This window comes from Sebastes umbrosus, chromosome 4 (genome assembly GCF_015220745.1).
Source record: "Sebastes umbrosus isolate fSebUmb1 chromosome 4, fSebUmb1.pri, whole genome shotgun sequence".
NCBI lineage: Eukaryota > Metazoa > Chordata > Actinopteri > Perciformes > Sebastidae > Sebastes > Sebastes umbrosus.
Genome location: NC_051272.1, coordinates 15,045,342 through 15,333,699, shown reverse-complemented (window position 1 = coordinate 15,333,699; position 288,358 = coordinate 15,045,342). Strand labels below are relative to the sequence as shown.

Sequence of the window (288,358 nt, the reverse complement as noted above, 5' to 3'; positions counted from 1 at the left end):
CTTTTTTACACTGAAGCAGGGAAGTAAGTGCAGTTCAACTTATTGTAAAACTTCCAAATATCGCCATTATATGAATGAATGACTCTTTTACGCTGTAGTGTCTTGCTATCTGTAGGTTCAAGGCCTAAACAGCGTCATGACACATTTTTTGAGATCTCTCACAAAAGAGATATCTCCTTTCAAAAACACGAACCTCATTTGACCCCAACAAGCTGACTTTGTGTATTTCATGCATGTTAATCAGCAGAGTGTGAACATGGCTGAGAGTGTCAATCAAAAACTCAAGGATTTTATCAGATGAAGGGTGACTGTATTGTAGATAATGAATTGGTTGGTGGAGTTATGTGTTAAAGCGTGCTCACACACTTCAAACTAACAAACAGCACCTTTAATTGTGCATCAGAGTGTGTGAGAGGGTTACTGGTGCCGATTCTTTCTTAAGTGGAGTTAAGTTTGTAAAGTTTTAAGAAAGATATTAGTTGGAAATAAAGGGGGAAAATAATTTGCAGATTGACCTCAGTGTCATAAATGATTGTACAAGTTAGCTCCCTATTTCATGTCCCAGATTTATCCTTGAATTATTAATATTTAGCCAATTTTCTTTAGAAAAAATGATGAAAAATGTTTTCTCTGAGGATTGTACAACATACTGAATTTGGGATCACTGTCTTGTAACTTCAATGGAGAGTGTACGACCGATGCTCAATCAAACACTCTTTTTAGGTTCATGTAAAACATTGCAATGTCAGCAGATCTGATACCAATCAAGAGATTATACTTTTTTCTGTATACTCTAATGGGTGTTTATACATAATCATTGGATTCTTCTATATTTAATTATGCTGTTGTGTACTCACAGTTCAACCTCAGCCTACAGTGTGTACAGTATTTAAAGGTTCTCTATAGGATTCAGAGCATTAGTATAGCAGCAATCAACTAATATAGTGGAGTAACGTCTACCTGAGCAGAGAATGAAGTTACTCTTCCTCTGTGTGTGTTGTAATCTGAGCTTCTGTGTGCTTTGTTGACATAGCCAGGCTGGCCTTGAGTGCATGTTAGTGCATGTGAGCGTGCCGCCGCTCTGCACTGCACAGTGGATAACTCCAGGGTCTGAAAAGTGAAGCCAATGCTGAAGTGCCTTAAACTTGCATTCTTTCTAACAGCCAGCAGGGGGCGACTCCTCTGGTTGCAAAAAAAGAAGTCAGATTGTATAGAAGTCTATGAGGAAATGAGCCTACTTCTCACTTGATTTATTACCTCAGGAAACATTGTAAACATGAGTTTATGGTCTCAATCGCTAGTTTCAAGTCTTCTTCTATACAGCATGGTGTTAATTTAGTAAATGATGGTCTCATTTAGAGTCAAATAAACCATAAAGCAGAGTATGCTTTAGGGCGTAGCTACCTTAGGATTGACAGGTCGCTACCACGGCGTTGTTCGGTCTGGGAGTTGTCTGTGTTTTCATCATAGAACTTTAACCCTTTCACAGTGTGTTTTCAGTTCATGAAAGTTAATTATAACATTATTGGTCGCCTAAAAATATCTTATTCAGCGTTCGGTTGTACTTAGCTCTACTCTCTCATGTCCCAAAAAAACAAGATTGCCGACGACCAAAATTATGAACTGAAGGTTTCAAAACAGCAGTCCACAACCAATGGGTGATGTCACGGTGACTATGTCCACTTCTTATATACAGTCTATGGCACTGCGCTCATACGGCGGTTACAGCTGATAACGCCGTCCTGACCAACGGCTTTGTTGTGGAAGCGTAGTGCCCACCCTCCGGATGAAAGAAAATGAAACCGTTTCTACTTTGCTATTTTAAAGACAGCTAAAAAATAACAAAGTAAATTAAAAGTAAAATAATGACATTTTGGCAAATCTGGCTCACTTAAGATGTTGCTCCTGGTACAGAATCAGAGCACAAGAAGAAAGAAAGACAGAAACCAGCATGAACAGAGAACAGACAGACTACACAGAACAGACCAATGCCAAGACTCGGACCAAGGACTTTGTAGCTGTGAGGTGCCAATGCTTAAAGAATTGCCCTAAAAAAAATGTCGTCCCTTCCTTGACCATGTTTAGCAGAAATACACTAATAATAGCACATCTCCAAAATTCACTAACATTTTATAGAAGCTCCTAGATTTATGAATTTCACCAATAATTTATAACAAACACTAAAGAATTTCTGAAAATGATTGTTATAAAAATGTTTTATTCTGAAAATATTTCTGTATTGTGCACACAAGTGTTTTGTCTAGAAGAAAATAAAGTTAGTGTTTCACAATTTATTTTTTATTTTTTTTAATCCAGTAGCTATACATAACCAAAACTGTCGATACAATAGACAGTAGTGGTCTTGTAAATCTTGCTGTACATCTGTCTGTAATTATCCCACAGAGGTTAAGTGATCACGCTGAATCATAATATACAGAGCATGAAGAGTAAATCAACATAGGTTTATGTTTACATGAAGAGACATGCACTTATGGTGTGATTTCTGACGTTTGCATCGCCACAAACGGGATAATCCTCCTGTCAACAGTTTGTTAAACGCAAGAGCCACTTTCTGAGTTCATCACTGTTTGGAGCAGATTAGTAGAGGGTAGTGGATCTCATATGGCCTGGTCAGAGGCCATCATTGAAGGGCTTAAGGGATTAATGTTGTCTCGCGCTCTCACTCTGTCTCTCCAATATTCAATCAAACTCTGTGCTGTGCGAGCACATACAGCACGATTTGTACAAACATGTCTTATCACTGTAGTTTAACAATACTCATCCATTTGCTGAAGTCTGTACAAGAACATATTATGTACTTCTGCCAGATGGTTTGCTTAAGGATTTCCCTGACTCCTGTTTAGCACGCAGACATACTAGTGTTACAGCATAACGTGATGCAGTGCAGTGTAAAGCTATCTATGGCAACTGAGTAGTGATGTAGTACTGTAGTGTCCATGGGCCTGAGGAGGATGGGTCAAAGGCTAAATCCCTGCTTAAAGACACCATAGTGAGCCTTTTCTATCAACAGACAGGCCATTTCAGTATGTGTTGGATAAGATGTAATTTCCCATCTGCTTTATGGCTATTTCTGATCCCTGGGCTCTTGTCAGCAAACTCCTCAGGACAGATATCATCAGTAATATAAGGAGGACTCTGGCAATACTTAGGGCCTTAAAAGGCCCTTCACTTCCCTCTGTCATGTGGATGGCTTAAGGAGTTTGAGAGCGCAGGTCACAAGTAAACGTTTCACAAACACTATCAAATAGCACAGATTTAAGTGGCTTAGGACAGCTTCCTCGCAGAATGTTGTTGTTGTGTGTGTGCTAGTGCGTGTGTGTGTGTGTGTGTGTGTGTGTGTGTGTGTGTGGTTGGCCGGGGGAAGGCAAAGGCGGCTAGATTCAAACTTTTACGATCTGAAATTGAATTCTTACTGTTTTTGTACATTTTTGTAATTCAAGTAGTTCGCCCTGTCTCATGTTCATACACTACTAATTTGTTTTGCCAGACACATTTTGAAGGTGTAATAACTGCTGCCTCGACTATATTCATTGGCTACTTTTTTACAGTAAAGTGTTTCATTCTTGTACCTCACACAACTCAAAGGGAAGGAACCCGGGTGGACCTACAACCCTGTCTCGCAGAAATTACATTTATACACTTACCCAAGTATGTTTTATTAGGAAAGTGCTATGTTTTTGAAGTGCACACAATTTGTAGTAGCGGGGAGGTCACGGTGGTTGTTAGACGTACTAAGCACAGGTTTTTTTCTTTTACTCTGGGGACCTAGGTTTGCATCTGAGTACTGTGTTTAATTAGATTTAAGCAATAAAAGCACTTTTGTTAAAGGAACAGTGTGTGACACTTCAGGAGATCTATTACCAGACACGTAATATAATATTCATAACTATGTTTTCATTAGTGTATAGTCGCCTGAAATTAAGAATTGTGTTTTTGTTAGCTTAGAATGAGCCCTACATATCTATATAGGAAGCGGGTCCTCTTCACTGAGTCTGCCATGTTGCTCAAACCAAACTCTGGCTCTAGTGAGAGCCTTTCATGTTTTTACGTTACCTGAAGGCCACCATAGTTCTCTGACACACTTGGTAAACTGTGGTAACGTGAGCCGCAGAGTGCAAAACAGTGATACCACCAGCCCCTGTCTGACTTCCGTTGCTCCTAAAGTAGTGTTATTATGGTAAGGATGGCCTCTGAGCGAGGCGAACGGCGTTACCACGGTTTTGCACTCAGCGGCTCATGTTACTGCAGTCTTGGAAAAGAAAGAGTGAGTGAAGGGGTACTCAGTTGGTTGCAATCTGCAACCGCACCACTAGATGCCGCCAAATCCTACACACTGCACCTTTAAGGTTATTGAAAGATTGGTTTAGGTCAAATATTAATGCAGTAAACACATTGTGTCTCGTGATCTAGTCACTCTTGATATTTTGACTATTCAACGAAAAGCACAATCTTTCCCTAGTTGTTGCTTAAGCATCTGTATTTGTGCACAGCGCTGCTTTGTGCTAAATGCTAATATCAGCATGCTAACATCCTCACAATTACAATGCTGATGTTTACCATCAGCAAGTTTTGCAGGAATCATATGATCCAAAGCATGATACAAACTATGACAAATTTTGACCTGATGATGACGATAGTGTTTATAATTCATCCTGAGGGGAACATGAATGTGTGTAGCAAATTTCATGGCAATCCATTCGAAAGTTGTCAAGACATTTCACACAAAACCTCATGGTGGCACTAGAGGAAAAGTCAATAGGATTCATCGTTTGGGGACCATGAATGTACATTCATTGACGGCAATCCGTCCCATAGTTGTTGAGATATTTAAATCTGGGCCACAGTGGTGGACCGACTGACCGACTTTGCCATTCCTAGAGCCGCGATGCTAAAAAGCAGTTTATACATATAATTTTTAGGAGACAGGGTTGAATTAGTGGTGTACGTGTATTCCCACAAATAAGTTAGTAAAATGTCCTTTGCTGACTAAGCATGATGAGGCAATAAGGTAATGGAGAGGCCATAAATAGGGACAGTTTTTTTTTTTTAAATCACGTGGTCAAAAGGCAGCTACAGCCTGGTCATAAATGATTGTGAGCAAAAGAAATGCTCATTAGAAGGACGTTTTAGGGAAACACTGTAGTTCGCCGTTCAACTAAAGCACTGCTGTAAAATTGAAATCCTTTTTTCTGCCTCATTATAGGCAAACAGAATCTTGGCATGTGAAATGAGTTATGAACACACTCTTGAGAGGAATACAAAACAGCATGAGCCTCAGTCTGGCCAGGAGTGCTGTAGTTATAATATAAAACATTAACTTGGCTCCACTGCATCATCCCAACACATGTTAGTGTGGCTGCCAGGTGCCAAATTTGAGTTAAAATAATTGTCAGACAAGTTGATAACATATGCTTAAATCCCATGTAATTCTGAGGTATTTTGTGGTAGAGAGAGGTGATTTCATTTTTCCCCAGACTAATTTATGTTATTCATAATGTTCCCACATAACACTTCTGAACTCGGTTTGACCTTGTTATTAAGTATGACATCTTTCTTCTAAATGAGCTGCTTTTGATTCTTGTACAAGACGAGACAGTGTGCGATTCGCAAAGGAAATGGTTTCTCTCGTCCTTTTTGTACATCCTTTTAGATAAGTTGCATTCCTCTTCTTTGCACTCACATCCTAATCCTTCTATCCCTCATTTACGAGTCTTGGACTACCGTTTTATCCTCCACTCCCACCGCAGTACCACAGAGATATGCCTTTGTGACCCAACCGCCAACCATGCTGCTTTAAAAATCCAGCTGTTTCCTTTCGCCAATTTAACTCCCTCTTTGCTCCATTCATGAATACGCATCCTCCGCTTCGCTTTGAGAAAACTGTCTGTGGGTGGATCGCATTTAAGACAATGAATTGTTTTCCCTGAGTCACTCAATGCACAGGACCCATATCCAGCTGTGTTTCCTCAAGCATGATACACTTCGCTTGTTAAACACGGTCATTAGTTAGTCAACACTTCTTGGGCTGCCTGGCAAGGAATTAGTGATGACAGTCTCTCCTTCATGCTCCCTCCCACACAGCCAGAGCCTCCCACCATGAGTGTTGTCAGCTCTCTGCTTGCTCTGCTCATGGGAAAGTCCCAGTGCTGGTAAAGTTATGACCTGGGTGAACGATTATGTAGGAACGGCAAAATTTAGCTTCAATGTTTTATATTCATATAACTCAGAAGGAGGGCTAGAAATGCTTTCCAAGCTAAAATCTTTGAATGTGCTTTGAGTAAGTTGTAAAGCCTGCAATATTTTTTTATTGTGTTCTTATAACATTATAATACTCTTTCCTGGAAAACACAAGGGCTATTCCATTGCAGTTTTCCCTCCCTGTTGATCCTTAAAAGCAGCTGATAATGGCTGGAAAAATCTGATCAGGATTTGGAAATATAGATTCAAAAGCACACTTTTGTCTTAGCTGTCTGTGGACATGAAAATCACACGTGGAGCTCTCTGATCCCAGAAGGGGAGTGTCCTTCTTTGTGACATTGAGACAACCCAGGACTCCCATAGATCAAACACGGCCTGCATAAAATAAGCCATGTGTAGGTGACCCCTTCCACCATTTATTTTAGCATGCGGAGCCGAGGAACGCTTGTTATCGAAATTACCTCCAATTTGCTCGAGGTTCATTATTGCATTTAAATGTGATAAAAGCTGCCAGGAGTTGTTGTCACTTGGTAACAGTCGTTTTAACTTCATTACACAAAGGATATTATGTGATGAAGTAATGTGATCCGTTTTACTGTATAGCTGCTGGGTTAAAATATCTTCTCTCAGTGTCCCGCACACGAACACACATCACATGTACATACTGTATATATTTAAAGTCGCTGAAGCTCAGTGCGCTCCAGTGTTTCTCCTTGGAGTTTCATTTCAGGAATGCAAATGCCTTGGGCCCAGACACTCAGTGATTTATCTCCTTATTTATCTTTGCACACATCTGCCTGTGCCCTTGTGTCTGCCTGTTGCTCATTCCTCCCTTCTTTCAGCCGGCGTATCTCCCATGGGACCTGGGACTCCCCCACTTGCCCCTCTCTGCCCCCTTACACACACACACACACACGCCTTGTTCGCATGCATATACACAAAGTACACGCACGTGCAGACGCAGGGTGAGAACATTCAGCTGCGCTCACTATTGCTTTCCCCTCACCTTGCTACTGTCAGCTTTGCTAATCCAGTCTGTTCGCGACCATGCACAGAGGTCTGTGCACTTAGAGCATCAACAATCTGCACGCTGTCTCTGCTGGGTTCAGAACACTGTGGTGGTGCATTACTGGAAGCCATAGAAAGTGACCTAATACCCACACTTGCTTTCTGTCAACAAAGATTACACTCAGAAGAGCGCAATGGGAGTTCCGGGCAGACCAACCTGCTGCTTTATGTCTCATGCGGACAAATAGAGTATGAGCAGGACGGGCTGGAGCTTTGTTTTTCTTGTCAGGAGCAGGTATGAATAACAGCAGGGCCTGCCACAACACCCCCCGAGTGAAGTTTCATATCTTCGCAGCATTGCCATAAAGTAAACACCAGTAGTGCAATTGCACTATGTTTCTTGACATGTCTCGCTGCTCATTCAGACGTCCCCTGTCCTCTCGTGCTATGCCCTACACCTTTCTCCTCAAGTGTCCCACATTCTGCCGTGATTTCACATTTCCTCGTGCAGGCTTGTCTCGGGCCCTGCAGAGAAACCGCCGCCTGGTGTGAGGTCAGGTGTTATTTATCACAGCCGTCTGCGCGGGGAGTTGACATTCGTACAGGCGTTCTGCTCTGCCGTTGTAATTGACTCTCCTTGTCTTTTCGAGGACACCAACAGCTATAACTATGTCAGGACACATCTCAGCTATATATTACCCATCTCACCGAGGAAGACAACTGGTGAGTTATCATTCTGCATCAGCTAAACACAAGATGGGCGACACGGCTGGTCACTGGGAAGTGGCAGGATTTCACAAAGCCAATAGAAATCTCAGCCAGACTCAATTTTGCCTCTCTATTAATCTTTGTTCTGTTTCTTTCTTTCCTTTCTTCCTTCCTTTCTTTCATTCTTTCATCATACATAGTTAGCCCCAAATTGTCAATATAAGTAATAACATAACAGCAATCCCCAGTGCTTGGGTTGAACTGTGAGTGAGCTGTTTTCAAAAGAAATTGGAAACAATTTGAGAGAGAATCAAATCTATGAATTGGGTTTTTATCATACTAGCCCAGTTGAATTATTATAGTCCAAGGTGCAGCCACTTTCAAAGAAAAGAGAAGAAAAAAAAAAATCAGGCCAACTTGTCTGATAGGGCTGACATTTGTGGGGCAAAGGCGGCATGCACATTTCCAGAGGTCATCGGGAGGCAAACACTTATTAATGGTTACCTGCATGACAATCAGATAAACAGGTCATGGTAATGATTAAGCCAAGGTTGGCCAGGTTATAGGCCATGTGTGCACAAAAGCATGTTGGATGAAAGCAGGTTCAGGCTGGTGCTAAAGGAGTGAATGTAATTGTTCTAGGACAGCGATCTTTGACCTGTAATGTGTGAATGTAGTAGACAGAAAGTACCGGATCACTTTGGTAAAACAGCAGAGGTGTCGATGGCAGCTACGCCTCGACCACCTTGAATATTTGAAAGCCATCCAAAGTGTAGCAGAGGTTTTGTACGGAGAGATAGCTGCTGACGGAGTGAAACGAAAAGAGAAAAAGAAGAAGCAGAAAAAAAAAAGACATTCAACCCAACTTAAGTTCACAAGGTCATTTCCAGCTCAGGGATTAAGTAAACTAAACAAAACTACACAAGCTGCAACTTATCAGACTGTTTGCATGCCAGGACCTTTTTTTTATCTCTCCTCATGTTTGTGAGTGTGACAGAGAGGGCTCGCAGTCCTCAGCAGCGTCAAACATTGAAAAGACCTTCAGTATGCTAAGAATTCATAAAAAACATTAAAAGAAGTTTACAGTGTGTGGGGAAATGTTATTGGAAGAGTCAGTGTATGTGTGATTTTTTCTCACAGTCATTGTTAGGATCACTTCCAGCACAGTCATGTCTTCTTCTTTTTTTTATATCAGTAATTGATTACCCAGCTGATTCATCACTTTTTTACTGAAAGACCTGGTTGAAGGCAGGTTATAGCTGGTTATTCAGTGTCAGAATGAGTAACAGTGAACATGGTCTCTAATCACAGCTTTGGCCATGCAGGAAATAGCACTTTGATTCCCTAAACAGAACATCACTGAAGCTTTTTGCGAGGATCATTTTGTTTATTTGGATGAAATGCAGAAAACTATTTTTATTGCTTTCTCACATTCTTCTGGTAACTAAGCAGCGCGCTTGTAGAGAACTTATTTCTCAGTGAATTGCTTCAACGTGTGATCACTCAAAAACCACCAGGGTGCTCTGAAAAAAGAATCCCTGAATATTTTTGCAGCTTTTTAAAATGCATAAAGGCAGTGTGGTTGTTTGACCTTTGGACTTCTTGACATGTTTATTTATGAAAGCCTTTGACTACGTTGAAATTTCTCAGTGGGCATTGTTTGCTTTAGTTCCCAAACTTTATAATGGCGGGTGCTGCATAAGATTTTCAAGAGAGTCTAAATTATCTGTCATAAATAAATAATATGGCATAACTTTTTCCAAGACGATGTACCACAGAATAATTGATGAAAGGCAGTTCTAGCTGCTATGATTTTTGCTTTGCTAAAGTTATATTTAGTGGAAAATTATCATTTTCTAACTTCTAACAACTCCAAGAAAACTGAACTTTGACCACCGTGGAAAGTGTACTCCTTTATATATAACTTTTTAGAAGTGGTGGAAAGTAATTAAGTACATTTACTCAAGTATTGTACTTCAGTACAATATTGAGTACTTGGCTCCTTATTGACAAATTATAACATTAAAATACTCTTAGATGTATTTATTAGTGATAAAAAAAGAATAATATTATATTATATTATATAACACTGTGAAAGGAGACATTGTGCATAATGAGTACTTTTACTTTTGATACTTTAAGTACATTTTGCTATTAATACTAATGTACTTTTACTTAAGTAACATTTTGAAGTCAGGACTTTTACTTGTAATGGAGTAACTTTAGACAGTGGTATTTCTACTTTTACTTAAGTAAATGTACTTCTTCCACCTCTGCTTTTTAGATTATTTTTGTTCATATTATCAATGGGAAAACATAAATTCAGAATAGCAATTTTTTGTATAGACTTTAAACAATTTTTCGGCTAAAATTAAGTAAAGCAAGTAGTTGATATTTCCTTTTCTGCTTCTTTCTAACAAAAACTTTCAACATAACAGACTATAAAAATATTTACAATCATGTATCATTGATTAAGAAATCTCTAAATGAGGATAAGACTTCCAAGGATTTCTAACATAATTATCAATGACCTGATTAGGAAACAGAAATGACTGTGGTCTGAAGAAACCACTGTTTGATGTAGAAAAGGATTTGGGAAGTAAACTTGTTGAAACACTCAACACTGGCGTTCCTTAACACCACACCACATAACATAACATCACATAAAGTGTATCTACATTTGTTTAAATTAGGGCTGTCAATTAATGAAAATATTAAATCGCACATTTTTTTATTTTCTGTTCAAAATGTACCTTAAAGGGAGATTTGTCAAGTATTTAATACTCTTATCAACATGAGAAATGATTGCTTTATGCAAATGTATGTATATATTTAATATTGGAAATCCATTAACAACATAAAACAATGACAGATATTGTCCAGAAACCCTCACAGGTACTGCATTTAGCATAAAACAATATGCTCAAATCACAACATGGCAAACTGAAGCCCAACAGGCAACAACAGCTGTCAGTGTGTCAGTGTGCTGACTTGACTATGACTTGCCCCAAACTGCATGTGATTATCATAAAGTGGGCATGTCTGTAAAGGGGAGACTCGTGGGTACCCATAGAACCCATTATCATTCACATATCTCGAGGTCAGAGGTCAAGGGACCCCTTTGAAAATGGCCATTATTTAACCTTTTTCGTGACAGCGTAGTATGACATGGTTGGTACCAAAGGATTTCCCATGAAGCTAGTATCTTCACTCCAGCTTTAAAACTGAGCCGGCTACATCCTCCGAAAGATCAATTGCGTTAATGCGTTAAAGAAATTAGTGGCGTTACAACACATTTGCGTTAACGTGTTATTGACGCGTTAACTTCGACAGCCTTAGTTTATTTCCATTTGTTTAAATGCATCCTGATAATGATGAGCCTGTTTAGAAGAGAAGATCTGTCATACATCCAGCTAAGCTGATAGGTAATGCTTTGCTCCAAGGCTAACGTGATGCCAAAATCCTTGGCCGAAGCCAGTGTAGGTAAGGTGAAATAAAGCTGCCAAAAGCCCTGGCATAGATTAGAGTTGGTATCGCCTCAAGAAAAACTTCCAACATTAAAAAACAGAGAGGAAAAAAAAAGAAAACAGGGGTCATCTGGTTTCCATTAAGAAGATAAAATGGTTCACTCGGAGCCTTTTACTGGCCGCTTTGTTACTGGGAGGCGTACATGCTGCTCTCTCCATCATCATCCAGTTGACACAACATTAAAGGCTTCAAACAGCCGCGCAGGGTTCCTTAATCAAAAACTAATTGTAATAGATATTGAGGAGTGCTAACACTCTGACCGCTCAGCTGGTATCAGTGGTCCAAGGCTGGAGATACCATTAAACACAACAAAGGCATGATAGCTGAGACAGGGCAATGCAAGTGTGAAATACAACATGTGGCTGAAAAGGCACAGATACCCTGATACTATAAAGCAGTGGTCCAAGGCAAGCCTGTCAAGCTCGGTTATTTAGAAACAAAACAACGGATCTGGAAAATTCCTGAAAGTGGATACAGCGGGGAGATTGAAAATGACTAAAAGCTAAAGCCAGGATACTGTGGGCATTGGGCCAGACTTCGAAAATTAGGAACATGTCAGACCTGATAACAGTTTCACGAGTTTTTTGTGACTCTCTTAGTTTTTTTTCTTAACTTTATTTAAAAGAATTAATACTATACAGTTTCTAAATCTGTGTTAGTGTGTCTGTGTGTGTGTGATGGGTGTGGGTCTACAACATAGTATCCAACTCAGCAAATTAATTCTCTTTAATTTGATTACTTATTATCATTAACAATAACTCATGTTCAATCAAGGACCTTTCTCCTATCTATTAACCTTTCAGACACACTCCCACTTAGCATATTAGAATTTGCGTCCAAATTTCCCGAACAAGGTGAACGGAGCTTCTTTATCAGAATGATACATGGTGTAATTCTCATCCTCTTGGATGACTGAGTAAGGAATTAAGGCGACACATAGACTTGTCTTCTTCACCGTGTCACTTCCTTTGACAGGGCTCATTCTTTTCCTCTTAGGGAAGAAACTGTTTGATAAACCTGTCCTCAAATGAATCTTAACAGACTCATAGAGGTCAGGACTGGAACAGTGGGCAGACTGTTAATGGGAGCCACTTTTTAAAGGCATCTAATCAGCTCTTTGAGTTTAGGACAGTGGTGATAATTCAGCCAGGTATCCATGAGGAATTACGTTTGGATGATTTTGCACCTCTTGATTTACATCCAGTGCCAATGCAGGAAGTTGGGTAAGGTGCGGTCTTCAGGGTTAGTATAGCATGTCTGACTTTCACACAGGAGACCAGAGTTTGTGTCCCATCACATGGATGAATTATTGTTTATCTTTTTATTAAGTGTAACCACGATCTTTGTCTAACTTTAAACCAAGTCTTTTAGTTGCCTAACCATAACCATACCTTAATCATAGTTTATATGCCATAATCGTTCCCTAACCTTTAATATACCATAGTTGCAATACACATATATTGTAGAAAGCAAGAAATTAAAAAAGTTTAAAACTAAAAAAATCAAACAAAAACATAACCGATCTTATTCCTGGATTTTGTTTAGATTTGTCCAATACTGACATTCTTAGCTACAGTGTTGGATAATTTGATGTAGGGCTGGGCAATATGATGATTTATATCGTCAAAACAATATAAAAATATCTATCCTATATATAATACTATATTGTTTCTATTGTGATATAGGCTGGGCCTATATTTCTTTTTTTTTTCTCTATAATTTCACTTACAACTGGTGTGTTCATTTCGCACGCACGTTCTTAAAAGGTGGAAATACTCAGTACTTTTCATTTGGCAAGTATTTAATTCACACAGGAGTATACAAAAATAGGCTTTACTATGTGGTTATTTCATTTAGACTATTTATTTTTTGAATTACCAGAAAACATGCTTTATTGTGATATATATCGGTACTGAGATATGAAATGACCTATATAGTGATAGAAGATTTTGTCTGATGTAACAGCATCTAGTTTAAATTACTAACACACAGTTGCACTATGACTATGTGGACATGTACACAGTAGATAAACACACGTGGGTGAGCACACATGCACAGGCACACACACAGATCATACACAGGTGTGTGTGTGTTGCAGTTTCACTCTGTTGGTATAAGAGGGAAAGATATTCAAAGTCTATATTGTATGTCACTTTGGCTTTAGCATTGCCAGTTTTCTCTGACCATAATTGTATGCACGCTAACTGTGTGGAAAATGTATGCAGCCTCCACCTAGCATAACCACCCCTGCTGCACTCCCCCGTGGATAACAAATGGGCCTTTTCTCTGGGAATTGAGGCTAAACGATGGTTTCACTTAGAGAGCAAAGTGACTGTCCATCTTCATAACAGTGCTCTCCATCAAAGAGCAATGAATCCCATCCCTTCCCACTGGCTCTGATTAAACGCAGGCAATGGATATCCCCTTTATGAAGGCCTGCAAAGCCGGCCCTCATGTCAGCCTTGCACCTGCAACTATCAGCTTCTCCTTCTCTTGTAATAAAAAAAAAAAAAAAAAGCCCCACACATCTGGTCAGGGGAGCAGCATGCTGCTGTGGCGGGGCTATTCAGCTGAGTCTGTTTGAAAGTGACACACCTCCACTTGATTTAAATTACCTAAGGCATTTTCTTATTGGTGGGGTCACATGGAAAACCCACAGGTCACAAAGTTCACTGGCTGAGGGACTTTCACCCTTGGTTGTGCTTTGAACCTTCCCCTGGTCTTTATTCCTAATTGTTGTGTGATAATATCATGGTAAAGCAGTGCCCTCTCTCATTCACGTAAGGTTATGATGTGTAATTGCACTATGAAACTATCCCTGTTTAGTTTTTGTCTATTTCCATCAAACAAAACCATTGGTGGATACATGTGCGCTACTTTATGTAGCTATGAGATGTAGCCACTTCGCAAAGAGATCCGAGGCTGTTAAACGCTCTTTGCTGTTATCCAGCTGAGCAAATCAAACTGTCTGTTAAATAACTTGAACTGAATCAAGTCCTCATGCTGCCCAAAAGACCTTAGGACGGATCTGTCATCCATTTGCATTTTTAATGCAAGTGCAACCCATGGAGAAAATCTAAAAATAACTAAATTTACCGACATAATTCTGTGAAAAAAGTTTGATTATGTTGTTGAAATCCCATTTTTTAAGTCTTAGCAATGAAACAAATCAAAAAGTCCCAAATTTGTCCTTCCTTAAGAGTTGAACACAGTGCACCATGTACCATCACTGGCTCATAGGCTAAACATTGGGGGACATCCTCGCATCAAATCTTGTAGTATTCTGCTTCAATCCATATTTGTTGGCGTTTAGCCTTTCAAAAACAACATTTTACTGCGGTCAAAAACTTGCACCTGTATCAACAGGGCGGTCTAGAAGCAATCTAATAACACCATAAATTTTATCACTTTAACCACAATAACAAAATATATATTTAGGCTCTAACACTACTAAAGTAAATTAATTAAGTCGTTACAAAAACAAAGATCGTATTATGTATTTATTTTGACAAAACTGACGGGTTTGATTCATTAAAGAAAGTTGATTTAATAAAAAAAAGACTAACTCATTTAATACACTGAATCACTTTATTCAAACTGAGGATTTTGTTTGAGGATTTGTATTTTTTCATCTTTTCTTAGATACAAGTAGGGCAGGCTTCAAGGAAAATAGGTTGGGAAGCACTGCATCAGAGCAACAACGTGAGGCCATTTAGGCTTATCCCCTCATAGAAAAAAGCATATACAGCATCAGCTCAGGAACAAGAACAAACTGGAGGTGAAGGAGCTACTAGCATCTGATTAATCCTGCCATTGTCAGGTTAACATCTATTTACAGGGTACAGTGTTAAACCACTTGTGCATCAAGTGTGACCCACTAATAGCACATACTATACGTGATGAGAATCACTTGCTGCGGTGAGCACTTTTAAGAAATTCACACCAGAAAATAGACTGCTCTGTCACTAATACAGTCCAGAGGACAAACAAGCCTGTTTTTAATTTGTCCCAGTTGCACATTAGGTGGAAACGGCGATGAATGCCTTTAGCTGATCAGGTGGAGACAGTGAATTCAAAGCAAACGGGTTGAATCCAGAACAAAGTGCTGGTGTCATGCAGTGAGGTATCAGAATGCACACAGAGGTATTCTATTGTTCATACATTAGCTAATGTCATTATCTTGTCTGTGAAGTCAAAAGGGCTAATCTCATGTTATAGGATTTGCAGCCACCTAGACTGATCTCATTGGGTAAACGCTTGGCACAGTGACAAAAGAACAGGACGAACGTCCAAGTTCTGTAAGAAGTATCGATATACCAACAGCAACCTGACCCCATGCGACTGGTTGGTTGTAATGGAACCATTTTTACTTTACACTGGAGTTGGACTTGTGAGTAACATTTGACACATAAGTTGTTCTTGTTTTCTTGGGCTTCATGTCAGGTCAAGGGAGACACATTAGAGATGTTTGTTAGAAATGTGAAAACTATCATTTTAAAAGGGAACACTTGTAAAGGCAGAAAATGTCTTACCTCAGAATAACTGCCAAATTGGTCCGGACTCTGGACCTGGCAGATTCCTACCATATACAGTAGTAAATTAGCAGATGTTAGATGGGTTGTACAAATTAGTATCCACATTAAAGCTCTCCAACCCTTTAGCACAGTGTTAAACTTGAGTTTGGCGAGGTATTATCATTGCTTAAGTTCATATTGATGACTTCTATCTTGGCCTGATGTCATTTACAGCAGTGACCATGAGTACTGTACCACAGCATGCTCTGGAGGGGTGGCAATAGATCGGTTATGATCAATTAATGCATTCCAAAGGTTGTGATATGATTGTATTGCTCTATTGTGTTGTATTATTGCACTCACAGAACTGTGTAGGAATAAACTGACATTTTTTTTAGGATTTGTAATTTGCTTTTGTGTTCTGTTCAGTCAGGTTTAAGAAGGCAGTAAAGCCAAACAAAATAGAAGAAGCAGCACTATAACGTATCATTAAATCAATTACATGCTGGTTTGATAGTCATAATCAGACACAAAGACGGATACCAGAGACTAATCTCTATAAACAGATTCTGCATCAACATGCATTTTGGTATCGGAAGTGTTCTGGTTTCCATTTGTCGTACGAGTATTATTGACCAATCACGTTCGAGCAGGCTTTGGTTGAATGCAGGTTAACAGTTCATGTGGAGAGCAAAAGAGACGGAACATTGGCCGAAATGCAATCCGGGAACCCACCGGCTATCGTCTGACGATGATTTAGCTTTTGATTGGTTTAAAATTGGCTTGTAAACTGACTACTTGTGAAACAATCCGGTTGTACACATCGTCTCTCAACTCCAGTCTCGCAACTCAAGTTGCGAATAGGGCTGTAGGCAATGAGCAAAGGAAGTCTTGGCCCGGATATCCTGGCTACCTGGCTACATGGAAACCCCAGAAATACAGCCCTTTGCCCCCAGAGACTTATCCGTGGTCAGACCGATAGCGGACGGGTTCCAAGATCGACCAAAGTCAAAGACGTCACTAAAGTTAAGCAGCTTAGTTATTAAGCATGTGTGTAACACTCTATTTGTAATATTTCAGATCCTTCCTCATCTCATCTTCCATCACTGTGGGAAAGCAAAGTAACAATAGTTGAGAAAAGTTCCTTAAAACAGCCTTAAGATGTGTATCTGTCTTGGCAATCTTTAGACGGGCCAAGCTATTATGTTGATCTTTCCCCCCGAGCTTCTTTTGAATTCATTAGTCCCATAATGCCCATTTGCCATATTTGTTAACATGCTGGGTCACCTGTCTCGCAGCTGTCCATGTTGACTAGATCTGCCTTTTCATCATTGAGAGCTACCTGCCATAATGACCCCATAATAAAGTGTCATTATCTATCCACCCAGTCTAGTGTACCAAGCACAAAGCCACTGGAGGAATCCAGGCCCCGTCTAATTCATTTCTGCTGGGTATAAATGTCAGCGTCCTTTTGTTAGGATTACAGACATTCCCACATTAGGGCTGGACTGATTGTTCTGTATGGAACGGTGGGAGTGGAATAGAGCGTTTGATTTCAGATAATGTAGAACAAGACAAATGTCACCGGACCGGATGGCACTTTTTGTCTAAACTTGGCCGCAGACTCGAATCTAAGACTATAACTGTGTCAGGGAGAACTTGAAGAGACAAGAATGACAGTGGTGTGGATTACACAGTCCGTTATTACAATTTGTCAGGTTTTATGATGTCAGTGACGGCTGGAATTTATCCCTTCAACCTTTTATATTCCACCTCATTGTGCTATCCAAAGCCATCTATGGTCCTAATTTGTCACTTTGTACATCAGTCATTGGTGGGTTCTGTTAACAGGCATGAATAGATTCAGGCAAACTCACTTTAATCACAAATAGTCGTCTTTGTTTTTGAGTGCAGGGGTGAGTGTGACTCTTTTTTTCAGCTAGGTCTCATAAAACCAATTTATGATTTCAAACATCAGATTGGCGTTTTAGAAAATAATTGGTTGTTGGTATTTGTTAAAATCATCATTAGTCATTTTCAGCATGAAACTGTCTGTTCAACATCGGCGTGAAAGTTTGTAAATCAGCAATGCACTTGCCGGTGATTCACAGAAAACTCCACAAAGCCTTGAAATGTACAGTATATAGTTTGTAAAGATCATTGCTTTGCCGAACATGTTTAATAACTTGTTCAGTAATTGGTATATTGATTGCTAATGTCATCATGATTTAGTAGAGAAGCAGTCATGTGGCAGCTTCAACAATTCAAGGGCCTCTTTGTCCATTCATCAGCACCCCTGATTGGGCCCATGTCATGGTTAGCTGCAGGCCCGGCAGATAAAGATCGGTGGATGATTGGGCACACACATTCTTAACATGGCTGACCCGTGACATCTCAGGGGCAGGCAGGGAGCCTGTCATTATGTGTACAATGCACCGCTTTCTCCCCTCTTATCTTTGAGATGACATTGAGAGCTTTTGCATTAACTCATTAACGAAAAGACTCATCATTAAAGGCATCACGGAGGCACGGTGCAGCGGTGGTGGTGCCACTGCACCGCCACTGCAAGCAGGAATGTGTCCGAGGCTCCACGGCAACACGCTGACAGCATGAGACCTTGGCAGGGCTTTGTTGAAGACGTGAAGCTGTCGAGACATGTTGCTCTCGTTGTTGTGTACACTGCGCGGTGGATTTACATGAAAGTATGTAACATGATATACAGCGTAAGATCTCGGTTCTCATAAGGCACCGTTTATAAGTAAGTTGTAATAGCTTTATCAATGTTTAATAAATAATTTGTAATGCTTTAGAAGGTGTTAATGAGAACAGTGTTGCCAGATTGTGAAAAATCTCTCTGGTTGAGGGGGATAAACGCCTCCTCCAGCATGACACTTTGGCCTTTTAGTGCAGGCTCTTTTCATACACCATTGGTCGCTATACCTATGAAAAAGTAATGCACTGTAATTCTTATATAAAGCCCACAAAATCAATTTGTATGTAATCCACGTAATTGTGAACCAGGAAGTATAAAGAGTGACAAGGGTCACGTAGGGAGGAGGTCAGGATGGATGGGTGGGTCCAAAAAAAACAGACTTTCACCTAGGAGACCGCTGTTCGTATCCCGTGTGAAACCAGAAGTCATTGTTGATTTATTTGTCACATGACTTCCGACTTAAGTTACGCCACTTCCCGAATTATTTTAACCCAACCTCGATATTTTCCTAAACCTAACTAAGTCATTTTGTTGCCTAAACCTTACCAAGTAAATCTTTTCCTAAATCTAACTAATTATTTTACTTTGAAAAGACTGGTTGACACGTGTTGCTGGACATTTGTAGGAAAACTCACGAAAAATTAGGAATAACTTTTCGTAAAATATCATATGAACCGTCGTATCAGACCCCTCACCTTCCGGAAAAGGTTTGTACAGCGTCTGGAACAAAATCCATTTATTAACAACTTATTAACTACAGATCGGATGGCTTATTAGTAAGTGAGAAATTGGTGACCCATATGATGACTTAGTAGCATTTATAAGTACAGAATGTATGGCTTATTAGAAAGTGAGAACCTGTGAGCATTTATTAATGGATTACCAACCGTTTTAATGGTATATTACCATATACAAAGGGGAAACACATGTTCCCAACTTGTGGCTAATAACTTATTTATAAAGCATTAGAAAATGATTTATTAACCTCAAATAACGCCATTAGTTACTACTTAAAAACCCTTTAATTATAAGAAAGTGGCACCAATATTTATTTTAGGGTATCTGAGTCTACAAATTTACCCAAAACATTTGTATTTTGCATTATTTGGAGTCCAACTAGTGAAATTTTTTTAAGCCTTATAATCCTCATTATAGGACTTGATAACACTATTTAGATTTCAAGCCTGTGTCACTCCATGTATGCTCTGACTATTCATGCCACCTTGATGTGTGTGTGTGTGTGTGTGTGTGTGTGTGTGTGTGTGTGTGTGTGTGTGTGTGTGTGTGTGTGTGTGTGTGTGTGTGTGTGTGTGTGTGTGCGTGCGTGCGTGCGTGCGTGCGTGCGTGCGTGCGTGCGTGTGTGTGCATGTGCGTGTGTGTGTGTGTGTGTGCGTGTGTGTGTGTGTGTGTGTGTGTGTGTGTGTGCATGCTCACAATCACATGCACGGTGGATGGGAGTGCTTATGTGCAGCTCATGTGTTAATGCTGTCATTTCCACAGATCAGTCACAGCAGCCTTTTCTCTGTTGTTTATGGTTATGTCACCACAATTACAAGAGAGAAGGGGGGCAGAAATAAAGTGTCTGTGAAAGATTGATAGCTTTGGTCTTTAGTTCAATTGTAAATTAGAATAGCAAGTCCCTCTGGGATACAAGGGCTCTATTTATGATTAAGAAAGAGCCTCCGTAATAGAGTGGTGGTAGAAAAGTTTGCTCCCTCTCACAAACAGGCAATTAGCTTGATGAAATGGGCCTTACTTTTTTTTCGCGGCCTGGTTATGTGAACCCATATTATTATGGGCAGCATTATAGTTTATGGTTCTATTTTCACCTTGAGCTGCAAACAATATGCTGTTTGAATAAACTGTAGGTTTTTTTCAGGTATTAAAGCACCACCTTTTTATCACTACAGTTGAATTTGGGCAGAGAGAAGTAAGCAAAGGTATTTAAATCATGTGATGAAGGTGGCAAGTATCACACTATTGCTAGTTTATTTATTTTTTTGGCTGAAAGGGGACATAAATAACGTGGGGACAGACATAGAAAATATGTTTTTTATCAATATTTATTGATTTAAATTAATTCCACTCCAATGCTTCATTATAACCAGCCGCAATGAATGATTATACATGTACTGTATGTACTGAGTATACTAAGTTACGTGTTCACGGGTGTTTTTTTTATCGAAAAAAAACAATTAATCAATGTATAAAGTTGATTTAACCATTTATGCTTCAGACAAATATTTTAACATTTATATAATGACGTCGTATAAGTGACACAAACCTGCTATTTGAGCCAATGTTTTCCTCCAGCGGACCTAATCCGTGCATTGTTGGCTCACTGCCGTGTCAGTTATACAACCTGACTGCACAGATTTGTCCCCTACTGTATTTTTCTTGGAAGAGATCAGTCACACCCTTCTTTAACATGCAGGCTAAGCTTTACTAATGTCTCATTCGGGAAAATCCGGATCAAAAAAGGAGCCAGAAGTTAGTGTTAGTTAACACTCTACAGCAGTCTAATGATGTGAAAAGCTATCAATCCTCCTCTGAAATAAGCTGTGTAAAAGATTATTACCTTAACCATTATAGTTAATGGCTTTATGGCTGAAAAATGATCCAACTACAGATTATTGAAGCAGTAGGATATCTTTGGTTGTATTGTAGTGACTGAGCGATTTAGTGGATGAGCCGGTGTGTGGGTGTATGTACTGTACAGACAGTATGTACCAAAGTGCACATGTCAAAAGTATGACATGTAGAGTTGTATCAGTTGGGGGTTCACCCGGTTTGAAAGTGAATACATAGGATAACATAGGTACATAGTGTGCACCTGGTCAATATGTTAAGGTTAATTAATATGTTAATTATTAATTAATTATTGCAAGTGTGTTTTAAGATGTTATGATCAAACTGAAAAAAATGTTTTAATATGCTTTATTTTCTAAGTCAATATCTCGGTAAGCTGTGGAGTAACCCGACTGCCGCTGCAGGGCATAGTGCAATATACTAACCCAAATACAAACACAACTACCACCACATTACACTATCTTTTCATGCACTTCCTTAATGAAGTAAATCAAGAAAAAAAACATGATTTATTCCCTTATTAAAATACAAGACGGCACTTTTAGATAAGACGAGGCGTAAGGGTCAGAGAGGAATTTTAAAGCTGTGCGAGGACTGAAATGTGGATTTGCTCACTATATGTATCTACCACCTCAGCACCGGTACACCGCTGCCCCAAGCCTTTCTTTACCAAAAAATAATCATTTAATGCGCACCAACTGACGGTTTGTCTTGTAATTTTTCCCCTTCTGATATTTTCCTTTACAAACCAGATGAAGCTTCTCAACTTCAGACAACACAAGACATGTGTGGCCACCCTTTATTTGATGATTTTTAGCCCATGGGCAGACGCTCCTATATCAGCTGTTATCATGGAAATTACACCAGTTAATGACATTTGTTTTTTAGTGCGAATACAGTGGTGATCATCCAGCATGCTAGTGTTTACACTTATAAGATAATAAGTTCATTTTTGTTCTTTGCTTTAATGCCTCCCAGTTTCTGTATGCCAGATGCTATGGCTGCACAGACAGCGCTCCGCAGACACCATTGTTGTTTACAGCTCTGTTACGCCTGTCGATTGATCCACAAACAGATGTAATTCTTTGAATGTGACTCACCAAAGTTGATTCAGCCACAAGTGTTTTCTGTGGGTTCACATTTTTAATCGCTTTGGATGTCAATGCTGTGTATTTTTAACTTTGCCTTTCTTCTTCTTTGTTTTAGTTTGTGCAGAACTTGTTGAACTATACGGATCATATAGTCTCAGCATGAAACACATATGCCATTGTGCAAGGTCATAATGCCAAGAGCAAAGTGACTGTGTGGTATGAGTAATAACGACCTGGGCCATTTTGCCACCTCTTTCAAAAATCTGATAATTTAGTCCAGAAGTTTTAGGAACATCTTGGAAGAAAATTTGATCTTAAATGATATCTAATTATTCAGTCTAATGCCCATGTTTTTACTGTTAGATCATATTTCTCACCTAGTCTCTTATGTGACAGAAGGAGGTGGTAAGCGCACACACGGCCAGGTGTTTTATTTTGTTATTGTAACTCATGCCGGAGGAGGAGGAGGAGAGTTGGTTACACCTCCTCTTAATGTCTTAACATCTGAACCTAAACCAACATAGATCCCTTATTGATGGAAACAGGGTTGTGGCTACTTTAAGCCGATAATGAATTAGAGTCACACTTTATGGAAAACATTTACGTGGATATTTACTTTCAAGTCAGCTTCACATTACAGCAGTAAAGCATTTTATTTTGACAGTTCACATTCAGAAAATACACATTTATCTGTAGACGATCTACTGTACCGCAGAGAATATGTATTCCTCGTGTGCTCTTTGTTGACCTCTGCAATGGTTTGATGCCATATATAGTAGTGGACGTGCCCGCAACATTTTCATATACTGACATTTGGTGTTATTCTCTGGTATTGTCTCACTGTTAAATGCATTGTAGAAACTGAATAAATACTACTGTATGAAGTGTGGTTGCATTATATAAGAACTGCCATTCAAATTGTGTGTTTCGAAAAGTGTTATAAATAAATATATACTAAGCATAGTAAAATATGACACACAGACAAAAGTTTTGTATAAGTTCATACTGACCATTGTAGTTAATTAGCAGGACTCCTGAACTGGAACATTACTAACAAACACTGTTTACTCCTGAGAATGTATTTGAGAGCACATTAAGTCATGTCTTTCTCTAACCTCTGGGCACTATCACATGTCCACAAATCCCATCTCCATTTATTGTCAGTGGAGCAAGTCTAAGATTTGACTGTGATGACATCATTCTGGGAGTATTGACTCTCACGTTGTGAACTCTAGAAGCAGCTCCTGCACGTCCTCATATGACGATAAAGTAACCAAGATCCTGTGAATAAGTGATTCCTGTTTTATTTTAATGGATTTTCCCCTCGAGGTCATCTCTGGAGCCTTACCAAATCCCATTCGCTTTTTATTCCCTCCATCAGCTCACAGGCACCATTGATCACATGTGGATGTGTGTGATTGAAAAACCTCAAATGGCAATATTTGCTATTATACAATATGCATGTTCCATTCACAAATGTTAAACCTGTGGAAGTAGAGGTTTAGTTAACATCACCAATATTCACGGACTGATGGTTTTGTTCATACAGTTTACTGTGTGTCTGCAGCACTTTCACAGAGAAATGCATTTTTATGTTAAACATTTCAGCTTGATTGATTTCTCAGCCTGCAGTCTTTAGGCTTGGAGCTGGTAGAAGTGCCTGATATAATATGTTACTGTTGTTAATTTTAGTGTTAACTACAGCTACGTTCCAATTTCAGGAAACGTGAGTACTGTACTCCTCACAAATTTTCAAATTGTGCACATTTGCACCACAGAAAGATGCTATCATTATTCAGTGTAGAGTGTCACATTATTATTTTGCACTATCCACTAAATCTCCACTGTATTGTTTAATATCCTGCAGAATCTGTGAAGCCAAAGTTTGATTTAAAGCAGCAACAAATTTTCTTTGTCGATTATTTTCTTGATTAATCAGTGAGTTGTTTGGTCTTTAAAATATCAGAAAATGATGAAACATGTTGAACAGTGTTTCCCAAAGCCCAAGATGACGTCCTCAAATGTCTTGTTTTGTCCACAACTCAAAGATATTCAGTTTACTGTCATAAAGGAGTAAAGAAAACAGAAAATATTCACATTTAAGAAGCTGGAATCAGAGAATTTGTACTTATTTTTCTTAAAAGTACTCAAACCGATTAATCGATTATCAAAATAGTTGGCAAATAATTCAACAGTTGACAACTAATCGATTAATCGCTGCAGCTCTACTTAATAATTTGACAAATAGGGAGCTTGCAGTCTCTCTGTTTCCAACCTGTGATTATAGATTTTAACAGCATGTCTCATACAGTCGAAACAATAGTTCCAGTGAAAGAAAGAAAAGCTTTATTTACACATTTACAGTAAAATATCGTAAAACTGGAAAAATCAATTCTTGAAATGCAAGTGCACGACATTAGGTACCTTATGAAGAAAATCAATTAAAACACAGCTCATATCATGTCTTCAAACTTTATTATATAGATGTGGCAGGTGTGACACTGCAAATTGCGATTATACACAGCACATAAGAAGGTTTTAAGTTTACTAACATGCTTTATGAGTTGATCCAGCGGGCTTTGAAGTGTTTTCTCCTCGTCCTACAAACCATGTAATTCTTTAACCCTATAAAACAGAGATACAAGGTTTTCACATAACATCAGCAGTTTGATACAATTGGTGAATCTAATGATAATGAGACATTGATGATCACTATAGAAAGTGTGGTTTCCATTTCAATCAGTTGAATGGTTATAGCTGGAATTTAAGAAAACAAAGTTATAGCTGTAATAGAAAGCTGAAGCTCGAGCGAGCCTCCTCCACATCCGTTTGTGTAACTCTTACATATCCCACACTGCTACCACATTACACCTTGAGTTACAGTAATTCAATACACCGTCTGCTGCCGTTGGGGCCACATGTGAACCGTGTCTGGCTCAGGACCGAATGCTGCCACAGCTTTCTCTCTCTTGTGTCTTCTCCAAAACTTTTTCACTGTCTGAGTACATGGAGAGAAAAAAAAAGTGTGAGGCGAGTGGACTGCCCACTCTCCCTCTTTTTTAAAAAGAAAAGGGAGGGTAGGTCACACTCAAAGAGACACATCTCACAAGTGGCCGGTACAACCGCCGTCTTGTACCGCCGGTCGCTGTGCAGCTCCGCTGGGACAGATGGGGTTTAAGCTGCTTTGCCGAAGGGTACTTCAGCAGTAGTTCCTGAGGGTTAGAGAGCACTTATCACACAATTCCCCCACCCAGACTTTCCCAGCGAGTTCTTGGAGTTAAACCGTTGACCTTCTGGTCACTGCTGCTGCAAATGCTGCTGCCTCCAGTAATCATCACGTGTGTGCTCCATCAATGCAGTCTTTAGCAGCCAAAACAACACCTCATTTATCATTTCTCATATCATCTCTACAGTTTTGATCACTTTAACAGCCGCCATTCAAACAACCAGCATTTACAAATACATTAAGAGCACGCTGGCAGTCAGCCTAAAGAGTGATCATTGAGACAAATTGATCCCTATCTGTGTAAATTGGCACTATAATCTATCATTGGCAAATTGAACACAGTGAGTTATCTGGGATCTATTGCCTTTTTAGATAGCGGGCCTCGGGGCATGCAGACACAGTGAAAGTGATCTACGCCACTGAATGAACTCTTTATGTCTCATCTAAGACACGTATGTCTGCTTCCACTGACGCATAGAAAGGTGAATGTTAGACCCATTTTTTCTCACATACAGTACATGCTTCTGTATAGCTTACGTGTGCATGCATACAATCAAATCGCTTACACACACCATATTTACAATAAGGGGGTGTTAACTGTGGTAATGGAATGCAATTTTCTGTAATTACATATTATTAAGAAGTCAAACAGACAGAAACATAATTTAAAGGACAAGTCATACTTTAGTCATTAAAGACTGTAAAAGCCATGTTTAAGAGTTACGGATTCAATCACGAAGAAAGAAAGTCGGCTCAAAAGAAAACTATAAGAATATGCACACGGCATCACGATGAAACCTGTATGTCAAAAAATTCTCTAAATATCACTGCTTTTATGCCCATCGTCAAATATTTTTTTATCATGCAAATTAAGATGTTAAAATAAATTTATCTGAGAAGATTTAGCTTATATATTTCTTCCTGTGATTATCTTGCTATATGAGTCTAAAGTAACTTCTTCAAACTTTAATTATGTCAGCAAATATTCTTTACCTAAATGAAGCCTAAATGTACAAGCACACATTTCACTAATTGGTGTAGTTTTTTTTTTCATCTTTGCATATTTGCAACATCACAACACTACTATAAAGAGAGGAGAGATAACGCCTTTACTACTGATATGATGCTATGCAGCAGATAAAACTGTTATGACATATGGGGCACAACCAACATCAATCAAGTGATCTTTATCAAACAGGAGAAAAAAACTATTTGTGGTTGTTTTAAAGAGAGTTTTGAATATTGAAATGTTTAATTGTATTAATTTTTTAAACAACTGAAACCTGTTGCCTGTTTAACAAGTCATCTGGAATTAATTCCTCTATTTTATATATATATATATATATATATATTATGTTAATTTAAATTAAGTCAAAAACATTTCTCTTCGTGGTGTTTTTTTTAAGTGGCACAATTTATTTTCAGTCCTGATTCCACCCCAGTCATCTAATTCAATCAGACTCTTGAAGTTGATTAGCATGGTTAACATTTGCTACTGCGCGGGTCTGGAGGGGTTAATCAGGTTGGGAACTTGGAGACCTCCAGGTCAGAAACCCTCCTATCTGCATGAAGGACTTGCTGGAGGCGAGAGATGAGATTAAAGTCAACTTTCATCCCAAGTTTTTGACTTTTTTACACCAGTGTGACAGGGGTTTCCTTCTTTCATCAGCACACTCATTTTTATTTTTAGATCATCTAAAAAAAAAAAAAAAAATTATATGCAAGAATTTTTAACCCAATCCACTCTGATAGTTGTGTAGTTTTTGTCTCCAATCTGTTGCCTTTAAACGCAGTTTTTACGCGCGCGTTTGGCTGTATAAGAGGAATTACCAATGTGTCTTTTTTAACCTGATACATGAGTGAAAGCTTTTTCTTTGCACGCCCGTAAATCTCAACTTATTATCTCCTCGCTATCGATTAATTTAACTGCACTTATCCCAATCAGCACATCTCCACTCCTGTGTTCCAGCGCGTGTGCTTTGTTTTACTAACAATAATAAAGTGATTTAGTCCTCTCTCCCAGCCAGGGAGCATGGGAAATCGTTAAAGATCCAGCTATTTGTGTGTGATCAGTAAATATTTAGTGCAGGCGACATCCTCTTTCTCGTCTTAATCGATACTGGTCCCGTTGGGCTGCATGCGCTATTGTTGTGTTGTGTGCTCGCTGAGCATATAGTGCTTTTTATCCTCTTGCTTGAAGAGAGAGAACAGCTACTAATCACACAGAGAGGAAACTTTTAAACCCGGGGAATAAAAAAAACTGCAGCACAAGATTTCTTCTGGAGGGGGGTTTAATAGCAAATCAATTGTGCTGGTGTGGAAATGTTTATGCGTGGAAAAAAAAGGTGTTCAATTTCTCAACCCAGTATAGATTTACGCGAGGTTAATTGAGGCTATTATCATTTAATTATATAGGCATTCTTATTCTCTGCATTGTGTGTAATTGCTAGAGGTGAAGCTGTAAAAAAAATATATATATATTATTTATTATTTGTATGATGTTTAATTTGTTTTATTATAATTATTAATATTAATTAAAGAAAATTAATAATAATAATATCAGTTTTTTATTGGCTCAATTTATGCACGTTTATTTTTTACAATAAAATTAAATTTTTTAGCAGTTTTAATTACAGCTCTAATCACATATCTTATTGCATCTTTATACTCCCAATCTCCAGTATAATTAGTAATATGTCACAATGCATGCTCGCCTCACTTAAAGACAGACAGACAGGTGTCTGTTGTGACTTCACCCCCTCCCTCTCTCCTCAGCAGCCCACACAAAGCAGCGCGTTTTGGCCATATTATTATACTGTAGAGGAGAGAAAAGGCGCACAGGATCTCTCTGCTTTCGCTGTAAAAACCTTACTGATTATTTCCAGAAGGCAGTCAAATGATATTCTGCTCGGAAGACACCTCAACAACAACACATGACCGTGAATCAGTTGTTTATTCCGGCTATATCTCCAAAGTTTTTGCATGATCAAGACATTTTACCTAATTTTCCAATAAACTGCGTGCTTTTTTTTGTGTGTTTCATCCTGGAGAGGAAGCTTTGGCCACTTTCACTCTGTGTCGACAAAAAGAGAAGACAAAAATATATTCTGAGAAAAGAGAGAAGATGCATCCAGCTACGGACCAAGCAACGTATGCATTTGGTAGGTCTGTTATTATAACAATAAAGCCTCCTTCCTCTCTATATCACTATGAAATAACTTTATGAATGACTATTTGCTAACTAGTTGAGCGTATTGTGCGTATCATCATATAAATGAACACTTGGATAATAAGCGAGAATGACTGACAGAGTCGCGCGTATCCAATGCGCACTGGAAACATCGTATATGTGCGCTCTTATATGCTCTATCTGCAGCAGTACATGTCTTTCATTACAACATATAAGCTTGTACGTTTATTTAAACAATATCTAATTAAACGCTGAGAAATACAGCGCTCTTTCTTTACAGATTTATCCTAATAAAGTGTGCAAAAAAATGTATACTCACCATTTGAAGCTGCAGGATCCTCCTCGATAAATGGATACACCTTTCGGGGGTGTTGTTTTTTTATTTACAGACTCTCCATTTTCACCTCTTTTGTAAATAAAAACCGACAAAATAGTCATGCAGACAAAATATAATCGGCTCATTTGTTTGTTTTTTTTTAGAATAAAGAAATAATTGGTCTAAATAATACCACCGCTGGGACTGCCTGAAGTGGTAAAAAAAAAAAAAAAAAAAAGTAAATCCAACTTCTTTGGCAACTCTGAAAGCTTTGCCATCCAAGTCATGTAAAACAGAATTTAAACAAACAAAGTCATCAGTTTAAAAAAAAAATGGTGCTCGTTAGTTTGGTCGATGCGGGAGAAAGAGACTGAAGCAGTTTCCGTGTCGGATGGCTCCTCTAAATTGAATCTTATTTGAAGCAAGAACTTCATACGCTAGGGGGCACCCATATACTGTAATACATCCTGGGACACAATGCATGCTGCTGCTGCTGCTGCTCTCTATAGACAGGCTATAGGTTCATCTGCAGGGCTCTGTGAAGTTTTACCTGCAGTTCAACTTTGATAGCCTCTGGGCATAAAGTACACCAGTCTTTACTGCTGTTTAAATAGCCTAAAAACAATATTAACCATGTCTGGTGCAACCACTGATTTACATGCACGGCATCCTTCACTGTGTTTACCATCATCCACAATTATCTTTATTCTAAGACATCTGATTTTAAAGCATCTAAATGACCACAAAACACATTTTTTATTGTTTATCAGGAAGTGGCTTAACTTTCACCTTAATGTGAAGGGGCATGGCCTTTGACCTCAAGGGGACATTTTTTTAAATACAGTCCCTATTTAAAGCTGCAGTCATTTCACGTTTTGACCACATAAAGCAAAAAAAAAAAAAAAAAAAAAGCTCTGACTTCTGAGACCTCAGATTTGGCCTCTCTGACCTGGTGTGTTAGGAGGATATTTGCAGCGGGGGGATTAGCAGGCTGCAGCGGGGTGTCCAGATGATGTCAGTAGCCTATCATAACATTTTTGTAAGAGGTGTGGGGTTATGATGAATGGTACCTGGTGTGATTAGAAGACGCTAATAGGTATATTAGCCTGTGCAAATATATGGAATACAGGACACATAAGGAGGGAAAATGTAGAAATTGACATGGCGTTATTTGTGTGATGGGTGTATATGTGCATAGAGCAAATAAGTAGTTTTATTCACAATTATCCTAAATAATGTTCACACTCTTTATTTAGCAATCAGAGTGTCTTATTGTGTGTCTTTTTTCTTCGCAAATGTGTATTCTGTCTTTATATGTACCTAAAGGACAAGGCACAATAGTTTTATAGTAATGAGCACAGATCATGTCCAGAGGGTGCACCTATGTCTCAGGGACAAAAATCTATCTTCAGCTTGTTATAAGGCTATTTTACATACCGTAACGCGATATGAGGCAGATAATTGAGTTAAGATTTCGTGTTTTTCTTCGTGCAATTGCTCAGGATGTGAGTTATATTCTATATAGTCTGGTTTGATGTATATGTGAGCAAATAAGTAGTTTTATTCACAATTATCCTAAATAATGTTCACACTCTTTATTCAGCATGCAATCAGAGTGTCTTATTTGGTGTCTTCTCAAATGTGTATTCTCTCTTAATATACCTAAAGGACAGGGCACAATAGTTTTATAGTAATGAGCACAGATCATGCACCTGTGTCTCGGGGACACAATCTATGTGGATATTTCAGCTTGTTATAAGTTTTACATAGTGTAACGCGTAAGGCACATAATTGAGTTAAGATCTTGTGTTTTTCTTCATGCAATTGCTCAGGCTTTACAAGGTGGATGTGAATTATATTCTATATAGTCTGGTTCGATTTGAGTGACTAGAAATGATTCCTCTTCAAAATATGGTTTGGATGTATGGATGTGGATATTTCAGCTTGTTATAAGTATTTACATACTGTAAGGCAATAAGAGGCAGATAATTGAGATTTTGTGTTTTTCTTCATGCATTTGCTCAGGCTTTATATTCTATATAGTCTGGTTCGATTTGAGTGACTAGAAATGATTCCTCTTCCCAGAAAATCGTCTCTTTTTAGGACCCAGCGGCCCTCTCTCGACCTCCATGCTGGCTCTGGCAAGGTACCAAGTAGCACAAGTGCCGACTAGCCAATGAGGTTCAGTGGGAGGTCCCTGAGCTCTGACCAGTCAAACACACTCTCCTTCCTTATATGGCAGCTGATCTCCATGGTAACGTGTGCTAAGTTGCAGCAGTCGTGTCAAAGTTCACTATATAGAGAGCTCAGTGAGCTGATCAGAGAGAAAGCATTCTGCCAGCCAGGCTCCTTCCTACCAATCGCAAATCACTTTTTCCCTTAAACCCTCCTGCCTTTTTTAACATATTTGATCACTTTGATTCTCTTTACTCCTTTTTTTCCTATTATTATTCTTCAGTGCAACGGAGGAGGTTTGTAGGTTGTGAGTTTTTTTTTGTATTTTACTGCTTTTCTTTTTTCTTTGGAGGTGGAGAGAGAGTTGTCTTCATATTTTGAGGATCTCCAAAAAAAAAAAAAAAAAAAAAAACATTGGCTTCAGCTTTTGCTGCGCGCTTTTTGCTTTTGCTGGCTCTTACCTCACAAGAAGAAAAAGGAAGAAGACGCTGGTGATTTTTTCCTTCAAGACTTTGGTGCTGGAACTTGACAGTAGCTGCTATTACAGAGAGTGTTTTTGCTTTCACCAATTGTTTTCTGCTGCTTGCTGCTTGCTGCTGCAGGCTCGGTCTCACCAGCACCAACCCTGCTGCTGCTGCTCCATCATCATCCTCCTCCACTGACTGACTAGTCCATGCTACCTCCGGTTATTATTTTTAATATTTTATCCTACATTTCCCCTATTGATGGTGATGGGTGTGCTGGATGGCTGACTGTAAGCGCCCCTGGACTTGGCCTTTAAGCGCAAGAAGGCAGCGACTCAGCTCGCCATCGCATCAGTTTTGACTTGAAAGAAAAAAGAAAAAAAAAACGCGCTTCGTGCAGCAGCAATAAAAAACCGACAGTTTTCGACAAGGAGAGAAGTGGATTCATCTTGTTAGAGGCTTCTAGATTTGACATTTTTGTGTGTTAATCAACCTGAGACATTCTCCACCACACCTCGACACCAAAAACGGCAGACAAAAAAGTTTCTTTACGTTGACTGATTCAGATATGGCAATGGTAGTGTGGAGAGGCTCCCAGGACGATGTGGCTGACACCCAAGGCACCCTTTCCTCGCAAACCCAAGGAGGACTATCTCTTCCCTCCTCTCAACCGGGCCAGTTGAATCTGACAGCCTCTCAGGTCGCCCCTCCGACCCCTCAGCAGCAGCAGACTCCGGTCCAACAACAAGGAGCTCCGAACAACAACAACCAGACGAACCAGACGACGACGCAGACGCAGCAGCCGGAGAAGCAGCAGCCGCAGCACATTGAGTGTGTGGTGTGTGGGGATAAATCCAGTGGCAAACACTACGGCCAGTTCACTTGCGAAGGGTGCAAGAGCTTCTTCAAACGGAGCGTGAGACGGAACCTCACTTACACGTGCCGTGCCAACAGGAATTGTCCAATCGACCAGCACCACCGCAATCAGTGTCAGTACTGCCGCCTCAAAAAATGCCTCAAAGTCGGCATGAGACGGGAAGGTATTGGGACTTTTTGTTTTCTCATATAATATGTTGTGCTTTTTGACGCTTTCCAGACATGCAACCATCTTTATATCGCCCAACATAGCCTCCCTCTATCTCCATCTCCATCCACCGACTATTCCCTCCCAGGCTGTCCGGCTGCAGCGCGTCATGGAGCGGCTCTGTGTCTATGCTCGAGTCGGTGGCTCAGCCGGTTCTTCCTTTTTTTTATTATAGCATCCAGCTCAGGCGCATTATATAGCTTTGTATTTCACATATAAGATCCAAAAACCCCCTTGTTTACACTGGGGCTATCAAATTCGTAGTCAGATAAAGCCATTAGATACATCTAGTACTGAAAAGATGACACACATATAGCCTTTCTGCACGCGCTATTATGGCGAGCAGAGAATTAAGAGATAGCGCGTGTTTCAGGCTCACATCCAATACATCTATCTCGTCCACTGTGTCTGCCAAAACCTGAATTACGCACAATATTCTTACTTGAATATTAGTCGAAAATAGGCCCCCCGCATGTATATTGTGGTAAAAAAAACCGAGATGAATTGCTAAAGTAGGTTAAGGGTTAAACATGCAAGGTCTCCCTTGCCCTCTTTGTGTTCCTTCACAGCCCAGCAGCTCATGTTGCTGTTGCCGAATAACATCATTTTTTAAAGCTTATGTCTAAACGTGTTTAAAGCGCACATGTGCTGTTCCAGGACATGGTATTATACATGCAACCCCTTTTTAAAACTATGCAATAACACATAACGTGTGTGTCTAAACGTGTTTAAAGCGCAGATGTGCTGTTCCAGGACATATTATACATGCAACCCCTTTTAAAACTATGCAATAACATAATGTGTGTGTGTGTGTTATGATATAGCAAAACATGCTGTGTGTTTATTTTTTATTATAAGCTTTTAATTCCTGTTAAAATGTGTAATATTAATAGACAGTATATATGCCCCCAGACTGATGTTGTGTGAAGATTTGTAGAATTCAGGCTTAGTTTCTCTTTTTTACTGCAGATGTGCTGTTCCAGGACACAATATTATATATGAAACCCCTTTTTAAAACTATGCAATAACATATAATGTGTGTGTGTGTGTGTGTTATGATATAGCAAAACATGCTGCTGTGTTTATTCTCTTATAAGCTTTTGTATAATATTATGACACAGTATAAGCATGCCCAGGCTGATGTTGTGTGATTTGTAGAATTCAGGCTTCAATATCTGTAGTTTCTCTTTTTACTGCAGCCGTGCAAAGGGGACGGGTGCCACCCACACAGCCTCACCACGGTCAGTTCGCCTTGACAAATGGAGACCCACTGCACTGCCATTCCTACTTATCCGGATATATCTCTCTCCTGTTGAGAGCGGAGCCCTACCCGACGTCCCGGTATGGCAGTCAGTGCATGCAGCCCAACAACATCATGGGCATCGAGAACATTTGTGAACTAGCAGCCAGGATGCTCTTCAGCGCCGTGGAGTGGGCCAGGAATATTCCCTTCTTCCCAGACCTGCAGATCACCGACCAGGTGGCTCTGCTGAGGTTGACGTGGAGTGAGTTATTTGTGCTCAACGCGGCTCAGTGCTCCATGCCCCTGCATGTGGCTCCTCTGCTGGCGGCTGCTGGCCTGCACGCATCTCCCATGTCTGCGGACAGAGTGGTGGCCTTTATGGACCACATTAGGATCTTCCAAGAACAAGTGGAGAAGCTCAAAGCTTTGCACGTTGACTCTGCCGAATATAGCTGCTTAAAGGCAATTGTGCTCTTCACCACAGGTAAGACAATGTCTAGGCACACACTCTCTCTCCCAAGTTCAGTCTATGTGTGTGAATGTCACTAGAATTAGAATAGAATAGAAAGCTTTATTGTCATTGTATTAAATACAACGAGATTTGCCACTTTTGGTCAGTGCTTTTAAACTTGACAAGACTAAACGAGGCAGATAAAAAACATATAACAGGTAAAAAAAAACACACACAGTTATAAAGTTAATAAAATAGGTAAAGTAGATGTAATGAATAAAAAAATATAAACAGAAGTGTTACACTAGAAGTGTGAAATATAAAAATAGATGTAATGTAAACACACTTGTAAAATAGGTAGGGGTATAGATGTAATAAATAAAATGTAAACAAAGTTGCACTTGAGGTGCAACATATTGCAACAAAGATATATTGCACAGATAAATGTAACTAACATGCTCACACTGACTGAAATCAATGCTGACCTAAATATATATATATCCACACACACATGGCTACAGGGGTTGTTGTCTTATAGATGAACACCCTGCTTAAATGTCCACCTATATATGATGCCTTCAGGTGCCAAGGGCTGTTGGATAAAGGCTTTAGGCTACTAAATTATAAAACACTTGATTAATCAACTGATTTATCAGACACATAACACACAACTAAACTGGAAATAGTGGCATTTTTTTTAATTAAATTGACAACAAAACAGGACTGAAATATTAGAGCATAATCTCATAGTTAAATAGGACCGATAACTTCACAATAATTACCCTTTTAAGCATCATAAAATCTAGCTATTATAACACACTTTTTTTTGGAGAATCCAATATAGCTTTGCAGATGAATTGCTATACACGTTGATATTTTTTTTTTTACGCCATATATCAATGTGTGTATACCCCACGTCTTGTTTGTAGGCAATGACAGATATAAATGATGTCAGGCTCCGAGGGGGAGGGGAATATAGAAAAAAAGAAAAGACAAGCCCTAATGTCCCATTTGCACACAGTAAAAGCAAAGCAAAGCTGCAGGTTTCAACGCTCCAGTGTCATTTATAGGAGACAGACGTGTATGTCCGAGAGGAAAACACATGTGGAAGTCCATGCACACACACTGTAATTGCAAAATATGTCCGAATCTTAGCAGTATTTGTTGTGATATTGAGCAGTGACAGGATTTTATTTGCAGAAATATTCTGTGCGCCTGTTATAGGTTTCAAGGCGTCTCTGGATTTGCTCCAGATCTAGGTCATGACCTAAACTTCCCAGCTATTTTGTTACATTAGCTCCACCATTAAAAGAGGGAAATAAAAAAAAAAATCCGTGTGGAAGAGATTTACAAGGTTTCACCACAGACTTGAATGCATGTCATTGAAATGATATCATACCTGCGAGCCATCAGTATTTCATTTATAGCTTCTAGCAGCTTCACTATTGTTCTCCTGATGGTTTGTTAGCCTATTCACAAAAAAAAAATTTCAGGTCATTGAATTTTATTATGATGGCTTAATTTGTCTCCTCCATATACCTGAGTCCTGGAGGCTTGAACATGAGCTGTGTGTTGGAGCAGGTTTGAATGACACGCCTTTTTGCTACTTTGGTGGTTTTGGTTTGTTGTCATGCGTAAACTTTACAAACTTAACCAATGCGCGTACAAGCGTTTTTGGCACCTAATCAACTGCCGCCCACATCTAGCAGCAAAGATAGTGATTATGCGTCTCCGGTGGTATAGTATGACGGCAACTTTGCAGGCTATATGGGCCCTTTTTTTTTGTCAAGCTAAATCTCTGCTCACTAAAGGTCAGTAGGTCTCTCTCTCTCTCTCTCTCTCTCTCTCTCTCTCTCTCTCCATCCCCCCTCCTCCTCTCCTCCTCCTCTCTCTGCCTCTGACTGTGAAAGACAGGCCCATCTAAAACACAGTCTTTAGCTATGAATATGCTTAATTATTTAGTCCACTTTTTAAGTGGCTTTATCGAGGGAAATAACCGAGTTGTAGTAGCGATAAAAGGAGGCAACAGTGAATTAAAGTGGCGAAATAACACTCACACATTTTCCTCTGCTTCTTTCAGCACGCGAAAGAGTTTTACCTATATATTAATATTTTTAAATAAAATATTATATAATTGTTAAAGCAATAGAAGATGCCATCAGAGTGCAGAATTATATTTTTTTATTTGTGGTCTATTCGCCCATAATAATAATAATAATAATAATAATTTTTATTCACTGACAAATATGCTCACTAGTTATATTTATTAAAACAAGCCTCCAGACAATTTTTTTTTATTTTATTTTATTTTATTTTAATTAAAAGGGACCATGTACAGTTTAAAACATAAATGTCACCATTTGATGCACCGTATACCAGATTATATCTTTAAACTAATTCACATCTGTAGTCCACTAATGCAGGTCAAAACAAAGAAACATACTAAAGTCATATACAAGAAAGAACATACAAAAACGCACAATACACACAATAATAGCACATCACAAAGTATATGCTTGTCAAGTAAAAGCAAGTCATGAAGCCCATTGGAATAAAGATCAGTGAGTAGAGAGCTGAAGTGCTTAAATTGGTTTAAAATAAACTCCACTTTTACATATAATGGGATTAAGAATAATTTCCTAAAAATAATTGCTTTTTTTCCCAAATGTGACAGGCTATTAATAATTTCCTTCAATATATCACCACGGTGGGAAAAAAAAACCCTCCTAGTGAGAGAAAACACTTTAGGTTACACTTTATTAATGTTTATTTGCTTTCCCCCCCTCCTCCCAGATGCTTGTGGCCTCTCAGATGTGGCCCATGTGGAAAGTTTGCAGGAGAAGTCCCAGTGCGCCCTGGAGGAATATGTCCGGAGCCAGTACCCAAACCAGCCAACACGGTTTGGGAAGTTGTTACTCCGCTTGCCTTCCCTCCGCACAGTCTCTTCCTCGGTCATAGAACAGTTATTTTTCGTCCGATTGGTAGGTAAAACCCCAATTGAAACTCTCATCAGGGATATGTTGCTTTCGGGGAGCAGTTTTAACTGGCCTTACATGTCAATTCAGTAAAAACCAAGAAGGAGACGAACAAACAAAAGGTGGGGTTGTTGGGGGGGCTGCGAGACTACAATGATTATAGCTGCTTTTGTGGAAGGAATAAAAAACCAACCGGCTGTTACACGGGGCTGGCTTTTCATGAAGAAAGACATTGACGTAAATGACTGTGAATTCACCCCCCTATACTCCAAAAAAAAAAAAAATTGAGACATCCACTGAACTTTCAAAATGGCAGATACAAGCTCCCAGTGTTCATGCAGAAACAACCTGCTTCGATTCATTTTTTTTAATGAAAGAAGAAGAAAAATGAGGGAAAAAAAGGATTTTTGTTGATCCTTATAAGGAAAATTTAAGTATTAAGTGCATTTAAAAATGATAATTTGGGTAAAAAGAAGAAAAAAAAATACAGGAGAAAGGGAAAAATACGAAAACGTGAATTTTCTTTTCTCAAAAATGACTTGTCCTGTGTCCATGTATAGCTGTGTTTTGTACTTTCTTTGTTCCTCCTTTCTGGTTCCAAACCGGCCTATGTGATTTCTGTAGTACAGGTGGTGTTATTTTCTAAGACAATGATTTATTTTGAAAAGGTGTAAAAAAAAAAAAAAAAAAAAACTAAAAAAAAAAAAAAAAAAGTTCTAAAAAGAATTAAAACCACAGCAATAGGAGTATAGGCTTATAATCTAGGCTTAATGCTGCAAGCGCACTTATATTCTTAGGATGACCAATACCATCTGGGAAAAAAAGGGAGTTCTTTTGGAGTTCATGTTCAACTTTATGACCCAGCGGAAACATTTTTGCTCTTTATTAATATGAAGTTACAGGTTGTTTTCCAAATTATTTGAGAAGTCTTCCCCATTTCATCCAGCTTTGAATATTTGGCATTAGTTCCCCAATTGGATACAATAAAAAAAGTTACCTATCCTGCTGTTATAAAGGTATTTGAGACAGGTTGCTCTAGATGTGCATTTTGCAGTGGCTCAAACAGCACTGAAAGCATAACTGACTTGTTTTAAAACAAGAATTGGAGAGGTCAAGGGTCATAAAAGTTTGAAGCCTAGCCAGAGTAGTGTTTAATAGCAGTATTATTAAAGCGTCCCTGAAATGTCACCCTTTATTCACTTCAAGCATTAAGTGCCTGACAAGCATGATGTGATTTCTTATCAAAACGTTGTTAAAGTAGGCCTACAACATTTTGGGGGAAAAACACAATTAGATTTGAAACTTCAGTCGTGTGTTTTTTCACTTGAAAAACACTTGATAGAGGCAGTATTCTTGTAAATATAGGTCAATTCATTTCAACGAGTTTTTTCCTTTATACAAAGTATATGTGATTAAGAAAAAAAATCTGTGGTTGCCATTTTTTTTTCTCGATAATACAACGTCTTCAAAATTGAGTGGCAGACTTAGACTAGTAGCACTGAAAGTTATGTTTTTAATGTATATACATATTACTACAAAAATGTTTTCTTTTTCATGTATATTTAGACTGTGAATGCATGGCCACAGGTCGCTAACCTATTTTACCTTTGATATATAAATGTAAATGTTTTCTTCTTTCTCTTTTTTGACTGTATAGATATAATCTGTGCATTCAGTACACTAGCCCTTGTATTTAAAAGAAACAAAAAAGAAAAGAAACGACGTTCATTATTATTAGGCTTTCAGACTTAAAACAGGGTGAGCAGGTTTTTTGGGTGGAAAAAAAGGAGTTGATATTTTAACTTTAGTGTTATTGCTCCTTTTTGGTCTTTGACAGGTGCCGTGGCGTGCTTGAGCGTGTGTGCGCGCGCGTGTGTGTGTGCGTGCGTGCGTGTATTTGGAAAGCTAGCAATTTTGTCCTTGTTTTTTCGAGGCTTTTCTCTTCAACACACACTGAAAAAACACCATGTTGTGGTTGAATTAAAAGGGATCACTGATTGAACACTGATCTTTGGCTGTTCGTGGCCACATATGGACCAGAGAATGATACATGATTGTAATTATGAACAGTTTAAACTGACCCACGTTTTTATATATATAAATATATAAAAATATATGACTGCAGGGTATTGATAACGTATAGATACTTTTTTTATGATTATCATTATTATTATTATTATTATTATTATTATTATTAATTGCAAGTGATATATGTGAGTGTGTGTGAAAGTTTATAGTTGAAACACAATTCTTGTTTGTTTGTGTTAGCTTATTGTAAACAAGCATTCTGCTGTAAATTTGTTCTTGGTATTAAATTATAATTTATGAATTTGAAAATTTTTTCATGTTTTTTTTACTTCCCCTCCCAAAACATGCGCGTGGACTTGTCCTTCTATGTGTGCGCGTGTGTGTGGTGTGTGTGGTCGGTTGGAGTCAATTTGCTGTGGCAGGATTGTTGCCCTTTTGCCCCATGAAAGTGATTAATGAATTACAAAATAATTAATCAATCAGCCAACAGGCTCGCTCACAACGCCTTCACGTTTTGCTATACGAGGTTATTTTATGTAAAAAAAAAAAAAAAATGTCGATCAGTTATTTACTAGTTTGGAGAATAATGGATTGAAGGCGGATGTCAGTTAAACTTCAGAAATAGGTTACAACAGTTGTAATAAGGCTCAACATTTCATAACAGTAGACATAGTGGAGCTCAGCTTGCTTCACCTTTGGACGCTCACATCTATTAATGACATGAATTCATAAAATAGTAGCATCCAAATAATATAAATTGACAGGAACATTTAAAAAAAAAATATATATATTCTCAGAAAATTCAGTCGCTTCCTATAGTGATACATCTGGCTGCTCTTTGCGTTTATTATGGTCTATACTTTCTATTTCTCACTGCATCATTGAGCTTCAATAACACCATCACCATCACAAGTTGCTGAACGCTGCACATTGTTAAACTTAAATGTATAAATGTGTGAATATCCCAAGATGGTTTAAATGTCACGTATACGCACTTTTACGCACGTGATATTGTGATAATGCTATACACCATTAATTATTAGTAGTATTGGCTTAGTGGAGAGTTATAGGCCCTGAAATAGAATTAGCCTTGTTGTATATAGAGGCTTAATCAGGATGGGAGGAAGCCAAACTTCACCATGGTTTCTGCTGCTGCTGCTGCTGCTGCTGTGTGAGAGAGAGTGTGTGTGTGAGTGTGTGTGTGTTTTGTTGCTGTTGATAATGATGAAAATGATGATTATGATGTGATGCTGATGGTCTTTCATCCGCGGGCTTCTTTGCTGAAAGCGCCTATTTATCCACACAGTGCTGCTTTCACTGCTTGTCCAACCAAACTGTCTCTGAGGCATATCACACTGATAGTTTAAAGGTAGACATCACCACCACCAGCCATCACCAACCACCACAGAGAGCCAATATCACTGGACAACAGTGTTTACAGTAAAGAAAAATAGAAAAAAAAAACCCTCACTCCACCAGACTTCATAATGAAATAATAAGTGGAGGTTTTGTGATGGATATATCTCGACACTGACCGGGCTGATGTTAGTTGACAGAGCGTGATGTATATGCTGGACTCTATAATTTGTACTTCTGCTCATTTATTAGTATTGTACAAAAAAGACTAATGAGGTGTAACTCGCTGCGACGTCACTTTTATTTACTGTCTGTGTGACGTGAGAACTTTTGGACACACGAGCTGGTATAGCCCTGTAGGGATATATATATGCATATATATATGCATTTATATATATATATATATATCCCTCAAAAAAACTCCACATCCTCCATGCAAGCTGCGGAGGATGCTGCTGGCTGGTGCGTGTGTTACAGTAGTCTGTGTGATGGTGATGGTTGGCGTTTTGTTGGGGTTTTTACGCACTGGAACTGAGAAGTTATTATAGAGGGCTCGGCGGGCTATTAGTGGGGCTATTTGTTTAATAAGATAAGAATATGGTTTGCAGTCTCGCTCTTCCTCTGTCTCGTTCACACACACAAACATGCACGCCCGCACAGTTAAAGCGACAAATATGCACATTATTTGCACCATGGCACTATCACTATGACAAATTATCCCCATGCAGCATGCATGCGCTTTATTGTGTGTGTATATATATATATATATATATATATATATATATATATATATATATATAGGCGGAGGCATTGCAGCTCATTTACAATGTATGCTATGGGTCAAACGCTTACCAAGATGATTATTTATGTTTTGCCTTAAAGAAAAAAAAAATATCATTATTGTAATTTCTCTTCTCTAATAACAAATTGGCTATAAAATAGTGATAAAGCTTCAATTTGATTTCATTTAGAATTCTTTATTTTGACATTTCCTAATTTTCTTAATTTTTCCACTTTATATTTTGACATTAAAATAAAGTGCCCTTTCACTTCTGCTTAGTGCACACAAGGCTTTCCTGCATTCTGCCCATAAATGTAAGAAAATTGTGCCATCTACCCGCTAACCCTGGAACTGTAGCTCCAGAGACCTCGGAGACCTCCTCGGCTCACTTTAACACAAAGAGAAAAAGCGACCAGCGCAACAACCACGAAACAGCAGCTGCCGGCTGCTATTAGGCTGTAACTTTACAAGTAATGTGTGTTTTAAAGCACCTGCCATCCACTCTGTATCCCACCGCGTCTGTGTCTGTGTGGAGTGGAGAGAAGGTAGTGTAGTTTAGAGCCACTGGACACCTCTGCTGCAGAGAGGAGAGTCCACATGTGATGTTGTAGTTGTGAACATGATCAGATGGAGCTTTGACAGTCAGGAATCATGTATTAAAATACAATAACATTAGGAGATAATCCTGGATTTTTCCTCCAAATTGTTGCACATCAAATGTGACCTATAGGGCTATAATTTATAACGGAGCAAAATTGTTGTTGACAACATGAGCGCCTTATTTTGGTCCCTTGATATTGGATATAAGCGGATTTTAAAGTTGTAGAGAAAATATATCATTATTATTATTCGACCTCCTGAGTGCATGCATGTAGTGCACACAGACTTGTCTCCACACATGAAACCTAGTGATCATTATAGCCCCCCTTTTAAACAAGAATGTTATATAGCACTGAATTCGTCCTATTTAACCAAACCTTTTCCTCCTTCATGGAGTTTTCATTTTGCAAGAAATTGAGAAAAAAAAAAATGCAGAAAGAAGGACCAATCAACACCAACATGGCAAAGTTCATCTGAAAAAAAAAAAAAAAAAAGAAAAACCACTGCCAGACTTTGAAAAAGGGGCGCTTTGCTTTGTGATGATATAAATAGGGGAGATAAAGACAACTGCAGCTGATGTGAGTGGGAATATACCTCATGTTGAATTTCCCCCCTCTCATTTTAGGAGGCTATTTCGTTTTTTTCTTTTAACCCAAGCGCGCTCACGGTGGGCCATATCTCAATGCCAGTGGAGCAGCCAACATTTCCTATGATAGCTTGAATATTGCAATGCCAAATAAATCCAAGCCACTATTTGGCCACTGAGTATAAGCATGACTAAATACTTTATTATATTAAAAATATGTATTTATAGCCACCCGAAAGATGCTCTAAACTTTCCCTGGAGAAGCGAAGCCAGTCAAGTGGAAGTGGGAATCAAATAACGATACGGCTTTTAAAGCAGCACCTTTTTTAAAAGCATGCAGTTTGATTATTCTTAATATACACCATCACTCACACACACACAGAGAGAGGACTCTGGTGAGCCAGAGGGATGATTTGCAGAGACCGCAAACACTCTCCTGGATATTAGACAGCCCTCCCAAAACCCTAACGCATTATTTCATCAGGACTACTTCATAGGTATTGATCGATATAGAGGCCTACATCTTGTATCGATTTGTTACTTGGGGGTACATAGATACTTTATTAAGATCCCCATTAGGTGCACCGCAGCAGTGGTTGTCAGTCTTCCAAGGGGTCGCAGTATTAATGTTGCAGACGCGTCACTCTCAAAGTAGTTTGGAAAAAGGACCCTGAATGTGACCACAACTCAGCTTTTTACGCACACATTCAGTTTGGGATCACGTGCGTGGGTTGGATGGAGGCACCCTCAATGTGTGTGTGTGTGTGTGTGTGTCACTAAGAAATGGCTGATTAAGACATCTTAATTGACAATGTCAATTGCACTGGTCTGTTTACTCATCTTTGCACCCTCTATGCACATACATGAGCTTGCATATAGGTGTGCCTAAGTGCGTGCGTGTGCAGCTCAAGCAACATGATGATGGTGATGGTGATGCTTGTGATGATGATAATATTGGAGACATTAGCTTATGTGGACGTAAAATGCCGCATAAATTGCACAAATAAGTACTAAATGTTGAATCAATGTTACATTAATTAGGCCTGCCAATTCTTCGCTCGTGTCACTCCGCGCGCACACTGCTCTGCCCTCACGCGCCGCATGATGATGATGATGGAGATGGTTTTCTATTTTCCTCCCTGTAAAATGCTCTTTCTCACTCTCTCTCTCTCTCTCTGTGTGTGTGTGTGTGTGTGTGTGTGTGTGTTTTGCCGAAACTTCAAAAACACGCACTTTGGCAAAGCTCCCTCAAACTGTGAAATTAATTTTTTGGCGTAACTGTGGTCGATGCTGGTGGTGGTAGACTGAAGGTGCTTTAATAAAACAAAATAACAACAAAAAAAAAACTCACACCCCGAGCGTTATCTCTCGTTCCAGCCTTCATCATCATCATCATCACTGTTGTTATCATCATCATCATCTTCATCATCATTTTCACCAGCAACACAATGAACAACACGTTCACATGTTCCACAGGTGAAGAAAAAGGCAGATACAATTTAAATTTCCCTGTAAATTAATAGAAAACTCATCAAGTAAGCGACAATTTCATGCGGACTCTTTTTCCACCAAAAAAGTAATAGTGGAGGTGGTTCTTCTACATGTTGTTCAGACACAACACTGTTCATTTAAATGGCACAGTGGGTGCGTCTGACATTTCTGCAGAACGGAGCTTATTGAGCATCTTATACTGGGAACTCCGAGCGAACACTATAGACGTATGAAAACACGGAAAAAAACACAAAGACCTGCATACAGTTCCAGCTTAACTTCTGTCTTTGACGCGCGTCTTTACGCATTATTTTAGTTGCGTTTATTTGACCTATACAGGCCTTCATTTTTTGTAGAAGTTGTATATTTTAGTATTTGGTCTTGTTTGACAAAAATATTCTTAATCTCTTTGCGTAAAGAACATGTTTAAATAAAGTTATGATAAATAAATAAATGAAAAAAAAAATGTATTGTGTGACCTTACATCCAACCGCCACCCACTCAGTTTGCTGGGAATCTCCACAGCTCCTTTAACGCTTCTGCTGCTGCTTTGTCACTTCTTTCTGTATTTTATCCTCAAATTTGTAAAATAGGTTTGTTGCAGAAACAGTCTCTATAATATTGAATTTTCATCATGAGCTCCCACACCTTCTCATGTCAAGAACAACCCGCGCATTTACGCGCTGGATCCTCGCTTGATAAGATTTTGTTTTTGTATATAACAAGGACCCAACATCTGACATGTTTCCTTGGCTTGATGGGATTTTGTTCTCTCTGTCCGCAAACAGAGAAGCAGCCGAGGAAATCCAGGATCACCAAATTTATAAATCCTGTAAAATGCGCAACTGCAAAAACAAATCATGACCCACAAGAGAAATTAAATTATTTTCTCTGATTTCTGGAGAAGACCCTGTTTATCTCCCTCGGTGACCCACAGAGCGTCCCGGGACCTCAGATTGGGAACTAGTGAGCAGCCATGTGATCATTTAGTTACATTAGATTACAGAGAAAATACTGTAGGACTTCTCAAGCTGCTGAGGACGCGCTGCACCTCCTCCTCTTCCTCCTCTTCCTCCTCTTCCTTCTCTTTCTTCTTCTTCTTCTTCTTCCTCCTCTTCCTCCTCTTCCTCCTATTCCTTCTCTTTCTTCTTCTTCTTCTTCTTCCTCCTCTTCCTTCTCTTTCTTCTTCTTCCTCCTCTTCCTCCTCTTCCTCCTCTTCCTTCTCTTTCTTCTTCTTCCCCCTCTTCCTCCTCTTCCTTCTCTTTCTTCTTCTTCTTATTCTTCTTCTTCTTCTTCCTACTCTTCTCCTCTTCCTCCTCCTCCCTTCTTCCTCCTCCTCCTCCTCCTCCTCTTCCTCTTCCTCCTCCTCCTCCTCCTCTCCCTCCTCCTCCTCTTCCTCCTTCTCTTCCTCCTCTTCCTCTTCCTCCTCTTCCTCCTCCTCCTCTTCCTCCTCCTCCTCCTCTTCTTCCTCCTCCTCTTCCTCCTCCTCCTCCTCCTCCTCATCCCCTCTTCCTCCTCTTCTCCTCCTATTCCTCCTCTTCCTCCTCCTCCTCTTCCTACTCTTCTCCTCCTCCTCCTCTTCCTCCTCTTCCTCCTCCTCGCTTCTTCCTCCTCCTCCTCCTCCTCTTCCTCCTCTTTCTCCAACCTCCTCCTCTTCTTCCTCCTCCTCCTCCTCCTCTTCCTCCTCTTTCTCCAACCTCCTCCTCTTCCTCCTCCTCCTCCTCTTCCACCTCTTCCTCCTCCTCCTCTTCCTCCTCCTCTTCCTCTTCGTCATCCTCCTCCTCCTCATCTTCCTCCTCCTCCTCCTCCTCCTCCTCCTCTTCCTCCTCTTCCTCTCAGTGACCCCCTCAGGTCCCTAGACCCGCTCCGGGCCCCGCTCCGGGCCCCCCTGCACTAATGAACAGCGATAACACATAGAACTGGTGGCCGCCAAAAGACAGCAGCATGCAGGCTGTTGTCATCGCTGGCTATGCACACAGAAACCGGTCAACCTTATGAGAGGACAAATCTTCACGGAGGGTCTCAGCAGAGAGGGGGAAAAAAAAGTGCATGAATATCTGTGCACAACAGCGAGATGGCGCTATTCTGCACGTTTAACCTCAGCTGTGCTCCGGTGCACCGGCTACCTATTATATGTGTTACATGTCTAACTGCGCTTCTTTCTCTTGTTTCCTACTAAATGACTCTTATAAAAAAAAAAGAAAAACATAATAGAAAAGATGCAGCATCAATGCGGTATGTGAGACACTTTGAGCTGAGAACTTTAACATATTTTATTGACAATTTTAATTGACATCCTACAGACATTTTTTTTAATTACATGACTTATTCTATCACTAATTTAATAATAAATTAAAAATAAAAGGTTGTGTTTATGCAGGAAAAATAATAGATAAAACAAAACAAAAAAGTGACAAAGGACAGTTTAGTTTATTTGTTGCACAATAAGCTCCTAATTGCAGTCTCCAGAGCCGTCGTTATCGGTGATATTTCGATTTCTATTTTTTAAATCAAATGCTCTTGACACATATTTAGTCATAACAGTCTGATCTGTCACATAAAGCTGTGTCTCAGGTATCGAATATTATATTTCACGTTAAAAAGATTTGTGTAAGACCATCTGACACTTTAAACGAAAAGAGACAATTTCTCAAAAAAACATCTAAATATCTGACTGAGATTTATTATTTATTATCACAGTTTTTTTAACATTGTAAAACTAAAACCATGTTCTGTTGCCACCTGTTCTTTATATTCCTTTAATTGACTTATTTCTCTTTAAGGAAATCTTGTTTCTGTTTTCATGTTCTCTCTGCTGGAGGTGATGATGACAATAACGGCTCGTTAACGACGGCTATTCGCTCATAAAACAACATGTGTTATTGTGTTATTATTAATTCCTAATACTGATAATAATCCCTATGCTACAATAATAATTTTGCTCTATTACTGAAAAATAAAATACTATAATTCTGATATATTTTTCGTTTTTAATTCACTTTTTATTGCATCTTTTACTCTTCAAATAGTCTTAAAATTTGGTGATGCATTTAATATAATCGGATTTGTTTTTTTCAAATTTCATTTTATTATTATTATATTTTTACTACAGAAAAACAAATAAATTAAAGCTTCAAACTCACCTTCAATTAACCACTGTGCTATTTCTTTTAGCATCTGAACTAAAGGATGCTAAAATGAATCTCCCTTGACTCGATATATTTAGTAAACTGATTTACTAATAATTAACAATATAAGTTATAATTACTTAGCTACTGTATTACATACACGCGCACACACACACGCCCTACTTTTACTACTATTGGGTATTTGCCACTACAGGAATATTTAAATTAAATTAAATTAAATTAAATTAAATTAAATTAACAAATGATGAATTTGTTAATTTCCTTTAAAAAAAAAGTTTCCTTTTTTCTAAATAACTTCTGTAAAAAAAGGTAAGAAATAAATATGAAGGAGTTTCCTTGAGCCTCTTCATGATGCTCACATCTCGGTGATCACAAGCTCCCTGAAGCCTTGGAGCAGTCCTCTGAACTTTACAACTATATGTAAACAAGTTGGGAATAATCTTCTTTACTTTTTTATTAGAATGAAAATTCAATCTCCCAAGCTTAGATTAAGCAGACGAGCTCTTTTCTCTCACTTCTTCTTCTCCTTTTTTCGTCCCTTGTCATTGGTGGGGCTGGACTTTGGTGGACAATAATGCGGCAATTGTTGATGCTTTGTGACCCATAAAATTTGAGGGTGGCTATTCTGGCTTTGGTATGTAATTATGCAAAACACTTTGCATAAAGACTTGCCATCCGATCTAATGATAGAGCCTGCAGTCTCATTTCCAGAGAGGGAGGCAACCAGCAGAGCCTGCACTCCGAGTGACTGAGGAGAAGCTGCCATAATAAAACCAAGACAAACTGCACATAAGAACACGTGCTATTGTTCAGGTAATTTTGTTGTGGTGTGGATATTTATAATCTAACACAATGGGAGAGTGTGTTTAAATGTAACTGCTACTTACAGTATGTACTTTTGCAGATTATCTGTTTTTGCACCATGTTATCATACAATGATGCAAATTTTCTTTTTCTTTAGACATCAGGTTTTTTTTTTCCTGGAGTTGTAGTGATTTTAAAATCTTTTTGGTTTTGACAGTGAAATAAAAAAAAGAAGAAACATTCAGTCAAATCTTATTTGTCCAGATAAACCAGAAAACAGGTTCACCGTTAATATTAAGGATATTTCATTGATCACTCTGGGTTTCTTGACTCCATGGCTCTGGAAATAATACAACAGAAATCCCACTTCTATGACAGTATTTACTCATTTTTAGTTTAGCAAAGAAGTACAATTTCTGTACAATAAGTATGAAGAAAAAAGCAACATAAATTACTATAACATATATGGCTTTTTTCCCCCAGAATTTGCAGGATGTTTGTTAAAAGACTGCAGCCTGCATGCCTTTGAGGTGTGCACTATATGGGATATTCTGTGTGTATGCACATAATAAACACTTGTGCTGCCTGACAGAGGTGTGAATCTGAGAGCTTTTCTACCAAATGAAGTGCCAGCAGAGAGAGAAATAAAGAGATCTGCAGCTGTCAGGGGTCAGTCAGGCAGAGATTGCTTCTAGAGATCTTTTGAAAAAATCACACGTTTGAAGGCTTAGTGCTTTGCTGTCTTCGCATTTCAAGCTCAGATCAGTGGAATCGGGGAGAAAAAAAGGGAGAACATGGGTTGGAGAATTGTGATGTTGGGATGGACATGGGACGAGTGCGTTTTGGAAGGCAGGAGACGAGCCTTTTTACCTTTAGAGGAAGGAGGAGAGCCCAAGTTTTTTGTTCTTACATTAAAACATGTATCACACAATTAAAGCAACAGTGTCTCTAATGTCTCTCTTTGTATGTGTGTGTGTGTGTGTGAGGATATTTAATGTACAAAACCTGCTCTACACTCTCCTCTAATTTAGCTGTGTGTGTGTCGACAGAAAGGACAAGTGAAGGAAAACAACTCTGAAGTGTTTCATGACTCTCCAAAGGATTCAGTTTGTTGCTGTTGGACAACCTTTATAGTTAAAATGCGGAGCCCCTTTTTCAACTGAGCACACTTGTGCATCATGTTGGCACTGATTAGGCACAAGGTACATAAATAAGGATTTAAATTAAGACGTTTATGCACTTCATTATTAATATTTTTCAGGATTTTTGCTGTTTTTTTGAGTAACTTTTGATCCTTTTCTGAAGCCTGAGCCAAACAGGATGTCTTGCTGTAGCTAGGGTTGATGTTTTGTGGTGATCACTTGGGTCTTATTTGAATGATCAAACTATTATATTTGTCTTCAGGTGATTGCATAGATTGGGAAGTTGCTTTATTACACGCAAGAAGAAGTTTCAAGTGTTGAAGTTAAGCAGTAGAGGAAAGTGGGATTGAAGTTATCACAGGAGTATTTTATATATTTATTTGTTAACTTGTGCTGTCTGAAGGGAACGGCGGAGGCACAGTGTCTGATAGTGACCAAGAATTGAAACAGCAAAACCAAGAAAATGTAATATCCACAATTTGATTTAAGGATAAAATTAGATAAAGTTTGTTGAAAATTAAATGGAATTACAGTTAAAAAGGTTATTGATTGATAATAACTTTAGACAGCAGAATTGTGTCTTTTCACATAACACTAGTACACACACACGTAGGATGACACAGAGTAGAGTTTGTGGTACATTGTTGAGTCAAGGTGTTTCAACCAATCACAGCTCATGCATGACAAAAACAGTGAAATCTCTTTTAAGGTGGATTTTTTTACATCTTGAGGCTGTTGGGAAAATTGCATTTCATATTGTTAAATAAGTAGGAAGCTTTTATTTTTTTCCCACACAAGTTTACAGTCCAGGACCTGGCTCTTTAAAAATGCTTTTAATTCTGGAAAATGCTGAACCAACATGATTCTCATCAGTCTTTCAAGGTTTTCTGGCTTCCTCCTCTACATGATAGAACAGTAATAGTAATATATTTACTACCAGCATGATTCACATCAATAAACTGACAAAATTAGAATTTTTTCTTTCAACACACAGCAATCCAACCTTTAATCTAATCTTAAAACTCCCACCATAGCAGGAGAGACTACATTTGACACTTTGCTTCCTAACTTGTGTGACAGTGCTCCCTCAGCAAGGACTAACATTATTTGACAGCCAAGGTTTCAACATATTTAGAGGCTCTTGAAGCATTTTTTTAAATGGTGTAATAAAGTAAATCTGTTGAAGTTGAAATAGGAGAGAAGTGAACTAAAGAGAAACTGTAATGCTCAAACAGAAAAGGAACAAAGGTCAAATAAGCACATTATGACTGATTATTTGATTGATCATTTCCTTGACTTTGAGTCTTTCAGCTACAAGACAAATCTTTTCTTCAAGAAGCTTTTACCTTGAAATCCTCACGTTTTCAATCACAAGTGAGTTCTGGAGGAACACATCCTTCTTAATGTGAACCCTAACTTCTGTAACCGCTTCTTTTTTTCTCATATGCCATGTGATTTCTTTTGCCTGCTTCTTGCTGAGGAGGCAAAATATGCAAATCCCATCAGATTTATAACACTCGGTGCCTTTCAGTTGTTCATGTGCTTCTGCTGTGGTGTATTATTATTTTCAAGGGTTCTCAGCGGGACATAAAAGGATCATAAGTTATTCTTCCACCTGACAAAAATACTTCATTCTCCCTCCGTTTCAAAGATGGACCCAAGTAAAAGTGATAATGACGTGATTTATTATCATCTGAATGGATGACGGCGAGCTGATTGCTTTCGACTGAGCTTCATGCAATGCTGCATATGAAACAAGATATAAATTGACAGGGAATGCTTTCGATGAAGTAAAAAAATCTTTCATGTGACAGCATCACGCGCTCATTAAATCAGGTGATACAAACATTTTCATTCAAACGACCACAAAGGAAAAAACCACTGGACTTCATTCATCTGAAAGTGAAAATGAGAGCTGGATCCTGTCGGAGAGAAAAGCCCCAAAGTGAACTCTGAAGCTTTTGTTTTTGCTGTTAATAGTATTCCTCAAAGTTTTTTAGACAACTTTCTAAAACTTAGTTTTTCTTGTTAATTACGTTTATAGCTCATTGCATCAATCTCTTATATAATCTGGCATGTATGTGGCTGTTCAGACTCTGTGTTTCCAGTCGTGGATTAGTAATATTTTCTTTTCCTTGTCATGATTTTATTTCCCTTATAAACTACTTGTATTGGTTGCTCCAACAGACAGACCTCTGATGGGCCTGGTGTTAAAGAGCTCTGATCTGGGCCGTGACAGCTTAGTCCAATCAGCCTGTTCAACATGCTGGTTTGACTGTCACTTTCAATTTTCACATGACCCCTTGGTCCTAGAATGGGGGATAAGTGGCAGAAAGTAGGACTGAAAGCTCATATTATTGGTCTGACAGCTTCACTCATCTGAAAGTAATGCAAAATGCAGTTCATATTTATACCCTGACCTTATGCTCAAACAGGGAATCTACTGTATCTGCATGTTAGGTGCTGAGACAAAGGCCAGATTGGTGGATTCCTGCAGCATAATGCGTCAAAATGCATATTACTTTCCTTCTAATTATTCAGCAGATGTGACTGAAAGAACAAGAGGGCAACTCCTACAACAGTTGCTTTGCAACAAAGAGTTTGACTAAATGTTGTTTAGACAAAACAACATATGGAGCGTTTTTAGAAATTGTTTCGCTTCATGGATCAAGTGACCAGCAGGTACATATGCAACATGTGGCTTTTTTTTTCCTTCACATAACATTATGAAAACATAAAAACATGAAAAAAAACCCACTGCTGCTACACGTGCACAGCTGATCATATTCTCAATATCCCCCCTGAAATGTTTTATCTGAGCCGTATTTATGCTCATGTAGGTCATAAAAGAGGAGCGCTATCAGTGGTGGTGGATGTGGTCATTATCAGACATGGTGCTAGACAGGAGGGAGGGGTTCATTGTTCACTGTGCGCTGCCTGCCCAATGACTGAATAAGGTGTGTTCATTGTTCATTCTCTCTGTGTGTGTGAAAGCCACGGGCTCCAGTTTTTCCGCCAGCGTTGTTACTGTAGCTCTATAACGGCGTTGTAAATAATGTGGCGACTATGAAATAGTGTAATTTGTTTTAAAATAAAAAAAGGGTTGTAAATGAGAGAAATTGCTGGATCACCTCCCAGTCATTTACCAAAAGACTGTAAATGTTTTAAATGGGATCTCTCATCAAACTAATGTTAAATATCTCCCATAAAACATGGACATGAATAAGGTTTCTCTTCTCCTTTTATTTGGCAATGTTGTCTGCTTCAGTGTCAGCCGCTTGTCATAATTCTGTGACATCTCTGTGTATTTGTCATAACTCCAGCAGCAAACATGGAGAGTTGGGTGATGGAGCAGTAAAGGTTGTTGTTGTGTTTCTTTTTTTCCCCTGTATAATCCACACTTCTTGTCCCCTGCCTGCCCTCCTAATCCCTTGGCATGTGTTGGTGACATCACATGGCTACTGGCTCCAAGTTCTCGTCCCCCTGCAACTGTCATTAACTCTGTGAACAAATGAATAATGACTGGGAGACTCGCTGGCTCCCACCACTGACCTTGGGTATTATTAGAGTGACCTCTCTTTGGCTTGACCAAAAAACCTTTTTGATATCATTGCTGGAAGTACACTAGGAACGATGGCCTGTCTGCCGGCGGCGGCAGGGGGGGGGGAAGCCGAGCATTACACATGGGAAGTGGAGGAGGGGGGGGTGATACCGTCGGAACCACCAGTGTCGTGTAAACCTATACTTTGCTCCCACTGCTGCTTCATGAATACTTAATTAGAGAACACAGCCTGAAATACACGACAAGTTGCCTGACCTCTCTTTACCAACAATGCACAATATTTGGGTTTAGCCCGGGCGACATGGTCAGATGACATGTTTCACTGTAAAGGAGAGCCATTTGGGAATCTTGTCGCTGTTAGCTGTGTGATATCATCTGTGCAGAGGGAAGGAGAGGATCAGTCAGGTGTGGCTGTGGGAGGAAGCATCTCCATATGTCACAGAGATGGCTCCTCATAAGAACATGCTGGAAAGCACACGCTGATAGTGATCACAGCCTGCAGACACACGAGTGTGATTTATTGTCAGCTGCAGCGGTGGAAAGGAACTAAGTACATTTACTCAGATACTGTATTTATGTGCAATTTGGAGGTACTTATGCATCATTATATGCTACTTTATACATATATTCTACCACATTTATTTGACAGCTAGGTTTGCAGATGTAGATTTGACACAAAACATTAGTTTATATAAAATGTTTATATGTAGTTTTACACCTAACAAAATGCTACATTAATGTCAATGCATCAGTAATATGAATCCAATAATATAATATATCAATTTATATATATATATATATAGTAATGTAACACTCCCCAAGGGACCATTCTGCATAATGACTACTTTAGCTTTGGATACTTTATGCACATTTTTGCTGATAATACTTCTGTTCTTTTACTTACGTAAATTACTTTTACATGCAGTGGAGTATTTTTCATTGTTGAGTTGCTACTTTTTCCTAGTAAGTTGCTCTGGAAGTGTGTTAGTGGGAATCCATCCTTTTATCTAAGAAAACACAGATATAAACCGTAAATAGAAAGAAGGAAAACATTTATTAAATTTCACATAAACACAGTGATGTATACCATTATGATGTAAAATTACTGTATAATACGGTTTTGACTGTATGGTGGAAACTAAATACATTTCCATAAGTGCAGTCATATACTTCCACTACATTTGAGATGTATGTATTGTATTTTTTTTTTAACCATTACTGCATTTATTTGACAGCTGTAGTAACTAGTTACCAATTTACATAAAACACTAAAATATGATGCAATGTTATAGCTAAAAACTAACAGTATATAAAATAATTAAAATTAGCTCCACCACGACCAACTACAGCATAATGTTACACATTAATGCATCAGTAAAAATAATCCCATTCTATAACGATAATATATCATTCAGCGGTATTTTTTTCTGAATTGTGAGTACTTTTGATATTTTAAGTACATTCTGCTAATAATATATACTTAAGTGACATTTTCAATGCAGGCCTTTTACTTGTTTTATATTGAAGTGTTGCTACTTTAAATAAAGTAAAGGATCTGAATACTTCTTCCACCACTGGTAACTTTGCATGGAAACATCATTTTAGTAACTGGTGAGGAGGAGCCTCCTGCTCTTTAGAAAAAAAAAGTGTACTTGGTATATCTCTAATTACAAAGCTCCACAGCAGCCAATAGGAAACGAGACATGTATTTTAACGCATAAACATCTGGATAATATTTCAACACCTAACTTTGCCTGTTTTCTAATTAAGCACTAAGATCAATAAATAAATAAATGATGAAAACAGTGAGATTGTTAATCTTACCGTCTGTAATGGAGAGGCCATCCCTATGTAGTGGACACTGACAGAGACGTATAGATGCTGTAGCTATATGTGTGGACTGGCCACAGAACGAATAAATACCTGCAGATGAAAGGTAGACACACACAGAGAGAGAAAGAGAGAGAGAGAGAGACTGGCTGATGTAATCAGTGCTGCCACATCGAGGGCTCTCCATCATTACAATCTGTGGATTGCAATAAAAGTTCCCAGAATTGCACTGAGCAACCCAATCTAAACCAATAGACAATCACAGCCTCTGATCTCAGTCCCAATTGAGACATATCCCAGCTGAACGTCTCAGAAATTAGACCTACTTGGTGTGTTCATGATCCCGAGATGGACAGATAGAGGCAGGTGCTTCTCTCTCTCTCTGATGCATCAATCAATAAGCTTCACTAAAGGTTTGTTATTTGCAATAATTTATGTATTTTACACAGCTTTTGCACGAGCCTGAGGGATCAAATTAAGTCGCAATTAAAGGGTGACAATTAGTCGTTTGGTTATGTTGGAGTCACTAAAGCCGCGCGACAGAACTATAGTCGACCTCTGGCAGCGCGCGAGAGAGAGAGAAGAGGAGGAAACCTGCGCGGTCACTTGGGATGCTGATGTTGTGTCTCTAAAACAGAGCGGCAAAAGAAGTGTGCGTAAAAGGGTGCGTAAAAGTTCCGTGTCGACATATAGTGAGAAATAGCCTATCTAAAAAAAAGAAAGAAAGAAAAAAAAGCTTAATTAATAGATTGAGAGAATGTTTAAAGGACATTCCGTCAATTTATTGAAGTGGATAATGAAATATTTCGAATATGAAAAAAATAATAATAATTTGAGCTACATGTATAGAAAAAACAAACACCACCTCCTCATTTAGTTCTCTTAACCTCATGGTTATAATCAAAATCCCGAGGTGTCACAGTTTAGAGATGTGATCAGCTTGCGCACGTGACCACCACGTAAATAATGTGTCCAGGTGTAACAGTTTCGTGCAGCTTAAATTGAGTAATTAATTAACTAATTAAAATTTTTTTTTATCAAATTTAGAATTTTTGCAACCTAATTCTAACACTTTAGCCTGACACAACCAATTTATACTCTAAAGTATTTTAATTAGACTATAACTATTATTTGATGATGATTATAATAATAATAACAATAATAACAATAATAATAATAATAATAAAAACTATAATATTTATATTATAATATTTATAAATAAATAAAGATTAAAAATTGATTATGATTTGCTCCATTTTCAGTATTGTAAGTTAATATTTTAATTTGACTATAAATATTATTTGATGATAATAATAATAACAATAATAACAATAGTAATAATAATAATAATAATAATAATAACAATAATAATAATGATATTAATATTAATAATAATAATAATAATAATAATAATAATAATAATAATAATACAAACTATAATAATATTTATATTATAATATTTATAAATAAATAAAAATAAAATTGATTATTATTTGCTCAATTTTCAGTAGTATTGCGGTGCCATGAGCCAGTTGAAGGGTGCGTATGTATCTGGGTGCAACAGCAGGGAGAGCTGAAATAATTCCCAGAGCAGTGCACAGACAGAAGACGTTTCCTCAGGCAGAGTCCTCAGAGCCAGATTCTGTCTGGAAATGAGTCGTGAAACGCGGCGGCGTGCTTGGAAACAGAAAACAGCAGGTTTAATGTCCACCCAGCACCTGTCATGACTTGGATGTTGTTGACGAGCACGACGTAGAAGAAGAAGAAGAAGAAAAAAAACAGGTATGCACGAATAGAAAGCACGAGGAGGATGTGCACGAGGGCGATACATGTGCATGGATTTGACCTGTCACAGGAAGTTTAAATGCGCTGGGCAAAGACCACGTGGTGACCAAGGTGACCAAGATGATAGAAAGCATCAGCACAGTGATAATTACAGGATAGTTTATGGCTGGCTGCCTTTGCCAAAAACAGTAATTGGAGCACATCTCTTCTTTTTAACCAGAGAAAGCGTTCAGCTTGGAGGATGGAGGCAGTTGTGAAAGCAGTGATGGATACTATTGTCCAAAATTTGACCCTCTATTAACATCTCTTGGCAGCATCTGGATGCTGTCGCCATGGAAGAGGACAAAAGTCATTTTCTCAACATACCAAATCCCCTCTTTTTAAATACCTCCCCCACCAATAAATGGGTGGAGGCCAGCCCAGAAGCCCAATCTCTTCCTTTATCGCTCTCCACACTACCACCTCTCCATCCTCCCCTTTGTTTTGCAGGTGTCTCCAATTACCTGCTAATTTGCCTCTAATCTTGGCACAATTCTTAATAAACATGTTTATCCCCCCCTAAAACCAAAGTCGAATCTGAGCGAACCACATAGTGTGGTGACATTCTCCTCCGCTGGTGCCATTAAACAATGTGCTGATTTATTAATTCCAGTGTAAAAAGTATTGCAACCCAAGAGGGATAGTGGGGAGTGTCTCTCGGTGATAGATGCAGGTTGCCGGGTGGCATTTCATTATGAATTTTCTTGGTGAAAGATGAGTGCCAAGGACCAGTCAATTCAACACAGACACCAAGAGAGAAAGAGTGTTGCTAAGAGACAGGGATGCTGCACAACTTCCATCAGGAGCTTGACTCTGACCTTATGCAAATTAGCTTCTGCCAAATCTTTTGTGTGAAAGCAACCACGATGTGACTAATACCTGGCCTAAAAAAAAAAAAAAACGCTTTAATATCTAGATTCCTCTCAGAGAAAAAATGCACTTTGGAAAGTGCAACAAATCCAGACCCCAGCACACTTGTTAGGGGTTTAATTGAAATAAAGGAATGACTGAACGTCTAAATGAAGTGTACAAATGAAGACTGGGGGTTGTTGCTATCAACCTTTAATTGAATTTGTCTGTCTGCTAAAGTGTTTTTCTCCTAAAAGAATGCTCTGAAAACTGCAGTGATATTTAGGGGCTGACATATTTTCAAAAATGGATGAAAATTCAACCTACAGAATATTAATCAGCAGAACGGCTGCATCTTAAAATACACTGTTGTTTGCCTCTGTGCTACCTGATAAACCAGAAGCATGACATTTTGCAGGAGATGCATGGATTATTCACATGTGAGACATCAACACGGTGCAGTTTTCTTGACCTGTGTGTCATTTAACACAAGAATGATAATGATGGTTGGGTGGGTCGAGGGGGGTTAGATGGCTGGAGAGGGCAGAGAGGTTGCGACCTGTGAAAGGGGCTATATCAGGTTGTGGCAGGTTATCTGAAGTGGACGCTGATAATGGCCTTTTAGACATGCCAGGTTTGATCCTTTCACCACTGAGGAGGGAGAGCCAATCAATAGTCTGAGTAGATCAGTGATATGAGGTTACTGTATGAGCAACTAGTAAGCAGCCAAACAACAACACCGGCACACTGCTTAATTGGTTGGACATTTGACGGGGTCAACATGGAGAAAGGGAAAAGATCCAGTTATCAATAGGAAAATGTTATATGTCGCAGAGCGTTAAAAATCAAATCAATTGTATATTGATTCTACATTATGTTATTGGCTCTTTATGCAAAAAGGAGCATCTGGAAATTTAGAAATTATGATCACAGCATGCCCTTCTGCAGATTAACTTGTGGTGTGCAATAAACACAACTTCAAGGCACGGGCATAAAATAGCCATTTTAATCAAAGCTAAGTGAAATATAGATCCCTTTCCTCCCGTGGTTCTTCAATATTATGCAGAGAGAAAAAGAGAGAGAGAGAGGAGAAAAAAGAGAGGAGCGAGAGAGCGATACACTACCGTGTTCAAAGCCAACCTTGTCAATAGTACTCACAGTGGGCTAGGGGAGTGTAATAGCACTTCCCTGATTCTACATTGATATCATATAATCCAGTGTGCCCTGTTTCAGTATCATATTTATCTAACCTGCTGGGGGACAGGCTAAGGGGGACAGTGTCCCTGCTGCTAGGAGCAGACACATTACACACTGCCTCGTGTATTCTTATTGATTACTCCCACCCCACAGCCCAGGGACCATAATTTAACTCAGCAGGCACTACAGTTAATACTGGAATTCAAACATTCCATCTACACTTCAAGAGACAAAAACAATTGACACTTTAAAAATGTGCAGGGCCTCTCTAAATGGGATCTGAAGGGAGTGGATCTCCATTTTCTGGTCTGTGCTTCTCTCCCCCCCCCCTCCGCTTTACTACTTCAGTCTCCTCCTGCCTGTGCAGCCACCAGTTACCGTATTGTTTCAGAGAAGAGCTGTGGATAAAGGGCTTTAAAAGAATTACAATATGTTAAGGAATTTGTTCATTATAAGGACATAAAACGATTTGTTTTACAACTTTCTCAAATATGTGGATATAATGTATAAACAATCTGAGAAAGTTTGACCATAAAAACTTTAATTTATCTTTCTCAACTGGAATTTCTTCTGTAATTTTCGGAACATCAATAATGAACATAAAGACAGCTTGATTGGAGCTGTGTAGGCATTGAGTCGCCTTGCTCAAAAGCACTTTGGTAACAAGTTTCAAGTTTATTTGTCATATGCATTTAAAAGTACAGTGTACAGTGAAATCCAATGAAATGCATTTTACCCTGGCTCTCTCTCAGCCCTTAAAATCTATAAATAGAACACTTGATATATACTACAATAAATAAGACAATACCTTAGAATAAAATGATAAAACAACCTAAAAACATCCATAAAACAATCCACAGCTCTGCATTCATTTAGTGCTACTGTTCAGTAGTAGCAGGAATGTCTATTTCTTCTGCATTAAAGTGGCAGTAAGTCAAGTGTTCTGAGAGATAACTTAGACTTCTGCACCTCCTCATAGCTCTGTTTTCAGGCTTTAGAAAACCTAGCCCGTGACGGGAGACTTTGACCAATCACAGGTCATTTCATTGAGAGAGCGTTCCTATTGGCTGTGTTCCGGGTCATGTGACCGGAACTTGGCGTTCCTTAACCGGATTTCAACAATGGCGGCGGTGTGACAAACGTTCTCATTTTACAGCTAAACCGTGCACTACAAGATGATCTGGAAACATTTCAGGAGAGAAATAGGCATTAACGTAACATAATATTGAATCATATTTGATCAGCGCTGCCTAGTTTGACCGTTTGGTCGGAGTTCGCGAGTGATTGACAGCCAGCTCTCATAGACGGCAGCTGGACAGCAGATCTCAGATCAGCTCTTACTGCTTGGTTTCCACCGGTAAGTGAAGTCTTGCAGATGCCGTTAGGAGCACCAGAGGACACTGATCAACATGATTTTTTTCAGGTTACCTGTTTCATGTACTACTGTCACGATATTTGCTCCAATCTCGCCTACTTCCGCTTTAAGACGGTTGGAAACTTAAATAACAATCACTAGATTGAAACTAGAGTTATCATTGGGTCTCCTGTGAGATTTTAACTGACAAATTGAATCAGTTAAATTGCTTTATTTTCCCTTTTCTTTAAAAAAATTGTGATTTAAAATACGTCAAACATCCCAAAAGCTGTGAAAAATGTTGCTATTAGCTGGTTTGTTCTGGGAAATTATTACAGTACATGTCGTCAGAGGGGCTTTCAGATCAACTCATTATTATTCAACAGCCCTGGTTAACTGTGTGATCATGATGATACGGTCGGTTAAAGTGGCATCCACTGACATTCATAAAGCCATGTTAAGGGTGCTAACAGCAGGGGGACATTCCAACAAGAAATGAAGTCAATATCAGTGGAATATGGACAAAATTAATATTATTATTACAGCATTATCTTGACATTGGTGCATTGTGTTTATTTTACTAAATTCAATCAATTCAATCCCAGGTGTGTTTTTCAGGACATTCCTTCTTCACTATCTTGCATCATTCTTGTTGGTCACACCTGTGACAGTTACAGTACAGAGTCGTACAACCGGTTTAATGTAAACTGTGGCCGAGTTGGAGAGAGCTCCTTGTCTTTTATGTGCTCTAACGCAACATCAATATTTTAAACACTATTTCAAGAAGTGCATTTTCTTGTTTAAAAGTTATTCTGAGCACAGAGCATAATTATTTTTATTATTATTATTATTTTAATTCAAAATCACATTTTAAAATTAAACTCATGTTTGTCCCATTAATAAATGTATTAAATTCCCATTACTTTGAAAAAATATACTGTATGTTCCCAGTGACTGTAAGATTGTAAATTTGATTTATTATTTATTAAGTATCTATACGATTACACTGCAAGACGATAAACTATATTATTGAATTATTGACTGGCCCTAATTGAAACCAACTAACATTAATAATAAACACAACAAATGATCATTATGACTGCAGGTAAAATTACCTTACCTACAATTCAGTTAATGAATCTAAAGATTATGACAAATGCTATCAAAATGTGTATATGTTGATTCAGGGAGTGATCAAACTAGATTTTTTAATGTGAAGTCCACACTGCCATGCCTTTTTTAAAGCTAAAATGAGCATCAGTGGGGATTAATATGCATTAATTAAATTGACTCTGTTTCCTTTAATGAGAGGGAAAGGATTTGATGTTAATGCTGTTGATCTCACGGAGGCTTCGGTCCACCTAATTAACCAGTATTTCTGCAACACACTAAAATAATCAATAAAAAAAGATATTTCATCACTGCTATAGATCGTGCGCTCAGATATTCAGATAATTAAAGCACATCACATGCTAGCTCACCTTAGCAATGACAGAAATATTCAGTTTGGGAACATGTTTCTTCTTTGTTTTTGTGGAATAATTAAAATATGCCTGTTTTTAATCTCAGCTTTTAGTCATAGTAGTGTGTCAGCGCTCACTGTTGCATCTGTGTGTTGTGCAGAGATAGAGCGTCTGTGGAGGGCCAGGGAGCAGACTCCAGAGATCCATCCATCTCAATCTGAGGCTACAGCTGACACCTTACAAAGAGGTACAATTAATAAGGGCATTATCCAGCAGTAGGCAACAATGGAGTCCTAACGCAGAGACACCAACCTCGGGAGGCCCGCAGAGGAGAGAAAGGGAGCGTGTGTGTTTATGGGTGGGGGAAGGGCGAGCCAAAGTGCTTCAAAATGGGATGCATTACAACCAGTGTCTTCAGAACAAGAATTACAATCTATTATAACTGAGCCTTATGATAGATGGTACCAGCTGCTTTGTGTGTGCTAAATGGGTCACTTACAGCAGCTCATCCTGCACTCTGTAGGTAATAAAACTCTGCATCGAAAATCTTAAATAATTCACATCTTTGCATTATATGAAGTGTCTTAAACTACAAAATTTAAGATTTGAAGAGCTGAATAAAAGGAAGTAAAAAAAGTGAATAAAAAACAGCCCCTCATTGCTGTTTGTTTGATTTATAGAGGCATCATAAGGAGGAAATCTGAGATATCAAATGCAGCATAACTGATAATGGCGCTCTCATGAAAGTGTCCTATTAGTGCAGGTTGAGTGCAGCCCTATGGTTCACAGGGGAGAGGTGGGGACGCCGCTGCACTGACATTTACAGCAATCCAGGAGTTGTTTGTGGTCACTGGACTGGAGACAAACGCTGAACCCAAAGGTCAGAGGTCGGGGCTAAATTTCATCCACTGTGGAGGTCCCTCTGTTGGAAAAGACAAACAGAGAAAGCAGCCGAGGTGTGAAGTGTTCCTGCTGTCGGGGAAATCAATCAATCGTCATGTATAAACACAACCCAGACCAAAGGAATACGGAGCAGAATAAATGTTAAAATTGTAAAAAAAAAAAAAAGACAGATCAATACAAAATGAACTGACATGTGAAACAATAGTCTGGGAACGTATTCTTAAATAATGAACTCTAATCACTTCTAAGTCTGTTCCAGTTTTTATAGATGCAGTCGAGAGTCCTCCACAGTGATGGTTTTATATTTTCTTGCTCGTTCAGTGGGGAAAGGATGAGCTTGGTTATGGATTAACGCTGTGATCAATAACAAGATAGGAGTCCGTCTCTCTAAGCTGAGGAAAATTAATTCGAAATGCAGTCAAACTCTTATCGACCCAGAGCCAGGGGTTGCTTTCATTGCAGGTAGTTGATAATCCACCCATATTGTGATGAGCGGCTAATCTCTCATTTTAAATATGACCTCCGTTGCTCATAATAAAAGTTAAGACCTGCCATCCATTTGTTGTCCGTATAGGCGTCGGGTCTCTGGTGGTTCTTTGTCGGCGTTTGATCTATTCATCTGCTTTGAGTGCTGCAGTAATCTTCACTTCAGAGTTTGAGTCAATTAAACTACTTAGATATCTTCATCAGTGGTTCATTTGAATGTTGTCAAACCCTCGCTGAACTCTCAGCGCTGTTAAGGAATAAAAACATATATTTGCTGTGCTTTACATACTTTAACACATAAGGATCATCATCCATTATACGGTTTAAAATCATGCCTTAAATAAAAACACGTCATGTAGAAACATCAATGCAAAAGGAATGGTGTTAACTTTTGCACACTTTTTTCGTTGCAAAAAGCAGTTTATACAGCTAATGTGCGAACGATCAGACAAATTCAAGGCGTGCTAAACATTCAGGATTATCAGTTTGAAATCATTTCCACCACTAAAAGAAAAAATTACATCTCAGAAATCAAATCAGAAACTAATTTAATCAACTATCATATATGTAACATCTATGTTTAGCGTATGCATTCTTTGTCCACGCGACTCGCAAAGGCGATGCAGTTTATAAACTGTTGTAACAATCTCATTTGACTCAAATATCCTTTGCTTTTACTTTCACTTAATTGGAGTAGAGATGAGCAAAATCAGCTAACCAAGAAAAAAAACAAAACATGTTTTACATAGTCTTGGAGAATAATAATATCCACATCAGATTGTGGTCTTTATGATTTGTTTGTTGGTTAAAAATGGTGTTATTCGTTTTGTATTAAGTCCAGTTAACTCCACAATCAATCGTCCTTTCCAATCAACCAATCAAAGGTTGTTCCCTCATGACACTTAAGATGTGTCTTGGTCACCTCCAGCCAAACATGAGGCTCAAACCTTAAAATGGTGTTATGCGAGTTTAAAATCAGACACAATACAAAGCAGGTTAATTGATGATCAACTCAGTGTGACTTTAATGAGGCCCTGTTGCCCACGGCCCGGCCCAGTTCAGTATATATACGGGACTTTCTCCTGACTGCTCCGCTTTCTTTGATCTTGTTTGCTTTTTCCACTGCTGGGACCGTCATTGTTGGTTTTAATTACTTCACCACTAAATGGTGCAGATGAAAGATAGGTGTCTGTAATTAATAAAATTTCCATAAATTTGAATCCCTAACCAGTCTCATTAGCTCGAGCCTTTTGTCTTGACTGAAGTTCCCATGTCATCTTTTTCCAACTCTAACTATACAGAATAATTTTACTTAGGGCAGGAAATCACTTGATATGCACCATATTTTCTGATAATCAAATTCCACTGTAGGTAATTAATGCAGCATAAACTGTAGTCCTACTCCAATGATTGAGGTCAACCTGAAGAAAATGCCAATTGTTGTATTAAACCATTATAAAACTCCTAAGTCTATTCAATTAGTCGTTTCAGAGGAACGCAGGCATGTCGATTTTAACTAAGCTCAAATATGTAATCAAACCCATCTTTGATCATGTGTAATCAGGATCAGGGCTGTGTGGTACGTCTCTGGGCCACAAACTAAATGAATGGCAATGCTGCTGGCACTTTACTGGGTTGGATGGTAGTCAGTTTGGCAGTAAGAGAGCTGTGGTGTATTCACATGACAAAAAAAAAGGACAGTTACACAGAGGGGTATTTCGAGGAGGAAAACACCTGTTGTTTTGATGACTTCAAATATGTTTGCGCTGGAAAGCGAGGACTCTGACTTCAATTCCGATCAGATATATGCTTTGAATATGACCCTGACTTTTGAAATAGGGTTTTATCCATCATTAAGGCGAATAATCTCTCAATTTTTTTTCAAATTTAAGTTTCTTTTTTTTTCTTCAGCGAAACAGAGAACACATACATGTTTTTTTTTCAGGCTCAAAGCTCTAAAAAGATATTTGTATTCAGTAATTCATCATATTAATAATTCATCGCATTACTGTGTAAAGAAATCACTACTTTAAATATAATAAAGACATTTTTTTTGTTTACCTACAGAGTAAAAATGAAGCTACTCTCAATTATAGCAGACCAGGTCAGACATGGAAGCAAGTCTTTGTTGCTTTGTGACAGAGCTCTATAATCTAGAGGAGAACAGCCTATCATTACCAGGCTGTGTGGTAATAGACTGACATGGATGCTATGGGGAGCAATTGATTCCACACATCAATCAGTAGGGAAACTCATCTTAACGATTGCAGAGAAGTGGCTTGTTTGTCCTCAACATCACAATAAATGCTAACATGGAAGCAGAGCACAATACCTGCAGCTGAATGAAGAGGTAGTTACCCATCATGAGAAATTCATTAGTCTACTCCTACTTTGTCTTCCTTATGATAGTCTTAAGCATGTTTAACACCTACAAATGTATACTGATGTCCTCTAGCTTAGATGAAAGTAATTGCCTCTCAACAAACGGAGGGAACTCTGTTTTCAATTCAGACCATTAATCTTTGCATATCAACAATATTTTATTTCCAAACATTGGATTTAGTTATCCATGTTTTTGTTAATGAGAAAATTAAAGTATCAAAGAGAAGCATCTTTTTCTTAAATGTGTTTCTTGATATTAAATTTGTATTATTGGCTTTTTAAATGTTCAATCATCCACAGTTTTCTGTATGGACTTCTGAAGGTTTTCTTTAAAAAAAAAAAAAAGCACAGAGCAGCATTGCTCTCTTCCATCACAATTTCTCTGCTACGTCTTCATCCGTGGACATCTGTGCCAGTTAGTATAAAAGACGCAGCTGGATGCTGAGAATATACCATCTCCCACTCTTAAAGGGAAGGGTCCCACCTGATTAAGAAGGGCAGGGGAAAGACTTTGGCAGGCCAATGGGAGAGGTCAAGGATAGACCAGCCAGTTTCACTCCCCCACCACATCATTTTTGTATGACAGCACCACCCTAAGGTTGAAGTTCACCGAGACTTTTCATGAACAGAGCGCTTAACGTCAAACACAAGATTAAAGCGGGGGTGTCGCATCTTGGCAGGACCAAATGAAAATATCAACTGCTAAGCCCCCCTCTGAAAAGCCAGGGGACAGGTATCTAATATTAGAGAGTAAGCCTAGTTAGCAAAGGCGGCCTGCTGCTTTCCACGTTCTCAGTGGTGGTCAAAAGGCCAGGCTGGCTCTGGAATTGCTTTATTGGTGAAATATATTACAGTAGAGGCCTGCAGAACTACCTTATTAAGAAGGCAGAGAAGAGATGCCCTCATGACATACAGCGAGAACTGAGGACATTTCCATATTACTGAATAAAATACAATCTTAGATTCTTTTTTTTTTTTGCTACGCAAAAGTCAAGCCAATAACATTTTTTTTGCATGAACAAACATTCACTCTGATGTTCATAATTTTGAAATAATACAAGAAAAGAAAGATTATTTCATTATAATAAAAGCAAACATCCAAAATAAGAGTTAAAGTAAAAAAAGAAATACTGAATAAAAATCAAACCAAAGCATACTGTGGGAGTTCGTTTAACATTTTTAAGTCATGAAACTGCTGTGAGCCTCATTTCTCAAATACATTTCAGCGGTGAACCAGAGCTCGTAGTATATTAAGGATTTGAGGGAACACATATTTTAGAGAGGAGCCATTTTGTAGTACACAAATTACTTGTTTTCTTCCCTCGCAGTGTAGCAACAGAAGCTGGTGCTTCAGCTCTTTAAGTGGCTTGGAAGCATAAAAGAGGCTTATCTGCCCCTCTCATTTCTTCAGCCACACAATCAGATGACCTGAGGAGAGCTAAAGAGAAACAAAGACAGTCAACACTTACTCCACTTTTTATCTATCTATCTATCTATCTATCTATCTATATATCTATATATCTATCTATCTATCTATCTATCTATCTGGAGTTTAACTCTGAATTTGAAGAGACAAATTGTTTTAAAGAGCAGAATTCCCTCCTCACATTTAAAATAATAAGAGGCAAAGTGCGTGACCTGAGTTCAGCCGACTTGGAGTGCAGACATAAATTAATACACTGGAGTTTGACCACATAGTAACTATCTGAGTGTAATGGCGTTAATATGGGACTTATTTCTGTCTTTTATGCTGCAATTTTTCCAATAAAAATGATTTATTTTGGTGCTTTATAAATTAATTTAAATAAAGAAAAACATATTGTAAACAATCAAAACTACAGAAACTTTTTTAATTAAAGATAATAAAATGATTTTTAAGGAAATTTAGAAAAATGTCCCTCACACTGCTCCTTCCTTTTATTTTGACATTGTAGGTAAATAAATGGCTTAAAGATATTTTTTTCCATATGATCCTTGGCAATGCCTATTTTCCTGTAACATAGCACTATTTATAATCAGAAACTCTAGTAAGACATGAAGCTGATCTCGAAGGCTTTTCTATAATCCCTCCCCTGGAAGTGGTCTTTACTGGAAGGCTAGTTTGTGATGGGCTCACCCAGTAGCACAATGTTGCGCTGGGATACAGCATTCAGCTTAAGCCAACTTATCAACTACATTCAAAGCACATCCATTGAGCTATGTGGGGAGACTTTTTGCAGATCTATTAAAAATACTCTTATCTGTATTTAGCATATGCTGTGTATGTCAGTGCTGGCAGCTTTAGACGGATTTACACTCAAAACACCTCAAGCTATTCTTGAGCTGAAACTACTGATAACATTCTGAAACTTCTGCAGACAAGCAGGTTTTACAAATAGATAAACTCATTCAACACACTGTTATATCATTTGCTTTACTTATTGTCATTTTTTTGGTGCACATTGACTGTTTTTTAAATACCATTTTTTACCCTTTTTCTGCAGTGTTTGTTTCTTTTAGAAATAATTTCCACCTGCACATTAATAAAAGCAGATTTAAATATTTAGCAGAAGGAGTTCATTTATTGCTTGACAGCAGAGAATAAAAAGATTTGACCCTCATCATGCATACGTTAAATAACATGTCACGGTGTTGCCACAACATGGAAGATAATTTTTTTTAAGGTCACATTTTTGCTGTTGAAGATGGGAAATGATAATTTATTACATATTTTTTATTTAATTTTCATTTTGTTTTGTAAAATGAGATTGAAAGAAACAAATTCCTGCATATAAAACAAACAAGATGGTCAGTATAAAAGAATTGTTGTTGCTAGTTAACAAGAACTTTTGGAATCCAGCAGCAAATAATGTGGAAATAATCCACGCGCGAGGCTTTCAGTGCGTTTCAGTGGGAAGTCCTTCAGAGGAAACGCTGGGGCTGCAGAAAGCCTCCCAGTCTGTCTTTCTTTCAGTTTTCTTTCTTTGCAACAGACAAGCCCTGTTTGTACTGCAGAGTAATTACTATTAGACTGAGGCAAGCTTATATTTGCTTTAACTAAAATGTAATTAAAGCAAAATTAGTTCAAATTTTAAAAACACACACATTTATTTTGGGGCTTTCTCATGTTGTATGAGGCATTTTAAAGAAGATTTAATTTTCAGCAAAATAGATTTATTTATTCACAATATTAGCATGACTTAATGTTCTGCTACTTTTCCAGGATTTTTGTTTTTGTTTTGTTATGCTTAAAATATTTATCCATCTATATTTTTATTTTCAATTGCAAGCAAACCTTTATTTAACTCTGCTCTCTGGGCTGTAGAGGTTTGGCCTTTGAAGCGATTGAGAAAGAGCACCGTTATTCATGCTGCATTCAACGCTGAGAACTGAGACTCCAAAAACAGCAGTATCCTCTCATACCTGTTGAGAACACTTTCATCCTTAATGGGCTCATTAGCCACATTGTTAATTGAGTGCTATTCAGGGCCAACATCAAAGCTAATAATAATTGTTTACTTACTTCCTTACTTCGCCAAAATAGACCCAACTGTGGCATAATGCTGCTCTCTTAGAAGATATATGTTTATAAAGGGACCTAGTTTTTGAATGGACTGAAATGCAAACCAAAAAACACTCTCAGCACTAAAAGTCTCACTTCACACACTCACACTTCTGCTTTATTTGGGGACTACTCTGCTGCAATTTGGTTTTAAAAAAAACTTCAATTTCCCTTTCCATAAAAAAAAGTCAGTGAAAAATAATCCAATAAATTTATAATTCACAAATTTTGGTGTTTAAAACCTGTACAATTTTAAAATAAATGTTCTCAAATTAAAATAATTTTTTTTGTTCCCAAATAATAAAATAAATCCAGAATGGATTACGTTAATCTTCTTAATAAATGACAAATACATGTTAAATATAACACATAAACATAATAAAAATAATAACAATAATAATGATAATAATAATAATATAAATACCAATCTAAAACCATTTATATTTATGTGTAAAGACATACATTTTATTTCCTGAGTTCTTGTCCTGTAAGTTTCCTCCTCCCACACGCTGCTGCCACATTAGTGGATAATGGGATCCGAAAATGGAAACTAACTCATTGGAATTAAATTTATCAGCATGTGCTCAGAGGTAATAAGCTGTCAGTTATAAAATGAAGATTTGTATTTAGATATATGATAGGAAGAAAAATGAATAGGCAAAATAAATGAAGCTGCTTTACAACTAAATTACTTATTTGGAGCCAACAGACCACGAAGAGAATCATGATGATGACAATGATTATTGCAGATAATATTTCCCCCTATGGAGGTGAAGATAGCAAATATGAAATAATTACGTAACGCGGGCCCACAAAGAGTTAACAGGAGGGAATATTTGCAGAAATGTTTTGATAGAAGGGACCAAACCTTGAGGCATTATCAAACATTATAATGTAGGAAATCTAATTAGGACTGAGGGGGGGATGTTGCCCCATGATGCACTGATCACAACCAGACCTTGTAAACTGCTAACTGACACATGGAGCATTCATGTTTATATACAGAAATATTATAAATTACTAATTTTAACATAATAATCCAGTCCTCATGGTGCTAATCATGCAAATTGTGCAAATAAAAACTATGTATAAAAAGTTTTGTTTACAGCGCTCTCACTTTAAATACAACACAGTGGAAGGAGCTGAATATCCATTTCAAACTGAAAATTTCATCATAGCAGGATTTCTATTTTTAAAAGGGCTGAGCTGATGAAAGCTGGTCTAAGTTACAACCAAGCTTGGGGCTAAGGCAGCTGAATTTCAATTGATTAGGTACCCATGCATGATGAAAGTTTTTTAAAATGACACCATAGTCAAAACATTTCAAAGGAAACAATCCCTGCTGTACGCCAGGATACCGCAAATGTGCCAGAAACCACATGAGAGAATTAGATGAGAGGGGAGTGAACACAACTGGGTAAAACAGAAGCAAATTCAAACACATAAAATATAACAATATATGACAGCAACTGTCTTATTACTGCTTATTTTCTTCTGGTTCCCCTCAATAACTAATTTGTAGTTTGTGTAATGTGTCATTTTGTTATTCGCAAGTGACTTGACGGCTGTGAGTTATTATTATTATTTACCTGTTTTGTGTATTAATGAATCATTTTCTGCAGGAACAAAGACTTTTGGAGCACTCTGGATGAGATTTATACTGTATGTGTGTGTTGAGGCAATGAAACAGGGATTTAAAAAAAAAAAAAAATCTCTATAAAAATAAATCTACTTGGAGCTATAGGATTAAAATGTCCTTTTTCTGTCTGCAGCAACGGTGCACAATTGATTTGATCGGAAAGCTGCTGTAGGTTTTAATATATATCACTTATTGAGAGAGAAAGAGATGATAGATATGTTCTTTTCATCTGAGGAGGTTGGTGTAAACAAGCAAAGAAAGGTGTATTAAAAATGCTGTGTCTATAGGGTTCATGTCTGACGCCTGTCAAATCATTAAAAAAAGGAGAGGTACTGTTATCAAATGCTTGGGATCAGCAATAGTGGTGGCACATCGCTGAGATGAGGTATGTCTTCCATGGGGGCAACTTGAGGGCCTTTTGTGAATTTATAGAGTACGATAAAATCAGCTTCATATTTCTCCACGAAATCGGCTGATGAAAGCAGCCGGAGAGAGAATTACATGGCAAGAGTTTTGTCACCAGACCCATAGGCTTTATAGGCTGGGAATTGAAAAGGTAATGAGAAAAGCCATGCTGCCGGTTGGCTGTGTTTAATAAGTCATCATGCCTCTATCTATTGTTAGTCGTACAGACCCCACCAAGATTGTGTTTTCACCATACTTAATGCTCTGCAGCCAGCAGGCATTTCAATGGATATAATATATCCAGCACAGTGGAGCAGGCTAGCAGCTTATAGCAGCGACACCATTACACAGAGTCGTGTGATAACAGTGAACAAAGAACAAAGTCTAAAAAATGAGACTGTTCTCCGGTTGCCTCTCTTCTTGAAGTATATGTGATTGCAATTAAGATAGATGGCTTTACTAAAAAAAAAAAAGAATTCTGGGTAATTATGTGCAGAACTTACGAGTAAAACTGTCCCTCCCTTGCACACTACAAGCAATGTGTCCGTGCATGCGTGCAAACACACAGCATTCAGGCAGCAGTCGACAGCTAGAGAGTGACGTAAACCACTGCGGTCCTCGGGACACAGAGGATGATACTTGGCAGATGTATTTTTCTCCTTTTTTTAAAAAAAAAAATGGTTCATCTCATAACTCATCAAACAAATTCCCGCCATCCCGGTGATCTCTTTATTCTTCTCACAGATTTTCTGTCTCTGAATAAACTCGGCACATAGGCAGAAAAAAAAAAAAAAAAACAGCCTGAAGGAAAATTTAAATGTGAGCTGATGATGAATGGTTGAACTGATTTTCTGGCAAGAATTAAAGCTTTGTAACGACACTTGACACGCATTTGATGAAAGGGAGAGTAAAACTAAAAAAAAAAAAAAAATAATGGAAAGGACTACTTTTTTTTTTACAGTTTGTGTAATTACTGTATGACACATATAATGGGCCATATTTTCTATTTTGACAGCACAGTCCAGAGCTATCTTTTGTCTTTATGTCATTGCCTCTGGCTATGCATGAAAACAACACTATTACTACACTCAAACCTGGACAGACTGTTTGTTGTACATTTGAACACTTCCATCTACTTACACGAGCAGACGTGTTTTAAAAGACAGGCTTGTCACATACTCTGATCAACAAGAGAGTCAGTTGGAAGGATTTCTGAGCCGTGTGGAGTTTTTAACATGGAAATTGGCTTTGAACCCCATCTGCACAGGTCGGCACATCTTTGGGCAAAGCTCTGCTGCTGCTGACAGGGAAAATGAACCACCAATTCCTTATAATGTGGCCTGATTATTATCCTACTTACCCCCCACAAATTCAAACTTAGTGAATTTCTGCACCATTTGAAATGAGGGAAGGCCTAATATCTTTTCTCCTTTTTTTCAAATAGAAGCACCACCAACACAGCAATAGCAAAGTAAGTAAAACCTCTCAACAAACCACTTTTAGAGCAGTGGTTTTGTGAACACACTTAAACACAATGTCCAATATTAAGAAGATCCATCATAACCATCTGATAATAATGGTCTAAATCTGAGATAAAAAAACTGTCCTGTTATATAGACTTTAAAAAAAGAGTGAAAGTGACTTACAAATAACAAAAAGTTGGTTTTGAGGTTTCCTTATTATGAAAATGACTATCTGAGTATTACTTTCAATTTCAGTATAAAATCCTGGCACCAAGAAATTATTAAAAAATATATCCTACCTGTTTAGAAATGTTGATTTCAGACCCCCAAAACCAAATTAAGCAAAACAAAACAAAAAAAAATAAAATTATATTTATATATTACACTCTTAACAAGTGAAATGGGACTCCGACTGTGACACATGATACAAATCAGAGCAAAGTTTGAATGTGTGAAGTGTGTTCAGCAACTTCGGGAAGGGATCTGTCAATGTCCAATCTGGGATGTCTTTATTTGACACGATTGGTTTTGTTAGGTTCCCTGAGTCAGTCCAGCCCGCTGGTGTCCCTTTCACCCCTAAAAGCAGCTGGGCCCTGACCCTTGCAGCACTGGCCCTTAAAGCTGAGCTCCTTTCAGCTCAGGCGTATAGGGAACCTCCCTGTTCCCTCCCACCAGCAACATCCCATTCAGCTGCAGAGATAACTTTATTCATCTTGTGCATCATTGTATCCATTTGAATGCAGAAACTATGCAGACACTCGAGTGAATTGAACTAGCGCGCGTGCATGTGTTAAAGACAGGAAAGAAGGGGAGGTGTTATGTCTTAATTTCTCCGTTTTGACAGAAAATGCATGCGTGGCTTCACTTTGGAAAACCACCTTCAGCCTCTCTTCTCATTTCGGTACGAGTACTTACCTAAAGTGTGACATTTGAGCAAGATGGCGTTATGATTACATGGTGGGGGCTTGAAATATTGTAATCGTGCCAGTAATTCAATACATTTTGACAATTACACCAATGTCTGCAGATGATTTCGGTGCGTTTCTGGTGTTAATTTACATGAAAGTGCTTAACAGCTCTTTTTTTTTAAAATTTGGTAAACTCTCTGCTCTCCTATTTCTGATTTAGCGATGGGCAGCTGGCGGGGACAGTTGAGCTTATTTTCACCTGCCTAACACCAAAACAGCACTAGGACCACCCTGCTCTTCTCTCATCATTCATATTCAAGCCAGGGCCTCTTGACAAGTCTGCTGATCTCACTCAATGTTTTGTGATTTGGACAATACGTTTTCACTGTGTGGGCAAAAATGCTGAGGCCATCACACTTCTTGAGGCCAGTCTTGTGAGACTCAACTGAGGCAGAAGCTCTGAATTATTCCTCCTCTGTGAGAGTTATGCTTGTCAGTGGATCCGTCTGATCCCAGATAAGTCTGCAGTCAGAGTATGTGATCCTGCGTTTCTATACTAATACGACCAAAACACTATTTTATATAAAGCTCGTACGGAAGCAGGAAAAGTAGTGTGGACATAAATGAAAGTTTTTGTCATACAACCTACACTTCAATTTATACATTATGTTGCACTCCTGTGTTTTTGCTTTTTCATTATGATTAGACATTTAATCTCATTCTAAAGCTGTGTATTTTTATGTCGTTTTGAGTAGAAAGTCAGCAATAAGGTCAATAAATGGAAAGTTCACAATAAAATGTACATGATAGTGAAAATTATATTGACTTTTTCTATTAAATGTTGCAAAAATAGGGCAGTAATGCTGGACATTTGTAAGAAATATTGCAGTAAATTGGAAGTAATGAGGAAATATCGTAAAATGGACATTAGTCATATTTGGTTTGACATTAGATCTAGTGCATACACGATGTAGTCCTTTAACTGTTTAATCACATATGTGATTTAACTACATTTTTAGTCAAAAACAAATATTGGAAGCTCGCATCACAACTAATATAAAGGTTAAAAACTTCTGTCCCAAACATCACCTTTAAAATGCCATGTGCTTTACTGCTACACAAAGCACAATGATTCTCAAAAATATGATTCTTCATAAAGAGCGTGAATATTTGTGATGTGGCCATTGGTAAAAAAAAAAAATCCTTTTGGGGATTTCGATATCTAAAAGAGAGAGGTTTATACATTAGCGCTGTAGTTGCAAAACACTGTTGATATTCAAATGATTATTGTGCAAAATCTGGGATAAGCTTCTGTGTGAGAGCTCTTCTAAGTGCCTACAACTATTGCTAATTCCCCTCACCATTGTGGGCCGAACAAAGGCCTTAATCCCATTTCACTTTTGCAGAAGGCTGGGGCTATTTTCCCTCTCATAAACCAACAACACTCCCCCTAGCCAGAGCTGAGAGGTTCTGAGAAAGGGGCCAGTGTGTGTATACTTCAAGGCTTTTTTGTCCAACTTGGCTAGTGCTCTGCATAAACTTTTAAGTGGTCCCAGTAGGCCTCAAACACCTTTTGGCAGAAAAAATAAGCTACCACAAACTGTAAAAAGGAAACCAAACACTCTCTTAACCTGGACAATACAAAAGAAAATATATGAAGTCTTTTATAACTCAGATTGGGTCTGGACTGCAAAGAGTTAACATGTTTTTTTCATGCACTAGTAAAGGAACTTTCATTCTTCTGAAAGCAGCTCTCTCTTTCTCTGCAGTGTAAATCCTTTAATACATTATTTATGACATGGTGGTCCACTATCAAAGCAAGTGAAGTAGGACAGGATTCAGTTCTTGTACTTTGTAGTTTAGCTTCAGCTTGCAGCGGGAAATAAACCCACTTCTCTGACTTTGACATGATATTTTCCTTTGTTATTCAACCCATTTAATTTCTACGTTTCAAATTTATGGTTTAATTAAAACAAGTAACAATTTCATGGATTTTTTTTTCCATTCAATTATAATTACATCACAGAGTCCTAACTACAAATGTGAATACTGTCAAGAAATACAATTACTTTTAAATGATTAAAATAAAGCAGGTATGTCATTTAATTTCGACGTACCATCTAAAGAATATTTAACTCTGCTTCTCATTGGATTTCCTTTTAAATACAGGAATTATCTTAAGGATGAATATAAAACATTCCATGCATAAAGACTTTTTTGTATTTAATTACATTTTATAAATAACGCAGAATATGTTCAATAGCGGTTATTGAGTGTATACGGAAATGGTGAAGCTCCCTGCAACAGACAGCAACGCCACAAGCCCAGTTGCTCAGTGAGTAAGTGATGGCTTCATTCAGCTGCTGTGTCATGCGGTGCATGTGAACCAGCATGCGGACCAGCATGTGGCCTGTGTTGGCTCATGTTAGGTGTGTAGTTAGAGGGTCTACTTGCACTTAAAAAGGAGGGGCATGGCAAATACAAATCAGACAGGAATTTTCTTCAACAGCCAGACAAACCGTCCTCCTTTAATCTTAATCAATTAGACACCCATGAAGTGCAAACAAATCACAAACCTGTCAGCGTGCACAATACAGTGTAAAGAATCTGCAAATTACAAGCAGTGTAGACAAGCTGCACCCCTTCCTACAAAGCTGCTGGGTTGAGTCCTCCTATAAAAGCTCCACATCACCCAGATCATATTTGTGCCATTGACTTATAGTGTAATAAAGAGGATCTCTTTGCTAAGATGCCCACTGGAATCCAGAACTGTTAGCTTAATATCCACTGGGATCCACTGAGGTGCGTGTAGCCTTTCACATACAATACTCAGTCCTGGAAAAGTGATACGTCTTTGCTTGATGTTAATGGTCTGTAACATCCCAAGATAGCAAAATTTATCTCTGGCAAACCCGGCCTAATGATATTTCCCTTGCTCAAGTTGACAGAGAGAGAAAGCCATGGTTAAAGTATTATTGAATCTTTACACATGCATACAGGGAGTCATGTATCAAATTCAACTCTTACTGTATCTGCAAAGAGGAACACCTGAGGCTTTTTAAAGGGATGGGGATTACTTTCTGTACCTGCTTTCCAGTGACTGGCTTTTACATGAACATTAATGAAACAACAGAGCTTAAAAATAAAGAAACATAAATTTGCTTGCTAAATACAACTGCCAAAATGATATATCAAGTTTTTTATTGTAGTGATATACAATATAGAAATGGTTGCTAAAGTGTTTTAGGTGTAAATGGCAAATTTTGCAACATTTTATTTATATACCGTAGCAGTCTACAGGCAGCAGCTGTAGGATTTATATCTATTTTCATAACCAATAATGCTTAAAATATAAAATCCCCCAAAAGATGAAGGAAAGAACAGATGAATGATAGCAATATGAGACTGCTAATCTCATTTGAATCCAGAGTATATTAAGTTCATGTAAACAATGATGATACTGCATTTAAACCCCAATGGTCCAAATGTGGGATTATGAGGGAAAAAAAGGGTTTAAATGATAACCATAACTTTGTGTTTATGTTGACGAACCTTAACCACAGAGTTTATTTTCCAAGACCAATGTCTTTCCATATACCAAGTAGCTTTAGCTGCCTAAACCTAACCAAACCTGAACCATACTGTAATTTTCATGAGCAGATATTACAGGAATGATAATCTGAAAAACTCTGGCGGTGAACAAATGTTGTCATGGAATGTAATCTGAGAAATCGTCCAATATCAGCGGTCTGTCTGGTGAGTGGGTTGTGTTAAAATGATCTTTGCAACCAACATGTTGTGAGTTTCCCCACAGAAAATGTCCTGGCGGTAGAATCTGGCAGTAGAATCATCTGCAGGGTGTCCTGATTCATTTTTACTAATATCCATTCAGTTGAATACTGTCTGTGGTTGCAAAATCAAACCTAACTCTGCAAACTCATTCATCTGGCTTTGACTGTAGCGATCACAGAACCCACTAACATACTGAGAAACACTCTGTAAGCTTTTGGTAAAATTGTAGTGAACACTTGTTTTGGTGGTTTGTGTTCTGCTTTGCAGTTAGCTACTTATGATCCTCTTCTGGCTACAGAACAATAGTCTTTCAAAAAGAAGGAGTTTTAAATGCATTTTCGACACTTGTCCTAAAAGTTAGAAATGAGAAAATATTAGTTTATAGTTAAGTTAGTTTTTAATGTCATTTTTATATAAGAATGATTCTTTCCCAAGCTTTTTGATCCATATAGGTTGATCACTGTAACCATTATCACTATAAGCTGTTTCCACTGTACGTATGTCATCAAAATTGTCATAATAAAGTCATATTATAGTATGCCATAAAAAATTAGTTAAAAAGTTTTAGAAAAAGTATCGTATCCTAGTAGCCTACAGTAAGCTACAAAATGTTATTAAAAAGTCATACTATAGTTTACCATAAAACATGTCAATAAATAGTCATAGTTTAGTATGTGATTCAATTTTCTTTTATTAAAATTGTGTTAATATCATATGGCATATAAATTAAAAAGTCATAGTATAGTATGACATTAAAAATGTCACAAAAGAATCATTATATACTATGTCATAAAAAAATGTCACAAAAGAGTGAAAATATAGTATGTCATGAAAAATGTCATAAAAATATCATAGTATAGTATGACATAAGAAATAAAAAAAAAAGGTTTTGGTAAAGTATGCCATAAAAATGTCATTAAAGAAAGTCATAGTTAAGTATTTTATAAAACGTAATAAAAAAGCCATAGTATAATATGTCAAAAAAGTTGTAAAAAAAGTCATAGTATATTGTAAAAGACAGTATAGTATGTCGAAAAAATTAAAAGAAAGTCATAGTACAGTAATTTGTAAAAAAAATCATAAAATAGTCATGGTATGGTATGTTAAAAAAGGATTAGTATAGTATGTTGAAAAAAGTTATTTAAAAAATGCATATTATAGTTTGTTGAAGAAAGTCATAAAAAAGTCCTAGTATAGTATGTTGTCACAGTCTGCTCCTCTTCATGCCTGCACTCAGTGTTTTTCCATGACTCCGCCCTCACCTCACCCCACCAGCCAACAGCACACCTGAGCTCACAGCTGCAGTTCATCAGTAATAAGGCCAGTATTTAAGGTTCCCCGTTCCACTCACTCATTGCCAGATTGTTCTTCGCCTCCATGCAAGACTCTCCAGCACTCATCCTTAGACTGATCGCCCGTTGCCGACCTCACCTGTCTCTGATTTACCTGCATCGTCGTAAGCCCGAAATTACCTCTGCCTTCTGTCCCCGACCGCGAGTTCTGCCTCAGCGTTCCTGGTTTCTGTCTGCTCCTCTGGGCTATGTGGTGCATTTCCAATGTCGGTACCGCAGTTTGAGTTTCCCTTTCTCCTACCCTGTGGATAACTGTGGTCTATTGACTTTGTTTGTGTTGCCACACTCGCCATTGTGTGTTAACTTCCTGCTGGCGCTTGTTGATTTGTTTGGTAAAGACGTGTGGTTCACGCTACCTCCGGACTTACCAGTACTCCGGTTCAGCCCACCCGGGTCGAGCTCCCGTACCCCCCCGAAAGACTTTCAAGGCTTCAAACCTTAAGCTAAAACAGTACCGGGAGTTTGCTTACCTGCTTGTCCTGGTTCCTGTGTATGCTGTGAATAAAAGACATTATCAAATAAAATAAAAAATTGTCATTGTATAATGTGTCAGAAAAGTCATTAAAAACATATAGCGTAGTATAGTATGTCAAAAAAAGAAAAAAAGTTATACTCTGGTTTTTCAAAAAAAGTCAGAAAAGTTATAGTATGGTGAGTCAAAAAGTATAGTAGGTCAAATTATTTTTAGTCATGGTATGTATAAAACAGTCATAGTATAGTATGTTGAAAACAAGTCAGAAAAAAGTCATAATTGAGAATGTTAAGAAAAGTCATAAAAATGTCAAAAGTCATGAAAATTCATAGTTTAGTATGTCGAATGAAGTCATAAAAATGCCACAGTATAGTATGTCATAGTATTGTATGTAAAAAAAAAAAAAAAAAAAAAAGTCATAGCATATCGGAAAAAAACTTTAAAAAAGTGATACTTTAGTATGTCAAAAAAATCATGGTATAATATCTCCATTTTTTTTTTTTTTTTTTTTAAATCTCATTGTAAAGTGTGTCAAAAATCACAGTATAGTATGTCGAAAAAAGTCATTGTATAGTTTGTCAGAAAAAAGTCCTAGCATAGTATGTTCGACATGCTATGACTTTGTTCGACAAAGTGTCGAAAAAATAGTATACTTTGTCAAAAAAATGTAAAAATAGGCAAAGTAGAGTAAGTCGAAAAAAGTCATAGTATATCGTAAAAATAAAAATAAATAATAATATAGTAGGTCGAAAAAAGTAAAAAAAAGACATGGTATAGTATGTCAAAAAAAAGATAGGATAGTATGTCAAAAAAATTTAAAAAGTCATACTACACTATGTCAAAATTATTTTAAAGTGTCATACTATAGTAGGTCGAAAAATGTCATAGTATAGTATATCGAAAAAAGTCATAGTATAGTATGTCGAAAAAAAAAGTCACAGGATTGTATGTCGGAAAAATTTGAAAATAGTAATTGTATTGTATGTCAAAAAAAATTTAAAACTCATAGTATAGTATGTCAGAAAAAGGTCATTGAAATGTAAAAGTATAGTATGTCGAAAAAAGTTTATATAAAAGTCAGTATAGTATACCAATACCAATATATTTTGTCAAAAAAGGTAAAAGAAAGTCTTAGTACAGTATGTCGAAAAAAGTCATAGTATAGTATTTCAGAAAAAAAGTCATGAAGTTCTAGTTTAATATGTAGAAAAAGTCAAAGAATAGTATGTCGAAATTTAAAAAAAAAAAATCATAGTATAGACTGTTGAAAAAAATCATTGTATCGTATGTAAAAAAAAAAAAAGAAGTCAGTATAGTATGTCGAAAAAAGTCAAAGTCATATCATAGTATGTCGAAAAAATAAAAAAATAGGCATAGTAGAGTAAGTCGAAAAAAGTCATAGTATAGTATATCATAAAAAATTCCAAAATCATAGTATAGTATGTCGAAGAAGGCATAGTATAGTTTGACGAAAAAAATGTAAAGTCATAGTACAGTATGTATAAAAAAATTTAGTCATACTATACGATGTTGAAAAAGTGGAAAAAAAAGTCATAGGCATAGTGAAGTTATGTCGAAAAATATCATAGTATAGTATGTCGAAATTTTTTACAAAAAGTTCATAAAAAAGTCATCGTATAGTATGTCTTAAAAAGTCATAGTATAGTATATCGAAAAAAGTAATACAAAATTGTAGTATACTATGACATTTTTTCGACATAATTTACTATAATATTACATATTTACAACATACTGTACTATGACTTTTTTTTTTTTTACTTTCTTCATCTAATTATACTATTACTTTTTAAAAAAAATTTCGACCTACTATTCCATGACTTTTTCCGGAATACTGTACTGTGACTTTTTTCAACATACTATCCTATGACTTTTTTGTACAGACGATGACTTTTTTGTTTTCGACTTACTAAACTATGACATTTCAAAAAAAAATTCGACATACTATACTATGACTTTTTTCGACAAACTATACTATGGTTCTTGTTTACTTTTCTTAAACACACTATAATATGACTTTTTAAAAAAAAAAAAATCTTTCGTGATACTGTACTCTGACTTTTTCCAACATACTATATTATGACTATTTAATGACTTTTCTTCCACAAGCTACACTATGACCTTTTTGTAAAAAAAATACCGACATGCTATACTATTACTTTTTTCAAAATACTATATTTTTTTTACTTTTTTTGTCTTAGATTACTAGACCTTTTTTCGACATTCTATACTATGATTTCTTTCAACGTACTATACTATGACTTTTTTTCGACATACTATACTAAGACTTTTTTCAACATACTATTGTTCTTGCCTGAGGAAAAGGAACTTTCGGTTAATTTTTGCAGCCACTAGGGGTGCTTTCTCTTTTGACTAAAGTCTTTATTGCTTGTCATTTGACCCTGGCGGCCATCTACATTATTTATAGTTGTGTGTTGTATTAATACTAGAGAATGAGCACTCTTTTCAATTTGTGAAGATCTGTGTGTCTGACAGGTGCTGGTTCCAGCACAGATTTGATGACCTCCAGTGACTTTGCCGCTGCAGATTGGCTGATCCAGAGGGTGGTCTCTCTAGCCGTTGGGTTGTCAACGTTGATGCGAAGGTCGATGCTGGCAGCAGAGGCTCGTTCCTCCTTGTATCTCCAAACTTTGTAAATTTTGGGAAAATCTGTGAATGGCGTGATAAAAACATTGAGTTTGCTTGTGTTAGACAACTGCTAGCTTTACTGTTGATATTCCCACCTACATGCTTAGACAATCTCCACCTCTGTTATTTTACGGTTAGCTCTAGCTTTAGGGCTACTGTTTTCCTTTGTATAGTTGTAGTAAACTCAGACTCTATAGAGCAGTAGGAATGAATCCCCATTTTTGTTTAAACACTGTTTTCACCTTCTTATGTTGAGTTTAATGTGTAAGACCAAGCAAACATCTTTTTGTTTGCTTTTTTGTTAAATAAGGATTAGCCAGAATGTTGGTTGGGGAAATAGTTTATTATTTTTCCCTTTGGTTCATCCAGAAATAAAGTTTAAATTTCTGTAACTAAAAATTACTGTGTACAGCAATAAATTACTCCTGGTTGCATTCATGTTCGCTCATCTCTTGTCCTTTATGTTACGCTATCACATCCCTAGATCAAAAGGTAAAAAATAAAGTGGTTTAAAAAAGCCATAGTATAGTATGTTGATTTTTTTGTTTAAAGTTATAGTATAGTTTGTCAAAAAAAGTCATAGAAAAGTATGTTGAAAAAAAGCATAAAATGTCATTATATAGTATGTCGAAAAAAGTAATTGAATGTCAAAAAAAGTCACAGTATAGTATATGTTGAAAATGTAAAAAAAGTTATAGTATAGTTGCGAAAAAAGTCATACCATAGTATGACTTTTTTTTTTTGGAAAAGATATAGTTCAGCAATTTGAAAAAAAAAAAAAGTCATAGTATAGTATGTTGAAAAAAAGCATGTCGAAAAAAGTCATAAGAAAGTAATTGAATGTCAAAAAAAGTAATAGTATAGTATGTCGAAAAAAGTAAAAAAAAAAAAAGGCATAGTATATCTAAAAAAAGTCATGGTGTAGTATGTCGAAAAAAGTCATAGTATAGCATGTCGGAAAAAAGCTTCAAAAAAGTCACAGTATAGTATGTCGAAAAAAGTTACAGTATACTGTAGTATGTGAAAAAAAAGTCATAGAAAAGTAATAGTAGAGTAATTCGAAAAAAGTCATAAAAAGTATAGTATAGTATGTCGAAATCTTTTAAAAAAGTCAAAAAAGGCATAGTATAGTATGTTGAAAAAGGTAATAGTATAGTATTTCAACATTTATTTTGAAAAGTTATACTAAAGTATGTCGAAAAAAGTAAAAAAAAGAAGTCAGTATTGCATATATATGCAGTATAGTATATTGAAAATAAAAAAAAGTCATAGTATAGTATGTCGAAAAAAGAAAAAAAAAACGGTATAGTATGTCGAAAAAAGTAAAAAAAAAAAGTCATAGTATAGTACATCTAAAAAAATTCATGGTGTAGTATGTCGAAATTTTAAAAAAAAATTAAAGTACAGTATGTCGAAAAGTTAAAAAAAAAGTCATAGTATAGCATGTCGGAAAAAAGCTTAAAAAAAGTCACAGTATAGTATGTCAAAAAAAGTCATAGTATAGTATGTCGGAAAAAAGCTTAAAAAAAGTCACATTATAGTATGTTGAAAATTAAAAGAAAGTCATAGTATAGTATGTCGAAAAAACTCATAGTATACTGTAGTATGTCAAAAAAGTCATAGTATAGTATGTCGAAAAAAATTCATAGTATAGTTTGTCGAAATATGTCATAGTACAGTATGTCGAAAAAAACTCATAGTATATTTTGTCAAAAAAAGATCATAAACGAGGCATATAGTTGGGTGAAAAATGTCACAGTATAGTATATCGAAAAAGTAAAAAAAAAAGTCATTGTATAGTATGTCAAAAAAAAGTTTTAAAAATGTCATAGTACAGTGTTGAAAAAAAGTCCTAACAAAAGTCATATCGTATTTTAAAAAAAGTCATAAAAAAGTAATTGTATGTGAAACAATTAACAAAATAGTATATCGAAAATTAAAAAAAAGTCATAGTACAGTATGTCAAAAAGTCGTAGTTATTATGTCGAAAAAAAAGAAGAAAAAAAAAAGCGCAGTATAGTATGCCAAAAAAGTCTTGGTGTAAATATGTTGAAATTGTTTTTGAAAAGTTAAAGTATACTTTATCAAAAAAGGCATAATAAAGTGTGTCGGAAAAAAGCTTTAAAAAAGTCAAAGTACAGTATAAAGAAAAAAGAAAAGAAAAAAAGAAAAAAGAAAAAAAGAAAAAAAAGTCACAATAGTATTTACATTTTTTTTTATAAAAAAGTCATAGTATACTTTGTCAAAAAAGGGATAGTGTTGTGTGTTGAAACAAAAGTCATAGTATATAATGTCGAAAAAAGTAGTTTAGTATGTCATAGTTTAGTATGTCAAAACAAGTCAAAGAAGAGTATGCTGAAAAAGTCATGAAAAAGTCATATCGTTTGTCGAAAAAGGTCGTAGTACACTACGTCGAAATGTTTTTTAAAAAAGTCATATTGTAGTATTTCGAAAAAATTTACAGTATAGTATGTCAGAAAAAATAAAAAAAAGTCATTGTATAGTATATTGAAAAAAGTCAAAAAAGGCATAGTACATTGACATTTCTTTTGAAAAGTATACTTTGTTGAAAAAGGCATGGTATAGTATGTTGAAAAAAGTAATAGTATAGTATGTCGGAAAAAAGTCATAGTATACTATGTTGGAAAAAAAGCTTTAAAGAAGTCATAGTATAGTATGTCGACATTTATTTTTAAAGTCAAAGTACAGTATAGTATAGAATAGTATATCAATTTAAAAAAAAAAAAGTCATAATATACTTCAGTCAGAGTACAGTATGTCGAAAAAAGTGATAAAAATGTTATAGTATAGTGTGTCATAAAAAAGTCATAGTATGTCAAAAGATGTAAAAAAAAAAAAAAAGTCATAGAAGAGTTTGTTGAAAAAGTCATGAAAAAGTCATATTGTATGTCGAAAAAAGTCGTAGTATACTGTTGAAATGTTTTCTTAAAAGTCATATAGTATAGTATGTCGAAAAAATTCACAGTATAGTATGTCAGAAAAAAATTCTAAAAAAGTCATAGTATAGTATGTTGAAAAACATATAAATATAAATATAGTATAACATTTCGCAAAAAGTAAAAAAAGAAAGTCATAGTTTAGTATGTCGAAAAAAAGGTTTAAAAAAATCAAAGTATAGTATGTCCAAAAAAGTTATAGTATAGTATGTCCAAAAAAGTCATAGTATAGTATGTCGAAATTGTTTTTAAAAAGTTATAGTGTAGTATGTAAAAAAAAGTCATAGTAAAGTATGTTGGAAAAAAGCTTTAAAAAGTCATAGTATAGTATATCAATAAAAGTAAAAAAAAAATTATAGTATATTATGTCAAAAAAAGTCACAGCTTAGAATGTCGAAAAAAGTCATAAAAAGTCATAGTAAAACATTTCAAAAAAGTGCAAAAAAAAGTCACAGTGTAGTATGCGGAAAATTTAAAAAAAGTCTTGGTATAGTATGTCAGAAAAAAGCTTTGAAAATATCGTAGTATAGTATGTCGAAAAAAGTGAAAAAGAAGACAGTACAGTATGTCAAAATAAAACTTTGAAATAGTCATATTATAGTATGTTGAAAAAAGTCCTAAAAGTCATAGTATAGTATGTCAAAGAAAAGCTTTAAAAAAGTTATAGGATATAGTATGTTGAAAAAAGTAATAATAATAAAAATGTATAGTAGGTTGAAAAAACAAAAAAAAGGTCATAGTATCAGCTGTCAAAAGAAGTCATAAAAAGTATTGGTATAGTATGTTGAAAAAAGTGATAAAATAGGCATTGTATAGTATGTTGAAAAATTCATAAAAATGTCATAGTATCATATAACGAAACAAATTCATACTATAGGATGTTGAAGAAAAAGCTTTATAAAAGTCAAAAGATATAGTATGCAAAAATAGTAAAAGAAAATTAAGTCATGGTATAGTATGTCTAAAAAAGTCATAGTATAATATGTCAGAAAAAAACTTTTTAAAAAATCATAGTATATAGTATTTCGAAAAAAGTAAAAAAAAAGTAATTGTGTAGTATGTCGAAAAAAGGAGATTTGTCAAGTATTTAATACTCTTATCAACATGGGAGTGGGCAAATATGCTTGCTTTATGCAAATGTATGTATATATTTATTTATAAATCAATTAACAACACAAAACAATGAGAAATACTGTCCAAAAACCCTCACAGGTACTGCATTTAGTATAAAAAATATGCTCAGATCACAACATGGCAAACTCAAGCCCAACAGTCAACAACAGCCGTCAGTGTGCTGACTTGACTATGACTTGCCCCAAACTGCATGTGATTATCATAAAGTGGGCATGTCTGTAAAGGGGAGACTCGTGGGTACCCATAGAACCCATTTTCATTCACATATCTTGAAGTCAGAGGTCAAGGGACCCCTTTGAAAATGGCCATGACAGTTTTTCCCTCTACAAAATTTAGTGTAAGTTTGGAGCGTTATTTAGCCTCCTTTGCGACAAGCTAGTATGACATGGTTGGTACCAATGGGTTACTTGGCTTGAGCCTGCTAAAAACCTCTGAAAGATCAAATTGCGTTAATGTGTTAAAGAAATTAGTGGCGTTAAAACAAATTTCAAACATGTTGCAAGATCCACATATTTTTCTCCGGAGTTGGTGGAGACCAAAACAGAGCAAAGAGGCGATGGAATATCACATTCACATTTGTTGGGTGGCAAGAAATACGACTCCAGTGGGATTATAATGTTGCTCCAAATCTGCAGGATGCCTACCTGTACGTAGGCACGTATGAATTTACAAGGCGTATTTGTCATCTTGTTTTGGAATTCTTCTGCTCCCTGGTGGCTAAAAGTTTAGTATTACCGAATGAAATAAAAGTCTGTAGAGAATGAGTTGCATTTGTTTCCACTAAAACTATAAAGCAATTCAGTTAAACAGCAAATCACTAGGTGGTCAGCATATGTGAGTCCTCTAAGGTTCTGTTCAATCTTTATGGCATATATTTAGGAACTTCTGACAAACTCAGCCTAATTCTCAAGAACATGTTTGTGCACGTCATTAAAGGAAAAAGAAAATGTTAACTATAAAAGACACTTGAAGCAAAAGTGAACAGCAGAGTTTCTGTTTTGAGAGACAGATGACTACAACCTGGATACAGCTTTAGCTCACTATGAAAGAGTACTAAAAACTTGACAGAGGAGACAAAAACCATAAGTTGATCATACACTGCTGTGCCTGTTTGCAGTTTAGCTGCAAACAAGCACAAGCAGCTACTCTGCTTGGTGCACTTTGTTTTGCACCCCAGAATTGCAGTTTTCCAGCTGTATTTATTAACTATTAACCAAACTTAATTTACATTATCCTCAGGGTGCAAAGACTGCACATCTAACAGATGTTATGCAAGCTATAACATACGACAAGCAGGAATTAGCTGTTGTGCTGTCAAGATCTCAGAAATATTACATATTAAAATGTGGTGTTTCTTTGGCAGGACTACTAATCATTTGCATTATGTTTTGCTTGGGGATTAGGGCAGAAGCAAAAAAAAAAAGAACACAAAAAAAATCATCATCTGTTCCTTTGCGGTATTGTATGAAAATTACATACGTCTAAGAAATTGTACAATAAAAAAGAACCACTTAGCCCCGGTAGCTTATTGGTCTTATTAAGGTCTTAACTGGTGTGATAAGTTGTAACATCCAGGTGGTCATTAAATACAATCTCTTATCAGGTGTTCACTCGTGGAGGAATTAAGCAGTAGTTTTTTAAAGAACATTTTCACCTCAGAGTTTAATTAATATTAAAGGAGTGGCAAAACAATAGCCCCACTGCATTTGAAATCTTAACCCCAGGTGCCCTCATTTGGAGTGCCTGGCATATCTCCATGCTGCACCAGTCTAATCTATGGCATGTCAGCGTGACCAGGTGAAAAGTGGCGTTAATTCTATATTGGAGCTGGGCATGTGTTGAGAGCAGCAGAGACAGGTAGAGCATGCCATGGGAGTAAGCGTGTGACCTGACAGGGATTGGCAGGCAGGGTGTTAATTGGATAGGTGCGCCAGCCCATTTGTGTTGGCCATCCCATCGCAGAAGACATTGTACCTAGTTCTTGACTCCCAAGACAAGCTGTTGTGCTCTTCGTAGACATGCTCTGAATATAGCCAATGAAATTATTTATTTCTCAACAGCCACGTGACTTTCCCCAGACACAAAGACAGGGGGATGGGAAAGACAATGCATCACAAGGTAGAGCCTCTCTTGGCTAAAATGGAGGGTATATTTGGACTGGTAAGAATTCAGTGAGTTATAGCAGCTGGACACAAGTTTGATTACAAGTTAGGACAAAAACAAAATCAAAGATGTTATGTTAAGGTACTAATTTGTGATTACTTGGCTCTAGAGTTAATCAGCTATAATAGGAAGAGATAAAATTGCATCTGGCTTTCTGTAGCTTTGGTGCTGCTGAACTTTTTGGCAGGAGCTTCAAAATGTTATGGTTGTCAACATGTTTTGTCAATGTCACAAAATGTTTTATGGATACTAGTGATGGGCTGAAGCTAGACTCTGAATATTGGCACTGGCACTTTTGTCATTTTTGTTTGACGTTGAAGTTGCATATCTGGTTACTAACTAGCTCCCTGATCCTGAATTTGCAACTACAACAGGTGAACGAATAATGTTCAAGAGAGTCCCAGACAACTTTGAATACCTGGCGATATGATTTTAATTCACATTGGCATATGTTGCTTGAGATAATCAGATGTCAAAACTATCTTTGTACAATCTTTGCACTCTTCTAAAGCATTCTGTCAGTACCTTTTTTAACTTTGAAGTCTTTTTTTCTGTCTAACTGAGAAAACTGATGGAAAATGTTTGATCATCAATTTTGCTTTGCACACTGGCTACAAACACTTTCCTCTCTTCTGTCTGGTGAGCAAACATGGTTGAAATTATGAACGCTTCTGAGTTATCACTGTCAATAGTCATGGATTGCATTTGTTAACTATGATTAATATGACTGATGTTTTTTGTACGCTACTTTGAAAAAATGTCTTGAAATAAATGTTGATTAAATTGAATTTAAGAGCTTAAATTTGTATATTTTAGCATGGTTTAGTAAAGCATAACAAATATACTGTACATACAATAAAGAACAACTAACAAGCCTTATCCAAATGTTGGCCCTACTAAGAGTGTTTCTAAAGCAGTTTCAGACATTTTGTCACAAATTGAAATGTTGATGATGAAGCAACAGTTCAGATAGAGGATCTGCTTTCTCATTGATTTTCAACTTCCTCAACGAGCAGGAAACACATCTCTCACACATTTGGCTCTAATTCTACTGGACGATTAAAAGAATTGTCGGATGAACTCAGTGGATCCCGTGTTCAACTTTGACCTCTTTTAACAAAATGTACATCCCAACTGTGTAAAGGGACTGACTTTAAGCCTGGCAGGGTGTTTGCTATGCTGTTTTTGTGGTTATGTTCTCAGTTAGCAATCACATAGAGAGAAAATGTGAGAAGAATTATGACTTTTATACAACTGCAAAACAAAAGGTGATTGCGCCTTTGCTGTTTTAGCCCCAACCCTCTGGAATCATCTTCCCCAATCTATCCGATTTACTGAATCTTTGGACTATATTAAGCAGTTTCAATAAACCTATCTTTATAGGCAGGTCTTTGTCTAGATCTCTATCCCAGTCTTGTGTTCTGGTTTGTTTTAGTTTGGTCTGTCTCTCATTGTGCTGTGTTTTATATTGTAATTTATTTTTATTCTATATTTTTGTGTGTATGTAAAGCACTTCATAACTGTGTATTTTAAAAAGTTTACTTACTTACCAACACAACATTTTCCGCAGTTTTTCTGTATATTAGTGCAGTACTAAATATTGAAGTAGCATGACTTATAAAAGGCATTAAGTACTTAAATAGGAGTAAATGATTGCTCCCACAATGCTTAAGCAACTGCAAAATGAAAACGGGTAAAGAGTGTTGTTCATTTTTAATATCAGAAAACTGTAACTGCATTGCAGTTTTGCTTTGTGCGTACAAATGCACAATTGCACATTGCTGTGCAATATGAACCAGGGTGTCCGGCTTTTATTTGAATATGAATGTTCTTCTAATACAGCAAAGGGTATGCACAACCTTCAATTTAACCTTAGCCATTGTGTTCGATGCAGACTAGCCTTTCTATTGTTAAAGATGCTGCATCTTATTTTTTTAATAAGCAAAAGGATTAAATTAAACCCCATGCAATCCAAATGAAATGGGGATTTTTGGATGCATTCATACCAAATGTGTCTGGAAAAGATAATTCCACTTAATGGAGGCATTTAAAGAAGTTGGCTGATGCCTCCGCTGCAACTTGGATTATATCATGTGTTTTTTTTTCTTTCCGCTGTCAAGGGGAAAACTCAACGTTAACACGAATGTTTACCACAGCTTCTACGTTAATTATTTAATTTTTTTTGCCTTTATTTGAAAGTGATAGTGGAGAGAGACTGGAAATGTGTGTCTATTGGGTCGCCCCATGATTTCATAATTTTGATAGACGCAGTAAACAGTGAGGTTTCCTACATTCTGAGACGTATCTAATGAGGCATATAAACAACAGCAAAAAATATGATTATTATTGCTTCATTATATATATAGTTATTGTAATTACATTTATAATAATATTAAATAATAATAATAATAATAATATTTATAATAATAATAATGATAATTATAATAATAATAATAATAATATTATTTGTCATTTAATCTTATTTGTCTCTCTTCCGTTCCATTTCCTGTCACTATATAGATTTCCCTCAGCCTGAGTGAGGGGCTGGTGTGAGCTGTCAGATTTGCGGCTGATATCTCAATTAAGCAAAATAGGAAAATCTATTGTTTATGGGGGTGTGAGAGGGTATTTCCAAGCCGCAGGCGTTAAAAATGGGAACAAGAATGTGTTCGGTCAGCCTGAACAGCGCAGGAGGATTTTGGGGAGGACTCCTCCTTTGTGACACATGCAGCATAGACATAATGAATTATATTATAATTACAAAGCACAGTCTGTAGAAGTGGACAATATAGATATTTGGCCAGGGGGTGGAGTGTGCTGCTCCATAGAGACTGGGCCACTCCAGACTGCGTTTCTATTCAGATCACTTTAACTTAGACACATCTCAATATGAATGAATGGGGCTTTGTTTGGAAAATGAAAACATTTGAACAAGGACGCAACATCTTCTCATACGCTCAGGGAACGTCTGAAAAAGAGATTGAGCTGTCAATGTTTTACTTTTTTGATAATAATAATCCAAAATAACAGACAAAAAACACAAGCATGTACAATACTCATTCAATAATAAATGTTTGTAGGCAGGAATGTGTTACACCAGAGGACAGTGGTTTGTCTGGAGGAGTGCACTGTGTGTGTGTGGTGATGGTTGGAGGTAGTGTATATTGTGGAGAGATTGGGCAAAGCAGAGCGAGCAGAGAAGCAGAGGGGAGTGAAGCTGGCAGTGACTGAGAAGATGAGGATTTGACGGCAAGGTGACAAAGAGTTCAAACAAAATGAGGCTTGTAGATTAGCAGCACTCCCCTCAGTGACAGGTGTCATCTCTTGGGGCAGTCTGTCACTCTGCCTGCTGCCACTCTTTATATAATATGAGGAGAGAGAGGAGGAGAGGCAGCACACACTTGCACCTCACAAGGCACGGCCTAGCCTCTACCTGCCAGTAACCAAGATTAAAGCCTAAGTGGCAGAGGGAGAACGGGAGGGGCAAAAGTCGAGCAAATGTTTATTTACCTTGCTAGTGGATTTTGCTTTAATGATCTCATCATAACCAGAAACTTCTCAATCAAAGTCAAGGTAAAATCACTTCGTCGGGGACATTACGTTATAATAGAGAAACACTAATGTCCATAATTACTCTTTGACATTGCAGTTTGAGGGTATGTTATTCAGGCAATTCAAATTGCTTTACATCTTTATGTCCGTGTCATATTAATCCATCACTGTCCTACTCCTGGATGTATGAGGCCATTGTAGGGGATGTTGGAAATCAGTGAGTAGGTAGTATTGGATTTTTACATCATTTTTTTGCGTCAATGTGATGAAATGCCTTCATGGCGAGGTATTTCAAGGTATTTAATTAGCGGGATTTGCCAAAAAAAAAAAAAAAAAAAAGCAGATATACCATCTGGTTATCCATAAACTGTTTCTCAATTAAATGTACACAATATCTACCAGCCTATATTATGTTTCACCCACTCCCAAATTCTAACAGGTGTGTCTAAATAATACTACCCAAGCAGAATATAAATTATATAGACACACACACACACAGTATATGTAGGAGGTTAAAGGAAATACTTACCAGTGGACATTTACTGCCACCCAGGAGAGACAACACAGGGATAGAGAGAGGGAGAGAGAGAGAGAAAGAGAGAGAGAGAGAGAGAGAGAGAGAGAGAGAAAGAGAGAAAGAGAGAGAGAGAGAGAGAGAGAGAGAGAGTGAGTATTGTTCTTTTGTAAAGAGTCGGCGAGTTTTGCCCAGACCCTTAACAAGTCTGTGATACAGGAAGGTATTAACTAAAGCTCGGAGGGAGCCAGCTCACATCATCCTGGTGACATGCAGGCTGAGACCTGCTGCTCTCTGCCCAGGACTCCAGCCATCTGCTCCACAGATTGCACTGAAACACACACAGCGAGCGCTGCTGCCACCCCTCTGGGTGAGAGAGTCACCAGAGGGTCAGCTATACTTCTTCAGGACTTTCTCCCTTATATGTTTTGACTGCTCTTACTTGCTTATGCTGATTAGGGTCACCGAGCAAACCCGACTAATAATCTCATAATCTGCACCGAGAAACGATCTGAGGATCTACAGTACGGCTAACAGGCAGCGAGCGAGGCTGCACAAAGACAGAGGAACGGGAAAAGAGGAAAATAGCACGAGAAGTATTCTGATGTTTGTTTTTGACAGATGAGGGATGCCCCCTATTGACTTTGTCAGGGAAGCTAGAAACAGGGGTAGAGAGAGTAAAACCAGAGAGCAGCGGTGATTGCAAATTGTGAAGAAAAATAACCCGAGTGACAGCATACTCAGTTACAAGCACAATGGTAGGAAAGGGCTCCCAGAGATTATATGGACAAAGGAAAGACTCGGGCTAAAAATTCAGATGGCCAATATACATTAAGGTTTTAAAATATTCATTGCACAGGTTGGAAGGGATAGAAGGTTATGTGGGTATTTGGCGCCCTCCCGAATGGAAAATTCTCTCTGAATAACAATCAGGGTTGTATAGCATCAGACGTATAATGAAAACGAAGATGAGTGGTAGCTGGTTAAAGCTACATAGGGCAATTTTCTGTAGCCTGGAAAAGAATAAACTGTAAATTTATCGACCAAATAAAGCATTATAAAAATTGCTATCATATTTTAATTCTTTGGATTCTCTTTAATGTTTTTTTGCTTAAATGAATTTCCCCGATTAAACGATTTCACACACTTGCAGCATGACGGCATCTGTGCCCTGCGCATTGAAAAACAAGTCATATGCCTCGCAGTGCGTCTCTGGTCTGTGAACCAGTGTCCGTTGGGGAAATCGACCACCCTGGGCACAGTTGTGCTGGAGTGAGTAATGAGGCAGGCTTTCCACGATGGCTGATAGAGGCTCCCATTAACAGCCACGCTTCAGGGTATTCTCTGTCTCTGTGTTGTGGAATGGAAATGAGATCTGATAGAACCATGTATAATTTGTTGTCATATCAAAGTGACACTTATTAGCTTTATTTCCTTATCATTGTTACATCTACAGTACCTCTGGGTAAATATTCCAGTAGATCAGACTGCTGCTAGCATGCTTTTGTCATGTGCCTCTAAGTATAGCAGTAGTCAGTATAAGTTTCATTGATTGTAGTTCTGTAACAACTGGTTATAGAGACGTGTGTCTTCTATTGACGTGCTTTCAAATTGGATACAATGAACGTGCTTTACCCCGCAAATAGATTTCCTGAAAGCTTATATCCAGCGTCTCTGTTGGCTCTGAAGGAATAGTTTGGGCATTTTCTTTCCTTCTGGGAGAGCAAACATTGTCATTTTTCTTATTCCTCTGTGTGTCATTTCTTTTCATCGCCAAGGTTGATCATCTTATTAGTAATATCATCATAGTATGTAAAAGTTTTTTAGGCTTTTGATATATTTTTTCATCAGTCTGCATTCTCACACACACACACACACACACGTTTGCTTGTGCACAGCAAACACACACATTTTTTTTCCATTAATCTCACAGCTATCCTGAAGTGGATTATTTTGAATTTATCCAACAGCCCTCTTCATATCTTTGTGACTTTGAATTGGGATATTGGGGGGATGGACTGCTATCAGAGCAGAATTATTTTCCCAACTCCAACAGAGGACTGAGCATTGAAGGGCTATATTTTACCATTGCATCTATAGATGTGCAGCATTATAACTCATGAGTGGCACCTCATTTCACACAGCCTAATGGCTTGACACAGAGTGCACACTGGGGATCCAGGCAGGGGAGCTTCCCTTCATTTTTTTGGTCTACGTTTTATGAGATACAAGGATTAGGGTTGATTGAAAGTCACTGTGAGCTGCTGCACAGCACTGCAGTATGTGTAAGGTTTTAAACTTTCCTCATTGATGGCTTAATTCTATTAATGATACACAGGCAGCCAATGTTATATCACTTTGATTTATGTTTTTTCTTTTTTTTCTAACAAATTCTACAGGTTCAATTTGCTGTGCCAAATAAAAACCTGACACGTCAAAGATAAGTTCAGATGCGAGTCTTTATACTTCCCAAAAAAAAATCACCCCAGACTGCAGCAGCTGTGTGATATTTAACTGATTTAGATAGAGAGAAGCAGACAGTCTACTCTCCAGTGAACTTATCTTACCCGCCTGGATGTGACAGACAGCGTGGCCCTCCAGCTTAGTTGTCATACAACGGCGACCAGTCAGAGCTCGTCAGGTTGCATGATTGTATAATTGTGTTGTGACACCTTGAACCCGCCGGTGGTATATAACCATGCTCATTTTCTGATAGCACACCGTGGGCCGTTAGAATCAGAGTTATGATGGGTGTAATTTGTGCCTCCAACGGCAGAGTGAAAGGAGCGGGTCATCAGCAGGATAAATACAAATTAAAATTGATGCAGGTCTCATTTCTGCTTGACCAGTTTGTGTTGGGAGGCAGCACAGAGCTAGGAATGGTGCACTTGCCATTTGTGCCATTTGGTCTTCCATTTCAATTCAGAGCCTGGAGGCAAAAACTCCAAATAAAAATGTACCTGCCTAAAGATGTGCTGCAGTATCACAGGCTTGATAATAAAGCTGCGGCTGCTTTCATAGCTCACAAACTCGTGTTATACCTCCGTGATCATATTAAGTTTGTAACCTCTAAGTTCATGTCAAAGCGGTGCCCCAAAAAAATAAATAATATTGAGGAAAATAGAAAATAAAAGAATAGAAGCGCAGAGGTATATTTTTCATATTTTTCCAATATCAGAAGGAAGATTGGACATTGGACACTTTAAATGAAAAGCTAGTGATTTGTGAAACAGCGTATGAGTGACAGCTTCATTTTGACTTCTGTATTAGATGTTTGTTGCTGTCTCTTGCTGTCTCTGGGTGCATGTGTGTGTGCCGGTGTTTGTGAGTGTGTGTCGTACGTCCAGCAGAGCCAAAGAGGCATCCTCCTGAACTCCTGTCACAGCTTCTCTGACTGCGAGTTCAAGAGCTCTTCATTACAGCCTCTGCGCATCTGACGGAAAGAGAAACAATGCTTAGAGCTCAATGCACATAACCTTTCCATTCAATCAGCGGTTCAAACTGTCTCCCACTACTGCAAATCATTCTGTTTCTAGCTAGTCAAGTGCAACACTGAGTCAAAAAGCCTCCTATCAAAAACGGATAAAAATACCTTTCACTGTATTGACCAACAGAGAGGAACTTGAATGAGAATTTCTGGAATAAAACTCACATTTTTTGTGATCATAAAGCGATATTAAAACGCTGATTTAAAATTGTAATCACAACATTTTAACCAGCATGCCTATGCATTACCCATCACTGTCTGTGAAATATGTATATTTATGAAAATAAGCGGTAAATCTAGCCAGTGCAATGCCGGCGTCAAACAAAGGCTCGTCAGTAATGTTTTATACCAATCCACTGATATAATAATTATACTATCCCCAGTCTTTAGTGGAGGTTGATTGTTCTTGCTGTGAGCTAACACACTTAATTGTAGTATGCAAATGAGAGCAATTACAAAGCTTTTAGGTGAAGAGATGACAGCTGAGGTTGGTTTTATTGGAGGCCTCACCCAAACAGTTGTCATGGAAACCACATAGAATAACGCAACTGTCAAACGGATATAATCTCGTGATGTGTCCAGAAATTGCCTCCGCTCTACTTTTTGTTCCATGAACTGATCCGTATGAAAAAAAAACGGGAGATTCTTTGATTACTTAACAAATTGTCAATTTGTGTTGTGCAAAAGGAAAAGAGGGCTCGTTTGAGAGGAGGAAATGTTGGAATGGATTCAAATTTCCAAACCAAAGTCTTCACAAGAATGTAAAATACACACAGTCCGAAATTCTTTGAGCTTTTTGTAGCATCAACAATTAGTTATGTGTATCAAAACGGACAATTATTTGAAGGAAAATAGATTTTTATAGTACTCTGTTTATCAAATCTGTTTATATTGTGAAGGCAATGGTTGAACAAACAGGCATCCTTTTTATATATTTGATTTATTGATATGTTTCAATTTTAACGCTGAATCAAAGAGACCTATACACTCAAACAGAACAGTGTTTATTTAGGTGAGTGCTTAGTGAAACCGCCGAGAGTCACCTTTTCAGACGGCTGATCACATGACAATCCTAATAATGCCGTTGATAATTGTCATTGTCTGCAACATGACACAGGACACTACCTTTCCAATTTAAATCACTATTGGCATTTTTGTAATGTATTATTTTGTTTGTTAAAAAAATATCTACATGTTTCTGTTTGATGAAGTTGCACGATTTTTAAATTGTATATATTTTTCAGTACATTTTTTTTTTTTTTACTTTGGACTTTATCAGTCCAAAATTAGACGTTCACTGTTCCAGCTTTGTTCATCCCAAATTACAGCAAATGACACAATCAGTGCCTTTGGCGTGCAAAACAAAAAGTTGCGGTCTAAATTTGGTCAAATTTTCTACAACAATCTATATTACAATTACTCTTGTGCAAGCTTTCATGAATTAAATATGAGTTGTGTCTGAGAATGAGTTGTTATAGAGGTAAATGACAAGAGGCAGCCTGTAATTGAGGTGGTGGCAACATGGGCCTACTGAACTAATCCCTGACTCGGTCATGTGACGGGCTGTTCACCAATGGCGCGAGTTCTTTTCACCACAAAGCCAGGGCAGCTGGGAAAATTGATTTCTCATCTGAGCTGTATTTGATAGCTTTTGAAATCAAAAATTGAAATTAACTAACCTACGCCCCATCATTACAAAAGAGCAAATTAAACCGTGCAGCAGCGGTTCCTCCGAGCTCTGGAAGCCTGTGAAGGAGACACATTTGAAGATGCGAGCTCTCTCGGCCCGTGACTCTCACACACTATCTGCCCAGAATAATATTAAAAGCAATAAATAAAAAATGTGTACTGTTGTCTTCTAATAAGGTGTAAACCACTGAACTATTGCTATTTTTAAAATATAATTTACAGCACATTTACCAGCACACTTGCTTGATGTGAGTGAAAGAAATGTATTCTATTTTATTCAAATAATACATTTTATTATGTGGTTTGCTTTGTGCATGCAATCTTGTTAAAATTTAATTTTCTGCAAATATAATAATTTGCAATTATTTAGATTTATAATGAAAAATATCAGAATATTAAATACAATATAAATAATAAACAGAAAGAGTAAATGTGTTGTGTGCAATAACTACATTTTATAGGTTCAGTAGATTAGGCAGCTTTTCCAAATGCACAGACTGAATATTGGTAAATAAATTAATTCATATTTAAATATAGATTTTGCTGAATAAAATTTAAAGTTGTATTTAGTTGTACTGGAAAAGTCTTTATCTTTAAAGATTAATTTCCCAGTACAAGTAATACACCCACTATTTACCAAGATAATAACTATAAGTGACTAATTTACAATTCATTATTAGAACAATGCAAACACCAATTTAACAAGCATTTAGGAGTAAATTCTCTTTGTGAGAGTGAGTGAAAGTGGACAAGACGTGAAGCGAAACAAGGTAACTGGTTGCGCTGACAAACGACATGCCGAAACAGATGTTCCTGCAGGTGGACATGAAGATCAATAGGCAGTGGAGAGCAGCTAGATAGTTACCTGAGCTGCTGGAACTTGTAGCAGATGTTAAACAGACTGATGCCCTGGAAGGCTGATCAATGGACAGGAGGCAGATGGAGGAGAACATGGAGGAGTGCTGGGAGGCGCTGTTAGCAGCGAGAAACATAAAATAATGGGAGTCACATTTGATATGGAGATGGGCGCCTGTCCACAACGTTAACCCGTCAACACAAAAATAATAGGCTTCAACTTTGGGGAAACTTCAGCCAAAACTCCGCTCCCTTCATGGACGTCTGTGTCATGCTAATTACTGGTGAATTTACCTCGTCAGAGTCAGGATCCTGTAAAGCTGATTATTTGTCCCGTATCATAATTCTAAACAGGTAGGTTAGGGCACCGTGATGACCATTATCAGGCATGAGAAACACGAGATTCAGCAGTTTTTCTGGGCTAAAAACTTGCTTAATTAGCAGTAGTAAGAGGTAGTGTCAGACTGTGATCTAACAGACTATCACCTTTACCTCCCATTAGTGAATTAAATACACACTGAAAATCCCAAAGCATCTCCTGGCCCACACTACCGGGTATAACTATCAATCTTATTTTACGAGCACAAAAAAAAGCTTATCTGCAATGTTTATAGTGGGGCATATTTTTCAGGTATTTTACAAATACAATAACTAAGAAATATAATTCTAAATATTCATTTGACAGCTTGAACAATTCACAAAAAATACATATAGTGAATGTCACAAGGTTTGTCATACAGAGATTTTATTTTCTCTGATCTTTAATCAGGCATATTCAAACTATGTTTGTTAGCAGCAACCGTCTTTCTCAGTTCTTTCCCCCAAATACAGACCCACACAGAAACACACGCTTACTGTACGCACACATAAGCTCGAACGCACACGCACAGATCCTCTGACATCCAGCGTCCCAGTGGCCTTGCTGTCCGAGAAGCAACTTGAACTAGGCGATAACCTGATAGACTTTATCTTGTCTTCGCTGGGTCTCAGTGAAGCCTGAAGAAGACACTTCAACTGCACAGCATCCCCCCAGAGTCCTAACCTTCCCCTCATCTCTCCTCGCCACCACCGGTGCCTGAGAGCTGTCAGCGGCCTGTTGCTTATTGATGTTTCTGCATGTTTTATGTCTCTCGGAGATATGACGGCCCTGACACAGTGCTGATTTCAATCAGCTTGCCACATACCGCAGAGAATGACAGCTGGGGAAAGTAAGAAGGACAAAAAAAAAAAAAAGGGAAAGGATTGGTGGGGATGTCATTGGCTCAGATCAGCTCTGGCCTTGTCTCTGACCGGGGGATTCTCCTCCCTTCTAATGAAAATGTTTCATTCACATCTCACATCTCATGCCTCCCTCGCTGATGAATTCAATAGAAGAAAAAAGAGAAACGAATAGTGAGGGAAAGAAATTCAGCTTTTGTCAGATTGGAGAGGCAAGAAGAGAGGATGACCCCGGAGCCAAAGGTTTTGACACTGCATCAATCCCTTTAGGGGTGAGGCCTGCTGGACCAGCTCTGGCTGCAGATTACTTCAGCACATCTGAGGGATGGCTGCTCTATCTATTTCACACATTCTATGCAGAGGAGAGCCTTGTATGCTTTGGATCCTGAGCTGCCCAGTAAATTAGGTCTGAGATCATTCCATGGAATGAGGCGAGCTATCCCGGCCAATTCAACTCCAAACCATTGACAGAGAGCTTACCGAATCCCTGAAAAAAAAAAAGGGAGACGCATCTCGTCCCTCTTTCTCTTTATGATACCAACTAGAATGTACCGTGGGTAATCCCAATAAGGCTCTTTACTTGCAAATTCAAGTATATGCACACATGTACCGATAAGACGCTCCCACGCAGCTTTCTCACATACGTGTTATTGACAAGCATATCACATCTATTCAGCTCTCTGCGCTTTTGTCCCAATCTGAAGTTGACTTATTAGGTGGCGTGATGCTAAATATGACGTGGAGATAATTGTAAATTCTCATCGACATTTGATGCTGGGGAGGTTGGAAACGGTGTCAAAAAAAACTCTGGGGCACACAGATTGTACCGTTTTATATTGCTATGTAACCCAGAACAACGTATATATATATATATATATATATATATATATATATTTTAAAAAAAGATAATAAAATATATATTCTCATTATTCTTGATTCTTAAATTATTCTATATGTTCCCTAACTTCTTGGTATTAATATTGAGGCTTCGTTGTGTTTTTCTTCCTCTGTTATCTCAGACTTTAACTTAATCTAAACTGGACTTTAAAGTAGAAAAAAATCTCCAAGATCTCATATAGTCTTTTCAAACTTGTGTTTGTCTGAATCTGATAAAGTGAAATTTATTCCCTTCTGTTTTCATTGAGAGATATCAAATTAATAGCTCTAGTCGGGGTACTTTACTTTGAGTGTGCAGTCATATTTCACTTTCAGTTTTTTTATAGAACACAATTACTGCGGCCATAATGAGATTCAAAACAAAGACTAAATTAGCTGTCATTAAATTATTTCAATTTCCTTACCCTAATAGAAGATTGTGACAGGTGTCATAGTTGCCGTTATGTTTGGCTTCGCAACATGTTATAATGGATAATTGATCCATCAAAAAACATCAAGCCAAGGCAATAACTGGCTTGAGACTAGCGTACTGAACATGCAGAAAATCGAATTTAACCCCGTGTTGACTGAGACACTCCCTTGCTCTGTCGATCAAGCATGTCTCTCCTTGACAGCTCTGTTCGCATGTTGTTAAATAATCTAAAGGGAAAAAAGAAACATGAAAGAAAAAGCAGTCTCAGAGGAACTGTCACGGAGAAAGGAGAATGCCATGGGGGGCGAGGAATGCCTTCAGTCGCACAGCTTTTCACATTTTAATTTCAGTCTGCGGGACTGACTCATGGTAGCGCCTGAGTGAGTGGGTCCTGGGAGTCAGGGCTCGCGCTGACCCCTGAGCATAGACAAGCCCAGAGAGATGTCAGCTGAGAGCTCCTGAGGATCACCAGGCTGCCAAGCGCTTTGAAAGCTGCTGCCAATTCAGCCTAAGTTTCAGCTGAATGGTCGCCACAGAGAAGGGGAGCGACAGCAATAAAAACAGGTTGCAAAAGGAAGAGAATTTGCTTTCAAAATGTATTTGGCCTTTGACCTTGCATCCAACCTCGTGGCCTCCGTCTTTGAAGCTGAGCATATTTTTTGAGAGACATTGAAAGAGGGGAGGGTTTTAGGGGTGGACTTGGGGCCTGTCAGTATAAATATATTAATAATCTGACAGCTTCATCTGCTTTTGAGGGCTAGACTTGACAGCTTCACAATGGCCTGCGCTGTAGTCCTTCTCGTACACGTCTAGCTTTCCTGTCTGAACAACACAGAGAGTTTATTAAGACATCACACTCCTGTGAAGTATTGATTTTACACCAGTCTCTGTCACTTACTGTATTAGCCCAAGCAGGAGCTCCAAAATAAACTATGACAGCTGCATGTAACCTGCTGAATATGTTTGAGAGAACTGCTCAGTTCAGGTAAATGTGCTTTTTATTTTGTTGTACATCTTTAATCTAATATCGCCTGACCAAGTTCCCGTGATCAAACATAAATACACAACAGAACAATGCTTTGATTTTTTTTTTTTTCTCTCTTTTTAAAGAGAAAATTCAAATTTTTTGACAGTGACAAATAAAGGAGAAACGCATTAGAGAGGAGATTGTTGCAATTAAGTTTCTGCAGCTCAGGAAAAGGAGCGAATGCTATCTCGAACAAAGGAGGGGGATGTGCATCTGCCTGTGGAAACGCGCCCCGCCTCTCAGACAGTGCGTCTGTCCGTGGAGAGACAGAGGGAGAGAGGGGTCAGAGGGAGCACAGGTAATTGAGGTGTCCCCTCCCCTCCCTTTTTTTTTTCCAGGGCTTCTCACCCCATCCTTTCACCCCCCACCCTATCCACACAGCGGGCACAATTACGCTCCCCATCACCCCACCAGCTGGCCCCCGTGATCCCACACTTCTTACTAAACGCGACTCCATCGGCCCTTTCCCTCTTAACCTCTCAGCACCCGCTCCGGGGGAATGGTAAGGCTGCACACAAAACCGGGGGGAAAGAACCCAGACAGTTCTACTACTTTTAACACTTTGCAAAAACGGAAAAAAAAATAGAGAAGTTGAGTTAAATGCAGGTTGTGCATCGAGAATTAAACTGGGCTTATGGCAGGTGTACTGAGGCATCTCTATAGGAACATACAGCAGCTCTGAAATACGATTTAACTGCATGACTCAATTGAATTTAAATTCCAATAGGAGGGTGTGAATTAGTTGGAGAGTAAAATATTGTCATACTGGGTAACAAGACACTGCTAATGTTGTGATAATTAATTTTACACTTTAAATTAGAAGAATTAGAAGACACATTTAGGCAGATTTGAAAGAATAAATTCTACTTTCAGTAAGAAATAGCCTCTCTAACATCCGGCGCGCTAATAATTTAAATCAAACTATAATAGCTATCAACATGTATGTTAATTGAGTGGCTTGAAATAGATTTCAACACCCGAGTGTCAGTCTGATCATATTTCTCGAACACGCTCCAAGTGTCTCTTGATAGACAGTGTTTTCACTCCATCCCTTCACATTAATGAGTGGGAAGGCTCTCCTGTGCGTTATTACCTGAAATAATACCATATGGTAAAATGTAAACAACATCTGCATATTCATGTCATAACTTCATCTGTTTAATTAGTTCCAGCAAAGCAGTTTACCCTCTGAGGCCCTCGCTGTCAGAGCAGTGATGGCGGAGCCGTGCCCTGCTGTCGGTCCTGACAGTCCTCCATTGTTCAGTTGACGCTCCTGCCCTGTCTGTTTAATGCCAGGTGCATCTTTACAGGCCACGGATCAGGTGAAGGGAGTTAGGGAGCTTCTTTCACACCAACGCCAAACCTGACATATCCCTCTTTAGCGAGGAGACCTACCAATTATTTGAGGATATTCTATTATATGTAAACACAGCTTGGTTAAAAGCCAAACTTCCACCAAATGACACCGTCTCTGACATGCATCAGCCACCGTAAGCATCCATACATGTGGCGAAATGCATCTGTTTTCACTCCAGACATCCAGGAAGAATGTGATACGCAGAGTTCAGGTCAATCACGTGTGTAAAATAATAGCCTGTCTAATTTTTCTATTTAAATGCTCTCCAAGATTAGACCAATTCAACAGACTCGTGCCATGAAATACAATTCCTACAGACATACGCTTTACGAATAGGTGGTTTTTGATATGTAACACTGCTTCGCAATGTTTTTATGCACGTTTCCTTTGGCAATCACTATTTCTGTATGTTATGAAAACAATGCTAGCAGTGCCAGAAAATTCACAATGTTTCTAAATGCTGTCTTCCTGTTCTTTTCTCTCTTTTTTTTGGACACTTGTCCTACAAAAGAAAAAAAAAAATAAAGAAAAATAGAGCAATGTGGTACGAGAAGCTTGAGTGGGCATTCTCTAATTAAATTCTCCTTCATCAGACGCTCGTTTGTGCACAAGCATTAATACTTTTGACCCCATGTAGCCTGAACACTAACATGCCTGAGGAAGGAAAAAGAGGAGGGAAATGAAAGAGAAAAACATGAAGGAATATCTTATTAGGGGAGTCAGGCATGTTTTGGCCCTCGTTTCTTGATGGCTGCTCTTGGTGTCGCGACCTACTGGCGTCTAGCTAATACGACAGTGTACGCCATGCCATTGTTCTCAATCAATAACTAATTATCAAAGTACTGGCTCCGACTTGTATTGTCCTCTTTGCTTGGAGCCCCTTGTTGTGGACTGAAAGACAGAAAGGGGGAAGAAAGGGGAAAGGAGGGTGGCTTTTGGCTGCACAGTGATGCTGCCGCCACAACATCCTCGCAAGCCTTTCAAGATACACTGTGCCGTCAGTTTGAATTACCGTCCGCTACTAATTGATATGAATTAGAACAGAAGAATTATTGTTGCTGCTGAATGTCATAACGATATCCTCAAAGTAATCATGGGAGACAAAAAGAGAACAGCACAAAACACACAAGCAGACCAAATAAGAAAAGACAAATTAAGCCGACTCCTGCTAGGGACTTTGCAAACGAGGCTTTAGACAATAGGGAAGGAAAATTAGACTGCTACCAATCTGAACATTTCATTATTTCAATCTTGTTTGCAAGTATGAACCACGATTTTAACTAAACAGAGAGGATTCCTTCTCCAGGAAAACAGCATAAAGTTGTGCTTTATTATTTCAACAGGTTCAAACGCAGCACTCTAATCACTGGTACAATGTCCTTTTATCACCTTGTCATTGCTCGTTGGTTTTTACAAATGAGCTGACTGAAATAGAGGAACCCAGTAATTCGTAGTTGGCAACACAGGGTGGATTGTGTGCTGGTGCCTGCCTGTCTCTGTGCTTCCTAATGGAGTGGCGAGTCCTGTCATCCCACGTGGCAGCACAGTTCACTTCTCCGCAGTCCTGTTGGTGCCACTGGCACCAGGACCGGGGGCCGAAGCCCCCAGGAGCCTGGGGGGTGGCTGGTGCCCCAGTGGCAGGCAGGGGTCAGCCTAGTAAAAGTGCAGCCCTCAGGACAGTGAGTCTCATCCCACAGCAAGAGCATGGCAGCTGGAGCGGCCCATCCGTTCAGCCTGTGTAATGATATCACTTGCACTGGATCTGATGTCTGACCTCATTACCAGAGTTTAATTGCGTTGCTAACAGACTTTCAAGTTATTCTTTTCTCTGGCCTCTTTCTGTTTTTGACAGCTCTCCAAAAGAATGTCTCTGTCACTCGGAAAACTAAATTAATTTCTATACAGTTTGTCCTGTTTACCATGTGGTCATTAAAATCTAAATGAATATTATTGAGTATTGGCTTTATGGGTAAAATATGTTTCTTTCAATTTTAATCAGCTAAATAAGGTAAAATTAAATCTACGAATATGATTAATTGATATATTTTGTGAGAGCTCCATAAGAGTTGGAAAAGTTCAAAACTATAATGAATACTTGACATACTGTATGTATTTCCCAAAAACTGAACTTTTCGTTGAAAATTGTATCAGTTACACAGCTGCCACTTCAAATCAGAAACAACTACAAAAAATATATAATGATAATAAAATAAAAAACTTAAACGTGCATTGTTTTTCTAAAAAAATGACAGGTGGTTATTGATGGGGGAATAATTTGAAATAGAAAAGAGTATTAAACCAGCAGTTCATTAACACCTTTTTAATATACCTGGACCATATCACATTGTGTTTATTACAGATGAGTGTGAAGGAGCTTCACTACATATGTAAATGACGATGGTGTTGTTCACACTTTTAATTAGGTAATGATTTTTTTTTTTTTACTTCATTGCATAGTTCTGAGCAAGGATTTAAAAGTGACAATTTTACCTTCAGATTTTTATACTTCACTCAGATTTATGTAAAGCTACATGTTCTGGATAACTACAGAGGATTGAGCATTACATCTCAGGGGAAATATTTATTTTCTATTTGTGCAGGCTGTTTTGATGCTTTGAATCCGGAGAAGCCGCCCCCCCCCCTGCCCCAACTTGTTGTGAGCCGTGCGACCTGAGAGCCAGCTGTAACCTGCCCTCCACCATGAAGGAAATAACTTTCTTTCATGCCATGATACCACATGAAATATGAATAATGAAAACAGACAGAGTTGAGGTGTAAATAGGAAGCATGACTGGGGCTTGGTGCTGCAGATAGCGGCTCCGTTGCCTCGCTATATCGCCAGCTTTCTCCCTCCCACACAGCTCAAGAGCTAGTGTCATCTTAGTTTCCTACTCGGCGCCCGAGCTACGGCCCTCCGTAACCCGCACACCCATAGGAAGCTACCGCAGGGTCACGGGGAACGGGCCACCACTGTTAATGGGGTTGCTCTTTGGAAACATCACAACACAAGTAAACAGGGCACTCCATTGTGTATTAAGTGCAGTGAAACTTTGAGTAAAAGTATCATGGTGGGTAAAGGTTACAGGCAGAAGGTATGTGAGTGTGTGTGCAAACAGCGGTCTGTGTACAGGTGCTGTGAAAAAGATGCTGCGCTGTATTGAAAATGCCTCATTACCACCCTTCCCGTTTTCTTGGACTCGTATAGTGTAGCAATGTGCCCTTGAAAACAGACCCCAATTAATTCTTTGCATTGTGCATGTGGATAGATTTTCCAATATTCTCATCATGAAAGAGCAATTATAATTCCATGATTCATATGCACACTCCATTTGAAGCAGCTATCCTCGCCCATTGTCAGTTGTCAGAGTAGAGGATAAACCATGAAAAGGCCTAATCCCGCTATGGGCAGCGGGCTTTAATGAGCAGCCTGTCTCAGGCAGAGCCATGTGATACCCTGGCTGGGGCCAGAGCAGTGCAACGTGGAGGTCAGCTCCTAATGGAGGGCTCCATGGCTTCCCCTCTGGAGAAGGGCGGAGCCCACTTACGTTGACCTGTTAAGTCAAGTTGCTCTCCTCTGACCCGCCAAAAGATGCCTGGATGTGGGAGATTGTCAGGAAAGCTACAGCACAAACAGCCGTGCTGCCTGCAGGCAATGAAGCTCGCTAGAAATGAAAGGAGGAAAAAAAGAAAACGCCAGCTCAGAACAAGAGACTGGAGCCTGTGAAAGATGTAAATTCAAAGCAAAAGCAGTAGAACTTTAACCTATGGGCTATTATGCAGCAAGTGAAACAGAGCTGCCGCTTAGAATTAGGGGACAATAGGGAGTTCAGGCCAGGGGCATTTAACCAATGGACATCTAGTGTATCAGATCCCAATCTTAATGACATCAGTGACCGAAGCTTTGCAGAAACTCTGATCTCTGGTGGCATAAAGAAAGGGTCGCGGCCAGAGGGGATTAGTAAAATATATGGAGAAAAAAGAAAAATATGAAAAAAGAAAGGATAATGAAAAGAGGTTATGAGAAACCAGGGAGAATATTATTGCTGGACTTCACCGAGATGCAGAGAGGAGGAAAAAGCTGTGCAAATAGTCATGGGATTGCAAAGTCAATAATACGTGCAATCTTCACAGACAGAAAGCTATAATCAACAAAAATCCATATTGAGGGTGAATGCCAGAGTTTTTCAAAATGTCAGTGGAGTGTGTTTGCAGAAGGGCAGGAATGACAGATGAAGAGCAGGGAGGTGAGTGGCAGGGACACGAGGACAGGCGGACTCTGTGCTGATGAGGTCCTGGACACAGAGACCAGGCAAAGTGCAGCGCCGGGCCAGGAGAGCACTCTGCCTCAGCCTGCTCCCTGCAGAAAAGCCAAGAGGAGTCAGCAGTGCTACTGCTATCTAATGGGAACCGTCCACTTAAAATTCATAGGTTAACAAGACAGTCGGCAGCCTGGATTGCAAAATGGTAGCAAGAGTGATTTGTGAAGACACTTTAAATCGACAATTTTAGCAATGATAAAATTACTTTTTCCTTCCTGGTGCGGTCCTATAAAACACAATGCTTTTGTACTGGCGGGCAAAACAGAGCAACTGAAAACTGGGTGATTGTGAAGGAAGTGCAGTTTTTGTGAATATGAGCACTTAAGTTGTTTCATTTTAGAGATATAGATATTTTCCATTTTCAACTCTCACAAAAATGCAGTGAAATGGAGGGGCCTTTTTTTTTTTCTTTCCGATTTCTGTCTGGTAAATCCTTTTCAAACGCAATTCCTATTCTTCTTCTGAGGTCTTTTAAGTCATTATAAATGTTTTCTCTCTCCCCCTCTCTCTGTCTGTCTCTCTCTCTCCCTCTGCCTAGCTTTAGTCTTCTTGAATAAAATAAGTGCAGATTTGCTGGAAATCAGTGGCTTTTGTGTGTGGCTGCAGGAGCATGGTGAAATGTTTGGACACTAATACCCATTCATTTCGGTAGCGCCATAAATAAAAGCTGCCAGCTATGCGGCTGCCGTGAAGTGGTATTCTTTGGTGCCCAGCAGGATGTCCTGTTCACATTAGCGCAGCAGGGAAAACTGGCCGGAACAGCCAGACAACTAAATCAAGACATTGTCAACTTCTGACAAAATTGCTATTGGGATGAGAACCAGTTGTAAGAGGGGTGGTGCACGTCTGGTTGTGTGCATGTTGCAGTGTGTGTGTGTGTGTGCTTGTAAGACACAGAGAGAAACAGAGAGGGAGAGTAAGAGAATGAGAGAACAAGAGAGGCACGGGGGAGATATCTTTTCAAAATGCAGTATATTCTGAAAAATAATTCCTAACAGAGTAACACCATGGGGCTGTCATGAATGAGGAAGTGTTGCTAGAATGGGGACGGCAGTGCTTAGATCAAAAAATAAAACCTCAGCCTCCACAAACACTCATCTCCTGTTGTGTTTTTTTTCCCCCAATCCATGCCAAAATGCTTCTAAGGATCAATTTCCCAATACGTACCAATGTTGTGCAAGCTTTAAAATTGTGATACGATAGAAAATACCACAGAAATAAAAAATACACCTGCATGCAATGTGTTCTGAGTTTGTCATTGAGCTTGAATCCAGGATGACAGGGCTCTGGCCTGCAGTCATTTTGGGCCACCTAATTAACAACTGAACATAAGTCTCCTGTCTGTACATATAAACTTTACTAATCCCCCACACACAAAAAAAAAAGATCAGAGGTAAATCTTGGAGCATCTGTGCTAAACTTACACCAGGTCAGGGCAAACGGCACACATGTGACAGGATGTCATAAAGCATAGTCCTTTAAACTCAGTCCCAGCCCTGGGCTAGATTTGCAGGTGGTCGATTGCCTGGTCTTCACAGAGGTTAGCTCGTAGGGAGTGCTAAAAGCTGAAGGTCTGAAAGGGAGTCCTATCATCAGAGGAGGCCTTAGTGCCAACAAGACCCAGATAATGACAACTCTGACCTCAGTTAAGTACATAACACAGCAAGAGCTCTTGGATGTGCTGCCCAGAACAATGTACAGGGAGAAGGGAAATGCTGCGCCAGGACCACAGCTGGGACATACCATGCCAGTGGGCTTGCCATTTTGATTAGGGGTAAGTAAGCCTTTTAACTTAGTTAGATTGAAAAGAAAAAAAAGACAGGGTGGAGTTTCTATTCATATCTTTTCGCCTTATAAAGCCTACTTGACAACACAGTGGTTCAACGCTTCCCTACAATGGGGAAATGAACCATTACGATGCATGTCAGAGGCCTAATGTGCGCTGCAGATTATACGTGGAGGAAAAGATTGAAATGAGGTTTGGCAGTGCCACCGTGAGGTTGCGGCTGGATTTCGTGTATCTCGAGGCATCCTGGAGCCCGTCCAGACGGCCCCTCTTTTGGAGTTCTGTGAACTGGAGATGAGAGGAGTGCTCCCTCTTTCTGCAGGCTCTAAGTTGGAGTCTTTGCTGTAGGGTTCAGTGGACCTTGAGAAAACACCAGTGAATCCGTCACCATCATCCCTCCTGGGACAAAGCTGGCTGGCCACTTCTGAAGCTCCAGTGACCCAAGGCTTGAACCCTGCTGCTCTCCATTCCCTGCCCTACGCAGCCACTGGGAATCTATGACCTCAAGTTCATCGGGTATCACACACTTGCATGGCAGCTTCAAAAGCAATGACTGGCTCTGTCATGTTTTTAAACCGTGTTGTGCCCTCCACTGGTTCGGTGCAAATTAACAAAATATTAAGGATCATTTATTTTCCATGAAACAAAGATGTATCATGGAAACAGAGCTTTGTTTTTTTTTTTTTTTTTTTAAACATCTGAGTCTCTACATCTGAAACTTATCATGAAAATATGAAAACAGTTATGGTTTTGTAATCGCTTCCTTACTGCATCCAAGCCCAGATGGCTCTTAATTGGTTGGCAAAGGGAGCAAGAGGTCTTTTTTTGAGGCGTGAGTGTGTGATTGTTGCTGCTGAATTGCTGCTGTGAAAGGCTGGCTGCGTGATGTGGAGATGGAACAGTGTGAGAACAGGTCACACAATGGAGCCACCAGCCTTGCACGCGGGGGGATGTTGGGGGTGCGTGGTGTGTGTCTGCTGGGGGGGGAATGAAAGACAATTTAAGACAGCAAAGTGGAGACATGTAAGGGAGGGTGGACATACAGAACATCTACCAAGAGTGAGAAAGTCATTAAGACTTTTTTTTTTTTTTTACAATGACAATTCTCTCATGTGGTATAATGCTGCTCATGCACAGTATTCATATTCAACACTATCTAAGGGAAAAGTGCATGAACTACTGTAAATGCACAACTTGAACTGACACCCTGTTGTTCCCCACACTAATATATATTAACAATAATGCTATGGTTGTTTTTTGCTACCTCTAAAAATAATTAAGTCTAATTACTGATGTGCTTCAATGTCCAAGCCATTTCCCCCCCAAAACTACTATTACAACTTTGTGCCAATTATTCATATTATTGCCTGCAAATGAATAATCTGTATTATACATAAAACGTTCCACAACAAATATTTACTAGTAGGAGTGTAATTGTACACATATTCAACTCTTTAGTATAGGAAGTTCTTTCAGTAAATTACTTTTTTCCCGGTTTGGGCCTATTAACCAAATAATTACAGGTTTACACAGTAAAACGGTCTAATTACAGTCTACATCTTGGAACATGCTGAACATCATTATAGAGAAGTTCCACCCTGAAACGTTTGGCATTGTGCCAGTTGTTGAATCTTACAGTAACCACACCAATGCTGGTCAGGTTAGCTTCCAGTATTAGCTTAAAGGATAAACTAGCTAGCATCATATGGTGAATACAAATGAGAAGTTGGAGCTCGAAAAGTCTCCCATGTCATTAAAGGTACTGTTTGTAACTTCTTACACGTATAAATCAATCCGGGTCGGTGTGTCTCATGCGCGCTCGCGTGTGGCTAAGCTGTTCAGACTCAGACTCCAACACAAACTACACGGAAGCACCAAAACCACAAAGTTCTATCTAGTGAAGGGGATGCAAAACAGTGTTGGCCGCGGTCGGAGGAAGCGGGGGAGACCGTAGCTTTGGTCTCCAGGGCCGGAGTCTCTGCTGTACTCTGCTCCTCTGCTCCTCTGCCTGCTTGCTTGCCTTCACTCACAACACCGCGCTCGTTCTCGCTCTTTCGCTCCACACTCACGTGCATGCGCTCACACTACACACTGCAGAAGAGTTAGTTTAGATCTGAGAATATCTAGTAAATGTACATACATACGTTTGTGCACAAATAAATGCTGCAGCTCCTCCAGACCAACAGAGGTTTCCCGTGTCTTGTGAAGTGACGGGGCTCCGCAGCGAGAAACGTTATCGTCTCCGACCAAAACTCCGGTGTCTCCCCTGTTCCCTCCGGCCGCAGTCGGGAGGCTGAGGCAGGAAAAGCCAACACTAGGATCAGCAGTGATTCATGGAGAGACCTTCGTCTGGTCAGCTAACATTACTGCCCAGCAGGTGAAATATAGAGTGATATTGTGATTTTAGCTGACGTGTGTCGCCTTTTGAGCGATGCTCGTTCATGTCTATGTAGAGCGAGCACAAGCACGAGCCCGACTCTGACTTTCGTTGACTTAACGGCCACAGGTGTCACTGTTAACAAGCATTTCTGATTCTTACAAACAGTCCCTTTAAATTACGCAGTTTAAAAGCATTTTGAATTGCCAGTAAATTCTGACAATACTGGACAATATGTTGTGTATTAGAGGGAAATTGTGGGAATACTGTACCAAAACACATCAAATCTTGACCCCAAAACTGTTCACAGTGAATCATTTTGCGTATTGTTATACTTGTATACTCAGGGGGGCAGTAACAAATTACGATTACTCTTGTTACTGTAATAAAGTTGTTTTTTTTACATGTGGAATTTGCATGTTCACTGAAAGAGTGCCATGGGTACAAAGGGTGCGTTTGGGCCAGGCCTAGCAGTTTGTGAATAGTACAACAAATGCAACAACAACGCATTGAAATTAAGGACAACATCATTATGGGCTATGGTTAAGGTTAGCATTATTGTATCTCGGCATAGGTAGAAGAAAAAAAATGTATCGCTGATTCAATGCACCACCCAGCGAGCATGTTAAGTGATCCAAACCGAACACGCCCACAACGTTACATACACAACAGGTGCATGCTGGCATGATGTTGTTCCATTAGACGTACATTGAATGGTAATGAAATTTATTTCGTAGCCTAAAGATGTTTTTTTTTATTTCATTGTTCTATCGTATAACATTTTGTCTTAACCCCCACCTTTTAAAATAAATAATGTAACACAGTAGAGCTGCAACGATTATTTAATTAATTTGTGAATTATTAAATTATCTGCAAACTATTTCGATAATCGGTTTGAGTATTTTTTTAAGAAAACAAAGTGAACATTCTATGATTCCAGGAGTTGTTGACAAAACAAGACATTTGAGGACGTCATCTTGAGCTTTGGAAAACACTGATCGACATTTTTCACTATTTTGACATTTTATAGAACAAACAACTAATCGAGAAAATAATCAGCAGATTAATCAACAATGAAAATAATCGTTAGTTGCAGCCCTATAACGCAGTAACATTTACTCAAGAGTACATTTTACCTGACCTCTTTTTTATCTAAGTACATTTTTACACAAGCAACAGTACTTCTACTTTAGTAATATATTAATTTATGCTTTCCATCCCTGAGTATTCCATACAGTAAACTCAAAGAACCTCACCTCATTTCAACACACTGCTGCCTCCGACACCTGCATTATTACACATGTGCCTTGTGGGTAAAATAAATTTAACGAAGCGCTCTTTGCTTAATAAAACACTGCAGGTCTTCCGGCTCTGAGAGGGGAGATATAACCAGGAAAGATGAAGACCTAACACTTGTGCAACACCATCTAACAGGATGTCTTTATGAGCAAGGGGCAAAATTAAGCTGTGTCAAAATGGCAGGCCATGGGAGAGGTTGCGGTAGACATCAAATCAACAGCAGTCCAATACAGGATCCCATTATCAATGACACTATATGGGTGCCCCCGGCCAAAAGTCCCCTGCACTGCAGAACTTAAGGTGTTGCTTGATTCATTAGTGCCTGTGTCTGAGCCGAGGTGATGGCTCCCTCATTGTCCTGAGAGGGGTGAAAACTGGAATGTCTTTTCTTCCTGTCAACACTATGTCACTTTAATTTCTTTTTCTGACGCCCAGTCTTGACACCTGGAAAGGTTTGACCGAGCATGGTAGCAAGGGATCATAGGAGAGTCCTATTTAAAGGGAGTGGTTGACACTGTTGACATTTCATTCTCCTCCTTCCTTCCAGCCTCACCTTTTCTTGTAAGAATAGAAAAATGCATCGCATTAAAAGGTAGATAAGTTGTTCATTGTTTGAAAGAGCAGATAATGATCAGTCATAACTCAGATGTTCTCTAAAAATTTGGCCAGACGCTGACACTATCATCTGCATGTTTGAAAGTGATCACAGATGGCCAGGGGAGGGATTCTAGATATTAAAATATCTTGCAGTAATTTAAATTAAAGATGCAATCTCACTCACAGTATTATTAACGTGACTCAGAAGCAGACTTATTCAGGCAATTTCATTGATTAAAATATACTGATCTCACAGCTAAGCAAAAATGTTAAAAAAGAATGACTGTAATGCACATTATTGTCTCGTGTTTGTGTTGAAGTATTTACAGTATGAAGTCACCCATAATACACTGTTAGAATATAATAGCTGTCAATGGATGAATGCGCTGTGCTAATAATGTAATGTGCCCCTCCCTAAGGGAGCTGATCTCCTCATCTGGGTCATGGTGAGTATTAAAAGGGTTAAGGGTGCACGGTAAATTTATTGTGGGTCTTCCAGCACCAATGGGCCAGAGCACTAATGGATGACCTTGGGGTTTGGCTGTTCCAGACTTGAGGAGATCATGTCTCACCACCTCCCTACCACCAGGATGACCCCGGCCCTCTCTGCCCCTGGCCTCAACCTTTAACTCACTGATCTTTGACCAAATTATTAAGCAGACACCTGCTTTCCGGTGTATGGTCAGAGTGGGGGGAGGACTCACTCTGGGTACTCTAATTTGATGTAGATGTGTGGTGCGACAGTATCCATCTCGCTAAGGATAAACCCATCTGTTAGACTTCCCAGCGGTGTGACTTTCACTGACGCCTGCACGCAGCGCAATCATCTTACTGTTTACACTGGTGTAATATAACTTTATAATTTAATTAGCCTTGGTATTCTATTTTAAATCTAACATTGTTTTTTTTTTTAAATCATACAAATATTATTTAATTTAAAGCCACATTATCACCGCACAATTCTGCATATCATTTATAAGGACAAGTCCCTGAGTGAGGGGACATGTATTTGTAGGAGATAAACTTGGACCCTACGGCAGTTGGCTCTGGTGAAAATAATAATGTCCTGTTTTCATGTGACATTTGTACAAAGTCCCATAACTTTTAGATACAGTTCTCCAGGACAGTAACCTACAGCAATAACCAGTTTTTGATAACAAATGAGAAGCCAATCCAAATTATTTTTCATTCATGTATTTCACACTCAAAGCTCATTAATATCAAGGTGAAAAAAGCCTCTTTAAAATACCATTTGTACAGTTGAAAAAGAAGAACGTGGATTTTTCATTAATTTAAATTATCACCATTTAATTTTTATAATACTCCTTTTCCTCTATGGCCAACAAATTCACACAATCACATATTCATGCCACACAAATGCACACACTAACCCTGAAAGTGGAGGTGGGACAGAGAACGCTGCCATTATATCAACTGTAATATATAGTCCTCCGTCAAGGGCACCAAGGTACAGGGACCAGCCCCAAAGACGGCTATGGACCTAGGGGACTAGTATGTGTCAAACTTGAGGAAAAAAAGGAGAGAGAAAAAATTGCTGCCATTAAGGTATAGCTTGGAAATGACACTGACCTAGGTCTGCCATCTTGCATTGTCCCACCATCTGCACAAATGTGAACTTTGCCTTTAAATCGTGGCTTCTCAATTAACATGTCCAGCTGGGTGGAGAATTTCGTCAGCTCCCTAATATCATTACTGCCACACCAGACTGCGATATAAATATTAAAAAAGTGCCCAGAGCTCTTTGCTGGCTGTGTGAGAGCTTCTGCTTCTTGGGTTATAATGAAGTGCACCCACATAGCAGCGTAACGGTGGAAAGCGTGGTCCTATTAGGGCTCCTGCAGACGGCAAGACAGAAAGGATAAATGTCTTGGGCCACCTTTCTTTGTGAGTTCTTATTCTCTTCTACTCATAGGGGATCTTACCTACATGGCAAAACAACACATTCTCCAAGGCTTCACGACGGCAGAGACTCAAGCCTCTTTGAGATATTCTAGTGGTCTCAGACAAAGAGGGTTTAGAAAGCATCAAGTCTTCTTCCAAAATGCAAGCTGTGTGGTCTTTGTGATAGCCCCATTACAGCATGAAGGACTCTTACTTTAGGCTGTATGTCTGTGTGTGTGTCTGTCTGTGTTTGCTTGTATGGATAACTGTACTTTCCAGAAAAAGAGATCTTAAGAGGAAGTCTTTGAATGTAGGACATTGGCGCTGTAGCGGTTAATCTCCCCCCACGGCTTTACAGACGGCTGTGGATTTAGGAGTTGGCATCATAACTGACCAGTGCTGTTTGATTAGATAACAGGGGATCTACTGCAGGCATCAATGGTCCACCGTGCTGAAATGAAACAGTTTGCTCTCCGCCCATTCTGCTTGAACACGATGGGGGTGATTCTTCAACAGTCTGATGCCACAAGCTGCCAAGCAGCGTCCACCACAGCGATACGACGATCACGGCGATACTACGGACAGCACCAGCTTGTACCAGATGTTGGGAATTAGCCGTCCCTCTGGCTGTCATGGGTTGTGCCCTGCAGCTCTCCTTGAGACTCACTGTGCAGGATTGCAAGTGTTGATGAGTTGCCAAAAAGGCCATACTTAGGTTTAAAGAAATGGTACAACTAACACTGCATTCTGCAATGACACTGTTTTTGGCTTTTAAGGCAGCCATAGTGTAGCCAAAGATGCAGACTGGCTCGTTATACTTGGTTAACACGCTGACCAGATGAATACCCTTTTGTCTACATGTGATACTAAGAGTAGTCCAGCTCCACACATGGACGAGGTCTCTGAGGGGACAGACTGAGGCTCCACATTTGCTGCAAACCCAATAATCTAGTGTATAAACTGTGCCATAAATGGGACCTATTATTTTCCACTTCAGTTTCTATCGCACAGCAATTATGTTGCAAATAAACCACACAGATTTTACATTTCCGTTGAGTACTATATGTCCATTGGTCTACACTGACTGCTGTTGTAGATTACAACAAAACCTCTTTCTTTGGCATAGGATTTCTCTTCAGTTTCAGTTGCTGAACAAAATTGCATCCTGTTATTCTGACATGGACTATAATTTAGAAATTGAAATGTCTTCCCCGAGTTGGAAAACTTTGGTCATTTGACTTCTATTTTATTTTGAAACAAGATGATCTCTCTATATATGATGTATCATATTATAGTCTAATAATTCATATTATAGTAATTGCATTTAATGCAAACATTTTACTCTTTACATAATGTAAAGGAATCGTACTGATTGTTTTCACTATGTTAACCAATGTTTAACACAAGTTCTCTAAAGGGCTTGCACGGCAGCAGCAGGACTGGCTGGTTAAGCTCGGCCCTTGCTGTACTGTGGTGGAGGGCCTTTGTCCCCTAAAACGAGAAATATACTCTGAGTGCATGGGGGTGGATGTCACTTCAGATACTGATGCATTTGGGGTCTGCATGGGGGGAAATAATGTGCAACAATGATATCTTTGATCATTGCTAGAACTCCCCAACACAGGAACTGTGTCGAGTGTGGTTATCATCAACCCATTTCTATTCCCCCAGCACAAATCATTTCATGGCTCCTTCATCCCATGTGCCAGGACTGGGTTTCAAAAGCAATTTCAGCTGAAAATAAGGTGCTTTTCTTCAATTTTCAAGCCATTTGTATCAGGGTTAGTGTTGTTTACCTAGCTAGTACACTGGTATTTACATACCTCTTTAAAGAAAAAAATGGCCTGGTATGATTTATGGACTGCAGCAAGAGCGCAATTTTCTATGTCGTACACCTAATCTGAGAGGGTATGGAGAAAGGTCACATTGACCATACAAATACCATGGCCCTTCCACAGAGAGTGGGTGGATATTCATTCTCTTTAAAAAAATGTCAGTTAGGTCTGATTTATGATATGCAGAGCACACCGGGCTCGACAACACCTTTGGTTTCAGACTTACGTCTGGGCCGATGCAATAGAGAGAATAAGATAAGAGAATAATTTGTCCTAAAATACCGTCTTTGATAACACCATGGATATACAATACATCTCGGTAACAATCATGTTATTATTGTTATTTTGTCTTGGTTGCTTGGTTTGTTTTATATCACAATGGAAACAAGAGTAACAAAGGCAGCAAATGATGTGTGTTATAATTACAAAAAAACAAAAAGAGACAGTGAGAAACAGAGAGAGAGATGCTGTCAGGTGTTGAGATCAATGCCATGTTTCAGAGTTCTAACCTTTAGCCTCCCCCTTGACTCCGGTGTGATACGATACCATGAGACTGATAGAGAAGGAAAATACATTTTCACGTACTTAGCGAACACGATACTGCTATTTGGCCTTCTTTCTTCCCCTTAATTTCCCAATCGCATCTTTCCTTTACGGGTTGTGTGGCTCGAATATGATCCGCGCGACAGGAAAGAATAAACCATTTTCAATCCCTCTTATGATTTATTAAAATATCGTTGCTTACAAAGACGGCATCCTGCCTTGGGTGTTTATTGCCCACACAAAGTTAATTATCAATGAGAATCCTTTAATTTATTATCCATTAAAACCTGACATTGTCAGCGCATGTTCATTAATATTAATACCAAGTCCGTCTTCCATGGTATAGCTGCGTGGCAAGGACGCTTGTTCCTGCAGGAGAGAATAAAGGGAAGACTCGCAAAAAGGTCAGCCGATTCACAGAACTGCTGAAACACTAAGCAAAATAATAAAGGGCATCACAATCAAGATATCATCCTAGGACGAACCAATGAGTTGAAATGACAGCACCCGAAACAATTGGGAGGCTGACACAATGTTGGCTTTATTTCAGGTGAGTTACAATTCAAGCGGCTACAATTACTTTATGAGAAAAGTGACAAGGAAAACTGTTGTGTGTGTGTTTTTGTTAGGTTTAACTCTTCAGGTTGCAAATGTAGGCTTCTTCTTTTGTTTCAGAAACAATTGTTACACCGAGCAGCACAGTCTGCCTTAGAAGCTACATTTCTGCTCTACATGTGTTTGTGGCTTTGTAGTTTTACTCTGGTACCATGAATACACTGACTGGGAACAAATGGATCTATATAATATAAAAAGGGAAAAGTATAGAGTGTCAGTTCTGAGATTCTGTTTCATGTTCAGCATTATACGCTCATTATTTACAGTGTGCTCACTCCTCGCACGGACGGACCAATTTATGGGGAAGCAAGGGATCAAGTTCAGTCCTAATGACAACCCCTCACTGACCTCTCCAGAGAAAACAAATGGAGCCCCAAGGTGATGTTTCAATATCACTAACTACTTGGGTGTCCTAGGGAAAGGAACAGATGTAGCCCTGAGGATGAGGAAGGGGTGAGGTGCAGGTCAAGGTCACCATACGCCAAGGTTAGGGTCAGATAAGCACGGCTGGCTCGGGGTCTTCACATGCCCACGGGCCATAAAAAGGAGGCGTGGACAGAGACACAAGAGCTATGGATCAAGTGTTATTCCACTGAGGGCCTGAGGGGCGGGTGAGGGCAGGGGCACGGAGGTTCAGCACTGTCATATGCTCTGGTTATACACTAGCCTGCTTTGGGCTGTTGCTGGGAGAACACTTGCTAAATTACTAATGTGTTTACCAGTGAAGAAAGTGACAAATCCTCCCAGAGTAATGCAAATGTGTGGTATGAAACTATGTCGTAACTACTCAGCTCATTAAAAAAATTAGCTGCTACTTCTGCCTGATGCTTTGATGCAGCTATAGGCGAACATATTCTATATGTAAGGCGAAGTATTTCTTTAAAAAGCATCGGTTCATAAGTAGGATTTCAAAAGGAAACACAACAAAAGTCTGACACCAGTTCTGCTCAACTTGCAATGCAAATTCATGTGTGTATATACTATGTTACAGCCGCAATAAATGATCTCTAATTGGAAAAAATCTAAATGAATTACTTCAGGTTATTTGTTAAGACTATGAAATGTCAGACTACGCCATTAGTTGCAGTGGGAGATCCCATGGTATTTGGAGAGAATAAATTGGCTCTAGCACATTTATTTTGACTTAATTAATAAGATAACCTAAGTGATTTATTTGATTCCCCAGACTGTATGGCACAATAATAACCTACAGAACGAGGTAAATTTGCTAAATGTGTTCAACTAGAGGAGGACAACAGGAACAGAGTGAGACTGCAATTACTGTCATATTCATGGGGAGGAGGATGCTAATAGGGAGATTTTCTGCTCCAGATCAAATCAAATGTAAATGTATCCTGGTGGGTTGTGCTTCCTTTAATTAGAAGGTGCAAGTAGTTTGATAAACTCTTAAAGATTGTGGTTCCTCTGGTTGTCAGCTCATTACATGCATGCTCATTCTGCTGCAGCACTACGCAGTGCATAAAGCTTTTCCATATATTATACTGTACTGCATTAACAATACTGTGCAGTGTGTAGTTATAATAAGTGGAATATCCTCTCACGTAGGGAATATAAAGACATTCAATGTCTCTATTCATCAATTAGGACTCAAATAAGTATTCATAAGTAATGAAGAGTGTTGATCCTCTATTCATTTATTATTCATTTTTCAGGTGAAAAACAAAGGCTGGCCTTTCATATAATGAGGAGATTAAAGAGAAGGAGACAAAACAAAATCAATTACATTCTTCAAAAGCTTGTGAAATAAATATATTTAGGACATTTTAGATGGAACTGAAGTTTGGAAATTTTTCGCATCATTATGTATGCAAGGAAAACAACATCTTTTATAGCAATAAATAAAGGATTTTATTATTCATTAATATATGAAACTACTCTCTTTCTTGAAGCCACATCTGCACTAGAAGTACACCAATGCCACTCCTGTATACAGTGTGTGAGAAACTGAGAATAAAACTTTGACACATAATAAAAAAAAAAACTTTCACAGTAACTGTTGTGAGGAAAAGTTCCCTCATTATAACTAGAAAGTATATGTCGTCAAAGCAGGACGGGTTGCTGGCTTTAACAAGTGCGATTCCTCCATATAATAAGATGCAAGTTTGTGAGAATGTATCCATTGTTAAAAGAACAGGATTTCAGAAATTACACTGATGGCTGAAGGTTAGCCAGGTGACAGAACATGCTGTCCATTGAGTAATAATGCAACATCCTGAATATCACAACCAAAAGGGCTCTAATGGAGGAGGAATTCTCTTTGAGAAGAGCTGCAGAGTCGACATAATGTACATTAGTGTCTGTAAAAAAAATGAATGAGGAAGTCTCTTTTATATTACTTAACAGGGTCCAAAAATGTCCTAAAAGGAATTTACACATTAGAAGTTCTTTCAAAAGCTCTTTCTCATCATTTTCTGTAGCGTTGTTGGAAATTCTTTTGCTATATCAATAAAAACTCTATTATTATAGCAAGATATTAAGTTATTATAACAAGATATTTACTGATTATAAATCGATTTTTTTTTGTTTTTATAACAATGATTGTTCTGTGTATTGCACCATATAATATTCTTAAATGATATATAGAAAATCCATATGAATTAGCAAATATGACTGCAAAGTGATGCACATAATGCAAAATACTGTAAATCTTCAGTACAAAATATTGGTATTCAAAATTAGGAGTATTAATCCATCACTTTAATTGATCACCTTTACTTATCAATGGATGACAGCAATGCCATGGTGCATGGATTCACTATATTACTAACATATTACTACACTTATATATATAAAATACGAGTAAAGCTGGTACTAAGTTCATTACTTATTGCTGATGATGTGTTGCGTTGTGTCATTGTTTTGGACACTTTCTTTATTATAGCCGTTGTTTTAATGAGATCTTAAGAAAAGCTGTTGACAGTGAGTATAATAACGTTGTTAATAGCGTGCATGTCAACTGACTGTTGTCATAAAACGTGATAAGCTAACATATAGCTAGCATAACACTGAGAGGACCCAAATACGACACAAGGAATAGATAAGGCCATGGCCGGCGACAGAGAGAGTGAACAGGGGATGGAGGAGAGAGAGGGAAGAGAGAGAGAGAGAGATGACTCCAAGAAGGTCACTCCTTTTTTGTAGTCAATAATTGACATTTAAACACACGTTTCAAACGTCACTGATAAAATTACGCGAGATAATGGAGAGCGAGCTGCTTACACTGGCATGCAATTATAACTCTAATGAGATGCAAAAATGCAAATGTCTTTGTGCATGCTCCAGCCTCCTTTTGTGGGGTGCCGCGGCGTCTGTGGCGGATGATAGATGCCACGCTGGTGGTGGTAGACAGAATGGTGACATGTGGGAGTGGGAGCAAGCAGTGAACAGAACTGGGGCAAATATGCCACACACCCTCACAAAAGGAAATCCCATAACTGCCTCGGCTAATGCTCCCCTGAATGTTCTCCAAATCTATACAGTTAATTAATTGCTACTGTAGAGCTATATATATATATTTTCAATTAATGGTGAAATACATGGTTTACAGGCTGTTTATGGCTGCGTTGCAATACAAGGATATTAATATATCAACATGCATTAAGACATAGAAGGAAAATTAGCTACATACCTGCAAATATATATGTCTGGATACATCTGTTTGTGTATGCATGTGTATATTTATACACATTTATGTATATATATTTGTTTTATCATCTTATTCTTCTATTTTAATATTTTATTATTAATGATATGTTCTGTTTTAACAGTCACCATATTTTTTACTTTATTTATCTGCTTTTATTGTCTTATGAAGCACTTTGTAACATCTGTTTTGAAAAGTGCTATATAAATAAATGTATTATTATTATTATACTTTTTTTCTGTAATGATTCTTGAACATTCAACATTAAAGTTCTTGAGAATAAAAATGAAAGTTTAAACCTTGTTATATGCTAAACATGTCCAAATATTCTTGTATAAGAGAACATTCAGACGTCTTTTCTATTTCAGGCACATTTAAATATACTGTATATTTAGCAGCATGTATTCATTTAACACTTTGTACTGATCACCTGATGTCAAATTTAATGCTCCATTCAGATGCAACAACTGGGGGCATTATACGCTCTACATGACACATACCTATACAAATACACTGCATAAAGCCTTTGCTGCCATCCATCCTTAAATAACATTCAAATAATGTAAGGACAAATTCCTGCAGCCCACTCCCCTCGTTTGTAGGTTCACCCTTTCCAGACCGGTCGCCCACCCCTCTACCTCTGGAGGCTGATAAGAATGGGACACAAAACATGCTAGCAGTCATGCTGTTTGTTAGAAGCAATTAATTTCTCCGAGGCCTTCATTCCATTCAGGGTAAGCTTTTGTGCTCTAAATCCCACTATTCTGAGCTTCTCTTGTGCCACGTAGGAGGGTATGAGAGAGTGGAGGATCGGGGAAAGAGAGGGAGAGCCCGAGACAGAAGCTTTGGATGACAGATTATCTTGGGCCAGTTAAGCATGTAATTGCTCAAATGAGTTAAAATCCCTTCAAATATCTGTCTCTGCACCTCATCACACCACTTCATACACTCAAATATTTGACAATTGACAAAGATAAACCTAAAAAGGGGTCTTCAATAGCCAGCTGCCAAGACATTTTTTTTTCCAGCTAAAAGAATATTATTCACTGGATTTCTATACATGTGGAAAACATTTTTTTTTACTGACTTTCCTAAAACTTTAGTTGCAAGACTTTGCTTCTTCGTGTTTACCACTGCAAAACGAGTGAAGACCTTTATCACCTCAAGTTCAACATGGAGTTTTACCATCGATGATGCTGCAACATATCTGAACAATAACACTAAAGATCAAGCAGCAGCATGGATATGTCTTACACGGCGAGACAGAGGGATTGTTATACAGAGTAACAGACACAGCAGTCCACAGATTCAGCTCTGGAGAACGCCTGCCTTCCTCCTGCCAAGCCTTTTTCAGATAGCCACTGTTGCTCCAGACTAAGGCTGATGGATCCATGCCTTAGAGGGAGAAGCTGCAGCATGCCAGACTTCTGAGGGTCACTGAATGGACTGTTCTCTTGTGCTTTCATTCTTTTAATTTAATCAGTAGTCTAATCGCAGCTTTGCACAGTTTTTCCCCACTGCATCACATCAAAGACTTTGATATGATTGTATAGATGCAATTTGACAGTATTAAGATGCAATTGTTGCTTACTATACTACGATATAAATAAACGTGTTCTCTCTGTGTCAAGTAATCAGCCTCTATAAAAGATGAAACAAAGACTGTTTTGGTGTGCATGATGGAAAACTAAATGTGATGAACATGATGGGCTGGAGAAAGATGGGGACTTTTTGCCAGGTGTATTTGGCCCTTGCCAAATGCCACCCTCAGAGCAGAGAGGGTGTCCTGCATCGCTTCCCTGAATGAATGCTAATGAGGGCGTGTGTGTATGTCTGAATGTTATTCACACCACATCAAACTGGGCCTGCAAAGAGGTGCAAAACTGGGGCTGGCAGCCTCCCAAACCAAAACAACCTGGAAGAATGTCAGACATTACATGTGCCTAGGACACAGTACATGCATGGATTATTGTAGAGAGAGAGAGAGAAAAAAAAATTATAGAGCCGATATTAACAGTGGCTCAGCTGTCACAAGAAGGTGGAGCCGACTCCTGGAAAACTGTTAATGTTTATGTTAGAAAATGCTTACAGTAGCTCTTTAATTTTAAAGTCAAACGGCACAAGAAAATTAATGGAAATAAGCAGGAATGTGGTAATATTATCCAGTCATGACTCGGTGCGTAGCTATTTTTTGGACTCCAGTCAAAGAAAATAGGGCTTGCGTTCTTTAGTTGAAAGTTACTACATTCTTATTTACATAATTTGACATGAATTTACAGAAATTACACAATAAGAGGACGCCCTGCTGTGATGGGTTTCCAGGATTCAAAGCTTTGAATTATGTTAAATTTAATGGCACAGTCTTGGGAAACATTTCCTCAAGCACATGAATACACAAAGTGGTGTGATAGATTTAAAAAGAGAGAGAACTGAGATCATAATGCTTTAGATATACATTCAACACAAAAGAGTTTAAACTGAACTTTGACCAGCTTTTACCACGCACAACACAGTGCAACACAAGATAGATTCACAAACCAATTACAATCATTTAGGACGGTCTACTTTGCTAAGGTGAGACATTCTCTGGATTGGCTTCACATTCGCTGACAGCTGATGGGCAGACAAGGTCACTGGATGTACAAGCTCTCATTTAAAACATAGACATGAGAGCAGAACTGGGGTTAGTTGGGTCTATCAGAGCTGTCAATCAATTAATGACAATTATTGAGCAAGGACGCCCGTGGGAGGTGAGAGAGGGAATGAGAATGACCATGGGGGAACAACATGGGGAACGGGACGAATTATGGAGATTGGAAAATAATAACCAAAACTGAATGATATTAGCAGCCCACACATGCAGATCGCTCGCTTCCCAGCATGTGTAAAGTGTGTCAATTGAGCACCATGACAGGGATTTGGACCTTGTTTGACTAATCAAACCACAGACGAAGAAGACGTTCAGCGACTGATTAGGATTCCCATAAAATATCAATGAGTTTTATGAGCTTAACTACGTTATGTGAGGTGTCAAATGAGCCATAAATTATTTCATTAGGGAGAGATGCGGTTGTTGAACATGGGAGTTTTCACCAGAAACTTAGCAAACACTTCTCTAAAGAAGGAACGCCGCACACTGTCCCACGCTGAGAAGGTGCTACTGCTGCGCTCATACAAATGAATACAGGACAGAGTCATGCTCGGTTTAAACTAGAAGAGAAGAGGGAGAGTCGAAAAAAGGAGGGAGGGAAAGCGTTTTGAAATTCTCCAGCTGGCAGGCTTTAATTTTCCACCATTCTAATTAAAATGCAAATTAAATTTATAATTAGCAACCACAGTATCCGAGAAACCACCTTGTGTGCAGCCCAAACATATGGGGCAACCAGCGGTGGGCAGCACTGTCTCTAGGAGACAACAGAGGTGGGTGGCAGGACTGTTTGTCGAGGACGGAGCTACTGATCACGGGCCGGGCCGGTGACACCGTGCTTTAACCTGCTCCTCTCAGCTGGGAGCCCTCTAAGCTCTCCAAGCGCGGCGAGGCAGGGGAGCGCGGCCCGGTTTACTCTGCTGTCACTGCCCATGTCACAGGTCACCGCATGTGTCACCTCGGCTACGCACAAGTGCAGCGACCAGCACTGGCGGGGTCAGCTCCTCCGGATCGAAAGGTTTCTGACCAAAATTAACCTTAGCTGACTCTCAGATAATTAATTTTTCATTGATGGCAATTCTTTGTAAACACAGCACTCACAGCATTTCTATACCCAGTAGCTTTCAGCCACTGCAGCTTCACATGGTGCAGGTGTTACAAGTGTAAAATTGATCTGAGTCTTACAATAATAGCTGGTGAGCTGAATAGCAACAAGCAGGATTTTAAAAAACAATAAAAGGTGCAAAGAGTAAACTGAATCTGGAAATGTCATTGTTGGAGTTTGCTCTGATATTGCTATTGGAAAAAAAAAAAACTTTTTGGGAAAAAAAATCAGGCAAGTGAATGACTTTTGTTGTCCAACACAAGTTAGAGCCGGGTCACTGTGGGTCAGAGAAATGCTTTCACCGAGGTGCCGGGCTTTACACTGCTGAAACAGCACCATCAATCATCCATCAGTTGTCACAGCCTGAAGCCGAGGTCAGAACAAATCCATGTCAAAAGAAAAGGCCACATCTTACCATGCGCCTTCGCTCAGCTGGACAGTCTGCTGATGACACTGTGTCAAGAGACTGCTATAAAGTCCTTCTCTGTGACTGACTTAGTCGATGAGAAGGTCTCATATGACCTCTTCAACGCCCCCATCCCCTTGTCACCTGAGTTGGACCACCAACTTCCATTACGCAGTTAAGTGTCTCGACTACAAGACAGACTTATCTAGGAAGCTGTCAGGTGAGTTAACTCGCAAAGCTTTGGGTAGACAATTGGACGTGGCCCTGTGTCACGACTGACACCGTTTTCCTCTTACATGCTGCTCTCCAAATGACACTCGTTGCTGCGCAGAGTCAAGCATTAACACAGAGTCATCGGTAATCACATGCAGTAAGAGCCATTCACAGATACAGTAGAACTTGAAAAAAAAGATTTCTTTGTATTAAAAAAAATTCAACCTACTTTCTTTTGCTGGATTTTGAAGGTTTCCCCTCTTCATAGGCCAAGGCAACATTTGGACTGAATATGCGGTGAGTTGATAATCAAAACACTGGATGGGCTTTTTACTTCACCACATTGTTGGGATGTGACATCTTTCCGTGAGTCTGACAAGTTAGACACAAAAGAAACCTCTCTGTGAAGATATCCTAACTGCAGTGGTGGACAAAAAAGTCAAAATGATATATGGCTCAACCGAATTGACAGTCACTGTTGGACAAAACATGGTTTCTAAATATAATCCTCCATTGTTTTCTCCCCTCTTAAGAAATGTTCTTGCTAGCTGTTTGGTTGTGCCACCTGTTGCCTTGTTAATCATGCTGAGAAGATACTCATAAATCATAACATTCTTCAATTAATCAAGCTGTCAGCTTCTAGGTGAGAGGTCATGCATGGAAGAGACAGAGGTCATCGGTGTGGTGTGAAAGGGCCGTGGTTGCGTGGCATCTCTTATTCTTGGGAAGTGTCAGTAGAGGAGCCAATGGAACAAAGGAGAAATCAAAGTCCAAGGGACACGAGAAAGGGGAGGCGGGAGAGGCGGCTGGGGCAGCCGCACCAGAGCCGGAGAAAAGAAGCAGGGTGCAGAGCATAAAGCCAGTCAAATTGACCTGTCATTACATCAAGAGAGCCGTGCCAAGCCGCTACATTATCACACTCGCCATACCCTTTTAGATGACAGAGTTCCCGCAACTTACCAGGTTCCTGCAGCACTCCATTTGCATAATTAACAAGTCATTCATGTGTCATTCATTTGACTTCTATTCATTTGTAGGAGACTTCAGATTAAATAGCATGCACTGTATCTGGTAATTTCAACCGAGTGTCAAATGATTATGACTCTAAAAACACAAATTAAAGTCTATTACTAATGCATCTTGCCATGTCGAGGCAAAGGATAAAGAAACACAATCAGTTGCACAAAACATTGCATTGTGGGCACGTTTTAGAAATGCTTCAGGTCGACACAGATGTGGGAATGCAGGTTCAACAATGGCGGCTTTACTGTAGCATTCAGCGGGCTTCCAAAATGCCCACTGGCAGAACTGGCACTTTCCTTGCTTCGGTGAAGTTGTTGGCTCAGTGTAATACAGTACAGACAAAGACATTTGATGTACTGGTAGTCAGTGGTGGAAGGAGTATTCAGATCATTCCTTAAGTAGCAATACCACACTGTAAAGTCCTGCATTCAAAATGTTTCTTAAAACTGCAGTCAACAAAATACACTTCGGCTATCAAAAACCAAAGTGCTCATTATGGAGGCAGAATGGCCACTATTTGAAATATTAAACAATTGGATTATTATTCCTGATGATTTAACACATAAGAACTATTTTAATGCTGTAGCTGGACGAAGTAGAGCTCATTTAAATAAATACTTTATATACAGTTGGGTAGTTTTATGTAAAGTAATACATCAAATTTAAACTAGAGCTACAACGATTAATCGATTAGTTGTCAACTATTATTGATTAATCGGTTTGAGAATCTTTTAAAGAAAAAAAGTCAAAATTCTTTGATTGCAGATTCTTAAATGTGAATATTTTTTATTTCTTTACTTCTTTATGACAGTAAACTGAATATCTTTGAGTTGTGGACAAAACAAGACATTTGAGGACGTCATCTTGGGAAACACTGATCAACATTTTCTGACATTTTATAGACCAAACAACTAATCGATTAATTGAGAATATAATCAACAGATTAATCGACAATGAAAATAATCGTTATTTGCAGCCGTATAAACTCATTCTATATTTTAAAAGTAAAAAGTACAATATTTCTCTTTGAGATGTAGTGGAGTAGACGTATATAACCGAACACAATGGAAATATTCAAGTACACCACAAGTACTTGAAAATGTACTTACTTACAGTACATAAATGTGCTGCGTTACTTTCCACCACTGCTGCTACTTTTACAAACATGATAGAGAGAGTCAATGACAAGAGGCAGGTGTTGTTAGCTGGATTCAAACCCATGAAATTGTGTGTGCATGATTTCCACCAGCTATTTAGCCTCTAGACTTTCCCCTACAATAAACTCTTGTCATAGACTCATGTAGGCAACTCTGGTATTTTACCTCGTTCACACTGTTGTTATACTTGTAGGCCATTATTGAAAAAAAAAAAACTCAAGCAAGCCCCAAAGATGAGGCATAATGTGTGAAGGTTTGACGTCTATAAATAAGCAAACAGTTATACAATAGTTCAGTTTATCTGTGTTTTATATATTGACATTGAAAACAGTGCATTCATGTGAATATACTGTAAGTAGTAAATGTAAACTGATCATCTCCAACTATGAACTTAGCTAGCAGAATAAACTCATCCTCTTCCCAACTCTGCAGCTCATCACTCTTTCTTCCTTCTGACTGCGGAAATTATTCTTAACATTACTTTCTCCCCCATTTGCCCCATTCATTTCAATAAAAGCATGCCATTTACAGATACATGCCAATCTTTTCTTGTGCTACACATCTTAAAAGCAAAAGTACAAGTACTTTAACCCGACACCCTTTTTGCGCAAGGTCACTCGTTTCTGATAATTACAACATCTGTAATTTCCTGTCTTAATGTGCTATACATCAAGGTTGAACTTTACCGAGCTAGACGTGTCAATCTGCTCTATGTATTTCCCTTTGCATTAGCCATTTTGAATGACATTTAAGTCTCACAAACGTTGCTGCCAGCCTGTCGCTGCCCACTCATCCACCACCTTAGAATTTGCAAGTGATTTTAGTCATTGATTACTAAGTGTTTGGAAGTCTAATGCAAGTGTATCCGGGCATATTTAAAACATCTTTAATGAGTCCATGTTACCACTTAAGTCAATCACTGCTCTTTTGTTTAAATGGGAAACAATTGTGCCAAGATTTGAGAGAGCCACAATGTCTACATATCAGAGCACACTTATCATTAATTATGTAAAAAAGAGAAAGGACTGCAGCACAGGATTTTGAAAGCTTCAGATCAGCGCAGGTTTGTAATTTTAGAAAGAAAAAAACAATGGTTATGTGGCGTTTTATACATTTAAACCATGCAGGGCATTTATGCACCATTGCCAATAGGGCCTTTTAACAGTTTGATTAAATGCTTTAATCAATCACAATCCCAGCCTGTTTATTAATCACTTTATCAAGCAGTTGATGCATTGCTGCTTTTAATGGACTCCATTTATTTTGATTTCTCCTCTCTTCATCTTATCGAAAGGGCTCTCCCAATCTGGACAGATAAAAAAGGGGGATGCGAGAACGGCCGGCTGTAGTGGCGAGAGCTCCGACAAGCCGGTCCCTTAACTTCATTACAATCACTCTGCTCAGACTTAACCAATTTATTAGTGGCAATATGTGCCCTGAGCGATGGTTAGGTAAACCACACAGCTTAGCTCAGATAAACAGGCGCCCATTCATTTGTCTCCTCACCTGACACCACGGTGATGTATGATCCTAATAAGATTAATATCCCCTGGATTTATTCCCTCTTAGTCCCCGCGGGCATCTTTTAATGTTACTCCTCAATGATCTAAGGCTGTTTCTCAACTTGCATGTTGTAAGAACTGTAGAATCGTAGCAGTTTGGGTAAATACTTCAATCCAGGCTGGATGTAACACTTCAGACATTTATTGCACCGAGGCAAGGCAGCCTGTTCTTACACTTGAACTATGAATGAACATTCTTCCCTCCCGTGGAGGAGCTGAAAACAAAATTTCTAAAACAGAAGCTTTCCCTCACAATTGCATTTCAAGTTTCTGTTGTATTCAATAACGCATTAAAGTAGTCATTGAACCTGTCATGTTCTGGTCAGAAATGACCACAATTAGCAAACAATCCATCTCCTTTTAAGCCCCCTCCCAGCCAACCCCCGCCATCGCCCAATCACCAGCAGCCACTGGGTTGGATTCACGCACAGACTCTGTGTCTCATCCATATTTCCCCCCTGTCTGCCCTTCAGCTTCTCCTCTTCTCTCTATTGTGCGCTAAAAAGCTATTGTCTGCATCATCTGAAACTCTGTTCGCTGTTACGAGGCAGCGGTGAAAAACATGAGAGTGCACAGGTTTGGAACACTGAATAGAAAATTGTACTTAAGTGGTCTTCTCTTGCCCATCACCTCTAGCCTCTACCCTCCTCCACATGAGAAGGGCTGCCGGGGTGGGCTGGAAGGGGAAGCCAGCAGGGCAATAGCAAAACTTGAAAGCAGCCAACATTTGCAGCACTCTTGAAAAACAAGCATTTCACACCTGAAGCCTTTCATGCGGGGCCTCGAGGCATCCCCTTCAAGGCATTTAATTGGCTATTGCTTCAGAGCTCGTTCAACGTGCCCATTATGGTGAGGCGACAAGCAGCCAAGTATGTCGAATGAAAAGGGTCCTTCTCCCAGATGGGCCGAGTGGTATTAAAAACTGCCCGATCACTTCTTGCTGTTGACTGGCAGAGGTAATTCAGATGTGCGCACATCTACAAATACTTACAATGAAAAGAGTGAACTGGATAAGATAGAGAAAAAAAGACTGGCCTTCACCGTTTCTTCCAGCACTCCGTCACAAAGATTAGAAGATGTAGAGATCATGGCGTGATACTGATGTACGTATGATATAAAGCACATACAGCATAGCGCTACCTTATTCTGCGACAGATAGCAGCTGTAATAAATGACACTCAACTCCAGCCGTCCTGTTTATCATTGATGACATTTGAACAAGCTGTGAAACATTTCCTCGGTTACCGTCAACTGGTGAAAACATGAAAATACCCTGCAGCATGCCTCCACACATCAGACACTTTGATCGCTTGCAGTTTTTGAAATGAAGACATTTTGTGGCTCCTCTAAACATATATTTCACGCTTTAATCTCAGCCCTGGGACGTAAGGCTCTAGGATATGATGTTCCACTTTTGTTTGGCAGTTCTACCTCAAAGATATGGTCCTTTTTCCTTCCCTGTGCCATCTGCCATCTGAAGTTTCACCCATATCAGCCCGAGGCATTGGAGCCCTCATTGGCAATGTTTTTGAGGGCACCCTGACTCCCCATGGATGGACAGCCTTGGGGGAACCAGATAAAGTAGGTGTTTAGTCTCTGGGCTGCTGATGAGGAAGGGATTGGCTTTGAGCTGGGTTGGGACTCATGGGAAATCTGGCGTGCAAACTAATTACGTTGTGCTGCCAAACTGCCTGTGATTACAAAATGGAGAGGCGGCGAAGGTGGAGCTTAGACTTTATCAATTGCCCTACTATTTCTTTTTTAAAAGAAAGCAGCTAAAGCTAATGAGATTATTTAACGAGATGTTCTTTTTGTAGAATGACTTGTTGTCTTAATTTTATAGCAATTGTAAGAGACGGATTGGATGGATAGATTATAAATAAATAGACTGACATCAGATTTTCAAAAGTTGTGTCACCTGATAAATCTGAATTCTCAGGATGGTTCAATAACAGCAAATATCTAATTACTTCTGCCATGTTTCCCCACCTGCCTGTCACACTTTTGGAGAAAGCCACTTAAAAAACAGGTTAGTTCACAAATGATCTGCTATATTTGTATTAACGCCTCAGCTGGTGGCACAGACAGCCCCTGAAGATACGCACCAGGCAAATCATTAAAGAGGCTACTAGTTCACTCCCCTCATCATGGACCAAACCAAATTTCAGGCTCAGCATCTGAATATGTGTACACCAAACTACTTAATTAATATCTTTTGATGTGTTTTAATTGATCAAAGTTTAGTTTAGATTCGAAAAATATTTTTCTTACAGCATAAATTGTCTCATTTTAAATTACTTATCCAGATTTTATCCTAAATTTAAAAGCTGAAAATTCAATATTTGAAGCGCTAATTAATGTTGCTATATAGTCCTGTAGAAACACCATATTTTTAAACTTTTTTTTGCAAACACTAGTCATCAAAACCACCATGAATTAAAAATGTTTTAAAGGTACCAAGTGTGCACCCTCCACGGTGCGAATAAGAATTCTGCAGCGAAGGAAAACTCTCCATTTTCTTGTGTTTTCAGGGCGCAGGTGGAAGGTTGCAATAAAAGCAGAGCAAGGCTGCTTATAATGGGAGATAAATCTTCCATGTTGCCTCCATTATTTTTATTACATTATGTTCCATTACATATGAATGTGCTTAGCAGATGTCTCAAAGCATTGGGACTTACATAACTTATATTCTAGCTCATAACCCATTTATACAGTGGAGCATGTCACCAACTCAGATGAGGGACATTTGTCAAGGATGGAATGACAGCACACAATGAAGCAATATCATCCTTTAAAATAACTTCACTTATTCCTTCTCCCTCACTCATTCACCCGCTCGCTCTTTTCTCTCCGACGGGGGAACTGCGGTGTCTCGTGGGTTAAAAGAAAGGAACTGATTTTATAAGGGAACTGTAGGCGCAGTCATGGATCTAATCATCGCGGGGGGATGCAGGTAACATCAGTCAGTGACATGGAGCAACATGATATCAGACGCGGAATAGATCACTGTCTGTGTGGTATACATAGCACCACTCTTCCTGAGACCTCATCCTTCAAAGGGGCAAACTGGTTGTGGTTAGGGAACTGAACTTGGTACAAGAGGGCTGCAGGTTCAATATCTCCAGTCAGACACTGAGCAAGATACTTAACCTGAGCTGCCTCAATGAACATCCCAACTAATAAATAGATGGCATATAAAATGTCAGCACAGCGCCGGCACATAGTAGCAATAATAACACACAGCGTATGCTAGGATTCTGCATATTGCATTGCACACAATCTAGATTTATATACAGCAGCACATACAACGAAATACGTTACAACTGCTACTGGAATGAATACAGATTTATTTATTCTTATCTCACTTTGTTATTTATGTTATCTAATTTGTTTTATTCATCATTAACCGTATCAGGTTTTATTCCTCCTTTGTTACCGAGACTGTTTAGTTATTATAAATTGGTTGAGCTTTATCTTTTGGGATATCTGTCTTGTTTTACTCTGTGAAGCATTTTGAGCTGCATTTACACATGAAAAGAGTCTTATAAATAAGTTATCTGTTATTGTTATTATCATGTGAATATCTGTCTGATGGTTAAACCCTTGAGTAAGGTATAGTCTCTTTTCTGTACCTTGGTTCTCAAGTTTCTGTCCAATGTTCACAGAGCAAGAGGGAGAAAAAAATCAATAAACCAACAGGACAACTAGTCTCAGAGGATTTCACTTTGGATTAAGAATAGAGGAAAAAAAAGGACAGAATGCAATACTGAGATTGCATTATGACGTTATTATCAAAATCCTCATTGATTACTGATGTGTAAAAATAAAAAGGTAATCCTACAAGTAGTAATTGAAACGAAATCCAGCAGCTCACTGTTGGACTGGGAATGATAGCCAATGACATGACATTAAGCAACGTGAGACAAGGGGCAGTGGTTTAAGTGATCTGGCAGGCGGTACGATGCCCTCCTGTCAGGATCGATCAGTCCCGCTGAAATTTAGAGCAACACTCTAAATTGGTCTTAATGGTGTGTTTCATCCTCCCGTCTCCTCCGCACATTGACAGGGAGCCAGTGTCCTTCATCACGCCGGGTTCCTGCCCTCCCTTTCAATCTGGGCATACCACTGATCTCTGCTCTCTGAGGAGAGAGAGCAAATCGGGCCAGGGGCACCCACAGCATCGAGTGGCTCACATCCCACCTCAGACAGTCAGGGAGGTTCCCCCTATTTATAAAGGCGCTCAAATAGCCTGCAAAATAAGCAGAGATTTTCTGATCTGATCAAAAATCCACTTCTTGGGTATGTGAATTATCAAATGGGATGGAAGAGCATCACCGATATGAACTAACGGTGTATATGGTGGTGGCTTCTGTCTCGATCTTTAATGGGGCAGACCCATAAGGGGCACAAAAAAAGAAAAAAGAAGAAGAAAAAAAAGCCCTCTATGCCCCGTTCCCACTCTGTTGGAAAGTAATCTGCTTACATCATTAGGCTAAGCTTGCTGAAACAAATTACCAGATGTTGTGTTCCTTTTTCTCTCGTCTTTTTGTCAGCATTTTAAAATGCTCTCCGCCATTTTTCCTCACTAGCGCCCCCTCCTCTCCGACACCTCGACACAATAAGGCCATTTGCAAATAACAACAATTGGAAAAAGGAAAGTCCCTCCCGCTATTCACAACCCCTATCTGGTTCTGTTCGCGTCCTTCCATTTTCGGGGCGATCCAGTCATGTAGCGGCTAATAACCTGAACAGAGAAGAAGAAAATACCAGGAAAAAAGGAGAATGAACTGAAGCAATTGAGGTCCCCCACCCGCGGTTGCACTTGGTGGGGATTTTTGAGGGTCTAGTTTAGCTTATCACATTATAACCCATTTAGAGATAAAGACATGTCCCACTGCTTATTATAACTCTGTAGCATGCTGAGCATGCAAACACATATTTCAATCCGCCTCCCTTTTAGATATTTCTAAGAGCAGATGTAACATTAACTCCAAAGTCAATACAGAAGAATTAGGCAGTGTGTGCAATGTCCTTAAACCACATTTAAACTATAATATTGATATTTACACTTGCAATTCTGTGTTATTTCTTAAAATTATCAAGAAATAAATATTATTGTTTTTGTAAATTACTAATAAAATTTGGATTGAACATAAAATCTAATATGTTCTTCAAATAATAAATGAAAAATCAAAGTGGCCATAATTACAAAGATACTGCTCCTAAAAAATAATAATACAAAAACCTTCTGTTATAATTATTCACTAATTGTTTAATATTTTTGGTGAAGATATTATTATTGTTATTATTATTATTATTATTATTATTATTATTATTATTATATCCACAATAATCATAATATATCTAAATAAAAAATAAAATAATAATACAAATATTTTATGAATACTATCTTTAGTTATGATATTCTGTTTAGATTGTAATTTTGTATTGCTTCATTTTTCTTGCTTAAACACACTGTGTACATTTACAATTTTTAAATCAAATGCAAGCTTGTCATTTAGTCTAAACCTCTTCCTTTTCACTGGCAACGGTGTTAAACTGGAGAATTCAATCCATACAATACAACCTGGCCTTCCACTGTATGGGACTTAAAGAAAACGGTGTGCAACAAAGCTGCAAAATACTGTCCGCCCGGCCCTGACCTTATTTTCTTGACACATAAAAGAATACATAAACAGATATATACTTTCAAATCAAATTGCTTGTGTATTTACGTCTTATCAACCGCCTGGCAGCAATTGTGATTCATAGCAGTCATTTAAGTGATAATGCACTCATTCACTACACTAACAAACACATACCTCCTGGTTATCAGCGCGTCGGCGTCGTTGCAATGCTAGTCGCCAAACAGGAGGCAGAAAACTCAAGATGGTGTTGATTGATAAATTGACAGGTTAATTTTCGGATGGATAATGAGAGTAAGACCCTGAGAGATGGGAGAGAGAAGTCTCTGGCCCTTTGCTCTACCTTGGATGCAGTGCCATCTATCTATTACTGGCAGAACCGCAACCAGGAGCAGGTACTCTCAGGCCCTGCCAAATGTTTGTACCATCTAGGTTAAATAAGGTCTCAAACTGGTGTATATCCTTGTTATATTCTTTGAGATCGTATTAACCGTAGTTTCACAAGAATTAATATATTCAATTTGCACCATTGCTAGATCTGTGAAAAAAAATAACTATGATGGATAAGATTTGAGAAAATATTTAACATCTGATTCTGCATAAAAATATCACCTACAACTAATTTGTATATTATCTACAAATAATTCATTTTAAAGACAAAATCTATTGTGAGTTGGACATGTTCCTAACCTTTAGAGTGCATTCACAGACAACTTTTTCCGCATATTTATAGCCGATCATCTCTGCGACTTCTTTTTGACAACACCATAGATTCAGATTTTGAACAATCCTGTCATTTTCTATGGTTGCAATTAGCAAAATTGCATGTGAACGTTTTTAAAAAAAAAAAAAAAAACCTAGACAATCCAACTGTGGAGCTTAATTAGAGGGCAAACTGCTAGAATGGAAGAGAGGGTTTAACTAGAGGTTAGAAAGGTTTCTATATCTTACACACACTTCTACTGCTTGTCACTGCAATGTGCCAAGTCTGCAAGCACTCTAATTAAGCCTCCGCCGCAGTTATGCTATAGCTATTCCCCATGAATCAGCATACAATGTAATGCTAATCAAATGCCACTATTTTACTTTCAGACCTAATGCCCATTATTTCTATCTTGTCTACTGTAGCTATTAGTGAATTTATGTGCACCTTTATTTAATAAGGCATGAGACCTGTGGAAGTGATTTGACATTGTAAGAAATCCTTCACCAACATGTCACGATGACAAGGACAAGAGAAGCAGAATTATATTTTTCTAAATATGACCGTGTCCTCGTTGAATTCAAACAAAAAAACTGTATGAAAACAGAAAATCCTTGATAAATTAAAAAAAAAAACTGTTTAGTTAACTTCAGATAAATTGTTATTGGGTGACTGAATGCAATTATTTCTCTATATTGTAGTACAACAGGACAGAAAGATGACCCAATTTTTTTTTTTTTTTCCCATTGGCTCGTTTGTACTGAGGCTTCAAGAGACCCTGGTCTCTTATGCCTCGATTGAATTTCCTGGCAACCTCGTTCTCTTTGCTGTCTCCTAATAGTGAGGCAGCGGGACGGCAAAACATTTTAAAATGTATCATTTATCTAATAATTAATCTGAACACATAATAACTCTTTAATACTGAATGTGACAAATGGCACAATTTCATGTATTTATTATCCAGTTTTAGGGCAGAGTGTGTTATATTACACCATTCAGGCTTTTTTTTTTTTTTTTTTTTTTGCTGTCAGAACGAGATGCTTCTTTAATTTATTTTACCCAAATAAGTTTAATATTCTGTGCGGCCGTGAAGCGGACACACGAGGAGGAACCATTTACATGTAGCATAATAACAAAAAAAGTCTCGCTCTCTGTGTATGTGCTTCAGTGAAGGAGGAGCGGCTCGGTTTAGTACAATGTTTGATGATATGACCACGACCATGAAAGAGGACAACGCTCTTGTGTTGCCATGGATGCAGAAAAAACTACAAGTTTGTTTTTTTTGTCAGCTGTGCTAAATTAAGTAGATATAACCAAAATGTGTTTTCCTCTTGATGATAATAATGTGAAAAATGAGTAAATCCTTAAATATACAGTCCAAACTCAATTACATTGCAGACTTTTTCATGTATCCAAACATGCTATACTCCATAAAAACACAGGTCTTGTCCACTGTTTGAAAAAGTTGACAGAGTAAAAACCCCTCACACTCTGCTTTGATCTAATTTACAATGCAAAACAAATTAAACACAAGTATGAAAAGACTCAAACAAACTGCAGAACATTTTAAAATTCTGATATTTGCACGTCTACAACACTGTTCCACAACCATTTTCTCAAGGTGCATTTTGTCCCGTATTGTTGAGATCGCGATGAGAAGAATTATGGCTCAGGGTGTCATTGTATTGCTGTTGATTACCAATAACCACATGGTCACAACTAGGGGTGCCTCACTCCTCCCATTCATTCGAACAGTGCTCTGAGCTCTGACAGACACGGGAACGAAAGGAAGGGTGCAGAGGACAAATCTTGGGGGATTCACCCCATCTGAGACTCCAAAGCGCCCAACAGCTTGATCCCGTGTCACTCCGAGGGCACGGCTTGGCTCTCCCTTGATTTGCCTTTGAAATCTAAACGTTTAATTGTGGTCAATGAAAAGGGTTCAAGCAAATGAATGGTTGAAGAATATGAGTGGAGGGAGGGGCTGTAAAATGAGTATACATAAAAAAAAAAAAAAAAAAGCAGGAGGGAGAAGAGAAAAAATCAAGAGGGAATAATGAAATTAGGGATGGGGCGAGAGAGAAAGAGAAACCAAGGGCTGGAGAACTTGAAGCGCTGACCCCTATCGTCCACGGTGAAAAGCAAGAGATTAGAAAGTGTTTCATGCTAATTTCCATGGAGATTTCTGTAATTTCTCAAAAATTACTTCTTCCCGCTTTGATTTGTCCATACTGCCTGGCCCCCTGCTAGCGTTGTCGGGGTGGTCTGCTCTATCATGCCTCTGCTCTCGTGGGCCCCTCGATGGCCCCTCGCTGCGGCCAGCCGTCGTGAGATTACTGAAGCGGCGCTGACGTCTCTATCAGCTCGCGCCACCGTCATGCCCTCTCCCAACCCCCCACCATCACCCGATCCCTTTCCCTCGGCCTAGCTTCCTTTCTGCCCACCCACCACCAAACCCGCCCTCAGTGCAAACTCTCACAGATCTGTCAGATGATGGCTTCATTGGTTCGCGGCTGCTCCCCGCAAACTCATACCGGTCTTTTTCACACTCCCTCATCCCGTCCTCTCATCCCTCTTAGAAACCTGCACCACGAGAAAAATCTCTCTACCCCCCCTCCCATTGTAGACTGTTTCACCTTTTGCTATCCCTCAGCCTTCTCTCTCTCTGCCTCATCCTAGTTTGTGCTTCTGCCTGCCACATCAAAGGAGAACCAGGGGTCACAGAGCCACAGGCATGGAATATAAATGCAGCCAACTGCGTGGCAGTATGGGAAATCAATCCTCTAAAGATAGCTCCATACACTTCATGAACCCATCATCAGTCTCTGATACATATAGTAACATATAGGAATTTTTGCGGCCTTTTGTGCATTGTATACCGCACAATATGTTTAGCCTCAAAGCAACTACTGTTATATATTTTTAACTTGTGTTTTCTTGACAACTTATTTTATAACAGATTTTACAATATGTTGTATTTTAAGAGGTATATTTATGTACATGATGCATATGAATGAAGTCTAAAATATATATTCTTTAAAGATGCCTTCAGAAAGTGTGAAAAAAGTGTTGATACGCTGCTGAAACTTGAATCTCCCTTTCTAAGGGCCAGTCTCTGTGTGTGTGAGGGGGGGTAGTGAAGAGAATCTACAAGAAAAAAAGGTCTGAGGATAACTGCAGCAGAAGTATGTAAACAACTTTTGTTGGAGGTCCTGAGATGAAGATTCGCGCCAGCATACGCAGGTGTTGCTTCCTGCAATTTGTCAGAATTTTACCCAACTTTGCATGAAGCACCTGTGAAGCAGTTGGGCTGTCTAGTAGATGGTGGCAAGAAATATGTATGTATGAAGAAAAAAAAAAAACCAGACATGACACGGAGCAGCAGCAAAGCCATTGTTATGAATTCTATAAGTCTTGAGGGATGAATGAGAAAACTAGTGTGATTGCCAGACGCCGAGGTCTGCGGCGGGCTTCGATGGCTCCGTGTGGGGGCGACTGGCTCTGGTTGCTTAGCATTAGTATTAGATAAACACTCTGTCGGAAGATGTCAACGTCTCCATTAATGCCAGAGCTGCCACACAGGCTGTGCTTGAGTGACACGGTGTTTTGTGGAGTGTGACAGGGGTTGTAAATGCTAACTCTCTCTGGCTGCATCTCCCGAGCCTGGTGGAGCCAAACCCCGGCGACACCTGGGAGCGCCGAGGCACTAAACTCTGACACTCCGCGGAGATGATACATGTCGTCCTCTCGTCTTCATCTCGGGGACAGCGTAGCATTTACTGCGCTAAACCAATTTAAATCAGACTCATTAAAATCAATCAATTAAAAGATGAATTCAGTGGATAATTGCTGCTATTTTTTACTAATTGAAAGCTTATTTGGTATTGTGTTTATATCATATTTGGATTTAGTAAACACTGAGTTTGAGACATATTATAAGGCATAAGTAGAAGACAAAGGGCTTAAAAAATCTGTGCTCACTTATCACTCTGTACCAACCACGAGCAGATTAGCCTCATCTGGAAGTGTGGCTACCCCAAAAGGCTTTTCCATAGTCTTTACAAACCACAATATGGAAGCTGTGTGTTCAGCACAAGTCTAATGCACTTAAAGCCTACCACAAGAACACATATCCAGCCACACAATGAGCAGGATATGGGTTTTTCCATGCTTTCACGAGTGGACGGAGGAGTTTTCCAGTCAGTAATTATTCAGACAGGAGAATTCCAGTCAAAAATATTATTATTATTTATTTATTTATTTATTTTTTTAAACAGAAGGCATGAAAATTTAAACGCAGCATTTTTGTCTTCAGAAACAAACGAAAATGTTGAATTAGGAGAACTATATGCTTATCAATATATAAATAATATGAAAATGTCCTGTATTTAAACAGGAAGCAAATGACCTCACCTTAACCTATTTTAAAAATGTATTTATTCTCTAAACCTGTAAAAATGTTCTAAAGATCATGACTTCAACAGAAGTTGAAGTGGCAGCAGAGCAATATGAACTCAACTCCAGTTGTATATAAAGTTCATAGTATATTTCATCTTTTTCTCCGTTACATTTTGCAGCCGGAAAGGTTGAAATTTTTATCAGTCTGAGAAAACAGCATAGAGAATTAAACTGCCTTGAGCTCAATAATACTGGCCATCGAGGAGCTGCTGAGTTGTTCTGTAGGCTGGAGGGCTGGACAGTGTAGTGTACTCTTCCCCCTAATGCCCTGTCCATTGATCTTTCCCGTAACTACAGCTCCCCACAGAAACCCACACAATCTGTGCAGAGGAGTGCTCCTAGGCACCCCCCACTTCAAAGGTGCATATTTACTCTTAGAAATTTAGAGAAAGTGCAGCTGTGGATGCATCCTCCAACCTCAATCAATGATAGGGCTGGTCCTCCTGACCCCCCCCTGCTGGCTAATAAAGTGCTTCTTAGGCTCGGTGGTTTCCCTGGAAGCCTTGTGGGGTTGGTTCAAACTAGCACTTAGGTTTGTTTCCATTGTCTCTTCTCGAAAATTGATTTTTTTAGAGAAATACTTATCTTGTTGCTCAACAAAGTTCCACAGTGAATTACTGTAGACAGTTTTAGTTTGTCCCAGATTCCTTTTTTTTTTTTTTAATTTGTGGCATTTAATAACTGAAATAAACAAATATGAAGTCACCGACCTCTGCAGAGCCCTGTTGTAGAATGAGGCTGAACCACGTGATGCTCTGCACACAAAGTTTTGCATTTTTTTAAAGTAATTGATATTTTTTTTTTTGTATTAGCAGAAAACTGTTACCTTAGCAATAACCTCTAGCTAAGCAATTGAATACCTGATTGTGCGTATTCTTAACCCACATTCTGGCAGGGCGATTAAGAAATTGAAGTGAACAATAGTTGATTTAGAGAACACATAAAAAAAAAAAAAAAAAAGATTTTTTTAAATCCTCAATATGTATGCTGTCACACTACTCTCCAATAAAGCTGTAGTGCCCTGAAAAAAATAATCCCAGAATGAAATAGCTTCATTTTTCAAATTACAAAAAAAATAAAACAAAATAGATTAATGATCATTTTTCAAAGAATCTACATATGCATTATGTCTACTTAACGTGTCCTGTTTTCCTGTCTTTGACAAAAATATTTCATGCTGGGACGCACATTATCATAATTGTCATTCCCAATCTTCAAAAACAAATGTGTATTAAGACAGTAGCTAAAATAGTCCTTCTGCTGGAAATCAGACAATCAAAATCTTTTGTAATTAAACACAGCGATATTCTAATTACAGATAATTCAAGCTACTCCATGCTGCTTCCTGTCCCCCCTCTGCAACAATTAGAAAAATATATGTCAGCTGTGATTTTTCCTTTATTTCACTTTAAAGTGGCGCCGCGGGCGATTTATTCAAAAACAATGACATTTATAACTCTTCTGTGGAAGGACTGCATTCATTCTCTCCTCAGCAGGAAAAGCTAAGTTTTAAGTGGCTGGAGTAAAGGTCTGGAGCGATTTGCATATCTGCACAACACTGTAAAAACTTTCTCTTGACAATGTAGCATCCGCTGTGCACAAATTATAATTGTTACAGCACGGAAAATAAAACTTCTACGCGAGAAATCATTTCTCTTACAGTCGCATCCGTGACTGCACATGGATACACATAATTTTGCATGATGAGCTACAGTAGGCTGAAAACTGGTGACCTTGTGACTGCAACGTCTGACAGTCATCATCTGATCGGCACTCTGTAGGTGAGCGCCTGCCTAACAGGCATTTCCTTACAGCGTTGATTGCATTCTTCAAGTCTGCCACAATAGTGTGAGCTCTGAAAACAGCGGAGCACAAACTTGTTTCAATGTCATTAATCCTAACTTGTTTGGACTCCTCGCGTTGACTCTCCCACACATCTCTTTTTCTCCCCTTTTCTCTGTCTCTCTCAGCACTGCTCTCACTCTCTCTGCCTCGCTAACATGTTGACAGCAGTTTGTTAGTAGGTATCAGTTTTCAGCGAGCAGGCTGAGAGGGAGAGAGGGATGTGGTAATCATCTCTATCTCCGGCTGCTTGGCAGCGTTCCCCTCGGCATGCTGGCAGACACTTGCCATTGAGCAGCTGTCAGGCAGAAAGGGTGTGGGATGTGGGCTCAAGCTACACAGGTCACGGTCATTTCTTTCCAAAAGCCACTGAAGCTAAAACCTTAAGTGGCATTTGAGCTACCTGCACTGTCAGTTCTGACACTCACAACACTAACAAGGAGACCACCGGTAGAGAGTCAAACTCGATTATGCCTCCCTGGTGGATTTCCTTAATATAGCTTATAGCTACTGCCAGGCTTGTTTTTCTAACAGTCAGAAAGCACATGCTTTTAACATTATGAGAGTGCAGATATGTGGAGTAAAATGCTCTGCTTTATCTAAATGAAATAGATTTGACCCATTAATTAATACAACAGATACAACAAGTAAAAACAATCTATTTAAAACTCTACAGCACAATGAGGAAAAAAGTCAGTTAATCAATTGTGATATATTTACTAAATTGTGAGCATAATGTAGATAGTTTATATTGTTAAATGCGAGCTAATTATGGTGACATTTCTGAACTGTTTACTGCCTGACTTTCTAAAAAAACAGATGAGAGATACAGAAAGGTTGTTTAATTAAGAGATAGTTAGTTTCAGAGTTGTGAGAGCATGTTATTACATTTCTAACTATTATTGTGTAGTAGTAATTCTGATGATTTGTTATTCGTTGTGTCAGGCATAGTACAGCAAAGCTTTAATTGATTTTTGGTTGATGCTATCTCTGCAATGTTATAAATAAATCTAGATGTAACATATATTTATGTAAAAAAAAAAAAAAAAATGGTGGTGTGCTGATTCATTGCCGGGTGAAAACAAATAGTAAAAAAAAAAAAAAATCAATTACACTACAAAAATCATTGTCATTTCTCAAAGATGTACTTTTGTGTAACCACTTTCTAACATGCCAGAATAACAGTGACGCTCTTCATCATAACAATTATTCTGCATTAATTCAGAGCGGTCTTTAGTTCACAAACCGGAGCCCCGTAGTTTATGCTGAATTATTTGCAAACATAACTAATCAGCAGAAAAAAACATCCAAGTTCCACCGAAAGGTTACAACTTTAAACAAAACTGTATGGAAAAGTAGTCTGACTTCCACGGCTGCTGCAAACTGGATGGTGCTTGATAAGTTGCAGGCTCTCACAACCTGGACCTGTGATCTTTAGAGTGATACCCTCAAGTTCATAGCAACAAATACACTCAATCACTCAGGGAGATCCTAAGTCTCTCTGTTGGCCAATTACTGCTTCTAAAAAGCCTAGGGCTCCCAGGAAACTCTGACTCCTGGAAATAAAGACCAATCTGAGAGAGAAACATTGCAGCTATTAAAATCTTTATAATTCTGTAAATCACAAGTGATTTGTTTTGCCCCATGGCTTGTTCCGATACATCCTTGCTGCTATTGCAAAGGGCACGGGGTGACTGCAATTGAGGAGAGCAAGCTTATTTTTACAACTAAGCTCGGGAAAAAAAGGGAAGCCTTTTTTCTTCTTCTTTTGGAGAGCAGAAGGCAAAGATCTCCTCTGTGTCATAATTGCCTGAAGTTAGAGAGTAAAGGCTCTGGACTCCTGATGTTAGTGTGGGCCTTTCATCAGGGGGGTTTGGAGTCAGAGCTGCTTTAAAAGATCAGGCACTCTGGAGGATCACACTCTTTTTTTTTTTATTTATGTAATAAAGGCATTTTAAAAGAGAGAAAAATGATCATCACTGTTGCATTAGATGTTTGCCTGACTGCTGCTGTCATTGTTGGCTGTTTTTGTTGATGATTAAGGCTCCCGTTTATTCAAAGCAGATTTACATTTTCTCAATTATTTCATTTTTGAACTTCAATATTAAGTATGCTATACTGATTAATTTTGAGGACGGATTCCGAAATTAGCGCCGCTTATTCAAATAAAGTGGAAGCCAAAAGTGGTAGAGAGGATCATGCAATTACGAGCAAAATCACTCCAATTAAACACTGCCATGTTAACTTTTAGAGAGCACACACTCCACGTAATATAATTACAAATTGGGATGAAAAATGGAAAAGAAAACACCAACATTATAGAATGAGGCATTTATAGTTGATGGATTCTCAAAAAGCTCTTCTATCCTCTGGTGCTCAGGGTTAAGAATGGCTCTCCTCTGCTGCAACGCTCTCCCTCCCAACTGCATCGCTCCCCATTCAGCAGCACAAGGCCCTCTGGTGCTAGACAAGGGCCCTGACTGAGGACGCTTTGATACTTCAGCCTCAGATCACCAGAGTATCCTTATAGCGCCGAGTTGATGGACGAATGGGTCATAGGAAGGATGTCCAAACCATAAATCAGACTACAGGGGTGACAGCGCACAAAATAGGTGAATTGTCCTTGGGTTCGCGATGCTGGCGGCATCCCTTGTGTCCCAGAGTCGCACCACCCTTTTTATTATTTGGGAGCGAGTCAAACGGATGCCCCACCAGCCATTCTTCCCTCCCCCCCCTTGTATGTTTCCCCTAGTCTCCGAGCCTGGACCCTGCTATGAACTGTTTCCAGAGTCAGTTACTGGTGTAATTGAAAGTGCTTTGTCATCGCTTTCAGCCAAACACTGATGGATGTGAAGTTGAATGAGGTTTGGGTTTTAGTTATACGAGTGAGCCTGTGTGAGATTTATCACCAGAGGCTTAAGAGGCTACAAGGGACCATTAAAGCACCACCGCCGTCTACATCACAGTGAACTGTTCATTATTATTCATTAAAACAGAATGCCTTTAATATGTCTAGTTTCCCCCCATGTGAAAAAAAAGGAATTGTACATACATGTTTTTGATGACTGTTGGAAAAACTGCTCAGTTGCCCAGTTTTTACAGTCTGGTGCAATTAAATTTGGATTCTAAAAAGTGTATGCAACACATAAAAAAAACTAAGCTGGCCTATGAATTCATAATAGTTCAGCACTTTTTAAAGTTTCAGCAAAATCAAAAGCTCCAGAAAGCCTCTTTTTATACCTTCATGAGGATTGTATTAATCTTTGTCCTTTACAGCTTTGCACTTTCAAAACTCACTATAGTCAACTGAATAATACATATTCTCTTAATTTGAGGTCTGTTATAAACATATACCCTTAATGTATATAAGCTCTAAATCCACCAGTGTTATCATATCTTTTCGTAATTAGTGTGGTCTACGGAAACCTATGAAACCATTTAATTCCAATTCTGAATCGACATGCACATGCAAAGCGTGGGAGGTGTGCTAGTTCTCATTGTCTCCCACTTATTATAGGCTGCCCCCAGCTGCCTGGGCTGTGAGGGCCTGGATCCTGGCTCGCGTCCAGCTCGGCTCTGATCTGGGCCTCTTTGTGATTTGAGGAGTATAGAGCTTTGCTGGGCTGCTGTCCTAGAGCCATGTTGGAATGCAAGAGCAGTGGTGGAGGTGCAGAGGGAAGTGACCTCACCGTGTGATGCGAGCAAGAGTACGGGGCAAGAGTTACACACCGAGGTTGGTTGGATTATAAATAAAGTAGCGTGTGGTTTCTGTGCCGCAGCCGGGAAATAGGAAAAAGGTGAATACCAGTGCTCACAGCGCAATTGTAAATGATGCCCTATCCTAACATTGGTTCAAGGCTGCCACAATAGCACGGCCAAATAAAGTAGATTTAATAGAAAAATATTTGCCAATTTCTGCATGTGCTCAAAGATTTTGCAGTTCCACTGTGTATTTATGAGTTTTCTTAACATTTTTTTTGGCAGATTAACGATTGTTATTATCCATTTCTGCCATCTCATTAAATAAATTCTGGGGGTAGGTGAGTCATGAGTGAAAGGAAGTAGATGCTTGTGTTTTTTCTAATGTATTTTTTGTTAGATTTAGAAAAAAAACATTAAAAAAAAAAAAAAAAAAAAAAACTTTTTTAACTTAAAAACCAAAATGTAAAATTAGTCTTTACCTCAAACATACTTTGACACATTGCCAGCTTTTTTTTGATAATGAAATGTATGCATATGCTGACATTGTACAAGAGGCAATCATGTGGACTGCTGACTGCGTGTTGAGGGATACGTGTGACTGACCTGTGTGCATGCCGGTCGTCTTGAGGTGCAGAGGACGCAGGAGGGGAACAAAAGACCAAGACCCTGCCACAGGCACAAACACCTGGGAGAAGAGACAAAGGCAACTTCACTCTAACAGGAAACGCAGTGTCCAGGATAAACAGTGCTTACCTAGGCGAATCAACAGAGGGGGAAACTTAATATGACTTCCAGGACATCGCCCGGGAAGTTACTGCTCTTATAGTGCTTGTTTTGGCACAAGTCTATCAGCACCAGGCAAGCGTAACATTTTATTACTCACAGACTAAATTGAACACTCCCACATCTTCAATGTAACTGCCATTTTATATATAAAGCATAATGCTAAGTGTGGATAAATCTCTCCAGAAGAAATCAATAGATATGCTGTTGCCTATGGGAAAATTAGCATGGTAAATGAACATTAACTCGCAGATGGTTGGGTATGGGGCATCGCTGTGGCTCCTAACAAACAATTGATTAACTTGTAAATTCCCATTGCCCAGCTGTTATTCAGGCTGTTTACCATAAATAAAAGAGGGGGAGTAGAGAAAGGATCCAGATGCTTTGAGTGCCGCAGAAAGGCAATCTGTCATTGTTCTCAACTAACACTGATGGATGCTGCTTTGAATGGGGATTGGTTTTAGTTAAACATGACAAAGTGAGGGATGACACGCCATTGGTCACAAAGGTCTGGAGGTCCAGCAACGCCTCAGCGGTTGCTTTTTTCAGCCAAGACAACCTCTTGTTCGTGTATCAGCTGCCAATAAAGGGAAGAAGTTGTCGGGGCAGGCTTTCAGGTTTGTTTGTTTTGCTGTGTGTTCATGTTGAAGTTGAGAAATGGGAAAATGAACAAAAACTTCCACACAGACTTTACCGAAACGGCAGCCAGTATGATTCGAGCATGGTATACTTTCTTTCCTCTCTCAAAGAACATTTGTAATACTTAGAAAGCAGCATGATTCCACTGCAGTCCCCATGGCTCACATTTGAAATATAAGAAATCCTCTTTACATCTGACTTGATGCTTCACTCAAAGTTGTTGGGTACAATGAGAGTACAGCTCACAGAAAAAATGTTGATCTCTATATCCAGTAATGACTGTAAATATCCCAATGCATTCTAACCTCTTGTGAACTACAGTAGTAGTACATGTACTTGTGTGAGTAGTACGTGAGTAGTATGTGTACTAGGGCTGTCAAAGTTAACGCGTTAACGCAAAATTGTTTTAAAGCCACTAATTTCTTTAACACATTAACGTAAACAATCTTTCGGAGGTTGTAGCGGGCTCAGTTTAAAGCTAGCGTGAAGATATTGGCATCATATGAAACTAGAATCCATTGGTACCAACCATGTCATACCAGCTTGTCGCAAAGGAGGATAAATAACGCTCCAAACTCAAACTCCTACATTTTGGTGAGGAAAAACTGTCATGGCCATTTTCAAAGAGGTCCCTTAACTTCTAACCTCAAGATATGTGAATGAAAATGGGTTTTATTGGTACCCACGAGTCTCCCCTTTGAGACATGCCCACTTTATGATAATGACATGCAGTTTGGGGCAAGTCATAGTCAAGTCAGCACAGTGACACTGACAGCTGTTATTGCATGTTGGGTTTGAGTTTGCCATGTTATGAAGTGACCATAATTTTTATGCTAAATGCAGTACCTGTGAGGGTTTCTGGACAATATTTGTCATTGTTTTGTGTTGTTAATTGATTTCCAATAATAAATATGTACATTCATTTTAAGCATATTTGCCCACTCCCATGTTGATAAGAATATGAAATACTTGACAATCCTCCCTCTATGGTACATTTTAAACAGGTAACAAATGTGCGATTAATTTGTGATTCATTGTGATTAATCATGGAAAATCATACGATTAATCGCAATTAAATATTTTACTCGATTGATACCCCTAATGTGTACATGAACTACGAACACTGTTTAGAAATTTGCTAAATGACTTAGCTATAAAAGTAGTGACTAATACATTAATGCAATGAACCATATATACATTGGCAGAAAACCAAACCAAAGTTTTGACATCAGGTGAAAACATTAAATACAGACATCTAACTTTAGTTATACAGCATGATATAAAAAAATTTTAAAGGCATGATGCGTTTTGGGGATATTGCGGTCAGTGGACAGGAGCATGGGAAGAAAAATCCAGTCTCAGCCAGACTTCAGTGTGATGTCAGATTGTGAATGGTCCAGTAAACCCTGCTTGTCTCTGACCCAAAAATAACTAAGGGTGATGTAAAATGCATATGGGCCGCTCCAGCTGCAGAAGATCATATACATGTTCTCAGTAAAGGATGACATCAGAGATCTGGAAGGAACAAAACAAGCCTTTCTTTGGACTGCTGGCCCCACAAGTGAGCTAGTTTCCCAGATGCAGTGGGGGAGATCATCTACAGAGCACCACTGAGGGACAGTTTAAGTCAAGACTTCTGCAAAACTCATCATTCACTGTCATATATAGCAGAGGTGGAAATCTACCCTAAAACATACACCCCTTTCATCTTCTATCATTGAACGTTTACTTTTCCGCACATAAGACAGCGATCCCATGAGCTTGCAAAAAGAGGGGCAAGATTTCAAGGTTCTCATTAAAACCAGTCAGCAGGAGCCACCTCCCCACACACATACATAACCCTCCACATACAATTATACAGATGCTCTTCGGAAGACCGATTAAGATAATACAAAATGTTTAAAAACTTAAACTCAAAGCCAACGACAAAGCAACTTCAAAAGCAGTGCCTCAAAGAATGAGCCTTTCACACGGCAAACATAGCTTCCTTAGTACAAATCAGCTAAACACATATTGCTACTGCTCATTGAAAACTATGCATCTCCAATGTAGGTGATTTTTAATTTTTCAAATGAACTGTAGTATTAAGAGTTCATTTACAGGTTGAGAAAATTCTCCTACTTTTCATGCTAAAAAAACCCAATTATAAAACCCAAAGGAATATCTGTTTAAAATGCCATGGTGTTCACAAGACAGTGATGATATGCAAGGTTCCAGTTTTTAGAAAATTATATAGATTTGACAAATAATCACATATTGTGCATAGTTTGAGTAATAGATAGTATATTATTTGGTGTGTTTCTCAATCAAATATAATTCAATTTTATTCCAAACTTTACAAACTCAACAAAACTTTGCATCAGACAACATTATAGATTGTATGTTATAGATTTTGTTATTGGTCAAATGTTGCATCAAAAGAGTCACAGCAGGTTCAAATGCTGTGTTTTGATTACAGGTAGAGAGATACATTTGCTTACATTTTGAGTATGTGTTGTACTTTTAACATTAACTCTAACTATTTTAATGTTTTTTGTTACACTTAAAAAATATGAAACTCATATTACTTCATGTTAAACGAATTATGAAATTTAAGTCAATGAAAAACAGGGAGAGTAAAATAAACTCTGTGACTGACAAACAAGCTGCTCTGATGCCATACTGTATTCATACAAAAGCCATCCATAAGTGAAACTTACTGTTTTCTGAATTTGAACTATTAAAAAACACTTTATGGATGTAATGTAGTGTGCTTGATCCATCAGACTGTGATTCTTCAGATGCTTAACGTTGGCGCTGGATATAAATCATTTAACCATCCAATATAAAAATCCAACAATACTACAAGTGTATTTTTTATCAAATCTGGCAGACAAGAGCTTACAATTTACTAAAAAAGTATTAATATTTTATCCACAGAAAAGCCAGACAATTTGGCTCACATTTAATAGAAATTATAGGAGTACTTCATATTACTCACAAAAATAATCTTAATGACATAAGAATAGCATCATTAATGTCATTTATGGTGTATTTATTGATTTCAGCTGCATACAGTTACAATCCTTCGAACTATGAAACAAGGAATCTCTGTCTGTATGTAGGTATGTAGGTATGTGGGTATGTCCTTCGCCTATCTCGAGAACCGTTCCTTCGATCTACTTCACACTTGCCGGGTGTATTGCCGGGCACCCAAGGACAAACAGTGTCAAAGATGGTGCTATTTTGTCAGATGGTGGCACTAAAACAACAAACTTAACGTTTTGGCCTGTCACTTTTGAACTGCAAGTCTCAGAAATAAAAATCCCTGTTGTGGGTCCAGATGAAAATATCCTTATAAACCACACCCATTTGCGTCTAAATCGATTTTGCGACATTTTGAATTGTGCCCAAATCCGGTTTTACGCTGCTCTAATTTTGAGCAATTGTCACCAAATTTGGTACAGACCATCTCTGGACCAAGCCGGAAAAAAAGTTACTTTTCCAGATTTTTCTATGTTCGATACAGTTTTGCTATAATGTCTATCATTTCAAATTCAGCTGAAATGCTGTGGGCAGGGCTTATATTACGAAATATGTCCTATTTCCTGAACGCTTTGTGCTATTGGAACCACATTTGGTGGACATGTGTAGATATGATGTCTGATAGACCATGAGAAATTTGGTGTCATTTGGCAAATAGACGGCACTGTAGCAGCAGCGTCTATCTATAAATCAAGGAACCTCTCTTTCTTTTTAATAAACTTTGAATAAACAAGCGAACAGCTCTCTGTTCAGCAGTGGGGGCGGGGCTTCAGGGCTCTGCAGACTACAGAGTCCAGCATGTCGTCCACAGCAGGCCTTTAAGGTCACGGCTCATTGATTATAGTTCACTTATTCTGATGTTATACTAACATTACAACCAAACTCTTCTTCACTTCCCTGGAGTCAACGAGCAATGAGCGGTTCTCGACAACGCTGCAAGCAGCACTACTGGGGGCCTAGCAATCGGCCCGCTCCGAAAGGGCATGTGTTCTGAACAGGCACTGTGTATGGTAATAATGACAAACTATGGTCACCTCTCACATTGTTAAAAACAAAGGATATCTGATGAGAGTAACGCTGATTCGCTGAAGCTACTAAGACAACACAGTTAAAAACATATAGGAACTAATAAAAGTTTAACTGAGCTATTCCAGCTCCTGTTCAGTTGTTGACGATTTAGCCTGAATCATGCTGAGCAAAGCTGACCTCTGTTGTGATGTTCATAATGAATTTCTTTTTTGACAGCTCAAACTCTATGAGTAGTGATGTACAAATTTAAAAAGAATTTAAAAATGTCTGAGCCAATTGAATTAATAACTTTTGTTTTCTGCTTATTTCTCATTACAATGCATTATGCTAGAAAAAAGAAAAATCACCTTTTTCCAAAACACAAAGCAGATAGCATCCATTTTTTTGTTGTTAGTTGCCTAGCAACAGTGAACTCCATGTCCCATATTGGAAAAAAATCTAACTAACAAATGTCATAGCTATATCTGAAATGTCATAATGCAATCAGATTTTTTTAAAATTCATATATAGCTCCTAAGCCTACAGTAACACATACTGTACAGAGTTAACCTGGAGAGAGACTCCCTAGACTCCCACTATTTCAATCAGCAAAGGTCATTGAAGGATGAGGTTGTTGTTAGACAATCAGTTAGGAACTACATTGATCACAAAATGAGATTCCATCACATGAGAACGAATGAGTGGTCAGAATTACAAACATTTGCTTCCTGTAAACGTCAAAACAGCATTATACAATGTCGAGAAAAAACACCCTTCTGAGTTTTTCCATTTGGGAAATGTTTGAGTCAAACTGCTCGATAAGTCACATATTTGCGAGGGATGCATTATAAATAATTTACTGTATATGTGGAACAGCAAAAACAATGCTGCCTATCAAGATTTGAATCTCAATATTCAATGTCTGGACACACATTTTAAGTAACTCACTGTGTTCCTGTGGTAAAGTTAGTTTGAGGTTTGGTTTTCACCAACAAGAAGCTGAAGAACAGATTTTGCCTTTTTTTTTAGCTCCAGTTGACTGTGCAGCACTGGTAGGCATTTTAATCAGTAAGGTATTGTACTAGTTGTGTGGGATTTGAGCTTTTTGACTCAGAAGTACTCAGAAATGTTATTTAAAGGTGTTATTGATAATATGTTTATGTAGACGAATATGTTTTTAAAAATAATACATCCACAGAGCATTTAGAAAAGTGCTGAATAAAAGTATGGCTCTTCTTGAAAAAATTATTATGATTGTGAATTAATCTTTTAAAAATTTTGGCGGGCCCAAAATTAATGTTTTGTTTATCTCTGTGGAAGATAGTCTGGTTCCCACTTCTAACAAGGCTTGTGAGCCAATAGTAAAATGACGTTGGTATCACGTGGTATCTCTGGGTCGTAAGTTAGTGTGGAAAAAACGGATAAATGCTGAGATTGACGGTAAATGTCTGGCAATGACTTGTTGTGAAGTAAATGCTATGGAACGGGGGAGGGAGAAAGAGACATCTAGTTGCTGAATGTTATCAATGTTATCAATAGCACCTTTAATGCTGCAAATTTTACTGTATATACATAATTAGGCACTAGTCCTTATAAATGCTGAAAAACTGAACCAAATGTGTTCATTGGAATATAGGCCAAAACCTGAGGTACTGTCAAGTCAATTTTATTTATATAGCCCAATATCACAAATCTGCCTCATACAATCTGTACAGCATAAGACACCTTCTATCCTTATGATTTCCTTAAGGAAAAAGCCCTACGCTAAATTTGTTTGCCAGAAACAGCTGAGTATGGTTTCATGGGAGAGTTGGTGAGAAGCAACAATAGAGTAAATACAGACCAAACATTTAGCTACAACGCCTCATACTGCAGGGAGCTGTAGAGCTCGATTCTCAGTGGGTTTAGCGGTACTAGCAACCCTTTCACATGTAGTGTTGATTTAATGCCAAAAAATGGAGCTTTACTTTGTTTGGAAAACATAAAAAAAACAATAGGAAAGCTAGCTAACAAAGCTGATTCACTGAAGACAGCATCAATCTAAAGATGTAAAAAATGGCATGTGCCAGGAAAGACCATGGAGTCATTAAAATCACCTTAAGAGTATGAATGTGAATACAATTCCGTGATACTGCTTTTGGGGCACAGTATATTATTTGGCATGACAATTTGACCTGAACCTGGCGCTGGACGAAAGCTCACCCTGTATCCAAAATGGAAAAGGTTCCCGCCCACAATTGCCCCAAAAATATAAAAATCTAATGGTAGATTGTGACAGAATTTACTGATTTATGAATTTCCATTCCAAATTTAATGGCAATCCCACCAATAGTTGTTGATACAGTATATCTGCTCTGGACCACAGTGAAATATCCCAATGATGTTGCCTAATGTGTGTCATATTATGTCTACTGCACAAATTTGTATTGCATTTGAGTGATACAATGAATTTAGTAATCAACTGTAGGGCTGCAACTAATAATATATTTTCATTGTCGATTAATCTGTTGATATTTTTTCGATTAATTGATTAGTTGTTTGGTCTATAAAATGTTATAAAATAGTGAAAAATGACGATCAGTGTTTCCCAAAGCCCAAGATAACGTCCTCAAATGTCTTGTTTTGTCCAAAACTCAAAGATATTCAGTTTAGTGTCATAGAGGAGTAAAGAAACCAGAAAATATTCACATTTAAGAAGCTGTAATGAGAGAATTTAAACCGATTAATCGAAAATAGTTGGCGACTATTTTAATAGTTAACTAATCAATTAACCGTTGCAGCTGTATGAATATCATCCAAGTATCAATTTATGTTCATCTTAATGTATCTTGTATTCATCTAAAAATTCAATATGTCACATTTCATAAACTATGTCTAAAAACATGACACACAAAATATAAGTCCTTATTGTGAGAGCCTTCCCGGCTGTCACAGTCTGGGCGTTTTAATTGTGGGAGAACCAGTATGATTCCAGTCACCAGTGATGACAGTATGTCAGATCAGCATGTCTTTTGTGATGTTGCTTTTAGTTCTCTAATGTGAGTCCATGCGGCCAGACTGCTCACAGGCTTGACCGCCGGCTGAAGCCAATTGTCTGAGTTAGGCAGCAGAACACAAGACTCCCCACTTGGAAAAAGGAGGAGAAAACAGTGGAGGAGTTTTAGCAGTCAGCCCTCAGACAGGAAGACTCTAGAGGAAACACCAGAAAGCCATTAACTAACCACAGTATTATGGTGATCTATTTGCTGGAATGGGCTACAGACAGCTAATGAACAAGCCTTACCCTCCTCCCCCTCTCTCAACCCACCACCCATCACACACGTATCACACACACACACTGAGGAGCAACACACACTGAGAAGCAATGCTGAAAGAGCTCTTGCTTGTACAAAACAGCGTGACAGATCAATGCCTGATTCCTAAATCAAGGGAAAAGGTTATTCTCTGTCTCACTGGGATTCCACTTACTATCCCCCTATATCTAAGACACTCCCATACCCATTTAAACCAAACAAGTCCGACCCCCCCCCCAAACAACGCACCCACATCTCCTAATTAAGAGTGAGGCGGTGGGGCTTTTTGTGTCTGTGGTTATGCTTGCAATGTTAGTGTCTGGAGTGTGAAAACAGATCTGATGGACTGGTGCCCTCAGCTCTCCCTGATCAGGCTCCAGCAGGTATCCCCCATGATTGACAGCTCACAGGTCAGCCGCCCATCTCTCAGTCTGTTAGAGGGTGGGCGGTAAAGAGATTTGGAATGCCTGGGACCCTGATTGCTTTATTGCTCGCCTGTCAGAACCATTGTACGGCTCTGTATTATTAGGGCTCGCCATCTCTCACCGTCTGGAAGGTGTCGCGTCTCAGCTCTGCATAAAGAATCACCACTCCATTCAAAATCCTCTTTCTTTTTGGCTGAAAGGAAGAAAGCACAGATTTTTCCACAGAATCTCCTGTATTGGTTTGTCAGATAATGCAACACAAGAGTCTCCAGGGAATGGTTTGGATGGCGCTGCTTTACACTCGAATGCAGGAGATTTGAGATCCCATTTGGCAATAATTTATGACAGTGATACCAACAATAGTCTATACAGGAATTACTGTGATGTTCCTGATTATGTATCTAATCATGGCGGGGGATTTGTTGCTACTGTGGTGTCCACACCCACGAAACATAAGAAGAAAAGTAGCTTCTTTATTTCGCATTTTACTTTTCTGATGTTAATTTTACTTTATAAGCCCATAAAAATCCTCTCTCTTGATAACCTGTGATATTCTAGTGTAGCTGAGACTGAGAGCTAAAATGAGTTGCATAAGCACAATCAAATATACAATGCATAGCAATGCACACATTACTAAATGATGGTGACTTAAACCAATGTGCAAAGGTTTGGTTTGCACATTGTCTTACTACCTCATTTATTTTATTTTAAAACAAAATTTTAACTTGCACACTTTGTTAATACATAGTATATCATTGCACACTTTGATATTGTATAAAGTATGTTATTGTTATTCTATGTTCACATTTTATATTTCCTAAGCTAGTTGTAGTAGTCTGGTATATTTAAAGTGTATTCTAATATATTCTTTATATTGTGTATACTATAGATATTATCTGTCTATCTATGAAAATTTCATGTCACGATTATCCTGGCCAAAATAATTGCGATTCACAATATTATCACGATAATCATCAAAATAAGCTTAAAAAATACTTGAATCACTTTACCTTATATTTTGTTTGGAAATAAATATGTTTTATTGCATCACAGATAGGATGCATCTTTTTTTAGTAAAAAACAAAAAAATCTTAAATAAGGTAATCATAAATCATAACGTCCCACTGTATAAATAAAGGATAAATAAATAAATAAATAAAAACACTGTGCCAGTCTGTTCTTCTGTGCTTTATTTTTCACTTGTCTACCATGATAGCTAGCTAGACAGCTTTTTCCAAGTCACTTGTGGCAATATTCATGATTATCCCGATAATGGAAATTCACCACAATCAACTTATTGCGAGTGTTTTTTAATCACGGTCCGCGATAAAATCCAATGTCGCCTGATCCCTAGCTGACGGTATCTACTAGAGCTGAAACGATGAATCAATTAGTTGATAGATGGAATATTATTCAGCAACTGACATGCTTGCTTGACAACTTTTGGATAACTGATTAATAGTTTAAGCAATTTTTCAAGTAAAAACGCAAAATATTTCAAATGGTAGGATGTGGTTCTTTTCTATGTTTATATCGTTTTATTTGGAATATTACTGGGTTATGGACTGTTGGCCGGACAAAACAAGAAAACTCATTTGTAAACACAGCCTTTAGAAAATGGTGAGCATTTGTCACTATTTCGTTTACATTATATGGACCAAAAATGAATCAAAAAAAATAATCAGCACATTAATCAATAATCACTATTATTGATTTAACACTTGAGATGTTACTGTTTTGCCCTAGTATTTTTTAGCATTTCATGATGGGGAGCTACATTGTCTGTAATCACAACAGGTGCAACAGTTTTAAATTCAACACGTTTCTTTATCAATAAAAATGTTGCATACTAAAGTGGTGAGTTGGGGCAAACATTGGTTTCATTGTATTGTCCCTTGCTGAGGGAAGAATGAGTACAAGAATCAGTATGAAAATATTGCAATCTAATTACATTGATTTACTTTAACCTTTACCTCCTAAGCCAGATGAGTGACGAACCAATCAGAGAATAGCAAAGTACAAAAGTACAGTACAGTCTAAAATCCCCTATATTGTCTTGATACGAAAGGGTAATGAAGGCAAAGGACATTTTTTTGAATATCAAGTGGAATGATGTTGTGAAAAGTAAGTCCTTCACTATAGTTCATTCCCACTGGAACAAAGAGCCTCCTCCAAAGACACAATGGCTCAGTAAACAATGTCTCTACACAAATCCCTCGCTGATTTTCTTCTTGTTATTCCCCAAACCCAGATGACAGACTGGCAGGTTGTTGAAGGTCATCGGAGCAGTGGCTCCTGGTCCCCTGGAGCCCAGGTGATGGCTGGGCCACATCCCCCAAGTGCTCTTGCTGCTCCGGGCCACAGCAGAGACAAGCCCACTGGGGTGCCACGTCGCCGTCTCCATGGAGATGAGGCGACAGGCTGGCCACGGCTCAGACTCACACCTTTATGGTCAGCGGCTCGCCGTCTCTGAGGAGACTCCCCTGCCTAACAGCAGTTGCACACAAGTTGTGATCGCCCCCCCCCTTCCCTCCCACTCCCACCCCAAAACCATTCACCCTCTCTTTTTGTTGCCTTCTTTAAAGCAAGCACAACGCAGGACGCCCCCCCCCCCAAACAGTCCAACCCTCCTTGCCCTGGCAGTGCTAGCCCTGTGAGGCCTGCTGGGAACAGTGGTGAGATGTTAGATTAGACGTTCAAGTCTGGGCAGGACCTAAGAGGGGATGCAACGCAAAGGGACTGCCCACTCCGGCTATGGCTCATGCTCCATTATGGTTTTATCTGAGGGTGTGAAAGTATCATTCCCAAATGCTGTCTTCTTTAAGATCCTCTCACAATTGGCTGCTGAAGAAAACTGGCTTGACTGGCTCAGTTCAGCGTCCCTGTTGATCCATGTTATCATGTCTCATTAGACCGCTGATGTTTGACAGATAGCTGAATATCGCATGCATACTTTCAAATGTATGCATCACTGACAGGCAGCTTCCATGCTGGTGATCATATTGATTTTTAAAGCGTTAATGTTTCTCATTGTGTATGTGTGTCCTAATCTGAGAAATGAATGATAACCTCTTCATCACTCTACCCCCTGAGTGTTCTTACTGGAAGCCATATTGATTTTGTTAGTCTGAGAGTCCTTGCATTGCCTGGCCTTTACCTCAGGGACAAATCTAATTGTTTATCTCTGGACAGACTTCTGCCTTTACTCCCTTCTGTCTCATTATGTGCCAAGATTTGTCAAGTCAAGTCTCTCCACACTCTCAAATCTCGCTTTACAACATGTCGTTCGGCAGAACACTACAGATGGCTTACTTATCAACAGACCCTCCCACATGGAATGTTACAAACATGACAGCACAACACACTTGCAAAAATATACACAAACCGACATACAATGTAATCACACTCTGGAGACACGATTACACACACTGACACACACAAAACATGAGTCGCTTTTTTTTAAGAAACACTGATTTTTCATATCTTTGTGCATGCTTTTTTGAAAAAAAATCACAAGGAACTATTTATTGTTTGAGATCTGCAATACACTGCACAACAATAGTAGTACTATAGTTACTATATTTTACTACTGTAATTATTGTAAACACTGTAGGTGTAACTCAGCAGTAGAGCTGCAATGGTTAATCAATTAATCAATTTAACTATTACATTATTGCCAACTATTTTTGACAATCGATTAATCAGTTTAAGCAATTTTTTAAGAAAAAAAAAGTAAAAATTCTCTGATTCCAGCTTCTCAAATGTGAACATTTTCTGGTTTCTTTACTCTTCTATGACAGTAAACTGAATATACTTTGAGTTGTGGACAAAACAAGACATTTGGGGACGTCATCTTGGGCTTTTGGGAAACACTGATCAACATTTTCCACCATTTTATAGACCAAACAACTAATTGAATAATTGAGATTAATCAATATATTAATCGACAATTAAAATAATCATTAGTTTAGTGCATTATGTCAGACTAACTCAACTACAATTACACATAAATGAATGGCCAAGGCTACTTTATACATCACTGCCATCCCAGTTATGCTCAATATACTCATCATTTTACAATACAAGCCCACGTCTATGATGAAGCCTCTGACAACTGAAGGGTGAAAATGCCTTGTGAAGCTCTACCAAGATAAATACAAGAGAGTCTAACTGAGTAACATAACGCTTTCTGGGTAATTCTAACTCAAGAGTCTAACTAGAATAGAGTAGCGTACAAGAGCTGCAACGATTAATCTATTAATCAATTAGTTAGCTACTAATTTAATCGCCAACTATTTTAATAATCGATTAATCGGTTTGAGTAATTTAAGAAAAAAGGCAAAATTCTCTGATTCCAGCTTCTAAAATGTGAATATTTTCTGGTTTCTTTACTCCTCTATGACAGTAGACTGAATATCCTTGAGTTGTGGACAAAACAAGACATTTGAGGACATCATCTTGGGCTTTGGGAAACACTGATCCTCTTTTTTCATCATTTTATAGACCAAACAACTAATCGATTAATCGAGAAAATAATCAATGGATTAATCGACAATAAAAAATAACCAGTGGTTGCAACACTACTCAGTAGATAAAGTGCATTATGTCAGACTAACTCAACTGCAATTACACATGAATGAATGGCCAAGGCTACTTTATACATCACTGCCATCCAGTTTTACTCACTTTACTCATCATGTCTATAATGAAGTCTGACAACTGAGGAGGGAAAATGCCTTGTGAAACTCTACCAGATACTGTACAGTATATGCAAGAGAGTTTAACTGAGTAACACAACGCTTTCTAGGCTATTCTAACTCAAGAGTCTAGCTACAGTGTAGTAGCACACAGTAGATGGATTTAAGCACTTGACTGGAGATGCCATGCTCACAGCAATATGTGTAAAAATCAGAAACCAACACAATCATATGTAAAAAAATACTAGGGCTGCCCTCGACCAAAGCAATTCTTAGTCGACTACCACGAGTTTGTTGACTAATCGATTACTTGATTTAATTGACAGATTTCCCAACAAAGAATCACCACTTTAAATCTTGTGTTTCCCAGAGATGTGCTCATAAGTTTCTTGGAAATAAGTCTTTCAGCATGAAAAAAGCATAAAAAGCGACTAATGGACTAAAGAAATCTTAGTCAACTAAGACCAAAACAATTGATTAGTCGTCTAACTAATAAGAGGAGCAGCTCTAAAATATACAAATATCAAGTGACAAAAGTCAAATGAAAAATGGTTTGTATATATTTGATCAATATTTCCAAGTAGTACAACAAATTTGTGTATGATTTGGTCTACAACCGAAAACATTTAATTTTGAAATTAGGTCAAAGTCCCACAGTCATTCAATATTTTTAAAATTCTAACCAGTCGGTCTTACAACACTCTCCGAATCAGCAGGTTATTAGCTGCTTAACAACTATAAAGCTGTGAATCAAATCAGATAAGGGTTCATCTTTTAAGTTGAGCAACTACCTTATCTCAAGCTGCCTACAGTAAAAAAAAAAAACTCATCCCATGTCCAGACAATAACACATTATATGTCTGAACATTTAATAAACTTAACAGTTGACTAACTCAATATTACGACAAAATATTTCTTTGTGATTTTAGCGACCACTTCTTTTTTTTCTTATCATCTCTGCCTTCTCGCCAGCTCTCCAAACTCTTCCAGGCCATTGGAAGCCCTTGGTCAGGTTTTATCAGTGAGTTAACTCCAACGAAGTAGGCCAGATCGATAAGCACATTCTCAGAAAGGAGCCGGAGCAGAGAGAGTTAGAGGCGCGGGGGAGAGAGGCGCGAGAGGCAGGGAGCAATCAGAGAGCTATGGATGTGTGTGCCTTCAGGAGTGGATCGATGCTCTGACAGGAGCCCTGCTTTGTTCTCGCACAGTGCTCAGATGTTAGGCGCGCTTAACATGATTGCTTAAAGGTTTTTGTTTGCCTACTTGTGTTTTTGTTTGTCATTTTGCTCTACTTATAGTATATCCTGCTGTCCCCTTTGTCAAGTTAGATAGGTGGTTAGGTTGGCTGTCTTTGGTCTCATTGTTTTCTTACACAGTGGTTTTCTTTTTTCAAAAATCAGCAGGGGTTTAAACTTGTGTTGTACGCTTTCAAATTCTGACAAATGTCTTGGCACGGATATTGGCCAACTAAGGGCAACAAAGCTAAAACTGTTCTGTATAAACACTTTCTAAAAAATGATGATTAACTATAACCTAAAGCTTTTGAACCTATAAAAAAAAAAAAATCGAGTGTGGAATTAAGCATTAAGAGAGACTTCGGTGCCCTTCGTTCTTTAACTACGAGGCCTGTTTGCTTATGACAAATTGGTATTTGACATCCCTTGCCATGTCTCTAGTTCCAAGGAATTTTTCATCATTACAAAGCTGCATTCTTTATCCCTACGCCACATGGCCACCCAAACCGAGTTAAGCACTTTGCCTCGCTAAATACTCTGCCAAGAATTACTTCTAACAAGAACTTGGGTGCGCCTGCTTCTTCACAGAAAGGTGTTGACCGCAAAGGACAAGTAGGTGTCAATAGATCTGCTCTCAGCGCCTATGGGACGTCGAGACGCATGAGCTCTTTTCCAAGGCTTAATAAGATAGCACAGATGCGCCCTTGTCTGAGCACAGCCCTGCGTCTCATTGTACTTTGGCCTCCCAACCCTGCCATTGCAAGACCTCTATTGCATTGGCTGCATGAGAGGGTCTCATTAGGACAGACAAACGAAAACCGGGGTCAAGGTATATAAAGGTAGCCACAGCTAAGGAGCATGCCTCTAAGATGAGCTGGGAGCTCCACCACGTCCTCGGGCCACCCCTGCAGACCTCTGGCCCTCCCCATCATGACCTCCAATATCTACCATTATTTGATGAAGCAGAGCTTGATAATTATTTTGCGTGGCTGAAGAAGGGGGCACAGTGTGAAAGGAGTGTCTCACTCTAAGGCAAAGGATAGTAGGGGATGACAGAGGGGGAAAAAAAGAAAAAAAAACTAACAAAAAAAAAAAAGATCAAAAGCAGGCCTTTCGCTTTTCATGCCTCAGAGGCTCCAAAGAGGATAAGGAACAATTGGGCCCTGGGTATCCTGTCCTCTCTGGCAATTAGACTCAGCTGATGAAGTGAAAGGGATGAATGGCAGGGTTCAAGGCCTTCTCTAGGATTCACACAACAGGGTGTGTTTTTACCTTCTTCTCCTTTATCTTCATCTCCCTTTAGAGTGGCACAAATGCAGCTGAAATATTTCCAGATGAAGACAATGTGATTCAAGGTGCCAACTCTTAAGCATGGGGGCTGATGAGAGCGAGGAGGTGCGAGAGGAGCTAAGGGAGCACAAACAGACCTGCATGCAGTTGCACAAAGAGATGGTCCTATGTGCGCACAAGACATTTCATTTAAACTATGATGCTGTAAGTTTAAATTGTGTTTTGAACAGTATCATCAACAACTATTACATGTTGCACTGCAGCTAATTCACCTGTTCATCCAGGTAGTGTTCAACGTGTTCAGAAACATACCTGATTGGGCCGTCTTTTTAACAACGAAACAAACATTCTCACAACGATTTAGTTTAGACAAGAGCATGACCATAAATATAACATACTGTATAAATAATGAAATAAAACATTGTCAAAACTCAGACTGCACTCATAAATCCCTTCAAACTTTCTATTTCTATTAGATTTGTGGTTTCTCCTATTTTATACCTCTACTATGGGTTGTTGCTTTAAAAATAATGTGCCAATAATTACTAGTACCGCAACAAAAACATCCTCTACTGCTTCCATTCAGACGAATGGTAAACTATAAATTTAGAAAAATGACTGCAAAAATAAAAAATCAAGCAGCTTGACTGATAAACATAGTTTACTGTGTTTGCAAGCACTGATTATGCAACACTTAGCAGCAAGCAGCTTCTACAGAAATCTGATCCCTTTCCACTTTGTATAATCGTTGCATAATATGCAACAAGCTGTATCACCCTTTCTAAATGTATGCAGTCCATGCCAATTTCTTAACAGTAATACATACATTATTTATTAAACTGCAGCATTAACCGTTTGAATTAAACTTCCAAGTCAAGATCTCTGATGTGTAAGGGGCGAGTTTTAACACAACACACTATGAAAGCTAAATCATCTGAGCTAAATAAGTGAAATGAAAGTAAATAAATACTGAGCATCCTGTATTAAGACGCTACAAGCAGTCATGCCATACCTCAACTGATTTTAGAAACATCACACTTCTTTCAAGTGCCGTATTTTCCACAAAACTGCACCCACCCTGGTATAACGTTTAAACAATTTCACTTTTACAGTGACTTATTGCAGCAGTGTAGATTCAAGCTGCTCTAATATGAAATGCATAAACTTACAAAAACACCAATAACGCTGCCATTAAGTTATCGTATATTTCACAGAAACGTTTCCCGACAGTGACCATGCCAGTAAATGGGCCCCGAGGCTTGAGCGATACTGCCACACTGCACTAAAACCTTAAGATGATTAGTGATATTCTTAAAACCTAGCCCACTGATAATGTGTTTAAAGAAGCGATACGGCTTTTCCAAGCTTTGAGTTCAAAGTCTAAGAAGCATGGGGTCAGAATGCCAATGGGCTAAACAAAGAGTAGCCAAAATGGGCTTTGGGGGATTTGAAACTTAGGCCCCTGAACCCCCTTTGATCAAAACAGAGCTACGGCCATAGAAATACTAAGTATCAAGTGCCTGGGACTGTGTCGCCGCCAAGGAATGGTGAGTTTGGCATGTAGGATGAAACACTAACAGATAATAGTATAGTAGAGCAGGAAGCTAAGAAGTATGAAAACATTATTTTATTATAATATACTCAGGGTTCCAACCAATGACCAACATCCAGGACAATTAAAGGTAGTTTTTCAAAACTGGTTCTCCTGATGGAGCCAGATGACCCCCAGCGATGATGGGCGCCAACACTAACCTTACCATTCCTAAACCAAAATACAAGTTGACATTTCTATATCTCAAGTTGTACTACACGAGCAGCAAAACCTAGAGACACAGAGGTATAAGCATGACCTATAGTTGTTTAGATGTTAGCTAAAGATTTAGATTAAATTGAATTCTAAAGTAAGGACATATGAAGACTAAATGAGGTGGTAAAAGTGTTTTTCTTCAACATCTGTTTTAAAGGATGTTATGCGCTAACTTCAATTGGCTAATTAGTTCTACTTTACTTTTAGCGAGTGTCCTGTTTTAGTCAGTGTGCTTGATGAAACAAACAAGAACACAAATGATTCAAACTTAAACAGATTTTCCCATCTTGAGCAGCCTTTAGCAATTAAGAAGGCATGTTTTTGTCTTATTCTAATAATAAAGTCAGAGAGAATCCAACTGTGTTCAAAGTTATTATCATCAAATTGACAAGAAGGCTAACAATATAACCTGACCGAATGTACAGTGCGACGAATACATCTTTTTCCTTAATGTCAAGATAGCTGAAGTCGTTAAATGAAAATGGGAAGATAATCTAAAATCATAATCAATCAAAAACTCAATTATGCGTGTTTATTATCATCCTGTCAGTTATAGTGTAACACCTCTAGGAAGCTACATCAACAGCTGATTAGTGCTGCAGACGGCCATAATGACAGATAGAACATACAGTATGATGGTGAAGACGATTAAACTGAGAGAATTTCAATTAGCCTATGTGAAGTCTTTAAATATTTCCTCATGGCGCTGGTGGTTAGCTCTTATTTAAACAGTTATCACGTTTCCAGTCCACATTAAAAAGGTATTCAAAGGGTGCAGGGCAAGTCATACAGTGTGACTGGTGTATCACAACAACAACAACACACACTGTAGTCACATTGGACTGCCTGTAAATACAACTGAAGGACATTAAAGTGCAGTATATGGCACAACTGTGTGTTTGGGAAAGCAGAGTAACGTGCACAGTATTTTTAGGATAGAAATGAATCGATGCCTTCCCATATGTGGTTTCAGACATGTTACTATTGGTATGTACCTCCTGCATGCAGCACTACTATTCTATCAAGCCATTTGGCTGTGGTTTCTTATTCGTTTTAACACTTTCCTTTATGGACTTCTCTAGCTGTTCATGTTACGGCCTCTTGGACTGTGAAGCCGTCGCGCATCTTCAGCTGTAGGAAAACACAACGTATCAGAAGACGTTTCATGGGGCCAAAATGTAATATGATACAATAAAGTGTTATGTAAGTTAACGCGATAAAAACGCAATAACGCAAATTCACATTAACGCCACTAATTTCTTTAACGCATTAATGCAATCAATGTTTCAGAGGTTGTAGCGAGCTCAGTATTAAAGCTAGAGTGAAGATACTGGTAACACATGAAACTAGAAAACCTAAGGAATCCATTGGTACCGTGTCATACTAGCTTGTCGCGAAGGAGGTTAAATAACGCTTCGAACTTTTGCTAAATGTTGGCTGGACAATATTTGTCATTGATTTGTGTTGTTAATTGATTTCCAATCATAAATACATACACACATTTGCATAAAGCAAGCATATTTCTCCACTCCCATGTAGATAAGAGTATTAAATACTTGTCAAATCTCCCTTTAAGGTACATTTTGAACGGATACAAAATGTGACTGATCATTGGCAATCATGCGATTAATCGTGATTACATATTTTAATCGATTGACAGCGCTAGAACCCGAGGTGAGGTCATAAAATGTCCAAAACCCAAAGAAATTCATAGAGTGAAGACAAGAAAAAGCAGCAAATTCCCATATTTGTTTCATATTTTTTGCCATTTTTGCTTGAAAATGGACTTAAACAGTTAATCTGTAATCAAAATAGTTACCTGATTCATTTTCCGTCTATCGATTATTTGACTAATCATTGCAGCTCCAGAGGCAAAATTATCTTTCATTCAATATTAATATGCATGACACTGAAATATTACATAAGCATGTTTGTCAGTAAGTATTTAAACTGATCATTTTTTATATGGAGGACATCTTCCTTATAATCCATAATCAACAAAAACACATTCCATTATTTAGTCTATTACCACTGACGGATCCCTCCTGATGATACAAAGAGACGGGATGCACAAAATATATAACGGGCATCTTGTTTTAATTGTTCAAATTTTCCCTCTTTTCTTTAAGGTGACAGGGCCATTACTCCAAAGTCACCACTTATCAGCAGTATCACCCAGGATTAATGGTTTCACTTGTGCTAGTAAGAAATGTTTAAGTTGTCCCGATTATCAGTGCAAGAAAAAAGAATAATGGTTGTTTGTCATTGTGTTAAGCAGTGAGAGAGACTAATCTAACAAAACACTCAGTTACGAACGTGATTAACCCCCAGTCTGGGGAGGCAGAATGGGATGTGTGCTGGACTGTGCACAGCAGTCGAGCCACCGTCGAAAATGAATGCTCATCTTCTGTGTGTTGAACTGATTCATAGTTGAATAATAACAAAACTATGCTAAATGGAGGTAGTAAATGCTCCAAAAGAACTGTGTATCTGCACTCATAAAAGGGGAAATCTAACCTTGCACATAGCATTTCTTCAAATGTCAATGTACTGTACAATCCTCTATATTATTCCCATTAGTTTGGTGCGACTCGGTAAAATGACCTTCAGGCCAGGAGATGAAAAAGGTTTCCTCTTTACATACCACATAGAAACAAATTACCTAGAGCTTGAATACACCATCAGTGGAGAATCAAGGACTTAAAGTCAATCAATATCAAGCACACAAGAAGAATCAACCAAAAAGCGAAACATGGACCTAAATATGACACTAGAATGGCTGAACATTTACTAAATATGACAATAAATGAAAGAAAAATAGAGTCAATTGCAAAATAAAGATTTTAAATTGAGAGTTATAGTTTGTTTGCAATAGCAATTACCACCACCAATAGCTGCCATACTACCCATTTAACACATTTGTCTCGTGAAGGATTCTTTTTTTTACAGTCCCTGAAGCTTTTGTACTGGTTGTGCAGGCTTGTTCCTGCTCCAGTAATCTCCTACATTATTTTCCTTGTCTGTCACCTTTATAGTATCTATTAGCCACTCTCTACTATCTGTTTGTGGGGCATTTTCTCTTCCTTTTCCCCATGAATGTTTTATATATTGGAGGGAGAATGATTGTTCTTTGCAATGAGGCCAGCGCGTGGCCTCAGTAAGACAAATTGCTCCAGAACGTCTAAATGGCAGTCAATGATAACTCATTGTAAGGAGAGTAAGTGACTTCCAATGGAGTGGATAGGGGACAGAGAATAATGGCAGAGCACAGGTGAAAAATAGATGTTTGGCTCGGTGTAATTACTCCATTAGGGGGCTCTCTGTTAATCTACCAAACCACAGCAAGTGTTTTTACAGCGATGAGGAGGTGACGGGCGAAAATGACTGCGACTGGACAGAGAAGAGCCCCGCTACCTCCCCAATCACAACACACACTATGAAGTGTTTACTAATGGACAAATGTACTCTCAGTCTGCGCTCTCTGCAGCATCCCACGAGCTACTCCAGTTACAAGTAAGTATGGTGATAGATGTATTGACGAAGTTCATCATTGAGCTGACATATTAATTACCTGCAATATGGTCCCATGCGTTCAGAGTGCTTTAACCTCCTCTGTCTGGATTGTGCACTGGGAGATGGATCAGCTGTGGGCCTGTTAAACATGAAAATCTGGGTTAGAACAAAAAAAAACAAAAGGGACAAAGGAAAACCCACCCGCTGGAAATCAACACCCCCATTCTGCTGATTTCCAGACAAACATAATGATAACAATTTTTTGACCATTTGGTGTCTGCTGCTTCCGCCTGTGGCAATCTAGACAAAAGAGGGAGAAAAAAAGGCCCAATATGGTCTTAAGAGTTTATTCTGACCACACAATCTGTTTTCTTAAGTCAACTTTTAAAACACTGCTATGAGCAGTGCCCACAGCTTTATCACTGAAGCTCAGATTGACCTTGTGTTCACCTTTATACTATTTCCCATCTGTTTAGGTTCCACCCTACAATCCATCCCAGTTGGCTGTAGGCCCACTTTGCATTGGGCTTTCTCAGTGGAACCCTGAACAAAACCCTGTAGGAGCAAAACGCTCTCTGTTCGGCCTATTTCAGAGAAATCTCCGCTTGCATCTCAGCGTTTTTCTTTCGACGCCCGACAAGCCTACTTGGACTTTTTCAGGCTATTTCTCCCATGTGCAACATAAAAAAGGGAAGTTTACCCTTCTTTTACTGCAGCTTCTCACTTGACTTGAATCAGTAGAGTCCTCCAGCACATTGTAGAGGGTTACAATGATCTGCTCAATTCTTCTTTAAGAGTCTTTAAAAAAAAAGCATGCAAGTAGGGATGCAAAGATACCGGATCGGATATCGGGCTGACGCTGACTCAAGTAGCTGGATCGGGTATCGGTGACAATGCCGATCTATTAAATTCTATTCTTTTATATACTATAAACAGTTTTCACCAATTTGTTGTTGCATTAAAAATGTTTACATCTGAATTGTAATTTTGAAGATTTTTTTTGTGTGTATGATGTATTATTTTAATAATAAATAACAATTCACTAAATTTATATCTATGTATTTGATTTGTCACATTTTGTTTTAAAAAGTTAGGAAAGCAATGTTTACGTCAAGTTGCCTTACACATAACAGAATGATCCCAGTCACTTCTACACAGTGAGGCATACAACTTATTCATTAAAACACCGGTATCGGATCGATCCTCTGTATCGGACGATACCCAAATCCCTGCAGGTATCGCTATCGGTATCGGAACTAAAAAAAAAGTCACATCGGTGCATCCCTATACATGCGAGTGAGGCTGATAAGAAAACACCCACCAATATAAACAAAAGAAATATTGCAGAAAATGAGTCCATCCTTGTTTCTTTAAATGCACTTTCATTTAACTTACATTACATTTATACACATTTATCCACATCCTTGGTTTTATATAGCTCTGCTGATACAAATCCTCACAGCAGCTCATTAGAGGACAACTGACCTTCAACTAGCTTTAAAAAAAAAAAAAAAAAGCACGTTGAAAGCTATCAGCAGGCAGGTGTACATGGCTCCAAACACACAAAGGCAACCAATAGGGGGAAATACAAGGCGTCCAGCTGGACAATTTTCACTGCCCCAAAAGCTACAGGTTGCGGTAAGGGGACTTCAAATGCTAAGGACAGTGAGAGGTGCCATTATCACTCAGTGCTGAAAACAAGCACGGTGACCCGATTAAAGCGAGAATTTCTGGGTCACGGTCTTGTTTTTCAATGCTTAATTTGTCTATCGATAGTGACACGGTCCGTGGCTTGCACCTACCTGTAATATTATCTTTCTAAAAGTCGCGGTTCAGACAGGGCCCTTGTCATTGTAACCCAACACGGAGTGAGTGTGAGTGTGAGCGGATTGGCCCTGCAGCGGGTTGCAGAGAGAGGAAGCGCCGGCTGGCTGAGCTGCTCGCTGGGCTGCTGGGAGGGGAAGTTGCGGGCTGCGGCGCCGCTCAGTGGACGATCCGGTTTCCTGGAGCTCCTTCCTCCTCTTCTTCTTCTTCCTCCTCTGGAGCTCTCAGTCACGGCTGCCTTCCGGCCATGCAAGAAATAAAGCAACTCTTTTTTCAAGTTTTCAAACCCCAAACTTTTTTTTTAGAATATATCTAGTTATTTTTTATTATTATTATTTAGGTTTTTATTTTTTTTTATTTTTGTTTAAGGTTTTATTGTAAGAGCGCACAAAATAAAACATATTATTGTAGGGTATATAACTATTATTGAAAAAAAATGGTATTTATATATAATGTTTTTTTACTGTGCAGTACTCGACTGTTTTCATCCACACTTCTTTAGATGAGTATCATTTGATAGATAGATAGATAGATAGATAGATAGATAGATAGATAGATATGCACTACATACTCAATATGTGTACTATAGTTCAAGCAAATGCGAATATTCCTATAAAGTACAAATACCTCAAAAGATACATACTTTTTTTGTGAATAAACACTAGTATGTATCTTTTGAGGTATTTGTACTTTATAGGAACATTTGCATTTCATGCTACATTATATCATTATATTTCTACTTCACTACATTTCAGAGGGTAATATTGTAAAAACGATAGATAGATAGAAAGATAGATAGATAGATAGATAGATAGATAGATAGAGAGATAGAGAGATAGAGAGATATGCACTACATACTCAACATACTATAGTTCAACATACTTTTTTGTGAATAAACACTAATATGTATCTTTTGAGGTATTTGTACTTTATAGGAACATTTGCATTTCATGCTACATTATATTATTATATTTCTACTTCACTACATTTCAGAGGGTAATATTGTAAAAACGATAGATAGATAGATAGATAGATAGATATGCACTCCATACTCAGTATGTGTACTATAGTTCAACATAGTTTTGTGTGAATAAACACTAGTATGTATCTTTTGAGGTATTTGTACTTTATAGGAATATTTGCATTTCATGCTACAATATATCTTTATATTTCTACTTCACTACATTTCAGAGTGTAATATTGTAAGAACAATAGAACAATAGAACAATAGATAGATAGATAGATAAATACTGTAGATAGAAAGATAGATAGATAGATAGATAGATAGATAGATAGATAGATAGATAGATCCTATCAGTATTCTCTGAATGATTATGTATCCTAATGCCGATGACAAGAGTTTTGTTTATTAGCTTTGTTTGATTAATAGGCTATATTATAGATAATTGAGCATGTATGCTGAGATGTCACTGGGTTTCCTCCTCACGTGTAACAGAGAGCCGTTTGTCACCTTCACACACCAACACACTGTAACTTTGGACCATACAGTGTGCTCTATAGCTTGTGAATATAGTATGTAATTACAAATTGGACCTGCCTGCATCCATCTAAATATGACTTTCATCTGTGAACCATATATACATCAAATTCAAGCACTATAGTTTTGTCTTAAGTTGCGCTAAGAGTGCCGATGAATATGCAGAAACGCTATGGACTTACACCATTTTACTTCACCTGAGCTGAAACCAGTTGGCTTGTTTCGGTGGCCTTTGGTGTACAGCAACAAACAAGTTCACACAGTGTCTGTGGTCCAGCCTTCTCAGGGCTTCCTTTGCATCAGACGCGCTGCCCTTCATCTCATGCTAATGTAGTACAAAAAAGATATCTAGCTTTAAAGACATGGCAGTCAGTTAAAAAAGGCTGCGCTTAGCGTTTGAAGCCATAAATGTGACAGAAGACTTCAAGAGGAAGACCCAAGACTGGCAGTCTAAAGATGAGTGAGAGGCGGACAGGCAACATGTTTTTTTCCCATCCAGAGGGATATTCTGTGGCCAAGCTTGATTATTAGAGATGAAGGACAGGCTGAGAGGATGTGGGATTGTTAAATCCTTGAATCCTTTCACCAAAGCCTCCTCTATAACATTCTTCTGCACTCCATCTCTGTGCATTTATGGTGCACCCTTGATTTTCTTCTCTTTTTCTTTTTAAGACTGAATGAAATTCAGATTCCCTGATGATATGCATAAAGCAGAGAAATATGGAATTATAATTTGGCACTCTACAGTATCCTACTTAGGTATTTAGAAATAATATTGGGATTTGTATTAAATATTCCCGAACCAAAGACCTTGTACAGTATGACTGAATCAATGTTGGCAAGAATTCACAGGCTCATCCCACCAATAACTAATCACTACGCCATATATGTAGACAGCACTTCAACTGTCTGTGGTGTTATGTGAAACCCTGGCTGTGGATTCAAAACCTCTGCTCCCCGTGCTCGGAGAGGCTGTGCTTCATTTGATGCCCTGTCCATTATTGCCAGCATATTTGAAAAGTGCTAAGCCTTGAAACGAGTCCCATATTATTTCAGGCCGGACTGAATATTTCACGGCGGGAGGCAGAAAATGAGACCTTCCCTCAAGAGACTGCCTGCAGTGCATTCTACTTGGTGCAGCAATCGGAAGGTCTCATACTGTGCAAAACACACTTGAACAAACAATTATATATTTATCCGCCACAGATTTTTCTTTATTTTTTATGTGTGTGTGGAAAAATGGGAAAGAGATGCAAAAATTGGAGGCTCCTGTAAATATGGAGAGTCCTCTGGTTCTGTGCTTGCAAAAGATTGGTATCAGCACACACACATCAGGGTACAGTGAGTAATCAGCGACCCATAAAATAAGGTGTTTTATCACCACCTTAGGAGCAGGAACACATTCCAGTGAAACTGGAGATCCCTTTGAGTTACACCCAGAGTATAACAGCAGCAGGCTAAAAACAGGAAGCTAACCAGATTGATTCTTGAATCACCCGTGCCTGCTTGAAATTGGATCCCGGTCTTGTGAGATTAGCCGACGACATTGTCTGCGTTCTGGTGCATGATTCCATAAATGTGTAACAGAGTAGACGGCGGACTCAGTTGTCTGGTAACAATGCCGTCTTTTGACTGATTCAGGAGCGTGCTGTTGAAGGAGCTCCAGTGGCAGCGTAGCTTGCAGGCACACAGTATTCATGGGTTCAAGAGTGGCAGGACGAGGAAAGTTCCAGAGAGAAAGCTATCACCCTTGTACTAGAAAAAAATGAACTCATAGTAAGGAACATATGTAGGTGTGTTATAGTCACCCACTCAAACTGCCCTCTGCATATTTATACATTATCACTGTTTGAATCATTGTTGCAGTATTGGCAAGCAATAATAATACTACTTATACAGATATGCATTTAAAAAAAGGCAATCTGGGTTCTGAATATATTCTTTCCTCATTGACATTTTGATTATCCACCTTTAAATTATAAAATAGGTTATCCACCCATTATAATTTAAAGTTGACATATAAAAATGTGGTTCAATTTGATTTTATAATATTGAACAAACATACTCAATTTGCACCTAAAAGTAGATTTTGCTTCAGGGAAAAAAGTCAAACAACAAAGCGTTGCTTAATCATTGAAACTTCAGCTGGCAGTGACCTTTGGGAAGGATCCATATCTCTGTTCCTGGAAGAAATGATGTGGATGGCAAGCAGTTGTGTCCTTTGTGTTTTGTGAAGATATTGAGTGTTTGAAGTGTTAACACTGACACTAAGCCTTTGGGGCGAGCAGGCGAAGGAAACATGTCACACAATAGGATGGGACTTGGATCTTTGCTTCCCCTCTTCTGACCTCTGACCATTATTGGTTTTCAGGGTTGCTTCAGCCCCGGCTCCTTAGGGGCAGTGTCCGCCTTGATCATATCATCACAATGTGTAGAAGTAGCTAATAATTGGACCCCTTGAATAAACTATTCTGACTCTGTTCATACAGTAAGCGCCATTTTATTCAAAGTGCTCTCTTGTTCCTTTTGTTTAGAAGGTTTCCATGTATCGTACATCTTACATGTGACGTGGTGCATTTCATTTGAAAATTGTTATTTCAAATGACTCGCTTAAATCTCATGTTAATGAGACGTTGTCACTAAAATCCTGCATGAATGCAGTATAATTTACTGTACAAATCTTTTGTGAGATTGTAAAAAATTACAATTCCTGTCCTCATTTCAAGGCTCCTTTATCCAGCCTGCTTTTATCCTCGTGGTGACTTCAAGAGTCTTGGCCATCTATTAGGCGTTTGCTGTCATGGAGATGACCTTTGTTAATGAATCTTTGAATTTTGGTTGACAATGTTTTTGTGTGATCTCTCCATATTATATGCCTCCAGTAGCTTGGCTGACATAATCCATTGAGGCCACACATAAAACAGTGTGCCATCTGCACCTGGAGCATGGCTATCAGCTCTGTTTTTTTTTTCTCCTCCCCCCCACCCCCCTTTTACACTGCCTTTGCTTGAGCTTTCTCCTGCCTGTGTGCAGCCTGACCCTGCTCTTCCCGTTCCAGGCTACAGAAGCCAAACCAAAGGCTGCTTTCAAGGGGGGACTGTCTGCTCAAATCAAGTCAGAGGCCTTTTAGAATCGGTTCAGAGATCATAGCAAGTAGAAGTCAGGGAAGAGGATGACCCGCTCCTCGAGGCTTGATCGGATCTTGGCCCAGTCAAACCCAGCAGGGCTCGGTCTCTGGACAGCTCCGTCTCTGCAGGCTTTGACTCTGTGATAGTGCGAATGAAAGAGGGCACCAAGAGAGCAGCAGTTCTGATGTGTCAGGCTCAATGTCCTGGCAGTCTCGCAGAGCAAAGTGGGCAAAGCAAAGGACACAGCCAGCAGGCACGGGGCCAGAACAAGACCCCTATATTGTGTGACATGTCATCTAATGGCTGTCCTTTTGTTTTAAATTTATGCATCTGAGACAAGTTGGGGCCAGTGACATAGGTCACAACGTATGAGACAAATATAAGCAGGCTCTTTAGTCGCAGAAATGAACATAAGGTTAATTGTTTTAATGTTTAATAATCTAAAAGTTAAATACCCTATTGTTAGCAGAAACATAATTACCTTCCCTTATTAGTATCCATTAGCATCTGTTGATTTATCATAAACCTCTTTTATCTCCATCAGTAATTAGAATTGTTTTTGTCCGACCTCTAGGCTACATACGACCAGGTATTCAACACTTTCTTACATGAAAAAGAAAAAAAATTCTTTCATATTTCGCAATACAACATCAAACTTTTGCATCTGTTTACTGTAAACATGGCTACATATTGGGATAGAGAGAGCTGGTTGTGTCTTGTTGACACACAGGATTATTCACCCTGTGTTTCTGACCCTTCTCTACTTGACTTGGGCTCCCCCCACTCCCACCTCCACAGATCTCAGCATTCATTAAGATTACGTATTTACTTTAAGCCCGCCGCCTCTTTGCATAATGGCGAGCAGGTTCCCCGGCTGGCACAGTGTGTTTCAAGTGCTCGGCGAGGATAGGGCTGAATTTTAAACACGATGTGTCTTGCCTCGGAGTTGACCTTGCACAAAAAGCCCAGTGATCTCATTCTCCGCTTCAGTAGAAAGCTGCTGATTCTCTCTGTTAGGAGTGTTGCTCCTGTAAGAAAGGAGCCCTGTACGGCCGGCGTATCACTGCAGGCTACTTCTACAGACTCCTTCCACTCTCTCTTTTTCACCAGAACGGGAGGGCAGGGAAAATGGCTCAATTCATAACGCTTTGATATGGAAATCTGAGGTTAATTTCTCTCTCCAAAGGGAGTAATTTACCAACAGAGAATATAATCCAGCTAAATGCATGCAGGACAGGAGAGCTGCCATTTCAAACTCTCCCGTTATTATTATACAAAGATAGCAAACGTGATAAAGCTATCGTTTACATTCGGAGCCTGCTGATCGTGTATCATTGTTAATATTGTATAGTGTTAGAAGTCACGGCTCCTTGTGTCAACCGCATTTCCCACAGGGCGATGGCAGTAAGTGGATATATCACCCAGCTCCCACTGGATGTAACTTTATCTCAGACTAACTTAAGACCAGTGAACTTTTAGGTCAGCTGAGGTCACAGAAGTACCCTCTATATACATTGAGGCCACATTGCTCTGTCCACTCATATAGATCATAACGATTAGATTAAACAGCCTTGAGCGTTGGTATGGCCCCTTGGCAGCTTTACTTGGCAGAACTATCTATTAGAGCACAAAGGCCAAGCACTGTATGAGACAAAAGTTAGTAATTGTTTTAAAATATCCTCACAAAGAATAGCACTTAAATTTTATGTCTCAAGAGTCCACATATGCTGTAGACTTGCCAAAGCCTCAGTGTATAGAAGCAGTTAGGATAAGACTTTTATGAAGAGCTCTTCAAGTGCCCATCATCATGCTGGTACCATTTCATCCATGGCTTTATGTGACTGAAAGCATTTATAACACTGACACCCAACAGTTACTTTGATACTGTGCCTGTCAGTCTTAGGCATCGCCAAGCCGTCCTATGCGACTCGGGGTTTAAGAAGGTTAATATTGCCTAGTGCTCAAAATTCAAATGATGACAGGATGGGTTCATTGATGAATGACTGATAGTTGACCCCATATTTCACTTGTCATTTTGTCCACTAAAGCGTTCTCAGACAAGGTTTGTCAGAAGAGGTTTGCAGCTTAACCCTCAGTTGTCTCCGTCTTTCCCTCAATGTCTGCGCCGCAGCTGATGACTCACTTCCTCGTCACGACTCATCGTCAAATCTGATTAAAACTGGATTTGCTGTGCAGTTCTTAATGCGTCTTAATCACGGACATATGTAAGTGTAGGTCTGTGCACTTATATTGCCATTCATAAAGGTGTCTGCTATTTATAACATGCAATATGTCCATGCACATGTATGTGCATATGTGCATGTTTGGTAACTCAATAATGAAGTAAACGCTTAAATTGCAATTGAATTGAAATGACCATAGTCAGTGTATTCTAATGCTTTTTTTCCTTCATTCTGTAAAGATTTGCAGCAGTACTAAATGCCAGTACTCAAGCATGTTTAAACCACAGATAAGAGACACTTTTTCATTTCCTCGTCCATAAATGCAACATTTTATTGGTTCTTCAAAGCAGCTATAACCAATATTTTTACATCAACAATGGATGACTTGTACATGTACGTGAAAGCAGCCATTCGTAGTGCTGAACCCACAATGAATTATCACCCAATTCTGCTTTTTCCCTCAGCTACACAATGCTATATAGTGTCTTTCAGATCATTTTGTTTAAACGGCCAGCAACTTTATTGTTTTGATTCAACCTCACCGCTCTCATGCCGTCATTTTCGACCGCAGCAGAGAGCTGCTGCCAGCACATAAGCTCTCAAAACCCCTGCAGACTACCTGCCCTGCACCAAACGGCAGACAGACAAAGTTAGCTTAGCGACTAACTGGTGAACATATTTTAGCATTTAACAGCTAATTTCCCGAATGTGGAGACCAAATGAATGTTTTTCTGTATCTGCTGGATGTATTATAGGCAACTGTTTGCTAATAAGTTTGCCATATCAACAAAAAAAGGCGATAATCTGAGTATTTTTCACTGGAAAACTTTTTACTGTACAATTACAGCAAATGAATGGCAGCAATTTCACCAGTAAGCTACGGTATAATTTACAGTATCTCTACTGCGTTTTCCAGAGATTCTCAATGGTAAGCAGTAAATTACTGTGTAAAGAAACACTTGACCATTGGGATCATGGGCACAAGCATTATGACTCCCAGAAAGCAATATACAGTATAAGCATAATACCGCAGGTCACTGTTAGAATTTACACTGTGAATAAACATTGAAGTGTTACAGTGATATCATTGCTGAAAAATGATATCAAGTATAAGTCAATAAGTCAAATCATTAGATGTTTCAAAAGAAGGTACTTTACTGCAGTTTTGAATTAAGCCTTTCACTAATCAATGTGGGTTTCTTGTATTTCCTCAAATCTAAATTTGTTATCTGCTTTGAAAAGAATTAAGAAACACATTATTAAGCCATCCACCTATCAAAGGCAAGGCTACTTGCAAGGTCTGGTGGTGTAATGCCTTGTCTCTTAATAATGACCTTTAGAGAGAGACACTTTCAGGCTACAATACCAGCATTACATCTGTACTGTCACATGTTATATTGCCAGATGGCTTTCAGAGAGTAACCTCATCTGCCCGTGGTAGGCCCATGATATGCCATTGCTATGTTGAGGTCTTGATACCCACATCTTGCCCCTGGGTTTTGCTCTTTCAGGATTTCAGCTTGAGGACACATTGGGGGAACCTTGCAGTGATGAGGGCAATATGTCAGCAGTCAGAGGCATTTCAAGTCATACAATAGCATCAGCTGTAGTTCAGTAGTCAAAGAGTCAAAGGACGAAGGGTAAAACATATGCACTAATCTGAAAAGGTCAACTGAATCAAACCTAATCTGATACAAGTGTGCACGGAAGTGTTGGGTTAGCGTTGGTTATCGATAATAATGTAGTGTTTTTAAAGATTCTGGCAAACATTTAACTATGGGTAAAGTGTATATAGAACCTTTATTTACATTACTTACATTTCTCCATCATATCTGTAGATATCAATCACTGTCACATGATATTGGTACTATTTGCTTGGCTTGGTGTATCCTTTAAATGAGTCAAATTAACCTAGAAAATTACCATTTATGATATTGAATCTGGTAGTGGAAACAAAATAATCTTTTACACGGGACAAGGAATGGCTCATTTAGTGAACCGTGAATATTTATATTCTAAATTATTGACATTTTTCCATTATACAGCATGGTTCCACCAGGTCTTTATTAGTGCTTATTTGTAGAAAACATTACAGTACTATTTGTTGTTTCTCTCTTTCTGACCCAACAAATATGCTCCAAATTTACCCATCACACATACAGTCTCCTGAGTACGGCACATTGACATTTATAATTTCAAGCAAAACATCGCTACTATCCCAACCTTCCCCTTTTCCTTCATTGGATGGGACCTATTGGAGCAGGCAGGATGCCCCTGTTAGGTCTCCCTCCTGCCTAGCCTCGGCACCACTGCACCGTACAGCCATTAACCACCATTACCAGGCAGGGCCATTTCATGGTCAAAGAGCATTTTAGTGTTAGCTCTCCCTGGGGCGACGGAATCAGCCAAGTGAGTTTCAATCCTGCTCCACAACATATGCTATGTTTTACATTTTCCCTTTTTTCGGCTTATATTTTCCCTTAACATCTCCCCGTTGTGCACTTTGACTCGGCAAGTGTGACTCAGCGCAACTCAACTATACATGATCGATGGCATGTATGCCTGCAGTGAACTGTGAACTGTACACACAATAAAGAACCGTGCAACACATACTTAATGCATTTTACAGTAATACCATGACATAATGTTGAGAGCATTCAGAGAGTGAGCTTAACAGCCTCACCACCACAGAGAGGATTGAAGACACTACTGTATTTATAAGACGGTTGACAGACAGTATGTGATGGCTAAATGTATTCCAATGTTGGGAAACAAAAGTTATCCGTTGTAACTGTAGTTTTATGATTATTGGCTGAAACCACTAATGGGGCTCAGTAGACTTATACTCCTCTTTGCATCACTGCACAATAAAACTTTCATGCTCTGGCTATCAGGATGAACCTTTTCAACCCTGTTCAACTCTTTATCCACTAAGTATTCAGCAATGGGTGGAAGGGCAGGGCAACACATTAGGAGGCTGTGATCACAGAGTTGGGAAGTTATAGGTTACCGTCTACAAAAGGTGTTCTGACTGTCAGGATGTGACGGTTCAGGTTCCTCATGGCTGATTTTAAATGGCAAAAAAAGAAGCATTTTGGCATGCCAAAATCACAGGTTGGTCTTCTCTGTAACATCTCATGTGCAATAGTCCGAACTTAACAACAAGATACAGTAATTAATAAAATACAACTGTATTGGCAGGGTGGCTACATAATGAGATGGCTATCAGCCCTACTATGATCTGCCACCCACAGACTGTATATAAGAAGTGGATGTAGTCACCGTGACGTCACCGATTGGTTTGTGGACTGCTGTTTTGAAGCCTCAAGTTCGGCATTTTGGCCGTTGCCATCTTGTTTTTTTGCAACCAGAAGTGACACAAAAGGGTGGAGCTAAGTACAACTGAACGTTGAACAATGAATATTTTTAGGCGACAATATTACAATCAACTTTCATGAACTGAAAACACAGGCAACACCCAGACCGGACAACGCTGTGGTAGTGACCTGTCAATCACAAGGTAGCCACGCCCTAAAGCATACCCTGCTTTATGGTCTATTTTGCTCTAAATGGGACCATAACTTACTAAATGAACTTCATGCTGTATTGAAGAAGACTTGAAACTAGCGATTGAGACCATAAACTCATGTTTACAATGATTACTGAGGTAATAAATCAAATGAGAAGTAGGCTCATTTAGCCACTAAGGTTAGCAAGAGAGAAAGCCTCACCACCTTTAATTCATAGTAGTGTTCCTTGTTTTGGAACACACAGCAAATTGTGAGCTTGGGTGCTGACCTTAATTTCCTTGCACCTGATATCTGATATCATACAGATTCTTAAAGCGGTGCTCATCTATCACACATCAGTGGTAACTATCCACTGTGCAAAAAGAGCAAGGCATGGCCCTTCAATTTCTGAAAGTATAGTCCCTGGGACAACCCCTCGGGGCAGGCGGGTTGGTGACTGGACTCTTCGGACCTCAGCGGTTGACCCGAGGGTTTGCCACATGTAGAGCATTTCAACTGAGCTAGCAAAGATTGTAGACTCTGGAGTCACTGGGTCACTGTGATGCTTCTCTCTGGAGACAGTGGACTCAGTAGATCTTCCTTGTCTCTACGCTAGAAGGTGGTCATGTAGCCAAACATTCCTGACTCCTAATGTGCATAGACCCATGCGAGTTTGATCATCCTATTGCGCAGATTGCCTAACAGTTAGCAGAATCAGGGCTAAATCAGGGAGCCAATGGATTCTTGACTTGGGGAATACTATGGTGAACCACATCACTCTTTCCCACTGAAAATGTCTAAAAAAACAGGAGACAGGAGCCTTAACCTAAAGCAGGTCTGACTATCCGTGTCCTGATCATGCTAAGGGGCAATAAACGTGGAATTTTACACTGTTTATGCAGTCTGTTGAGTCTCTCCAGGAGACAATATCATGGCACAGACACTAGGGCAGTGGCAGAATACATCATGTTGGAAGTCCTTGCCAAAAGTGGAGTCCAGAAAGACACTTTCTCAGAAGTGAAGGAAACAGCTTGACTTCAGTTCTATCAAACAGCATCAAACGTGTATCATCAAAAAGCAGCAGCGATGGGTCTCTAGTGCAGGACTCACTTCTGCTTGTCTTCTAAGTCAGCAGCATGCAGCATACTCTGCATCGACGCACTTGAATCATGTCATCTATCGGCAGAGGTGACCAAACCATGTGTAGTTGTGTGGTGACCTATAGAACTCTTGAATACATTTATCCTTATTGGCTGATCTGTTTTAAGTGCTCTAGGTGACGGCCGTATTTAAATAATAATATAAATATCAATCCATCAATCAAGTGATCAGTGATCAGTTACTCTCACGGTGAAGAACCCTTGTCAAACCGCAATCATTCGAAGCCAGATTTTTTTTTTTTCCTCTGCATAAACTTACAAGTGATTATTATGAAATATCCTCAAACATCTTTCTAATGTTACCCTGAGTGTATATTTACTCTACCTTGCAACAGCACATGGGTCCAAATGCTGTCAGTGCAGGTACCTGCAATTCCCTCGAGTGAAGACTCAAACATCTGGAATTCTTCAGAAATGAAGTAATCAAAGTTGACGTCAAGCTGGTCTGGTATAAAGTTTGTTCCCCAAGATCCAGCAATCTGGCTCAACATCGGTGTGGAGAGTAAAGAAACATTTTTATTAACAAATAGCAGTGACTTGTGGTGTATATATAGTCATGTAGAGCAGTGGAACATAGCAGGCAGCTGTTGCTAGCAGACCCCACTTATAAGTGTTGTGCACGGACTGTCGCTGCCATCTGGCTATTACCAGTGAAGGTGAGGTGATCTAATATGCAAACATTAAGGCTCAACCTCAATGATTGAACAAGTTAAGGATCAAACTGATTCTAACTACTTGCTAACCTATCCTTGACACCGAGAGAGGCATATTCTGGGACACAGGAACCTTGAATTCAGTAGAGGTCAGTGACGTTTTAACTTATTGTTTTACAGACAGTAAAGGGGGGAAAGGGTTTAACTAAAGAGTGGCAGCTTTATTCCCTTGTGTTTTAAAAGCAACCTGCTGATTGACGTTGGCAGAAGATGGCAATGCCACTTGGTGATTCTTGGGATGAGAGCGAGAGACACCACCCACTGTCAAGATGTACACCAGCTCAATAGTCCACCGAGCACTGACAGTCACCACAGCTGTACATTTTACGCTACCTGAAGCCCAATAATTAGCATTTTCTTTTTGAGCAATGAAAAAAAAAAAATAACAAACGGACCAGCATAAGCAACTGTGCACACACACCATGCACACATAGATTACAGCACTCAGCACATTCATAGATTTTTTTTTTTTTTGTAAGCTGGAGCACAGGATGAAATTAATTGTGCAGGTTTTGTATTAATTTGTGTCAATGGTAACACTTGTCAGCTTGAAGTTGACAAGAGGAGCCATATTCTCGTTGTACAGTAGGAATCCAAACATGCTGGTTCTGCCTCATGCTGCTGGCGGATGACACTCAGGGAGAGATCACTCTTGCTCAGTAGGAAGTTTCCTCTCAGTTGAACTAGCCAGCTGTTAGTTTATCAAAACTTGACTGTTTGACATATGTTGTAGAAAATCACTCCAATAACAAATTAGTTTTCCCAAAACTGTATCTGCCCTACATTAATGGATATTATTGTAAGCATTAAAGAGGATTATTATTATTATTATTATTATTATTATTATTTAGGGCTGTCAATTGATTAAAATATTTAATCGCCATTAATCATACATTTTTTATCTGTTCAAAATGTACCTTAAAGGGAGATTTGTCAAGTATTTAATACTCTTATCAACAGGGGACTGGGCAAATATGCTTTCTTTATGCAAATTAATATATTTATTATTGGAAATAAATTAACAACACAAAACAATGACAAATATTATCCAGAAAGCCTCACAGGTACTGCATTTAGCATAAAAAAATATGCTCAAATTATAACATGGCAAACTGAAGCCCAACAGGCAACAACAGCTGTCAGTGTGCTGACTTGACTATGACTTGCCCCAAACTGCATGTGATTATCATAAAGTGGGCATGTCTGTAAAGGGGAGACTCGTGGGTACCCATAGAACCCATTTCCATTCCCATATCTTGTGGTCAGAGGTCAAGGGACCCGTTTGAAAATGGCCATGACAGTTTTTCCTTGAATATAGCGTACGTTTTGAGCGTTATTTAGCCTCCGTTGCGACAAGCTAGTATTGACGTTGTTACCAATGGATTCCTTTGGTTTTCTAGTTTCATATGATGCCAGATATCTAGTTTTAAAACTGACCCACTACAGCCTAAAAATCACAAGTTGCATTAATGTGTTAAAGAAATTAGTGCCATCAAAACACATTTGTTTAACAGGTTATTATTGAGTTAACTTTGACAGCCCTAATATTATTATTATTTTGGAATTAATATTCTACAATTTGAACTACTCTAGAAAGCCACATTTAATGTACATTTTCAACATTTCCCTAATTTATAAAATGATGTAGGGGTATAGCTGGAGGAAGCGGCTGCCTGTGTTGTGTATTTTGTCCTAGAGGCACACATAGCAGGACGAATCAGCAGGCCTCAGGACAAACCTCCCTGTCACCAGAGATGGAGAGCCCGGCCAACTGTGTTGACTGATTGTTAGCATTAGTGGCTGTGAGTGTGATTAATATGCCTGCCCCTCACATAGCACTCTGGAAAAAGAGAGGTGTAGCCTAAAACTGAACAGGGGTGGCCACATTTCACGCTTTTAAAGAAGATAATGCATAACCTGAGCGTGGCCGGCTGTACATGTGGCAGGATGGATGGCTCTGAGAGACCAGGTGCTGTTGCATTAATTCCTCCACCCTAAATCAGAGGGAGGATGTGCTGGCCTAATGAGCTTGTTGTGTGGGATGCTGCGAGCGCTGCTGAGACTCTGTGAGAACATACTGTGCTCCAGCTTAGTGAATTTGAGACTGCCATAATTGCCGCATTGTGATGGTGATTCTCTTCTTCCGCATCTGAAGCAGCCCCTTAGCATCTGCTTGTTTGCCTGGGCCTCCTGTCTGCGGCGGTCATAGCACTCCCTCTGCTTCCACACACTGGGCCTGTAGCACTCACCAAACATTTGGGCTCTAATTTGAGCAGATTAGGTCCCCATGCTGATAAGTCAAACATTGCATCACAGCCTTTCTGCTGCGATATGAAAAGGGTGTCACTATGCTCTGGCACTGCTGACAAAAGGATGTGCACGTCTGCGGCGTGAGCGCCAGCATGCAATCCTGCTTATTTAAAGAGTTGTTGCCTCAGCAGAAAGGTTTTAATGGAATATATATATATATAAACATATATATCTTGTTAACTGAGGCTAAAATAACCAGTGCCAACATGTTGGACCGGTGCCTTACGACAAGCTTTAACAGGCGCCCACATTCCTGTCTTTCTATTATTAAATTTCTTATTCTGCAGCAAGTATGACATTGCTTAGAACACCAAACCAAATATAGACCACGTCCAGCCAGTCTCGTGTTCGGCGGCAGACATGACATGATGAAATGCCACCTTCAGTTTTCCATTTTTGTACGTGTGTGAAGGCCATAAGATGGCTAAGCGATTAACCGCGCTGCTCACTCAACATCTGTAAGAGGTTCATCTGTGCAGCAGAGATCCATGGCTCGGGCACTCCCTCAGTGCCCCTATGGAAAAAGAGGCCTGCCAGAATGAGGAATGATGGCCGAGGCCCTGATTATTAGGATTAATTGTCTTTTAGTCATGCAGTGGAGCAGGAGTGCCAGGGTAAAGCAAGGTGGAAATAATGAGGGCCAGCCAGCAGTCGTCATGTTTTCTTTATAGACACCCTTCACAAAACAGTTGCTTCACTCTATCAACACTATTTAGATGTGTGATAAGCATGAAGTCATAATAACATGTGCAAATGCTTTTGAATGGAGGATAGTTTATGAAATGCACAGACAAAACCTTCCATTTATTCTTAAATTAAACGCTGCATTGGTAAGAATACTGGTGCTGTGAAAACACACCTGCCAGGTTAGAGGTGTCTTACATAATTAGCATCTTGTTCCTTTTGGCCTCAGAAATCTTTAGTATTGATCTTCACACATGGTGACTTATTTTAACTTTGCAAGAAAAGTTACACGTCTGTGCCAAGTTTAAGCTGCTGTCAAAGCACCTGAAGCAGTTTTTGGAACAGAAAAAAAGTCTGCCAAAGTTCTTATAAATAGATTCAGACTTTGGTAAAATGTTTTAGCAAATAGTCACATTTTTGTTGTGTTTGATGCTTAGCTCTACATCCCCTGAGTCTTTGGATATATTGGGATGTTCTACAGTATTTACTGTGTGAAAGAGACAGCGCACTAAAAGTTTGCTGCACGTCCTGAAAGTGAACAAGAACTGATTTCCAGGAAAGTTGCAAATAGATGCCTTCCCACCGACAAAACGTCTAAACACCTGTCACTTCCCGGCATATTCATTCATCATTATTAGATAATAAGTGGGGAATAGCCCCTGAAAACCTCTATTACCTTTATGTACTCTGCAGAAGTGTGCCACAGATAACAGATGAGGCTGGACTTCCTGTGAAATTAAATTACTTTTTTTCATATTGGGCACAATTAATGGGTTTTAGAGGCAGCGGAGCTCAGAGCATTTAGGGATGTGTCCTATCAACTCGTCCTGGGGATTAACCTATCTACTTTGCATTGGCCTCCGAGCGCATGCAAGCAATGCTAATCTATGCACAACCAGACAAGCCCCCTTCAATAACTTTCAAAAACTTCTGCATTGATGATGGAATATCTGTCAGCTGCTTCTCATTAATTTTGTACATGATTAAGCGCGCATTTACGACACTTGTCAAGTGGAAGTTTTGAGCTGTCGCCGGTTTGAGCAGCATTCTTTTTTTTTGCACAACCTTGTGGGAGCCTCTATGTTTTGTTTACCGCCTCATGTAGCAAAACTGAGGCTAAAATAAAAAAAAAATAATAAATCCATGACTGACTTTGCATGATTTTTCATTGATAATCCTCACATTCTGCATTATATATCATTATTTAACATTACTATAACTAGTCAGCTATTCTCTGCATGGTTTATATATTTCACCTCCTGGCTTGGAAGTCCCACTGAGAGAGGTACACTTTTTTTTGTATAGTCAGAGTTGTGCTGTTTTGTGTTTGAAAGCACCGCTGGGTCACCACTTGCTTCCCCGTGGCCTTGACTGTGACAGCAGCAGCTGAATAAAAGTCATAGGAGAAATGCCTTTGATTGTGGAATACCCTTCCAAATCGTACATAGCCTTGGGTAAAAACATGGAACAACAACGCAGAGGTACAGTACAGCACAATGGAGGCGCTCAACATGAACTAATCAGTGTTTTGGGAATATATAAGTCTCTTTGACTTTCGAGGCAGTCAAGGGAGAGAAAGAGTTTCCAAGTTGTTTGTCATCTAAACAAATCTTCCCTGCAGCATTTCTTCATACTTCCAATAATAGTGACTGGTTCAAATGCCAAATTATGCTTTGCTCTGACATATTGCCCACACCATGTGGTGTACGTGTGTGTTTGTATATGCGCTTGTGTGTATGTCTGTGTGCGTCACAATAATTGTGTGTGTTTGAGACTGTGTGTGTATGTATGCCCGCTGTTTGTATGCATTACTGTACGTGTTAGTGGAGGTGGCTGGTGGCGGTGTACCAACTAGTCACGGACCTGGAGGATTAGATTTACCATTTCAAAGATGCCTGTGTTTCTAAAGTTTACACACATACATGCACACACACACACTCGTACAATCACCCACCCACACACTGCTTCCCCAGCTTGTCAACGTGCAACGTGGGCTGCGGAGGCTTGTGCGAACAGATGGGAGGAACCAGCATAAAATAAAGTTAAACTAGAACAGAATGACTATGCAAGTGGCGTGGCCGCCCTTTGTTTGCTAGGAAGGTGATCCTCAGCAGCTGGGGATGATGGAACGCATGATTAAAATTACCAGAGGGAATGATTAATATCTCCTTAAAGCACACACTTCCAGCATATCAATCATCTCATTACACTGGAAAAGTTAATTGTGTGAGGGGAGGGTTGGGGCCCCTGAACCATGAAAAAGTAGCCCACCCCTCGACATGTTTACTTACACAACAGAACGGACCCAATAACTCCATGTGTTCTGTACTGTGTTTTGAGAGTTTCGACTGTTTCCAATGAAACAGGCCCCACTCAGCAGGAGACACTGTACTTAACAGTAACTGGATTTTTTTACTGACTGACAAAACTTTGTCTGTTGACTAACAATTGAGAGGTGTAGGCTGATATACGAGTGGTTACAAAGCTATAAAAAAGCTGACATACGGTGTTAAACAATGCACTTTAAGAAAGTGCAGCAGGCTCTCCAGTACGTCACCACATGCACATTCATGTTAATAACACTCATGAAAATTATTAGTGGGGCATTTTTGTTATATTCCAGATGCAATAAATGGCAAGGTTATGAACTGTTGGGCTGCTTAATTGAATTGAGATGAATTTCCTGTTAGCCCTGATTTCCTGTAAGATTTGTATAATTAAAGGACACAGGCTTTAACTTTTATGGGGCCTTACAGAAACAAAGTGATGTTATTGAATGTGTGCATGTGTACAAACATTAAGTGAGTAGCTGCAGATTATTTAAGCGCTAAACCATGACGGCAAAAAGGGTGAATAAAGCTGCATATACACGGAGAGATGAGGGGAGGTAGGGTTCCCAGTGCCTATGGTGGCCCGGACTGCCCTTGCCTTGCCTCCCTTTCCCCTAGCTGCCAGTGTGTCCTACTCTTTGCCCTCTCTGCTACGCTGCGCTCGCTCCCGTCCCCCCTCCCACCTCTCCCTGCGTGCCTACGCTGCCTGAGCCAGCTGCTCCCACTTCATCTTCAGCAGCGTCACCAGGCGGGGTATTAATCATGTTTTTCGAGGGGGACACTCTGCTATTTATCTCTCTGACACTTCCAGCATTCAGAGGCCCGTTGCTGGGCACAGCCCATTGAGTAGTAAGATTACACATTACTTCGCTCCATTGCTTCTCCCTGCCCTCTCCATTGACTAGCTGTTCGACGGTGGCATCAAGCTTGCACGATCGGACATAATTTATGCCCTACATGTATAAAAAAACACTATTCTGTTTCTCTGTTTTCGCCCTCTATACTTCAATGTGGCTAATGTGCAGCGTGTATACATGTAATAGCATTGGTTTTCCATAAACAGCACATACAGTAAGTGATGTAGTATCATGACATAATACAGGCTGTTCTCATACACCGTTCGTAGCTCTACCTACAAAAAGGAATGCGCTGTAATTTCTTTATATCCCATGAAATCAATTCATATGTAATCAAAGTAATTGCGAGCCAGGAAGTATTAAGAGCGACAAACAGCAGACTTTAGCCCAGGAAACCGGTGTTCGTACCCCGTGTGAAACCAGAAGCCAATATTGACTAATTTGTCACATAACCTCCATACTTAAGTTACATCACTTCAGGAGTTATTTTAATCCAAATCACAACCTTTTCTGAAACCTAATTTTGTAGTTTTGTTGCCTAAACCTAACCAAGTCCATCTTTTCCTAAACCTAACCAAGTCCATCTTTTCCTAATCCTAACTAAGTACTTTTGTTGCCTAAACCTAACCAAGTAGTTTTGTTGCTTAAACATAACCAAGTCAATCCTTCCCTTAAACAAAATAGGTAATTTTGTTGCCTAAACCTAATCAAGTTGTTTCCTTTGAAGATGGAAGTCTATTTTGAAAAGCCTGGATTGAAATTGAAACATGCGAATTCGTAAGAAAACGAAAACAAAATGAAGAATAACTTTTTGTACAATATCATACGAACCGTTTGAGGATCGTTGCATAATAACACTACGACTGCAAAAACATTGTAACATAACTTTCCAATCCTTTCTAATGTAAAATATGACTACATGCAAATGATTCAGACTTTTTCCTGTTAATAAGACTATTTTAATATGTGTGATATTTTACTCACAGTCAGTAGAAATAGTCCAAAATGAGCAATCCTATTCTTTCTGTATATCATAAAGACGGTGTCTACTTTCAGTTGGCGATGCACTCACTGTATTGTATTCAGATTTCAAAGAGACAGTCGGTGGAAATGGTTGCATCTGTGAAATCCAATTACACGTGTTGACCCTTTACTTTTTCACTTACGCCGCACATTGAGGCACTTTTACAACAACTCCAGTGCAGCTTGTGGCATAGATTCAAATCTCAATCTCGTGCTCTTGAGTAGGCGATGAATTGCAGGAATGAATGCACCACCGTTCTCCTGATATTCGGTTCAGTTTGTTAAATGCATGAGAATCCTCGGGCTAAAGTGATCTACTACCTCTCCCCGTTGGAAGTTTCTCAAACAACTGAATTATACCGAGGATGAAAAAGGTGTCTTAGGAACAGGAAGCAGTTATGTTGGCTGATGGCCAGTCTAATGGGCTGATGGGAATGCTGAATGAATGAGCGATCCTCCAGGGATCCCCTCAGCTTTTGGTGGAGTTCTGAATCGAGAGTGTCAACTAACTCCTCCTCTGCTGAAAATGGAGGGTAAAAGTGCATTGAAATCCTGCCAAATAGTAAATCAAATATGTGTTCAAAAAGGAAGTGAACATTTTTAGAACAATAGAGTTAAGTACACCCTCAACCCCCACCCTGTCCTCTCTCTCTTTGCCTTTACCACTCCATTTTTCTGTCTCTATCATTTTCTCATTCTACCATTCACATATTAATAGGCTGCATATAAAAGTTAAGTTAGGAGTCATTTATGCGTTGAGGGAGAGATGCAAATTTACCATATTAATAGCTCTTATTGCACAATGTCGACTGGTGTCTAAAGGAATGGCGAGAAAACAGTTCTGGGTCTTGCTACCTCTTCCCTTGTACCCGCTTTGTCTGTTATCAGGCCATTAAAAGTGCTAAATACGGGATTGGGAGCATTTCTACTGCCTCTCAACTGTTCTCAACATAGCAATGTAAGCCGGCAGCTCGCAGCTAACGGTGCGAACAGCACTAACAGTGCAACCTACGGCGAAAATGGTGACAGAGCTTACAGTATTTACCTGAGGCCTTCCGCAATGGCGCCATTGGTTAGGAAGGCGTTATCAGCTGTAACCGCATTATGAGAGCAGTGCAGAGCGGCGGCCATTAGTTAACCAGTGGGGCACGCTCATATGCACGAACATGCACTAAAAGCACACACGGCCGGCCCGGCTATGTAAACAAAGTCAGGAGAAGCTCTGATTACAACACACACAGAGGGAGAGCAAGTTAAATCTCTGCTCAGGTAGACATTACTCCTCTATATCTGTACATAGCAAATAGTTGTTTGCTGTTATATTAATGCTTTGAATATCCTATAGAGAACCTTTAAATGTGTGTTATCACTCCCTATAAGCATCCTAGATTTTGAAAACATGGAGTTTGTATGGAGTTTCAGGCTGTCTACACTACAGTGCCTCACTACTACAGTCGGTGGATGTTGCGGTCATCTGCTTTTATTCCTTTTTTCCGTGATCGTCCATATCAATAGATGACAAAACCTGCTATTGGGTTTAGCAGGGCCCTACTGACCCACAACTATGGGGCTTATAACCACTGATAACACACATTTAATGAATTGATAACTGTCGGCTGTCGCCTTGTATGATCTTCTTCACGTCATGTTTAGAGGTCAGCAGGGGGCTTTGAAGCATCAGTTTTGCTGATTTTAATACTGATCCATATAATGGTGGCATGAATCTGACCCTGATCCTACTACTGTCCACTGGAAGATGTAAACTGCATTGGAATCTATGTTTCTTCATGTTTTGAGTGGTTTGTATTCAAGGGAGGATTCAGGCCTCTCTAAATTCAAACAGCCAAAAAATTGTTCTGTCATCGTGTGATCTTGCTAATAGCTGAAACCAACTTGTCATAGAGAGAGGTGTAAACTGCTGGCTTTAGCTTCAGGGACCGGCAAAATTTCGCACCAAAATAAAGCAATTTCAATAGCTAAATCGGCACAATCAGTGGATGTGCTTGCCAAGATGAAGTCAATTTGCATAGGGTTCAACTTTAACACAAAATCACACTGTTTACTAATCGCAGAGCGTCTAGACAGCACTTGTTTGAGGGAAAGGAGAGCCAGAGAGTCCAAAATGGAGAAAGCTATCATATTATCCAGGTTTTTTTTTTACATAAAGCTCCTCTGCAAGAGGAAAAGAGACATGGCACGGTTTGCAGTTGTTAGATAGGAGTGGATGTTAACCAATATTCCGATTAGTATTCACCATTCACCAGAAGACATTTATTTATGTACATTATCAAGCATTAGAAAATATTTATGCTTAAATTCGGTTATAAGCAAAATATATTTCATTGCCTTAGCAAATATAGCAGCTGTATTTTAAACTGCTTTTGCATTTTTAAATAGTGTTCAAGGTTGACTTAACACCCACAATAATGATGGTGAAAATGCTCTTTAATTTAAATGTAAAAAAAAAGTGTTGTGTTCCCTTACAATAATACTCATTATATTTCTTTACTTCTTCCAGTGGAAACAGAACGGCCAATTTACACCATTTTTGATTACATCATCTTATTTAGCTTTTATTGATTCGCTCGCTGACGAGCTCATTATCGTAAGTATGGTTAGTCATTTTGTGGTTCCTTTTTTTCTTTTTTTTTGTACGTTGTCGAAATGCAGGACTTCGAAAAGGGCCCCTCACTGAAGTGAAAAATGAAAAACATTCAGTCTGGAACATGCTTGAACGTGAAGCCCACTCCCACACCCCAGATGTTTTACACAAGTGGAAGCGTCGCCCTCTTCAAGTCCCTGCTGCTCAAAGTCCGAGCTTCTGCTAATACGAGACAGGAAATGGCTGCAACAAGGCTTAATGGCTAATGTCTACCTACTCTGTCTGTAAGTGGTTCTCTACAGAGCTACAAGGAGTGGGTGTTAGTGCGGAGAGGAGAGGGGTGCTGTTGGTGGAGGTGCGCTGTAGGGGGCAGAAAGACTTAATAAAGTGATGATGTATGACATCTAAAAGTTAAATATAGCAAACGATTGAAGACGGAGGCAGTCAGGTTTGCATAGGTCTTTCAGCGCCTGTGAGAGTGTATATCCTTGTGTCTTCATGTATTAATATAAGGGAAGGGTTTTGGGAATGTTAACCATCAGTATGTCACTGGTTCTGAGACTGTTGGCTTCTGTATAGACGGTGGCTCTCAGATGAAAGCCCTGGACTCTCCTCAAAAACCTTGGAAATGGAGCGCGGTATATAGCTAGCAGTGATAACAAGAATTTGGCTTCAAACAGGGAGAACATCAAATACCTCCGTGTATGTGTGTGCCAGTGTCCACTGGGTGTGTGTTTTTGTGCACGTAGGCGTGTGTGAACATGCCTGCATCTCTATACGTGCTGTGCATTTTTGTGGTTTTACACACATCATGATATGTTTCAGTGCGTGCGCGTGTACGTGTGTGTGTTTTTGCAGCAAAGCCCTCCCATTTCAGCTCTAATGACACAGTATGTTGCGGCTGAGGCCACAGGATTTGGACATATGTTCACCTTTCTTTTGATGAGCAGAAATTGAGACCAGAAGAAAGGGGACAACATTTGGACCAGGGATCCACCAAAGGGAATAAGATGAAAAGGGAGAGACTAGATGGCTAGTGAAACCCTGTCATGACCAGCAGAGTGGCCCATTCATCTGCTCTAATTCAGGGCATTAGTGCCTCACAGGATCAACATTGTCAAGGCTACAAACAAGAATTGTTATAGACTTCACTGCTGCGGATTCTTTCATGTGTCTCGCAGCATTCTTTTATATGCAGTAGATTTCATAACGGTGTGTGATAGTGGGGTCATTACGGTGGCATCAAAGTGAAGTGCAGCGCTTTAAAGAAGCAAGATATAAAAATAGTTTAGTACATGCAACACTTTATTTTAATATTTGTTTTTCTGAGAAAGTGCCCTGCGCACATATGCTGTGACCTTAAGAGTAATAGGAATAATAATAAAGTGTTAGCATGATTAATCACCCCATCTGCCACTGAATCCTGGAGGACTGCTGATATTCTATATCTCCAAATTTTGTATTGATTCTGATCAGACTGTGTAAAGTTGTGGCATGACCTTTCTTTACAATTCCCCTGCTTGGGTCTCTCTCAGCATCTGTGTCTCTCAGTGCTAGAAAGGCTCATTAATGGTTTTGCAGGTGCCTTTATTGCTATGTCCCATCTTTGGACCTATGATTGATTGTTGGCATCGAGTGAAATTGGAAATGCTCTTTGCTGTGATTGTTTTGTTAAACACCTGCACAGTATTTATTACAAAGGTCAGATCGCATTGGTTCCCTCATCTAAGAATATATGATCCCAATCTAGCTCAGAAACAGTTTCATTTAGACATACCTTTATACTTCACTGCTTCTATAGATGGCGTGTTCGACTGCAGCATTCAGCTTTAGAAATGGTAATGCATCCTTTTTATTTTCTGCAGATATCAACAGTAGTGATATTCAGATGTCTGTGTCTGTCATAGCTCTATGTCATTTCGCTTTGTAATCAGCACCCGTGTTTTAATTAAGCTGTCATATTTCATATTTTGCATATCCTTTTTAATAACTGCACTATTTGATTATTTGTCTTTCACAGCCACATCTGTATGGTTGGGATCAATAGCTGATTATCAGCGACGCAAAATGCGTGTCAAAGCTTATAAGCATCCAGCTGGAGCTTAAAACACACGGAGCTCTGTGAACAAATTACGTTTTTTATATTCCCACAGTCAGACCTTCAGGCACACATAAAATGACAAAGCTGTGTACCAGAACACACAGATTTACAACACGAGTGTTACTATTGTCTTTGATCAGAAACTTGTATATTAATGTAATGTATGTAGTAATGTAATAATTGTATTTTGTTTATTTTATCATCAAAATGTTTTAATCAAAATGTAACATACAATATACCTGGCCATACATACTGCATATTTGTTCTGAGTGACTTTATTAATATACTTATATTCTCAAAAAGCATTGGGCTCGACCAAAAGTTATTGAGCTTTTGCACAAATATTATACTCTTTCCAGATTATGAAATATAATGATAGGCAGTAGTTTTGTGATGTACTGTATTGAAGTATTGAATATGGAAGTATTGCAATATTGGGTAGGCTACAGTGTTTTTAAAGGTGCTTAATTCATAGTTCAATGTTAGCTCTGCCAGCACTGTTGCTGTTTGTGCTGTCAGCTGCTATCCGTCGGTCAGCCGTTGCCATGTTGAGAGCCGTATGGAGGCAATCCCTCCATGCTCTGAATTTCGAATTTAACACCTTTTAGGACCAAGTATACTCACTGAAGAAGTTCAAGTTTGCAGTAAAGGAAAGTGTGCATGCAAAATACACATCTATCTATCTATCTATCTAGCTGGCTAGCTATCGATCTATCTAAAGTTTAAAAACGCTTTTAATGATGAATCTTTCATGTTCAGATATGCAACAAAGGTAAAACACCTGCCTCAGGTTTGAAGAAAATTATGAAATTAGGATTCAACCATGTTTTATATGATCACGTCGTACACAAGTCTATAATTAATTGAATTATTAAAAGTAAGTACATCTGCTGCAGTAATCAGTATAATTGAAGTGTTGTATGCTTAATGAGTTGCTCATTAAAGGCTCTGAAATAAAGTGCCCCGCACCACTTCAAATTTAGTACTTTCATATTTAGTTAGTGTCCATTTGCCTTAATTATATTGAAATGAGATTAAAAATATGCATCTTTATCTCCTGGTATGTTTGCACCATTATATCTCATTCATAATGTATTGATCAAATCACGGAGAAGATTATCATAGTCAGTGTGATGGCCCTCTGGTCTCTTGTTTGACTGCGGTAAATCGTGTTTTATTTTCGTGATTCACAAGATTCTCAATCTTCAAAGTAACACCAGTCTGTTGTGAAATGACAAAGCCATCCTTATCACTCATTACAGGCCATTAATTTGAACTTCACAGTTGAAATAGGATTTCCAAGCCAGCAATGTGTATGCAAAAAGAGGAAAAATCATTGATCCTTTAATGCTGTCCCAAAGGGTCCACCGGTAGGGTAAAATAAAGAAGCCCTTAAACTCTGCAATTGCCAATAATGAGCCATCATCACTCAAATTACAGCAAGCACTGATTGGGTTTAAAGTAATGAAGAAAACAACATGATCAATCATCATCAAGGCCTGGTGTCGTCATGTCAGAGTCCGGGCCTTGTGCTGTGACTGGCGGGGCAGAGCGTCATCTACTGAGGCCAGGACTGGGCCATGTCCTTGGGGCAACCATCCATCCTCCAACATCAACATCTCAGCAACAGCAGCACCTGAAGCGCTCACTTTGATTTTTAAAATACTGCTATGACCAGCACCTAATGATAAAATTAGAGCTGCATCAACCAGCTGATGAGACAGATGTTTTTTATCAAAAGGTAATTGTTGGTACTGTATATGATTATAATGGTGTATATCTAATGCAGGCTTATTATCCATGGGCACTGCTGTCCAGATGCTGACTTTTGTCTGTCTTTTGGCAGTCATTTCCACTAGAGTTGAAATTTGTAAAGAGCTGAATATAATAGTTACGTTTCATAATCTCCAGCATGGACGGCTTGTCAAGCACCCACGCGCTCCATTATCATTTTAATACCCTGCTTGGACTTATTTCACCAGGGTGCTGACAGAATGGTTTCTGAGAGTAAGTCGTCTTATAGAGAGGAAAATTATTTTCCCCTGGTTCATCACAGATAGCTCAATTAAGATAAGAAGGAGCAAATCTAAGTCGCATTATGAGGAATATGTAAATGGTAAGAATTTGCCTAATGAGGATATTGCGATTATTGTTTTGCATGGTAATCTTATTGACAACATTAAAAAGTGAGAATAGTCAACCCATATAACATATAATAGCCTTTTAGTAGGTCCACAGTATTGTATGCAGTTTATTCTCATTCTCTATGTGCACTCTGTCAACTCATCTTCTCCCACTTACTTGCCATTCAACAGTTCAACCAGCCCGTCTGCCCTCAATCTCAAGCAGGAGATGCAGGAGGCACAAAGCAAAGTTTTATTGCTGATCCAATCCCTGTTTAGATTCAGCGTGCATGAAAGCTCCTAAAGTTGCCCACCATCAATAATGAGGTCTCATTTACACAAATTACTCCGAACGCTGATTAGGTATTATCTAACAGCAAGGGCCACCTCGATCAATCATCATCAGCCTGTGGAGCGTCAATGGACATCGAAAGGTTAACCCAGATCTTGGAGGCCCTGCCAGAGTCAGCAGAATCAGAGTGGGAGGCCTCCATGCTGTCGATTGAGCAGCCAGACAATTAGGTAATGATTAAAATAGCGGCACCTGGGACTCAATAAGAAAATGAGCCATCCCGGCATAATTTGAGAATGATTTGTTTACCAATCCATATAGCTGTAGACGAAAGTCACTGAAGTGCAATGTATTAAATGCACTAAGTCCTCTCTTTGCCACTACAAACTTTCTTAAGTAGCGTATGGACTACCGAGCTGTTTGACGTTCATAGTAAAGGTAAAACTAGAGTTTGGAGTGAAAACGTTGCTATACTTATTGTATGTCCCGGATGTGTATATTTTTAGTACTTTCCATCCATATTAAGTGAAAGTCATCAACCATGGGAGAGAATCATAGCGCTCTGCACCGCGACTTGACATTGCGATTGTTTGGAGGGTGAAATGATGGACCTCCATTTCTCATGGATTCCATACTAACATGCTATTTAGTATGCTAAAACAGTATGTGAGATCTTTTAGTATGTCCAAAACCTTAGTATGAAACCAATAATAAGCGAATTGCAAACTACATTCCTGGTGAAATTACAGTATGCAAACACTGGACACTTAAGTGGCATAAATATCCCACAATGCAATGCAGTAGTGAGGACAAAAGTTCATAACAGATGTTGACTGACAGCTCTGTAACATCAGTATCACTTCAATTGAAGTGTAAGTATAAGATTTCACTTTGCTATGCGTAATATATTTTGGAAATTAGTTCAGACTTTGATTCTCAAAAATCTATGTTTGGTCACATGAGGTTGGAACAGGTTGCCACGGTTACACGTCTCCAAACGGCAAGGAGGCTCTCAGGAAGTGACGACGTAAATTACTGCTCAGTGCGTCCGAAAAGATACATACTATTGTTTATTCATACAAAAGTATGTTGAGCGATACACATATTGAGTATGTAGTGAATAGTATGCGATTTTGGATGCAGCCACGCTTCTGCATTTGAAAGCCAGATAACTACGTAGTTACTGACACCTATGTCGTTACCACAGCAACCGATGCAGAGAGGTTGGTGATGTCTGGACACACAAATCCGATCTGAGCACTTGCAAATAACGGCGCGGACAGTCTGTCTTAAAGATCTGATCTGAGAAACAAATCGTATTTGCCTGCAGTCTGAACGTAGCCTTAGACTCAGAAGAAATGTCACATATATGTGTTTTTTGACATTGATTCGTTAAAACTCATAGTTTCCAAAGAAATATAATGAAAATGATGAGTACAAATTCTGCCTTGACAGCATGTACGTGTGAGATGAAGATTAAAAAGTTGAAGAAAAGCTCTTCTCCTCACAGACTGTGAATGCTGGAACAGAGAGATTCAAAACAGTTGTGTGGAGATGAATATGTGTTTGACAGTAAGGATGGATCAGCTGCTTGTGATCTAGGAATATGCATTAAAAATGTCAGTTACACTTTCAGCACTGCAAATTAGCATTCAGAGCACCTAAGATTATTCAGACACAAAATGGCCCATATACAGACCACAGGCGTAATGCCTGCTCATGTGTGGGCTTCGAAGCATTACTGTATCCTCTCAGGCCATTTAGACCTCACTGGTGCACTTCAGATGAGCAGCATAACATTGGAAAGTTTGCCGGCACTCTGCATCAGCTCTGTGGTAAGTTATCTGCCACTCCATGTGAGAATAATAGCCTCAAGACACAAGTGAAACTGTAAAGTAGTAGATACTGTATGGACAAATGACATCCAGGGGGCAGACATCATATCTATGGCTGCCGTCTACATTATAGCACACTTCAATCCTGGCATTCACTCCCCTCTCTCTCTCTCTCTCTCTCTCTCTCTCTCTCTCTCTCTCTCTCTCTCTCTCTCCAACAGCAGGGTAATAAATGTTGGGCTATCTATTAATGCTTTAATTCCTTCTGCTTTTAAAGGACCACTATGTAATATATTTACTATAAGGAATTATAAAATGACCATGATCCTGTATGTCATCAGAGATTAAGGAAACATGCTGAATTGATATACTGACATCTCCGACTACAGACAGTATGTTCTCCTTTGAAATTTCCATTCTGGTCCGGAACGTCGGTTTTTGTTTTGGCTGGTGGGATCCCGTCCACTGCCCATTTCGATTTGGTGCCTCATATGAAACAAATTGTTACGCAAACACAACCTTCTGCTTCCACGGAAACAAGCAAACGAACTGGATCAACAGAGATAACAAAGTTAGATTCTACCCGACCTGAAAAGCCTCGGCACATCTCTCTGTGGTCCGTGTGCAGCTGGGTTATCAAGGCAGTGAGTATTTGAGACACACAGCCGGTGAAGTGATCCCGTCTACTGCTGGGCAGAGGCTAACATAATCATGTCTAGAAGGTAACCCTCAAATTGCGAAAACGTGCGCTAACTGCTATCAGTCACACCGGAGGAGCGGACGGGCGACAGATCAAATGTTTTGAATTTGTATTGCTGTTACCCATTTTAAACGCTAGCTGTCGGTACTACATATTGCTCCTTTAAAGATTTTTTTTTTTTTGTATTTAGAGTCCATGAGCAGGTGTTAGTATTCTCAGTAATGACTACTCCCTATGACTGAAAACGGGTTTTCAGGGGGAAAAAACAGCCTCGTCGACTATACTGCAGCTTTCTGATTTGAATAACGAAATTAAATCCCACATCTCCGTCTTTGCTCGCCATTTGTTTGACTAGTATTTAGTCTGGGACAGAATATGATGACAATAATTTGACCTCTAATTTTAGAAAGTATTTGTACTACATTACCAAGGAACATTTGGCAAATTAGAGTAAATAATCAAGGGAGTGGTACTTTGATCAGCAAAAACATGATTAAACTCTTTATGTAATATAATAATAATAAAAAAAAAAGAATAAGAACCAATGGTTAACAGATATTTGGATTCAGTAGTTCTATCTTTAGCGACAAATATTCGGGATATATTACAATGTTTGACATCTGGACAAGTAGGATTTGTCACCAGGAGTGTCGGGACACAAAGCCAAAACCTAATACTACTCATTACATACTTTGTATTCAGCACCTCTTGGAAGCTACCTCAATCCAAATATTTGCTCTTTGGAAAACCTTGTTACCCAAATCAGCTGGTGGCCCTCAGTATACATCCATCCCATAAGGAGGGCACGCTGTGTGCATCCACTAATACAAATGAACTTCCTCAGATAGGTCTGACACTTACAGCAGTGAACAAACAGCGCAGCCTCTTTATGTAATGGGTAGCAGTGGGGCACAGCAGAGAAATGATGAGACATGAAGGGCCATTGCCTCTGGTGCTATCGGGGCCGCGAGGATTAAAACACGTCCCCCACAGCCAAGTCACACGCGTGCCCTGCTCTCCGCCAAACAAGTAGGGTTACAAGTGTTATTACTCTCACCTTTCAGAGGGGGTTTTGGATAGAGAGATCATTAAATTAACCGCAGGGCACTGCATTTGTGACCAGAAGTACATAAGCCACTCGAGGGTGGTGGCCTGCACCCCGCGTTTCTCGAGATGCACGTATAGCTGTCCTCAGAGAGCCGGTGGGACGCCGAGGTGAGCCCGGGTCTGTAATAGTGTTAGCCTTTTGATCATTATGTGCTTAACACAGTAGATCTTCATTATCAAGGCTATTTTTCATTGAATTCACTTGGTTGAACATTATTTTGCCGTGACCCAGTTCAATATCTGGCACTTCGCACTGTCTTGACTGGGAGCTCTTTCCTCTCAGAGGATGGTGAAAGGTAATGAACGAGTGCCTCAAAGAATTTTTCAGCCATCAGTCTGCAGCCTTTCAAAGAGGAGGTGATTGACAACATCCTATCAGTGTAAGTGTGCAGTGTATTATCATAGTTGTCCATCCTGTCTAACAGGAGAGGATGTCCCTGTCTTCAGACGGCGCTTTTCATGGAGTGGTTCTGCCCGATCGTTGTCAATAAATAAATCTGATAATTGTCAGTGCAGACAGCTGTTTGTGACAGCTTTGTTGTCTTGACTCACTGCATCCTGTCATTCTCACAGAGGGAAAAGTGAGTTTTATATACTCTGACTGCCATCCGGGGAGCGGAGACATTTGCACATGAATCAATTGTCAGCATCACTGTACTCTGACAACTCGGTGACAGCTCAAATACACCGAGAATGGTGTTGTGTACATTTTTCTCAGCGGCATCCAAAGTTTGTGTGCAGATATTTTTCCCAGTCATGTGATTCAAGGAATCTGGAATATCAAGGTTATATCTATCATTATGAAAACAGCAGTGCAGAAATCTTCAGAATTATGGACTCGAGCAGAACAGGAAAGTAGATGAAACATCTTCTTTTTTTTTTTAAATATCTCCTCTTTCAACAGCTACTTGAAAGTGAGCCTCTCCGATTATGATTGTAGCTCTTGTTGCTCAAGATAACTGCTTGACATTTGCTAAATCAGTCAGTGTCAGTCTTGCATACTCAATTTCCCTCCACTTGAAAGCTCTCTGCAACTTTGGCATTTTGCAATGTTCTGTCACTCAAACAGAATTTGCTATGGGTATCGATAAACAAAAAGTCTGACAGCACAGCAAACAAAGAGCTGTTTCTTATTTTTTTATTACAGAAATAACTCACAGCGCCTTCCATCAGAGCATCTGGACTTAAAATGATAGGTGCAGTAAAAAGCTATGCGATGCATGCATCAACATATAGTATTTTAGAATCACCTTGCAATAGTGGGCGTTTGACCGTGGTGATATCCTACACTGTAAAAAAAATAATCTCACTTTGAGGACGGCCGACTGTAGAAATCTTCATTTCATTTTTTGCCTTTAGGTAACATTCTTATCTACACTGCCTTACAGGGGGGAGTAGATAGGAGTTCGGCATCTTAATAAAGATACAACATATCAGACGGCTGATGACGGAGGATTGGACGTGCTAGTATATGCTGGAGGGATTTAACCATAGACTGTATATAAGAAGACGACGTAGTCACCGTGATGTCACCCATTGGTTTGTGGACTGCTGTTTTGAAGCCTCAAGTTCGGCATTTTGGCCATCGCCATCTTGGTTATTTGCAACCAGTGACACGAGAGGGTGGAGCTAAGTACAACCGAACGCTGAACAAGACATTTTTAGGCAACCAAAAAGGTTATAATTATATTTCATGAACTGAAAACACACTGCGAAAGGGTTAAAGTTCTACGACAAAAACACGAACAACTCCCAGACCGGACAACGCTGTGGTGACATGTCAATCACAAGGTAGCCACGCCCTGAAGCATACCCTGCTTTATGGTCTATTTGATGCTAAATGGGACCATAAGTTACTAAATGAACATCATGCTGTATTGAAGAAGACTTGAAACTAGCGACTGAAACCTTAAACTCATGTTTACAATGTTTACTGAGGTAATAAATCAAGTGAGAAGTAGGGTCATTTTCTCATAGACTTCTATACAATCAGACTTCTTTTAGCAACCAGAGGAGTCACCCCTGCTGGCTGTTAGAAAGAATGCAAGTTTAAGGCACTTCAACATTGGCTTCACTTTTCAGACCCAGAGGTTGCCCACTGGATTTAACTGATGAACCTTACAGGATGGATTATTTTAACACTTAGACAACAGTAGGCATGACAATTCACGGGTTAATAAGTTTAGAAAGATTAAGATGACCTCCTGTCAACAGCAAGCCACTTACCCTGGTAGGCCGTGGCACATTGATCCGTACTGGTGAGAGGAACCCTCTCCAGTTGCACTTCATCCTGGACACCTCTTAAATGTTTTGCTAGTGTCAGTGCACTTTGAGTGCTCCCGGTGAAAAGATAATCACTGCGATCAGTGTTCTTTAAGGCTTGACCAGCCACAATAATCTGTTCACATCAACGATTGTGCACTCACTTGTGCCTAATGGCTCTTAAGTTCCCCTGCCCTACAGCTCCCCTGCACCCTCTGACTCGCAGCCAGCGAGCTCCGGGGCTGATCAATTAAAACGACTTGAACATTTAAAGGCCCGTCAATAAACAGTCCCCTATGACTCAACACTACCTGTTGAAATGTGTGGATTTGGCTCCAGTCAATACACCTCAATGTCATAAACAGAACTAATTATTAGCCAACATATATTTGTGAGAAATTATACTTGGATCATTTAAATAACAAAAACATATAAATCAAGAATAAAAATAATATTTTTAGTGTGTTTTGTTGCCATTTAGCTGTTGTTGGAATATGTTGCAGATTTTCCAATGATGCAGATAATAACCCCAAATTTTAATAAACTGCTGTGATCAAGTTTGATCTACTGTGGGTCAGTATGTAAAGGACTGTGCTTTAATGTTGTACAAACCCTCGGTACACCAACATAATCCCTAAATTATTACGTCATCTCCTTCTACCCTTGTGTACTGGCTCTCCTCCCTTATAAAGGACTGAAGCCAAAACTCGTACTGGTGGGAAAGTAGAACAAGACATCCTCTGTTCCTGGAATATACAGCAGAATATGATGCTGTGGAGATATATAATATCATGAACAATAAATCTGCAATGATTAGTCGATCGACAGAAAAATAATCGGCAATTATTTTGATAACCGATTAATCGTTAAAGTAATTTTTTAATGCAGAAATGTCAGACAAATATGGATATTTCTCGCTTTTCTCTGTTTCATATCATAGTAAAGTGAATATCTTTGGGTTTTGGACAGACAAAACAAGACATTTAAAGACATCGCCTTGGACTTTGAGAAATTGGAATGGTTATTTTTCACTATTTTCTGACATTTTATAGACCAAATGATTAATCGATTAATCGAGAAAATAATGGGCAATAATGAAAATAATTGTTAGTTGCAGCTCTAATGAGTAAGGTATATTTCCATACATATGGTGCAAAAGATTCATCACTAGCTCCAAAAGTCACTAAATCTAACGAGAGGGTCACCAAGTCGGCGACAGTGACAGCCCGTCCCTTCAGGCCTCACTCTAAAGCCACTCCCCCACAATTATCATTATGAAAGTAAACAATGAATATGACTATTGTTAGTACTCACAACTGTCAAGCTAGCAGCTTGTGGAAGACTCTGGTGACCCGCAATGAGTGCACGGGCAGAGTACTCGCAGGTAGGTAGGTAGACAGGAAGGTAGGCCATCCAATCATGTCATTCGGCCCGAATGACATGATTGGACGGGTTTATTAAAATCCTGCAACATCCAGAGATACCAGATTTGTTTTTCATTTTTTGTCAGAGCATTTATTGATTATTAATGATTGCTGTCGGGATGTAATGACAATTTCAACAAAAATAATAAAAAGGTTTTTGAAGAAGATTACCAACCCTAGCTTTAAGAAGAAGAAAAAAGAAACCCTGCATTTGCATGTGGAGCGCAGGCTGTAGTCACCTCTCTGTTGTTACAGATGAGATTGAAGTTGATGCTATAAATGGGCCGGGTAACTCCCTTAAGGGAGCCTCAGTTGACATGTGTTACTAAATCTTATGGAGATGCCATCTGCCACTGTGCTAACTGTTGGGAATGCTGACCTCTGCAGACACTGAAGTCATCCAAAACTGATCATATCCTGAGAGGCAGACTCACTGACTTAAACAGGTTAATAGTCCCTCCTTTTTTATTGTAGAAATACTCATTTTCCTGTAGACAAAAATGGAAAATGTGCCAGGTGTAAAACATAATACTACTGCCAGCATGTCTCTGTGTACGCATGTTAAGTCGTTCTTTCTGCAGCGTTTGTCTTTTTAGAGTAAAAAGCTAAAGTTATTTGCAAGAAACATAGAAAGAATTGTCAACTTCTTTCCTCGCGCTGCGAGCACATTTTGTTTATTTTGTTCAGTGGCCCAAAGTAGAAGAGTTGGATTGAGCATGGTGATCAAGTCCAGACTGTGTAACTGACACTACGGAGTTGGTTGTGGGTGGATACACTTGCCTGGAGCGTGGGGTCATGACATTGACGTACCAGGCTCTGTCCTTAGCAGTGAGTGACAGGAGGAGGCAGCTCGCTGATGCCTTTCACGTGGGAATCACAGCTTGCAGCAATATTGAAACAAAAACGTCTGCAAGACTTTTGTGGGAAAATTCAATTGTGAGTTTTTTTGTCCCTTAATGTTTCTCTTAAAGTAAACTGCCGTCCAAAGTTTATTAGTTCAGATAACATTTTTGTCCAAAGAAATGAGCAGCTGTGTTTTCAGTCCAGCCCACAAGGTCGCTCAATAGACACCAACTAAAAATAACTCCTTCTAAAATTCCTTGTTGCAACAATTGTTGTAGTTTCAGATGCGGAGACGGTGCTCCTTTCACGTCTTTGTTATGAAAGAAATCCGTCTTTGTTTCCACCGGGGAGATTATTTGACTAATGAAGCTAATTTAATGAGTGGATTCTTAATTTATTCTGACAATTGGATGGGACAGAAACAGCATATTAGCGGTGACATTTGGCTAAAAGGGAAGCTTCAAAGTGTGTTCTTCTTAGCGGTGTTTGACAGTGACGGCATCAGTTGTGTCAAAGTACCTGCTTTGCTGTCTTGAACCGTTGTGCAGCGCTAATCAGTTTGTGAGCATTTGGAAGTTCTCCTCCTGACTACTGAGCCATACAATCTGCACACCTCAAAGACACCTTTCCTATGGAACAGCAGGGGGCTGCTCGCTTTACAGTTTGTAAGTTCTTCACTGAGTCTTGTGTAGAAGTTTGCAGGCTTATTACTCAAGGGGGGGTCTTCACTGTTTTCCTTGCATGTCCCATGGGTGTCTTTCTCAGCTGTAATGAGGCCTCCTGGACCAGAAAGCTCTCTTTAAAACAGGGAGTAATGAGTCCTTGTTGGCAGAGAGAATGGGGATTTGCACTACTCAGTGGAAAGGGAAGGTCACTGAGAGGAGTTTTATTTTGGGAAACTGTCTTGTTTCTGAACCAAACAAAGCTTAAAGGGAAACACTACAAAGTCCTAGTCCAGGGATTGACTATCACAGTCTTAAGGCAATTCAACACCTCCGAAAGCTCCAACGTAGACTTGACAGCCTGCGTCCTATATCCTCGTCCTGATGGCAAGAATTATTATAGTCGGCTATGTAATTTAGCAATATAATTTTCATTAAGTGTAATATCTTTTTGAAATGCATGCACTGCACTCGTTGTATTAATCTAAGCCAAGGACAAATATTGCATACTGGTGTAACTTCAATCAAACATGGAATAAAAGCGAACATTTCAGTCGTGTCAGATATGGTTTGATTCACGTTATTACTGAGCTTTTCAAGGTCTCGAATATGATGAGCTTTTCCAATGAGAATGTGCATGTATACAATTGTATTCAAAGCTTAATGAAAATTCCTTCGCTTCAATAAACGATTATTCAGAAACTTTAAATAACCAGCTATGCTTATTTGTCTTTTCATGTCTTTTTCTTTCATATCTTTACCTTGGAGGCAAAGTCAAAGAAAAAGACACGGATAGACGGATCAAACTCCGATGCTTAAAATCGCCAAGAATTCAACCGATAGCGTGAAAAAGAGGTACAAGTTTTACTCATTCAACAACCCATGCTAAGTGCAACCTGAAAATGGGTTCTCGCCCTACATCGACCTGCGGCGCAGTGGGGAAGATTGAGTGCAGCACCTGCCAACCTGGGGTTGGGTGGGGAGGCCAGCAGGCAGTTTGCGACTGCCTCACTCACGTCATCCCTCTGCACCAGTAATAGCAGTCGCACAGCCTGCCACCATGACACATCCGAGCATAATTGGCCCTGACAAGAGGGCGAATCATCAACACAGGCCTGATAAGCATTACAGCCAGATGACAGCGTACAGAAGTGTATTAGCAACAGTGTGACATATCACATTACCACTGTGAATACAATAAAGGAGGATACTAAACACTGTGGCAGCTTCAATGACCGTCCATTTCTTCTTTCTTCTGCGGGGGCCATTATGCCCCATTTGCTGGAGCTAATTTGTTGCACACAACTGACACCTTAGACAAAGTAGATAGATATTAAACATACGGTACGGTGATGGTGTAGATATGCAGTTCATTTATGGCAGGGTTTAAGCTATTTGTGTTGAGGTTAAATGTTGCAATGAATATGATGCTTTCCACCGCTTATCATTTTTGTTTGAAGGGACACTGTTGATGTTATATGTTTGCATAAATGACACCTTTTTATTAATAGTACATGTGGTAAATCAAGAAAACATATGTTCTCCAACACGATCCACAAGTAGAACATGCTCAGAGGTGAAATAAGTTTTTATGACTCTGATTGGAGCTTTTATGACAGACTTGGGAGGCCGAATTCTGACATGGAGACAGTGGAAAATCCATTTCCCTTAATTGTTTTACCACTTGTATTAAAGGCAGTGCCATGTGTAACAGGAGCCTTCAGATACTGGGACAGGTCTTGAACCTGATAACTTGTACATGTTTTATAGCTGTTACATTATAAATTATTTCCACAGAGCCGAGGCCTTGAGGGATCATATTCTCTCAGCTTCAGTTACTGGTAACATCTTTTAATGATATTAACAAATTTGCAGCTCTAGTGTTTCAGTTTTATCTGGGAAATCTTAAACGGCTCCATGGTAAATACTTGGTTATGATATTATCAGACACAGCCCATTGTGTGCTGGGTGGATCGTATGGCTATTAAAAGTGGGCCAGCAGTGGTAATAACTAAGCTCATAAAGGCCTGTGTTGCTGCCTAACAGCCTGTCTGCATTTCCTGTTGTAACAGTGAGATACTGGCTGGAGAGGCAGGAAAGAACAACCGTTTTAATGGTTGCGAAAGCAGCCTTTTTTACGGTTTATTTTTCATGGCTCTATGGCGCTTTGTTAAACCTCTCATTAACCCCGTTTTAACTTCCTCTGCCATATTTGAGACAGTATTGTATTTCTGCTCAGCTTCAATAGTGCCATGACTAATGAGGCCCTCAGAAAAAAAAGTGTATGCCCCAAATAAACATGTTTTAGGGTTCACACTCTTCCAGCCTTTTGTAATGTTCAATTAGCCTCATACTGTTTGCACGTATGGATTCCTTTGACAAATTGAGTCGACTCATTATTGGCTGTACATTTACCTTGCCACGTCTTCTCAATAGTTCCATGTGGGATATTATGTTTCCAGAACAGTTGCCAATAAACGGAGGTGTTACTATCAGAGGATAAACAGTACACAATATAGCATGGCATTTATTCAGGCATATGATTACAAATCATGCTGTTAAACATATGTGGTGTATGTTCTCTTTCATAGAGTAATAAAATACCAGCCTTAAAGTTGCATTTGGTAGAAGTGGAGCAAATATGATTAAAAAAAGTTATTTTTATAAAACGGTCACTATATCCTGACAGTAATGCATGAGACAGGTAATCTGAAAAAAAATCATGTGCCTCTGTGTACATCTGCAAGATTTCACAGACCGGAGAAAACAACCAATCAGAGCCGAGCTGGAGCCTGCTGTCTCTGAGCAGCTGTCAATCACTCGCGAACTCCGGTCAAACGGTCAAACTAGGCAGAGCTGATCAAATATGAATCAATATTCTGTTACGGTAATGCCTATTTCTCCCCTCAAATGTTTTCAGAAACATCTTGTAGTGTACTGTTTAGCTGTAAAATTAGAAAGTTTGCGACCGATGTTGAGATCAGTTGAGGAAATACCAAGCCCCGCCCACCAGCCGGAGCACACTTTCTCATTTACAGCTAAACAGTACACTACAAGATGTTTCTGAAAACATTTGAGGAGAGAAATAGATATTACAGTAACAGAATATTGATTCATATTTGATCAGCGCTGCCTAGTTTGACCGTTTGATCATAGTTTGCAAGTGATTGACAGCCGCCTCTGTTGAATGAACAGCCAATAGGAACGCTCTCACTCTCAAATGACCTGTGATTGGCCAAAGTCTCCCGTCACAGGATAGATTTTTTAAAGCCTGAAAACAGAGTCACGAGGAGGTGCAGAAGTCTTGTCATCTCTCAGAACACTTGAATTACAATATGCTGAAAGGTTATTATGGAATTTTTGCCCAATGATGCCAAAAACATTCTACCTCCTACCACTTTAATGAAGAAATATTTGTCATTTAAAGAGAGGAAGTGAAAACTACCTGACGATAAGGAACAGAACAATTGGAGAGAATATTTTTAAAAATGTATCATATTTAAGTTTTTATGACATTGTAATCCAGAAAAAAATATAAAATGAGTTCACTCTTATCTCTTTTATATCTGATACCGATGGGAATTCGCATGAAATAATGAGCTGCCAGATAACATCCTAAAGAGCCTTGAAAACCTCCGTGGCCACACACGACATGACAACTTTTAATCTCAGCATGGAACTATGCCAAAGCCCATTTTATCCCAAAGACAGGGTGAGGGATTTGCTTCCACTAATGGAGTTCAAAGATTGCAGCGTGTCAGATAAGAAGTCATGGGAAGTGAGTGACAGCACTAGGTATGAAGTGAGGAAGGGTATGTACATAGCTATGCGAGTGCTTGTGTGTTGTTTAAAAGGGTTTTATTTTGCTCCATCACTCGTCAGCCACTGTCACGGCTTCTTTTTGCAGCAGTTCTGACTTTTAATAGACTAACCGGCGAGGATGTGGAAATGATGCACCAAAGCTTCTCAGAGTCAGAGTCAGAGGAGCAGCAGCAGCATCAGACCAGACAGCTATTTATGGGAGATGACAGTTTGCAAATATCTCAATCTGGGAAAGGCACTAGGGGTGACAATGAGGAGTGCCGTGAAATTGGAGGAGTCAGCAGCCAGCATTTATTTCATCAGGCTTTTTTCCAATGAGGTGCAATCGCCTGACAGCATGGGGTTATTGGTGGATATGTCATAACATCCACAAACCCGTTCTGCATAAATATGTTTCAATGTGTACTCCATAAAGACAAAAGAATGACAGGGAAATAATACGTAACTTTGAGGTAAAATCTGAATTCTCATGTAAGTGGCACTGTGGTCTAAATGATACAGTATATTCAAACAGGGAATGTGAAGCCCACTTCTTATTTTTCTTTGAAACTAAATTAATTTTTTTTCTGACATGAAATAAATAAGTTATTTTTAAAGGTTCTCTTTACGGAATTCAGAGCATAGCTATTGCCTCCACACAGCTCTCAACATGGCGATGGCTAAGACGGCAGCTCGCAGCTAACGGTGCTAACAGCATGAACAGTGCAAACAAAGGCAATGTTCCATTTTCTATTTCTATTTCTTTCTAGTAATGTAACTAACTAGCCTGCTGTTAGTAGTAGGCTAACGTAATTACTTTTTCAATGAGTAAAATGCAAGTAAGAGTATGAGTAATTGTAACCTCTATAAGCAGATTCTGCATTCACATGTAGAATCTGTACGTAATGGAAGAAGATTTTGGCATCAGAAGCGTTCTGGTTTCCGTTTGTAGTCCGAGTAGTATTGACCAACCACGTTCAAGCAGGCTTTAGTTGAATGCAGGTAAACAGTTAGTGTGGAGAGCGAAAGAAGTGTAACGCATTGGCCAAAATGCGGTCATGTCTAGAAGGTAACCCACAATTTTGGAAACTCTCACAAGATGGTTAAGGTTAGGCATCGACCTTGAATGGTTAAGGTTAGTGTAGGTCGTTGGGCAGCGAGTCTCGCAAGAGTTTTGGCACGTTTTTGCAAGTTTTCGCAATTTCTAGACACGACCCGAAATGCCAAAATCTCGGAAACCACCGGCTATCGTTTGAGTATGATTTAGCTTTTTAGTTAGCTTGTAAACTGGCTACTTGTGAAACAATCCGGTCGTACACGTCGTCTCTCAACTCCAGTCTTGCTAATCGGACTGTTAATAATGAGCAGCGCACGAAAAAGGAAGTCTTGGCACGGATATCCGCTGGCTACACCAGAACCCCAGAAATATAGCCCCTTGCCCCCAGAGGCTTATCTGTCATTAGACCGCTAACCGATGGGTTCTGAGGTTGGAGTAATTGACTCTAAAATCTGGACACAAACTTTTTTTTGTACAAATCAGAATTGAACTAATTATACTGTAAATTGCCATTAAAAATGTTATAAATTGGAGTTGTTAGACATAAGCTCCTTAGGATGCCCTTAAGTGATTGTGATTCTCATCAAATTACATCACAAATTTGGAATTCAATTTTACTATAACAACCATCACATTGACCACTGAATGGCTACTGTTTATACTCAGCCTACATCCACCCATACACCACACCAACCCCACTCTACCCTCTGAATGGTGCACCATCAGTCCTACTTTTTTGGATCAAAGCTGTGTCACAGCCAATGACTTCCACAAGACACTGGATTAGAGGAGACGGGAAACTAGTTTGCCAGCAGGTATGTGGAGCCCAGTATTACAGCTGTATAAACAATATTAAACAAACTGGGAAAATATTTTCAAAAGGAAGCCAGTAATTCACCCAGAAATCAAGGACAAGGTGGGGATGAAGACACAGGGAGTGAATTGCTTGCAACTGAACCTCCACCCTGTGACCCAAATAATTTCCAACATGCTCTCATAGTTTTAAACACAGCCATTTGGTACTTTGGACTGTACTCAAGTAACGCTCTCAAAAGTAAATATGAACTAAAAGCCACATTCAAAATGTTAAGTGCAGGCATATGTTGAATCGCAGGCCTATGCTGTGCAATTGTCATTTTGGTCAACTCTGACCTTTAAATGAGGTCTGGAACCAACTGATTTCATCAGCAACAGCTGCACTTTTTCATGACTTCTAAAACGCTTACATTCCTAAGAGGCTCATGTTTCTGTCCACTTGCACCAGTCGAGACCTTTCTCGCTACTTTTAGTTTCAACTGGTATTATGTTGACCTGGATTTTATTGAGCATGGCAGTGTGTCCGAGGCACGCTGTTTAGACGTCTGATGTCATGGTGGGGTGCGGCGTTCAGGTTAGAAGACTTTCAGCTGTGATTGCAAAAAGTATGGATATCTCCACAAAAGGGAGCTTTAAGATCCGCACCTACGCCGTGTCTGTGAATGTAACCTATTAAATGTGGCCCATCGACATTCGTAGATTGGGTTCTCACGGGTCTGTGTTTCCAAATCCTCTGATCTTTACCTACAATATAACATCACAGAGACAGAGTAGTCGATGGTGTGCACATCCAGCACGAGTTGGTCTTTTTGGTTCAGGAAAGTAATATAAAGAAAAGAGGAAAAACTACATAAACACCATAAGCAATTCCCAAATAATACATTTACTGACTAACAGTTACAGTCACAGACCTTAATCACTTATGTGAGTCCAAAACACTACATGAACTGAGAGAAGAAATGCAAAAATGTTCTCTAAAACTGGGGTAAAGGCATGCAGTTCTTCTACAAACAATTCCCCAATTGAACAATTTAATTAAAACACTTATTTAGAGGTGAAAACAAAAGTAAACATAATAGTTAGTACCCAAACCTACATTAGAGTTTCAAGACAAAGTTAAGACTATAAAACCAGCATAAACATTAACTCCACCAGCATCAGAAACATGTAGGACAAAACACAAGCAGCTCATGCCGACCAATCACAGTTCTTGCTGTCTCCACATGCTAAATCTGTCACCACGGTAACCCCGACGTGTAGTATAGCGCTCCAACACTCAATAAAATGCCCAAGTTGCTGTAACTAACTTTAGACTGAAATGGTGGGGTGTGTGGGTTTGGTTTCCTAATGCCTAGTTCACACTGCACAACTTTAGCCCCGATTTTCCGCTCGATGACGGTTTTAGGAGCTCCCGGACAAAAGCCCTAGATTTGAGGCAAATCCGCGTTGGCTCGGCGCTGCACATCGGCGCACGAGCGCCATTTGTGAACTGTTCAGAGACGCGAGCAGAGAGGCTTGCAGACACATTCCAGATATCTAGCATGCTAAATATCTGGACCTGTCCTGGAGCTAAATGAGAGCGAGAGACACAGGTTGAGGGGAAACCGAAACTTGGCGGAGGGCTCGCCGGTAACAATAAAAACTTACTGTATGTGTTGCATTTGCAACAAGTTGTTATTGCACCTATGGTGTTGGATGTTTACATGAATAAACATACCACATAAGATGGTGACTGATCTACATAGGGGAAACAGCTAAGACGTGTAGAAACAGGCTATTTTGTGAACGACAACATCAACAACAAGCATGACTACGCCCATCACTGCTCGTGTATGACCCATTAACGCAGAAGTATAATTGCAGCTTTAAAGTCCTTGTGCATGCACACAAGTTTTTCAGGAATCTTTACGTTTGTACTTCATTAAATGATCATTTTATATTCCTTTAATGAGTCTAGTTTTATATTGTAAGATACATGTGCTCCATTATAGAGTTGAAACCCACGGAGCCAATATAAAAATTGAAAATGATCAGGCAATACACAAATAATGGATGTATCAAAACATGTTTTTTGAGCGTTGCACGTTTTCCATATGCAATCAAAAGTAAGCCTTTACTTTTAATCTATTCATGTCAGATATGCAGTTGAAAGTGAGGTCAAACATGTAGCGCTGCACATGTTTACCAGACAGTAGGAGGAAAGCTGATGTAAAACATACCATTTAGGGGGGGGCTGTTTGCGAGGTGATACTTTTTAATTGCTTCAGACAAATTTGTTTTGAGACAAGCGTCAAATTCAGAACATTAAAGTGGATTTCAGCGGATGAGCACGTAAAAGGCGTGTCCTTGGGGAGCACTGTGATGTGCTGGTAATGAGTGGAGGTAATGAAAGACTTCACATAGACAGATGTATCCATTTAAAATAGTAATAACTACAGTTAAGATGGCAAAGAGCAAATTACACACACAACTTTCACTAAAGCACATGTTTATTCAGACTCTGCGGGGACCTGTCATTTCTACCGAGTCCCTGGGAAGTTAAGGGAGCTCCTGACGACTCTCATTGCCCCTCAAACAAGGTCAAAACTGTGATAGAGCCGGCATGACAAGTGCTACTGGGTACTGTACCTCTGAGACCAGGCTTGGCTCACTGCGTTATGCACCACACATCCACTGTTGTGTATGGCAAATGGGTATCAATTAAAGTGGAAGATAAAATGCTTTCTCTAATATGAGCGTGGTGGATACATGTCTCATTTGTATATGATTTACCATGAGTTTAACACCAACCCATCACATGGTAAAGTCAGTTTGAAGGATCATATGCATAATTGAATCTATTTAATTCCAACACAGGCCTTATACTGTATAAAGATATAGACGCCGATAGACAAAAGATGTCCATCACAGAAACTTTCGTCCCAAACGGTCATTTGCTATTCCGTCTGCAGGCAGAGTATGTGTGACCTAGGGAGGATGCGTGTCCATCCATATGGATGGCGTATCTGCCTCCTGACAAGGTAAATGACACTTTATAGAGCTGCGTCACTCATCAGGCGGCGTGATGTATGCCAGTGCGTAGGTTAGGCCCAAACCCTTCACCTCGTGTCTGTTGTTTCAGGTACAGCCTGCCAGTGAATTCGCCAAAGGTCAATAGACTCAAATGACAGAGCCGAACACTTCTTCATTCTGCTCTGATGGAGAGCGGAGAGCCAGTTAAAGCCGAGACTGTTGTTCGACGGCAACCCGCTCCCCTACCTGAGCAATCATTTGTGCCATGTAATTCCCCTGGCACTGTGTCACAGAGATGCTTCCCAGACAGCTGTGTGGTTTTCAGGGCCTTTGTTGTGGAGTCACATGAAGTGATGGATAGTGCGCCATTGAATGAAGATGAACCTCTTCCTGTGCGTGAGAAGGTGTCTGCACTATGTGTGTTTGTGCACTCAGCAGTGCTGCCTCCTCCTCGTCTTCTCCTGGAGGGTCCGGCCATTTATCCTGATTTAGTCTGGAGTGGTAACATCAGTACTTCCCCTTTGTGCTGGACAGAGACTGATATTCCGCCTCTTACAGCCTTCTCTTGCTACAAATCTGTGGTGTAATACTCTGAAGAATGGTGTTTGTTTAAAACTCGGGAGAATGGAGTGTGTTTGAGAGAGAGAGGGAAAAAAGGGAGAAACTGGGAGTACATGAGTGTCTTTGTTTGTGAAAACTGTTGCCTCTCACAGTCAGCATGCACAGAGCTCGCCCGTGCCAGAGCAGTGCTTCCCACGCAGCTAATGGCGGGGATGTGGAAATGAGTGGCTGGCCGGGGCGGCGGAGGCAGGGGATGTGTTAATTGAAAGTTAGGATCACTTTGTGGCCATTACAAGGAAACCTGAGACGTGTTAACGCAACAGAGTTAGGCAGCACCTGCTGTCACCGGCTAATTGTGTTGGGTTTGGTCATGTCTGTCAGGAGCGGGCTCCCATCACGCCCTGCCTCCAGTTACAGCTGTATTACTGCCAGAGTTGACATTACAGCAGCAGCCACAGGGGAGCCAGAGCCAACCTGCGACCTCACCGCCACGGCTCGGGCTGATGGATCCTCAAAAGCCAATATAAATCTCAGTCATGTCATTATTGTGCCATTTGGGGGTTTTCTCTGATTTTAATTGCATTTTATTAATCGTCATTAGATACCGGTTATATTTTGTATACAGTAAATAAGTACTGTGCCCTTTTTAACACATACTATTTTAGATTCCTGTGAAATGATTGTATTGACTGACTGAAGGAGCCTCTGGCAGGAAAAAAAAAAAAACCGAGCCGTGTGTTTCCAATTCATCCTCACTTACATATGCATCAGTCACAAACCAGGGTGCTGTGCAGATGACTCACTGTGGAGGCATACTGTGCTTTTGAGGACCTGCTAGGGGCAGCAATGTATAATCTGATTTAGACTAGAGCAACCTCCTATTTATTTTTAATTGTCCCACTTTAGCATTTAAGAGCTATTGATCCCCGGAAAAGCATTAAGTGACAGAATCACTATTACTGTTAGTGCTCCCTGCTTGGGGAAGGCACATCAAAGGACATTTTAATGTCACTGACTTTCTGAGGGAATTTGAAGCCCGGTTTTGAACAGGCCAGCCTATGAACGGAAAGGACACACAATAGACAAACGCAGAAACAAATGTGAGGGCAATTTGCAGCTAATCAAAGAATAGCTGGGAATTGATTTTTTTTTTTTTTCTCGGGGCAACTGTTTGTAGTGGAAGGATTTCATAAGACAACAACATTTAAAAGTCATGTTGGGTTCTTGTTAAATCCCAAATGGTCACACTTTATACACAAATCCGGGGAAATACTGGAAGCAACCAAGTGGCCATTTCTGCGTTGGCGTCTCCCTAAAGTATGCACACGTTTGAATGCAAGCTGTCCTAAGAAGTGTACAACATTCTACTTTTACAATTACTTTCTATGTGAAGTTACTTTTGACAATGATGTCTGTAAGAGTTCAGGAAGAACCTGAGCAGTTCTCAGCTGTCTGACGTTAGCCTGAAACAAATAACAAGTCAGCTAAGTTAACACTGCTTAGCGAGCGTAGCTAATGTTAGTGGGTTAAAGGCACTATCTAGGGGCGGCGGTGGTCCCACACAAAAATCAACTAACTGTGGCGTTATTGTGAATTATAACATTAACTAGGGAAACCTAATGACCACAAAGTAAACATCATTAATCGGTCAGCATCAAAAACAGAACAGATACAAAGAGTCTGCAAACCATGCGTCGATGTCTCGATGGTGACTCTCAGCCGAATGAATCGTGGTTGCTCGTGGTGACGGCAACAGTTGAAAACACAAACAGAACATGCAGGTGTCCTCGTGAAAGCCTTCAATTTGACTTTAATCCTTTTTAAATACATAATAGGGCTGTAATTGATTGAAGTATTTAATCGCATTTAATCGCATGATTGTCCATGATTAATCGCAATTAATCGTGTCTGTAAAGGAGAGACTCGTGGGTACCCACAGAAACCATTTTCATTCACATACCTTGAGGTCAGAGGTCAAGGGACCCCTTTGAAAATGGCCATGCCCGTTTTTCCACGCCAAAATTTTACGCAAGTTTGGAGCGTTATTTAGCCTCCTTCACGACGAGCTAGTATGACATAGATTCTTTACGTTTTCTAGTTTCATATGATGCCAGTATCTTCATTCTGAGCCCACTACAAGCTAAAAATTGCAAGTTGCGTTTAAGAAAATAGTAACGTTAAAACGAATTTGCATTAATGCTTTATTATCACGTTAACTTTGATAGCCCTAATACACCTATACCGTGTTTATTATCTAAGCTGACCACATGAGTTACTACGAGCAACCACGGATGCTTTCGGCTGAAAGTCACCAGTTTTACATTAGCAGACACTAGAGTCACTACAACTTGCCACCGCAGTGATGGCAGCGCCGCTAAATCGCGGAACACGCAAAGCGGTCGCCGGATTTGTCTGCAGAGAAAATGTGGCAGAAACATGAAGGGAAACATTGTACCTATATTACTGCTGCATCTAGTCTTTGAGATTTTGCAATTATTCACATCCCTGGTGCTTTATTTGTCCACTATTTGTTTGCAGATATCACACCTGTAATCTACCCGGGGCTCTTTGTTGAACAGTCGCCTCACATTGACTGCACTCACAAAATACGTCCCTTTCAAGTGAGACCTCCCCCCTTCTTCTGCCACCATCCCCAGATGTTTTGATTAGCAGCAACTCGTATGCTGGTCAGATCCCGGGATTAATGATGGATAATTTGCCTAAGGTTGGCACAGCACACCGCCACGCTGCCAGCCTTTGGATGCCATATGGGCAGAAGCAGCTGTTTTCATTACTCTCCCTTGCCCAGATGTGTCAAACAGGATGCCGACTTCAATCCGCAGTCTTGCTGGCACTTGGTGGGGGGGTGCTTTCTACTAGCTTGGCAGCTAATTACTTTAATGTAGCCGAGTACGGAGGCCCTGCGTGTTTTTTAAAGGCCTTTTACAAACAGCTGAATGCCAGCTGTCACCTCTGTGCACAATGAGGGAAGATGGATAGGCAGTAGTCGAGTGTCTGATGAGGTTGGCCGCGGGCACAGACCCAGCCCGGACCAGGGGCACGGCAGCCTCTGCTCACGAACAATGGGAAGGTCGTCCCAAATACACGCTGGCGAGCCACGTGGCCGCGGCGCCACGGCGACACCTCTCACTTTACTAAAAATCTGCACTTTTAGATCCGACCTTGCCCGTGTCGTCCGTGTCGCCGCGTTTGCCCTCACTCCACCCAAAAAGCTCTTTCTGCTGCGGAGCACGTTCAATGAAACAAACGTGAATGTGGTAATCTGAGCCACGGAGGTACAGTGCCAAGTCACAGCAAAGACCACACACAGGATAAGCTGGCACGGGAGCAGAGAACGGCGAGTGAAAACAGAAAGGAGGACGCTGCCAGAATGTCAGCTGGGTCTTTACATGAGATTGCACACACCATGGAACATGTGTTCAATGTGTCCCATTTCCTGCTGAGCAGCTCTGTTTTATTGTTCAGTGATAAATCCTGAGATTTGTCCCAACTGCCACATTTTTCATTGTTCAGACGTGTACGACGCTGCCGACTTCAAAACTGTGTATAATGTGCTTTAAAGTGATTGACATCAGTCAGATAAAACCTTCCCTTTTCTTCTGGGACATTGACACATGTCAAACGCCCTGAATAATACAAATAATAGCTCGGTGCGTTCAGTCAATTCCATCATTACAGCAGCACAGGGCATCAATAAGTTTTCATTATGTTGAGATGCCATGTCTATATTATCACTTAAACAGTGCCCAGCAGCAAGAGTTGAGCGCTGACATCATGAAGGGGTCAACAGCGCCTGTCTGTGGCTTTGATACTTCCATCAATAAGACTTGATGTTTCCACACCTGTATGTCCTCTCTCCTGTAATGATCAACAAGGGGTTGCTCTCAGTCAATACACTGTGATGGTTTCTTCCCGGGGCAGGAGACGATGAAAGCATTGTCTTCCTCCTGCGCCTCCAGTCATCAAGGTGCTGTAACGCGTCCAATGACCCGATGTTTTTAATGCGTTTATTTTCTTTCCTCATAGTTCACCAGAGAAAGGTTGAATTCAAACATTTTGGAATTTGAAGCATTGCTCGTCTTATTGACGGGCCTAAGAACACGGGCGACGTGGGGATAGCAACAGCGCTCCCTTGCAGCTCGATCCAACAAAGTCACCGGGGTGCTGTTTTGTTGCTGTTGTTTTTGTTGAGTATTGATCTTGAAATGTTGTGCTTCATGTTCGGCCTCCATTGGGGGAAAAGATGAGTAAAGAGAGCATTTAGTAAAGCAAAGGATCTTCTTTTAAGCAAGGGTACCGCATTGCTTTCTTCTCTTTTTCCCCTCTCTTTGTATTTTGAGTGACATTTTGTTCAAATTACCGACAGTGCCTTAGGGAAGGTGATGCTGAGCCTTTAAACTGTTATCGTTGTACATACAAGTGCTGCTTCATTTCCTCGATGTAGTTCATAATTCAAAGTGGTGTTTGTTCAGGATGACTCCGACACTTTTCCATGTAGTCTGCATCCCCTCCACAGCACTTTTTAGGCCTTAGCCTCTTCTCCCATAGGAACCTATTATCCTCCTTAACATATGCAAAAGCCTGCTGGATTGTGCATCACACTCACTAAGGGACTTGACACACTCGTATTATGAGCCTCGTACTCGTGTGCGAGCTGCTCAGCGTTATTGTAGGGGTGCTTCTCATTTAGAAAGTTCTCCTCACTCCGAGGGCTTTCACAAAGAAAGTCATTGTAAGTTTTGAGTGAACATGAAGGGTCATACATCAGAGAGAAGACACTAATACGTCTTGAGTTTGAGCATCTCGAGAATGCTACAGTTTAATGACAATATGGCAGAGTGGACATTATTAATTTAACTCATATTCCATTATTTTTAGTTCAAAGATATAAGGTATAACCTTGTCTTCTTTCCGTGTAATACCGAGTTTGGTATTTTATTCACCTACAGACCAATGCATTCTTTTTGGAGAAGCGAAATGTTATAAATATTTTTAATTAGATTCGAGGACACAGGAAAAACTAGCAGTTTTTTCTCATCGTCACGTCTGTTCTGAAAGCATACACTCAATAGAGATGGGGGCACCTCAGCGACGCTTTGATTTCAGCTATGAAATTTTAATTTGAAAAAAGAAAGGAGGGAACATATTGCGCTCATTCAAATCTAACTTTGTTCCCTCAAACTGGAAGATTGGATTTTCTTAATTAAATTATCCCCCTTGTTCACATACTCAAGGGGGCCATTGGCTCAAGGCAGTGAGAAAAATGTGTCTGGGTTTTTGGATGCGCGGCTGGCATAATGCTGGTTTGTGAAGAGAATGAAATGTTTTGTTCTGGTTAGACTCCTTTTTTCCATTCCATTTGGACTCCCTTTTTTTTAAACTGGCCGTCCCTGCTTTCTTCTGTGCTCCTCTGTGTTGTGCCAGCATCAGCCCTGAGCCTCTCACCGAGAGAACGCTTTGATGTGTCCCCACTGTGCCGCCGCCCCCCTGTGCCCTGATTGGTGGATAGCAGGCGGGGCTGGCGGGGCAATGTGGGAGTGGATGGGGGATGAAAGCGAGCGGGGCAGCAAGGGGGCACCTGCACACAGAGCCTTGCCTGTGCGTCTGCTTCATCTTCAACTGCTTCCCTTGACCGCAGGCTGAACTCCTGTGTCAGCGACCATCACACGGTCGCTATGACCTCCCTCTCCCTCTCTCTCTCTCTCTCCCCCTCTCTCAATTTATTTCCTTTCTCTCTCCCTCCATATCCTCCTCTTTTCTTTCGCTCCCCTTTTGTCTGTCTCCCTATAAATGTGTTATGAGAGAGTAGCAGATGACAGGTGAATCTCTCTGTGTGCGCAGCATTAAGCAGAATATGAATCAAATGAAATTCCTGCTTTATTCAAAATGATTTACCAAAGCAGGGAAATAAATTCATATTCTCGGCACCGTAAGGTATGAATTTAATACATCAGTATTGTGTTAATAATGGTGAATAATTTTATAGATATAAGGCAGATGAGCAATATCCGACTACATCTGTCAACTGTAAAGCTGCTCTCCTGTTTCTCTGCTCTGTGGGAATTTGATTAACCATAAAACGGTGCATTATGTCATCCCTATTTATGCGATTTAGAGCTGCCAGAAGGTCAGAGCTAAAGGACCCCTTTTTTTACTTTTATTGAGATGTCTCAGCAATAAGGGCACTGTTTCAGCACAGCTGTATATCAAGACGGGCCTATCAGCAACAATGAATGTCTCTGTGCCATCACATTTCAGAAGAAAAGGGGATTTGGTTCATGGCTGAAATATGGTTAGCTCATGTTACTGACTAAATAGATTTAAATGATGTTTTTGCAAAATGTGTTCACTTGTGCAATCTTGTCAATGTTATAAGTTGACTGGTAGTAGGTTTTTTTTTTCAAACCTACACTGTGATTAAAACAAGATTTATTCACAGAGTTTGCAGTCGTTTATATGAAGATCGCGTTTGAGAAATTGTGTGACGTGAGGAAATATAAATCTGGCTTCACTCTTAATTAGGGGTGTAGGAATATATTGAAAATATCAAGTATCATGATTAAGTATCATGTTTTGTGACATTGTATTGATTCTCAAAAACACTATAGATTTTTACATCCAAAGTTACAGAGGCTGTGATAAATGCAGATCCCACTGTTCTGATTGCATATTTAAGTTAGCTTTTTTTACTCAGATTGTATGCATATGTTGTTTTTTATACTATGTCAGTTTTCTTAGATTTTAAAAATCGTAATATATCATTTAGCTTAAAGTATCGCAATATATTGAACCATAACCTCTGTATCATGATATATATCGTATCGCCAGATTCTTGTTGTAATATAAATATGTGACATTGTTCCCCTTTTTCTCTGTTTTACATCATGCAATTATATATATATAATTGATATATATATAACAGCTGTCAGTGTGTCAGTGTGCTGACTTGACTATGACTTGCCCCAAAACGGCATAAAGTGGGCATGTCTGTAAAGGGGAGACTCGTGGGTACCCATAGAACCCTTTTCAATCACATATCTTGGAGGTCAGAGGTCAAGGGAGCCCTTTGAAAATGGCCATGCCAGTTTTTCTCGACAAGCTAGTATGACATGGTTTGTACCAATGGATTCCTTCGGTTTTTCTAGTTTCATATGATGCCAGTATCTATAGCTTTAAAACTGAGCCCGCTACAACCTAAAAATCGTAAGTTGCGTTAATGTGGCGTTAAAAAAAGCTGCGTTAACGTGTTATTATAACGTTAACTTTGACAGCCCTAATAAATACATACACACACACACACACACACAATAACTCACACACACACATCCGTGTATGTGTGCATGTAGTGTGTGTGAATTTGAGAGCAAAGGTGTTGATGTGCACTCTCCACTTGCAGCGTTGTATTTCTTTCAACGCCAGGCTCAGCTGTGACCCTTTCCTGGTATACGCTGCTGATGTGCAGTCGTGTCTCTGCTCTTAGGGAACACTTTATGATTAAGATCGGTCTGCTTTTTAGAGCTTTTTGGTGTGCAGAGATCTTTGCTGACCCTGCGTAAAATGCAGTTGTTGCAGAGGTGACCTGCTTGTAAATGAGGGTCACGGTTCAGGTGCCAGAGGTCACAGGAGTCGGCCCTCTCTGTGCACGAGGGCACCTTAGTGGCTGCCACCGCTTCGACCTCAGAATGCTGAACGTGCATTTGATTGTGTTAGGGCCAATAACGGGTGGAGCTCCGAGGCAACAGAGAGGTCACGTCTGGGCCCATTGAGATGTGAAAGGTGACAGGCAGCAGGATCTAAGCCAATAGAACTCAAAGAGCATCTGTCAGATGTCTTCGACAGGAGTGTTTGCTCAGCAATCAGACGGCATGCTTTTAAAGACACACTTTGTGGATGGAAAGATATTCTTTAATGCCATTTGGTAATGTGTGATAGCTAAAAGACTGTTTATTGAGAGGCCAATTATTCATACAGTAATAAAAAATACTACATCGCCTAATCAATCGTCTATTGACTTGAGCCTTGTTTTCACGCACCGAGACGTTTGCGAGAAACTGGAAGGAATTGTTAAAGAAGTGTAAAAGACTTTCAAGGCTGCCTGTGCTCGAGAATTTCAGAGCAAAGCATCACAACGCTCAGCACTTAGGCCAAATCCCAAAGGCCGTGACTGGCGCAGCGTGTCCCACATTAGCTCAACCACAGCTCACTGAAATGGACTCGCCTGAGTGGAATGAAGCCCATAAGGCACCATGCACACCACGCCAGCGGCTTTATCAGACAAAGATCAATGGACGGCAGCATTCACTCGGAGCACCCAAGCTGCAAGGACAAATACAGTATCTTGGGGGGTTGTGAGAGTCATTGATAGGCTTAGGCTGTGTATGTGTACGTCTCGCCTCCTTTAATCAGGTTTCCCAACAGCAAACACTGGGCGTCAAGTGATGCGTTTCAGGCAGCGAGGCCTTTCAGGCAGGACAAAAGGTGGGAGAAGCTGTGGGACTCAGGGCCCGGGCCCTCTCCTTCGGTGAATGTCGCTCAGTTTTCCAGTGGAGCTCAAAAGGCCTTTGCCCTTCCAGCTGTAAAATTGGCAGACAGGGAGCCTCTGAAATCCCCTACTACTGTGAGTCCACACAAAACTGCAGCATTTACTCTGAAGGAGCTAACCAGGCTTTAGCACAGCCCATATCAGGCAGTGGTAAGGACTGAAAACAACATGTTTTCCATTGAGAGTAGCAGTACATGTAGCTATGTTATTGTTAGCTATAAAATAAATTATATTCACAATTTCAATAAAAAGGGCAACACCCATGCTACATCAGCCCTGTCTCCTAAAAATAACGTTCACATACAATGAAACTGCATTATGAATTACGTTTCGAGGGAAACTATTTTGTCGGAGATTACGTTTGTTTTTGACGTATCACAAATACGTTTATAATGACAGCGGAAGTCAGCGTAGGGAGGAGGTCGGGGTGGTGGATGGGTCAAACAAACACAGGACTTTCACCCAGGCCGCTGTTCATGTCTCGTGTGAAACTAAAATTCAACATTCACTTATTCTAATTTATGTCCGTAGCTCAATAACGTAACTAACATAGTCATTTTAAGCCAAACCATGATGTTTTTTTATTAAACCTAACCGAGTAGTTGTGTTGCGTATTTTGTTATGTTTCAATTGACAACGTTAACCACGTGTTTAAAACTGTTTAAAACTGCGAACGTAATCCAGAAACGTAATTGAGAATGCAGTTTAGTTGTATGGGAACGTCATTTTTTTTTTTCACCTCGGTTACATTTTAAACTGAATGTGTTGTTATTCAGTTCTGACAGAGGATTATTGTTAAACAGTGTGAATTATGATTAGTATTAACAGGTATTTTTATACAATCAGTAACAATTTTATTGAGGGTTTAGTTTAGTTGGGTTTTTTTAAGTCATTTTTGCATCAACACTCTTGTTTGTGTAAATGGATTTGCTATTTACTGTAAATTACTAGAGGAAATGACAGTAGTGTGTAGAGCTGAAGAAATATATCATTTTGATAAGTGATTAGTAAGTAACTGTTTAATCTTTCGTAGCTCTAGAAAGAAGACAACTCAAATTCTACAATTAGTAACTGAGTAATTACTAAAATCAAAAAAGCAAACAATTGATATTTTAGTATTTCTCAGTTATAGTTTTGGTTGAAACAACCTGCTATGTATGATTATTCCAGTATCATACAATACATCTTATTCCTACGCACAATTAATTAAAAAAAAAAAATCGGTATTAGATGTTTTTGACATGATGACCCAATGAATGACCCAACAATATTTGAACACGAACACAAACATAACCCTTTCTTTTTGCTAGATTGCATCTATGCACCACTTGCACATTGCTTCAGTACAGTGATCGTCATGTCTCTATACATTAGAGCACTAAGTGAGAGTGCAGGAGGTCTGCATTCATCATTATTGCATCACAAGCTAGTGAACTGAACTAAACTGGAGCCACAAGCCCCTCAGTGGAGAATATCATTTATTTATGAAGTGGCCCGTGACTTAAGAGGATCATGGATCTTATGTGGGATTTACAGTACAAGCTGTATCATAAAACAACTGATGTGCATTTAAACAAAGTAACAGATCATCACTACAAAGCTGTTTATCATGTAGCTTCAGAGATCCCTTAAGGTCCCCTGAACCCATGTGACAGTAAGTCATTTTAACATCAGACTCTTGTGGTGCTCTACAATTCACACCAGTACTCTATTGTGTAAACATGCTACGCTAATACTACAACCCGGTATCACGCCAAAGAGTTTAACAGACAGTTTAACTGTCCACCAGAGGATAGCGTGTCAGTGTCACATTTTGCCTCGCCGAGGCGTCAATATTACACGTGTGTAGAAAGATGCAGTACCTGCAGGGGGCAACAAAACCACTCTCTTAGGTTTAGGAAAAAACGTCATGGTTGGCCTTAAAATAAGTACATACACTAAATATAATACATACTGAAACAACATAAGTACGGAAAACACGTCACAACATCACTAAAAAAACAACACATTCTCATCCAAATCCATCATATATTGCCGCTTTGTCACGCCCCTTGGCGTCACTTTAGGTTTAGGTAACAAACCACTTAGTTAGGTTTAGGAAAAACAACATGGTTGGGCTTAAAACTACTACGTATGTAAAGTGAAAATTAAACTGAACGTCCAACTCCCCACACACCCGCCATAGGTAGTCTTTCTCAGTTTTTATTCTACGTCAATAGGTCTGAGTGTAGCATATTTACATTGCAGTCAGTGCAGACTACATGGTGTACAAATGGCACGCGAAAAGCAAGAACGGCGTTAATATCGCACGCTTTTGCCCTTTTGCATTATCGTGTGCTTCATACGCCTTTTCGTGCGACCGAGCTGAATGCTAATCACTTAAACGCTTAATACGCTGGGATGTTTTAATGTTCTTAAAAAATTCTGATGGCCAGGTATGAAATTAAGTTTTCCACGTGACAGCCATGTTCTGTACACAGTTAGACAAAATGTAAGTACAGTATGGTTAAATCATATCACGTATTTGACGGTTCAATTGTTGTTATTGATGTTGAATAATGGTTTACTGGTTCTGTGCTTCTGTTCTTCAGCTGAACAACTACTCTAGGCTTAAATCGCCTACAGTATGGTAATCATGGCCCACTGCTATAATTGACCATCTCATAGCATCATATGAGCTCTGAGAAAACACGCTGTAATTGTTTGTTCATCTCTTTTACTACGCCTATATCCATTGTTGGAGAAAACTGACACCATGACGAGAAAATGCAACAAAATGACTACTAATTAGAATAGTAGGTGGTCTGCTCTAACCTTTTGCAAATTTATGAAATTGGCTAACGACAAGGTTGCGACATAGGCACCGGGACACTTTGAGGGAAGACAGTGGAGGAGCTGTGCAGTTGACACAGAGAACATCAGTCAGAGCCTGGCTATGTTGTTTACATGATTCACAGGACTCGCTGCTCATCACGGCCTCTAGCACTCTGTCAGGAAAAGAGAGAAAGGATTGTAACTTTGGCCCTTTTGTTTAACAGCTCCCAAAGACGGAGGACACAGAAATTATTCTGAAGAGCAGGAGGCACACGGTGGAAAATGACCTTTAACTGCACTTCCTTAGCTGAATCTCATCCAATTAGAGCACTGTATATTTTCCCTAATAGCAGCTGATGAGGCAGGGCGTATGAGCGAGCACGCCCGACTGGCGTTGCTATGCAGCGAGATGGCTGCTTAGCACCAGAGGAGCGCTGGGGAATAAGTGAGCAGAGAGCTTTAATTTGATAGGGTTAGAATCCTGCAGGCTCCGGGGTCGCGGGTCACCAGGAGCTTGTCTCACACTGAATATGAAGAAATCAGAAGTAAATTGCTTACATCTGCTGCCAGTGGCTGTGAAGGCTGTGATTGGCTCCCAGAGGTGTGCACTATCTAACGCAGGCAGCGGAAGGGGGCCTTGGTGTAAAGAAGGCTTGTAATTGGAGTAATTCTGCATTAATAGATGTTAAAAATCCTCCAAGCAGCTGGTTTGAAAAGCAGTGCCTTCATGAAATGCGGCAGGATCACGGGGGCGTTTTTCCTTTTTTTTTTTCCTCCTCTTTCTTCTTCTCGTTCTTCCTCTTTAAATGTCTGCACTACATTGCAATCACAGCAGCCGGCTGTAAATGCTCTGTCTCCCTGATGAAGGCAATGATGGTTATGTCAGACACCAGGGCAGATAAATAAGGTAAACAAAAGTGCCATGCGAAAATTGCATCAGCATTGTCCACAGTGTGGAATGAGAGGAAATAGCTTGTAATATTACTGCCAATGAATAATGTTATATCAGGGCAAAGTTTGAGGTGCTCCTTATTGCATCCTCCATGTTTCCATCTATAGATTCCATACCGCCTATCTGTTCTGTTTGTCTTGTATTCATTGTGATGACTGCGGAGCTATTTCACCACGCTACAAATACTGTACATTTTCTCTTGTGACACTGTCTAGTGGATCATGTTTCTCATCACAGCCCCCTACTTTGGGACCGTGTCCAACAGAAAATGGGACAGGCTGTGAATTATCACAAATGCTCTGGCAAATGACACTTCATTGGAAGGTCTTTGTCACCAATTATGTGTCTATTAAGAAACAGTCAATCAGTCAATGTGCAAATAGCTAACCCTCCAAGGGCTCAGCTATTGACAGGATGCTGTCAATAGTCCATCTGATATGATTTAGCTGTGGAAGAACTATGTGCTCACCGCAGAAGCTCGGCACTCCCGCCGACCGGCTAACTTCTACTCGCGCTAGTTTATTGACCAACAATTACTTTAATGAGCCTTTTTAATGGAAATGTATTATTCACATCGGATTTGCTGAGCAGCTCGCCGCGTGACAACCTTTTGATTACAAGGTCCTCAGTAGGCTACATCACTGGTTCCCAACCTCGGGGTCCCGACCCCCATTCGGGGTCACCAAAGCTTCACGGGGGGGTCACAAGGCCTTCTTGATTTTAAGGGGTTAAAGCCAACTTTTTAAAAAAAATATACAGTTAGCCTATATCTCAGCATTTCATTCATTTATGTGAAGAAAAATTAATGTAATTGTTATTTTTTTAAGTTTGGATTGTTATTTAAAATATAAACTAGGGCTGTCAAAGTTAACGTGATAACATGTTAATGTGATAAGTGATAATGCGATAACGCAAATTTGTTTTGACGACACTAATTTCTTTAAAGCAATCTAAAGTATTTGAGGTTGTAGCAGGCTCAGTTTTGAAGCTAGAGAGAAGATACTGGCCTCATATGAAACTGGAAAACCTTGTTAATTACTATCTAATGATAAATATATGCATACATTTGCATAAAGCAAGCATATTTGCCCACTCCCATGTTGATAAGAGTATTAAATACTTGACAAATCTCCCTTTAACGTACATTTTGGACATTTAATATTTTAATCGATTGGCAGCCCTACATAAACTCAAAAATTTTAAAAGTACACATTTAAAACAACCAAAGGGCTAACAGAACAATGACCAAAGAATCAAAATTAAAAAAAAATGTAAACACATAATATAGAGAATTGTATTAAAAGTCTCTAAAAATAACAGTAAAAGTCATCTCTGATGCAATATTCACAGGACATAATCTGCTCGCAATTCATCCAAATCGCTCATTTTACACAAACTTCCTGCAGTTATTGTGTTCACTATTTAAGTTAATTGTACAGTTTATCAGTTGTTCTGTACCGTTATTGTTATGCATTGAATATATTATGAAATATCCATAAAATATGTCACTTAGTCATCAGTTTATTCAAACTGGGACTTAAGGGGTCCTTTAAGGTAAAAAGGTTGGGAATCACTGGGCTACATCAAGTGTCTGTCATTTTTTTTGCCTTGCAAAATAAAAGTTTCCATTTCACATTGAGAGCGTTGCATTTGTGTGTTATGTAACACAAATGAGCCACTTTCCCCTCTTCTTGTGGCCTCCAGCATATTATGCAGCGGCTACATTTGACTAAACCAAAACGCAAATTGGATGTCTGGCAGACTAATTTGATTTCCCAAAAAACCCTGAAACCGAAACCCTGTTAGTTACCTCAAATGATGGACACTAATATTGTGTTTTCAGCATGTAACTGCAGCTCGGCAGACTATCCCATCCCAATCAAAACAGTTACTTCCCAAATGTTATTGCATTATGTTGCCATTTTCAGATAAATGACTGCAAAACGGCTCTGCCTCACATTTACTGGCTTACTCTGGTTTCATAGAGTCCCACTGTCTCATTTAAGTAACTTATATACTTGCGATAATGTGCTACAGTACCATCACTGTGGATAAAAAAAAAAACATCACTTAACTAGATACAGCAATGTCATCAGTCAATGCAGAATCCACCAATCCTCTCCTACTAAAAGAAATCGAAACAGCAGAGTATCACGATATTTTGTGTGGAAATATTCTATCCAGATGTCAAGCATTGATCTTTATTATATGAACTTTTAACCTCTTAGCCGCTTTTCTGTCTTTCAGAGGTTGTAGCGCGCTCACTCTTAAAGCTGGAGTGAAGATAGTGTTAAATAACGTTCCAAAGTTACGGCAAAGCCATTTTCAAAGGAGTCCCTTGACCTCTGACCTCAAGAAATGTGAATGAAAACTCTGAGATGAACAGAGTGATAACTGTATCTTAATAGGAAAAACAGATGTTGACAAACTGCGTAATTTGCAGTTGAAAAAAGGTAATAAATCGCAATATATCATAGGGTTGCATGATTATGGGCAAAATGGTAATCCTGATTATTTTGATCAATATTGAGATAATGATTATTTATCATGATTATTCATTGACTTTAGGGGCAAAATATTTTTTACTGCACTTTCACATTTAAATAAACAGAGCACTACTTTCACAATCCATGTTGTGCTACATTCCTGCTAATGTACAAATCTTTGCATCAAAATAAGACTCAAAAATAAGGTTCTTCTTCAACTGAATTCAGTGCATTTTCAATTTGCCTGTAAAATATACAGTATTTTACTCTTGCGCGCGCGCATGACAGCTTCCCCAAAAACGAAGCCAAAACAGCTCGATCACCTCCTGGTGGCTGGCTGTTAGTTTAGGAAGCGCTTGATTTGATATGTGGTGGAGTCTTCTATGATCTGAGTACGCATTTTAAACGTCAATATCGCAGTCAAAATTGCGATCGCAATTAATATTCGATTAATTGTGCAGCCCTAATATATCGCAATGTATCTTATCGCGATATTTAAAATTGCAATAAGATCGTATCTTGACGTAGATATCGTGATAATATCGTATCCTGGGTACTCTGGTGATTTGATTTTAATGTTGGCTGCTGCTTTCACACACTCTTCCTGTCAAAGACTGACTGGTAAGCAAATTATAAAATGAATGACAATCGTGTGACATTGCATTTGCCTTAACCAGTCGGCTGGTTACAGCGGCATTCACTCACATTGTGACACAGCCTGATGGATAATCAAACCTAGCAGCTGAATACGGCCACAGGGCACACGCTGATACTATAGCTCAAATACAGTTATTCCTTGCCATAAAATGCATGTGATTTGCCTCAGCTATTGCCATTAGGTAGATAAGTGCATCTTTCAATTCCCCCCCCCCCCCCCGCGAGCTCACAGGAGACTCTTTATGCTCAGGATAGATCAGACTGGCAGTGAGCGAGCTGAGGACCTGATAGTCCTCAACTATCCGCCATAATTACCATGACAGACTCACTTAAGCTTCTCCTCCATCTAGTAGTATTACTGACATGGATAGATCGCAGGATTCTTGTTGTGCATAATGGTCATACACCGCCAGAAAAAGCAGAGAGGTTACGGCGTCTACAGTTTAGACCTTGTTCATGTAATGAAAGGTGTCAGAGGAACGTAGGTGGACTGAATATATTCCACCGGGATGCTGTTTAAAGGCTGGCAGGGATTAGATTAATTAGTCATAGACTATATAGGGAGGCAAGAATATTGACATTTCTTTTTGACTTATTGCACATAAAAAAAATTCAAAATAGAAATTTAAACCAAATTAGGAATTCACTTCAAAATAAACTTTTTTTAAAATATCCCCCCTCCCAGAAGGCATTTCAAAATAAATTCTTACATCTTATTTTTGCACTTCAGATTTTTCTCAACAAGCAGAAGACTCCAATACTGTGATTCCTTTGATTCCTTTTTTTTTTTTTGACACATTTGAATAATATTTCCCGTTTCCTTGTTTCTGATATGATTTGTGTGTGTGTGTGTGAGGGGGGGTGGGGGGTGCATAAACAGATAATCATTAAAAGCAGAGTAGTCTCCAGCTCATAAATCAGTGGTGGGTGTTCCAGCTGAGGTAGCTCAATAAGCTTTCCCTTAAACATTGGCCCATGGTAATGGGAATATCTGAGGGTCAATCGGGGTTAGGCAGTCTTCCTCAACAGGAAATGAGCTTTTGGTGGGCTGTGTTCCCAAGGTAATGAGCAATGTGTGTGTGTTTAATCTTAGCTAATATTGTTATAATAACTGGATAAATTATTAAAAACAAGCAAAATGGTAACATCCTAAAAGACCACCAGTGCAACTTGAATTTGTTACGTTATTTTACTTTTAACAGGACAGCGGAGGTTCCTTTACAGCCCAAATGTGAGCCTTGAGTGGGGGGTTGGATAGATATGAGATATAACCTTTTGTTTTCATGGGTTAAAGCTCATTGCTACATTACTTAGACAAACTCCTTCTCCTCTAGTAAACTTCCTCATTGCATTCCTGCATGCATGTTTAATTCTTTGCCCATCCTGCGTTCATTTTACCCCCACAAGTGAGCCGTCAAATCGTTGTTCTTTTCATCTGCTGTAAGGTCATTATAGCCTCGAATCTGCCGTAGAGCGTGCAACAGCAGCGGTGAGGGGCTACAAAAAATTCACGTCCTAATATGCAAATGAATTCATGAATGCTCCATATTGTATAACCGCATGCATCTGGCATGATTGGGCAGTGTGGGACAAATTGTCCTCAGCCAAGGCATTTTGCTACTCAGCAAAAGCTAATGTTGAGGAGTGGAACCGTGTTCACAATTACCATGATAAAAGGTGAGCAGGGGGGAAGAATAAATTGTGAAATTAGGAACTTCTGTGTGCACGGCAAAAATAAAAAAAAGAAACCTAAATAGATACAATAAGTCCTGAAATCACAGAACAAATAAATACTTTATTCACATGGAGCTAATTTCACCCCGCCATTTTGATCACGTCATTCCCTCTGGAAAATTGCAATTAAGTTTGGAGAGATAAAACATGCCAACTACTCTGCATTTCAAGGCTTGATTGGCCTATCAGCTAGTCAGTATGCCGCCATGGTTTTCATCACTGTTAATTGATCCTTTCTTTAATTAATCTGGAAAGGAAAGCCCATATCTCTATCCTGTCTGATCGTCCCCTCTGTCTGTCATAACACAATAAAGGCCCTATCCTACTGCTGCTAACTCTGCCTTAGCCTCTCCCTCTGGCTCTCGGCCAAATGGACTATTTATGGCGCACCTATCTGACGACGAGCCCGCTGCACGGAGTTCAATGGCTGGGTTCATTAACAGTGCTTTACCCGGCTACTTCTAATTTGCATGCAGTGACACCTTGCTTTTAATATGGATGTGAAGGTTAGTGGTAGGCCAAGCCACTTTCTCAACTACTAGTGCTCTAAATATTGTTCTTGCAGCTCCGCGTGTCCCCCCACTGTCACTAACACCGCCACGTTTTTCCCTCTGATTCAATTACACCACCTCTTTTTTTTTTTTCAGGCTTTGTTCCTCTGCTGGCATTCGTCATGTATGTTAGCATAGCATGCCATAAAACTTTGATTCACATGAATGAACACTGTATTGATTTGGTAGATTATGAGCATTATACTACAGCAAACAGCTTGTAAAATATAATGTAGGGATGCACTAATACCGATACTGACTCAGAGAGCTGGATCGGCTATCGGTGGCAATGGGGCCGATCTATTCAATTCAATTCCATGTTTGAATACAATATACATTATATACTGGAATTTTTTAAGTTTGACCAATGTGTTGCTGCATTAAAAAGGTTTACATTTGAATTATAATTCCTGTTAATTTTGAAGATTTTTTTACCAAGTTGCAGATTTTATTATTTTAATATAATTCAGTAAAATTTTATCTATGTATTTATTTGTTACATTTTGTTTTACAGAGTTAGGAAACAATGTTTAAGTCAAGCCTGATCCAGTCACTTCCACACAGTGAGAAATAGAGCTTATTAATAAAACACTGGTATCGGCTCAGTACTCAGTATCGGCTGATACCCAAAGCCCAGGTATCGCTATCGGTATCTGGACTGAAAAAGGACGGATCCCTAATATAATGACTACATATAACGCAATAGTTGAAATATATGTTTTTAAAAAGTTATACTAAAGCAAGCTTGCCTATAGGAAGAAAGAGAAAGTCGGCGTCTTGATATCATTATAACTTTAAGATTTATGACTATTTCTGTCTTTGCGAATACAAAGGGTTCTATATAGGTCTTTGTTTGAGTAGCATGGGTGTGGTCTTCAGCCAGGATGATACCTCAAGACTTTTTCAAAAATACTTTCTTTATCCGCGGGAAAAAAAAAAAAAGTCTGTGCCCTCTCTTTTGTGTATTTTAACAGTTGGCCTGTGATTCTGACAGCTCTACCTGCTGTAATGGTTGCCTCTAGGAGGTGTGAAACAAGGTCTTAACACTTGGCTTTTTCACTATGAATGTGTGGTTCTCTCTGTGCTCACAGTTAAAGTTACAATTGGACCATAAAGCGTTTTTCCCCAACAGACTGTAAAGAAATGGATGGGAGGCAGCTGAGAAATGAACATGTGAGTATCTGTTTCTGTCTAATTAAATCCGCAGAACAGCCTCAAGCCTTCCTCTGCCAAGACTGGATTCAGACAACTTGCAGATATACTGCAGCCGCCGCCGCCGCCGCCGTCGCCGTCTGTGGTAGCACACTGCCACCTATTGTTCAAAGCCCTCATCATGTCTCGCTCTGAAACCTTTGTCTGCCTTTTCTCTCTTGATTGCTGAAAAGACAAGTTAGCTGGTAACAGATAACTGATGATGGTGACATCAGTCATCTGCTGGGATAAAACACTCTTTTAAGATCACATATCTCTTTTGAAGGCTTCTTTATTACTATTTGTACAACACATAGGCTACCTCTAATGGCACAAATCATCTGAGCAGGAGAGTAATGTAACCCCCAGCTCTTATGTGTTATCATTGTGAAATGTGTTTTCTTAGTGTGGGATTCTGCAAAGGCCCATTTGTTGTTGTTGTTGCTCTTGAGAACAAAGCAAAAGAAGAAGTGGCAGCTGGAGGAGCAATTTTTGTCCATCAAGGGCTATTGAGGGTTCAATTATTTATCTTGTGAAGTGTTCCAAGGATGTGGTCAGCTCATCAGGGTTATAATGCATGTAGTGAGGGGGACATGTGCATGGAGCACAGGGGAGGAGGATGTTGTTGTAGTCTGAAAAAAAAGTCAGCTAAAGCTTGTTTCCAGATACCAGCACTCCCACGCTCTCTGCAGCTGATGAGGAAGTCTTTAGAAACGGACATTGTTCATATCTCCGCTGGTGAGGAGGACAAAACTGTGAATGCTCAACACTCGACGAACTTAAACTGACAATAACGAGCAGAGACGGGAGAGAACAAGTTCATTTCTCTTCTAATAATATTTATTTATTGCAAGTGTGCAAAGTGAAACTCAAGGTCAAGCCTGCTGGCCACTTGCAGACAGTTTGTCCTTCGGAAAAATCCAGTGGGAGTCTTGATGACGTTACGCAGTACGTATATAAAGTGTAAGGAGTTCATGTTTCTAAGTTCTCTCTATCTAAGACATCTTTTGAATGAAAGAGAAGTTTACATATAACCAAAGAAATAACAAAATTAACAAAAATAACAAAATTGTATTTTAAGATTTTAAATTGATTTTATGACAAAAATGAGACTGAAACTGTCTGAAATTATTCTTACATTTTTAAATAGATAGACTAAATATTATAGTATATAGTGGACTCAAATCATTCCACAATAATGTCTTTTACAGTATGAAGTTTATTTATAAAAGTATTTATTCTTTTTTTTTCCCCCATTGAGGGAGTTTTTCCTCATCTGAATCGAGGCTCTAAGAAGAGAAAGTGTCTCGTGCTGTACAGATTGTAAAGCCCTCTGAGTCAAATATGATATTTGTGATTGGTGGTAGGGCGGCAACTAACCTTTATTTTCACTGTCGATTAATCTGTTGATTGTTTTCTCGATTAATCGATTCGTTTTTTGGTCTATAAAATGTCAGAAAATTGTGAAAAAGGTCAATCAGTGTTTCCCAAAAGCCCAAGATGACGTCCTCAACTCAGTTCACTGCCATGGAGGAGTAGAGAAACCAGAAAATATTAATATTTAAGAAGCTGGAATCAGATATTTGTTTTACATTTTTTTCATAAAAAAACTACTCAAACAGATTAATTGATTAAGAAAGTAGTTGGCAAATTAATCGTTGCAGCTCTAATTTTGGGCTATATAAATAAAACTGACTTGACTTGACTGTGTAATCAATAATGGACATTTAATGGCCACAAATGCATCATGCATTGCATCAACAGCCCTGCATCCCTGTAGTGTGATAATAAGTACAAAGTAACAAAATAAACTGTTTGGTACTGTTGTTTATAATTTTGACAATTTACACACAGCATAGTTTATAGGTGAATAATGAATGAGTGAACAATTGTGGATATAGCACAAGAGGAAAATCCCTGCATGCAGCCCCCTAAAGACTATCTTCCTTACACACACTACTGTACATGACCAAAGTGTTTAAAACCAACTTCCAACAAACATTTCAGATCTTTGAAATACTTCATCTGACCAGCCGGACCAAAGCGAATATATTTCCACCCTTGGGTTACAACTACTGTATGCCAAATATGTATTCAAACACTGCTTGAGTGGCAGAAGAAATGCTGCACTCATCACGGGAGGATTTATCATCTGCGCTTAAAGCCAAGGAGCCTTCGGCCATAATTTTTCCCAGCAAAGATACATAACAACAGTTAATGGAGAAAGGTTGGCAGGGGGAAACAGAAAATGCATTATGTCCATAAAGAACGTCAAAGTCCTCCATGACATCATTGACTGTTTTTGGTCCATCTCGCTTGGTAGCAAGAACCAAAGTGTAGCATAACAAGTATATATCATGAGTATCATGATTTACATTGTTTTTTTATGAAGTGTGAGGGAGGGGATGGGGGGGTTTATCTCCATTTATGGTGAAAATGCTGCCACTATACTGTACCTCCATCTTTCACAGAGAGATCAGATTTTATGAAATCTCACAAAGCTTACAATTTACCAGCATTTCAAATGAAAATAAAGTTCTGGTGTTCATTGGCCAGACTCACACAATGCACCAGACCTTCTGGCAAGGAAAAAAAAAAGCAGCTTCAACCCAGCGAGCCCTGCTTTACTCTTTTTCAACATATCAGAACTTGCATGATAGTATAAAAACACGGCCAAATGTGATGCATTCGAAGAAAGACAAAGTAGAAGTGAGATCCAGTGACTGTTAAAACAGCGCCAGAGGCGAAATCCATCACTAGTTTATCCTCCCAAAAAATGGATCACTTTCAGAATTCCCACTAATGTCCATCCATTTCTCCCAGTCAAATGGACTCTGGAGAAGTGACTGATTTTACACTGAACTCAATAATCCAAAGCCTGCGCAGCTTAAGTCATGGAGCTCCACTGTGCGTATGTTAACACCATTAAATCACCTCAAATGTCTACATGATTCAATCTTTTTCACAGTGGACGACAACTGAATTGAATTTCCCCAAAGTGGCTGTCCATTTCCTGTCTGTGTGTGACGAGTGGCTATGGTTGCTGGGGAATTCAGACCCACTCTCCCATTCACTTAACTCCCATATCACATTTAGCACAAAGCGAGTGGCTGCCCGTTTTTTCAAAAAAATAAGAATAAAAAAATGTTACATGAGAATCAAAAGGAAAATGTATGAGAGTTAAACATACTATTCCTCATATCCGGATGTTTTCTTTCTTTTATGAGACACTTTGTGAGCAAATATGCTGGACGGAAGAAGATATTCTTTTCCATTTGTGCAAGGATATCTTTTCTATGTCTCAACAGTAGACCATATTCAGTGCCTAAATTTTGGCACTGCAGCCAGATGAGGCCCTGGCCTTGTACAAGCCTGTCAGTGGCACTCTATAGCACAGCGGCTCTTAGTGGCCGTGACTCCATGACCTGCTTTCCCGCTTCGTTGTGAATAGCTGCTGGCACCTCTCTCCAGCCTGTCTACTAGATGAGGAGCAAGTTTAAAGAGATACCACATTTTTTTTTACCACAACCATTACGATTTTGCCTTGATTATGTTATTATACTATACGCTATGTCCGCACGGTTCTGCACAGTTTGACAACGCCCTCCAGGTCAGGTATACGAATAACAAAAAGGAGTCTCCTTCGGTGTTCTTCAAAGAATCTTTGTATAGTTGTACTACTCTCCATGCAAAATACTCAGCAGGAATTAAGAAATGCAGAGAAAATTTAGGAACAGTGTTTTGGCATTAGAACCAAGGAGTGTTATTTGGCACTTCCCCCCCTTAACATTAGGACCACCATCATTCTAGCTCCCCCTACAGCCGCCGCTGTAATAATAATCCCATTGTTTGTGTTCACAAGCACATCAATAATGCATTTGTTTGATGAAGTTACTAGAAATGATGGGAAATAAACAAAATATCACAGATCATAGAGCAAGATTGGCAACCTTTTTCATGTCCTGTGCCAATTTACAATGTTTATATTGTTTTTATAATGTGCATTGATTTGTTTACTGCTGCTGCACATCTTTCCTCTCAAAGTTGTTTCCTCTGCCAACATGTTTCATTCTGCCCCGTCTCTACTCAAAATGGACAATTAAAACATTTTCTAGCTGCTTACACTATTTATTAAATCCGTAACAGCCTTACATAAAGGGTCTAAAATTAAGTTTTTTCCTCACATGCCACTGTGGCAGGTCACTAGACATTTCTACTAGCCACACAATTGTTTTGTCTGACCACTTCTGAAGTCTATGTAGAACGCTTTAGAATCGTAAACAGTAGGGCTGTGTATTGGCAAGAATCTGGCGATAAGATACGTATCACGATACAGAGGTTACGATGCAATATATTGTGATATATTGCGATACTGTAAGTAAGGCGATATATTGCGATTTAAAAAAAATCTAATTTTAGGAAAAAACTTTCATATTATAAATAACACTGCTACAGTATATGCATAAAATCTGATCATAAAAAAGTTAACTTTTTTATGCAATCAGAATAGTAGGATCTGCATTTGCATTTATAGTAGGACATGCATTTGCATATCTTTGCAAATAAAGTAAAGTATTTCCTGAGTTAATCTTTGCATGTAAACTATTAATTAGAATTCAATACAAGGGTTTTTGAGAATTAATACAGTATCACAAAACACAATATTGCAATACTCAATATTTTCGTCCACCCCTAGTAAACACTGAGTCAGTGGTAACAGACAGTAGAAATATGGATCATGTAACCTTAATCACTGACTATTTTTAATTTAAGAATTGCTTTTTAAAACTAATATTTCTTAATATAAGGAAAACCTATCACCTATAGGTGACCTGAAAGTTTTACCTGCCACAGAGCAACATTTACCCTGTTATTTACCTGTTATTTACCTGTTATTTACCTGTTATTTGGCAGCTGGCAGGTGCTAATTTCATTCCCTGCTTACATACAATAAACAGTATGTATTCTGGAGCTTTATGGCTTGATGATATACATGACTGGCTTTTCCCAAAAGTTTCTCATCTGGGAAACTTCTCTCAAAAGGACATTGTTATGGTCTTGTCATGGACAACAACAAAGATGACTTTCTGGTGAATAACATTCTCATTCTTGGAAAATGTTATTTGCACAAATCCAAGTATATGACAGTGAAACCTATAGGTTTAATGTGTTTCATTCTGAGTTTCTTTCTTACATAAAAGCCCTTAAAGTCCTGAAAAACAAAAATGCTTTGAAACTTCTTAGTATAATAGAAGAATATGAATTACAGGTACAGCCCTTAATTTAATTTATTATTATTTTCATGTATAATTTTACATATTTAATCTGTTCTTGTTCTGTATGCACCTTGTCCTTTTACTCTAATGCAATGATCTATGAGCCATGTTGTTTGTAAATTTGAATTTGTTCAATAAAAAAATAAAAAAACATACAATAAACATCCTCTAACCAGCTACTTCTCACAAGTGTATCACTCTAAAAGGTCCGTGTGGAAACACCACAGACGTGTGTAGACGTTACAATGCTAAAATACAACTACACTAACTTGTAAACTACTATATTGTAGGCTTCAGGCTCGAAGTAACCTATATCGTATACGACACAGGCGACTTAATAGCTCAGACAGCTGTATGTGAGAGACTTACTTTTAGCCGAGAAGCTAGTGCAGGGTCTTTCTGGAGACTTTGTAGAATAAATCCATAACGATGATGAATCTTGCATTGAATGTTTTCTGTGGTAATTAATCCATTTTTTCCGTGTTGTAAACAGTAATTGTTGGTATAATTAGCCGTCCACTACACCTGCTGCCTTGCGTTGAGTCTGTCAACCAATCAGAGGCTGTTCCTGACATGTTGACCAATCAGAGGCTGTTCCTGACATGTTGACCAATCAGAGGCCTTGACCAAAGGACGTACAGTATATTGCGCAAGAAGTGAAAGAAGTTTACCCCATAATCAATAGATAGTACTATTTATCGTTCAACATACTTTTGTTTGAATAAACAGTAGTATGTATTTTTTTTTTTTTTTTTTTTAATTTCAAAATGGCAGTATACAAAGTAATAGCAGAAAACAATAAAAACATTTACATACAGAAGAAGCATAGCGAAAACATAAACAAAGAGCTGTGCCAAACATAAAAGGACAACAAATGAATCAAAACCAACATAAAATAAAAGAAAATTGAAAAATAAATTAAAAAAAACACGCGAGAGTATGACAATAATTTCACTTAAAAACGTTAAAGCTATTGCATACATTCATTGTTTTCATTGCTTTTTTGTTTTGTGAGGAAGAAATTGTTGACAGATATAATTCCATTTTTTCATAAATACAAAGAAATTAGGCTTTTTTTTGGTAAATTTACACTTGTGAATGTGGAACTTTGCGAGAATTAAAATTAAATTAATAAGAAAAAATGCATTACTGTCTTTGTCACTGTAATCAGAGCAACCAAATATCATATTTTTATAGTACAGTGCCAGTATTATGTATCTTTTCGGACTCACTGAGCAGTAATTTACGTCGTCACTTCCTGAGAGCCTCCTTGCCGGATGGAGACGTGTAACCATGGTAACCCGTGGCCAACCTCACGAGACCAAAAAGATGGTTTGTGAGAATCAAAGTCTGAACTATAATTTTAAAAACAGGCCCTAACAAAGTGAAATCGTATACTTTACAGTTAAATTGAAGCGTTATTGACGTTACAGAGCTGTACTGTAATATTTCATGGGAAATAGTTTGCAATTTGCATACTATTGGTTTCATAGTAAGGTTTCATACATACTAAAATATCTCCCATACTGTTTTAGTGTACTAAATAGCATGTTAGTATTTTAATTTTGGACGCAATCCAATTGTTTGTTCCATTGCAACATCAGCGCCAAGCAGCAAAGATACAAAAAAAACATCGGCCTAAAATGTGCAAGTGTACAAAAGTAAAACAAATTTATTTCTATTCTATTGTCATATTCTACCGAAATGACTTGTGCTGAACAATAAAATACTATACATTAAAGCGTTTTCAGTCCAAAAATGGCAGCAGCGGCTGCTTGTCTCTTTGCTTCTACAGCCTACTCTTTGTCTGTAGCAGCTCTAATCTCAAACGCATTGCGCAATGGAATAAATAAAAATATGACCTTAGCCTATAGGCTATATGGTAAAAAAAATAATGTATAATATTGCAACTCATATAGACCACGGTCAGAGGAATAAATGCTTAGAAATCTTTGTTTTATTTTTGTAGCATACCTTCTAGGCTTCAGGCAACATCAAAAACACACATTTAAGAAAATCCATGGGCTGAAAGGCTTGTAGTTTTTATTTAAACAGAGTTATTTGCATTATAAAAACCTAAACAGTTTGTTGGACCATCTTGGCAAACTTTTTTAGTGGGCAAACACTCTGAAAATAAAAGAAATAAAAAAGACATTGTAGGCTACTGCTATAGCTTTGATATCCATATTCCCATTATCAAAAGTCTGTGATGTTGTTGTGCTGTTTTTAATTTAGTGTAACAATTCCACTTCGACAGTATGAGCTCTCTAATCAATTGCTGGATAAAACCTTCCACCATGAGTGCAGCTGCAGACAGACGATGTACTCGTAGGCTGGGGAACACTGATTCCCTCCGACAGACTGGGCCTGTTTGCTACCTGCTTAATCCCCAGCATTTTAAAACTGTGTTTGGAATAAACGGACTAAAGGGAATAGAGCACCTAAGAGCTCAAGAAATGGAGAGCTCTGCAGGCTTGATTGGCAGGCCTTGTCAGTAAGTCTCTTCCAGTAAGAGGCACCTGCCTCAGCCCTAGTGGGATCCACGCTCCAAAGTGAAGCGCAAAGGCATTGTCTTAATTATCCCCCACCACCCACCCCAACCCAACCCCCACCACATCTCAAGAAGAAGAAGAAGAAGAAAAAAAACACAATTAACGGTAAGCGTTTAGGGGAGAGAGATTATTTACTGGGGCCCATCCAGTGGAGACAGACGCTCAGTGGTCCTGAGAGACAAGCATGTCCATCAGCTTGAGGAAGCCAAGCAATCCAATTAAAGTAGAGATCTTTCAGGCGGTCAGTGCTAACCAGTAGTGTTCATCATCCAACAATGACATTGCTTTGATATTTAGTTTTTTTATTCAAATCCAGAGCCTTTTCACTGTAAAATATGCAAGATGATCAGTTGTTGTTATCAAAAACAATACCTTGATTGCACTTATTAAACCTGCAGTAGGCAGAATGATTTTGGCATCAAAAAATCCATAATAACCTCTTAGCATATTGTAAATGTAAAGTGTTCTGAGAGAAAACCAGACTTCGGCACTTCCTCACGGCTCGGTTTTCAGGCTTTAAAAAATCTAGCCTGTGACGGGAGACTTTGGCCAATCACAGGTCGTTTCAGAGAGAGAGCGTTCCTATTGGCTGTTCATTCAACGGAGGCAGCTGTCAATCACTCGCAAACTCCGATCAAACGGTCAAACTAGGCAGCACTGATCAAATATGAATCAAGATTCTGCTACTGTAATGCCTATTTGTTGGGTTTTCAGAAACATCTTGTAGTGTACTGTTTAGCTGGAAAATGAGAAAGTTTGCTCCGGCTGGTGGGCGGTGCTGGGTATTTCCTCAGCTGATCTCAACATGGCTGCCGGGTCACAAACTTTCTAATTTTCCAGCTAAACACTACACTACAAGCTGTTTCTGAAAACATTTGAGGCGAGAAATAGGCATTACAGTAACAGAATATTGATTCATATTTTATCAGCGCTGCCTAGTTTGCCTGTTTGATCGGAGTTTGCAAGTGATTGACAGCTGCTCAGAGACGGCAGGCTCCAGCTCGGCTCTGAATGGTTGTTTTCCTCTGGTCTGTGAAATCTTGCAGATGTCATTAGGAGCACCGGAGAACACTGGGGGAACATTTTTCAGAATACCTGTCTCATGCACTACTGTCAGAATATAGTGACCGTTTTATAAAAATAACTTTTTTAAATCCTATTTACTCCAATTTTACCCTCTGCAGCTTTAATTCATGAATAAGGTGTTATAGAACAATAGCTGTAGTGATGCTGCAGTATGCATGTACTCTAACAGACTGGAGTCCAAACCAGTTGTTAGCCATCAACATGGAAGGCTGACCACTCTGCGATGAACAAAGGGCTTCGTATTGAGACAACAGCAGACATGTGAGGATGTGACAGTAGGAAGATTCCAGCACTCTCTATAGTGTGCAGACTTCACTGCAGACCCTCCAGGCTGAGGCACAAAAAAAGATTGCTGCAATTCAAAGACTTTACTTTGAGAAAGGCAAACCAAATGAGAGTCTGGGCCTTGGGTCCCCAGGTCAGCTAGCAGGTGGGAATGAGATGAAGCAGAGCGGGGGGAAGAAAAAAAAACAGGATGGCAGAGTGGGGACGTCACATCTGGGCTGAATTAGGAAAGTAATACGGCGGGCCCAGGAAAGTGTTTGAGGATCTGGGAGGCAGATCTCCTTTCCTTAGGAACAGCAGGTTAGTATGTCAGCGGGGAGTCCAGATGAGAATGATTAGAGCTGGCCTTTGAGGAGCAGGTGCCTCCTCCACCTCTGCTGCTTATGGCACCGAATGGGCCGTCATTAATCTTACATTGTCATAAGGCATTTAAGCAGATGATACTTTATGAGCTTGTCAAATTCCACCTTGTCTGTGGTTTGTTTCAAATGTAGAATTTTCTGCATATGGGGCCATTATGGAGCTGCGCTTCATTACGGTCAACAGGCATTGAAGTTGAATATGCTGGTGATGGAGGAAGAAAGAAAACGGGGGGCCTCTTAATCATTGGAAGTGGATTACCTCACCGTTACATTACATCATGGTTGAATTTGTGAACATGTTATTTGACAATATCACAAAATAAAATCATGTGGCCAGCAGATTTAAAGCAGCAGTGGGTAGAAATGGAGCAAATATGATTAAAAAAAGTTCTCTTTATAAAATGTTCACTATATCCTGACAGTAGTGCATGAGACAGGTCATCTGAAAAAATCATGTGTCCTCCGGTCGGTCATCTGCAAGATTTCACAGACTGGAGGAAAACAACCAATCAGAGCCGAGCTGGAGCCTGACATCTCTGAGCAGCTGTCAATCACTCGCGAACTCCGATCAAACGGTCAAAATAGGCAGCGCTGATCAAATATGAATCAATATTCTGTTACTGTAATGCTTATTTCTCACCTCAAATGTTTTCAGAAACATCTTGTAGTGTACTGTTTAGCTGTAAAATTAGAAAGTTTGCTCTGGCCGGTGGAGTCTAGTTTTCTCTCAGAACGCTTGAATTACAATATGCTGAAAAGTTATTATGGATTTTTTGCCAAATAATGCCAAAAACATTCTGCCTACTGCAGGTTTAACACTGCTTGACCAGTTGCTGGTAAAATGGAGATACATCCACTGACAAAATCCTGTGAGAAGCCAAGAGTAACAACAGTGTCTCCTCAATAGTCTCCTAATTCCCCCTATGGCTCTATCATACTCACTGTCTCTCTGTGAGCCTGCTCTGCATAGCAGGGACGGACACATTTGAGAATTGATTCAGCGCTACATTAAGTAATCTAGTAATCATTTACACCAACTGTTTTTTTTTGGAGAAACAGAAGCATATTAAACCGGCATTAATGTCACTACGAGGAGAACAGAGCGGTTCGGGTTGCGATGTGAGTGCTATCTGACTCAGACGGCCCACGTTGGGTGTTTTGCTCTCAGTTACCTCCTCGAGCTGTACAGTGAAGTGGAAGATCTCCTTTTTCACGCCACCATTTCCACCCCATTTCTTTGCATTTCATTGTTATCCCCATATCTCCGAAAACAATTCAGTCAGTCATGAGACCCGAAAGAGCGAAGCGTGCATTTGCTCGCAGGCGAGTGGGAAGAGCAGCTGTGGACGCCGACCACTGCATGAGAACTACAGTGTAGGTGTTTGTCAACATAAAAGGTTCTAGACAGACACTCTTTCACAATTTTAGATCCACTGTGGATCACTCTTTTGTTATTCATTCCACCTCATGATTGTATGCATTTCCAGCACATTCAGCTCCACTTAAGCATTGTGATACTGATACAAGTAGTGATGTAAGGGGGTATGGTGCTTTTTTAGTTCTCCATAAAATAATTGTTGCTCATTTTTCAAAAAAAGGGATTTTAAAACACACCTTTCTGTATTGTGTGTGAAACCTGAAGTGCTTTAATAAGAACTGTATGGTCTGTAGCTGTGAGCTATCTTAAACCTTAAACCTTGGACAAAGACGGGGAGATGGAAAAGAAATCTGAGCCAAAGGCGGTCTAGTTTGAACAGCTTTATAGTCTCGCCTCAAGTGCATTGTGCAGATTTTGGGGTGCAAAAGAAATGGAAATGGTTATTCTCACCTGACAATGGTCTTCGCTTAAAACAAAAAAAGGGGTTGTTGTTCTCGCAGAATGCTTCGAGTAAAAGAGATTTGAGACGCTTGTTTTCATTCTGTGGGAAACAAAGTGATGTCTGAGTAGGAAGAAAATCAGCTTTTAAATGTTACAAGGTTAGAAAAATGCATTATTTACAAAAATGAATGTAGAGAATATTAAAAAGCTAAATATGTACACTGAAATAATACATTTCAAATTTGGATATCTGCAAAACCACAGAGACATTACTCTATAAAGTAGACCGCAACATATTAATATTTACTTATTTTAGTTAGAAGAAGAAACTTTTAAAAAACTACATTCATCTGCTTTCAGCTGCTCAAAACTTTGGCCCGCATGAGTGAAGTGCATTCTCATCCTCTTCCCGCTTAGGGTTTAGGATGGAGGTGGGTGGCTGGCTGCAGATCAGTAATGATTTACAAATAATAAGTAGAGGAATGAGCAAATCAATAAATCAGTAGATCTCTGGATATTTGTGAGGCAACCTTATTTCTTTATTTATTTGGGGTGTTTTATTTGTTTTCAGCTCTCCAAGGCAGGAGCAGGAATCCCAAATTATCCAGGGGGTTAGGGGGCGCAGTGCCCCTGAGCCCCGAGCCCCATAGCGGAGGTAACGTATTCAATGGCCTGGGGCGAGTGGAGGAGAGGAGCGGCCCTGCTGCATACTGATGGCAGGGAGAGGAGCCAGTAATTGGAGCTGCAGAGGAGAGGGGAGAGGAGGGCAAGCACTGGGAGATGATGGCTTTGTTTTCTCTCTTCCTGTCTGCGCCGCTCAAACTCCTCCCCCCAGACCTCTCTCTCTCCCTCACACTCACCAAGTAGAGATATGGAGAAATTGAATAGAGATACTTGCTAATTGGTCTCTTGCTGCTTGCTTAAAGGACCATAGACATTCTTTTTCATTTGCCTATTGAAACTAATAAACTATGTCTGTGTTTGTGCGTGTGTGTGTGTGTGTGTGTGCGTGTAGTAATTCAAGGATTACATGAAGCGCTGTGTACTTCTAATGGAGAAAAGAGGAAGGTGTGAAGGACTGCTATGACTGGTTTTAAGAACAGTTGTTATTGTTATCGAGACTGAAAAAGAAACTGCTCGCTAAAATGAGCATGTCCTTTAAGAAAGAGTATTTATAATACCATATCAAAGCTTGACTAGATCATTTACTGCTTTATTTCTCTCTCTCTCTCTCTCTCGTCGTGAAACATTACGTCCATGAAAGCCACCCAGTGCTGCCTGATATGATGTAAATTGGTAAATACTATTTTAATCAGAGCACATCGCAGTTAATTAAGAAAATTACTTTGACAAACGGTTTTGAAGCCGGTGTAAGAAGCTCAAGCCAACAATTGCAATCAGGCTCATTCCTTATGGTGGTGCTCCCTCATGTGGGTGAGGAACTGTTACATACATTACACTATCAAATCAGGCAGGAGAAAGTGAATCTGGAGACTAAATACCTCCAAAACTGGCACATTATCCCCCCCGACGTCCTCCGTTGACACAGTTAAATGGTATGAAATGTACTGGCAAATGGCCTGAAAGGAGGAAGGAGGTTGTGGTGGCATGTTGGAGTCATTGCTCTTGGCCAGTCTGCCCTTAACAGGTTGAAGCCCACGGGTCACTAGAAGGACACGAGCAAGTGCGGCTTTCATTTCCTGTCAAAGAGGAGCTGGTTTCCAAGGCATCAGTCGCAGGCTAATTGGGCCCCGGTGGGTGACACTGCAGCATCATAAATAAAACAAACACAGTTGTGGTGTTTCTGCCACTGGACTCTTTAAACCTTCATCACAGAGCAAGCGGTTCCGATGAAACACCCAGCCTAATTACTCTGGTACGGGGCTGTTATCTGTTCTGCCTCGCTGTAATTGATCCTCTTTTTTCCTGCACGCATTTATGTTTTTAATCAGAAATGAGAGCATGCATTGCCGGAGAGCTTGAAGACCTTGTAGGAGCCGATAATTAGCCGCTCTGGTTAATGGGCCTAACTGTGCTCGTGTGCTACACGACTCTCTGGTGTCATAACGTGGCGGAGCTTGGAGGAGACGGTGCTCAGGGGTGAAACACATGTGATTAGTCTCCTCACTTCACCACAGCCCTCTTCACACCTTAGCTCTGCAGTCAGCAGCGGCACGAACCTCTGGTGTAGAAAATTACATATCCTAAACCGCACTCACTAATCAGATCGGCTCTGACGGTGAACCTCTGACTGATCCGTGACCAGTGTTAAGGTTTAATCGTTTGGTGGGTTTTTTTATTCTCTTGAAAGGAACAGAGATGCTGAAACACACAAGTGGTGTCAATGTGTTTCCCAAGTAGTAATACTTCAAGTGTACCACATGAAAGAAATGTGGCCTCTTTAATATGTGCTGCATTTGTGTGTTTGTATAGCGGCATGTATGCAAATTTGGATAAATATACGACTTGCCCTTGGCCGTGAATTATAAATCGTGCTAATAATAATACACTTAGAGTCTCTTGCTTCTTTTAAATTCACATTGGATCAAAATACATCATCTCCCCCGATTGTCATGTTGTGCATTCTTCATTCTGCGGGAGATTTCACTTTGTTATTCAGCCAGTGGCTCCTTCCTTGGGAGCATATATCCATATTCATTCAGAACCTATAGAATGTGTCAAATAGAGGTGTCCTAATTGTGTCCTTGATGAAAGGCTATTAATATTGAACACTTTCACGTTCACCCATGTGCCAGCGCGGAGGAAAATGTGTTTTCCCCTTCTTTCAGCGGGACAAAAAGCAGATCTGTTCATATCTCTAATGATACCTGATTCCCCGGGGGTTAGTGGCGAGACTAGCTGTGGCTTTAGCAGATTCATCAAACAAAATATGGTGCTCTTTCCTCAGGAGGCTGAGAGTCACATTGCGTTATATCACTGTTAATTAGAATGAAATATGCAGTTCAATTATTCTTTGTATTGTTTCCTGACGCATCTGCTCGTGCTAACTATAGAGCACTGATGTAACACCAAATGTTAGAAAGCTTAACACTTTATTTCCTCTCCTGTTTTTTCAAAGCCACAGTGCAGTTTTTTTTTCTCCTACAGTTTATCCATTTTTCAACATAACAAAGTAAACCCAGAAATATTCCTTTGAGTGGATATAAAAATAAAGCATTTAATAGTTTGAAGGTGTTGCTGGCCTGATTGGCTGGGTGGCCGGGCGTTTGTTCCCATGTGACATTGTTTTTGAAGCAGGCAGTAGCTGTCCTGTGGCCGGTGTCAGTACCCAACAACCTCTGATCCGGGAACAGAAACTGTCAGGCCTGCACCTGTAACACCGAGACCTCGTGCCCCCCCCTTCGTCCACAACGCAGGGCTGCGCTCAGACATGCTTTGCATCTCGCCGGCACTCATTGGCCCAAGCAATACTCCCGAGACTGGGCATGATCCCAGCTGTTGTCTTCATTTTAATGCACTCTGAATAATATTAAAGCAGAATCAGTTGAATTTATTAATGCAGCGTGCCCCTTAGAGAGATGCTTTTAAAGGCCAATGATTTAATTTCAGCTCTTAAAGGCCATCTTCTATTCTTGATGCTATAAAGAATTATGGCTTTTGCCATGTCTTAACACCAGTGTGTACTGTGGGCCACAAAATGAATTATTAGTAAACTGGAGCTACTGAAAACAGCGGCTATTAGCGACCATTTTTCTCCCTGTTGTTATCTCAGTCATTTCGCCACCCCTATTCCCAGAGACAACATCAATCCTGGTTACCATGATTTATATATTCTAACAACGGGAGAGACTAAAGCAATGTGCCGACTGGTGAAAGCTGCAGCGGGTGAAAATGTAGCAAATATGATTAAAAGAAAAGTTATTTTTATAAAACGGTCACTATATCCTGACAGTAGTGCATGAGACAGGTAATCTGAAAAACAATAATGTGCCTCTGTGTCCTCCGGTGCTCCTAACGGCATCTGCAAGATTTCACAGACTGGAGGAAAACAACCAATCAGAGCCGAGCTGGAGCCTTGCCGTCTCTGAGCAGCTGTCAATCACTCGCGAACTCTGATCAAACGGTCAAACTAGACAGCGCTGATCAAATATAAATCGATATTCTGTTACTGTAATGCCTATTTCTTGCCTTAAATGTTTTCATTTCAGTTGAGGAAATACTAAGCACCGCCCACCAGCCGGAGCAAACTTTCTAATTTTACAGCTAAACAGTACACTACAAGATGTTTCTGAAAACATTTGAGGCGAGAAATAGGCATTACAGTAACAGAATATTGATTCATATTTGATCAGCGCGGCCTAGTTTGACTGTTTGATCGGAGTTCGCAAGTGATTGACAGCTGCCTCCGTTTAATGAACAGCCAATAGGAACGCTCTCTCTCTGAAATGACCTGTGATTGGCCAAAGTCTCGATCTAGATATAGTCTAGATTTTTTAACGCCTGAAAATAGAGTCATGAGGAGGTGCAGAAGTCTAGTTATCTCTCTGAACACTGGAATTACAATATGCTGAAATGTTATTATTATTATTTTTGCCCAATGATGCAAAAAACATTCTGCCTACTGCAGGTTTAAGTTAGGAGCGAACAGCAAAAAGCAGGCATAATTTCAACAGCTCCCCATGCAGCCTCCTCAGGTAGATTTGCTCATATAGGCAAAACTATCTAACTGTAGGAAACTCAATCTGTTCTGTCATTTGGTTTGTGTTTCCGCTGAGCTGATGCCCCGGCGAATTCTGCTCTTTATTGGTGTCAGGGTTCTGTCTGGAGGCAGACCGTAACCTCTGCACCTTTAATTTAGGCCAGTTGGGACTTGGAGCGCAGCCACTGATCCCCGTGACCCGCTTCTCAGGTGGTACAAGCAGACCAAATAACACATGCATAAGAGCTTTAACACATGTAAGTCAACTATGAGTCGTGCTTTTCTTACTTTGTCCTACTGTGCACATTATGTCTCTCAGAGAGGAGGTCAGAGCACCTTAACAGCATTGCACATGTAACAATTACTAAGGAGGTGCTGAGAATAGTGGCTTATTCAAATGAGGTAGTTTTTTTTTTTTTTTTTTTGCTGTGCATCTCCTTGTAAAGCAGCGCAGAGCTGCGACGGCGAGAAAGGCTGCAGTGTTCTCTCTCTCTGCACTTGGTAGTTTGACGCCCGCTCCGGGGCTGAACATCAGAGGAGCGGCTGCTGAAAAAACAGGTTGTATGGGTCCTTGCACACAGCCTGCCTGTGGTGCTGCCTGAAGGACTGCCATGGAAACAAGGAGTGTGACAGGCTCTGGGGGGATCCGCCACAGCTGCAGGCACTTCCTTTTTGACAGCCTGATGAAGACATCACTGCCACACCATGCACAACAACAACAACTACTGGTGAAAAAAAAATGTGATCAGACAATGTTAACTGCTGTGTGGCTCAAATGTTCATTAGCAAGCTTGTAAAACATCCAGGGATTTTCCCCACTGCATTCGGGGACCATATTGCACAGTGACTTCCTCTGCTGAGATTCACAGCCTTCCCAGGAGGAAATACATTGATGAATAATTCCTTAAGTATGATCACTCCTCTTTGAAGAGGACCGTATGTGCGGTTTGTGTGTGCACGCTCACCGCACGCGCGTGTGTGAGGAGGTAGCATGAGTGTGCATCGGTGCATGCAGAGCCGAATCAACAATTGTTGTAACCCTGTCAGACTCTTCTGTATGATCCATTGACTATGAATGATACCAGGAACATCCAAGTCCACGACCTCGATGCCACATATCCAAAGATTTGACAGCTTGGAGGCAGGCAACCGTATTCCCATATGACCTCTCGTAATGTCACTGGCAGCATTTTGCCTCAATGATATATCTGCCTATTATTTCAACTTAAACTCACCAAAGTGAGTTTTTTTTAGTTAAATTTGGCTTCATGTGCCCAGTAATTGTCAGCTTCTTATTTTTACGTGTTCTGTCAGAGATTTAGATGTCCCGGTGCTGCAATTTGGATGTTTGCTGAAATGTCGATGAAAAGTACCCTGGGAGTATTGCTTAATTGGTTTCACCTCTTGGGGACACTTCATCGGGTCTTGCCAGTGATCTCCTTGTACCCTCCGCCCCTCCCTCCTCAGCTCTGCCCTCCTCCCAGCACAGCCAAAACCACCCCCCCCCCACCCACCACCTCCTCCAAGCCCCAATGGAGCCAAGAATGTAGGAGGGTTTCAGCCAGTGTGTGGGATTTAGCTCGTCAGAAGCTCAGGGTCACCTCCACACCCTCTCACTTTGAAATGGACCCCTGGTGGCAGCTCCTGGGAGAGCCCAGTGATGTCTCTATCAGCCTGTCAAAAGAGATAGCCCGGGGCTCCACCAGGTCCCCCTGAGCCAATCAAACTCTTCACAAAGCACAGATGGATGCTCTTTCACCAGCGTGCTACTGCTGAGGAGGGGGGCACCCGGCCGCGATGCGCAGTCCCCCAATCAGTTAGAACAAACTCCCACTGGTGGGGTCCAAGCCTCAGTTCAGCCCAACTTCAGTTCTAACTATGTATGTTTTAAAAGAGAGTGCTTGCCATTTGTCTACTATCAGAAAGCAGGTAAAGAAGGAAACACGTATCAGCATGGTGAACTGCCTACGTAGACAAGCCAATATACTGAATCAGTGCCGTATGAATTATAAATATTTTGAAGGTACTTTTTTTTCAGTAGGGCATTAATATGAGAATAAAACATGTCTCACATATTTGGTTTCAAAATGGCAAAATGTGTGTATAATTTATTTTTTCATATGTAAACTAAATATGCATGATAAAATCGATAGAGGATATTACTACATCCCTCTTCTTGGAAAAACTATTGTGGGGAGACAGATGGGAAAAACCGTAGCGCGTGTGTGTGTAACCGTTAGATAGGCCAGGTGATTTTAGTGGAAATGTAAAGCACTAAGTGGCGAGGACGGAGAGAGTACTCTCTGTGAGATGAGCTCTTTCTCTCTCATCTGGACCCTGTTATTGTGAGAAGGCAACAAAGCAATGCATTAGGAAGCACACTGGAGCCACACAGCTTTGATGTGAGCTCGGTAACCAAGGCACAGCGGTGGCCGGTGTGTGAGCTCTGTTCCAATGGCTGTGTTGTGTAATCAGATGTGTTTACTGTGTATTCAAGTAAAGAAGTGGTGTAATCCATCCTCACTAGAGTGCAGTTATTGAAAAAACAAGAGCTCAAACTGATCACGATTCTTTATACAGGATTCCTGCAAATTCTCCAGTTGATGATGCAGACAAGATATTGAGTAAAAATAAAACTCACATTAATCAGGCTAACACACAGTAACACATAAAGTCAGCTGGAAATAATACACATGCTGTGCATGAATATATATTTGTTGCTGAAATAAAAGAAAGAAAACTGACAGCCTTTTTATTATACAGTAAATCCTTACCACAAAAAGAATAGCAGTCAGTACGTTATTTAAAATGTGTGAAAAAGCATATTATTTTGATTATTATTTATTGCGATATATATGACCTTTTGACCTTTAATTATATTAACACACAGATGAGGTAAAATATGATTTGTTTTCCAGAAAGCTTGTATTAACTTAACCTGAAGGCAAATTTCTTAGTTTCCCCAAAGTCAAAAAAAAAAGAAGCAAAACAGTGGAGGTCTAAGGTAAGCCATACCCGACGCTTTTCATTCCTTTTCTAAATTATATCCAAAGATGAAGGCTGAGCCTTGCAGCTCTCTCTTTTCTTTACCTCCAGGCTTGTGATTGACAGCGCCATGTGCTGCCCTCCTAGCTGCTGCAGTTCACAGCCTCTGTCAGGGGGGGGGCAAACACACAAGCCAGAGAGCGGCTGGCTGCCCCTCAGCAGCAGGGGGCAGAGTTAGGGTGGTACGGTGGGGTGCACGGGGTCACGGGCTCTGCTGGCACCGGGGCATTGTTGTCAGGTGGACTGCGTCGTACCGTATTCAAAAGGAGACCAGCCTTTCATCCAGCGTGTCCGCGAAGCTTACCTTTTCTTCCGCGGCTGGTTCTGGCTGGTGGGCGCTCTCAGCGCGCTGCGCTGCACCTGTAAAAACAAACAGGAGTTTGGTCAGAGGCAGGTAATCCGAGCTCAGTGGAGCGCACGGTAATGGCTCCCCTGAGGAGAGCTGGTGCAGGGGAAAGCGAGGCGGGCTCGCCTGTAATGAATCATTTTTTAAACACAGGAGCAGAGGGGATTAATCACAGGGAGGAAGGATTTGAAGAGTCAAGGGTTCCGTACCAGCGTACGCCCCCCTCATTCTGCACCACAATCACAATATTAGAAACAGAAATCAACTGTTGAGATGACCTGCCAGGCCAGTGAGGGAGTTGCAAACTGCATAATCACTCACTGTAAGTTATGTCCCCTGAAGAAAACTTTGCTCGAGCCTGAGAATAGCATAAAGCGAGTGTTGTTTAAGTTATCAGTTGACGCGTAACTTTCTCCACGGCTTTACAGACCCTAGGTGTGACTTTGATTTCTTCGGGGAAAAACAAGACCTGAAAATTTGACATTTGAACTTGCAACCTTGTTTTTTTTTCTCCGCAGGTAACATGTGTAGAATTAAGCTCAAGATAGATTCACTCATGTTTCAGTGTTTCTTTTTCCAGAAATTCCTTGATGTTCAAATGGGTTTACAAAATAAATGTATGTTGTAGATTCATGTTCTCTTTGACATTCAAAAAAATTAGATTCAATTGTCCAAAACTGCCACCACAATCCAAAGAGGACTGATCATAGGGTAAACTGAAAAGGAGAAGAGCTGGAATTTGAAAACTTGCTTTTGAAGCATGCTTGCTGAGCTCAAACAATACGGCGAATCTGTTGAATAAAGGTAAGAACTCTATGCTAATTAGCTGGTCTCCATTATTAGAATGGGAGATGGAATGTGGGAACAAAGTGACTGCCTCCTGCATCAGAACATGAAACTGTCCTCAGAACTGACAGATGCTTCTTATTTCAGGACAGACACAGTGTCGTCAGAAGTCCCCGTTTGAGGCAGACTTTGTAGATGTGCACAGGCACTAATTGCCAAGTCACATTTGCAAGAAAGACAGGAGTCAATTTTCAGCCTTTGTGGTGTTTTTGTGTCCACACCTATCTGAGGATTGAAGTTCTAAGTCAACAAAAACAAAATATGTGGTCTATTGTTTTGGGTCTCCTGTGTATATGATGTTAAGGTTATTTTTCACAGTACACAATGAAACGTACTTATGATGAATCTTAAGGGTGTTTTGTTTTTTATGATTGGAGCTATTTTCAAGATGTAGTTTCTCTTTTAAACCGGGCTAAAAAGTATTGTTTCCATGAGATTTGAAAGTGAGTCGTTTTCAAAGCTCAAACATTGTATCCCAATGGGGAAGAAGACATACAAAGGATTCTGAATCAAAATGTATTCACCACCTTGTTTTGCCAACTCAGTCAGCCAAATCTCAAACAACACAGGCTCCCTCCAACATCACAGAGGAGTCAGCGATGGCTTGCTGCAGGAGGACATCAAGGGTGCAGCACAGAAACAGACTGGGGTGAGAGTGTCTTTCCAGATCCAGACTGTCAGGATTTCTCGCTGAATTCAGTCTGGCGAGTTACCTGGGAGATGAAGGCGCTGTGTGGCACTTCATTTCCTGGCCGAGCAAAATTCTCAGTCAGAGAACGGCGAGCGCGCCCGGCGCCACTTACAACACCCTGACAGCTCTCCTCAGCTCTGTGATGTAAATGCAAATGACATATCAGCCATGGCTAATATGTAATCACATATGGCACCCAGCAAGACGACTGGGGCTCACGACTACATTAATTGACTCCACCACCCTGAAGTGACTGAGGCCACATCAGAGTTTCTGTGCTGACACAACAGCCGGAGACGTCAGGAGCCCTCCGCCTGCCCTCGGCCAATCACCAACTTTAATGTCACCGCGCTTCAATCAGACAGATAAAATTGCTAATAACGGACGAGGCCGCGGCAATATGGCTGAGGACAGATCTGAGCATCTCCTCACTCAGGCAATACGGCGACTACACGGAGCTGCGCTGAGGAATAATTGGGCCAGAGCTGCTTTAAAGGCGAGAGTCCATTAATAATCAAACAAAGCCAGAGGATATATTTCTGCAACACTTGGGAATTCTGCTACAGCAAATAATGCAGACATCTTCAGGGAATTCCTTCCCTATCTGTATGTAAAATTGGACCCTTACCTTTTGAACATCACAAGGCACCCTCTTGAGGAAATCCAGTATTTCATTATTGTCAATAGTATATGGGTTGCGCAGCTTCTTGGTAAATTTGTTAACGCCTGTGAAAACAAGGACACATTAATAAATAAAGGTGTCATACCGACCAGCATATTTTACAAGGTAAAAAATAATAATAATAAGAAGAGTTGTGTAACCCTATCTATGTACTGTGCAGTATAGCGTTCCCACCGGTGTATCAGTAACTGCATTATATGATGCTGTTTCAATTGATCCCTTTCAGCCAGACCAATGCAATGGGGACAAGTTAAAGCAATACATAATCAATAAGGAGCAGATGAATAACTATAATTCGATAAAGAGGCACACATTTATGACAACTTTTCCTCACTTTTGTTGCTTGGATGTGATCATTTCTAGCATATCTATATTTACTTTGCACATGGCTGCATACAGTACCACGGAGAAAAAAACAATATCTCTGGGGTCTTGTAATGGGACCATTATATTCACAGTTTGGTACTGCCTGTACCTCAACATGCAGACAAAGAACCTAAGGACTTAAATATGTGCGAGCAACTTGAAAGGCTTGCCTTGCAACCACAGAGATGGGGGTTAACTGGGGAGGCAGAGGAGTGTCTCAGACTGTGTGTTTTTTTGTTTGATATGATGGTTTTTTGGTATTGATTGTGTTGAAGGCAGTGTGGAAGTACAGTGGTTGTGGGCTTACAGCTGGAGGAGGAGAGCCTGTTAAGGGCAGCATATCTCCCTGACCACTGAGATGACTGTCTATTCTGTATGACTACAGCAGATAATGAGAGGCTAGACCAGGAGCCTACAGACTGCCCAAGGACATCATGTATTATATACAGCTTGCTACTCTACCTCTGCTTTGTTTTCGCACAAACCTTAGGCCTTGCCTCTGCTGGGCTCTGCTACATCAGCCCACACTGAGCAGAGCCAACCTCTGCAGCTGTCTGATCTCTGTGCATCTGCAGAGGTGTAGGCATGGCAGAGTTCTTAAATTACTCTGCTTCATTAAATCACGGATTTGCAGTTAGGAAGATTGAATAAGAGTTGTGTTTTGCTACAATGGTACAGGCGTATAGAGGCATTTTTATACAATTTGTCAGGATGTTTTGGTCGGTGTTTGGACGGATCTAGACACAGATAGTGGGAGTTTGTAATTTATTTATTTTTATGTAATCGCCCAATACAGTTTTAGTTTTGCATTTTTTTTATAATTTACAATTTTATGAATTTAACAGTGTTTTTAGATGTAGAACTTACCCCATATCAGCACGATATATCGCAGTGGGATGAAATATAAGAGCGCTGTTGTCACAAACAGCATCATGCAGGCCATGCACGACAAGAAGGGGACAGACCAGTTGAATATGCTACAAAAAAAAACATGTCAGATTAATGTGAAGTTCTGTAAAAAAAACAATTAATTAAAAAATAGAGATATTTTGTAGGATTAATATTAAATTACTTCTTGGTTCGCTCTCCGATGTTTGCGATTTCCCCCATAACGTTCTGGACAGCCAGCACGACTTCCTGCACCATATGTATCTTATCCATCAAACCCTTTTTTCCTGAGTCCTGAAAAAAAAAAAAAATGCACAGACACTGATGAGGTACACTGTATGTCAATTGTTGGGCAGGGTAGACAAAGAGCAGTTTATCTCTGCTGTGCTATTATGTGTGATTTATCTATTGAATGGCCCATAATGAGCAAACACTGTACATCTTCAGACTATGCTTTTGAAGATGAGACAGACTCGGTGCTCAGAAGCGGTTATGTGGATGGCTGAGAGATTTCAGCTTTTGTCCGCCACACACAATAGAGCTGTTGCACAAGTGCAGCACAATCAAGACTCTCTGGTGGATGAAAAACACACAAAATGGCCATCTGCAATCAGGCAGACTAGACGACCTAGACGAGAAGAAGTGCAGGCTCGCAACTTAGGAAAAGATTCCTTTCCAGCAGCCTGCGCAGGACAAGTTTGAACATGTTTTTACAAATCTGTCAGACCTGGCTTTCTAACCTCTCCTAACACTTTCTCTGCATGAGAAAAACACTTCACCTCACTTAGAACACCAGTTGGATTTTTGTTCACTCTTTTCACGCACATCATTCGTGTCTACTATGTCACATAAAGTATTATTTGCTTTTAAATGCACTGATATAATAATGACAGAGTCTGGCAAAGTCAACATGTGAGAGGGGGGGTTGGAGGGTCTCAAAATGAAATAAATGTGATCACATCAAGGCTGGAAATAACAACGAGTGTGAAGCCTTCCAGAGGCAGAGGAGTGACTGGAGATAACACAAGTAACACAAGCTAAAGAGGGCTGAGAAGCCTCACATCAAAAGGAGGAAATAATGACAGGAATGATGACAGAGGGCGGGAGAGGAAGAGTGAGAGGGAGAAGGGGGGATGAGAGTGTTGGGGGAGGGCGCTCTGATGGACCCTAGCAGGAGGCTCGGGGATGTCTATATGTTTATGTTACAAGTCAGCCGAAGCCGCAGCCTGTGTGCATTGACAGGGTCCAGACAGAATGCCTTTATCAGAGCTTCATGAGGCCGCCCCTGGGAACACACTGTCTGCCAGCACATAGAGACTCCCCACTGTCAGGCCCACTCTCCTCCACGAAAGGCGCAGGAAGAGAGCAATTCCCACACTAGCAGAGCCTCCCCCACTGGGCTCGGATGTGGACAGACACTGGAGGCTCAGCACTGTCCAAAAAAGGAGAAACTATCACAAATATGCTTTCTTTGAGATTAGCATCTCATGGTCTCATCGCGGGGACTATCTGTGTTTATGCGTCATCTTACTCCACTCCACTGCATTGCTGAGCAAACCTACATGCATGTCTTGTACCCCACATCAGGTGTTAATTGAGCTCTTTATCCAAAGTTTATTTTGAAAGTGGGGAACAGTGTTAGAGTGTGCTAAAAAGCCATTACAATCCGTGTCGGTGAGCTCCTGATGGACGCAGAGAGCCACGATACGGAGGCTCATCAGTTAGGCTCATACTCCTTTTCATATTTCCATCTAAACTTGTTTAAGCGACCCAATTACACGATTTAGAATTCCAATCTAATACGAGATATGAAGCGTTATTTAACTCCACTGGATACACATGCAAGGTAAATTTAGCCAGAAATACAGCTCCGGCTGGGGAAAAAAAAGAGAAAACCATATTGGCTTTCATTTCTAAAAAGGAAAAAGAGACAAATAGATGGACTCTGAAGTGTGCATCGAGAGGCACAGCTCTCATGATTATCATTATTCATGTGCTTTAAGATTCTTGAAATCCTCCATCTCCTTAGCGACCAAAAACTGAAGTCCTTCCTACATTAATCATTTGATGATATTCTTTATCTTTGTTCATTTCTCCTTTCAGCGAGCACATGAGTGCAGAGAAAACAAAAATAAATAAAAGAGCTCCTTCAGAAATGGAAAAGGATGGGTAAACTGGGGATGGACTAAATGAATCCTAAATGTCTACTGATTAGAAAACCTGTGTGAAATCATATTCTCATTTCAGATAAAATTGTAAAAGCTTTGCTTTTAAGGTGCGGTAATGGAGAACCAATTTGATCTCCTGCACAAAGGTAAACATACTCTCACAGACACGTGGGGTGTTATCAAAGGCTGGAAAAAGCTCATTTAGCATCATTCTAATTAGAATAAACGGTGCCAAATTTGAATTCTCAGACTGAATATTTTCCGAGTGACTTTTTTTTCGACAAAGATAAGAAGCGCGTCTAAATGAAAAACACCTGTGTTCCAGGCAAATTATCTCACATGAAGCTAAAATAAGCTAACAAACAATTTGCGGGGATAAAACACACACACAAAAAAAGCTCTCAGTGGATTTAATGTGTTGCTGGGTCCGTGTGCGGTTGCTCTCGTAATGCACTCCACAGATCATGACACGGGCAGTCTGTCTCACTGGTGTGCTCAAGGAGACCCAGCGGTGACTGTGGACTATCGGGTGAGAGATGGAGTCACCCCCCAGCCCAGTCTAGCACCCCCACAACCACCACCTCCTCACCCTCCCCCCTCAACTCCCCTGGGCGAGGCTCTGGGAGCAAGTCAACCCCAGACCAGCACTGCCAGCCGGGGGGCAATGAAAGGCCTGTTTCATCTTCCCTTTTCATTTCTATTGGAGATCTATGGACTTGTTTTGCCTCTCTGTTTCTTTATGTTATGATTAAATATTGTCTATCTGCACAATTGATACCTAAGGCCAAAGGGAAGTCACTTTGCCCACACATAATTTGTAAGCTGTCTCTTTCCCTGAGGACAGATTTGTTCACAGGCAGAGAATCTGTTCTGTATTATCCCGCTGTAACACTGCCTTGCCTTTCGTCTCTCTTTAACGTCATGCCTTCACATTCTTGCTGCTCTGTCTGAGGTTTAAATATTTCCTTCCTCAAGGGGGGAAAAAGGGGGATAAAAACATATTTGAGTGGTAATCATAACCTTCTCAGAGGGAAAAGCCTTTATTCACATGTTAGAGGAGAGACTAGGGGGAAAAAAAGCAAAGGCTTTGAAGTCATCAAATTTAACACTGATCACTCTTTAACCCCAAATATTTCTAAAGAAGACTTTGATAGGAGGTGTAAAGCTACACTGCTTGATCTAACGGCATGATATCACATTCAAGTGACAGCGAGACCATAACAAGACTTTCAAAAAAAGCCACTTTAAATTAAAGCTGACAGCTTAAAACAAACATGGGTGACTGCTTAATTAGTAAATGAAAGGAGATATTTCATTTCCTCTGAGTGTGAAAGGGCTTAGGGAGGCTCATGGAAAACCTTTCAAAAAGCTTTAAGAGTTCATAAACGCGTGCAGCGTATGGAGAGAACCTTAAACCTTTCTAAAGACATTTCTTAATCTAAAAAAGTAAACATCTCTCTATTATATATTGAGGTTTCAAGGTAAAGACAAATGTAATGATCATTCTATATAGCAAGGATATTAAATTTAGTGCATAAAAGGTAATCCTGCCCGATTCAACATTCATAAATACACAGGGTTTTCGGTGTCACTGCTGTTTGTTTAAGCACCAGTTTGCCTGTTCCTAGCTGTGATAGCAAGTCCTGCTTCCCACTTTTGTGTGTGCAGACATATCATGCGAGTTTCATCTGTGAATTAGCCCATCCTTTCAGACAGGATTTGGTGGATGTGCCTGTGTTTTTAAAAGAAGCTGGCTTTTTTTCATAGCCCCGGGTCATCACAACAGAATATATTGAGCGCATTATGGATATGAATCCTGGGCCTAGACACGCAGCACAAGGGTCATTGCTTGAAGGCTTTGCCTTAGCTCCACACTTCATTGCCATAAAGCAATAATACACATCCCTGTTAACTCTTCCTTCTTTACAGAAAACAGTGGGATGAGTGTAATTGAATATTATGTGCTGTGGGGAAGTATAATTTTCAGGCTACTTAAAGATTTCCTGTTGTTTTGTTTTTCAAGAGACACCAGAGAGACACATTAATAAACATTATCATTTATGATTTCTCACAAACGAACAAGTGGAAATGACTGATAACCTTTTGGGGGCAGAGTAGAAGTTTACTGCTGTGTTATTCTACTTTGTTCATTTGTTCTGGTAGTAAAAGGTCATTCTCAACACAACTATCCCATTTAGAAAATGATACAAAAAAAAAATGTACTGATTTTTATCCCCTGCAGCTGTGCAAAATCTAATTGACGGTGCTGTTTAAATTTGATTTATAGATTTTTCAAAGGGCTGCGGTATCTCGGCGGAGTGCATTTGTAGAGTGACACTGAATACCCAGAGGAGCAGAATAAAGATCTACATGCTACGACTGTTTCATAGATGTTGCCCTCATTTGGGATGCATGAAAATATTTCTATTCTTAGTTAGAAAAGAGCTTCTGAGAAGCAACTGTCATTGTGACGCTGCTAAAATACAGACTAGAACCTGTATGGCTCTTTGGTAAAATAATTTCTATTTTCTAAGAAACAAGTGTTTATATTTATATAAGAATAATCTGCTGAACCAGGAATTTGTACCCACCAGAGGCAACACAGACATTGTTATGTGTTTGATTTAACCTTGGTTATTCAGAAAGAAATATCAGCAGGATTCACGCTTCCGATATGTTCGAAAATGATCTTTACACATGCTATTGAGGAATGTCACTATGAAATGTTAAAACAGTCAGAGTTTATGGTAAACCTTAAAGGATTTATTTATGTTTTATGGTGAAAACTGAAAAGCGATGACATTCCACCAAAACGTATTATCCCTTAAAATGTTAGAAAGAGACAAGATGAAATACCTTCTCGTCTTCCTCCTCGTCGTCACCCATGCTCATGTTCACCTGAGAGAAAATAAAGGGTAGAGGGTGATTTCAAACGAACGGGACATGTGGGCACTGGAGCATTTTTAACAAACACCTAGTAATGAAATTTTCTTTGAGTACATTCACCCCTATTGGGAGAGGCTTGTTTCCATAGAGACTGCATCACAGGGGTGACCTCACACAAAAGGAGAGGTGAAAGAGGGCCTTCCTCACAAGAGCACTGTCACACCAAAGCAATCTCATTTCTCCACAACATAAGCACACAGAAAAACAGAAAGAGGAGGAAAAAAAACACATTTAATTTGGATGCTGTTGCCTAGATCACTTTATATCAAGTCATCCCTGACCCCAATGTGGTGCACGCTGTGACATTGCCTGGGAACAGAGCTGTGTCATTGCCGGCCAGAGGGTCACAGAGGGGTGGCAGTGTCTCAACACTGGATATGAGGGTGAGCCTGGGCTTTAACATTGCCCAGGGACGGCATCTTTGCCAGCAGCTATAAACACAATCACCGGGCCGGGGATGTTGCTCTGGGGAGGGTGTGTGAGCGGGCCAGGCCCCCGGCCGGCCGGTGAGAAGGCTTACAACACAGTGAAATTGGGGGGCAGTCAGAAGTGTGAACAGCATTAACCTTCACAGACATGTGTAGGGCAAACATGATTTCCATAACAGTAGATAGAGAGGAGATAGTGGTATGTTGTGGAGAGAACTGCATTAACAGATGTGATGGGACTAAATCAACAGACTATAAGCTATACATACATTTACAGTGATTCGATTTTAGTGGCTTCGTCCTGCTTGGTGTTTTATTGGGCCTCTGGAGAAAGTGTAGAAACTAGTTTAACCAGCTATAAAACACCGTGGAATGCTGCTATAACTGGCTGTACTGTGAGGTGCATTTTATAGACCAGCTCCTGTATTATACAGTGTACACACAAAGTGTTAAGAGTTGTTAATTGACATTACTGTAAAACTGCAAATTTGCCCAATGTGTGCCAAAGGGATTTCATTCCATCGGGGTTAGACCAGAGTCGGGTTAACATATAGATTGAATTTGCACTTTAACAGCGTGCATCTACAGATGTGTACAGATGAATACTGAAGAGTTCTAAGTCCTCGTCACTCACTAGGTCCTGGTTGGAGCTGGCCTTCCCCGCAGAGAGCTGGAAGTAGAACCAGCCAATGAGCAGCAGCAGGAAGAGGGGCAGCATGAAGAGCTCCCAGTGCCACACCGTCACAAGGAAGATCTGAGAAGACAGGACATGACAGTATGACGCAAAGCCCATCATGCTATAGCTTTCAAATCTCAGCAAGCCTGTTCCCAAAACAAAATATATAATGGATTTAACCACGTCCTAAATCTCATGAAAAGCACTACAGACTGTAAAGCCTCTGAGATTTACAGCCGATGGCAACAGATTTTACTCTTAGTGGTTTGAAAGTAACAGACATTCAGGGACAACTTTTAATATCTTGAAATCCTATTTATATACACCAATAACAGTGTGCTGGCAGAGTGCCTTACTGCGGAACAGAAAGTATGACATGGTTAGGCATGGTATGCTGTCTTTTAACTAGCACATCAAATCCTCTTAGATTCGGAGGTAGCGAGGCTCTCTGACGAGGCGCATATGGCAACTGGAGAAGCATTTGCAACATTTACCCCCTCCGTGGCGGTGATACTGAGAAAAGCCAAGACCCCTGGTAGAAATAAGATGGATCACACTGAATGAGTAATCCCTCATAATTCTGTAAAGGAGTGGTGCTAAGCACGCTGCACAACACCCACTGCATTTCACAGCAGAGCACTAATTGGACGGCTGCATTTAAACCCATTTAGTGACAGCCTAATGAGTCTGTCTCCAACTGAAATTATCAGGAATGTGTGAGGAGGATCACACCAGCCGGTTGACAGGGATGAAATAAAAAAATGTCCCCACACAGCAAGTCGAGTTAAAATCTATTATAGTGTGATTATTGTGCCAATACTTCCAACATATGGTCCACTTTTATTTACCGCAGACATATTCTTCCCAATGTAAGTGTGTCCTCGTGCTTTATATACAACATTTTCTATAATTAATGCATCCTTTCTAACAGTTACATTCGTCCTAAGTTTTCTTTTTACAAAGTTTATTTCAAAATGTTGAGTATAACTGAACCCACCCGATGGTAGCACAGTGCAGTCTAGGCTCGAAGAGCTGGAGGCTGCTTAGACTATGAACAATATGTTCGAGTTAAGCCCGAGACAGGATGTGAACCACCGGGGCCTTCAGGCCTCAATAGCAGGCCTGTAAACAGCAGACTGCTCCTGTCATAGCAACCATACAGAGTCCGTGTATGTTGCTCTGGGGGCCAGTCTACCTACTGCCACACCAGGCCTAGGTTCAAACGGCCACCAGGGAAACGTGAACCGTGAGTAATGCAGACAACTCTGTGGCCCAAACTGCCCTGGGCTTCACCACTGTACTGCTTATTATCACTCAATAAAACCTGGGGAGATAGAGGGTGAGCCAAAGCGTCATGCAGAAACACAGCGGGATGACCAAGGTGTAAGGAAATGAACGATATGTTATTTATATTTTTTACTAGGGCTCTTTTGAATTACGTATGCAGCAACAAACTAGAGCTGGTGGGGGATAAAAAAAAAAAAAAAAAAGGTAAACAATGAATATGCATGATGTGCCGAGGTAGCTGCAGTACATCTCATCTCTGTTATGAATAACCTACGTCATGTGTTGTCACCTCAGTTCCCATGAGGCGACTCTAAAGCGACGCTCCCCTCACCCCCAGAGGAATTCAGCTGGCTGGTGGACAGGTAGCTTGTCATATTCCCAGTATTCTCGTAAAAAAAGGAAAAAGAAAAGGGGGGGAAATGTGCCTGGAAACTGACATGAGCCCAGCAGGAATGTTGAACCTCCTTGCCCTCCCTGCAAAAGCTGCTACATTAACCACTAAAGTCTAATTGCTTGGTCTCTGTCTTCCTGTGCGAGTCAACAGAGGGAGCCAATTCATTTCCGCCCAGGGAGCCGGCAGAGAGAATCTGTCACAGGTATTCATAATCGCCCACTAATGCAAATTTCTGCTCGCCGCGTTCTGGCTCAGTGGACAAGATAAAAGCCTACAGAAATACAATGCCTTGTGTCTAAACTGAGTGCTTAAATGAGGGTATAAACCAAAACTGTCAGAAATATCTTCTCAATTCCTCCCTCATGGTATGTCAGCCCATGTGTTCAGGATTTACATGCTTTTTTAACACTAATAAAAACGATGGAGAGAAACATCTGGGAAAAGCTCTCAGATTCCTTCACTCAGGTGCACAGACTGAGACTTTGCCGTCAGACATCCCGCAGTAATGAGCAGAGGCAGGACTAAACCTTCCCCTCGTCTCCCCGCATTCTCCAGAGTTTCTGTGAAACGGAGACAGAACTAATTCCTCGCTAAGTGGTTTATGTTTTATTAGCGAGCAGCTGAGTGATTAAAGGACATGTTGGACAAAGTGCAACCTTTCAGGCGCAAGTGAAAAATTTCTATAAAAAATAATCCACATTTTAATTGCCATCAAAGAGGCTCCGTTTCAGTTTTAAGGGCCTGACTGCGTATTTTTTATTTTTTTTTCATCCCGTAAACAAATTACGCATGACAAGTAAAACCTTGAACTCTTTAAACACGACAATGCTAATATGTTGCGCGAGCGGTAAAACAGTCATTTATTTAACCAAAAAGGCCATAAAGCAACAAAACAAAAGCAAGGGGGGTAATAATTAATGATATACCTGAGCATTTAGGTTCACACACAGCAGAATTGGATAACGAACGACTTGTAATTGAACAAGTGTTAGTATGTATGTCTGGGAGGAGTGTCTCTAATGTAGGAAAACTCCCTTGACAAACACCATTTAGCTGAAAAATGTCTGTATGATTATGCGCAGGGTGCCTGGGGAGAAAAAAAAGAATGAATTAATAAAACTATTAGCACACGGTGGAGTAGATGATGGAGATGCACTCTCCTTAGCCACCTGTAAGCGCTTGGAGAAGGGGGCAACCCTGGGCAGAGCCATTCTGCCAGCAGGGTTAAGAACAGCCTGACAGATTTGTTTTATAGTGCCATTAATATGATTCCACTAAATGCATTCTGCGCCTTCTCATGCAGATCCCCTGGCCAGCAGAATCCAGTACCTAATAATAAAGCACTCAGCGATTAAAAGTGTGAATAAAATAACTTAAAGCTGAGCAAGCATGGCAGCTCCCACCACCCACACTCTCCCAGGAGAGGGAGAAGGGATCGTAGCAGGAACAAAGGGACAAAGACACCCTCTATAAGAGTTTCTACCATCCTGTAAATTGATTAACAGGGGAGGGGGTCGCCCAGTCTACCAACCCAAACTACTGACTGGCAGACGTACTACCAGACTGCAAGGCTGCCAAATGCTCTCCTTTTATACACTACAGCAGATAACGGCCTATAAATATAGGCGTCACATCAGTATAGCACACATAATATTGTTGATGAGCCAAATTAGTGTAATGTCACAGCACACGGGGCCGTAAAATATCACTACTGTTGCCGCTAACTAAAAATTTGTTTAACGTGGTGCATTTCAAAAATACCCTTATTTTTAAGACTATGTACCATCCGAAAGATTTCATCTTGGCTGTATCTTCACTTCTCTCTTCAGTTTCACTCCACTTGGAAAGCTAAACAAAGCGAGGAGAGCGCCAGCCAGCATTATGAGGGTCAGTCATGGGGGCTGTGGACGGATGCCAGATTACGTGAACATATACTGAAAGAGTTTAACAAGACTGACTAACAGGCTGCAGGGTTTTGTGTATGTATGGTTGTCTCCGTGTGTGTATGCGGTGTTTGTGTAACGGACAGAAAAAGGCCGGGATCCGTGCATGCGGCTACGTGCAAATGCGGTATATAGAAATAAAGAAAATTAATTAAAATGATTATTATTTTAAAAAACAAATAGGAACCTCTAAAAAACCTTGACTACACTTCATAGAGATGGTCTTTTTCTGGGTGAAATAAGGGCAGTGAAAATTAATCTGCATTACTTCCTCAATTAAAATACAAAAAAAAGGAGATTAATAATGAATCAAAGGCACAAGTAGCAGCTCAGCTCACGCAGGTCTTTTCTTTTTTCAGGCCGGCTGAAACAGAGTCTGGCTGAGGGCTTATGTTGGGGACAGCATCGGCAGGCTTTAAAGTAGCTGTAAACGCAGAGCAATGAGACATGTAATTTGTGTTGAGCTCGGGCCAGTGTGGGGACAGGCTTTCAGGGGGTGTCGGAGGCAGAGGAAGCACAGATAAGATTTCTCTTCGGGGCAGGTACTGTGGAGTGTGTGGGCAGCCATGGTGCTCTGAGCTAACGCTGAATAAATATTTCACATACGCTCAGCTCAAGTCTTATCGACTGGGGAGAGAGAGAGGGAAAGAGAGAGAGAGAGGAAGAGGGGGAGAAAGAGAGAGGCTATATACCAGTGAGAGCAATAAAATGGGGAATCTCATGTCCCTCTTCAGCGGGACGAAATCAGTCGTGGAGTGTGATGCAATTCACAATTCAATTTTTAAATCAAATATGCTACAGTAGATAGTAACATTGATATTTATTCTATTTAAGTTACTCAAGTTAAGTATTTAGTTTTCCACTTTGTTTACAATTATTACTATTATTTTGCTTAATGATAGCTTAATAAAAAAAGAGCAACAAAAGTACACATTTTAGTAATAAAGCCATCGCTAAATATAAGCATAAACAATTCTATTTCTTTCTCTTAAATTCAAAACTAAAATATAAATCATAAAAATTGTGTCATATAGTCTAATTTCAGTTAATTCAGCGTTCACTATTTTTTCTAATTTGTAAACAAAAGGTAAGCGAATGATGAAACAAATGCCACAGCTTGTAAGGACGCATGCACCGCACAGTGCAATAGTGATAGCAGCTCTTTATCAAAGCACTGAGGAAGAGCAGCCGTGCGAGTCAACGCATTAGCATTTGCTCACAGGGCCAGCTCTGGCCGTTGTCTCCCCGCCTGTCTGACACATGCCAGGGCCAGAGTAGCGGCGGTGCGAGGCTGGAGCGGGGCAGTCAGCGGGGGCCCTGTGGTGCCTGTCAGTGGTGGCTACACTGACCCTGCACTCCGGCACTGGCCACTAGTGTTTAATCCGTGTCGGGAGCGTTAACACTGAGCGACCTCCTGGGTGACAGATCTGCCATGCGAGCCTTTTCCCCCGAGGAGGTGGGGAGGGAGTGGCATGGACTCTCTCTCCCTGTCAGCTCCGCTCACACGCACGTTAACGCGCCGGGGCCAAGACCGGCCCCGGAACAGCCGCACACAGGGGCGGACAGGTCGCCGCCTCAGCTGCCTGGGGAGAGGTGTCCTCTGTGACTAGGAAGGTGGCGAGTATGTTAAAGGCAGTAATTATGATATGGCACACACAATGGGGTTAAACATGAAAACACACAGATAAAACCTTTACTGGTTTTATTCAGTGCAGTTAGCTATTAATACATCTTAGGACACTTTTCTTGTTTCTACTTAAAAGTTACTGTTTAATAATGCTAAATAATAAGGATGAATTTGGGGAGTTTAAATTGTGTGTTCTCAAAACTGAAATCCATGTCCTAAAAACGTGTAAAAAATAGAAACAATTTCACAGCTCTAATGAAGTGAATATTAACAGAGAAAGCTTATTAATCCCACTAATAAGGGGACATGTTTCAAGGTTACACATTCAGCCACCCTCCAGAGCTGTCAACTGACACATAGCCACTCAGGGCAGCTAAATAATAACACTGTTAAATCAGGAGGCACTGCTGAACAGTTTGCAAGTAGTCATAGCCTATCATTTAATAATTAATAGATCTCAGACTCCGAACCATGAATACACACATCGCCATCACTGTCATCCTTTTTTTCTCTCCTACTAGACACATTCCCACTACGCAGTCTGTGAGAACTCCCACAGCCAGGGAGATGGAGAGTGTAACCCCCATGAGACCGAAGAAGCCCACTCCTTTAAGGCCTCCAACTTTTTCAAACAGAGAGAAAACAGATGCAGAGACGAAACAAGGAGACAATTCACAGGCGTGCACACAGTCTCGCTGTTCTCACAAAGGCTCGGCCACACTGCAATGCAGTAAACCACCAAATAGGCAGATCCAAGACTCACAAAGCATCTCATTTTCAGGGACAGTGTTAACAAGAACAATTATGACAACTCTGATTATGGCTTTGATCCCGGCCGGGCTGGTGTTCTGGTTAATGGCCCCGACTGCTGCGGCTCCACTACACAGGTGGTCTCCCGAGACCTCTGGAGCCAGATCTGACCCTGTCCTGCCCTCATCTGGGGAGACGATGATTCTATCAGCCTCCCCAAAAAAAAAGTGCCCGATGCAGCTGCCAAGTGTGTTTACAGCTGCATCGCATCAAACATTCATCAAATGCCATCTTTACAGTGTGTGATGTGAGGCAATCAGCATTTCACAGGCTGTCAAATGGTGTCTAAAGCGGTTGCTACCTGGCAGTGACAAAAAGAAAACGGTTCAAATACTCACATAAGGTATACAGGTTTCTTTCTAGTCCAACTCCTGACAGATGAGGTACCTCATATGTTAAAATATTAATTCTACTTAAATACTTAAAGCGGTCTAATGACAGCAAAGCTCAAAATCAGCTTTCAAGTGTAAATGATCCCTTTTCTTTTTTCATCCATTTCATCTAAATCAAAATTGTTCTCAACTTTAAACTTCTGAAACAGATTAATTTGGCTGGCTAATACATGCTCATTTAGCTTTTTTCTTTTTTTTTTTTTTGTGGAAGAAACTTGTGTCTCTTGGTGTAATGCACAGAATGGAGGATTTCACTCCAAGTTGTTCCCACGAACGGCTCCTGTTGGGAAAAGTAACTGATCTCCTCAGCGCCTCCGTTCACGTTTCCAGCAGTGCTGTAGCTCCATCTACAGGTCCTATTCTTGTGTGCAGCAAAGAACTCTGGGTGACCCCTCTGCAGTCACTGCTGATGTATAGCACATTCATCTCGCTCAGTCTTAGTGAAAAGCACATCTAAAGGCCGTTATTTTATGAAGATTTTAGCTGTCACATTTCCTCTCTCTCAGAGAAAGGAACATGCTGTTGTCAAACTCTTGAAAAGCGCAGATCCTAGGCTCATTACTGTAGCATAAACAAGAAGAGGGGGGAAAAAAATCTAAATTTCTTGTTTGTATTTCCGTTCACTGATGAAAATGTTTATGAGGATTTGCCAGAACTTTGTTTAAATGCGTGAGAAAGATTTTTTTTCTCTTTTTGTTACATTACCTAATTAGAGAGTTTCTATTTTAAAACTGCTTCACATTGGTGGAAAATCGAAGGCGACTTCAAACGGAATGGACTTCTGCTGATGAGATTGCACAATCAAAACAAGTAACCTCCTGCACTCGCAAACAGTGACAATACTGCAAGTATTTCCATTCCTCACACACAATAACACTCAGTTGCAGCACAAAAACCAAATAAAACATCAATCTGTAAATGCTAAATTGACATGTTCCCTGGATGTGCAGCTTTCAGACTGCCACTCATGAGAGAAAAAGTTATCTTGATATGAACAAAGAAGACTTCTCAACAAAAAAAAATAAAAAATCTTCGCATTCCCATTCACTTAGTTAACGTGAACCAGAGCGGTGATCCCTCGTGCGGAATTTGAATACCACCAACAACCGCTTCATAATGCATACATGAATCTACATAAACAGGATACAAATGTAGACTGCATGCTGTGTGGAGGTCAGAAAACTGGCCTGTGGGACTGAGTGATATAATGGCTAAGTATTCCTGGTAAAGCACTACGAGAGCATCCCGCAGTCCCAGTAGAAACCACAGCAGCGGTAATGCATTACAGGATGTATATGGTGTAAAAGGGTAGGACCGGTCTGCCTGCTTGATAAATAATGTATTGTAATGTATATTAAAGCCAGACCCACCACTGCAGCGTTTCCGACCGGCATACCCTGAGAAGCCCTGCGCTGCCTGCCACGGTGGAAAAGAGCAGACACTAGTGGTATAATTATGCACATCTGAGAGGCAAGCAGAGGCCATCTGTCAATGTCTGAATCAGTTACCTTATTACCACTGCCTAAAGATATAAAGATAGGAGTGGGAGCTGCTTTCATTAAGGCACATGGTGGCATGCTGCTTTGGACAGCTCCAAACACTAACTTAATTGCAAATGATGACTTGGAGGAGGAGGAGGAGTGGCTGTACAGTGGCAACCCTTGGAGTGGGCAGGGGCACTTGTGTGGATAGCGGCATGGCTCTAGGCCTGTAATGACAGTCAGTGAAGACCTTGTTGTTGCCCTCACTGACTGAAGTTCAGAGTTTTTCCGGTTACTATCAATTGCATGCAATTTTTTACATGTGTTTTGCATGTTTCACTCTGCGTGTTACTTGTTGACAATATAATAACTCATTCAAAAGAAAGAACTTTTCACTCGTTGAACTCTCAGTCTGCTGATGAGTGGGTGATGAATACGCAGCGGCGGATTCTCTCTGTTTGGGCAACTCTCGCCGTGCACCTTCGACACTTTGACTATTTGAAGCGCACCTCGTGGCAGACAAAGGCGTACGCTGACTACTGTCTGCTTTAACAAATATCTGGTGCTGGTGTTAGTGTCTGAAAAACAGAGCGAATGAAAAAGGACAAAGCAGCTACAGTCAATGTCACAAGAATAACCATCCGCACTGGCGCAGATGAGCGCAGATGACACACACAGCTGACTAAAATAAGATTGGGAAGCACATATACTACAGTAGCAATGATGACGCTGATGAAAATAGTGAGTCTTTTTTCCTTCGTTCTAAGATCTCTATTTGTGTGCTGCACTCCTAAACAGCAGGTGGAGTAGAAGTGGAAATGAAAGATTAGAGTGTGCCACCACACACTCCCATCGCCTGCGGAGGATCTAATTATAGGTGGAAGAAGATGGCCCCATCCCGCTGACCTGTCACCTGTCAGCCTGCCTATCCTCCTGCTCTCCTGCCCATATCCCTGCCTCGGAGTCTCTCGCTATCTGCCTTCGTGGACCGCACTCTCACCCAACTGTCTCCCTCTTTCTGCGCTCCAACTTTCTTTTTCCCAGATAGTAGCCTGCCTCCCACTCTATCCTTATACAATCGCCTGCATTGTTCTCCGTCTTCCTGTCTGTGTGTCCGCCTGCCTGTCTGTGTGCCTTGCTGTTTTAAAAAGGCTGTGATACATTGAGCCCGGCCATTGCCTGGGGGGATTTGCACCTCAGGATCAGTGAGAAGGGCTTACAGAATACACCAGGTATGAATTGCATGTCATTCTGAGACAGAGCAGACAGAAGAAAGGCGCTGAAAGGAGAGTTCTTCACACACCCTGTCTGTGACCGCTTCCTCACCCTGACACGGCGCTGGCAGGGCTTTCATGGCAAGTGTACACTCTTAATCATGACATTACATGTGCTGTACTGAGGGGGATTCACAGGGTGATTTAAGATTATTTAAGCTTAGGACCTTAGATCACATACCCTCATTAAAAACAGCTAAACAGAGACATTTAAACAAGGTTCAAATCTCGGAGGCAGACTGTCACTCCTCCACCCAAGGAAGCTGAGACTGTGATCCTCCTTACACCGTCCCCCGGGCTAGGAGGCTTTGCTAAGAAGTCAGATGTACAAACGCCCAAACCCCACCCCTTCAAATACACTCTAATGTCATCAGAACTGAAGGAAAGCCAAGTGGGGTTTGATTTAAAGGATAAAGCACATCCATCACATACGCATGGGATAAAAACAGAAGGCAGACATTGTTTTTCATGGGAAAAAGACTAGCGAGGGAGAAAACGACTAAACCAAAGATTCTCCACCAACATCTAATTCACATAAAATGAAAGAGTTAAAACTGGGCTGCAGCGAAATGGGACAAAACTTGTTCGCCCCTAGGCTTAAAGAGAGTTCATTAACGTGAGGCAATGACTTACCAGAAAGGCTATTAGACTCCGTTGCGTGCTCTCCCATTGAAAACAGCTTTTAATGTACTGTAACGTGTACAGAACTGCTGTGCTGATTTTTCGAACCCGATATATATTCCGGGCAAGGACCTAATGGGAAATGATTGGAACAAAACACCGGTTAGTATCATTTGATACTGGACATAATGTTTATGACTTTGCAATGAAGTTCAATCAGCTTTACTATCCCTTATTTGCTTCGTGTGAAGCTAGATGTTTAAAGCCAATTAAACAAATTAGTTTGACTGTGTCCGATCCAAACTGCGGCCGTGTGTGGCTTTGTTGTGGCTACTTTATTATCGGGATGTGACGGGAACATACTGGCAAGCCTTTTTGTTCCATCTGCTAAAAACATCAATAGAGATAACCTTTTTGGAGAACTTTAGGTTTTCCTCCATTAATTTGGACTCCTTCGGCTGGAAGGTTCGGATACCGGCTCTGACCTGGGGACAAAGAAAGAACAAAATAAAACACTGCAGTTTAACTACTTTTTGTCTTCACGCTATATGATATGGAACATTATCACCTTTCTAACAAGCTTGAACATATTTAGTTTGATCCTTACTTTGTTATAGATCACCTCCAGCACCAGTGTGATGGTTCCCTTTGATGCACTTCCCAAGTTTTCTTTCTTCAAGAACAGACATATCTGTTGCCCATTCTGGACCTTTTAGAATAAAAAGAAAATGTGTACGTTGTATATCAGATATTAATATCTAAGACAAACTAAATCCTGTCACAGCAGTAATGTCTGATCATAAACAAACTCACAGTCAGTAAAGGAATGGCCTCTTTCCCCAAAAAGTTTGGGGCTTTGTCTCCATTTTCATCGAGGAGAGTCAACTCTATCACATCATGAATGTCCTTTATTGGGCTGTAACATAAGAATCATTCACATTCAAATATACAACACAGAATAAGACAGATGTCCTGTTTTTTTTTTCACCAGATGTCTTACTTACAATGTAAAGGCTTTGTTCCACTCCGGATTGAGGGTCTTGTAGATTGTGTGAGTTTGAAGTTTGCTGTTACCGAGCTCAACAACACAAAAAGGGTTGCTTTTTCCTGCAAATGACAAAGAAGTGTTATTATTTAATGTAAAAAAAAAAAAAAAAAGCAATGACCACGAGGACAGAAAAACAGAAGTGAATTGTTGTGACGGATTACCATTGAGGTCTGTGGCAGGAAGATCATTTGCCTTTACAACTTTGACCTGAAGGAAGCCGACCTCCCCCACACACTTGTGTGAGTTCTTTAAGCTCTGGAAAAAGAAAGAAAATTATTCAAAACATGTTATTCAAAACACCTTTTATGAGCATGGTTCATAAATGTACCACATAAAATTGCATTCTTAACACCTGGCGTGTAAAAGAATTATATTAATGTTATTGAAAATGTTCCCACCAGCGCTTCATTAAATCCATAATGACATATTTGTATTTCTTAATGAATCAGCCGACATTACTAAACTCTAAATGGCAGTAGGATGTTATACTAAATATTTGGGGACTCTCTTTTTACATGAAAATAACTAAAACAAAAAAAAACGTACAAATTTCTCCAGTACTGCGTCTCTCTCGTCAGGCTTCTCCAAGGCAGCAGTTTCGATGTCAGAGATGGAGACTCCCCAGCAGGGTCTCAGGGTGACCAGAACCACCAGTCTGCCCTTTCCTGGGTTCAACACATGAGTGTAGTGCTGCTTCTCATTCAGTGAAAGTCTCGATACGTCAATCTCAAACCTGACACACAAAAGGAAAATAGCTCAGTTGAAACATATAAGGCCAACAAGTTCTGTGGACGAGCCAATGTGAGCAAAATTAACACTACCCACCAGGAAATACTTACATCCCCCATGATTCCTCACCCTTCCTCCCTCTCTTGGAGTACACCTCCACCTGCAAGGGTTCCTGGTTATCTTCAAACTGATTGAAGTCAAACTGCTCTCTCCACTGGGGATTGGCCTGAATGCAGAGGTTCTGAGGGCAGTTGAGACACAGATTCAGCACATACAGTAACGTGGAAACACACGCTTTGACGCAATGTCAGCTTTAATGCATTATCAGAGTGAGCAGCTCCTGCATGACAGGTAGATTAAGTCTTCATTCAGTCCAACCAGAGCGAGGCAGGAGATGAGAAAGAGAGGTGTGCTCTGTGTGTGTGTGTGTGTGTGTGTGTGTCTCTCTCTATTTGTGTGTGCTTGTATGTGTACACCTCAGTAGCCACTCTGGGATTGTAAACACTGACAGCTTCCAATTAGAATCAGCTTTGTCCAACAAACAAACAAGCAGAGAGGAAAGCAGAGAGGTTTACAAAGAAATGACACGACAACACAAGACAAGTGCACCACAGAATCATCAGGGGGGAGGCCAACAAGTACAGGTAGATGAACAGGGCATGCTGGGTATGCAAATGAAGGCAATGAAGCCCAGCACCCGAGGCAGAGGGAGAAGTGAGTGGCAGCCTTGCCCAGTCTAATGAGCTGCCTCTGCCATGGCCCAGTGAGCCAAGGTGGAGGTGAGTCACTGACAGGCACCTGCTGAGAGGGAGAAGTGGGGAAGTAAGAGATAGGGGCTGGGAAGAAAGACTTGAAGTATAAAGAGCCGACATTAAAAAGACAGAGGAGCATGACTAAAGGGAGTGTAGGAGAAGTTGGAAAAGAGAAAGACTTTTAAAAAACAAGTCCAACCTTGCTCTTGTACTTCTGATCAGCGAGGCGAAAGCGGACGTAGATGTCCCCATGGCCCTGCTGCGGCAGGTCCTGACCCTCCACCAAGGCGATACCAAGCACCCCAGTCCACATCTGGTTCCTCAGCTGATTCCTCTGCGTCTCAGCTGGCCGCGGGGTTGGTGCGGCCAGGTTCTGCTGCAGGGCAAAGATACACACAGACAGTTTTTTTTCAAAAATGTGTGTGTGGACGTTCTCCCCCTCTGTTTACCTGCTCCTGCCTCAGCCTGGCACCTCATCATGTTCACAGAGTGCATGAAAGTAGGACAAAGGTCCACACTATACAGCGCATCTCTGTTGGAGCACATTACCACATCTCAACTGACAGGTAAGCCACACCATGGAGGCTCCTGGAGAGCGAGGAAGAGAGGGACGTCAGCGAGCAGCCAGATGTCCCTGGCTGTGACAGTCCCACTCATCACTGGCTCCCAGACTGAGTGTGGGGAGGCAGGACACTTGGCATACTGCACAAGAGACAGCAGGCAGCAGTGAGTAATGATGCAAACCGCACAGCTCTCTCTCATCAGCAAATTATGCATGCATGCAGTATGTATGGCCAGTTTACTGCATGTTGGCAAATTCATCCAATATTTATTTAACCAGCAAAATAACAAATAGTTTCTACTAGAGTGAATCTGTGAAACTAGCAGAGATGTTGTGCATTCGAGGCCTCTTTGGAAATCAAGGACAAGCCCAGCAAATAATCCACTTCTCCTGCCGTGTGTCACAGAGGGAGTGAGAGAGAGAGGCCTTGATATGTTTCCATGTTAGAGTTCCCGTGAGGCCATGCGGTGATAGGCCAGGGCTGTAAAAACAAACAGCAGAGGGGTTGTGTAGGGCTGACTGTAATTAAAGAGCAGGACCGTAATCTGCTCTAGCCTCTTTGATTGCCCAGCTCCTTCGACTGCCCCGGCGACGCTGCTTCAAACAGCCCCACTACAACTCCCCTGCCACTCCGGCCCCTCCTCTTCACTACGGGGTCACAACCCACATTGCCACCCAATCCGGAGGGGATCAAAGCACATCTCAGGGACCTGAATTAACATGGAATACCACAGGCACGGCCCTATAAATATCAGCCCCTTCAAAAGAGGAGGAACAGAGGGAGTGGAGGAGCGATATAAAACAGGCCTCAGCCAAGTCATCCCAAGTGTTTATCTTGGACACATTTCTATCTCAGCGGCCAATAAAACAATTCCACTTAACTGTAAGTGGCCCCTAAAGAGAATCTATTCCTGGTCCTAAAAGGGCTGTGCGATTGCTTCCATATGGTGGGACAGCATGGGGACAAGCACGATGAGCTCAGACCCAGGTCCATTTGGCTGGTACCTCAGCACTGTCCATCCACAGCTGTGATATTACATCCTAACATCTGGGTTATTGCCCGCTATGCCTGGGAATTATCAGCATTGCCGATCTTAGGCATCCCACACTGGCAACATGCCTCGAACAGCAGAGCCCCCCTCCCGCTTCTCCCATACGCCCCCCTCCTGTTTGAAACACTATCACACAGCAGAGTTTTACTCAGGCACTTGCCATTCCCTGTCTCTGTGGTGGTAACACAGAGGGAGAAAACGATGTTCTGAGAGAGGGGGAGTGGAGCTGTAAGAGCTGGGTATTCAGCACTTCCAGGATAGGTGTTAAATGCAATAAGATATTGTACGTTTGTCAAAAATGAAATGGGAAAAAAATGGCATTGTTACATTGTTAATTTAGCACTGTGATTTAGGCAGCAGAACATTGTGAAGAGTCCCATCACACATTTCTGTCTCCCTTTGAGTATCTTTAACCATCTGTAGTGGATAACCTACAATGCGTATGAAAATGGCTTCATTCCTTTGTCATCTAATTTCAAATTGAGATTGTCTACTGGACCATCAAGAGACTGAACAGTGGCAGATGTAGTGACTACATAGGTGTGAATATAAACCCACTCGCTGCAGTGTGAGTCCCAAACAGCTACCGTCCTATTTCACTCTGAATCTAATTACAGCTGCAATATATTGAAAACCACTTGAGAGGAGATGGAACTTTGTTTACTACAAAACCAAATACTGCTCTATAATATTCATCTAAGGGCTCTTTCATAACAACGTATTCAGTCAATATTATTATTTGGGTTTTGATCAGAATGTAATATTGGACCGTATTTTTTTCACAGCAAATGATACCACTGAGAATAATATGCATTGCAAAAAAGGTTCACTATAAAAACCACAAAAGAAATAGGCTGTGCTGAAACCAAGGTTACACACAAAAGCCTGAGTCCTGAGCGTACACCTCATTCTTTGTTGCACCATAGTACAGTGAGCTACTGCCCCCTAGTGCTTTAGATCAGCGTAACCGGGAGCACTGCCTTGTAAATGATCTCAGGATGGCATTCTTGATACAATTTGGAAATTATTAAGTTAAAAAATAAATGTAATGATATACAAATCCATACCTTATTCTTCTTTGGTGGCCATTTCTGTGGGGAAAAAAATACATGAATCAGTACAAAAAATTCAGGGAAGATCATCATTTATATAACTTCTTATTTCAGACATACTCTTACAGGGCTTCTTTTGATGGTGGCATCTCTAAACATTAAGCAGACGTCAACAATAATAACTCCCATGTCATCTTCTTTACTTTTTGGATCATCGAGACGCAACTCCATTTCATAGGTTCTGTGTGGAGACAGAGAGGAAATGAAGATTAAAACTGATGACCACTTATGGATATCCTTACGATAGTCTATTCCTTAAAATATTAAAATATATTCCTCACTTGTACAATTCAAGATTATTCAGGGTAATAATGTTGGAACCCATGAACTCGTCAGCGGTCCGATTTTTATCGTAGACCTGCAAAAACATTACAAACATCATCAAGATCATAAACAGAAAACGGTGTTTCATTCAGTACAAGACTGCTCTGCTGCACTTCTATTCAAACAAACAACGCCTACCCGAACTTCCACGGGGTGCTCTCTGTCTCGAAGAGGATGGGAGAAGGACTCGTTCCAACGTGGGTTCAGGCTTTTATAAACCACTTTGCTTTTATAGAACTGCTTTCCTTCAAGTTTGAACTTCACATAAGGATCACTGGTGCCTAAAATTAAATACAAAAAAAAAGAGCAAATCAGCAAGATAATGTTGTGTTGACACAAGTGGTAATCACCTTAACCACAGTGTATAAACACTGATTTACATAGCAATATATGGGGAAAGTGAATCATTAAATGCAAACTATGTTTACATCGTGTGGAACACTTTAATAATGTACACTGTGTATAAAAATACACACATGACCACACACACACACACACATACACACCCTTCCCCCATGCTGGTTGTGTGAGAGACTGAAATATGTGAGGAGGAGCTGCACCCCACACATGGCTAAAACAGAGGGATGTAACTGTTTAATTGTGAAAGAGTAGAAACACTCGCCAGCATGAGGCAACCAGAAACCAAAAATCTAGAAGCAACCAGTGTTAATCTCCCAAGCCTGTTAAGAAAGTCTGTCTGCGAGCGGGGTGGGGGTATGGGACTTCTTTGTTTCTGCAATTGCATGCAGATTGGCCAAAAAATGAAAGCCAGTCCCATGCCTTCATTTGTATAGGGGAATAAAGGGGTGCTTGAGAGAGCCTGCAGGGAGGCTTGAATCACATGACAAAGGCCCTGTGGGGATGGGCTGTCAGGCCTGTCAGCTCCCCACTCCAAATGAACATCTCGCAAAGGCAGGCAGGACCCACAGCAGCTCCACCCTGCCAGCCTGTGACAGGGAAACCTCCAGGCAACTTGACAGGAGGAGAATGTGGCAGCTAGCAAGGAGAAAAGCTCTGGCATGACTGAGAACGGTGACGATGGAAATTAATGGGAAAAAAGGGGAGAACAAAAAACCAAGGAGTGGGGGCTGGTGGCGTGGGTCCTTTCAGAATATGTAATGACAATGTATGCCATTGGTGAGCCTTTGGCACGGTGTTGATTGTTGGGCAAACAGTGGAGAGACAGGGGGCGTGTGGGGATTGCATCATCGTGGTGCCATCTTGTCAGGGAAAGTAAGGTCTCAACTAGCAGGGAGTAGGGCACTGGGCTTGGAGGGTCTTCTGCCACCAAGCAGGGAAAAAAACGGTTAAGCATCGTGCCAAGAAGGAAGTCCTTTCACTGTTTCGCTGTAAGGTGATTTCCCAAAAGCTGCAGGGGCTACAGCAACGTATAATTTTGGTTAAAACTACAGAATAGCCAAAGGGTCAACATTTTTCAATTATATAAGATTGATGTAGCTGTACAGACATATCATGATTTTCTAGTATGAAATACATTTATCAATCTAAAATAACCAGTTTTAACTTCTTTTTTTTTTACTTTGAGTGAAACTGATTATGTAAGTCCCAAAAATTGCCAAAACAAATTGTCAGTAAATAGCCACATTTACAGTATTACTGTAAGACCACACATGAATTTTCTCATGTTGTAGTTCCTCTTCTGGCCACCTGAGGTTGCTGCTTTCCCAAAGCAAACTCTACAGAGCCTCAGGGAGGCCTCAAGATGAGTGGAAATTTGTATTTCACAAGTCTCTTGTCTCACTGTCTTTCTCTCTCACAGATCAATATCATTGTAATTAATTCTCAAAAGATCATCCAGTTATGAAAATCTGCTCATCCAAATGTGTTAAAATCTGGTTCATGCTTGATTCTACACCTGAATATGACAAATAATGCTCTACTTTAGGGTGAATACATGAATAAAATACAACTTTAACGCTCCTATATAAAACCATATTCATTTCCAACATCAAACCTTAAGACTCAAAATCATTTAAAAGAAAAACTGTTGTGACCTGTAATATTGTAAATACATGATCATTTGTGATTTGTGACATGATAACTCTGGCTTTTTAAGGAATAATTATGACAATTTGACAGAAGAATCAACAACCATTACACCTGAAATACCATTCAAAATCTCAGCTGTTTAAATCAGTTGCAAAACCAGTGGTATCATGTACAGATCATGTGTTCTCTTGACGTAACACGATTGTCTGACCTTTTTGTCATACTGGTCTGACTGCATACTTATCTAGTGTCTTATTTTCTTTGCGCACAACTCGACAAGCAACGTCATCCTCCACAGGTAAACACATACGTTAACCGTCCTTCTTCTTTATACTTAACAACACATTTTCCAGTCACAACTTCCCACTGTCTAATTGGCTCATAATCACGGCAAGATTAGCCAGATTAACCTGCAGCGTTTCATCTAGGGCTCACCCTTTAACTGTAGCCACACACCAACACACAAGGAACTGCATTCTTCTAAGAAGTACAAGAAATCTGATATGGTATCTTTTGATCTGTACTGTTCCACCCAAATGGATTCCACATTTAAAAGAACATTTTGATGTTAGCTTATCAAGATTTAGTAATTATCAGCTCAAGATCTAAGCGAGACGGCGTCTTAGTCTTACAGGTTTGTGAAAGGCCAGGACTTGTGTTGACCTACCGGAGCGCTTGTCTCTGATGACCAGGTTCCTTCCCTGCTTCAGGTTGATGTTCAGGAGGTATCTCTGGCACGGGTCAGGTATTTGGAAGTCAGGCCCTGGTATCATACCCTGCTTTGAGGAAACATTCACATTTATATGCTTCCTCATACCATATACTTGGCTTACTTCAATAGGCAGTTGAGTGACTACTCACAGAGTTTTCCAGAGGATCTTGCATATTATCGTCAAAGAAATCAAGCGGTTCACTGGACATCTACATGGAAAAAGGTTGCAATGACATTTTATGAAGCATCATAATGGCGTGAAGTTTCCTACTTACTGAAGCCGGAAGTTTGTATTTCTCCAAAACAGTTATATCTTAGATCACATAAATGGCTTCAGTTTAGTAGAGGTACCTTCTATCAGTACAGAAGCGGAGAAAACAAGCCCGTTCCACTATGGTCCTTGATCTGCAGGCCAAGCTTAAACTTGAGACCCTTATCTCTTTAAATGATTTTAAATATAGAATAAAGGAAGTGGTCACTGCTAGTTGCAGTTGCTTCAATCAAATATCAGACATATGACCAACATGCTGCCTTGTTAATGCACGGTATGATGCAATGTATTTAGTCGTACCTATTGTTGCTGCTGTGATTCTTGTTATGTGTTGGATGCTGCTATTTGACCCTTTCTTGGCTAGGTCTTACTTGTAAAAGAGGTTTTAATTTCAATGTAACTTCCTAGTTAAATAAAGGTTATATATAAACACTTCAAGCAGCAGTTAGGTAAATATGATAAAAAGTTATTTTCATAATACGGTCACTATATCCTGAAAGTAGTGAATGAGAGAGATAATCTTAAAAGAAAAACTATGTTCCTTTGTGTCCTCCTAATGGCAATTGCAAGATTTCAATGTGTCCAAAGGAAAACAATTATAAGTTACTGCAACTTGAGTTGAGTTGACGGAAATAAGGATTCAAAGTTGTTACAATATGAAATTATAAATTACTGCAACTTGAGTTGAGTTAACGGAAATGAGAATTGAAAGTTGAGCAAACTCAAAAGCAAAACTTAAAATGTTATGTTTAATTGCCCAACTTAAAACTCTGCTGAAGTTTGTTACTTTACAATTTTGAGTTCTGCTAGCTTTTTTTTTTTTTTACAGTGCAATCAGAGCCGAGGAGTCTCTACAGCAGCTGTTAATCACTGCTCGCGGAATTTCTGAGGATCAACCAAACTGTCAAACTCAGCAGCGCTGATCAAATATGAATCAAATGAAATCAAATGAACTCAAATGTGTTCAAAAAACATATTTTAGTGTATTGTTTGGCTGTAAAATGAGGAAGTTGGTGACCCGGCCACCATGTTGAAAACAGTCGAGCCAAAACCAAGCACCGCCCACCAGCCGGAGCAAACTTTCTCATTTTACAGCTAAAGAGTACACTAAAATACTCATTACAGTAACAGAATATTGATTCATATTTGATCAGCACTGCCTAGTTTGACAGTTTGATCGGAGTTCATGAGTTTCGCGAGCAGTGATCGACAGCTGCTTTAGAGTCTCCTCGCCTCTGATTGGTTGTTTTTGTTCAGGTGCGGGGAAATCTTGCGAATGCCATTAGGAGCACTAGGAGGAAACAGAGGAACATTATTTTTTTCACAGATTATCTGGCTCATACTCTACTGTCAGGAAATAGTGAGTGTTTCATAAAAATAACTTTTTATAATATTTGCTCAAAGTTACATACTGCAGCTTTAATATATACAGTCAAGCTGAGATGTCTAGGTGTGTGTACCACTTTAATTAAAAAAAAAAATGGTTTATGTGTACGCTCTTTGTTTATCCATTTCAGAACATACTTTAAATATTTGTCATGACAATAGATAATAGCTTTTAGGGACACAAGTAATGTGACTACAGTTTGTAAATAGTGCCAACAGCAGTTAAAAGTGAGATATTATCAGTCTCTGTGTACTTTTTACAGAGCTCTCGACAGCACATTGTGTCTCTAACTAGTAACACAGGTTTTCGACTGGTATCTAAGAGGCATCTAGACAAAAGAAGACACACTAGTCTATTAGTTTCAGCAATACCCAAGGTGCTGTATAAAGTCAAATCCCAAGTGGTCACTCACTTTACATTTAACACCAAACATGGGAGGGATGTTTTTGATATGTAGCACCAGAGGACTATGTTTATATGTCAGTGCTACAGGGATACAGTGTAATAAACCCACAAGCCTAAACTCAGGTTTAGAAAAGGAATGTCGATTTCATGCCATTCACCATACTAGAGGCTGAGGACTCTTAGAATAACAGCTGAAGTGGGTACAAAACCAAACCACACTATTAGAAAGTGAAATAAAAGCATGCAAATGTGACCGATGTGAGAATACATTACATGTTACTGACTAGAGCACTAGAGCTTGCATACTTTTATTTAATTCCTTTGAGATTAACACTTTCATTTAGGTTTCTACAACACTAGAGGTTTTAAATTACTGTATATGCACAGGACTGGACTAGTTTGGATTTCCATCTGTTTGATTTATCACCGTGAAAGGATACCACTACTTTGACATGCATTATACATGTAGTTAAATACGCTTGTATAAAACCAACCTCCTCTGTTTCTTCCAGGGCCTCCTCATCCTGGGCTTCTTCTAGCAGAGCCTCTTCTATGGTGAAGTCTCTGATCAAATAGGGGGAGACTTCTCGGTCGTGTTCCTCCAAGTCTGTCGTCCAGGGCATGTTGACTCGCTCCTCAGTAGGACTTCCACCGCCAGAGTCCAGAGAGGTGCCATCTGCACTCTCCAAAGGAGTACTCAGGGTATCTAATATCAGAGACATCGAATCTGCAGGAGTAGTTGCTCTGGTTCTTGGCGGAGTTCCTTTTTCAGATGCTGCCTTTTTATACTCAAATGATGGGTTCTTCTTTAGTGCGTAAGTGTTCATTTGGTCTCCCAGTGAGCTTGCTCTGAGCAATACTGCAGCAACAGCACCTGAAGACACTCGGTCTCCTGAGGCTTCTCCACCAGAGAGACTCACTCTCTCTCCAAGGTCTGGTCTTGGTGGAAGTGCGCTGGTAAAAACAGATCTTGGTGCAGGAATAGGGTCGAAAGTGAATTTAGGTATATTCCCCCTCGGTTTTTTATCTACTTGTGCATACAAGCCTTCTCGAGTCACCCTGTTCTGGGAGCGTGAATTCATCATATCCTCAATTTCCTCATAAAGTCCCACTGGTGCACTCATTCTATTGAGAGCAACATCTGTGCGATCCTTGAGACCTTTGAGTCTACTTTCTGGGGCTGACTCGTTCAGTTTGTCTGTGTAAAGTGAACCATTAGCGATAGAGCCACTTGTAATAGAATCAGAATCACTCTGACCAGGAGAGTGGCCAAAGTAGATGGCATCATTGGGAGTGGATGACAAGTGGTCCACGCTGTCTGTAGAATCCGCTTCACCTGGCAACAACCTTAAGTCTGGCACAGAAATACTGCGCCGATGGCCCAGGTTCCTTCCCTTCTTGGCAAGGGCCTTCTTCCCTGGCTTCTTCAGGTTGAGCAACTTCGTCTTCAGACGTAAGTTCTCCAAGAAGTTCTTTTTCTTCGCCTCCATGTTGAGTGATAACTTTAAAAAAAAAAAAAAACTGTGAGATCAAGATCAATTGTGTTCCTTGCATACAGGCCTAGTGTCCTGATATAAACTACATGAGCCAAATGTAAAATGTACTAGAGGTGGCCAGTGATTAACGTCATAAACACATTTTCAAAAACATATTTCCTATTGTGTCCTGCATTCCAGTTGACACTTTGACTCGAATACAATTTTATAAAGGCAATCTATTACTGTACAGTAGGTCAAGTACAGTGGCAGATTAAGCGCTTTGGAGGATTTTTCACCATACACAGACAATAGTAAAGACATCTCTATTGTTTATCTGCCATCTGAATCTATTTAACCTGCCTTAATAAAACACAAGCAAACGCCCACCTATAACTACATTAAATCAGCTAAACCAAATGTAGGTGGCAGGCTACATAATCATAGAATAATCTTACCATTAGCGCTAAGCCTAATACAAATTTCTGAATAAACTACTTCACCTAAATTATTCTACATGGCATTACCTCATAGATTATTCCAGTATAATTCAGACAACGAAAACATGATGCTATACCTGTCCAGTTAACCTCAGCCGAACAGCTCCAAAGAGCACCGAATCATTGTCCACCGAGAGCCCTAGTAAATTTCCAGAGAGGCGGCTCAACCATTCTAACTATGATGACAAAGAGGAAGAGTTTCGAGCAACACATTATGTAGTTCGTGCCCTTTCCTGCTTCAAGACAACTTTAAAGGCAGGTGATTGGTGGAGAGGCAAAACTGGTTGAAACTAGCCATACCAGTTCCACAAGGTGAGTTTCAACGACTATGAGAATGTGTCAAGTGTTGAGTCATATCCAAGTTTTTGTAATGGATGGAGCTACAGTATGACTTCAGTTATGTGGGATAAGAAAAGAAATATGTGACAACAAATAGTGGGTTACATTAGAACACAGAGCTTAAATGCACACCGAAGCACCGACGCTATGATGAAACAGTCCAGCTCACAGTACAGCAAGTTTAACAGCCTGTTCATTGCCTGTTTGTTTGTTGTTGATTTGAATACTTATTTGCATTTGTGAGGCTATTTGTCTGTTTTAAGACTTGCATGCATTGCACTTCCTCCACTATGCGTTCTCTTATAGCTCCAAGTATTTGAGGAAAAATACATAATTCCATAATCTGTCCTAATTCTGCAATACAACTGTCCTTCTTGTCCGTCCAAAACGGTCCCAAAATACTGCTGATGGATTCTACAACATGACTGAGGCATATGAAATGTTGGCTATCTGTTCGTCTTATCTCATGTCTGATCTTCAGCACGGATCTGGCAGTCGGTGGCTGCCTTGTCATACCAAACTCCATTTCTCTCACACAGCCCCATATTTGTTTACAGTGGAACATGGTTTAGCCTAAGCTCGTCAAAAGTGAGCATTTGTGTTTGCAAAGTATAAACTATAGCTTTCTGTCCACACATCGAAGCTAATGCAACAGACCCACTGGTGTTCACTCTCTCCCTCCTTGTCTGTGCCTAACAGTGGAGACTATATGACAACAGATGTGTTTGAGTCTGGACTGAGTCTTGTTCAATATTTGCTGATGTCTTAAGGAGATCAGGCCCACATGAAAGAACCCCAACTTGGCTCCCAGTTGAAAGGCAGGACTGGGGATCTGAACAGGGCAAGCCCCTATGGCAGGTGGCCTGTCGCCCTCCTTCTCACACAACTCAAACAGCCCCAAAACCCTGCTTGGTTACTCTACACATGCACACTGGACCAGATCCAGCCTGCAGCACAGCTGGTCTGATGGACAGCAAGCCAAGAACATGCACTTGGGGACAAATCTACTGAGTGATGCACATACAAGGCCTTCGCACTGAAAACAACCATGAACGATTGAGGTTGTCAATTACACAGCTGACCTAAAAACCCCTGTTTGTCTCGCAATGTTTTATGTTTTGCTACTCAAATTAATTTAGTTAAAATGTTTATTTACAGGCTACATAACAGTAGCGATACCACGATGAAGATAATTCAAATAAAGGCCAGCATAAGTACTAAAATGTACTTTTAAACCGAAAAGTAGAGTGAAGCTACCTAGGGATAAATAACGCTCCAAAGTTGGGCTAAATGTTGGCGAGGAAAAACTGGCATGGTCATTTTCAAAGGGGTCCTTTGACCTCTGACCTCAAGATATGTGGATGAAAATGGCTTCTAAGGGTACCCACGAGTCTCCCCTTTACAGACATGCACATTTTATGATAATCACATACAGTTTGGGGCAAAAACCATGCAGTTCTTTGCATACAGTATAAATGTGTTATTTTCGCATTTAATGAAATTTGACCTCACTGTATAAAATGACCTGTGGTGACCTCTAGGATAATCACAGCATCATGAAACTTTACAACATCAAACTACAGACCTAGAGCATTCAGAGGATAGATGGCTTTCCTAGGTAGATTGACAATAAGGGGGTTTCTGAGCAGTTTCTAGAACAGAAGTGCTCGCTAAACTAATCTTCAAAAAATGCAATTCTTCCAGAAATCTCCAAATGTCAAAAGTATTTGAAACCAAATCACAGCATGGCTTTTATCTATGGTGTTCCTCGAGGTTTTGGTGTCTTAATGTGATATTATGGAGCGATTATTAATATTTTTTTATCAATTCTTGAATGGTAAAAATGGCTAAATTTAAGTTAGCACCAAATCTGTGTAAGAAATGGTATTAACCCAACGTATGAGACATACTGGAGCAAGGGAATGGCCATCATATACTTCAATAGTAATGTTCTAAGCCCTTATACACTTTTACAATTTATTTTATTAAAGGGGACATATCATGCTCATTTTCAGGTTCATACTTGTATTTTGGGTTTCCACTAGAACATGTTTACATGCTTTAATGTTCAAACAACACATTATTTTTCTCATACTGTCTGTCTGAATATACCTGTATTCACCAACGGAATTGCGTTGCTAGGAATCAGCTTGGGGCCACGTTTACTTCCTGTCAGCTGATGTTATTCACATACACTGCAACAGGAAATAAACTGGGACACATTTAGAATGTTTACGTTTAAAACTGTGAAATGGTCTAAATATTGTAGATTTGTGACATCACAAATGGACAGAAATCCTAACAGCTTGTTTCAAACACAGTTTCTGAATACGGGCTGTGTGTATTTCTCCGTGAATAGAGCGTTTTGATACTTTCACAGTATTTATATAGCACTTAAACCTGCTTTTTAATTGAGAGACGTGAAAATCTCACTTTTTACAATATTGGACCTTTAATTAATTAATGTTTATTTCTGATTTAGGACTAGAACAACTTGACACACAGTGCTGAGATGCATCTCAAATGAATCTCCAGGTTCCACTTCACCACTTCTGTATGTGACATCTACTGCTGACATGCTATCTCCCCCTAAAGACCTCCTGTACCCCCCTAAAAAGACAAAAACGGGTCTATTGTGGGTCTCAGGGGGTTAACTAACTACTTTGTATAACTTTAACTCGCCATTGTCAGCTGTTGGGGAGTTTCCAGTTAGCAATGCATCATATTTTATGTTTCTCATCTTTGAATTCAATGCACATTTTTACCTGATGTTGACGTTTCAGTTGCACCTCGATCTAATATCTCCAGTTGTTGGGAGCTTGATAGCTTCAGTAGTTTACTCAACTTACCTCTACCTCTCAGTTAACAAGATGCAGTATCACTCTGTGGTATCACCCATGAATGTTGGTATCACCACCAGGCCAGCAACCTGCAGGTCTGTGTAATCCATTGTATTACAGTGCCTCCTGCTGGCCATACTGTGGAAATACATGAGCTCTGCTCTAAAAAGGGAAATATCACTAGATGTCACCTGTGAAACACTTTGGTCTCAGCTGTATGTTGCTTACATTTGATCTGTATAAATATCAATATTATGTGCAGTCCAGAAACAACCTCAAATACTGATTCAACAGTCTTGAAGTTATTGACAGAATCAGCTGAAGGCTATAACTTCAATGTTACAAATAAATCCTCTTGCTAATAAAAAATGTAAAAAATAAAAAAGTAAAAAAATAAAAAAATAAATATAAATCCTCTAGTTTTAGACAAGTGCTGCTGTCACCAGTGGTGAAAAATAACTATGCACATTTACTCAAGCACTGTAGTTAAGTACAATTTTGAGGTACTAAAGTAAAAGTATTTCCATTTTATGTTTTTTTTTAATATATTTTTAGTAGGCCTACACTACATTTTAGAGGGAAATATTGTTCTTTTATCTTATAGTTACGATTCAAAACATCTGAATCG

General features: G+C 39.7%; 2 protein-coding genes and 5 long non-coding RNA genes across 11 annotated transcripts; 3 read left to right on the top strand and 4 right to left on the bottom strand.

Annotated features, from left to right (window-relative positions):
* Positions 1-24,699: 24,699 nt before the first annotated feature.
* LOC119487608 lies at positions 24,700-30,613 on the bottom strand. Its single transcript, XR_005206744.1, has 2 exons — positions 29,106-30,613; positions 24,700-28,669 (listed from the first exon to the last, which is right to left on the bottom strand). It is a non-coding gene; the product is annotated as an uncharacterized LOC119487608 (long non-coding RNA).
* A 763-nt stretch (positions 30,614-31,376) lies between these two features.
* Positions 31,377-39,831, top strand: nr2f2 (nuclear receptor subfamily 2, group F, member 2). 2 transcript variants are annotated; one of them, XM_037767312.1, is made up of 3 exons: positions 31,377-32,781; positions 34,007-34,552; positions 37,313-39,831. In XM_037767312.1, exons 1-3 carry the CDS (start codon positions 32,310-32,312, stop codon positions 37,585-37,587), a joined length of 1,293 nt encoding a protein of 430 aa, XP_037623240.1. In that variant the 5' UTR covers positions 31,377-32,309; the 3' UTR covers positions 37,588-39,831. The 2 variants fall into 2 exon arrangements, with proteins under 2 accessions (XP_037623240.1, XP_037623241.1); XM_037767313.1 differs by having other exon boundaries at positions 31,383-32,781; positions 34,025-34,552.
* A 54,002-nt stretch (positions 39,832-93,833) lies between these two features.
* LOC119486164 lies at positions 93,834-146,869 on the bottom strand. Its single transcript, XR_005206473.1, has 3 exons — positions 146,786-146,869; positions 97,882-97,988; positions 93,834-95,273 (listed from the first exon to the last, which is right to left on the bottom strand). It is a non-coding gene; the product is annotated as an uncharacterized LOC119486164 (long non-coding RNA).
* Positions 146,870-165,444: 18,575 nt separating this feature from the next.
* LOC119486161 lies at positions 165,445-239,072 on the bottom strand. 2 transcript variants are annotated; one of them, XR_005206470.1, is made up of 4 exons: positions 238,907-239,072; positions 169,699-169,958; positions 167,955-168,035; positions 165,445-165,514 (listed from the first exon to the last, which is right to left on the bottom strand). It is a non-coding gene; the product is annotated as an uncharacterized LOC119486161 (long non-coding RNA). The 2 variants fall into 2 exon arrangements; XR_005206471.1 differs by lacking the exon at positions 169,699-169,958.
* On the top strand, positions 224,778-240,317 carry LOC119486163. Its single transcript, XR_005206472.1, has 3 exons — positions 224,778-224,788; positions 236,358-236,367; positions 240,190-240,317. It is a non-coding gene; the product is annotated as an uncharacterized LOC119486163 (long non-coding RNA).
* An 11,537-nt stretch (positions 240,318-251,854) lies between these two features.
* On the bottom strand, positions 251,855-284,780 carry mctp2a (multiple C2 domains, transmembrane 2a). 3 transcript variants are annotated; one of them, XM_037768041.1, is made up of 23 exons: positions 284,629-284,780; positions 283,071-284,078; positions 280,663-280,722; positions 280,469-280,580; positions 277,930-278,072; positions 277,749-277,825; positions 277,528-277,648; positions 277,423-277,446; positions 274,941-275,117; positions 274,100-274,230; positions 273,807-273,993; positions 273,422-273,515; positions 273,217-273,319; positions 273,026-273,128; positions 272,820-272,921; positions 272,623-272,697; positions 272,225-272,344; positions 262,342-262,461; positions 261,190-261,231; positions 256,350-256,459; positions 256,145-256,254; positions 254,858-254,955; positions 251,855-252,706 (listed from the first exon to the last, which is right to left on the bottom strand). In XM_037768041.1, exons 2-23 carry the CDS (start codon positions 284,064-284,066, stop codon positions 252,647-252,649), a joined length of 3,165 nt encoding a protein of 1,054 aa, XP_037623969.1. In that variant the 5' UTR covers positions 284,067-284,078; positions 284,629-284,780; the 3' UTR covers positions 251,855-252,646. The 3 variants fall into 3 exon arrangements, with proteins under 3 accessions (XP_037623969.1, XP_037623972.1, XP_037623970.1); XM_037768044.1 differs by having other exon boundaries at positions 277,534-277,648; XM_037768042.1 differs by having other exon boundaries at positions 280,469-280,577.
* Positions 281,468-282,815, top strand: LOC119487293. Its single transcript, XR_005206682.1, has 3 exons — positions 281,468-281,612; positions 282,235-282,238; positions 282,802-282,815. It is a non-coding gene; the product is annotated as an uncharacterized LOC119487293 (long non-coding RNA).
* Positions 284,781-288,358: the final 3,578 nt, after the last annotated feature.

What these genes read in the sequence shown, in the direction of transcription:
- nr2f2 (XM_037767312.1), top strand. Translation starts at nt 32,310, where the DNA reads ATGGCAATGGTAGTGTGGAGAGGCTCCCAGGACGATGTGGCTGACACC. An exon ending in AGTCGGCATGAGACGGGAAG is followed by an intron (nt 32,782 to 34,006) that starts GTATTGGGACTT and finishes CAATATCTGTAG; the next exon opens with TTTCTCTTTTTACTGCAGCC. An exon ending in AATTGTGCTCTTCACCACAG is followed by an intron (nt 34,553 to 37,312) that starts GTAAGACAATGT and finishes CCCTCCTCCCAG; the next exon opens with ATGCTTGTGGCCTCTCAGAT.
- mctp2a (XM_037768041.1), bottom strand. Translation starts at nt 284,066, where the DNA reads ATGGAGGCGAAGAAAAAGAACTTCTTGGAGAACTTACGTCTGAAGACG. An exon ending in CCCTGGAAGAAACAGAGGAG is followed by an intron (nt 280,723 to 283,070) that starts GTTGGTTTTATA and finishes TTTTCCATGTAG; the next exon opens with ATGTCCAGTGAACCGCTTGA. An exon ending in ACCTAAAGTTCTCCAAAAAG is followed by an intron (nt 272,345 to 272,622) that starts GTTATCTCTATT and finishes ATTTCCCATTAG; the next exon opens with GTCCTTGCCCGGAATATATA.